We start from the raw sequence: 222622 nt of genomic DNA, 5'->3' as shown, positions 1-222622 counted from the left end.
AGACCAGGAAGAGTCCACAGTTTTTGTGGGTTAATTGCCAATTTTTATAGCCTCAAGACAAAGAAAATTCCTGCCAGAAGGTTGATGTTTGGTGATTGGTTAGGATAATCCACTCCAGTATTCTTGACTGAGGGACAGAGAAGCCTGGTGGGCTATAGTCCACGAGGTCGCAGAGTCAGACACGAATGAAGCAACTTAGCATGCAGGGTGATTACTGGAGTGGGCATCTTTGCCTAATTCTAATCATAAAGCTTGTTAATGATGATCGGGGCTTTGGGCAAGAGCTACAAAGGGGCCCATTTAGCTTCAGAGGTGACCTTGTTTCTGGGCTCCGCTTCTGTGGCCATGGTACAAGGGCTCGCACCTGTGGCCTTGGGGCAGGACTCAATAGAAACCATGTAGCTTGGTGATCCTGATGGGCAGAGGATGAGGTGCTTCAGGAGAGCCCCAAGACAGGTTTGGGACAGGTTTGTTGTTCAGTTGCTCAGTCACATCTGACTCTTTATGACCCCATGGACTGCAGCACCCCTGGCTTCCCTGTCCATCACCAACTCCCACAGCTTGCTCAGACTCACGTCCGTTGAGTCAGTGATGCCATCCAACCAACTCATCCTCTGTCATCCCCTCCTCCTGCCTTCAGTCTTTCCCAGCATCAGGGTCTTTCCCAATGAGTCAGTCCTTGGCATCAGGGGGCCAAAGTATTGGAGTTTCAGCTTTAGTATCAGTCCTTCCAATGAATTTTCAGGTTGATTTCCTTTAGGATTGACTGCTTTGATCTCCTTGCAGCCTGAGGGACTCTCAAGAGTCTTCTCCAACACCACAGTTCAAAAGCATCAATTCTTCAGCACTCAGCCTTCTTTATGGTCCAGCTCTTACATTCAAACATGACTACTGGAAAAACCATAGCTTTGACTAGATGGACCTTTGTTGGCAAAGTAATGTCTCTGCTTTTTAATATACTGTCTAGGTTTGTCATAGCTTTTCTTCCAAGCAAGCGTCTTTTAATTTCATGGCTGCAAACACCATCTGCAAGAAAATAGTCTGTCACTGTTTCCTTTGTTTCCCCATCTACTTGTCATGAAGTGATGGGACTGGATGCCCTGATCTTAGTTTTCTGAATGTTGAGTTTTAAGCCAGCTTTTTCACTCTCCTCTTTCACTTTCATGAAGAGGCTCTTTAGTTCCTCTTCGCTTTAGGTCATAAGGGTGGTGTCATCCTGGGGCATGATGGAGGGTCATCTGAGACCTGCCAGACATGCCTGAGGCTGGGTCACGGGGCTTGAGAGCCACAGGCAGGGACAGGCTCCGCCCGACAGAAACCCACACCTCTTCTTGCTGTGATCTGCAGAGACAGGAGCGGGCTAGGCAGGATGAGTGCCAGCTTGCACAGAGGGTCGGGACAAAGGGAAACTGCACGAGAGTTAGATATGGTGCATTTCGGTATTACGTGCCGTATTTTCTTGCACATAAATCGATCTAGTCAGACATCATGCATTCATTAAGTGTCTACATCATGCCAAGCTTCTGCTAGAAGCTGGATTTAAAACTATGAAGAGGACTTCCTTGGTGGTCCAGTCCTTAAGAATCCACCTGCCAATGCAGGGGACACAAGTTCAATCCCTGGTCCAGGAAGATCCCACATGCCACAGAGTAACTAAGCCTGAGCACCATAACTACTGCAGCCCTTGTGGCCTAGAGGCTGAGAACCGCAACTAGAGAAGACACTGCAATGAGAAGCCATCATACCGCAACTAGAGATCAGATCTGCTCTCAGCAACTAGAGAATGCCCACGCACAGCAATGAAGACTCAGTGCAGCCAGAAATAAAATAAAAATTTTAGAAAAACTATGAAGAGTGTTACCTGCCCTTGAGTAGCTGACAGTCCAAGAAAGAAGACTTCAACACTCATTAACAGGAAACAGAGAAATGAGAAACATGCTGGCTCAGGGGTAAAGAATCCAACTGCAATGTCAGAGACATGGTTTCGATCCCTGGGTCAGGAAGATCCCCTGGAAATGGAAATAGCTACCCACTCCAGTATTCTTACCTGGGAAATTCCATGGACAGAGGAGCCTGGCTGGTGGCAGTCCATGGGGTCACAAAACAGTTGGACACGACTTAGTGACTAAACATGCCCAGAGAACCCAGGGGAGGTCAGGGAAGGCTTCATGGAGGAGGAATTAGCCACACAAGGGCTGCCTCCAAGGGTGCTGATCAGCAGCCTGGCAAGAATGTGGGAGTCACAGACATGCTTGGTTGGGGTGCAGAGTTGGGGTGTCAGCTGGGGCTCACTGTGGCCAGCTTTCCAGGCCACACTAACAGGTGGAGACTTTCTCTGGGAGGTGATGAGAGCAAAGGAGTGTAAGAGAAGAGTGTTCTGGTCCTGTGTACCCAGGGGTGGATCGCCATGGCTCAGGGTGGAGGAGGACACATGAGAAGGGTTGGCTGGGAGTCAGAGGCCAGTCCAGTGCTTCTCAAACTTCAACATGCACATGAATCATCCAGGAGTCTAGTTAAAATGCAACTTCTAGGCGGGAGGGGGATTCAGATGGGGAACACATGTACACCCATGGCTGGTTCATGTCAATGTATGGCAAAACCACTACAATATTGTAAAGTAATTAGCCTCCAATTAAAGTAAATAAATTTTAAAAAAATAAAGGAGAAGAAAAATTAAATAAATAAATAAATGCAACTCCTGACTCAGTAGGTCTGGAGTAGGTCCCAGGAGTCTGCATTGCTCACAAGTGCTCAGATAGTTGCATGATGCCCGTCTCACTATATTTCAGTGATAAGAGTGGATGAAGCCTTAGTTGGCAAATTGGAATAACTAAAGGAGCTTTAAAACCTCTGACATGAAAAAAAAAAAAAAACCTCTGACAAAACTAACCTGGTGGTCCACTGGTTGAAAATCTGCCTACCAATGCAGAGGATGCGGGTTCAATCCCTGGTCAAGGAAGGAAGATCCCACATGCCACAGGGCATCTAAGCCTGCGTGTCACAACCAGAGCAGCCCATGTGCCACACCAAGACCCAGAGCAGCCAAAAGAAAAATAAATAAATTAAAGTCTCTGGTGAATGGGAAGCAATCAGGCAAGGGCAGGTGAGCACACTGAAGCCAGGGATGGCCAAAGCCAACGCTGAGTAGCAACCTAGTGGGGGACCCCTCTCTCTCTGAGAGTCTCGTGGAGCTGGTCTAGGGTAGGATTCAGCCATGGGGCGTTTTTCTACCTGGGTGACTCTGTGTGTGTTAGTTGCTCAGTCATGTCTGACTCTTTGCGACCCCAAAGAGTAGCCCGCCAGAACTGTAGCTCTCCAGGTTCCTCTGTGCCTGGGATTGTCCAGGCAAGAATAATGGAGTGGGTTGCCATTTCCTTCTCCAGGAGATCATCCCGACCCAGGGATTGAACTCAGATCTCTTGCATCGTAGGCAGGTTCTTTACCTCTTGAGCCACCAAGCTGACTCTAACATATAACAAAATTTCAGGACCTCAGCTTTTAAAAGTCATTCAACACATCCCAGCCAACGATAGATGTAATGAGTGCAAGAGGAAGCTCAGATCACCCTACCCCAGGCCTTGGGAGTCTCATGCCTCTGGAAATATCCAGTGTCTGTATAGACCTGACTGTGTCCCAAATTCATTTTCTCATTTGCTTCTCACCTCAGCCCTGTGATGTAGACATTATTACCATTATTATTATCCTCTTTTTTAGAGAGGCAAATGAAGGCTGGGCTGGCTGAAGGAGACTTGCTCTAGAACCTCACTCACTCCTTGGAGGCTTCACCTGTCCTTTCACTGCCCCTCCTTGTAAAGGTCAGTCACCACCACAGACAACATGAGCATCATCTTTTTTTTTTTAATATTTATTTATTCTGCTGCACCAAGTCTTAATTTGCAGCACACGGAATCTTTGCTCTTCATTGCAGCACTCAGGATCTTTAGTTGTGACATTAAAACTCTTCGTTGCAGCATGTGGGATCTAGTCTCCGGACCAGGGATCGAACCCTGTCCCCCTGCATTGGGAGTGCGAATGGAGTCTTAGTTAATGGACCACCAGAGAAGCCCACCAGCACTGGGTTGGTAGAAAGATTTGGAGGCGAGGGTGGGGGGAGATTCACTTCATAGCACATTCTCTGCAGTCTGCCCTTGGGAATCAGTCATCACTCCATCGCAGTTTGTGCGGGCAAAGGAGGAAAACAGTCACCTCCCTCCTGGGACCATTGGTCCCTCTTACACTCGACCCATTAGCCAGATGCACTTCAGGGTTAAGAACAGAAATGCCCAGCAACTGTCAGGAGTTCAGCCCAAGGTAGAAATGAGCAGAGGGTAGGAGAGAAGGGTCACATCCCGATGTTTTATTATTTTATCATCTGGTAAATCCTTTTGAAGCCTGACCAGGGCCCACATCTCATACAGAATCAGGCAGGACTCGAGTGGATGGGAGGTCGGCTTGTCTCCTGGGCCATGTTTCTAGAATGACCACCCCTCCCGCACACAGTGTTTTGTGTCATCAACCAGTCCCCCAGGGAAATGACACTTGTTTTAGAAAACCACTTGGTTTTGCAGATCTAGTCATGAAAATGTCCATTTCCTTGGAACCATCCTGTTCTGAGAATCCATCCTAAAAGTATACAGAAAACAGAAAAATGCAAGAAGAGGATTCACAGATGGGGGACAGACAAATTAAGAGTTTGAAATTAACATATACACACTGTGTGTTGGGGGGGGTGTGTGTCTGAGTTGCTCAGTCGTGTCCAACTCTTTCCGACTCCATGGACTGTAGCCCACCAGGCTTCTGTTTGGAATTTTCTGGGCAAGGAAAATTTCCAGGCAACCAACAGGAGTGGGTTGCCATGCCCTTCTCCAGGGGATTTCCCCAACCCAGGGGCAGACAGGGGTCTCCCATATTGCAGGCAGATTCTTTACCATCTGAATCACCAGAGAAGTTCCATACACACATCAGTATGTATAAAATAGAAAATAGATAAGCAATAAGGACCTACTGTATAACTCAGGGAACTATACTCAATATTTTGCAATAACCTATCAGGGAAAAGAAACTGAAAAAGAATCACTTTGCTGTACACCTGTAACTAAATAACATTGTAAATAAACTCTATCTCAATTTAAAAAAAAAAAAGAGAGAATTCATGAAAAATCAGAGGCCCTTCAATGTCCACCTAAAGCAGAGAGACTCTGTTATTTATAAATTATTACACAAACTTTGCTAATTGTGGTCAAGAAGATTAACTCAGAAAATGTGAAAATGCTTTTCCCACATGGGGAAAAGAAAATCAGAACCCCAAATTGCATTTGCACAGGCTTGTCAACCATTAACAAATCACATACACAAAGGATGAAGAAAATAATTCAAATGAAGAGAGGCTTAACATGCAGATGAATCACCCAGGGGAGGGTCTGGGTAAAATGCAGGACCATATTTAATTTCTTATCTCTGGTATCTTTGTTTTGATAATAAAATTTCAGCTACATAAAATGACATAGAAATTTCAAGAAATATTTATGCTAACTGAAAAAAGAACAGAAAATGATATATACATTAAGATTCTCTGTTTTTTGAGTAAAACCCCCTTTTTTTTTCCTTTATGCATATTGTGAGCACCTGCCCTGAACTGCCTTGTGGCATTAAGGGATGAGTCCATTGGTGCTGACTGTACCATCCACCCCACCCCCACCACCTCCATCCCCCCAACCCCTCCACATTCACCACCCGCAACCTCACACACAAGCCAATACCTTGAACCACGTCCTGAGCGCAGCAGGGTGCTGCCCACAATGTCCAGACACAGCCATCCAGAGGGACAGGAAAGCATGTCTGTTGGGATAAGGGCAACTCCAGAAGGTGATGCCCACCAGCCTCTTGGAAAGTGAGCAGGAGCTTCCCTGGAGATCACAAGAAAAATTCCTGGCCGAGCAACTGCAGCTGCCAAAGGGGGAAAGAGGGGTCATGAACCCACAACTGTTCTCCAGGCCCACAGGGGGTGGGGGAGGGGGCAAGACCAGATTAGGAAGGCTCCTGTGCCCTAATAAAACAGCTTGACCTGGACCCCGCAGGTGGTGGGGAGCCCAGGCAGCGTTTTGAGCAGGATGAGGTGTCAAAGCTGCTCTGATGTCAGAGCAGGGGAGGCTGGGCGGGCTAGGATGAGGGGAGCTGCCAAGCTGAGCTCCATGGCCCAGGCAGGAGCAGTGAGCGCCTGGATTCGTGGGGAGGGAATTAGGGAGGGCTGGCCAGGGAGTCACTGGGCTCATCAGGACCTGGGGACTGACTAACCGAAGGGGATCCTGGAGGGAAATGAGGCTGGGACACTGAGAAACCAGGGACTATATGACCACCAAACCAGAAATATCAGCAGGAAGGGCAGGGGCTTGTTAAGACAAAGCCTTCGTCCACACACTAGAGAGGGCACTTGGGCTCCACCAGCACTGACCTGACACCCTTGGGGCCTGATATATCTCAGAAGTCGGTATTTTCTGAGTCTAAGGAGGTAACACATGATTTACTGTATATATGCATGATCACACACTTGCTGGGGTCCGGGGCAACAGCCCATAATCTAATACATTAGCATTCCTGCTGCCAAGCCATGAATATTCATTCACACGAAGTAGGTCCACAAAGACAATAAACAACCTCAGGTAGGGTCAATCAAGGCTGCCACCAATTGAGTTTGAAATCCTTTGGGTCTGGGGACATGGGATTGAGGATAAGGGATGTTGCTCGAGCAACCGTGGTAGCTAAAGACCCAGAGGCAGGAGGGCCCCTCACAGAGACAGGAGCAGAAGAAAGCTGAGCACAGAGTCCTGGCAACAATCATGTGGGGGCCGAAGCAGGAGAGGACCCAGCAAAAGAAGCTGAGAGGGAGCTGCCAGATTTGCAGGGAAGAAGTAGGAGGAAGGGCTGTCCCAGCAACCCCAGGAGGAAAGAGGGAACCGAGAGAAGTGACAGCGCTACAGAAAAACCAGGGTCAGAAAAGGCTCAAGGTCACAGGACGGGAGACTCGGACGCTGTGGGATGTCAGCTGCAAGAGGTGGTAGCAGTAGAGTGGGGGCAGAGGGCAGGGAAGGCAGAGCCACAGGTGAAGACCTCCCTTTGCAGGAGCCTTGGCCAAAAAAGCAATGAGACTGGGTTACAGAATTAGACTGATGGTGGGGCTGCAGGGCCTGGGGTCTCAATGAGTGACAGAGAAGATGAAGGACAGGAAGTGAGTTAAAAGACACCGCAGCAATATTTACAATAGCCAGGACATGGAAGCAACCTAGGTGTCCATTGACAAATGAATGGATAAAGAAGATGTGGTACATATGTACAATGGAATATCATTCAGCTATTAAAAAGAACGAAACTGGGTCATTTGTAGAGATGTGGATGGACCTAGAGTCTGTCATACGGAGTGAAGTCAGTCAGAAAAAGAGAAACAAATATCGTGTATTAACACATAATGTGCAGAATCTAGAAAAATTGTACAGATGAACTTATTTGCAGGGCAGGAATAGTGACACAGATGTAGAGAACAAATATGTGGACATGGGGCAAGGGGAAGGTAGTATGAACTGGGAGATGAGCATTTACACATAGACATTGCGTGCATGCTTAGTCGCTCAGTTGTATCCAACTCTTTGCAACCCCATGGACTGCAGCCCACCAGGCTCCTCTGTCCATTGGATTCTCCAGGCAAGAATACTGGAGTGGGTTGTCATGCCCTCCTCCAGGGGATCTTCCCAACACAGGGATTGAACCCAGGTCTCCTGCACTGCGGACAGATTCTTTGCCATCTGAGCCACCAGGGAAGCTCATATAGACATGACCATGTGTAAAATAGATAGCTAGTGGGAAACTGCTATATAGCACAGAATGCTCAGCTCTGTGTGTGCTGTGATGACCTAGAGGGGTGGGATGGGGGATGGGAGGGAGGTCCAAGGGGAAGTGGATATATGTATACATATAGCTGAGAGACAGGGAAGCCTGGCATGCTACTGTCCATGGGGTCACAAAAAGTCGGACACAAACGAATGGCTGAACAACAGCAATAGCTGATTCACTTCATTATATAGTAGAAATTAATACAACATGATAAAACAATCATACTCCAGTAAGAGAAATTTCAAATGGCATCCACTGAAAGATATGTATAAGAATGTTCATGGTATCTTTATTCACAGTAACTCCCAAACTGGAAACAACCCGAATGCCCATCAACACCGGAAAAGATAAACAAACAGTGACGTATCCACCCAATGGGGTTAGAAGGAGAATAAACTGTGTTGCCCACAATAACTTGGGAATTTCATGGACACAATATCAAGCATAAGAACTCATGTATTGGGACTCCTCTGGTGGTGCAGTGGATAAAAATCCGCCTGCCAATTCAGGGGACACGGTTTTGATCCCTGGGCCAGGAGGACTCCACATGCCCTGGGGCAGCTAGGCCCGTGCTCCACAACTACTGGAGCCTGTGCACCAAACAGCCCGTGCTCTGCACCAGGAAAGGCCAGTGTAAACGGAAGCCTGTGCCCTGCAGCTTGAGAGTGGTCCCCAACTGCAGAAACTAAAGAAAGCCAGAGGGCAGCAATGAAGACCCAGACCAGCCAGGAATAAACAAATAAATAAATACGAATTTTAAAAAGAGAAAGAACTCATGTATTTTACTGTCTGTACATTACACCTCAAGGAAAAAAGTTAAGGATGATGGACTTGAAGTTTTCAGATGAGAAGCAGTGTAGGAGAGGACCAGGCCCTGCAATCCGGGGCTGAAGCAGATCCCAGGGAGGCTGATGAAGTCTGAGAAGGGAGGGAACCGGGTGCCCCCTGGACAACTGAGCCTCTCAATAGTGACATGGTTGTAGGGACTTCCCTGGTGGTCCAGTGCCTAAGACTCCACACTTCAAATGAAGGGGGCATGGGGTTGGTCCCCAGTTGTGGAGCTAAGATCCCAAGATTCCACGGGCCCTGTGGCACAGACAAAAATTTACAAAAAACAAAAGCAAAAAATAAAACAGTGACATGATATGAAATGGCTACGAAAACCTACTTTGCAAAGTGGGTGGTACTGTATTATTAATGGTTTATTCAATGAAACTGCTGGTTCCAGCTGCTTTCTCCCTGTCTGGCCCAGGTCTGCCCAATTCCACTGTAGCTTCTGTTGGGCAACACTCTGGACACCCCCACACACACACTGCACACACACACCGCACACCACGTGGCACACTCTCACAAGGACCAAACCTGGATAAAGGCTTTAGTGACACCATATGAGCAGAGTAGCCCTGGCTGGCCCACTGACATCTGAGGTCCTCTAGGAGCAGCCTGGTCACACTGGGCTCCTTTTTCTCTGGACTGAGCTCCTCTCTAAGGGACTTCCAGCTCTCAGGCACATTCAATGTCCCCTCTCCGCTCACCAGTTTCTCGGGGCCTCCACATATGTGACCAGGACAGACCCGGAAGGCCACAGGGGACCATGAACAATAGCTGCCAGGCACAGCAGTCATCCTCAGCCAAGACTGTTGTTGTTTCAGCCACTAGGTCATGTCCAGCTCTCTTTGACCCCATGGACTGTAGCCCACCAGGCTCCTCTATCCACGGGATTTCCCAGGTAAGAATACAGATGCAGGTAAGTTGCTTCAGTTGTGTCCGACTCTTTGCGACCCCATGGACTGTAGCCCACCAGGCTCCTCTGTCCATGGGATTCTCCAGGCAAGAGTACTGGAGTGGGTTGCCATGCCCTTTTCCAGGGGATCTTTCTAACTCAGGGGTCAAACCTGCATCTCCTGCTTGGTAGGCAGATTCTTTACCACTGAACCACCTGGGAAGCTAAGATTATGATCATCCAAAAACGGATAGTCTCCATGGTGCAATCAGTTAGCAAGTTCGGCTATTAATCAAAAGGTTCGTGGTTCAAGCCCACCCAGGGACGAACTGGCTTGGACTCTAGCAACACCTCAATTGTTGGGCTTCCCTTGTGGCTCAGCTGGTAAAGACTTTGCTTGCAATGCAGGAGATCTGGGTTTGATCCCTGGACTGGGAAGATCCCCTGGAGAAGGGAAAGGCTACCCACTCTAGTATTCTGGCCTGGAGAATTCCATGGACTGTATAATTCATGGGGTCTCAAAGAGTCGGACTCGACTGAGCAACTTCACTTTCACACTTTCACTTTTTTTCAAAAACAGGTAGGACACTTACTTCATTAGTCTTCATTTTCTCTTCAATAAAACAACTAGGTTCCAGTTAATTTTTAAGGAAGATACGTTAGAGAGGCATCATACATTTCTCAAATTCAGACTAAGCTAAAGGCAGGCAGCAGCCCAGCTCCTGGCTGTGAGCCTCCAAGCTCAGGCAGGGTGCATCCCAGGAGTTAGGGCAGCACAAGCTAAGCCCTGTGCAAAGATTCTAGGTCGGCAGGAGAGTGACCTAATTAAACACACAGGCTTATTCTTAGATGAGGAGCCCCAATTAAGGCCCCTGGGCAGCCACAGCGCAAAGGCACAGCCCTAGAAGTGACCGGAATAATTCTTATTTTTAAACAGCAGTTACTTACTTCTGATTATAAAACTAGCACATATTCATCAGAGCATGGTTGGAAAATACAGAAAATACAGACAAGAAAATGCTTCCCAGAGATAGCCACTGTTTTTCCTTATTTCCTCATGGGTATGGAAATATTTATATGTTTGACTTTTGGGGGGAATATGTATTCACATAATATAAGTGAAAAAAAGAGACAAAAATAAACAATGTGATCCTAAATTTGTTAGAATTGTCATAGGGATATAGTTTCCTATCTTGTTTCTTTCACTCAGTACTAAAATACAAACATCTCCACTGTCTCATTAAATATTCAGCTACTTGTTTTAGTTTCAGATTTTGTGTGTGTGGACCATTTTTAAAGTGTTTATTGATTTTGTTATGAGATTGCTTCCGATTAATGCTGTTGTCCCTTGATCCTGAGGCATGTGGGATCCTAGCTCCCTGACCAGGAATTAAACCCACACCCCCTGCACTGGAAGGCAAAGTCCCAACCACTGGACCAAAAGCAGAGCTACTTGATTTTTAATGACTGCATAGTGTCCATCATCTAGAACAATGTATACACTCTTCCCTTGTGATGGGGTGTTTACATTGTTTCCAATTTTTCAAATAACTTTACAGTGGACCTCTGGGTATATCCCGAAATTTTGGGGGGGACTAGATTTCCAGAAGTAAAATTTATTTAGGACTCTCATTATACATGACCAAAGGGCTTCCTGAACATTTGAAGCCATTGGCACTGCTATGAGCAAAGTTAGAGCCATCACTGTGCCTGTGGCATGTCTTGATTCTTGTCATAACGGCCAGAACTGCTTTATTAGCTGGTGGTAGACTCAGATCCAACCCAGAGGCCAGTGTCAGCAGGTATCATTTCCTCAGAGTCACCTGGACTTTGTAACAAAGCACAACCCCAGCGTAAGTCGGCTTTCACTAGGTGAGGCTGCTGTAACAAACAATCCTAGAATATTAGGGACTTACAATGAGGAAGCTTTCTCTCTCGCCCTCATTACTCATCAGATGTGGCTCAACTGTGGCTGTCTTCCATATGCCATCTTGTTCCAGGACCCAGGCTGAAGGAACCACCCCTGACTCCATTCTCATGGTTATGGACAAAGAGACAGAACAGAAGCCCACCCTGGCTTTTAAGGCTTTGACATAGACATGATGAGCATCACTCTCACTTCTGTTAGCCCAGGAAGGTGATGTAATCAATCCAGCACCAGTGAGAGGAAGGAGTACCAATATATTCCTCCCGTGCGGATGCACCGCAGGTCACATCCTAATGTGCAGAACCCTTTACAGAGGAGACAAGAAATAACTGGGAGCAAGAATACATCTGACCAGGGACTTCCCTGGCAGTCCAGTAGTTAAGACTTCCAACTTCCAATGCAAGGGGCACAGGTTCAATCCCTGGTCGGGGATCTAGGCACCCACATGCCTCATGGCCAAGGGACCAAAGCATAAATTGTGCTGTGTGGCACAACCAAGAAAATTTAAAAATAAAAATAATACAGCCAACCACAGCTCTGAGCCCTCAGAAACAATGCCCTCAGCTTGTAATCACATCCTGGGACTTAGCCTGACATCAGGAATGTTTGGCAGGGAATTTCCCCAGTGGTTCAGTGATTAGGACTCCATGCTTCCAGTGCCAGGGACCCAGGTTCAACCCCCAGTCGGGGAACTAAGATCCCCAAAAGCCAGGCAGTGCGGCCAAAAACAAAAAAGGAATGTTTGGCAATCAGAATCCCTCTCCCTGTGGAAACTCCCATGCCCTAGAAAGCATCCCGGGTGGTGCATGAAGGGGGTCACCTAGGTTTCAAATACAAGAAAATACATATGTGCTTGTATGTGTGTGTATTTATGTAATATATTTATAAGTAGCTCCATTAAAAATAGTAAAGATATACTGTTATATTTTCAAAAATTAAAAGAAAAACCTTGGGTTTAACAGGTCACTATTTCTTTTTTAAAGAGGGAGCATACTTACACTTAATACATACAAATTATGCTTATATATGCATAAAACATTTCCCAAAAGTCAGTAAGAAGCCAGTAGCAGTGGTTATTTTAAGAAAGTGAACTAAGGGACTGAGGATGAAGAGGGGAGACTCTTCACGGTATGCTCTTATTTACAATTTGATTTTTTTTCCTTGTGTTTATGTTACCTCCCCTACTCCAAACTTTTTCTTTTTTAATCTTTTGGCTATGTTGCATGGCATGGGGGATCTTAGTTCCCCAACCAGGAATCGAATCACGCCCCCTGCATTGGCAGTGCAGAATCTTAACTGGACCAGCAAGGAAGTCCCTCCAGATTTTTTTTAACTAAAACTTTTAAAATTGTCTTTCTCAATCTGCTCCCACCCATGTCACACGGACTCCCCATCTGTTCTTCCTTCATCTCTCCCACACCAGGAAATGCCCTAATTCCCATTCCTCAGTTTTAGAAAGCAGAGTTCCCAGAAAGCACTGGAAAATCCAGAAGAGCAAAAAGCAACAGGCCCCCGAATCTAGTTGTGCAGGTCATGCTCTGTTATGGGTGGTCAATTAAGCCCTTTGGAGCAAGGTGAGGTTGAAGGATGGGGATAATTCTCTTGCAGGAGTCAGGAGTCTTGCCCCTGGAGGGAGCTGGAGAGATGGGGAAAGGAGATAAAAGGAAGGCAATAAAGTGTCTGAAGGAAGCTAGTGGTGCCCCCAAGTCAGGACACTCTTAACGACGGAGCTGCCTGTGTGTCCCCGGCTGCCCTAACCCATGCGCTGTTCTCCCCACATCCCCATGTCTGCTCAAAATCTTCTGTAAAGCCCCCTCTACCGCACATGCTTGGTGCAAGCTAGTCCCTTTATAGGTACCTAAAGGGCTGAAATTTACCATCTGGAAGCATGGAACAGAGCAGCATCCATAGGAACAGTAGCTTAAATCAGAGATAATATGAGAATATAATTTCCAGAGAAACAATGGAGATCCTGGGGAGTACTTCGGCTTTCTAGAAGGCATGGAATTTGGAATCCAAACTAAGCCTGTTGTTGTTGTTGTTCAGTTGCAAAGTCATACCCAACTCTTTGCGACCCCATGGACTGCAGCACACCAGGCTTCTCTGTCCTTCACTGTCTCCCAGAGTTTGCTCAAACTCATGTCCATTGAGTCAGTGATGCCATCCAACCATCTCATCCCCAGTTGTCTCCTCCTCCTGCCCTCAATCTTTACCAGCATTGGGGTCTTTTCCTATGAGTCAGTTCTTCACATCAGGTGGCCAAAGTACTGGAGCTTCAGCTTCAGCATCAGTCCTTCCAATGAATATTCAGGATTTATTTTCCTTACTACTTTGATCTCCTTGCAGTCCAAGGGACTCTCAAGAGTCTTCTTCAGCACCACACAGTTCAAAGCATCAATTCTTTGGCGCTCAGCCTTCTTTACAGTCTAGCTCTCACATCCAGTCCACATGACTGGATGGACCTTTTTTGGCAAAGTAATGTCTCTGCTTTTTAATATGCTGTCTAGTTTTGTCGTAGCTTTTCTTCCAAGGAGCAAGCATCTTTTAAGTCCACGGCTGCAGTCACCATCTGCAGTGATTTCAGAGCCCAAGAAAATAAAGTCTGTCACTGTTTCCTTTGTTTCCCCATCTATTTGCCATGATGTGATGGGATCAGATGCCATGATCTTCCTTGGTTTTCAGTGTTGAGTTTAAAGCCATCTTTTTCACTCTCCTCTTTCACCTTCATCAAGAGTTTCTTTAGTTTCTCTTTGCTTTCTTTCATAAGGGTGGTATCATCTGCATATCTGAGGTTATTGATATTTCTCCCAGCAATCTTGATTCCACCTTGTGCTTCATCCAGTCTGGCATTTAGAGTGATATACTCTGCACAGAAGTTAAATAGGCAGGGTGATAATATACAGCCGTGAAGTACTCCTTTCCCAGTTTTGAACCAGTCCATTCTTCCAAGTCCAGTTCTAACTGTCCCTTTTTTGTTGTTGCTGGTTTAATTTGAGATTCCCATATGTCATTGAGAATTGCAAATTAAAACAATAAAAGGGACTTCCATGGCAGTCCAATGATTAGGACTCTGAGCTTCCACTGCTGGGGGCCCAGGTCTGATCCTTGGTTGGGATCATGGCTGATGCCACAAGCCATGTGATGCAGCCAAAAATTCTAATAAATAAATAAAACAAAGAGATATGACTACACACCAAATAGAATGACCAAAATCCAAAACACTAATACTACCAAATGCTGGCAAGGTTGTGGAGCAGAGGGAACTCTCATTCACTGCTTGTGGGAATGCCACATGGAACAGCCACTTCAGAAGACAGTCTGTCAGTTTTGTGTAAAACTAACATACTTAGCATGCAATCCAGTAATCATGCTTCTTAGTATTTGCCCAAATGAACTGACCATTTGTGTCCACACAGAAACCTGCACATGGATATGTATTACAGCTTTTTTTATATTTGCCAATATTTGGAAGCAACCAAGAGGTCCTTCATTAGGTGAACAGATAAACAGTCTCTTCCTTTGTCCAAACAATGGAATATTATTCAGTGCTAAAAAGAAATACACTACAGAACAAGAACATTAGGTGAGAAATTAGGCAAGCCTGAATAAACTCCGTAGATTGTTAACAGTAGTTGGTCAACATAAATTTTCTGGGTTCAGTAATTATGATTATGAAAGAAGTTCATATTGGAAGAAACTGGGAAACAGGCATAAGAATGTCTCCATATTATCTTTGTAACTTGAAGTTTAAAATTATTTCAAAACAAATTTTAAATTAAAGCGATGACAATAAAAAAACCCACAATGAAATACACCATGCGGGAAGCCAAAAGACACATGGCAAACTGTAGGGAAGGAGGCTTGCAATTCATATCACAGACAAAGGTCAAACCTGCCTAATACAGAAGGAGCTTCTAGAAGACTATCAATAACCCCAAAGAGAAAAATGAGCAAACAATTCAAAGAACAGAAATACAAATGACTTTTAAATGTTAAAAAAAAAGATTGTCAATGTAATATTCAAATCAACTATACTTCAGTAAATAATAATAACAAATTTTTAAAATTAAATTTAAAAGATCATCAGACTCACAAGAGAAGTGCAAATTAAAGCTACAGACACCAATTTTCACCTATTGCATTGGCAAAACTCCAACAAGTTGATAATACATGCAGTTGTCGAGGTTGTGGGGAAAGAGGAAACTTCACACATCCTTCACAACGGTGTAAATTGGTACAGCCCCTCTGGGAAAGCAATTTGGCAGCATCTTCAAAATTAAGAGAAATCCTTTGACCCAGCAGTTCTACTCTGACACTCCAGATTGATCTGTACACATCCAAATGACCACTTGGACAAGGGCATGGGCCACACTGCCACACTGTTTATCAGTTCAGTTCAGTCACTCCGTCTAAATCGGATAAACTCATCAATAGAGGACTAGTTAAATAAATAAGGTGCCTCCATAATAGAATATTATATACATATATACACAACCATGAAAATGAATGAGAAAACTCTCCATCTACTAATAAAGAAAGATCTCCAAGGTATGCCAATAATTAGCAAGAAAAAAATGTTGCAGAAATAGTAAACTATATTCTGTGTAAAAAGAGAGGGATAAAAATCCATATTTATTTGCTTGTATTTTCATAAAGAAACACTGGAAGGATATATAAGAAACTAAGCACAAGGTTTCAGAGGATAGGAAAGGTGGTAGAAATAGCAGATGCAAAATAAGGAACAAAGACAGACTTTTAGCACCGACTTATATTTTTGGATTATGAGCCATGTAAATGTATCACTTATTCATAATATTAAATTTAAAACTATTTTAAACAGTTTTAAAGGGCAATTTTCATACAAAGAAGGGGTGATTATGAGTAAAAACAAAATTATACCCCAAGTGAACTTCCCTGGTGGCTCAGTGGTTAAGAATCCTCCTGCCAGTGCAGGGGACATGGGTTTGATCCCTGATCTGGGAAGATCTCACATGCCTCAAAGCAAGTAATCCCATGGGCCACAACTACTGAGCCAGCATTCTAGAGCTCTCACTCTAGAGAACCACAGCTACTCAGCCTGAGTGCCTAGAGCCCTGGCACTGCAACAAGAGAGTAGCCCCCACTCGCTGCAACTAGAAAAAGCCTGGGCACAGCAACAAAGACCCAGTGCAGCCAAAAATAAAATAAAAATAACTTACATCCTGGAATGAAAGATGTATTTTAAACTTTATGAGAATCTACTGTAGACCACAGGAAACTCTACCCAGCACTCTGAGGTCACCTAAATAGGAAGGAAATCCAAAAAAGAGGGGTTTCTGTGGTGGTTCAAATGGTAAAGAATTTGCCCGCAATGCGGGAGACCTGGGTTCGATCCCTGGGTTGGGAAGATCCTCTGGAGAAGGGATAGGCTACCAACTCCAGTATTCTGGCCTGGAGAATTCCAAGAATTATATAGTCCATGGGGTCACAAAGAGTTGGACATGACTGAGGGACTTTCACTCACTCACTCACGTATACATAAAGCTGAGTCACTTTGCTGTACAGTAGAAGCTAACACAATATTGTAAAACAATTATACTCCAATAAAAATTTTTAAAAAACCTTACGTCAGCAAGACAAAAGGAGTGCACAAGCCTCAAACATTTCAAGATAACTTAAGTCCTACAGTAGTAACATAATGTGAATTAAAGCAAAAAGATGAATATAGCCAAGAGTTGGATGCCAGAGAACCAACTAGACCAACAAACTATGAGAAATTGTAATGTATATTTTATTTTTATTCTTGCCATGTTACAATGGAAAAGGTAAAGCTTTTGCTTGCCTGTTCATTAGGTGAAAGAAAGGAAAGAGGGAGTGGGAGAGAGGGGAAAGGCAGGGAAGGAAATGAGGAAGGGCCAAAGGGAAGACCAATGATTCCAGAGGTAGGAATGTAATTTTGTAATATCTATAAACACTTTTAACACACATGTCCTTTGACCCAGAATTCCCTTTTCTGGGAATTTACTCAACAGATATATTCCCACAGGTATATAAAAGATGATTAATGTGCCATATAAACATTTTTGTGCAGCATAGTTTATAGGGCAAAATAAATGTTCACCAATAGAAAACTAGTTAAATGATGAGGTGTCCCGAAACGCAACCCTCTACAGAATGAAGTCTATACAGAAACAAAAAGATGGGAGACTTCCATAGTGGTCCAGTGATTAAGAATCCACCCTCCAACACAGGGGACATGGGTTTGATCCATGGTCAGGGAACTAAGATCCCACGTGCTGTGGGACAACTAAGCCCATGGGCCACAACTACTGAGTGCTTGCACCTCAACTAGAGAGCCTGTGCATCACAACTAAGACCCAGCGCAGCCAAAAGTAAATAATTTTCTAAAATATCAAAAAGATGGCTATGATATTAGCAAGTGAAAAAAGTTGCAGCATACTAAACACCATAATTCTATTTGTTTAAAGTTGAAATATGATTAAGGACAAGCATGTCTATAAAATATGTCTGGAAGGATCCAGTGGCATCTGCCAATGATGAGTTAGGGTTAGGAGTGACACCAAGAATGGGGACAAAGAGAAGAGATGGGGAAGACTGATTAGAAAACATTAGTCTTTTGGACAGATTGTGTTAGATTCTTGAGAGTCCCTTGGACAGCAAGATCAAACCAGTCAATCCTAAAGGAAATCAACCCTGAATATTCATTGGAATGACTGACACTGAAGCTGAAGCTCCAACACTTTGGCCGCCTAATTCGAAGAGCCAACTCATTGGAAAGGACTCTGATGCTGGGAAAGATTGAGGGCAGGAGGAGAAGGGGGCGACAGAGGATGAGATGGTTATATGGCATCACCAAGTCAACGGATATGAGTTTGAGCAAACTCTGAGAGATAGAGAAGCACAGGGAAGCTTCACAGTCCATGGGGTCACAAAGAGTTGGACATGATTTAGCAACTGAACAATATTCCACATATTACTTTGTTTTCATTATGGGAAAATACACATAATACAAAATTTCCACTTTTAAATGTACAGTTCAGTGGCATTAAATATATTCACAGTGTTATGCAATTATCATGATTATCAGCACACTTCATCTTCCCAAAATGAAACCCTGTACCCATTAAACAATAACTCCTCACCTCTTCTGGCCCTCAGCCCCTGGAAACCACACTCCTGTTTTCTGTCTTTATAAATGTGCCTATTCTCTGTACTGCATGTAGATGGAAACATACAATATTTGTCCTTTTATGTCTGGCTTATTTCTCTCATAATTTGTTCAAGGTTCATCCACATTGTAGCATGTGTCAGAATTTTATCCTTTTTTTATACTGTAAAACTATTTATATGAACAAGCCTGAGGACTTTATACCATAACACTTTATTCCCCTAAAGTGGATCTGTCGCATTATATCAGTTTCAGGAGTACAATATAGTGAGTCAATATTTTTATAGATTATTCTCCACTTAAAGTTATTACAAAATTTTGGCTATATTCCCTGTGCTATACATAACATCCTTGTACCTTATTTATGTCATAGTTAATAGTTTGTACCTCTTAATTCCCTACCCCTATTTTGCCGCTCCCTACTAGTAACCACTTGTTTTTTCTCTGTATCTAAATCTGGTATCTGAATCCATTTTTGTTTTGTTATATCTATCCATTTCTACTTTTTAGATGCTGGAATTTCAGCCCTTTGTATGGATGAATAGCATTCCGATATAGGGATATGCCACATTTTGTTTATCCATTCATCTGTTCATGGATATTTGGGTGTTTCCACCTTTTGGCTCTTATGAATGACGCTGCTATGAAGATGTGTAAATACCTAGATAAGTATATCAGCAAATGAATCCATTTAAGTCCCTGGGCTTCCCCAGTAGCTCAGCCATAAAGAATCCGCTTGCAATTCAGGAGCTTCGAGTTCAACCCCTGGGTCAGGAAGATCACCTGGAGAAGGAAATGACAACCCACTCCAGTATTCTTGCCTGGGAAATTCCATGGACAGAGGAGCCTGGTGGGCTACAGTCCATGGGACTGCAGAGTCCCACATGACTTAGCGACTGAGCACACACTTTACAGCCAGATTGGCCTTCGTGCTCTGCGGGTCGGCTGGGTATTTACTCTCCCTGTAATGCAGGAGGGTAGACGGGGAGGAAGGAAAACCCAGAGCGTCTGCGCAGGGTTCACTGGGACCCTTTGGGGATGAGAGGTGGGTGAGAGGCTGCCTCTCTGGCCTCTCCATCCGGCTTCTCTTCCAAGTTACCCCGAACAGCCGTTGCTCCGTTCGCCTGCCTGGACCCTTTCTGCAGACAGAGCTGGAGACTGTCAAAGCCCAGAGAACAGCTTGTCAACAACCAGCTTCCACCCTTTCTTCCCCTCTTCCAACTCACCTTCCCCTCTTATCACCCCATCTCCCCAAACACTTCTGCCTCCTGTTCCTTGAAATCACCCCCACTTCTTCCTGTCCAGGCCAGGCTTTCATCCGCCCTCCCAGGTGTGGCATATCCCTATAATGGAATACTAAGCCCGAGCCTCCATGCTGCAGGTACTGAAGTCTGCACACCCTAGAACCTGAGCTCTGCAACAAGGGAAGCCACTGCAGTGAGAAGCCCAAACACAGCAACCATCACCCAGCAGCACGGCCAAAAGTAAATAAAACGTCTGTGTCTCATCCCTCTTTGTGCTGGCTTTTTGTTAGGTCTTACTGATAAACCAATCCAAATAACAGTGTCTAGAATTTAATGGGCTCGCAATTTTAATGTTTTCCTTTGCATGAAGATCCTGTACTAACCCAGGAGGCTAAAACTGTACTAAAGTAAAGAGAGCTTTCTGGGACCCTCGAATCACAGAATCCTGGTGCTCACCAAAATGTATGCATTCATTTCCTTTTCACAGGCCTCCCTCTCTCCCCATGACTCACTCTCTATCCTCCTCCCTTCTTCTCAGCTCTGCCCTCTGTCCCATGCAACCAGACCAGAGGACCCTGCTATCTGTCCCCAGGGTGGCCAGGGGAAAAGCCACAGGGTCGGGGAGAAACTGAGCCCTATCTCTGGGGGTTAGGTGGCCCCAGCATCTGATACCGGGGGGAGCGCCAAGAGACTGAAGCTTTGGAGGGAGAGCAGAAGTGGGCTTCGGCACAAGAGGTTAAGGGGGGAAATGGTCAAGGCTGGCTCTGACCATAGCCCCTAGGTTGGGTGCAGGAGTGAGAGAGGCATTGGATGGGTCAAGCAGGTCCACAGCAGGAAGGAAGAAGCTGGAATGATGGAGGGATGGAGCCAGCAACAGAGGTAGAGTGTGAACCAGGGCTGGACCAAAGCAGGAGAAGCTAGTTGGATACAGACCACGGGCTTCTGGGGTCACTGTTGCAGCCTTCCTGCAGAAGTCAGAGATCAAGTTCAGGCTTGCTGGTCTCTAGCAACAAAGCCAGAATGGCAACCTCAGCAGAAAAGGGCATTGATGAGAAGGTGGAATGAAGCAGAAGATTGAAGCAGAAGAAACGAAAAGTAGAAAGGTTAGAGTAAGGGACCCAGGGAGCCAGAACTGAGCTGACATCTATCAGGGTACCTTCTAGCGTGAGTCAACACCAGCCACATTTCTCTGGTTCTACCGTCACTTCATGAAGGAGTCAAAGTCCAGGAGAGAAGCTCTCATTGGCCCAGATGGAGTCATGTGACCTCACACTTTGGCTAGTGATGATTGCTTTTCTAGATGCCACCTGACCTTGGAGGTGTACTTCCCTAGAAGGAGATGGGGCTGCCACATCCAGAAAAAGAAGTGAATGCTGAGAGGTCAGGCAACCAAAAATCTTCATGTCATTTTGACAGTGGAAGGACCAGCCTCCAAATCTATCCCTAAAATTAAGAATTTGAATTGCTCGGTCGTTATCCAAATGTCCGAACGGTGTTGTGCCAAATTGCCAAATGAGTCCCAACCACTTCCTCTAATTTGGCCGTTTCATCAGGTCTTGTAGTTCCAGGTAATGGCAGTCAGTCACAACGGAATAAGAAATGTAAAGCTCTGTTGTTGTTATTTTTGTTTACTTAGTTGAGTCTGAGTCTTTGTGACCCCCATGGACTGTAGCCCTCCAGGCTCCTCTGTTTATGAGATTCACCAGACAAGAATCCTAGAGTGGGTTGCCATTTCCTACTCCAGGAGATCTTCCTGACCCAGGGATGGAACCCATGTCTCCTACATTGGCAGACAGATTCTTTACCACTAAGCCACCAGAGAAAGCTCTGTGCATATAGTTACTGTTTAGGTTGTGACATTTCTCACTAGATTTCCTGCCAAGTCTCACTCAGGTTTCCATATCCACCCACAACGCATATGGCGCCCTCGATGAAAGCAGCCCTTGGGAGGCCCACCCAGCTCACTATCACTTCACACCCCCAGGGTGTGAAGGGCCAGAATTCTTGCCCAATTGGACCAAGCCATGTCCCTCCTTACACAGGGGAGTGATAGATAAGCACAGGCTACAACATCATTTGAATTCTGAAAGACTGACAACAACTAAATGTCCATCAGGAGACAATGTATGAAATTATTCATGGTTTGTTTACTATTTCCTGGAGAAGGGCTTGGCAACCCACTTCAGTATTTTGCTTGGAGAATCCCATGGACAGAGGAGCCTGGCAGGCTACAATCCATGAGGTCACAGAGTTGGACATGACTGAGCAACCAAGCACAGCACATTGAATATTTGGCCACCAAAAAGCAACAAGTAGTTCTCTATTTGTTTGAAACAGAATGATCTAAATCTATGCTATTAGAAGCAAGGTGGCTAATGTACAGAGTATGACACTTCTTTGTGCAAAAAATGCACACTACTTTGTTTCCTCTCATATGTGTATGTGGCAGAAACAAAATTGTAAAAGTACAAGCATTCAGAGCTTCCCCGGAACACCATAAGGAAGAAGACAGCTCTACAAAGGCAGTAGAAGAGGGCTGAACAAGCTGGAGAGGCAAGGAGATAGTCTGGATTACCTGCAATAATGTTGCACCCCGTTCTTTAGGAGTTTCTCAGGGTGGTACTGAGGGACTTCCCTGGTGGTTCAGACAGTAAAGAACCTGCCTGCAATACAAGAGACCTGGGTTCGATCCCCAGGTTGGGAAGATCCCTTGGAGAAGGGAATGAATGGCTACCCACTCCAGTATTCTTGCCTGGAGAATCCCATGGATAGAGGAGCCTGGCGGGCTACAGTCCATGGGGACATGACTGAGTGGCTAACACTTTCACCTTCACGGGGAGTTATTGTAGAGGCAAATTTCATTTCTTTGATCCATTCAGCATCTAAACTTCTGTCTGTGAGACAGAAGCTTATTTGTCTACTTATTTATTTGGCTGCACTGGATCTTAGTTATAGCTTGTGGTATCTAGTTCCCTGACCAGGGGTCAAACCCAGGCCCCGCTTCATTGGGAGTGCAGAGTCTTAACCACTGGACCACCAGGGAAGTCCCAAGAACCCCCTCTCTAGAAGGCAGAATCCCAGGAGTTCCCTGGCAGTCCAGTGGTTAGAACTCTGAGCTCTCACTGCTGAGGGCCCGTGTTCAGTCCCCTGGTCAGGGAACTAAAATCCCACAAGCCTTGCAGTGGGGCCAAATAAATACAGAAATAAAATTTTTAAAAAATAGAAGGCAAAATCCTCTACATAAGAAAAGCAGGAGAGGCCAGAATCTCACTCTCCCAATTCATCTTGCAGGTAGGGGTATGAACCCATGGCTCCACCAAAGAGATTCATCCAGAGTTTGAATCAGAACTTAGGAATACAAGGCAGCCGGGGTGGCAGGACGCTCACTCTCCAGGGTGGCAGTTGCAACAGGGTCCAGGGTGGGCATTGGTGATGTTGTCAGCCATAGCCAGTGTTGCCAGCCACAGTCCTTGTCCGTCGTCATGGTATTATAACCAGAGCAATTCTGGGACATGACCTGGGGATTGGTCTCACCTGCAAAGCCTCCCAGCTGTGAGCTATTCAGAGATGACATGAGCCCCCAGTATTGTCTAGTATAATAGAAAACAATGATTTCTGTTGCTTCTAGTTAAGAAACCTGACTGAGATGCTTGCTTGTGTGGATGCTGTGAGCCTTTCTCTGTAGTGCTCTCAAGAGAGCTTCAGTAAAGCTTAGCAAGGTGAAGGTGAAGTCGCTCAGTCGTGTCCAACTCTTTGCGACCCCACGGACTGTAGCCCACCAGGCTCCTCTGTCCATGGGAATTTCCAGGCAAGAATACTGGAGTGGGTTGTCATTTCCTTCTCTAAGAGATCTTCCCAACCCAGGGATTGAACCTGGGTCCCCCACATTGTAGGCAGACGCTTTACCATCTGAGCCACCAGGGAAGTCTTTTTAAAGCTTAGCAAAGACCTAGACAATTTCGAAAGTGAAACCAAGGAGTTCTCTGGTGACCCAATGGCTAAGACTCTGCCCTCTCAATGCTAGGTGCCTGGGTTCAATCCCTGGTAGGGGTACTGGGTCCAACATACCACAACTGCAAGTTCACATGCCACAGTTAAAGACTGAATACCACAATGAAGACCAAAGATCCTGCATGCCACAACTAAGACCCAGCACAGCCAAAGAAATAAATATTTTTTTTTAAGTGAAGCCAGATTTGTGTTTCTTTTGGACATATCACTGTTCTAAGGCAAGAACTTGGAGGCCCACCTTTTTTTATTTTTATTTTTTGATACCAAAAACAGTTTATATTGAGATATAGCTGATCAACAATGTTGTGATAGTTTCAGGTGAACAGTGAAGGGACTCAGCCATACATATACATGTATCCATTCTCCCCTAAACCCACCTCCCATCCAGGCTGGCTCATAACACTGAGCAGAGTTCCATTTGCTATACAATAAGTTTTTGTTGGTCATCCATTTTAAAAATAGCAATGTGTATATGACCTTCCCAAAGTCCTTAACTATCCCTTCCCACTGGCAACCATGAGTTCATTTTCTAAGCCTCTGAGTCTCTTTCTGTTTTGTAAGTTCATTTGTATCATTCCTTTTCAGATTCACATGTAAGTGATGTCATATGATATTTCTCCTTCTCTGACTTACTTCACTCAGTATGACACTTCCTAGGCCCATCCATGTTGCTGCAAATTGGAGGCCCAGTTTTATTTGGGTTACATACAACATGCACATCAGACACTGTAAATGTCGCCAGAGATTCTCACCAACCTGTTCCCATTGGCTGCCCTGAGAAATGAGAATGATGTGGGGAGGAAGACTTTTTTCTTCTCACTTGACATTCTTCTGTATTATTTGAATCTTTTAAAACCATATTCATATATTATTTTTAAATGTTTTAACATTTAAAAAAATTACTTAAGAAAGAAATGTGATATATCCTCAAATATATTGCAGTGTCTGCATAAGGGAAAAGATAAAGTAAAATAGGCAGTCTGGCAAAAAGCATAGCCTTTTGAAGAAGCAGGTGGTGAGGGCTGGGTAGTCTGCTAGAGTCTTGATGTGGTAGGCTGTCAGAACTGCACATTTTTTTTTTTAGCTTTTTAATTTGGCATCTCTTTATGTTACTTTATATTACTTGTGTGGGAAATGGTTATTTTAACACAGTCTTAAGCCTCTCAAGTGTTGCTCTGCTCTGCAGCAAACTTAAGGCAAAGGCGGGGACAGGGATGGGGAGAAAGGGCCCCGGGTAGCAGGAAGAGGTGGGAGATAGAAGTGTAGTACATATAGAGAGTTCCCTGATGGTCCAATGGCTAAGACTCTGTGTTCCCAACAAAGGGGGCCAGGTTCCATCCCTGGTCAGGGAACTAGATTCCACATGCCACAATTAAGAGTTCAAATGCCACAACTAAATATCCCGAATGCTGCAACTGAGACCCTGTGCAGTCGAATACATTAATTTTTTTAATTAAAAAAAAACTTAGCTCACACATAGAAGTGGCCCAGAGGGTCACCTGCACTGGAAGGGGACATTGAATAAACCAAAGTCAGAAGGAGGGAAATTAAAAATTGTGATATACCCATACAACGAAATAGTACTCAGCAACAAAAATTAAAGTATTACTGATACACCCAGCAATGTAGAAGAATCTCACAGACATTAGTTAGTTAGTTAGTTCAGTAGCTCAGTCATGTCCGACTCTTTGTGACCTCATGAATCGCAGCACACCAGGCCTCCCTGTCCATCACCAACTCCCGGAGTTTACTCAAACTCATGTCCATCGAGTCGGTGATGCCATCCACCCATCACATCTTCTGTCATCCCCTTCTGCTCCTGTCCCCAATCCTTCCCAGCATCAGGGTCTTTTCCAATGAGTCAACTCTTCGCATCAGGTGGCCAAAGTATTGGAGTTTCAGCTTCAGCATCAGTCCTTCCAATGAACACCCAGGACTGATCTCCTTTAGGATGGACTGGTTGGATCTCCTTGCAGTCCAAGGGACTCTCAAGAGTCTTCTCCAACACCACAGTTCAAAAGCATCAATTTTTCGGCGCTCAGCTTTCTTCACAGTCCAACTTTTACATCCAACAGACATTATCTTACTGCAAAAGTCAGACACAAAAGAGTGCACACTGCTTGATGAAATTTATATGAAATTCTAGAAAATGCAAAACTATGGTGACACAAAACAAAAGTGGGAGAGATTGACTGCAGATGGGCAAGAGGAAATTTGGTGATGGTGAGGGGGTGATGGAAATATTCTCTAACTTGATTATGCTGATATTCACACTGGTGTATACATTTTTCAAAACTCATCCTACTGTATACTTAAAATGGGTGTACTTTATTGTATGCAAAGTTAGGGTTAGAATTTAGGTTTGGGTTCAATAAAGTTGATTTTTTTAAAAAAATTTATTTATTTGGCTATGTTGGGTCTTAGTTGTGGCATATAGGATCTTTTTTAGTTGTGGCATGTGGGATCTAGTTCTTTAATCAGGGATCAAACCTGGGCCCCCTGCATTGGGAGCTCAGAGTCTTAACCAGGGAAGTCCTTAAAGTTGATTTTTTAAAAAACAGAGGAGGGGGTTTTGAGTGAAGGTCTTATACGCTGGGTTATATTTACTCTAGTATGTGTGTTTGATGGTATTTATGAGTGAACAGTGGAAGAGGATGAACCTGCTGTTGCCCGTTTGGATACAGGCCATGACTAATCAGAGGCCAAGTTTCCAAGCATTAAAGAAGAGCAAACCAGGCCTCTATCTATCCATCTACATCCTTGGCCTAGTACCAATGGATGCCAGGCAAAAGTGAGCAGTTGGAGTAACTCTCCTCTTGCCACTCTCCCTGCAGGAAAGGAGAGTAAGATAGATTATCACTCTGAGCAGGGCCAACTGCCCAGCCCAGGGCCTTGGCCACCCCCAAGCCCAGGACATCTCCATCAGCAAAGCACCAGGTGTGTGAGTTGGCCACAGCCTCCATTTCAGTTTCAAGATTTGGCATTTATCCCTCTATGGGAAAATAGACGAACAAGGTCATGGGGAAAGCAGACTCAAGAAGATAATGATGGACATCCCTGGTGATCCAGTGATTTAAAAAAATCCGCCTGCCAAGTCAGGGGACACAGGTTTGATCCTTGATCTGGGAAGATTCCACATACCCCAGAGCACCTTAGACCCTGTGCTGCAGTTACTGAAGCCTACCACCGAGAGCCTGTGCCCTGCAACAAGAGAAGCGTCCACAGTGAGAAGTCCACGAACCGCATTAAAAGTAGCCGCCCCGCTCACCGCAACTAGAGAAAACCCACACAAAAGCAGCAAAGACCCAGCTCAGCCAAAAAATGATTAATGTTTAAAAATAAATAAATAACGGAAATGAAAAATACACTAGAAGGAATCAACAGTAGATTCAATGACACAAAGGAACAAATCAGCAAATTAGAATTAGAGTAGTGGAAATCACCCAAACTGAACAGAAAAATTAAAAAATAATATAAAAAATGGGGACAGTTTAAGAGACCTCTGAGACAAAATCAAACAGCTAACATTTACATTATAGGGGTCCCAGGAGGAGAAGAGAGAGAGAAAGGGCTGGAGAACATATTAGAGGACGTAATAGCTGAAAACTTCCCTAACCTGGGAAAGGAAACAGACATCCAGGTCCAGGAAGCACAGAGACTTCCAAATAGGATCAACTCAAAGGGGAAAACACCAAGACATATTATAATTAAAATGGCAAAGAATAAAGATAAAGAACCAGTCAGTCCTAGAGGAAATCAGCCCTGAATATTCATTGGAAGGACTGACGCTGAAACAGAAGCTCCGATACTTTGGCCACCCGATGTGAAGAGCCAACTCATTGGAAAAGACCCTGATGCTGGGAAAGATTGAGGGCAGGAGCAGAAGAGGATGACAGAGGATGAGATGGTTGGATGGCATTCCCAGCTCAATGGACATGAGTTTGAGCAAACTCCGGGAGATGGTGAAGGTGAGAAGCCTGGCGTGCTGCAGTCCATGGTGTTGCAAAGAGCAGGACACGACTTAGCAACTGAACACACACACAGATGAGAATATTAAAGTAGGAAGGAAAAGCAAAAAGTGACATACAAGGAAACTCCCATAAAGTCTGTCAGCTGACTTTTCAGCAGAAAATCTGCAGGCCAGAAGGGAATGGCATAATATATTTAATGTGATAAAAGGGAAAAAACTACGACCAAGAATACTTTATCTGCAAGGCTTTGGTTCAGATTTGATGAAGTGATCAAAAATTTCACAGACAAGCAAGAGCCTGTAAAACCATCAAGCCATCTTCAAGAGAAATGTTAAAGGGACTTTTCTAAATGAAAAAGATTGATCATTTAAGCAGTACATACATTACAATTGGAACCATACAGAGAAGATTAGCATGGACCCTACACAAGGATGATATGCAAATTCATGAAGCTTTCCATATTTTTACCAAACAAAAGTAGAGTCACAGATGTAGCAAACAAACATGGTTACCAGGGGGTTGGGGGTAGAGGCCATGGACAAATTGCAAGATTGGGATTGACATATACACACTGCTATATATTAAATAGATAACTAATAAGAACCTATTGTATAGCTACTCAATACTCTAATCGCCTATACGGGAAAGAATCTTTTTAAAATTATTTTATTTTTTAAAATTAATTTTTATTGAAGTATAGTTGCTTTACAATGTGTTAGTTTCAACTGTACAGCAAAACGAATCAGCCATACATCTATATATATTTCCTCCCTTTTGGATTTCCTTCCCATTCAGATCACTGCAGTGCATTAAGTAGCGTTCCCCGTGCTGTATAGTAGGTTCTCATTAGTTATCTATTTTATCATAGTGTTAATAGTGTAAATATGTCAATCCCAATCTCCTGATTCCTCTTACCCACTCCTTTCCCCCTTGGTATCCATGAATTTGTTCTCTACGTCTGTGTCTCTATTTCTACTTTCCAAATAAGATCATCTGTACCATGTTTCTAACTTCTACACATATGTGTTAATAGATGATATTTGTTTTTTTCTTTCTGGTGTACTTCACTCTATACGATATTTCCTAGGTCCATTCACATCTCTACAAATGATACAGCTTTGTTCCTTTTTATGGCTGAGTACTATGCCTTTGTATATAAGTACCACATCTTTTTTATCCATTCTTCTGTAGATGGACATCTGTTCTCAATCCTGCCCCTCCTTGGCTCAGCCACACAGTCCCTCCCTGTGTAACCCACACCCTACTCTGTCCCCTTACACTTTTTTTTTTGGTCCCCTTACACTTTTGTCCGTAAGGCAAACAGTTCATGTTTGATAGGTAGTTACTTTCATTATAGAGTCTTCAGTAGAAAAAAAATCACCTAAATTCATGGATCACATGGAGTGGTCTCTTGATTGGTTACACTCAAGAAAAGACATTCTGAGACTCCCCCCACCCCCACCCAAGCAGATCAGCAGCAGGAACCTGGCATGGGGGTGGTCTCCCTGAATGTCAGCACTGGACCCAGGAACAGTGAGGGGAGGGCCTCCAATATGGGAACCGTGTGTCTCCCAGGGATGCTGGGGGAAATACTGCACTGCCAAGGGCAGAACCACTTTTCCCTGTGTGGTTTCACACATCACTATTAGTGTTCATATTATCATTGCTATTTTTATGGATGCCTTCTCTTCTTGCTACTGGGCACTTTATGCCTCTCTGGCAGGGCCAAGCCCCAGTGAAACTTGAAATTCTGTGTACAGATAAGAAAGTCACAGGTCATGGAAGACTGGCCCATGTGTCCTTGAGATGGGTCTCCAGGAATCTATTTGTCTAGGCATCTTATCAGGGAGACCTACCCAGCCACGACTCTCAGCCCAGGCCATTCAGTTGCTGAAAGATAACTTGACCTGTCTCCTCCAAGCCTCACAGCCCTCTTCCTGCTCTGAACCCCACTGCACTATCTGGCATGTCACTGCACTAGAAGTGAATTGGTTCTCTCTTCCCACTTGCCTTTGAGCACAAAGAGGATGGACTGTGCCTCAGGCTATGGAGGACGGTGGGGTAGAATTGGAGAATCAGCCGAGGGGCAGAGGGAAGGCGTGGGGCCCTTTCTCTGCTCCGCTAGGTGCACTGGAGATCCTCTAACTCTCTTTTCCCATCTATATAAGGTGAGAAGTAAGCCCTACAATACTTCGGCCACCTCATGCGAAGAGTTGACTCATTGGAAAAGTCCCTGATGCTGGGAGGGATTGGGGACAGGAGGAGAAGGGGACGACAGAGGATGAGATGGCTGGATGGCATCACCGACTCGATGGACATGTGTTTGAGTAAACTCCGGAAGTTGGTGATGGACAGGGAGGCCTGGCGTGCTGCAATTCATGGGGTCGCAAAGAGTCGGACTCGACTGAGCGACTGAACTGAACGGAACCGCATAGGGATTAAAGCTGCACTGTCCAATATGGTAGTCCCTAGCTACCTGTGGCTATTGAGAATTTGAAGCGTAGCTAGTCAAAATGGACATGTGCCCTAAGTGTAAAATGCACACCAGATAGTAAAGACTTCATACCAAAAAATAAACATAAGATCTCTCAAGGATTTTTATATTCATCATACAATATTTTTGATGTGTATGCTCAGTCTCTCGGTTGTGTCTGACTCTTCATGACTCCATGGACTGTAGGCTGCCAGGCTCCTCTGTCCATGGGATTTCTCAGACAAGAATACTGGAGTCAGTGGCCATTTCCTACTCCAAGGTATCTTCCTGACCTAGGGATAGAACCCCGTCTCCTTCGCCTCCTATACTGGCAGGTGGGGTGGGTTCTTTACCATTGTGCCTGCCACCTGGGAAGCTCCCATATTTTTTATATATTAGACTAAATCAGTTATATTATTAAAATTAATTTCACCTATTTATTCTTACTTCTCAAAATGTAGCTACTAGAAAAATTAAAATTGGGATTTCCCTGGTAGTCCAGTAGCTAAGACTCTGCTCTCCCAACACAGGGTGCCCAGGTTCAGTCTCTGGTCAGGGAACTAGATCCCACCTGCCACAGCTGAAGATTCCAGATCCCACATGCTGCAACTAAGACCCAGCACGGCCAAATAAACATTTGTAAAGTAATAATAATAAATAAAAATACTGGCACCCCCTCTCAAGCCTGGGTTTCCAGACAACACTTTTAAAAAAAGAAAAATTACAATTACATATGAGTTTGCTTTATAATACTTCTATTGGACAATGCTAGTTTAAAAAACCAAGAAGGCACAGTAGACAGCTGTCTGGACTGACAAAGTCATTACCGTATTTCTTCTCTTCCCTTCTTCTCCCTGTCTTCTCACCTCAAAGACTGTGGACTTTAAAAATCCCCATCAAACCTAACAGTCTTGGAATTTTTCAGCTGAAAAGGCCATGGAATCCAAACCTCCCCAACCCACCTAATGCAGATAAAGAATCTGAGACTTGGAGCAAATTATTAGATAACCCCTGATGATCAACTAGCAAGATAATCTTTTCCCCAGGACTTTGGGGGATTTTTCTGTCCCAGAAACTGCTTTTGCTTCTGTCACTCATAGATTCTTTCTCCGTGTGAGTCTATGCCTGGTTTTCCTCAGTGACCTGATAATATAAAGGAGCTCTGGGAACAGACTTGCGGTTGCCAAGGGGGAGGAGGGGAAGTGGGAGACAGATGGGTTGGGAATTTGCATTTAGCAGATGCAAAGTGGTATATATAGAATGGATGATTAACAAGGTCCTACTGCAGAGCACAGGGAACTATATTCAATATCCTGTAATAAATCATAATGGAAAGGAACATAAAAAAGAATGTATGTACATGTATAACTGAGTCACTTTGCCATACAGCAGTAATTAACACAACATTGTAAATCAATAATACATCAATCAAAAAAAGATAAACTGTTAACAACTTCACTTGAAAAAAATAATACATAAATAAACAGGAGCTCTGGGGTCCCTGTACATACAAAGGCCCTGGGGTTAGCAGAGGCCACTTCAAGTGGCCCTGGACAAAAAAAAACACCACACATAGGCAATGTTCATCAGCCTGGACTTCAACTTTCTGGGCTCTAAAATGCGCCCTGGGCCTTCTCTGGTGGTCCAGTGGTTAAGACTCAATGCTTCCAATGCAGGGGATGTGGGTTCAGTTCCTGGTTGGGGAACTAAGATCCCACATGCCAAACAGCATGGCCCAAAATAAAATGCAAATAAATAAAAATAACATATAAATTGTAACAGATGTTAAATATATATATATGTATATATATATATATATATATATATATATATATAAAATGGGCCGTGTCCCTTCTTTACTTCATGTTTGGTGGTAGTGGTGGTTTAGTCACTCAGTCATGTCTAACTCTTGTGCAACCCCATGGACTGTAGTGTGCCAGGTTCCTCTGTCTATGAAATTTTCCAGGCAAGAATACTGGATTGGGTTGCCATTTCCTTCTCCAGGGGATCTTCCCAACCTAGGGATCGAACTCTTGCCTCCTGCATTGGCAGGCAGATTCTTTACTGCTGAACCACCCAAGTGACACTAGTGGTAAAGAATCCACCTGCCAATTCAGGAGACAAGGGCTCAGTCCCTGGGTTGGGAAGATCTCCTGCAGAAGCAAATGGCAACCCACTCCAGTATTCTTGCCTGGGAAATTCCATGGATAAAGGAGCCTTGGCAGGGGGCTACAGACCATGGGGTCACAAAGTATCAGACACGACTGAGCACACACACCAGAAGCCTTTACCTTATGTTTACTTTGGAGCAAAGGCCCAATGAGGGAATAGACATACATGTAAATCATTTGAAGGTAAGTTATCTGTCAGAGACATGTGTGTCCCACATGCTATTAATGGATAACAAGAATGAGTGAATGCTTTGGCACAGATCCTCACAGGGCTTGTCAGCTGACAACAGCAACTGCAAACAGTAGACATCTGAGACTCTAAGCTCATCCACCCACATTTAGGAGGTGGGAAAATGGAGACCACAGAGAACGAAGGCAAGGGGCTGCCCAATCCCAGAGGCCAAGTTTGCAGACACCTAGGAGCACACTCAGTCCATCTCTGGTGAGTGTTTTACAACCATGTTGCTTGGAAATTTTGAAAAACGTTATTCAGATGTTTTTAGAATTTTTTGAAAACACACAGAAAAAAATCCTATCACCCAATTCCCCCAACCAGAAATGATCCCATCAACTGTTTACTGTCTTTATTTAAATATCCTTTTTTCTATTAATGTAAACATATATGTAGCAGCTTCCCAGGTGGTACTAGTGGTAAAGAACCCACTGCCAGTGCAGGAGATGTAAGAGATACAGGTATGACCCCTGGGTCAGAAAGATCCCCTGGAGGAGGAAATGGCAACTCATACCAGTATTCTTGCCTGGGAAATCCCATGGACAGAGGAGTCTGGTGGGCTGGAATCACAAAGCATTGGACATGATTGAGCGACTGAGCACAAACATATATGTACTTTTTCTTTTACAAAAAGAAACTACTACGACAACTTTTTTAAATATTTATTTATTTATTTGGCTGCACCAGGTCATAGCTGTAGCATGCAAACTCTTAGTTGCTGTGATGTGGGATCTAGTTCCCTGACCAAGGATGGAACCTCACTCTGTGCATTGGGAGTGCAGAATCTTAGCCACTGGACCACCAGGGAAGTCCCCTAATACAACATTTTTAATATTTTCTCTCTGAATAAAGAGTAAACATTTTTCCAAGTGAAATATTCTTTTACACTATTATTACACTATCTTTAATGGCAACATGGTATTCCATTGAATGAACTGATATCTTGATTATTGGGCATTGAGGCTTCCTCTAGTTTTTCTCCATTATAACAATACTACAGGGACTTGCCTGGTGATCCAGTGGTTGAGGTTTCTCCTTCTAGTGCAGGGTACATGGGTTAGATCCCTGGTGAGGGAGCTAAGATCCCACATACTCCAGGCCAACAAGCCAGAGTATAGACAACAGATGCAATATTGCAACAAATTCAATAAAGACTTCAAAAAAATGCTACAATGAACATTCTAGAACAAAATATATGGAATGAGTCCCCCCACACAGATCTTGGCAATGATTTATTTGATGACACCAAAAGCACCTACAACAAAAGCAAAAATAAACAAGAGGGATAACATCAAACTAAAAAGTTTCTGCACAGCAAGGAAACACATAACAAAATGAAAAGGCAACCTCTAGAATGGGAGAAAAGCTTTGCAAACCATGTATCAGATAAAGGATTAATATCCAAAATGTATAAAGAAATCATACAACTCAACTGGAAACAGTAATAATCCAATGTAAAAATGGGCAAAGGGGACTTCCAGGGTGGTGCAGTGGATAGGAATCTGCCCGCCAATGCAGGGGACTCGGGTTCAGTCCTGGTCTGAGAAGATTCCACATGCCACAGAGCAACAAAGCCTGTGTGCCACAACTACTGGTCCCACACTCTAGGGCCCACAGGCCGCAACTACTGAGCTTGGGTGCTGCAACTACTAAAGCCCATGCGCCAAACCTAGAAAGAGCCCTCACTCACCGCAACTAGAGAAAGCCTGAGCAAAGCAATGAAAACCCAGCTCAATCAAAAACAAATAAAATTATTTTTTTTAATGGGCAAAGGAACTGAATAGATGTTTCTCTAAAGAAGACTTATGAATGACTAACAATTATATGAAAACTTGTTCAACGTTCCTAACCATCAGGGAAATGCAAATCAAAACCACAGTGAGATATCTCACATCTGTTAAAATGGCTATTATCAAAAAGACAAGAGATAAGAAGTGTTGATGAGGTTTTAAAGAAAACAGAACATTTCTACACTTTTGGTAGGAAGGTAAATTGGTAAAGCCACCATGGAAAACAGTAGGAAAGTTCCTCAAAAACTTAAAAATGAAACTGCCATATGATCCAGTAATCCTACTTCTTAATATATATCCAAAGGAAATTAAATCAGTATCTTAAAGCAATATGTGCACTCCCATGTTTATTGCAATATTATTCACCATAGCCAAGATATTGGAAATAACAAAAGTGTCTGTCCATGGATGAACAGATAAAGAAATTGGGGGATATTTTATCAACACTAATAAAATGGGTAAATATACATATATGGTAAAATATTTTTCAGCCTTAAAGGAAATCCTTGTTATACTGAGTGAAGTAAGTCAGGTAGAGAAAAATAATGTCATATGATATAATTTATGTATGGAATCTGAAAAAATGGTACAAATGAATTTACTCACAAAACAGAAATAGAGTCAAGATGTAGAAAACAAACTTACCAGGTAACAAGGGGAAAAGTAGGGGGAGGGGTAAATTGGGAGATTGGAATTGACAACACACAAGCAGCGGCTGCGTGGCGAGCTACCCCACGTCCAAGATCAGGAGCGGTGGGCTAGAGGAGCTACCCCAGGTTCAAGGTCAGGAGCGGCTGGCCGAGAGGAGATACCCCACAACCAAGGTAGGGAGCAGCGGCTGCACTTTGCTGGAGCAGCCCTGAAGAGATACACCACGTCCAAGGTAAGAGAAACCCAAGTAAAATGGTAGGCGCTGAGAGAGGGCATCAGAGGGCACACTGAAACCACAATCACAGAAACTAGCCAATCTGATCACATGGACCACAGGCTTGTCTCACTCAGTGAAACTAAGCCATGCCGTGTGGGGCCACCCAAGACGGTTGGGTCATGGTGGCAAGTTCTGACAGAATGTGGTCCATGGGAGAAGGAAATGGTAAACCACTTCAGTATTCTTGCCTTGAGAACCCCATGAACAGTATGAAAAGGCAAAAAGATAGGACACTGAAAGAGGAACTCCCCAGGTGGGTAGGTGCCCACTATGCTACTAGAGATCAGTGGAGAAATAACTCCAGAAAGAATGAAGGGATGGAGCCAAAGCAAAAACAATGCCCAGTTGTGGATGTGACTGGTGATAGAACCAAGGTCTGATGCTGTAAAGAGCAATATTGTGTAGGAACCTGGAATGTTAGGTCCATGAATCAAAGCTAATTGGAAGTGGTCACAGGAGATGGCAAGAGTGAACATTGACAATTTAGGAATCAGCGAACTAAGATGGACTGGAATGGGTGAATTTAACTCAGATGACCATTATATCTACTACTGTGGGTAGGAATCCCTTAGAAGAAATAGAGTAGCCATCATAGTCAACAAAAGAGTCTGAAATGCAGTACTTGGATACAACCTCAAAAACAACAGAATGATCTCTGTTCATTTCCAAGGCAAACCATTCAATATCACAGTAATCCAAGTCTATGCCCTGACCAGTAACATTGAGTAAGCTGAAGCTGAATGGTTCTATGAAGACCTACAAGACTTTTGAGAACTAACACCCAAAAAAGATGTCCTTTTCATTATAGGGGATTGGAATGCAAAAGTAGGAAGTCAAGAAACACCTGGAGTAACAGGCAAATTTGGCCTTGGAGTACAGAATGAAGCAGGGCAAAGGCTAATAGAGTTTTGCCAAGAGAATGCACTGGTCATAGCAAACACCCTCTTCCAACAACACAAGAGAAGACTCTACACATGGTCATCACCAGATGGTCAACACCAAAATCAGACTGATTATGCTCTTTGCAGCCAAAGATGGAGAAGCTCTATACAGTCAGCAAAACCAAGACTGGGAGCTGACTGTGGCTCAGATCATGAACTTGTTATTGCCAAATTCAGACTTAAATTGAAGAAAGTGGGGAAAACCACTAGACCATTCAGGTATAACCTAAATCAAAACCCTTACAATTATACAGTGGAAGTGAGAAATAGATTTAAGGGACTAGATCTGATAGACAGAGTGCCTGATGAACTATGGACAGAGGTTCGTGACATTGTACAGGAGACAGGGAGCAAGACCATCCCCAAGAAAAAGAAATGCAAAAGAGCAAAATGGCTGTCTGAGGAGGCCTTACAAATAGCTGTGAAAAGTAGGAGAAGCCAAAAGCAAAGCAGAAAAGGAAAGATATACCCATTTGAATACAGAGTTCCAAAGAATAGCAAGGAGAGATAAGAAAGCCTTCCTCAGTGATCAGTGCAAAGAAATAGAGGAAAACAATAGAATGGGAAAGACTAGAGATCTCTTCAAGAAAATTAGAGATACCAAGGGAATATTTCATGCGAAGATGGGCTCAACAAAGGCCAGAAATGGTATGGACCTAACAGAAGCAGAAGATATTAAGAAGAGGTAGCAAGAATACACAGGAGAGTTGTACAAAAAAAAAACCTTCACAACCCAGATAATCATGATGGTGTGATCACTCACCTAGAGCCAGACATCCTAGAATGTGAAGTCAAGTGGGCCTTAGGAAGCATCACTACGAACAAAGCTAGTAGAGGTGATGGAATTCCAGTTGAGCTATATCAAATCCTAAAAGATGATGCTGTGAAAGTGTTGCATTCAATATGTCAGCAAATTTGGAAAACTCAGCAGTGGCCACAGGACTAGAAAAGGTCAGTTTTCATTCCAATCCCAAAGAAAGGCAATGCCAGAGAATGCTCAAACTACCACACATTTGCACTCATCTCACAAGCTAGTAAAGTAATTCTCAAAATTCTCCAAGCCAGGCTTCAGCAATATGTGAACCATGAACTTCCTGCTCTTCAAGCTGGTTTTAGAAAAGGCAGAAAAACCAGAGATCAAATTGCCAACATCCGCTGGATCATGTAAAAAGCAAGAGTTCCAGAAAAACATCTATTTCTGCTTTATTGGCTATGCCAAAATCTCTGACGGTGTGGATCACAATAAACTGTGGAAAATTCTGAAAGAGATGGGAATACCAGACCACCTGACCTGCCTCTTGAGAAACCTGTATGCAAGTCAGGAAGCAACAGTTAGAACTGGACATGGAACAACAGACTGGTTCCAAATAGGAAAAGGAGTATGTCAAGGCTGTATATCATCACCCTGCTTATTTAACTTTTATGCAGAGTACATCATGAGAAACTCTGGGCTGGATGAAGCACAGCTGGAATCATGATTGTCAGGAGGAATATCAATAACCTCAGATATGCAGATGACACCACCCTTATGGCAGAAAGTGAAGAGGAACTAAAGAGCCTCTTGATGAAAGTGGAAGAGGAGAGTGAAAAAATTGGCTTAAAACTCAACACTCAGAAGACTAAGATCATGGCATCCAGTCCCATCATTTCATGCTATCCAGTCCCATCACTTCATGGCAAATAGATGGGGAAACAGTGGCTGATTTAATTTTGGGGGGCTCCAAAATCACTGCAGATGGTGATTGCAGCCATGAAATTAAAAGACACTTACTCCTTGGAAGGAAAGTTATGACCAACCTAGACAGCATATTTTTTTTTCCATTTATTTTTATTAGTTGGAGGCTAATTACTTTACATCATTACAGTAGTTTTTGTCATACATTGAAATGAATTAGCCATGGATTTACATGTATTCCCCATCCCGGTCCCCCCTCCCACCTCCCTCTCCACCCGATCGCTCTGGGTCTTCCCAGTGCACCAGGCCCGAGCACTTGCCTAGACAGCATATTAAAAAGCAGAGACATTCTTTGTCAACAAAGGTCTGTCTAGTCAAGGCTATGGTTTTTCCAGTGGTCATGTACGGATGTGAGGGTTGAACTATAAAGAAAGCTGAGCACCGAGGAATTGATGCTTTTGAACTGTGGTGTTGGAGAAGACTCTTGAGAGTCCCTTGGACTTGCAAGGAGATCCAACCAGTCCATCCTAAAGGTGATCAGTCCTGGGTGTTCATTGGAAGGACTAATGTTGAAGCTGAAACTCCAATACTTTGGCACCTGATGAGAAGAGCTGACTCATTGGAAAAGACCCTGATGTTGGGAAAGATTGAAGGCTAGAGGAGAAGGCGACAACAGAGGATGAGATGGTTGGATGGCATCATCGACTCAATGGACATGAGTTTGTGTAAACTCTGGGAGTTGGTGATGGACAGGGAGGCCTGGCGTGCTGCGGTTCATGGGGTCACAAAAAGTCGGCCATGACTGAGTGACTGAACTGAACTGAACTACTATATATAAAATAGATAACTAATAAGGACCTACTGAATAGCACAGGGAACTCTACTCAATGACTTATATCGGAAAAGAACCTAAAAGAGTGGATATATGAATATGTGTAACTGATTCACTTTGTTGTACACTTGAAACTAACACATTTTAAATCAGGTATACGCCAATAAAAATGAATGGTAAAAAACAGGAAATCTTGTAATTTGCAATCGTATGGATGAATTTGGAGGGTGTTTTGCAAGGTGAAATAAACCGGACACAGAAAGACAAATATCGCATGCTATCACTTATAAGTAAAATCTTGAAAAGTCAAACTTAGGAAAACAGAAACAAGAAATGGTGTTTTCCAGAGACTTGGGAGTTAAGGAAATGGGAAGATGTTGGTCATAAGGTACAGACTTTCAGTTAGAAGATGAATAAGTTCTAGAGAGCTTATATAAAGCTTATATAAAGCATGACAACTATAATTAACAATAGATCACATACTTAAAATTTGCTGAGTTGATTTTTTTTGTTTGTTTTAATTAATATCCACAGCTTGTGGGATATTAATTCCCCGACTAGGGACTGAACTTGGGCAGCGAAAGCCTGACAGCCTAACCACTGGACTACCAGGGAATTCCTGAGGGCAGATCTTAAGGGCTCTCCCTTCACCACCTCCTCCACACACAAAGCTGTTGGATGTGTTAATTAGCTTGACTGCAGTAATCATTACACAAGGTATGTGTGTGTGCTCAGTCGCTAAGTCATGTCCAACTCTTTGTGACCCCATAGACAGTAGCCCGCCAGGCTCCTCTGTCCAGGGAATTTTCCAGTCAAGAATACTGGAGCAGGTTGCCATTTCCTTCTCCAGGGGATCTTCCCAACCCGGGGATTGAACTGGTGTGTCTCTTACATTTCTTGCATTGCAGGCAAATTCTTTACCACTGTGCCACCTGGGAAGCCCATACAAGGTGTATATACATCAAAACACGACACTGTAAGCCTTAAATATGTCCAATTTTTTATTTCAGTCATACCTCAATAAAGTTGAGGGAAATATCATTGTAAAATGATGTTTAATTTCTTCCAATGCTGATAAAAGTGTGGGAATAATCAACAAGGACCTACTGTATAGCACAGGGAACTCTACTCAATATTCTGTAATAACCTGTACGGGAAAAGAATTCAAAAAATAATGGATGTATGTTTATGTGTAACTGAATCATTTTGCTGTACTACTGAAAGTAACACAATATTGTAAATCAACTATATCCAATATGAATAAAAATTAAATTTTAAAACACGTAATGGAAAAGAATCTGAAAAAGAAGAAAAAAGTGTGGGGAAAAAGTGTTAATTTTTGTCACATTTGTTGCAACTCTAGTTGGTATTTTTTATAGTGCCTTTATGGTCTTATGGTGTTTTTCATGATTATGGGGTGAAGTCTACCAGTATTTCCTTTATTATTTCAGATTTGCTTGTGTGGTTTTAAAAAGTCTTTACACAATAAAGATAAAAATTTTTCTGTGTTTTCTTATAAATTTTATTAAGATTTTACTTATAAAACTTTATATTTTGAACACATGTAAATTCATGGCTGATTCATGTCAATGTATGGCAAAAACCACTACAAGGTTGTAAAGTAATTAGCCTCCAACTAATAAAAATAAATGGAAAAAAAATAAAAAATCTTAAAAAATTTTTTTTAATTTATATTTTACCTAACTTGAAGTTAATTTTCTTATGATTCAGAATCTAATTTCATTTTTCTTTTTCCTCCTGAATGATTCTTCCAAATATCTCATTTATCCCAAGGTTTCTCACCAGTGGTACTTCTGATATTTGGGGCCAGGTAATTCTTTGTTTGGGGTTGTCCTGTACATTGCAGGAAGTTTAGCAACATTTCTGATCACTATCAAATTCTGGCAGCATTACACCAGTTGTGACAACCAAAAATGCCTCTAGATGTTGCCCAGGGTCCCCTGGGAAACAAAAGCACCCCAAATTGACAACCACTGATTTATCCTTCCCCTGAAATGATTTGAAATACTATCTTGACCACAAAATACATTCTTATATATCATATACATTTGGTGACATTTCAGCACTTTCTCTTCAGTTCCAATTATTTGATGTCTATTCTTAGGCTATATAAAAAAGAGTCCCAAACTGTTTTCATTATTATAGTTTTGAATGAACCTTTAATCAGTATACACTCTTGTTTTTCCAGTTTCTTTTCTATTCTTCACAGAGGATACTTTATCTTACTGAGCAATTGAATGGAAAGGAACAAAAGAGACCCAAGTGGAATCCGGGGCATGGGAGGTGCCCCCCTTCCCCACGTCATGTCAAAGAGGCCCACACTGGGTGGAACAGGCAGGCATGGGTCTGTCTGAGACTGATAAAAGGAAAGGCGCCTAATAGGATCTGGAAGTCAGAACCCCAGGATCATCTGTTGAGACTCAAAGGGAAGGAGCTATAAAAGATAAATCAGAAAGAGAAGGCAGCCCTTTGATCTGCTGTATTCCTAGGTGGGGCTGGGGGAAGGAAGTGGGGCAACAGGACAGTTATGATTATTTACAAAGTATCTGGGCTTCCCTGGGGGCTCAAATGGTAAAGAATCCACGTGCAATATAGGAGACATAGGTTTGATCCCTGGGTCAGGAAGATCCCTCGGATCATGGCATGGCATGGCATGGCAACCCACTCCAGTATTCTTGCCTGGAGAACCGTCATGGACAAAGGAGCCTGGCAGGCCACAGTTCATGGGGTCACAAAGAGTCAGGCACGACTGAGTGACCAAGTACAGCACAGGGTATCTAGGCTTCTCTTTAAGGGCTTCCCCTGGTGGCTCAGATGGAAAAGAATCTGTGTACAATGCAGGAGACCTGGGTTCGATCCCTGGGTCAGAAAGATGTCCTGGAGAAGGGAATGGAAACCCACTCCAGTATTCTTGCCTGGAGAATCCTGTGGACAGAGGAGCCTGGCAGGTTATAGTCCTTGGGGTCGCAAAGAGAATACTATTTTCACTCTCAGGCTTCTCTTTTTCCAGAGGAGTTGAATATAGCCCTATAAGAAATTAGCCCTTTAGACCCACTGGATGGATTGTATTCACAGGGATGCTGGTAAATTCCTTTGGGACCAGGAATTTAGATTCCCCTCACCCTCACCAGGAGGGCGTTCCTGGTGGGTCAGTCTGTAAAGAATCTACCTGCAATGCAGGAAATGTGGATTCGATCCTTGGGTTGGGAAGATCCCCTGGAGAAGAAAGTGGCAACCCATTCCAGTATTCTTGCCTGGGAAATCCCATGGACAGAGGAGCCTGGTGGGCTAGTTCATGAAGCCTCAAAGAGTCGGACATGACTGAGGGACTGAGCACGAGCCGGAACACCTCTGGGAAGGACGGGTCCACCTCTGCCAGGACTACTGTTGGGATAAATAGGTCAGGGCTGACTCCTCCCTGGAGCCAACAGCCCGGGGGTTCTAGAATTCTGTCTCTCTACATCAGAGACAAAAAGCTCAGATCAAAGACTCAAGTGACAGGTATCCCAAGGGTACCGCTGAGGATGGTTTCCCTAGCAAGAAACAGGAAACGTGACTCAAACAATAAAAGAAATTTTTAGGCCCTGGTGACAGAAAGTCCATAGGGAGGCTTCCTCCAGCAGCTCAGTGATATTTCAAGGACCTGATTCTTTCCTGGGCTCTGCGCTGTTAGTGGCATCCTTGGTTAAAGGCTTGGAACTCCCAGATGGATACCCAGGGCTGCCTGGTTCCCATTGCACTGTGCTGATAATCACACAGCAGAAAACTCTTTGCCCTAGAATTCCCAGCAAAAGTCCTGATGTTCACTTTGATTAGACCACACTTGTTCACAGGGGCATCTGGGAGAAGGTTGTGTGTTAGTCTCTCATTTGTGTCCAACTCTTTGTGACCCCATGAACTGTAGCCCACCAGGTTTCTCTGCTCATGGGATTTTGCAGGCAAGAATACTGGAGTGGATAGCCATTCTCTTCTCCAGGGGATCTTCCTGACCCAGGGATCAAACCCAAATCTCCTACTTTGCAAGCAGATTCTTTACCGTCTGAGCCACCCCAGAGAAGGGTAGAATTGGCTTCTCTTAATCAGCTTAGAGCTGGGATCACTTAAGTCCCCATTGGAAATCTGGGCTAGCTGGGAAGGGGAAGAAGGAAGAGGGAAGAACTACTATGTGTCCACTGCACCAGGCATCCTGGATGAGCCAGGAGAGAAGCAATCTGAAGCCTGAAATTTGGAAAGAAATACTTCTGTTATCAGAGAAATTTGTCCCTTACATCTTAGATTCATAGCATCATTTTCCTTATCATTTCTTCCCAGGGGCTTCCCTGGTGGCTCAGATGGAAAAGAATCTGCCTGCAATGCAGGAGACCTGGGCTCAATTGCTGGATCAGGAAGATCCCTAGGAGAAGGGAATGGATACCCACTGTCATATTCTTATCTGGAGAATTCCATAGACCAAGGAGCCTGGCAGGCTACAGTAAATGGGGTGGCAAAGAGTTGGACACGTGTGAGTGACTTTCGTTTTATCATTTCTTCCCAAGTGCAGGATTCAAAAACCCTGTCAGCCCCTAAAAAAAAAATGTAGACCCAGGGACTTACCTAGTGGCCCAGTGGTTAAGACTGCATGCTTCCAATGCAGGGGGGTATGGGTTTGAGCCCTGGTCAGGGAACTAAGATCCCACATGCCACCCAGTGTGGCTAAAAACAAATAAGTAAAAGAAATATAGGGCTTCTCTGCTGATCGGGTGGTTAAGAATCTGCCTTGCAATGCAGGGGACACTGGTTGGATCCCTTGTCCAGGAAGATCTCACATGCCACAGAGCAACTAAGCCTGTGGGACACAACTGCTGAGCCCAACCTCATTGCAAAGCCCATGCTTTGCAATCAGAGAAGCTACTGCAATGAGAAGTCTGTTCACAGAACTAGAGAATAGCCCCCGCTCGCTGCAACTAGAGAAATCCCACACACAACAACGAAGACCCAGCACAGCCATAAATAATTTTTAAAATAAAAAGAAATGTACCCAGAAAATGCACGTGACCTATATCAGGAACTAGATTCCCAGACAAAACCAGCATCTCTCTCCCTGTTCAGTCCAGCCTCTCCATAAAGAGCACTTAAAAGCTTTAAGTGACAGGGACCATGTCACAGTGTTTTGTCCAGGAAACATTTTGCAATTATCATAGCAAAAAGTGCCCTGGTGCTGCAGGCTGGTCTGTGATAACCACTGTCCTTCCTGAGACACTCAGCTTCTTCTTGATGCCAGGAGGCCTGCTGGGGAGGAAGCAGGCAAGGAACAAGCCCTGGCCTGCTGTCAGCCCAGTGGCTTTGCAAAAGCAATGCCTGTAACAGCCTCTCTATCTTCTCCAAACAAGTTTCTCATCTGCTGGTCCCAGCACCTTGGCATCATCAAATAGATCCCTGGCTCCTACCCATGAACTCTGCTCTATTTAACAGAAAGTTCTGCAAGATGGCAGTGGAGGGAGGAAGGAGGGCAAGTCAACACTTAGCCTGTTCTGGCAACATGATGCCTCAAGCTTCCTACTGCAGTCGGGGTCAACCAAGCTGCCATAGACCATGGGGTTGCACAGATAATGCCAGAGTTGCATGCCAGGGTTTCAGAAAATGGCAGTATTGTCAATACTTTTACAGATGTGCCTGCCAATCAGACTGTGTTTAGTTTAACTGAACTATGGTTCATTGATATGGGCACTCTCCAAGAATACAAGATCCCAGCAATAAAACCCCAGAAATGAGGCTTCCCTGGTGTCTCAGCAGGAAAAAATCCTCCTGCCATTGCAGGAGACAGCAGTTCGATCCCTGGTCTGTGAAGATTCCATGTGCCTTGGAGCAACTAAGCCTGTGCACAACTCTTGAGCCTGTGTGTTAAAGCCCAGGAACGGCAAATACAGAGGCCACATGCTGCATCTACTGAAGCCCGAGCACCTAGAGCCCGTGCCCCACAACAGGAGAGGAGACCCCGTTTGACGCAACTAGAGAAGAGCGGTGCAGCAAAAAAGGCCGACAACAGCCAATGAATAAAGAGGATAAAACCCCAGAAATGGGTAACAGAGGCATCTCTACCATCTCTAAAGACAACGGTAATCACCCTGTTCTTTATTTTGCTTCTCCTTCAGTTGCCACTTATCTTCAATGGCTTTAAAGACCCCAAAAGTCCAGGTCACGGATCTCATGGTCAGGACTCTTTCCTCTGTCATAACTATCTCACAGAATGGCCACAGAATAACTATTTAAACATCTCATCCTCTGCCACCCCCTTTTTCTTTTGCCTTCAATTTCTTTCCCAGCATCAGGATCTTTTCCAATGAGTCGGCTCTTTGAATCAGGTGGCCAAATGTATAAAACAGGTAACTAATAAGAACCCATTGCACAACACAGGGAAGTCTACTCAGCATTCTGTGATGACCAACATAGGAATAGAATCTAAAAGAGAGTGGACATATGTATGTGTATAATTGATTCACTTTGCTGTACGGAACTAACACTACATTGTAGATCAAGTATGTTCCAATAAAATGTTTAAAAATAAAATTTTGTTTTAAAAAAAAAATCTTCCCTTCAGTTTCTGTTTTCACTACAGCTCTGGCTATCTATTGCCACATAACAAAACTATCCCAAAACTTAGTAGCTCAAAAGAAGCATTTTATTTTGTCCATAATTTGGAGGATAAGGAATTTGGAAGTGGCTGATTCGCCCTTCTCTGCTCCACTCAGTAACAGGTGAGAAAAGAGAATCAACTTCCAGCGTGGCTCACTCACATGACTGGCAAGTTGGGGCTGGCTATTGAGACTGGGAACCTTGGCTCTTCTCCATATATCTGCCTGAGCTATGTCACAACACAGTAGCCCCAAGGTAGTCAAAGTACCTTGTCCCCAGATCAAATACTCTAAGAGATGGGAGATGGGAGATGGAAGTTGCCAGGCTCTAAGGGACTGTGTCTGGAAATTGGCAGTCACTTCTGCCAAATTCTATGACTCAAAGCAGAGATAGACCACCCAAACTTAAGGAGAAGGGATGCTGAGAGTCAGTGTTTATGGGAAGACGGTCAAAGGATCTGTGGCCATTCCTTTTTTAAATTTATTTTTAATTGGAGAATAATTGCTCTACAATGTTGTGTTGGTTTCTGCTGCTCAACAGTGTGAATCAGCCATTAGTGTATATATATACTCTCCCTCCTGAGCCTCCCTCTCACCAGCCCCCGCCACACCAATCTCGGTTGTCATAGAGCACTAGGTTGAGCTTCCTATGTTATACAGCAACTTCCCATTAGCTATTCATTTTATGTATGGTAATGTATATGTTTCAGTGCTACTCTCTCAATACGCCCCACCCTCTGCTTCCCTCACCCCCCCACGACCCGATGTGTTGTGGCCATTCTTATGTGGTCCTTTCCTTATGTCAGCTTGCATGCCGGTGCAACAGACAAGGCATTACCATTTCATAGTTCATATACTTCCTCTCTCACCTCAGCCTCTCCTATTCCTTCCAAAATCCTGGTCATCTGCCCATCTGTCACCTCTCACACCTGCTGATGTTCATCTCCAGTTACAGATTCAGAAGCTCTACTACACTGTAACTTACTGTTAGTCAAGAGCTTTGGCATCTGGTAGACCTGGGTGGGGCTTCCCAGGTGGTGCTAGTGGTAAAGAACCCACCTGCCAGTGCAGGAGATGTAAGAGATGAGGGTTCAATCCCTGAGTCGGAAAGATCCCCTGGAGGAGGACATGACCATCCACTCTAGTATCCTTGCCTGGAGAACTCCATGGACAGAGGAGACTGGCGGGCTACAATCTATAGGGTAGCAAAATGTCAGATATGACTGAAGTGACTTAGTCCACATGCATGCATGCAGACTTGAGTGAGAATCAACTCTATTAATGACTTGCTGTGACTGGACCAATTACTTAATATCTGACACTCAATTTCCTCACCTGAAATAAGAAGCCTACCTCATAAGATTACTGGGAGGATTAATCAACAATGTATTCAGCAAAAATTGTAAAATATGACAATGACAAGTGTGGGCAAAGGCATAGCACTAACCTGAACTCTTTTTAAATTTTATTTATTTATTTTTATTTTGGCTGCCCTGGGTCTTTGTTGCTGCACACTGGTTTTCTCCAGTTGTAGTGAGTGGGGGCTACTCTCGAGTTATGGTACAAGGGCTCTAGGACGCATGGGCTTCAGCAGTTGTGGCACACGGGCTTAGTTGCCCCATGGCATGTGAAATCTTCTTGGACCAGGGGTTGAACCTGTGTCCCCCTGCATTGACAGGGGGATTCTTAACCACTGGACAACAGAGAAGTCCACTAGAACTATTATATACTGCTCACGAAGTCATATACTGCTTCAATTTTGGAGACAAATTTTGGCAATATATGATAAGATTAAAGAGGAATATATACTACAACGCAGCGATTCTATGTCTAGATTTGGACCCTGAGAAATTCCTGCCAGGTGCCCAAGGAAACCCATATAAGAATACTAATAAAAAAAGAAAAAAAAAAAGACTACTAATGGTAGCACTGTTTTTAATTGCCCAAAATTGGAAACCATCTTAATGTTGACCAATAAAAGAGATAATAAACTGTAGCATGATCACACATGAGCCAGAGTTACATATACTAACACAGAGGAATCCCACTACTATAATATATAAAAAGTAAATTATATGAAAATGCATACAGTGAGAAATCATTTACAATTAGCTTGAAACATGCAAAGCAATGTTATGTCTCATTTAGGGAAACAGGCATGGGTAGCAAAAATAAATGAAATAGAAAACACTAAATTCAATCCTGAATGAAACAGGGGGAAAGCAGTCCAGACCCTGGAACCTTAAACTACTCATGGGGAACAAGCATTTTCATTGTTTTATTATTTTTATGACCTTCTCTATGTCTGAAATATTTCACATCAAATTTTGAAAGTTTTAAAGACTTATTTATAGGGATTTTCCTAGAAGTCCAAGGGTTAAGATTCTGTGCTTCCACTGCAGAGGACATGGGTTCAATCCCTGGTCAGGGAACAAGATCCCACATGCCCAAGGCATGGTCAAAAAATAAATAAATAAAGACCTATTTATAGTGAGTATGTGCACAACACTGGGGATGAGGCAAAGGCTCAATATGCAGTGGGAACTGCCATCATTTTCACACTGACATCCCACCCCTTGTTATTTACTCAACCTTGGGACTCTCACTCCACCCTGAAACTAGAAAAAGGTGTTTCCATTTTTACAAGAGTTTAAATGAATGTGTGACTAAGGTCATGCCTCTGTGTGTGCTCAGTTGTGTCCAAATCTTTGCAACCCCATGGACTGTAGCCCTCCAGGCTCCTTTGTCCATGGGATTTCCCAGGCAAGAATACTGGAGTGGGTCACCATTTCCTCCTCCAGGGGATCTTCCCCACCCAGGGATCAAACTCATGTCTCCTGCATAACAGATGGATTCTCTACCTCTGAGCCACTTAGGAAGCTCCCTAAGGTCATGAGAAGACACATTTATCTGGCTGCCTGAATCTGACTGGATTTTGAGAAGAGTCAACTTTTTTTTCACCAAGGGAAAGAAGTGAAGTTGACAAATATGCTACATGATCAAACACTAAGAGTGGAAAGATTTTTCAGAAGTCCTGATTTGAAAACAAGGCATGCCAGTATACCTAGTTCAGTTCCTTCATTCCCATTCAACAGACTGTAACAGAGAGCAGTCGTTTACCCCATGTGACCAACATAGGCCATCTGTTTTCAAGTTCTGAACTCTGGAAGAATATTGGAATTCCCAAGAGAACTTTTAAAAATCCTGCTGCCATGGAACTTCCCTGGTGGTACAGTGGTTAAGATTCTGACTTCCAGTGCAGGGGATGTGGACTCAATCCCTGGAATGAAGATCCCACATGCCACATGGTACAGTCAAAAAATATGAAATTAATATATGAGATAAAAATATTGAAAAGAAAAATGGAAAAAAGAAGAAGAAAAAATTATAAAAATAAAAATCCTATGCCCAGGTCCCACCTATACCAATTAAATCCTAGCGTCTGACTTTTCTGATGGCCAAGTGGTTAAGAATCCACCTGCCAGTGCAGGGGACACCGGTTCGATCCCTGGTCCAGAAAGAGTCCACATGCTGCAGGACAACTAAGCCCATGTGCCACAGCTACTGAGCCCTTGCATCCTAGAGCCTGTGGTCCACAACAAGAGAAGCCACCGCAATCAGAAGTTGTGTTGCAACTAGAAAAAGTCCACGCCCAGCAAACGAAGACCCAGCACAGCCAAAAATAAATAAATACTAAATTTTTTAATTACAAAAGAAGCAATATCTTTAAAAAAATCCCAGTGCCCCTGGAAGGTGGAAGGCACCCAGGCCTCAGGTCTTCAGGTGAGTCCAATGGGCAGCCAAGGAAGAGAATCACTGGCCTATTTGGTCCTTTCAGGAAAGTGATACCCTGAAACATCAGATACCACCTGTGAATTCAGGTTGCTTTCCCTCGTTCTTTCATATGTAAAACATTCGTTTTTATTCCTTCCAAAGCTTTTATCATTCAAGTCAATCACAGGTCCAATTACAGAAATCAGAGTACTTAGGGTTGGGCCTGTGACAAAATGCCAGCTGCCTACACCGTGTCTCTTCTACCCAGCTCTTAATAACACAACTCTGACTCTTACCTAAGATGTGGTCACCCGACTGAAAGTCACATTTCCCAAAGGATGAGAGAGAAAAGAAATCTCTTCTTTGCAGGAGTTAACAGTCAGTCACCTGTTGCTCTGGCTAAGCCATGAGAAAATCACCATGGGAAAAGAATAAAAGCAAAATATAGCAATACAGCATAACCCAAATAAAAGTACATCAGGTTGATCAGTTGGGGTTGTCATGCCCTGCTAAGCTAAGGAAAAACATAGTGTGGACCTTGGAACGTCGGATCAGCGCAAGTTCAGAATGCTGCTTGTGCACACATTAAGATGTTTTCCCAAGGTGTAAGCGGGTCTATGACCTCCAGCTAGGTTATAGCCCTTGTACAAGAAAATAACAAAGATAGTTTAAAGTAATCAATAAAATGGGAGACGTTACTGGGGACATTGGAGGCTGACTTCACCATAGAACAACAGATACTTTCTGCTTGCCAAGACACTAAATAAAAGTGATGTGGCTCCAAGAAACAGGGCTCTTGACCCAAGAGGTCTTGAGTCCCCTGGTCCCATCTTTAAAACTTTAATTCTGTCTCTGGTTTCTTTTTCCCAAACTGTGTGTTTGATCCCTACATGCTGTGCTGGCCGCAGCACTCCTTTACCAAAACTATCAACTGATAAATATTCAAGGAGTAAGAAAAATAGAAAATCATCATTTTATAACTAGTTTAGACCCAGGTTTTATCCCTGTGTTAGGAAGATCCCCTGGAGAAGGAAATGGCAACTTACTCCAGTATTCTTGCCTGGGAAATCCTATGGGCAGAGGAGCCTGGCGGGCTACAGTCCATGGGGTCACGAAGAGTCGGACACTGCTGAGTAACTAACACTTTCACACTTTAGTAATAACGGATTCAGGCAAGATTCATCAATGAATACTGAGGCCATTGAGTGAAGGACGGCTGCGGGGACCGGGGGGCGGCGGGGAGGGCAGAAAACAGTCACACAATCTCAAAGTTTCATGCCACAGATAAGGTATTCATTCCAAACATACAAGGAGAAGGGGATAACAGAGGATTAGATGGTTGGATGGCATCACTGACTCAATGGACATGAGTTTGAACAAACTCCGGGAGATGGTAAAAGACAGGGAAACCTGGTGTGCTGCAATAGTCAGACTGACTAAGCGACTGAACAACTTTGGAAGATGGAGAAGTCTGGAAGACGCCCCCCTGTGTTGGTTGCTAAGCAATCACATCTCAGCAAACCCAGCCCTCCCTACTCGGCGGCGGCTCTGGGCTGGAACTCTTCCTACAGCCTGTGTTTACCAGCTGCCGGTAGGGGGAGCTGTGAGGAGACCGCAGGGGAAAGAAACTACTTATTTTGCTTCTTGTTCCACACGTTTCATCACATTTCTTATCTCCCACAGCAGTAGTTCCCCCTCGCCCCGCCACTGAATTCTGTTCGCAGTTTTACAGCCCTCACAAGAATCAGCCTCTTCACATACTTTTTTTTTTTTTTTTGGTGGTGTGTCATGTGACCAGGGATCGACCAGGGAACCAGTTCCCCGACCAGGGATCAAACCCATGGCCGATGCATTGGAAGGGAGGAGTCAACTACTGACTGCTAGGGATGTCCCCGTTTTCACACACTTCTTAAAAGTCATAACTGCCAGTGCCCCTCTCAGGGCTTTGGGTCCCAGGTCCATGGGACTCTTCCAAGCTGAGACACCAGCATCAGCCCATCATTGACTTGGGGAAGAAGTCAGCTTTCTTCCCTGTTCTTGAGATTTTCGCTCACTCACAGTTTAACCAAATCCTAATTTGTACAGGGTCTTAATACACTTTTCTTTAAAGGCAAACCACCAAAATTAAATCCTTCATTTCAGATTTTAAAAATACATAAAGGTAGAGTTAAGAAAAATTACTTAGTAGTCATGCCATACTCAAAAAGGTGTCTAAGGGATCAATGTCAAGTTAAACATTACCATGTCAAGAAAATATATAAAAATACATATATTTATCTGGAGGATGAGACCAGTTATTAATAATAAACACTTTTTAATAAGTGCTTATGAAGGGTCAGACATGGAACACTTTACATGCATTATTTTATTTAATCCTGTGACATAAGTAGCACTACTATCACCAGTCTTTAGACAAGGACCCGAGGCTTAGAAAGATTAAATGATTTCCAGGATATGAAACAGTAGAGCCTGAATTCGAAGCTAGATAGCTCTGGCTCCAAAGCTTATGCTTGCAGCCACCACACCATACCACACACAAAAGGTCATCACTACCTTTATAATCTCTGATTCCAATGGTAACTTCGAATTTAAAGCCCTTCTCGGTGGTAGACAATCATTCTACATGGGCCATGACAGAACCACTCAGAAAAACCAAAGATCTTAAACAGAAGTGTCATATTAACTCTATACTCACAAGCTGACAGTATTTCCAAAAAGCTGGCAAGACTAACCACATTTAGACTGATGGAGAGCTTACCAGGAGCCAAGACCTCCACTACAAAAAAATTACCTCCTTTCCAAATCAGTAATGTCCACATAAGGCCCGTTATATGACTGTTCAACTAATGGGCAATATTGACTAATATTCTCAGAATGTGCCCCCCTCCAGTTTTTAATTGAGATTCAATTTAATAAAGGCTTCTAGAAAAAGACATCAAATCAATAGACAGTTGGTTCTTATGGGCTGAAACTGGATCTCTAATGGTCCTTGTACATAGCATAGACTTGCCCTGGGATTTCCAAAGCTCCATTATCCTTCATGCTGTACTAAAAAAGTACTATTTTACTTTAGGAACCAAACCAGAAACTCAGCTGCCAACGACTATTTTGCAAAGCGGGACACAGTTATAAAATTATATTTTTAAATAAAATTATATTTTTCCAATTAGCACAGTGGGAAACACGACGGAGGCATTCAGCCCAAGCCTGCAATTAGAGAACATTTGCTTGCTTCTAGAAATAGAATGAATGGGAAGTAGAAACCTGCTATCTAGGTCTTCAGCAAAAATCCTCTGGGAGGGGAGACCTTGCACCAATGTCAGCAGTCCCCAGAAAATAAACATCTTGCTCCTTTCCCTAAGTAGCAGTCGGCACTGCATCACAGTGTGTTCAGCTGAGATGAAAGCTAGCATCATCTCTGAACGTAACAAAAGGGGTTTCCACAAGAGCCTGGTTGTTAAAAGGCAAGGATTGCTGCCAGTGAGCGTCTCTATTTTTATCTTTTTTATTTTTTATTATGTATTTATTTTTGGCTGCACTGGGTCTTCATTGCTGCACACTGGCTTTCTCTAGTTTGTGGGGGCGGGGAGCAGGGGCGGCGCTACTCTTCGTTGCGGTGCACAGGCTTCTTGTTCCAGTGGCTTCTCTTCTTAGCGCAGGCTCGGGGCACGAGGGCTTCAGTAGTTGCAGCCCTCAGGCTCCGTAGTTTCAGCAACCTGGCTCTAGAGCACAGGCGTCAGCAGTTGTGGCACCTGGGCCTTAGTTGCTCCCTGGCATGTGGAATCTTCCTGGATCAGGGATTGAATCCATGACCCCTGCATTGGCAGGTGGATTGTTATTCGCTGTACCACCAGGGAAGTCCAGTGTTTTATTTTAGTATTTAAAAAAGCTATTAATGAAGTCTTCATCTGTCACAGAAGCAGACAGCACTTCAGCCATCTCCAGTTAGCAGACACTGCTCAGATTTCCTCACTGTGTCTCAGTGAAACAATGGATGGTTAAAGAATTTAAATCTCTTAAGCAGAGGCAAAGACAAAGGTAGAAAACAGAGTTAGAGAGAAACAACTTTCAGGGACTTCTCTGGTGGTCCAGTGGCTAAGACTCCAAGCTCCCAATGTGGGGGGCCTGGGGGTTCAGTCCCTAGTCAGTAATGAGATCCCACATGCCACAACTAAGAGTTTGCAAGCTGCAACTAAGACCTGGCTAGCCAAATAAATAAAAATAAAAATGCTGCATGCCACAGCTAAGATTCTGCTCATTATTTATTTGGCTGTTAATTTTTTCAAAAAAGAGAGAAAAAAAATTTTCATACCATGGGTTATGAGTTCTGTACTGTAACTTTTTTGAAATTTTGGAGCTCTACCCAAGAATTTTGTGTGAGGCAAGAGAAAACCACTGACAATCAAGATATCTGCAAATCATACCTACTGCACACACACAGTGGAGAAAGGGTTTAATGTACCAGACAGCTAATACCACTAGGTTGTAGGTGAAACACCACAACCCAGCTTTTAATGAGTGAGTGTCTTAAATTTGTCACCTTTGGTCTCTAAGCACCTTGATGCTGCTTGAAGGTGAAAGGGTGAGGCCATTGAAAACAAATCCTTTTATTTCCTGCCAGTCAGGAAAGGAACTGTTGCAAACTCTAGCTTAGCCTACCTAGAGCTGAGCCCAGCTTGCAAAGGTGATGGCAACTTTCGAGTAAACATGATTGTGTAACATTTATCTAGCTCTCAGTTACTATATTGTAGTTTAACCAAGTGACTCGACATTGACCTGTTTATCTGTCAATGATATTGTTCATTTCCTGTTCTGGTTGCTGGTTTCATGGATTTATCCACTGTGCCAAAAGTCAGCAATTTACACAATTGTGTACACTTTTCTGTGTACAATATTATTTCAATTTTTTAAAAAATCTAAAGCTGAGTGCCAAAGAATTGATGCTTTTGAACTATGGTGTTGGAGAAGACTCTTAAGAGTCCCTTGGACTGCAAGGAGATCCAACCAGTCCATTCTAAAGGAGATCAGTCCTGGGTGTTCATTGGAAGGACTGATGTTGAAGCTGAAACTCCAATACTTTAGCCACCTGATGGGAAGAGCTGACTCATTTGAAAAGACCCTGATGCTGGGAAAGATTGAGGGCAGGAGGAGAAGGGGACGACAGAGGATGAGATGGTTGGATGGCATCACTGACTCAATGGACATGGGTTTGGGTGGACTCGGGAGTTGGTGATGGACAGGGAGGACTGAAGTGCTGCAGTTCATGGGGTTGCAAAGAGTCGGACACGACTGAGTGACTAAACTGAACTGAACTGAATTGAAATTTTATCAGCAAAAAATTAATTAAAGTGGGGATCAGCTTCCAACAATTTAACTTTTTTTAAAATTTTATTTATTTACTTTTGGTGGTGCGGGGTCTTCGTTGCTGCTCAGGCTTCTCTTGTAGCTGAGCATGGGCTCTAGGGCCCGCTGGCTTCAGTAGTTGTATCACAAAGGGCTCAGCAGTTGCAGCACACAGGCTTCGCTGCTCTGTGGCTTGTGGGATCTTCCCCACCCAGGGATCAAACCCGTGTCTTCAGCATTGGCAGGTGGATTCTTACCACTAAGCCACCAGGGGAACCCTAAAGTTTGTTTTTTATTTAATTCTTGGCTGTCCTGACTGGGTCTTCATTGCTGCGAGGGCTTTTCTCTAGCTGCAACCAATGGGGACTATTCTCTAGTTACCATGCATGGGCTTCTCAGTGCAGTGGTTTCTCTTGTTTCAGCTCACGGGCTCAGTAGTTGCAGGTTTAGTTGCTTAGTTGCATATGTGGGATCTTCCTGGATCAGGGATCAAACCCATGCCCCCTGCATTGGCAGGCAAACTCAACCACTGGGCCATCAGGGAAGTCTTACCTGCTCTTCACTGTTGAGAAATAGCTCTGGGAAGTCCCTACATGTGAGGCCAGGCCAGAATCACTTCCTCTGGGATGTCTGCATCGTTTTCATCACCACCACCTTCCTCATTTATGCTGACAAGCTCACCTCCACTAAGTGCCTCTGACTGCCTATCTAGAATCTCCCAAACAGTAGCAGTGTCAACCCTCCCACATTCAGATAAACTCAATTCATGTCCACTTTGAATCCTGCAAAGTTATTTGTGGTGTAGTAAGTTTCTGCCACACTACAAATTACTGCTTCTTTCTGCCATGAAGCTTTCAATAGCTTCCAAACTTTGGCTGAAACAATCACAAAATCTCCAGATGTAGCACCTATAGTCTGTCCAAATCTGTTAAAAGATGAAATAACCTCTTGGTCCATTGGCTGGATCAATGAAAGCTGTGTTTGATGGTCAAAGGCAATTTTGCACTTTCACTCAAGCCCCCAGAAGAATCTGGAACATAAGCCAATCGCAGTGCTATAAAGTCTAGAGCATCTCTCTACTGCGGGGATCACTACTAAAAAGCTCTGTTGTCTATGAGTGAACTGAATAAATAATGCACAGCAACCAGACACCAAAAAGACTTTGAAAAAAGCGATCCAAGAGGTCATTCATCGGGTCAGTGTGCATCTGCTCCTTTATAAATGAGATTTGTGGACAAAAGAGCTCGCATTAGAGTTTGCACTGTATGCAATTACTCAGTTAATATGCCATGCACTGAAATCTGAACCAACCGTGTTACCGGGGAACTGGTGTCATTTACCTGAAAACCATGGTAATGGATGTATGCATTTGGAATCTTGCAAAAAAGCAAGGTACAAGAAGACTAAAAATAGGAAGACTACATAATGACCACTCCCCCACTGAGCCCCAGAACTCTGAGCTGCTGCTGCTTCTGCTGCTAAGTGGCTTCAGTCATGTCTGACTCTGTGCGACCCCATAGACCGCAGTCCACCAGGTTCCCCCATCCCTGGGATTCTCCAGGCAAGAACACTGGAGTGGGTTGCCATTTCCTTCTCCAATGCATGAAAGTGAAAAGTGAAAGTGAAGTCACTCAGTCGAGTCCAACTCTTAGCGACCCCATAGACTGCAGCCCACCAGGCTCCTCCGTCCATGGGATTTTCCAGGCAAGAGTACTGGAGTAGGGTGCCATTGCCTTCTCTGGAAGTCTGAGCAGTTAGGCCTTTACTCCTCGAAATTCTTTTTCAGGAAGCTGCTGTATGGTGTTCTCCCTGCAAACAAGGGAATAAACCAAATAAAACAAAAACATGGGCTCTTGGGGGCTTTCCTGGTGGTCCAGTGTTTAAGAATCCACCTTGCATATGTATGCGTTAGTATACTGTATTGGTCTTTATCTTTCTGGCTTACTTCATTTGAGGGTGGGATGTTCTGAGAGAATAGCATTGAAACAAGTATACTTATCAAGGGTGAAACAGATCACCAGCCCAGGTTGGATGCATGAGACAAGTGCTCAGGGCTGGTGCACTGGGATGACCCAGAGGGATGGGATGGGGAAAGAGGTGGGAGGGGAGATCAGGATGGGGAACACATGTAAATCCATGGTTGATTTGTGTCAATGTATGGCAAAAACCACTACAATATTGTAAAGTAATTAGCCTCCAACTAATAAAAATAAATTAAAAAAAAAAAAGAAGAAGAATCCACCTTGCTAGGCAAGGGACACTGGTTCAATCCCTGGTCCAGGAAGAGTCCACATGCCCTGGAGCAACTAAACCTGTGTGACAACTACTGAGACTGCGCTTCGGAGCCCGTGCTCTGCAACATGAGAAGCCACCGCAATGAGAAGCCTAGGCACTGCAACTGGAGAGTAGCCTCCACTCACCGCAGCCAGAGAAAGTCCGAGTACAGCAATGAAGACCCACCACAGCCAAAAAAATAAAATAGCTTTTTAAAAAAAAATTATAAAAAGAAAACAAACATTGGCTCTAGGAAATCCAACAAAGGAGAGAAAAGAAATCCCCAGGATAGTAGAGGGAAATTTTAGGATGCAGACCTGAAACTTTTGTCTATAGACTGGAAGCTATAGTGAGATCTGAAGCTCTGAGTGAGGCTATCCTAAAATACTGGGAGCTTCCCTGTTGCTTCTCATAGTCCTAAAAGGAAATTAACCACTGGAAAGTTCCGGAATGACTGATGACCAGCACTTAATAAAAGGGAGGGGAGCTTATTCTAGGGAAAACACAATGATCACAATAGATGCACTATGACTCAGTAGCTCAGTGATATTTTTCAAATACTCTCAAATACAAATTTTGATCTTCCCCAAATTAAGACCAATTAGGTCTTAATAATTAATACAGCAAAGGAGGGAGGTTAGGGTCTGTGTATAATAGCTGAAGACTGAAATACTATGGGGTGTCAAGAGCCCCAAACTGAGCCAAGTAGTAATACAAATACTGAAAGTGGTTGCCTCTGGAAAGGGGGAGACATGGAGGGAGACCCCTGTACTTGACAAGCCTTGTTCAATCACTTGACTACTTTATCATAGATACATGTAACCTTGATGAAAATAGCTTATTGAAGGGAGGGTTAAAAAAAAAAAGAAAAGCAACTTTTAGGTCTGAGTTCACTCTAGCCTGCGTCCCTGGCCCAGAGAAGTTATTTTAATTTTGGCTGCCCTGGGTCTTTGTTGCAGCACATGGGCTAAGTTGCTTTGAAGCATGTAGGGACTTAGTACCCTGATCAGGGGATCGAATCCACGTCCCCTGCATTGGAAGGTGACGTGTTGTTAACCACTGGACCACAAGGGAAGTCCCATGTATTGCTTTATATGGAAGTACAGATGCCCTCTGACCTCTTATTGGCTATTGGGGTTCCTCTTCCCCAGACCTAGCTGCTCTTTTGTTCTTGGTTCAAGAGCTTCCTCAGCTGTCCTCTCCTGGGCCAAGGAAAAAATCTTGAGGGTTACTATTGTCCATTTAATGTTATTAAAAACAGTTTCTGAGGACAGTACCAGAAGAGGAAGCCAGAATCAAAACTCAAGAGGGCCTCCTGCAGAACCCTCAATTCTGAGCTTAATGCTAGGTTCCCCTTACTACCAAAGTTCCCATCTTCTTCCTCAAGTGAAGTTACATGGGTACTTTCAGTTGGCCTGGGACTCTCCGTTGTTAACTTAGTATTGGTTCAGATACAGAAGTTCTCTAGACCAGTTCCATGATCTGTAAAACAATTATAAAACCTACTGCAAGAGGTCTTGAGAATGGAATGTATATAAAAAGCTTAGTGCAGGGCCTGACATGCAGTGATGAGCTTTTATTAAGTGACTTCATGGTAAGTACTTAACCACTGATCTAACTTCTCAGGCACAGGCCAGGTAAGCATAGCCTTATTCTTGTTACTGTCTCGGCTTCCAAAAAAACATCTAAAACTCTGAGGACAGGACATACCAACCTAGTTTTGTTAACGTAATTTTAAGCCATGTACTTTTGCTTAACCATTCTGATCAAGTATAAAGAGAGATAATGTGTCAAGACTGAAAAATCCGAACACTGGGAACTTAAGGGTTTTTTGTTTGGCCACACTGCAACAGCATGTGGGATCTTACTTCCACGGCCAGGGATCACATCTATGCACATACCATCCTCCCCTGGCCACCCATCAGGCTGGAAGCCCGTGTGCCTCCCTGAACCACCAGGGAACTCTCCCAACAGAGAATTTTTAAATGTAGCTAAGCTACACACAACCCTCATTTTAGCCTTCTTCCTAACAGTGATGCTAGAAACAATCTCAATAAGGATCTGATAAAATAAGAGTCCATCAGAACAGGAAAACTTTGTGGCTATCAAAAACAAGTAGATACGTGCTAACGAAATGTCCAAGATGTGCTAGTATTAAAAAAAAAAAAAAAAAAAAAAAAACTTAGTCTGTTAGAACAGCCCCCGTAATGTCATGTATATTCTGGGATCTTAAGAAATGTTTCAGGGAGAAGGGAGCCTGCTGCTAAGGGGCAGTTCTCACTTGCTAAGATATCACATTCTCCTAAGAATGCATGAGGCTAACTGATCTGGGAACAGATGTGTATGAACGAAACCAGCAACAAGTTTTCTAAAAACGGTAGGCTTTTTATTTATTAAGAGGTAGACAGATGAACATGGAAGGCTGGCCCATTTTTACCTTGCCTGAAGTTCATATTCCACAGCATTCATCCATCCTGCACTGTCAGAAATTTTAAAGAAATACCCAAGACTGCCAGAAGGATTTTTCTTCCTACTTCTTAGCAAGAATTGTCAATGAACTGCTTGCCAAGAAGGAACTACTAACCTAAATTTTCACCACGTCCTAAGACCCTATTAGAAGTTCCCACAGATGCCAAGAGAACCCGCCACTGCCGACTGGAGGGCAGGGTACAAGTGACTATTTCTCTAAGACTACTAGGGAAGCTTGGGTTACGGTGTTTCTTGTTAAGTCCCCGTGCGTGTTAGGGCAGAAGCTGGTGAAACCAACAAAGCAGAGCACACTCTTGTCAAATGGCTCTGGATGGTTGTTTAAACAAAAAAAAAAAAAGAAATCATGTTATCTTCAGAGACAACATTAAAACATAACGCAACTGAAGCCTGATACAAAAAAAGTAGAGAAATATATACAGGAATTCACAGCCCAGAGGGAAAAGGGACCTCAAGAGGAACCAGTGGAAACCTGGCTATTTTACATAGCTAATTTTGAGACAAGTCACATTTAGCACGAAAGCAGTTACAGCACAAGTAGAGCTTCCCTCCCACAGCTCCCAAACTCGAAAGAGATTCTTTTGTCAGTCTTCGGTAACACTGCAGTCACTCTTCAAAGGAGCAGGAAATGTGTCAGGTGGTCCCAAACATTGACCTGAATTCCCATCACACACAGCCTAACGCTGGGAGGATGATGTATTTGAAGACTGCCATGATGGCAGCGCTGATGACACCCGAAATGGGGACCGTGACGAACCAGGCCATGAAAATGTTGCGGAAGAGTCGCCAGTCGACAGCCTTTTTGGATCGGAGCCAGCCAACGGATACAACAGAGCCCACCTGTGGGAGGAAACCACCAAGGAACTAGTTACTGATATGCCAGGGTACTGTGACCTTATACTTGTGACCTTATACAGGTGAGGAGCCCCAGACTACCACACTGATCCATGAGAACTGGTTTGTATTAGGAACAAGATGAAGGCCGCATAAAATCCAAGCACTGAATCTGTGCTAACTGGGGCAAAACAGAATAGGAAAAGAAAATTCTCTTTTTCCTTCTGAGGTGCTGGAACTTAATGAACTATTAATAAAAGGGCTTCCCTGGTGGCTCAGATGGTAAAGAACCTGCCTGCAAAGTGGGAGACCTAGGTTTGATCCCTGGGCTGGGAAGATCCCCTGGAGAAGGGAATGGCTACCCACTCTAGTAGTCTTGCCTGGAGAATCCCATGGACAGAGGAGCCTGACGGGCTACAGTCCACAGGGTTGCAGAGTCAGACACAACTGAGCAACTGATACTTTCACCCATATTAAAAACTGCATTAGCAACAGATTCTTTTTTAGTGTTAGGTTTCCCACAGATTCTAGAGGGAGGCTGCTATTAGACCTAATAAGTAAATCATTTGCATATCTCACTGGAAGAAAAATGACTCAAAGGCTCCATGATGAACCAACTTAAATTCCCTTAGGAAAGCCAGTTTGTTTCCTTCTCTATAGATATCCTATAGTTACTAGTCATCAAGCAACCTTAGGATTCAGTAAGTTTCTTGGTGCTTCAATTCTGAGAGGCTCTGAGTGCATGCTTGCTTTATAAACTGTCCTTCGACAGACCAACAAGCCTCACAGGCTTGCTACCTCAAAAGGGCTTTCACATTTTGGAGGATATAAAATATATTATCTGCTTAAAAAACAGACACAAGGAATTGCAAAATGGGTCTTTACATTCTGAGTCACTTGTCCTACACTTGTGAACTCTTCAACACTCCCACAGTGTAAAACTTTCTAAACCAAAGTATCAAAGGAAATAAAGAACAAAAAACACCTCTCCACATATCTACTAAAACTATTCAAAAGACACAGTACCCTTTTATCACTTACTTTACAATGTGTCGTGCTGATGGGAAGACCAATATTCGACGCAATTACTACAGTGAGGGCAGATGCCAGCTCAATACTGAAGCCGCTGTGGACACAAATAGATCACTAGTCAAGAATGGAATTTAAATTGTGGCAAGTTAGCAAAAGTTCGCACAATCCTGCAGTGCTATCTACCCACGACATCTTCAGTTTGCTCTAAACTTCTGAAATCTACTTTAAATTAGACCATGAGATTCCTCTTCTGGTTTCCAATGTTTAAGGTTTTAAGGTTTTCTGTAAGCCCACTATTAAAGCTTGCACTTCTACTTTGAGGAACTTGGTAAACATCAGTATTGGCTCCATAAACACAGATAAAAGCCAAATATACATAGTCATTAAGTCTTAGCTCACACATCTTTCTCATGTTATCTTAAGAACAAGAGCATAAACCTGAGACCTGTTTTACCAACTTACCTAGAGGGTGTGATGGGTGTCAGATCCTTCCCCATGGTCTGGATGACTCTCCTTCCCCACACCCAGAGACCAATACAGATACCAACACCACCATAGAGCAGAAGCCATATTGGTGTTGCTACTTTTGAGGAAACATCACCAGTGTCATAAACCAGATACAAAGCAACCAGAGGACCAATGGCATTGCTGGAAGAAAAAAGAGCAAAGATGACTTTGCAGGCAAAACTACAACTCAGCAAGATCCTATTTGTTAAATGCTTTACTACATTTTCTAAAGCAAAGCTTTCATTAGCAAACTGTCTTTCAAGGGAAACAAGTGGAACCCCCCTCTCCCAACATACACAGCAGGAGACCATGAGAGTTCTTCTCAGAGGGAACACCCCATATTTGGTGGCCTGTCTTTCTATAGGCCCATCTGAGGCAAATTTGAATTTCATGAACAGTTTACAAACCACAGAACTAGGATTAATAGCCTACAAACTCATTCCAGGGGCAGTAACTCTTATCAAAAAACTAGATCCTATCTTGATAAATGGCTTCTCTGTGAAAGATGTGTTTATCACCTACAGAAATGGAAACAAGCATTCTTTGTAATCTCTCTGAAGAAATTTTTCTTCCTGTTTTGTACATCAATTGCTATTATCTCATTCAATCTGCATTATTCAATGTCCCACAAATGGAGCCTTATATAAAAGGATGATGCAGTATAAAAATAGAATGAGCGTGCCAAGAATCCTGACTGACTGACCTGACGTCATTGCCACCATGGGCAAAGGACCCGAAGCAGGCCGTGAGGATCTGCAGGAACTGGAAGAGGAGAGACACTTCTGGCTTGTCCTGGTCGCACCATTCTTCCAGGGAGCTAGTGCTCCCTTTCCTGTCGCCCAGACCCATCTCTGCCTTGACACTCATGTCCATCTCTGACGCTGAGTGAATGTCAGACACAGCATTGCAGTAACTGGTGTAGCTGTCCATTCGAATTCGCTTCTTGCTGTCTGCGTTAGGCCACGTCAGCTTCTCCATCTCTTCACCCTTCTGTTCGCCTTCTTTGGCGCGGAAGGAATCCAGAGGCATGCCGCAGATTGCCATGGTGTAGGAAGTGTAACTATTATTGCGCCTCAAGGGTTTGTCACCCGAGTCTCCCATGCAGTCTCCCACCTTGGCAAGATGTAACTTATGCAGGAGCTCTTTGTACAAGCCGGAGTCTTTGTGCACGGTGTGATACTGGTAATGGCCGCTGGAGCTAATCTGGTTACTGACAGCTTGACTAAACTGAACGAGGTTCCCATTTGGCAACTGCACAGCACCTGCCAAGACCAAAAGGTACCAACACTCAATGCCAAGAGCATCTGATTCAAAGAACGAGCCCCTCAGTGGTGCAGGAAACAGAGGGAAGCCCGCCTGTCCCCACCAAGGAGAGCCCACGCACCGTTCATAGAGCCGTCGATGCTGGTTTCCTCTTTCAGGTCCACACTGGGAAGCCTCTCTCGCTCGGGAGCTTCTTCCAGGTCTCCAAGTTTGAATGAGACTGTCCTCTCCTCCACCACAGCCCTGAGGGGCACGGTGGCTGAGCCCACCTCCGAAACAGGATTCCTTGCTTCAATGTCACTGAGTGACAACTTTGTTTCTTCATGGTCTTCTTTCAAGCTATTCTTTTTTTCCATTAAGGGACTTTCCGAAGGACTAGACTTGATTTCTCCTAGAAAAGAAGGATAGAAGCATATTTTTCTCTGGTTGTGACCAAACTAACTTGCTCATTTCCCCTTTCCCTCCTCAAAAAAAAAAAAAAAAAAAAAAAAAAATCCATCTCAAAGTAAGGCCACATGTAAACTTAGGTGAAAATTCAGGATAATTTTTCTGTCTGCTTTATTTGCCACATCTCTTATTTCTCATTTAGGAAGGAACCAGAGATGCAAATGCAGAACGTCCTAGTATCAGGGGTTGTCAACTTTATTCAGTGAAGGCCCAAACAGTCAAATCTGGTGGTCCAGTGTCTAAGACTCTGAGCCTCCAATGCAGGGGTCCTGGGTTCAAACCTTGCTCAGAGAACCTGATACATGTGCCATAACTAAGACCCAGTACAGTCAAATAAAAAAATTCTGAATGTCCTGCTGATCCCTTCTGTAGTAGGAAGTAACTCAAGTAGGGAGACGTTGACTGGCAACTGAAAAGTGACTGAATTTCATGCATTTTAAAAAAATTAACAATGAATTTGGCTGCATTGGGCCAGAGTTGTGGTAGGTGATCTAGTTCCCTGACCAGGGATCAAATTCAAGCCTCCTGTGCAGGGAGTGTGGAGTCTTAGTCACTGGACCACCAGGGAAGTTCTTGCATGTTCTTTTAAAAAAGTAATGGCCTGCAATTTCAGTCCATGAGTTCAAGCAACATGACTCAGCTCAATGCAGGCAACTCAAGGTGACTTGAATTTCTGCCTCTATATAAACAAAGAGAAGTGCCTTATGGTGCTTGATCCCATGATGAGGAGGGAATGTTTTCTGCTTCCATACCAATGCCCCAGGGGCATTTAGGCATCCTAGTCAGACAACAGCCCAGGATATCAAACCTTAGCAAGATTTGTCTCCTCCCAGCCTGAGGGAAAAACGAGGTCACAAAGGCCTGAAACACTGAGCGCAGAGCCTCTCAGAGGCTCCTCAGCCCAGCTGTATGACGCAGCATCCTGCTGCTGCCACTGCAGTCCATGCGGCTCTCCGCTGCTTCCAAGAAACAAGTGAAATCACCACCCCAGCATTCACAGATGAGAAGGGCAGAAAAACATGACTTCAAGAGAGCTCAATCAGTGAGCATAGAAATCTAAGGTATAGAGACTGATACCAATCAAAACATTCCATATTTGATTCTACTGGAATACTCTGTATAGTAAGAGTCTAAAGGAGCCCTTTATGTGTGCTCCAGTGCTAAGAATTAACCAAATCTAAAGTCAGAGGTACATGCGAACCTAGCTCTGCATACCTGAACCTGACTTAAGCTATACATGGTAGTCATTTTGGTAAATGTTTCCTGTGAAGCTATCTCATACCTTTTATTTTTCATCAGTGAATCCCCATCTTCTCAATTAATGTAGACTATAGCTTCTTTGTATTTATCTAGCATATCACTGGCAAGTGATCAAGGTACAGTTTAAAAAAAAAAAAAGGAACAATAGATGAACTGCCTAGCCTGTCCAGCAGCCCAAATAAGGTCAAATGTGCCTCGTGACTAGGTCTCAGGTCATATTATGTTAATAAGAACATCTTCTGGACAATAAACCTATATCCCCAAATTTCCTTTTAAATGTTTCTGGCTTTAGCAATCTATCCAAGTAGAGGATTTTTACAGATGGCCAAACAAACAAAAAAAAGGCAAACACATCATGAGTTAGAATTTTTTGCTATGATTTGTTACTTACGTTCGATTTTTCTCTTCATCCTTGGACATACAAAGAACCAGACGATAAGGGCACAGAAAACTGCACAGCCCACCGAGATGAGGATGGTACCCCACAGAGGAAGTTTGTCAAAGCCCAGCACTAGGAGATAAAACGGTGCATCTTGAAAACCCCAGGGCAACAGCCCCCATGTAACGACGTGTAAACCCTTCTCTGGGGATTCCGGGGTTCCCATGCCAGCCCATCACCCTTCACTGCTGCTGCCAAGCCTGAGGCTCACAGGCTTTACTGTGCTCCTGGCTAGAGGAATTTGGGAGAAAAATCCCATAGCATCTGAAACCCACAACCGTCTGGTCCACACCTGCTAGACTACCAATCTCCCAAGCTCCTTCACATACTAGGCTTTTTCCTTTCTTTGCTTTGAAGAGTAAAGGATCATTAACACTGAGGATCTGCAACCAACTATGAAGCAAATGGAAGCATTCCACTGCCCAGCCTCCAGCTGGAATAGCCGCACACACCAAATCCATGTGTTATGTTGGCACATGGATTTTAACGTTAAAGAAGGCAAGTACCTCAGTCTTCACTTCTCTCATGCTGATATCATTAGTTCTCTGTGGAAGTTATCACATCCATTGTAAACTAGCTAGAGCAAGATTATCTCTTAGGATGCTTTATCAAACTAAGATACAGAAAACTGGGACATTATCTATCAAAAGATAAGAAAGGTTCAAAGGGCTGTCTTACACAAAAGGAAAACAGTACGGTAGTAATCACACTAACAAGTCACATTTAATCAGACTTTTGCCTACTTCTCACATGGCTCAGAGATCATTAACTAGTCACCTGGTTGTCACAAGTGCCAACAGGCTCCAAGCCACTAGCCTATATTAATGATAAGGGTAAAGCACCAGAGATCACTATTTAAGCCTAAAAAGATGCTATAATGATCTGTGGTTTATACAAGAATATCTTAGGTACTTGTGACTGTTTTGCTTATTAGGTATTACATATAAAATGGAAACTATTTTCCCTCAAAGTAATTCATATTTAAAAATCAGATATAAATGGAAGCCCCTTCAAAACTAAAGTTCTGTAGTGACACAATCTTTCCATTTTAACTGTTATCAATTTGAATTATGCAATTAGTCACATAAACTAAAATATACATGAAAATTAATCAATCTATCACAATTTAAATTTGTCTACGTTCCAAGTCAGAAAGTGGAAATGAGACTGGTTTTTCTTGTAAATGATCCACCAAAGGACAAGACAAAAATATCCATGTTCCCTTTTCAAAGAATGATTGAAAACTTGAGTTTCTAATTTCATTGAACTATAAGCTGTGCTGCTACCACATGCAACATGAGTGCTTAGAGCCTCATGGAGAATTTAGTTTGACATGAAGAACCCAAATTAAAGCAGATTGGAAATGCAGCGTGCAAGCTTTTCTTTGCCTCTATTATTTGTTAAGGAGTCTGGTAACCCCTAATAAGATCAATAGTCTCATAAAGTTGTCCAATTTCTTTCCTGATTATTCAGAATAGAGACAAGGTTAAAAATACTTCACTAAAAAAAAAAAAAAAAAAATTCACTAAACCAAACCAACTTTGTAAAGCAGTTATCCTTCAATTAATAATAAATATTTTAAAAAGTTAAAAGAAAAAATACTTCACTCACTCCATTTTTGGTCAGTGGATTATTACTTCAGTGAGATTTATGAAGCAAGTTACACTCCATTAGTCAGAAATGAAATCAACTTAGTGGGCCATAATGAGCATTTTTAAAAAAGAGTATTTGCAATTGTGAGCACACAGTACAGAGTAAGGATAAGCAGCTTCAAGATACCATTCCAGTTTTCTTTTCCCCGAACTCGTCTCTATAAGCACACTCTGTCCTAGCAGCAATGCACAATGTCTTTCTCCCAACGAGTCACAACAGTCTGAGCCAATGAGTCAGAGGCCATACAACCAAATGAACCCAAGAGTGAAACTGACTAATCAAGGCATAATACTGACAAGTTACAGGTTATCCGTTTTTTCAGAGGCTAAACTGAACATGTATCATCCTAATTTAATCCGTGCTTTGCCTTTGTACCAACATAAAAGTAACATTTCAAGCTTGATATTCTCACAAATATTTTTCCTCTTAGCTGCATCAATTCTTCTTCCAAGTGCACACAGAGCAGGTGTTAAACATCCCAACTCTTCTTATTCAAGCAGATTCAGGGAGTAAATTTAGGACTTAGAAAACAAAGCAGCTCCAACTGGGAGAGAAAAATGAGAATATCCAGCAAACCAGTCATAAATGACTGATATTTCGAAGACAACATATAACTAATGACTCTTCGGCAGTCAGAAGTTGAGGTTAACATCAATTCCAGGTATTTTTAGCACAGGTAGGAGAGAGGGAGGGATAAGATCAAATTATCGGTGGATCCTGTGAAGACTAAAGAGTAAAGGTCTGTAGTGATTTAGAATCTGAGCAGGTCTCTTTGGTTGAAAAACTATCTAGGTTAAACTCAGCGTACACTAGCCTGCAGCCTTCTGAAATGGGCGCAGGCCAGTCACCTTCTAGTAGATTTCAGCCCTGTAAAGCAAAAAGGGGTAAATTGGGCATTTAATGCAAGTTTTAGAAACAACTTTAAATTCACATTTAAATATTCTGATGTGTACTTACATGGTGCTCCAGTGTACATGATGGAAAAGAGGTTGATTCCAATCGTGCAGGCATAGAACACTGGCAAAGCTCGCAACCCATTAGGAACTGGATCTGCCTGTAAAACGATCATTATCGTAAAGATGAAGACCTTAAAAGCTGTAAAAAGTCAACCCATTTCCACAGAACCTTATCAAAGGGCAGCTCCAGGAATTACACTACCAGCCAGTAACTCTCTCCATGGTAGTCTGAGGACAAATGGTCTTTTCCTACATTGGTCCTGGAAGTCCCCCTACCAAGGCTGATCTACATCTATCTGAATTTGTGTTTGATTTTATGTTTGGGGGGTTGGTTGGGGTTTTTCTTGTTGCTGTTATTCTCCCCTGAAGAAGGGGATGGCAACCCACTCCAGTACTCTTGCCTAAAAACCCCATGGACAGAGGAACCTGGTGGGCTACAGTCCATGGGGTCAAAAAGAGTTGGACAGGACTGAGCAACTGATCACATCAACAAGGCTACCTATTACGGATGACTAGTAATGTCCTGGATGGTCAGTTTCAACCCCCAGTGCTCTAAGGCAGTGGTCCCCAACCTTTGTGGCACAAGGGATGGGTTTCATGGAAGACAACCGCTCACCTCCTGATGTGTGGCCCAGTTCGTAACAGGGGGGTGGGGACCAAGGCTCTAAGGTACCTTATGTCCAGATAAAAATCTGAGCACACACCTGAAGATGTATTCTACACTTGTGAGAGGTCAAGAAACAGACTGAGTTATTACAACATCTCTTACCTGACTTTATACCTGCAATGACTTCTCAAATATAAAACATGTAGAATATACTAGCGACAACAATCTTATCTAGACATTTGATAAATAAGCCACAACTAATGATTTACCAAAGTGCTAAGATAAAAATCAATCATATACAAGGTCATCTCATTCAGACTGTGTGCCAAGCACCATTTTAGGCACAAAAATATGGGAGTGAATGAGATATAAGTCTCTGCTCTCACAGAGCTGACGTTGACATTCTAACACAAAATGATGCTCTGAAGAAAAAGAAGGGGAAGGAGACGGAAGGAGGGGCACACTTTAATTTTCGGGGAGGGGGTAGTCCAAAGACTGTTATTGGAGCCAACATAGATGTATTACATCAACAAGCCATAAAGCCACATAGCCAGATACACACCCAGGTGGAGAACAGGAGCTAGAGAATAAGCTATCTGGAAGGCAGAATGTCCCAGAGACATCAGCAAATACAGAGACCCTGAGGCAAATGCTTGAACTGTCTTGAGGAACAGCACGGAGGCCGGTGTGACTGGAAACACGAGTTAAAACAAGAGCACAGGGCTTCCCTGGTGGCACCTCTTTGCAACCCCATGGACTAACCTGCCGGGCTCTTCTGTCCATTGGATTTTTCAGGCAAAAATACTGGAGTGAGTTGCCATTTCCTCCTCCAGGGGATCTTCCCAACCCAGGGACTGAACCTGCATCTCCTGCACTGCAGGCAGATTCTTTACTCGCTGAACCATCAGCAAATCCCTGATGGCGCAGTTGTTAAGAATCTAGTGGTCAATACAAGGGACACGGGTTCAATCCCTGGTTCCTAGAAGATCACACAGGCCTAGGAGCAAGTAAGTATGCGTACCACAACTACTAAGCCTGTGCTCTAGAGCCTGGAAGTAACAACTACTAAGCCCATGTCCCACAACTAATGAAGTCCAAGTGCCTAGACCCGGTGCTCTGCAACAAGAAGTCGCCCCCAATGAGAGGTTCACGCACAGCAAAGAAGACCCAACATAGCCAAAAATACATTCTAAGGAAAAAAAAGAGCAGTTCTTAACACATGGGAAGGCTAAACCTCAAACATGTTGTTAGCCTAAAGGTTTAATGCTATCTTAGATCCAATGGAAAATCTTGGAGAGGTAGAGACAAGGAAAAGACTCATCAATAATACATGGGAAGACTGAGTTAATGGCTTAAAATTAAGGAACCAGAAAGCAGAGGTGCCATTCCCAATCAGCAGAGATGATGGGCCCTGATGAAAACCACCTGAGCATCAGCTCCCCAATCTTCAGTCTAAAAGAATGCTACAGATAAGGAAACTGACAAAATAAAGAGAGCCAATAAAACCTAAGCAACCCTGAGCCACTCAATGTGGGCCCCACCCCCAGGATAGTAAGGATATGAACCTGAGCTGTGTATACCTTTTTCTTTTAAGAATAATCTATGGTTTTAAGAAATTCTCCAAGGAACTTAAGACTCCCCCTGCTCCACACCCACATCAAAATCCATGAGGGTTCCAGACATTATGTAGAGGCTTCTCTTCCTCCCTTCTGCTACCTCCAAACTCCACTCAACCACTCCCCTGAGGTAACCAGGGCTGTTTTATGAGAATGTTTACCAACATCTGACTCATCTAAACACACACTTAAACTTTACCTCGAAGTAAACATCTCATCACCTAGCTATATGGCATGGGAAAGGAGGTGGGGTTGGTCTTCCCAACTCATTTTCAACCAGGATAGTTGTTTTTTTATACACTGGACATGTCTGAAAAGATGCCCTAGATAGATTTAACATGATTTCTGACAGAAGGGAGGAATATTGAAAGACCCATTTTCTTTGACTGGAATTTAAACACTCAACAGGAAGGCTTCTTTACCCTATCCCTTGTTTACTGTCCCAGTCCTTAATTTTCACTCCACTCTTCCCTACAAGGCTAATCAACACCCTTGGAACATTCAGAAGACTGAAGATGTCTAAAAGCCCTTTTAATGTTATTAATTTCCAAAACAAAGTTTTTAGTTGTAAAGTATCTTAATGGTCAAATATTTAGATTTTAACAGCCAGGACCATTCTAAAGATGTTTTTTTGAGATGTTTAAGTCTAACAGTAGCCAGAAATATCCAGACTCATCACCTAAAAATCTACCTCTTATTGGTAGATTAGAAACAAGGGCATATGCCTGCCCCTGGGGAGGGGGAGGGGGGTGCCAGTGTCGATTCTCCAAGTTCATCCTGAGTAGTTTTAAATGCAATTCCAATCATTCTTGATCATGTTCATCCTCATACCCCATAAGGAATCTATAGTTTAGAAGTTAATATAGCTAACTTAAGCTCTCAAGTACTGAGGGTAAAAATACCTGGCATGTGTTCCCCAAATGAGAGGTCTGAGCAGCTGAAAATCCCACTCTGCACCTGAGAGCATTGACCATTCCTACTCCAGAAAAGAAATCTATTTTGGTTTGAGACACACAAAGCCTCAGCAGAATCAAAAGAATCAGACCCTAGTGTAAAACCTTTATGTGCAAAGCCTTCCCTGGTGGCCCAGTGGTGGGCCAATGAAGGAGACGTGGGTTCGATCCCTGGTCTGGGAAGATCCCACGTGCCAGAGGGAGCAACTGGGCCTGTGCACCACAACTGAGTTTGTCCTCTAAAGCCCAGGAGCCCCAGTGGGAGAGGCCATGGCAAAGAGGGGCACTCACACTGCATCTGGAGAAAGGCCCTCACACCTGCAAAGACCCAGCACAGCCAAAGATAAAATAAAACTATGGAAAAAAAACTTTTATGAGCAGGAATTCCTAACAGGGGGTTCTATTAATTCTCCTGCGTTCTGATCCCTGGCTAAGTTGCCCTCAAACTGAAGCATCCTATTATATTCTACAGTAGTGGGGAGTGGCAGGGTAGGCGCAAATCATTACCTGCTTCCTTAATAAGACAATTTTTACTCTCAAATTATACCAAGCTATAGAGGTTTCAAGTTTTCAAAGTATTACATTGCTATCTTTCGCCAGACTCAGGCCATGGTAAACAGATTAGTGAGTCACTTTATACCAATCATAGAATTTCCATAGAAAGTACAAATCCTCCCAAGAGAAGCTTAGAACTAGACCAAACAAATGGCTCAGTACATTCTTACCACTTGGGATTAAGCTACCTGTCTCCTTTCACTCAGATTTCTTCAGTTTAGAAGAATTTAAGAATTTACAATAGACTAATAAAGTCATTCACCTCAGAAAAAGGACAAGTTTGTTTACTGAGAAAAAAAAATGCCTTTATTTTTACTGTAACTCAGTCCAATAACATCCCTTGTTGTCTACATTTATTTTGGAGCCAGCATCAGACTTCATGATAAAAGAAATGCTATCGGGTCCCTCAAAAGGGATTTTCAAAGGGACAGGAAATTAAATGGCTATCTGGAATTTTTCTGCCAACTAAACAGACTTTTGTGATTTTTACCTTTATTGGTTCCTTTTTACCTATTCTGAGATATTAAAGTCACGTCACTGTGAGAGGTATGAGTCCCCACCATGAAGTTTATCAACTGGTTTCAATAATCAACACTACAAAGATAATTAGGTAGGGACCCAAACTATTCCATTTTAACTGGCAGTTAAGAAAAAGCCACCTGGGGCACTCAAGCTTACAGTTCAAACTGGCCCGAGATAGAGAAGCAGATGGGCTTGTGGACACAGCGGGGGGAGAAGGGGAAGCTGGGAGGAATTGAGAAAGTAGCACTGACATACATAAACTACCATATGTAAAATAGCTAGTGGGATGCTGCTGTATGTAACACAGGGAGCCCTAGGCCAGTGCTTTGCGATAACCTGGGGGTGGGGAGGTCTGATTCAGGCTTAAGGAGGAGATATATGTAACACTATGGCTGATTCAAGTTGTTGTACAGCTGAAACCAACATGACACTGTAAAGCAATTATCCTCAAATAAAAAAAAAAAGGTGGGTCTGCCTATGATGGTGGTTTAAAGTAGTAACCTGCATACAGCTAAACAAAGCCACGCCAAATACATTAATTTTTTTCTGCTTTCAGTCTCTCCAATTTCTTGGCACCCCTTAGTGTTCATTCAATTTCTCCTTTCCAAATGCCTTCTTGGGTATTGAAAACTTTCTTCTTTCAAAGTTAGGTACAAAACAATGTTTCTAACTCTCCAAGGACACACTCCTACACACCCATCACACTTGTAAAAATGCTATCGTTTGAATACCACTGAATGTGACCTACTCCAGGTCCTGTGGGGGGTGGGGGTGGGGGGAGAAAGATTACCTTGCGGAGGATGAATGCACGAACCAGGAAGAATAAAATTCCAGACATAATACCAGAAAGCAGAGGAGAGACGAACCAAGACAACACTGGAATAGAACACATTAAGAGAAACATCAACTAATGAAAATCAGGAACCCAAACACTACTCCCTCTCAGTCCTCCTTTTTCAAAACTTTAATCCATCCCTCCAACTTGACACCATCTACTTACTCCCACACACAACGCCTCCTCCTTGTGGTAACACGACAATAAAAAGATATTTAGAATGAAACGTACCAATTTTTATTAGTTCAGACCACTTGACACCTTCCTGCCCCTTTGCCACCAAGGAGAAACCAATGGTTGCACCGACGATGCAATGGGTTCCAGAAATGGGCAGCTTCAAGAACGAAGCCACTAGTTGCCATACCGCAGAACCTGAAAACACGTCAAGTCTGATTAAGACACAAGGCAGAATTCCAGTAAGGTACGCAGCGCATATCAGTGAAGATAACCATCTGAAAAGCTTCAGAACACAAGAACGGAACTACCCATGATGAGAATTCGCTCACCCACCAAGAGGACAATCGGGGTGGAGGCGGTGTTGGTAGAGAACTCACCAAACATCGCACTGACGGAGCCGGCCATCAGCAGCACCTGGGTCGAGTTGTACATCTCCACGTCAATTAAGCCCTTCCTGATCGTCTCGCTCACTTTGGCCCCCAGGAGGACAGAGCCCACTGTCTCAAAGATACTAGCTAAGATGCAGGCTTGCTTGAGGGTCACTACACCTGATCCCACGGCTGTACCAAACGAATTTGCTACATCATTGGCTCCCACGGAGAATGCCAGGACGAACGCAATAATAAAACCCAGGATGAGCATCCATAGGTAGTTCACCGACGGACTAGAAGCGGCAGTAGCAGCAATAGCAGTGGTAATGAGCGGTGCCACGGTCGTTGCCATTCTCTAGAGTAGTGGTTCTTGAATGAATCAGAGAATTACTGAGCGGTGTTCAAGATGTGTAAACAGAATATGAGGTATCAAAAATGCTATAATAAATAATATATATTACATAAAATTAAATACTGTAAACTACGGCACAGAAACCGAGCTGGGGAGTTACTGCTATACGCTGCGTATGGGCATCTGTTGTCTGGGGTTTCTTTGGTTCTGGAGGGCTAGGAACACGGAGCAGAATTCCATGGCGGAGAAGAGAAAGGACGCAAGTTCATCCTGGAAGGAGGAAGGGAGAGGAATAACAATAGCAGTGCGCCCTTGGGGGCCGGTCCCGCACTCCACGCCGACCCACTGGGACTAGGGGGCCCCAGCCGGACCCGCCATCCGCGATCCGCTGTCCCCCGACCCGGAGAGAAGGCGCCGGGCACGTGGCGCCGGGGACCACCTCCGCCAGCGCGCGCCCGGCCCGGCCCCCGAGCAGCCGGCCCGCGCGCGCCCTCCCCACGAAAACCGGAAAAGGGCCGTTCCCGCGCGCGCGCGCCACCAGGGGACCGCCAAAAAGGCCCGCGGGCGGGCAGGCGAACAAGCGAACGAACGGACGGACGGGCGGGCGGGGCGGGGTGGGGAGGCGGGCAGCGACGAAAGCAGAACCCCACTGCGCCGCCGGCCCAGGCCCAGCCGGCCAACCCCAGCGCCGCCGCGCCCACACAGGGCCCCGGGGAGAAGAAAGAGCCTTTCCAAGGTGGCGCCTCCACTCACCAAAAAAAACGAGGAGCCGAACAGGAGGCGAGGTCCAGGCGGCGGGCTAGAACCACGGACGCACGCACCTTCTAAGAGCACACGACGTGGGGCGGAGGCTCTGGGGATGGCTCCGCGGGGCTGGCGACCGACCCTGGAAGCAGCCGCTAGCGCCTCAGTAGCGGAGAAGAGAAAGCCCGCAGCGCGCGCCGGCAGCCATCACTCTGGCAGCGCACGCCGCTGGCCCCTACTTATAGCCGGCGCCGCGCCCCGCGTGACCCGCCGCGCCTCGCGCCGGCCAGGAGCCCCACCCCCGGGATGACGCAGACCCAGCCAGCCCGGCCGGATGAGCCAGACGGCGGCGCTCATAGGTCCGCCCGGCGCTGTGGTCACGCCCCCTGAGGAGAGCTTGTCCACGTGGGGAGGGCCAGCCCCTTCCCTGCGGCCATGCCTCTGCGTCTTGGCATCGCCTGGAGTCAGCGGCGAAGGCCGCTGGGGACCCTCACCCGGTCCTTGGAGGTCGTCAAGCGAGGTTTATAGATAGAGGCCGCAACCAAGGTCATAGTTCCTTCCTCGCGATCCCAGTATTACGGAGCTGTCCGAGCCTCGAGTCACACTTCAGCGCACTTGTAACTTGCTGCATCGGGAGGCCACACCTGGTCAGCTTCCCTCCCTCGGGTCATCATGGTGACGCTGCGGGGGAGCTCGCGCCCTGGGGCTCCGGATCCGGCCCAGGCACGTTGTCGCACCTGTGACTTGCCCTTGGCCAGACAGGCACTGTCCCTAGCCCGGGGAGGGAGAGGGCTCACGTGGTCGCTTTAGTCCCGCAGTCATGCACTTGGGTGAAAACAGTACTGCTGCGGAGTCACGAGAACCAGGTTGTCTCCCAGTTGTGGCGCAGAGCCACAGGGTGGCTGTGGGTCATTAATTTCCCCGCGGCAGACCGCTTTCTGCGCCGGGGCTGAGGTGCCTGGGGAAGGACTCCTCTCCGGATTCAAATCCTGATTCTTGTTGCTGCAGAGTGTCACCTTGAGCGACTTTCAGATCTCTTGTGTAATCGGGAATGTAAATTGTTAACAATTACACCTACCTGGTAGCGGGAATTAAACGAGTTAACGAGTGTGAATGGAACTAGAACTCAGTAGGTGTTCGGTGAATGCTAATTTCCGTTTTGGGGTTTCCGTGCATATTCCTGGTTTCTGATGTAGAAAAGGGTGTCTGAGGTGTTCTCTTCGGACCACCGGAAACTTTCCTGTTTTGAGGTAAATTGATTTCTGGTGCCCCTACATGGTATATATAATGTAGTATTGACATTAATAAGATTTACTTTGCACATTTGGGGGCATTTCATTATTCGGCCTAAGATCAAGATTAACCACTCATGCCGGGGGAGATTAAGGTCGTGGTCTCTTGTCAGAGTTTGTAGTGAGATTAAAGAATTCCCAACAGAAATATTTACCAGGCTTAGAATGTTCTGGAGCCCTCCCGGCCTTTAGCCATCTCTAGCAGCTGGGCACTGAATAGCAGTAACAAAGACATTGTAAATCATTGCTATGTCTGGCTCATCTATGGAGGCTTAAAACTCCACCTGAGTTTCCTCTGACCTACCTAGAAAATCTGGTGGCATTATACCAGTAATTTACAAAGTTCTGAGTCCCAGGGTCGTGGCCAAAAAAAGGAAGCGGGCAATGTCCGGGAGCACTGACCCTGGAGTGCAAATCTGATGTAATTCTGGCACCTTAAATTGTACACCTCCCTCCGCCTTTACTTTGTTACAAGGTTATGAAAAAATAAAGGACTGACATGTTACAGGTCTTAGTGTTCTGTCATTTAAAACAATAATTTCCAAAACAAGTTATTAAGGCAGTTACCTAGAACTTTCCCTGGTATGTGTTTGTTTTTTCATTTTGCCCACGGACATACTTTTGCCAGTCTGTGGTACTAGCCCTTTAAGTTGGCAAACACTTGCTGGACAACCTCTGCTGAAGGCAGTGGGGCAGCCACAGTGAATATCCAGCAAGCTGAGAGCACAGGCCAAGCCCCTTGGGGGGGGGTTTGAGGAGAGCTCTGGGGCAAAGATTCAGTCAATTCCCCTTGCGATGCATGTCAATTCTGTGAGCATCTTCAGGCTGTAGAAGGACTATACCCTTCCTCCTCAGGACAACATTCACAGCGCCTCTGCTAATGGGGCTGTCAGGAGATGTGGGGGTTGGGGTGGGTCCTGGCCATCTCACCTGGAGAGAGGATCAGTAGGGTGTGGCACTTAAGAGACTTGGACTTCTCCTGGCTGAAATGCCTCATCCTCTCACGGGGAGGAGAGGGAGGATTCTGTGGAGAGAAGTTTCAGGGCCTTGAAATGGAAAAATAGAGGAGGTATGAGGATCACCAGTTCACAGACAAATGGCACTGGTTCTGACCTTATGGCTGAACACAGGAAAGAGGGCAGAGATCCCAAGGATAATGTTTCTGTCAGAATCAAGGTGCTCTCTTGGACCCTAGCAAGGGCATTTGGTCTAGTGGTTAAATGTGTAGACAGTTAACCTGAGTTACCTGCTCTGCTACTCACTAGTCACTTGACCAGGGACAAGTACCTTCTGTATCTCTGTTTCCTTATCTGTATAGGGCTTCCAGGTGGCACTAGTGGTAAAGAACCTGCCTGCTAATGCAGGAGACATAAGAGACATGGGTTCAGTCCCTGGTTTGGGAAGATCCTCTGGAGGAGGGCATGGCAACTCACTCCAGTATTCTTGCTTGAAGAATCCCATGGACAGAGGAGCCTAACGGGCTATGGTCCATAGGGTCGCACAGTGGAGAGGTTGAGAGTTGCTACTTCATAGGGTTGTTGTGAGGGTTCACACGTATGTAAAGTCCTTAGAAAGGATGTCTAATCCATGGCTGGTTCAATCTCCGCACTCTTAACAAATAGGGACTTCCCTGATGGTCCAGTAGCTAAGTCTCCACACTCCCAAGGCAGGGGGCCTGGGTTCAATCCATGGTCAGGGAACTAGATCCCACACATAACAACTAGAAAATCCTGAATGCCATAACTAAGACCTGGAACAACCAAATAAATAAATAAAAGTAAATATTAAAAAAAATTCAACAACTAGCTGAAGGCCTACTGTGCAGAGCTCATGTTGAAAGAGATGTGTGTGTCACGAGTCAGAGCTGTTATTCAAGCCAAGCTCTTTCTGACTTCTCCCACTGCTGATAAAGAATGGGGGTGGAAGGGAAACAGTCTTGTGGACACAGTAGGGGAAGGAGAGGGTAGGATGAATTGAGAGAGTACCATGGAAACAATATACATTACCATCTATAAAATAGATAGCCAGTGGGAATTTGCTGTATGACGCAGGGGCTCAAATCCAGTGCTCTATGACAACCTAGAAGGTGAGATGGGGTGGGAGGTGGGAGGGAGCTTCAAGAAGGAGGAGACATGTATACCTACGACTGACTTCTGTTGATGTATGGCAGAAACCGACACAACATTGTGGAGCGGTTATCCTCCGATTGGGCTTCCCTGGTGTCTCAGATGGTAAAGAATCTGCCTGCAATGTAGGAGATATGGGTTCAATCCCTGGGTCCAGAAGATCCCCAGAGGAAGGCATGGCAACCCACTCCAGTATTCTTGCCTGCAGAATTCCATGGATAGGAGCCTGATGGGCTACAGTCCATGGGGTCACAAAGAGTCGTACACAACTAAGCAACTAACACAAACTAACACGACTGATTGACTAACATTGTCACTATCTTCCAATTAAAAATAAATATTTTTTTTTTAAAAAAGAATAAAAGAACTTAAAGGTGGAAAAAAAAAAAAGAATGGGACCCATGAGAAACTGGGCCCACTGCCAGGAACCTGAGGACGGCAAGATGGGGTATGGTATGTGGCAGGTGAATGGGCTTGCTGGCTTAGGAATAAGAAGCCTAGGCCTGACCCAGACTCTGACCACCCCCAGGATCTTTGGTGAATCCTGCCACAGAGCCCAGGAGCTTAAGGATCTGTCACCCACCCTCACTTCCAAAAGAACTGCATAAGGCAGCCTGCTGAGTGCCACTGAACACCAGCTTGGGCACTGTGGGTTAGGAGTTCTCTTGGAGATGATTTCCTCTCTCACGGACTCCACATGAGTGGAGATGAACTGTTGAGAGCTGGGAAATCTGACTCACCAGCCCCACCAGATGTGCAGAGGCACAGACAAAAGGAAGAGGCAAGGCCCCTTGTGTACTCTCTGAGCTCAGAGAGACTTGCAGTCTGAGGTCACCATTCACTGGGCAGGAAGGAAGCATCTAGGAAATGATCTGCTCAGAGGAGGGGGGAACTGCAGTGGAGGATGGGAGCACTGTGGAGCCAGGCCCTGGTCCAAGGCAGTTTCAGAGACCACTCATTCTGTTCATTAGGACTTGGATGGGGCATGGGGGAGGGAAGGGGAAGATATCCAGGAAAGAGAGAGTGGAAGCCTTAGGGTAAAGGAAAACACCCCCGCCCTACTTGCCACTCCTCTTGGCTTGGCTGCAGTCACAGATGAGTGAAGTTGTAGTACCTACACTTTTTACTCAAAGCCAGTCACCCTATCAAGAGCTCTTCGTGCTTTATCTCATATGATGCTCCAGTAAAACTCTCTTGATGTACTTTTACCTTAATTTCTTAATTTCTCTTTTTTTTAACTTCTTTCATTTTTAAGAGAGCAATCTTCACCTACTACTACACCATCTTGATCACTCTTATGCTCTTTTTGGTAATATTTATTTTTATTTATTTATTTGGCTGCATCAGACCTTGGTTGTGGCATTTGAACCTCTTAGTTCCAGCATGTGGGATCTAGTTCCCTGACCAGGGATTGAACCCTGGGCCCCCTGCACTGGGAGGACAGAGTCTTAGGCACTGGACCAACAGGGAAGTCCTCTTTTACCTTATTTTACAAAGAAACTGAGACACAGAGAATGAAGCAACAGTTAAACAAGAACTCCACAAACTTGGGAGTCTAAGTTTTCCCTGGCTGTCAGTTAAGTGCAGAGGTAAATAGGATGCCTTGAGGTAGTAACTCTTCTTTGCACTTAAGTTAATGTATTTCCTTCCCCTTTCTTTCCTCTTTATTTTCACTAACTCTGTTGCCTTTACAGCCTGTATTTTAAGCCTCTTCCAACCCTGTTAGAAGAGAAGAAGGCAGTTTTAGGAGACCTGACTTCAAGATTGCTTCCCTTTAATAGGAAGCTGCTGCATAGCACAGGGAGCTCAGCTCCATGCTCTGTGATGACCTAAAGGGGTGGGATGGGGGTGGTAGGAGGGAGGCTCAAGAGAGGGGCGATATATGTATACTTACAGCTGATTCACACTGTTGTACAGCTGAAACCAACACAACATTGTAAAGTAATTATACTCCAATTAAAAAATAAATTAAAAAATAAAATTTTAAAAAAGATTGCCCCCGCCCTTTCCCCAGAGTAAGAAGAGGCACAAGTTCTTCCCAGAAATAAAGTTGATACAGTGGCCTGACCTTATCTTAGAGTTACTGAAAACCCTGTTCCCTGAAGTCTGAAGATTTCTCAAGAAAGAAAACCAGGCAGTTCCCTGGTGGCCTAGTTGTTAGGATTCCAGGCTTTCACTGCTGTGGCCCTAGTCACTTCCTCCAGAAATAGGTTCAAAACAATGATTCAAGTATGGACCACACATCACCATCCTCACCACTACTCTCCCACCTGCTCTGCGTGTGGCTGGCTTCTGTCTTCAAACATTTCCTCATTTCCCTTCCAACAGCACTGACCACCCAGTATCCGCAGCTCTGCCCTGACAAGGTCCAGGGAAAGTTCCAGACAGAGAGGGGAGGTAGGGGAAGAGTGCTTTCAAGCACCAGCACAGCCAGGCTCTGATGTGGAGACTCATTGGTTGAGAATGGCCTCAAACCAGTAACTCACAGCAATAAAGAGTTGGATTTTAGTCGTGTTGGGGAAACAGGTCAGTCTGTTCCTCTGCCAACACAAGGGGTGGGGGACCGGTCCACCCACTCTAGATTTTTATATGTCTCCTTCCTGACTGCTCCCGCCCCAGTCTCTTCCCTTTGGTTTTGAGTTCACACGCTTGGGCAAGATGTGGCATACAACCCAGACAGAGGGGGCAGAAAAATACAGTTCTTAGAGCTTGAAATGATCCCGAAACAAGCTTCTGGACAGCCAGGTGTGCCTGCACACTTCTTCAGTAAGGCCTGTCCGGGGACCTCAACCAGGACTCCGTTTTCCCCAAGACCCAACTTTCTCAGCTCTTGCCAGGAAAGTGGGGAAGAAAGGCAACTTGCTGGAAACTCAGGAGCTGTGTGTAATGATGCTCCATGGCAGAAGGGGAAAGAGGTCAGCCCCTCGCCACCGCCTCCAGGGACATGTGGCTTCAGTCTGAGAGAGTGAGTGGGCAACAGGATGTGAGTCATCCATAGGGCAGCGCCATCCCACAGACCGGGTAGCTAGTAATGGTCTCAATCACTCTGCTGCTCCCCCAACTCCCCATCATTTCACTCAGGCAACAAATAGTCTAGCGAGGATCTGGCAGAGCAACAAGATTGACCAGAGCCTTTGCCCTCACGAAACACAAACTGCTTCTCACACCCAGAATTTTACACTGAGGACCGGCCCTGAACACAGCAGTCAAAGTCGACCTTCCACCCACCTCAGTGGCTATACTGACCCACACAGTTCATCATCCAGGTCACTCTTATTCATCCTTATTCTTGAAAGCAAACATTTACAGAGCAGTGGAGGCTGTCCCTGCTCTCCATGGGCGCCCCCCAAACCGACTCAGGGGCCCTCACTCACCTGATCCCCTCAGCAAGAGAAACTGCTCCAGAAGAGTAATCCGCCCCCGGCCCCCCCGACTCCCAGGGCTCCACGGGTGAAGCTAGAGAAAAAGCTGGTCCTCAGACCAGTAACAAGGGAGCTGGCAGAATCTCAGACCTGCCCAGACCTGTAGAATCAGGGTCGGCATTTCTTAAAAAAATTTTATTTCCTGGTGGTCTAGTCATCCAGACATCATGCTCCCAATTCAGGGGGCCTGGGTTCAATCCCTAATCAGGGAACTAGATCCACATGCCACAACTAAGACCTGGTGCAGCCAAATAAATAAATATTAAAAAGAAATTTATTAAAGCACAGTTGATTTACCATGTGTTGATTTCCGCTGAACAGCAAAGTGATTCAGTTATGTGTGTGTGTGTGTGTGTGTGTGTGTGTGTGTTTCATATTTTCTATTATGGTTTACCACAGGTTATTGAATATAGTTCCCTGTGCTATACAGTAGAAGCTTTTTGTTTATCCATTCTATATATAATAGTTTGCATCTGTTAATTCCAAACTCCCATTCCTTCCCTCACCCACACCCCCCCTTGGCAACCACAAATCTGTTCTCTATGTAGAATCTGCATTTTAACAAGGTCCCTGTGGGACTCATAGGCACCTTACATTTTAAGAAGCAGTTATAAGAAGAATAATGACTTGTTATCTGGAAAGTTTAGAAAACAATATGGTAGTACCTTCTTCTTCAGTCAGATGTTGAAAAGCCACTACTGTTTCATAAGCCTGATTTTCCTCAGCAAGCACTCAGACCATTTTAGTTAAGGAGGACTTCATAGCTTCTGAGGTCAGACTATGGAATGAGCATCCCACTGTACCATTTTCATGCTGTGACCTTGGGCAAATTCTCTTACTTCTCGCTGCCTCAAATTTCTCTTCTGTACAGTGAAGATAATAGAGTTGTTCTCAGGATTAAATGAGCTTCCATTCTGGCTCAGCGGTAGAGAATCTACCTGCCGATGCAGAAGACACAGGCTTGGTCCCTTGGTCAGGAAGATCCCCTGGAGAAGGAAATTACAACCCACTCCAGTATTCTTGCCTGGAGAATCTCAGGGCAGACTGCAGTCCATGGGGTCACAAAAAAATTCGAACATGATTTAGCCACTAAACACACACACACACACACACACACACACACACACACAGGATTAAAAATAAAGTGCTTGGCGTGTACCTGGCATTTAGCGAGCATGAAATACGCTTGGATACTAATTGGATTTGGGTGTCCCCCAGTTTTCTATACACTCCACTTACCATCTGTTAGGATGAAATGCTTCTGGAATGGTGGTCTCATCCGTTATGCACAGATACTTCACAGTTTTCTATAAGTGACTTTATTTCTGGCGGCAATCTACTGTTACCCCCTCCCCTAAACATATTCATTTCAGGACAGTCCATTTCATTTATTCCATCCCCACCATCTGCAGGGAATTGAACTTTTCTGCTGTGACTTTGGATAATGGCTCTGATGATGATTTATGAAAACTTTGAATATGTGTATGAAGAAGCTGAAGTTGAATGGTTCTATGAAGACCTACAAGACCTTTTAGAACTAACACCCAAAAAAGATGTCCTTTTGATTATAGGGGACTGGAATGCAAAAGTAGGAAGTCAAGAAACACCTGGAGTAACAGGGAAATTTGGCCTTGGAGTACAGAATGAAGCAGGGCAAAAGCTAATAGAGTTTTGCCAAGAGAATGCACTGGTCATAGCAAACACCCTCTTCCAACAACACAAGAGAAGACTCTCCACATGGACATCACCAGATGGCCAACACTGAAATCAGATTGATTATATTCTTTGCAGCTAAAGGAGGAGAAACTCTATACAGTCAGCAAAAACAAGCTGACTGTGGCTCAGATCATGAACTCGTTATTGCCAAATTCAAACTTAAATTGAAGAAAGTGGGGACTAGACCATTCAGGTATGACCTAAATCAAATCCCTTATGATTATACAGTGGAAGTGACATATAGATTTAAGGGACTAGATCTGATAGACAGAGTGCCTGATGAACTATGGACAGAGGTTCGTGACATTGTACAGGAGACAGGGATCAAGACCATCCCCAAGAAAAAGAAATGCAAAAAAGCAAAATGGCTGTCTGAGGAGGCCTTACAAATAGCTGTGAAAAGTCGAGAAGCTAAAGGCACAGGAGAAAAGCAAAGATATACCCATTTGAATGCAGAGTTCCAAAGAATAGCAAGGAGAGATAATAAGAAAGCCTTCCTCAGTGATCAATGCAAAGAAATAGAGGAAAACAATAGAATGGGAAAGACTAGAGATCTCTTCAAGAAAATTAGAGATACCAAGGGAACATTTCATGCAACGATGGGCTCAATAAAGGCCTGAAATGGTATGGACCTAACTGAAGCAGAAGATATTAAGAAGAGGTGGCAAGAATACACAGAACTATACAAAAAAGATCTTCACGACCCAGATAATCATGATGGTGTGATCACTCACCTAGAGCAAGACATCCTGGAATGTGAAGTCAAGTGGGCCTTAGGAAGAATTACTATGAACAAAGCTAGTGAAGATGATGGAATTCCATTTGAGCTATTTGAAATCCTAAAAGATGATGTTATGAAAGTGCTGCACTCAATATGTCAGCAAATTTGGAAAACCCAGCAGTGGCCACAGGACTGGAAAAGGTCAGTTTTCTTTCCAATCCCAAAGGAAGGCAATGCCAAAGAATGCTCAAACTACCACACAATTGCACTCATCTCACATGCTAGTAAAGTAATGCTCAAAATTCTCCAAGCCAGGCTTCAGAAATACATGAACCGTGAACTTCCAGATGTTCAAGGTGGTTTTAGAAAAGGCAGAGAAACCAGAGATCAAATTGCCAACATCCGCTGGATCATTGAAAAAGCAAGAGAGTTCCAGAAAACCATCTATTTCTGCTTTATTGGCTATGCCAAAATCTCTGACAGTGTGGATCACAACAAACTGGAAAATTCTGAAAGAGATGAGAATACCAGACCACCTGACCTGCCTCTTGAGAAACCTGTATGCAAGTCAGGAAGCAACAGTTAGAACTGGACATGGAACAACAGACTGGTTCCAAATAGGAAAAGGAGTATGTCAAGGCTGTATATTGTCACCCTGCTTATTTAACTTATATGCAGAGTGCAGAGTATATCATGAGAAATGCTGGGCTGGATGAAACACAAGCTGGAATCAAGCTAGCCAGGAGAAATATAAATAACCTCAGATATGCAGATGACACCACCCTTATGGCAGAAAGTGAAGAGGAACTAAAGAGCCTCTTGATGAAAGTGGAAGAGGAGAGTGAAAAAGTTGGCTTAAAGCTCAACATTCAGAAAACTAAGATCATGGCATCCAGTCCCATTACTTCACGGCAAATAGATGGGGAAAGAGTGGAAACAGTGGCTGACTTTATTTTTGGGGGGCTCCAAAATCACTGCAGATGGTGACTGCAGCCATGAAATTAAGACACTTACTCCTTGGAATGAAAGTTATGACCAACCTAGATAGCATATTAAAAAGCAGAGACATTACTTTGTCAACAAAGGTCCGTCTAGTCCAGGCTATAGTTTTTCCAGTAGTCAAGTATGGATGTGAGAGTTGGACTATAAAGAAAGCTGAGCGCTGAAGAATTGATGCTTTGAACTGTGGTGTTGGAGAAGACTCTTGAGAGTCCCTTGGACTGCAAGGAGATGAAACCAGTCCATCCTAAAGGAGATCAGTCCTGGGTGTTCATTGGAAGGACTGATGTTGAAGCTGAAACTCCAATACTTTGGCCACCTGATGGGAAGAGCTGACTCATTGGAAAAGGCCCTGATGCTGGGAAAGATTGAGGGCAGGAGGAGAAGGGGACGACAGAGGATGAGATGGTTGGACGGCATCACCGACTCAATGGACATGAGTTTGAGTAAACTCCAGGAGTTGGTGATGGACGACAGGGAGGCCTGATGTGCTGTGGTTCATGGGGTTGCAAATCGGACAAGACTGAGCAACTGAAATGAAGTGAACTGAATATGTATTTAGGGCTTTTACCCTCCTGGTTCCAGGTACCTTCAGAAACTGTTTCTTTCTTTCTTTAGGATTTATTTCTGGTTTTTCTGGGTCTTCCTTGCTGCCAGCAGCCTTTCTCTAGTTGTGGTGAGTCGGGGCTACTCTCTAGTTGCAATGCACAGGCTTCTTGGTCCCATGGCGTCCCTTGTTGCAGAGTTGGGGCCCTCGGCACACAGGCTTCATAAGTTTGGGTGTGTGGGCTCAGTAGTTGCAGCTCACATACTCTGGAATGCTGTTTCAGTAGTTATAGTGCACCAGGTCTCAAGGTGTGGAGTGAGAGCTTAATTGCACCTCGGCATGTGATATTTTTGTTCCTGGACCAGGGATCAAGCCCGAGTCCCCAGGATTGGAAGGAGGATTCTTAACTACTTGACCACCAGGGAAGTCCTAAGAACCAGTATTAATATCTTACTGCACAAGGAAATGAGACCCTGAGAGCCCATGACCACACAGAGTAGGGAAGCAGAACCTGGAATGCTGGCTGGCACAGGAAGCCCTGGCGGGCTGGGAATGAATGAATGACTCCAGACCCAGTGTTCTTCCCACCACTTATGGTTGTCTCCAATGTAAACCAGAGGAGTGACTTTTAAGGGTACAGCTTTCAGGCCAGACAATAGAGAGAGACCAAAAAGAGAGACCTCAGTTGCAAATAGTCTGTTCCATTGTCCCCATGTGCATGCTAAGTCACTTCAGTCATGTCTAACTCTTTGCTACCCTATGGACTGTAGCCCAGTCCACCAGGCTCTTCTGTCCATGGGGATTCTCTCCAGGCAAGAATACAGGAATGGGTTGCCATTTCCTTCTCCATTGTCCCCAAGAGAATTCATGTTTATCAGATTTTCATTATCAAACTGTGGTCACTGAAATGATCAGGCTAAATAATACATACACATGTTAAAAACTATACCACACATGGTGGGAATGTAAATTGGTCAGCCACTATGGAGAACAGTATGGATATTCCTTAAAAAACTAAAAATAGAGCTAAAACTAAAAACTAAAACTAAAAACTAAAAATAAAGCTACCATATGACCCCGCAATTCCACTCCATAGTTCAAAAAGATGCCTGCACCGCAATGTTCATTGTATCACTGTTTACAGTAGCCAAGACATGGAAGCAACCTTAATGTCCATCAACAGAGGAATGGATAAAGAAGATGTGGTACATATATACAAGAGAATATTACTCAGCCATTAAAAAGAATGAACTAATACCATTTGCAGCAACATGGATGGACCTGGAGATTATCATACTAAGTGAAGTAAGTCACACAGAGAAAGGCAAATATCATATGATATTTATATGTGGAATCTTTTTAAAAAATGATACAAATGAAGTTATTTACATAATAGAAACAGACTCACAGACTTAGAGAAGGAACTTATGGTGGCAGGGGGAGGGTGGAGAGGAAGGATAGTTACAGAGTTTGGGATGGACATGTACACACTGCTTTATTTTAAACGGATAATCAACAAGGACCTACTATATAGCAAAAGGAACTCTGCTCAATAGTCTATAATAACTTGAATAGGAAAAGAATTTGAAAAAGAATAGATACATTTATATGTGTAACTGAATCACTTTGCTGTACTAAAATATTATTAGTCAACTATACTCCAACATGAAATTTAAAATTTTTTAATTTAAAAATTAAATTAAAAACACTACACCCTACAGAAGAGTTTTGAGTTAAAAAGTGTCTCTGCTTGAAACCTCAGTTTTCTAATCTAACCCCCAAAATAACTACTATTGAGTTCCTTGTGAACTCATGACATTATTTAATATAATTAAATATGTACAGCTTAAAAAAAAAACTATTTATTTATTTGGCTGCAGCAGGATCTTTGTTGCCGTGTGAGGAATCTTGAGTTGTGTCATTCCAACTCTTAGTTGTAGCACATGGGATCTAGTTCCCTGATCAGGGATTGAACCTGGGCCCCCTGCATTGGGAGTGTGGCATTGTAGCCACTGGACCACCAGGGAACTCCCTAAGTATGTACATCTTTTTGTATGTCAATCATACCTTAACCAAGTGGTTTCTTAAAAAATTTCTTGTAATACATAGAAAGTATTTATGTTTTTCTATGATATAAAATATATACCTTTTTTTTCTTTCTTTTTTTTTTTTTTTTTTCTGTGCAGCTTGTGGGATCTCATTTCTCCAACCAACGGTTTGATCCCAGGCCCTGAGCAGTGAAAATGCGGAGTCCTAACCACTAAACCGCCAGGGAATTCCCCCATTTTTCTCTTTTTCATAAAATGAAATCCTACCACACAGTTATACAACTGGCTCTTTTCACTTAACATATTTAGATACCTCTGCATATCATCACATATGTATGTGTGCTCAGTTGTGTCCAACTCTTTACAACCCTATGGACTGTAGCCCACCAGGCTCCTCTGTCTGTGGGATTTCCAGGCAGAAATACTGGAGTGGGTTGCCATTTCTTACTCCAGGGAATCTTTCTGACCCAGGGATTGAACCCATGTTTCTTGTATCTCTTGCATTGGCAGATGAGTTCTTTACCACTAGCACCACCTGGATATGGAACTCCTTGACTCTTTTAAAAGCTGAGTAACAATAGATCATAATGTGTGTGTGTGTGTGTGTGTGTGTGTGTGTGTGTGTGTGTAGTCTAGCACAGGTGGAGTAGCTGGGTCATAGGCTACATGAATGTTCTCATTTATATGGTATTGCCAAACTACCATTTAGATGCCCACCTGTGAGCCTGTGAGAGAAAATGCCAGTTTCAAGGTTCAGGATGTTTCAGATCTCCTTCGGGTCACATGTGGTCAGTGGCCTAATAGCCCACCTACATCTCCTTCATCAATAACAACCTCCCTCTGTAGCATCTCTGAACTCGCAGTAAGAATGAGACCTTTTGACTGTCATCCTCAGCAGTTAAATTTTTTTCCCCCTTCTGGCTCTTGTAATTCCTGCACAAATCTGTCTTTTCCTTCACACTGTCCCTTCCAATCTAGACCAAGTCCACTCTCCATCCATCCATCCTCCCTTCCCTCCCTGCACTCTCCAGAGCAGCATCCCCAGCCCAGCCCAGCCCAGCTGTGAACACTCTTGTCTCCTTCCCCTCAGGGTGTGTGTTTGCTTTTCCAGTGAAGTCATCCTCACAGTCACCTCCTTGCTTGTTGATGTTCCTATGGCCGCTGGGCCTGTTGGCATGGTGCTTGTTACGGGGTCAGCATGGGTAACCAGGCTCTGAAGAGACAGATTCTGCCACTGAAAACTTTAGAACTGTAGCTACTTGCTGCTTCAGCCCAGGCTGGCTAAGAACTTGCTGCCAAGAACTCTGATGATTAACCCAGGCCTCGCCCCCACCTTCCTTGTGGTTACCCACTTTTACTTCCTGTTTGCCTGTGCCTGGGGCGCCTAAAACAGGGGCCAATCAGAGGGCTTTACTGATGTTTTCAAACCTTTGGACAATATCTAGGCACTGTTTTTGATGGGAGCTTCTGAGAAAGGAGGGAGGAATCCAGGGCAAGATGGAAAAGGAATCATTGCTGGTGCTGCTCTGGGTCCCAGTCCTGAACTAAGAACACCCTCCCCTGTCCTAGTGGGTCAGACAGTAAAGAATCTGCCTGCGATGCAGGAGATGAGTGTTCGATCCGGCAACCCACTCTAGTAATCTTTCCTGGGAAATCCCATGGACAGAGGAGCCTGGTGGGCTACAGTACATGGGGTCACAAAGAGTCGTACACAGCTGAGCAACTAACACACACCGCTATCCCCAAGAGTGCCTCACTGTGACAGGGAAGAGCAAATTCCGACTCCATGTTGAATATGTTTCTTTCACTTTAACCTTTGCTTCTCAATGCTTTTGTTCTGATAAGCACTACCTGTAAGCATACGGAATGGCCTGTCACAGGGAACTCTGTTCCTCTGTCTGAATATTAAAATGCCTTTGTTCGGCTCACAATGAGGCAATCTGCCCCTGCCTACCTGTGAAAGGCTACAGAAAAGAAGAAATGAACACATCCCCACCCCAAGGCTAGCCATTCCAGGAGATATTTTGCAAGACTTTTGGCCTTTTTAGTCTACTTCCTCACCTCCTCCCCTTCTCTGTTCTAGAAAAGAAACTGGCATTCAGACATCATAAGATGGTTTGGGGGGACACTGTTTGTGTAAGTTGCTCAGTTGTGTAGGACTCTTTGCAACCCCATGGACTGTAGCCAGCCAGGCTCCTCTGTCCATGGGATTCTCCAGGCAAGAATACTGGAGTGGATTGCCATTTCCTTCTCTAGGGGATCTTCCCGGCCCAGAGATCGAACCCAGTTCTCCTGCATTGCAGGTAGATTCTTTACAGCCTGAGCCAACAGGGAAGCCCTTGGGAGACCCTTGGGGAACCCTAGTCCACCATCTTCTTGATCTGTCGGCTTTCTGAATAAAGTTGTTATTCCTTGCCTCAACACCTTCCGATTTATTGACCTATTGTGAAGCAAGCAGAGAGAGCTTGGACTCTGTAACATCACCTGACCAGCTGCCTGACTTCTCCCTGCTGCCTAAGCCCAACAGTGAGAACCATAGACAGTTGGGGGCGGGGGGGGGGGGGGGGGGGGCAGGACAGGGCCCAAAATGAAGGATGGGGGGATGCAGCCTAGTGTGAAATCCAAGCTTAGTATCTCCATCCACCCCCTCCACCACATCTGGGTACTTTCTTCATTTTATCCTCTCTCCTTAGTAGATTCAGTACTTTTTTCACCGCTATCTCCTTCTGCCTTCAAACTTCCATAAATCTCCTTTTGTTCTTACTGTCACTGACACCTAGCAGGACCCTGCAGGGCCCTCCTGGGTACAGAAGCCTCTCCATCATCCCCGTTTCTTATTTGTAGAATAAGGCTTTAGTATGGTGGAACACCCCTGAGTTCCAGAGCAGGAACAAGTCATTATTAACAGGGAAGTGAGGAAATGCAGAAACAAAGGAGAAGCAGTTAAAGGAGAAAAGTAATGACAATAGCTCAGTGATAAAATAAGGTCATAGTTCCTCCTCAAGGGATATACATCACAATCTGACACTATCTTAGAGTATTCTGCCAAAACTGAGACCCCCCACCCTGACCCAAGTGGAGGATGACAACTACAGGCTGAGCTGATACTAGGCACTAGACCTCAGACTGGTTGGAACCAGAAAGTAGATGACTAAGATTCCTGAAACATCACCCTGTTACTTCATCACAAACCAATCAGAAGAGAGTCACGTCCCCTGCAGCCCTCACCCCAGATGTTGCCTTTGAGAATCCTTCCCTGAAATTCACGGGTGTGGGCTAGGGTGGCATGTGGGGTTCAGGTCCTTGGGGCACAAACTCTCAGTACTCTTACTGCGTGTGTGCGCTCAGTCACTTCAGTCATGTCTGAATCTTCCTATGGACTGTAGTCTGCCAGGTTCTTCTGTCCATGGGATTCTCCCAAGAATGTGGCAGTGGGTTGCCATGCCCTCCTCCAGGGAATCTTCCTAAACCAGGGATTGAACCCACGCCTCTCCTACATCTCCTGCATGGCAGGCAGATTCTTTACCCACTGAGCCTGGGGCCCTGCAAATGAATGCTGTACCTTCCTTCATCACAACTCTGTGTCTGGGTAAATTGGCTTTGCTGTGCTGTGGGCGAGCAGATCGGTGACATCACTTCTATCTACCACGCGCTCCTAGAGATAAACAGCCTCTTCTCCAGCCAGGCTGTCTGTTTGATTGTGAAATATGTGGTCATCTTCTCCACTCCCATCAAAATTTCGGCCATGCCCTAGCTCTAAAACCCCAGCCTTTGCTCTGCTCTCCCTGAATCCTCTGTACTTGATGATGTCAGTGGACCTCTTTCTTTTGATTGTCCTCTCCGCTGACATCAATGTGCTCTCTGCTTTTCCAATTCCACATCGGTCCTCTTCTCCAGGGCCTCTCTCTTTTCTGCATACCCCCTTCTCTCTCCCAACATCTCCCTTTGAAATGTGCCCATTTCATCCATCAAATGAATTTCAACCACAATTTCTCAACTTCTCACCCATACCCCAAGCAGCCACCTTCTGATGACTTCCCCATTTTCATGACTCAATAGCTTTCCCAGGTGGCACTGGTAAAGAACCCGCCTGCCAATGCAGGAGACATAGAGACTGGGGTTCGATCCCAGGTGGGGAAGATTCCCTGGAGGCAATGACACCCCACACCAGTATTCTTGCCTGGAGAATCTCAGGGACAGAGAAGCCTGGCGAGCTACAGCACATGGGGTTGCAAAGAGTCAGGTATGACTGAAGCGATTTAGTATGCAGCTGTCTCTGAGATGCTCTGAAGCTCCAAGTTTAGTATTCTTGGATCCTCCTTCAGGTTCCACAACACCCAGTCTTTACCTCCTTCAGACTTTCTCAAATTGGTACCTCTTTTCAGCTCCCTGCCCCCACCCACATTTTCTGGATTCTTCAGTGCCTCCATCATCAATTCCTTATGCTAACATCTCAGAGGTGCCCCCTGCTGTGGGTGGAATGAAGCCCAACCCAGCGAAACTTCTCCAGGCTGCCCCTCCTGTCTTTCCCAATCCTGGGACATTCCTCTTCCATTGAGGCTCAGTATTCAACTCTCCCTTACACATACCTCTATGGTAATCTCCATGGGAGATGTCTCATCTAAACTCCCATATGTCTGGATCTGGCACACTCAGCCCTCTTGGCCTGTGTGTTAGTCTTGTTTTCCCAGCCATGTCAGAAGTTCCTGGAGCATCTTTGTGTTTCTTAGGATGAGGCCAGTAAATTCATAAACTCAGGAGCAAGACAAGGAAGGCAAATAAAGAAGGCAGAAAGGGGACGAAGGACACGTGTAAAAGATTAGGAGGATCCCTGTGGACCCTCTTAGTTCAGTAAAGAATCTGCCTGCAATGCAGGAGACCTGGGTTCGATCCCTGGGTCAGGAAGACCCCCTGAAGGAGGAAATGGCAACTCACTCCAGTATTCTTGCCTGGAGAATCCCATGGATAGAGGAGCCTGGCAGGCTACCGTCCACGGCATTGCAAAAGTCGGACACAACTTAGCGACTAAACCACCACTGTGGACCAAGCAAAACCCATCTGCAGGGGGATGGCCCTGCGGGCCACCGGTTTGAGACCCTCACCTAGATGTCTTGCCTGAGTCAGCTAGGCTATGAATATTTCTTTTATCTCTCTGAAGCAGCATCTAGCAAAGAGAAGGGAAGGGTGACCTGATTTCCTTGGCCTGGCGTAGAAGGAGCAGCCGGCCTCAACAGCCCAGAGGTGTCACCTCCCCTTCTCACCCAGCCCATAGCGCTGCACCCGATGTCAGGTGCTACCCCTTGGCTCCAGCTTCCTGTGAGGTCTAACCAGCAGCTTTTCTCACTCACAGACTAAAGAAAGAGCCACCTGCCCCTCCCGCTGCTCATGACCCAATCAGAGCCGGCCTGACCAAGTGCACCCTGGGAGCACCTACCAGGTGACATGAACATCCTCTGAAGCCTTGGCTGAGCCTCCTATGTGCCCCAACTTGGGTGGCAGAACGACATACAGGGCTGATGTGGGGAGTGGGGGTGGGGTGGAGACAGAAGGGCTGGAGGAGAAAGGCAAAGGCAGAGAGAAGATGGGTGGTGGGCGGTGGGGTGCAAAGAGCCACAGTGGGGGTGGGGGCCTGGCAAAGCGCATGTAGAAACCCAACTAAAATACTTTTTTTCCTTTGGCTGCACCAGGTCTTAGTTGTGGCACATGGGATCTTTAGTTGTGGCATGTGGGATTTAGTTCCCCAACCAGGGATTGAACCTGGCACCCTGCATTGGGAACTCATAGTCTCAGCCACTGGATGACCAGGGAAGTCCTGAAACCTAATTTTAACTCCTCCTGTGGCCATTCTCTCACACCCATTCCCTTCGCACTCCCTCCTCCCTAAGTCTAGCCACTCACCCCCGGCTCCTAGCCTCATCCCACTTCCAACCAAGCTACACAGGTGCCCAGACTAATCGGCTAGACCACGACTTTCATGAAGCCTCCCTCAACGACCGCTGCCTACAGTAGGGCACAATCCAGAAGGTTCTGGCTGCCTGGCGCTCTCCTCTGTCCATCCGCTTTCTTGTCCATTGATTTACCACGGGAAAAATCTAATCGGCACAGTCTGGCTGTTTCCCACCACCTCCCTTCCCTGCTCTGAAGGCAGCAGCCTCAAAGGTCACTTGAGAAAGTTACTGACTTCCTCACAAACATCAGCTGCCACCTACATCCCATCATTTCCCTCTTCCCAGAAGGCCTGGGTGCAGTAATGTATGTATGTGTGCGTGAGCGTGTGCGTTCAGTCACTCAGTCATGTCTGACTCTTTTTGACCACATGAACCCTCGTCTCCTGAACTGGCAGGTGAATTCTTTACTGCTGAGCCACCAGGTGCAGTAGTGTGTGCATGCTAAGTCGCTTCAGTTATGTCCAGCTCTTTGCGACCCTAGGGGCTGTAGTTCACCAGGCTCCTCTGTCCATGGGTTTCTCCAGGCAAGAATACTGGAGTGGGTTGCCATGCTCTCCTCCAGGGGATCTTCCCAAAACAGGAAGATCAAACCTGCATCTCTTACATCAACCTGCATTAGCAGGCAGGTTCTTTACCACTAGCGCCACCTGGGAAGCCCAAGAGCTCAGTGGAGTAATTCTAAACCCACGAATAAGAAGAAACTGGAGCTCAGAAGGTGTCAGTCCATTCCTGAGACTACAGGGCTTATGAGCAGCTAGACCTCCAATGCTCCTCCCTGGAGGCCTTCCCACTGGGACCTGCCTTAAATGAACACCATGAGCTCCTGGAGAACAAGGTGCAGTTTCTCTTCTTCATGTGACAAACAATGCAACAACTATAGGGCAGAGCTAGGTAAACAGTTAAGAGGAACATTCATTAGTTTTGTGTTTGCTTATAATCTATCCTTTTGCTGAAATTCATTTTGAAAAAATTAAACTCCCCCCCACTCCCCACACCCCCCCCCACCCCGGCATCACAGACTGCATGATGCTGTTCCCCCTGAAAGACATTGAAAGAGCAAAAGACACAAAGTGAGCGGAGAGCAGAGCCCAGATGAAGGCAGCGGTCTGCTGGAATGTTCTGGAATGTTTTGATCCGGTTTCCTTTCGGAGGTGGCAGACCCTCTGTGTAGTGGAGCTCTGTGTTTGTGGTTTCTGTCTTCATGGAAGCTGTGTGGTTATCTGGAACACTGAACCAGCAGAACCATGACTTACATTTTCCGACATCATGTGATTTATGTACTATTTATGTTTCAGGATCTCTGTCATTTCCGACAGTTGCCAAAACATTTTCTACCGGGAATATTGGTACCTTGGAGTGGGAGGTGGAAACCCAGCACTAACTGCCTCCTGCATAGGATTATACTCATGATCTGCTCACGGTGAGGCCCAGCAAGAGACAGGCCCCAGGGTTGACTATACCAGCAGGGAGGCACCTGGGTCACATTCAGACTCTTGATGCCTGGCCTCGAGTCATCCACCCACCATTGAAATCAGGTCTCCAGGAACGTCAGTCCTCAGAGGTGTCTCTGAGTGCGCAAGTTCACTCTGCACCCCAGGTTGATCATCTTGATGTCTTAAGTTATGAGCTTTCTGTGCAAAGTGAGGAGATAACTGAGTTTTGAAATTTCACCATTGAATTCCATTCACTGCCCCGGGCAGCTCCTGGTAACCTGCTCATAGCAGTCTGCCCCTACCTGCCTGTCCCCACTGCAGCCTTGAGGCCTCAGGCCACTCTGGCCCAGTAACAATCAGGAAGAGATGGCACCAGTGGACCCCGAAAGCAGTCCTTCAACTCAACTCCTTCAAACATCACTCTCCTGTGCTCCCGCTTTATCAGGCCCGCATTGCTCCAGGCGCTCAGCTGAGCCACAAGCCATGTGAAAAAGAATTGCCTCACAAGCCCGTGTGATAAAGGGCAATCACAGAAGTATGCACGAAATATAGGTGAGGCCCTGAGCACCATGAGAGGAAGGACGTCTTTGTGAGTTGGAATGCTAGTGCTCAGCCGTGTCTGACTCTGCCACCCCATGGACTGCAATCTGCCAGGCTCCTCTGTCCATGGAGGTGACTCTGGTAAAGGAATGAAGGGAAGATAGAAAAGACTGGATGAGAAAGCTGCAAAGGGCAGGTCCAGGCCAGAGCATGATTCCAACACGTAGCCACTAAGCCCACCCGGGCCCCTGCTTCATAATGAGGCCAAGACCCTTATCTACACGTCAGAGTTGGCAGAGGCCCTCATTTGTTACAACTTAATCCTAATCTGATCCTGGCTGGAAGGGAAGCCCTTCTCTTCTGCTGTCAGACTGTGACTTTCCACCTGCGAGTCCCAACAAAGCACTTAGGAGTAAAATGGAATAAAGGAGAAAACATCAGAGCACACCCAACAAGAGTAAGTGCTATTTCTTGAAACTCTTGTTTATGGTTATATTAATATATACACGTGATTGTGGCTGTGTGGATGAATATGTAAATTGGGTTGTAATGGAAAAAAACATTTTTTTTTTCCAGATCATTTATTTGGCTGTATCGAGTTTTAGTTGTGGCATGTGGGGTCAGTTCCCCGACCAGGGATCAAACCTGGATGCCTTGCATTGGGAATGCAGAACCTTAGTCACTGGACCACGAGGCAAGTTCCTGTAAAAAAACATTTCTTCCTGAGGGTTGTGGTCTTAAAAGCTGAAGAAACCATTGCTTTAAGGGAAAGCATCCATCTATCAACTATTAAACGAAGACTATAAAAAATTGAATCTTGTTTTAGGTAGAGAAAAAAAGCAAGACTTGGCTCTTGCAATTAAGCTCTGAACTTGGGGATGAAAAGACAAACACACCAGTAGGACAGGATGAGAAAAACCACAATGACAGAGGGGTGTGCCCAGGGGAGGCAGGCCACGGCCCTGCCAGGGTCCCAGTGCTCCCAACTGGGGGTGGGGGGTGTGAACACAGAACTGCAGGGGGTGGTGTGGCCGCCCAGAGCCAGGGGCTGCTTGGCGGGAGGTTGGGAGGGAAGCAGGGTCAGTGGGGCTGGGCAAGAATGGAAGGATCAGAGGGGAGAGCTGAAGACTTTCCCCTCTAGGACAGGTGAAATTATCCCTATTGTTTAGAAGGGGATGTCTCGAGGCAGGGGCTGGGAGGTGGGGGTGGGGCAGCAGTTTGAGGACCAGATGTTGCATTTGTCCCTGGTTCAAGGATTTTTCAAATTTACGTGAACAGTGGTCCAGATGAAAACTTAGTCTACAGTTAACCATTTATTAGCCTGATAGGACTATCTATATTTTGCCTTTCTTCATATTTCTGCCTTGCAGTCCAGCTAGACCCAGCATTGGTGTCTGCCTGCCAGGCTTCCTTCCTCTCTTATCCCTGCTGAGCACCAAACCCTCCAGCAGGGGACAGGTTCAGGGAAAAGAGTGTGTTAGCCGCTGAGTCGTGACTCAGTCCCAACTCTGCAACCCCACGGACTGTAGCCTGCCAGGCTCCTCTGTCCATGGAATTCTCCAGGCAAGAATACTGGAGTGGGTACCCATTTCTTCTCCAGGGGATCATTCCCATCCAGGGATTGAACCCTGGTCTTCTGCACTGCAGGCAAATTCTTTACCATCTGAACCCCCAGGGAAAGCCAAGCCTACCCCCTAACACCCCTCCTTACATACCTGGGGGGCTGCCTGCAAACTAGCTGAGAAGGATGCAGCAGGGCTGATGGTCTGATTTTCAGCTCAGCAAACAGGGACTGGCCTCTCTTTCTGCTTGTAAAAGTAGAAATGGAAAAAGCAACTTAACACAAAGAAAAGTTAATTTAAAAATAAGATTAAAGTTTAAAAAAAAAAAGTATAAATAGAAAAGCAAAAGTAACCAAAGGGACTAAGATTCTATTTCCCCTTAAAGCAAAAACAGTTTTTGTCTGTAGATCCAGAATATACTGTGTGCCTTTTCCTAGTCAGGGGCTTCCCAGGTGGCACTAGTGGTAAAGAACTCGCTTGCCAATGAAGGAGACCTAAGAGATGCTGGCTTGATCCCTGGGTCAGGAAGATCTCCTGGAGAAGGGCATGGCAACCCATTCTGGTATTCTTGCCTGGAGCATCCTGCATGGACAGAAGAGCCTGGTGGGCGACAGTCCACAGGGTCGAAGAGTCAGACACAACTGAAGCGACTTAGCAGCAGTTTCCTAGTCATCCCTCTGAGTCCAGTAATTGGAAAGGAACTAGGCAATGTTAATATGCAGCAACCAAAGGACTAACTTTTAAAAGAAATTTTTATTTTATATTGGAGTACAAAATGACCCTGATGCTGGAAAAGATTGTAGCATCACCTACTCAATGGACTGTGGAGGACAGGGAAGCCTGGCAGGCTGCACGAAGTCCAGAGGGATGCTAAGAGTCGGACACGACTTAGCGATTGAATAATAACACAGTTGATTAACAATGCAAAGGGCTAATTTTGGGGGGCTGGGAATCCACTTTCTTTCCATTATACTTTGAACTTTTTTTTTTTTTTAACTCTTTTCAAGAGGTACCCTAGAGAGTCGTAAAGTGCCCTTCTGTGTTGTCTATTCTTGTGCAAAGGTTGGTCTTTTCCTTGGCTCTCCACAGGCCAAGTCCCTCTCCACACCTCTGCTTCCAGTGGGTTCTGTTGCCTGCAATCCATTTGCTCTTGTTTTACACCTACCTGAATTCTGCCTCCAAAATGCCATTCAAATCCCATCTCCTCTAGGAAGTCAACCCACAAGGAGGGCTTAGCACTCCTAAAATTTTTTATCCTTTTAAATCTTTATGAATAAGGGGCTTATTCATTTCCCTATTTTTATAGCTTTGTCATGTTAAATGTTTATCACTGAGATCACAAATTCCTGGAACCCCAGAGACACCAACTTATATTTCTGTGCCTGGCACGGAACTGAATATATAATAGGACCTCAGAACTGAGATCTGTCACAAATCTGATACAAAATCTGAGTTCAAGACTCTGGGACCTGGGGAGCTTCCTTAATGCCACTAGGGTATGACTTCTTGTCTTGTAAAACTAGGATGGTAATAGTACCTACAATTTAGAGATGCTGCAGAGGTTAAACAAAACTATAGGTAAATGTTTAACACACAGCACGGGATAGGTCATTTACTATAAATTGGTAAGAGAGAAGTCAAAGGACTTTGCTTATTTCTCTATCCAGTCTTAAGGTTTTCCCCATCCTTGTGAGTTTTATTACATTTTTACTTATTTTTGAAATAAGTAATATTTCAAAACAATTACAATGGTTCCAAAAGCGAGTCAGAACAAAAAGCTAGTTCAGAGAAGTGTCATTCTTCTCAATTTCCTTCTTCCTTTTATCCTGTTCCCACTATGCCCTGCAGGTAACTAATCTCATTAGGGTTTTTTTTTTTTTTGTCCTTATTTCCTCCTCTCAAATGATATTCTTAAGACTGCGTTCTTTTGAGACCTGATTCTCGGGACCCTAGTCATCTTTACACTTCAGTTTGGGAGGTGTTGCAAGCAGGCGCTCCATGACAATGGGGTTAGCTGGGACTAATCCTCAAGGGATTAGTCACGGTGAGAAAGAGCTGTCATTCTTCACGGGACTGTTGTAAATACTTGCCCCAGGTCCCAAGGTATCTCTGTGACTGGTAAAGGGACCACAGCCTCATTCCTGCTATTTGGGAGTTCCTGCTACTCCCAGAGGCTGAAGGGAAAGTGTCATGCCCCACAGAGCCCAGAGGGCCTGTCCTCCCATAGAGCGCAGGGCCTGACTCAAAAGTATATGACTGGATTTTTAAAAATAATTAATTATTTATTTATGGCTGTACTGAGTCTTCGTTGCGGTGAGGGAACTTTTCCTAGTTGTGGAGAGTGGGGCTACTCTCTAGCTGCAGTGAGTGGGCTTCTCATTGAGCTGACTTCTCTTGTTACGGAGTGTGGCCTCTAGGGTGTGTGGGCTTCAGTAGCTGCGGAGTGTGGACTCTGTACATGTGGCTCAAGGGCTCCAGAGCACAGGCTCAGTAGTTGTGGCACACAGGCATAGCTGCCCCACCGCATGTGGGACCTTCCCAGACCAGGGATAGATCAAACCGGTGTTCCTTACATGGCAAGGTGGATTCTTTACCACCGGAGAAGTCCCTTTAAAGAATTTTATTCATGTATTTATCTTTGGCTGTCCTGGGTCTTCCTTGTATGCAGGCTGTTTTCTAGCTGCAGAGAGCCAGAGCTACTCTCCAGTTGCGGTGCACAGGCTTCTCATTATGGTGGCTTCTCTTGTTGCACAGCATGGGCTTCAGGGCAGGCAGGCTTCAGTAGGCACACAGACTTAGCTGCTGTGAGGCCTGTGGGATCTTCTCGGATCAGGGATTGAACCTGAACCCATGTCTCCTGCATTGGTAGGCAGATTCTTTACCACGGATTCACCAGGGACGCCCCTGTTATTGCATTTTTTAAAAATCCACACCCAAGCATATGTAGTGACTTTTGCTTATGATGGGAAAGCAGCCCTTTCTGCTCCTAAATCCTTATTTCTCCTTGGGATCTGAGGGATCAAGTTTGAAAAGCTCCCAGGCACTTCTCCACAGGGCCTCGTTTCAAGGAGGGAAAAAAAAACCCTGAGTAAATAAAAGAGCCCAGCCATAGGGAGGCGGCTAGAGGAAGCGGAGGCCCACAGCTAGAGGTATTCATTGGAAAAAGCAGTGGGTGGAGAAGCTCCTGACTCTGAGGAGTCAGGCTGGCCCCAAGTCAGCTCCGAGGTTGTGACTCACCGCGAGGAAAAGGAGTGCCCTGTACTCTGGGGGAGGCTGCCTGCTCCAAACAGGGGAGCGGTGGCCAAGGAAGGAAATGAAGCAATCCAGGATTGATGAGTAGCCTCGGGGCAACCCAAGCTGGGAGCCCAAGTTGTCCCCAACTGCTGCTACTCCATATTGTTACCCTGAGCCCCCAAGGGACAAATATCATGGAAGAGAGTGGATTTGCCTGGGGAAGGGAATCGGGCCCTGTTCTGGGCAAATAGTTCCACCTTTCTTTCCCCAAGCTGGGGAAGACCTGGCAGCCAGCATCCTGACACAACCCAGAGCCATGCTTTATTTTACTTGTAATTAGAAAAACACTTGGGGACTTCCCCGGTGGTCCAGTGGTTAAGACGCTTCACTTTCAATGCAGGGGGCACAGTTTCAATTCCTTGTCTGGGAACTAAGATCCTATATGCCACATGGTGTCTTAAAAATGATTAATAATAATAAATGTTTCTTTTTTTAAAAAAGAAAAATACTTGAATAGAGGTGACTTTGCACAAATATGGGCTCTCCAGTTCACCATGGCCACCATCTCACCCTACGTTGGCATCACAAATTGAGGTTCCACTCTGCACCTGCCTCTGAAATTATTTGAAATGTCAACTCCTGGACAAGCAGCACTGCAAGTTCCTCCCACCTCTGGGGCTCTAGGAGTCTGTGTCCTAGAAAAAAACGATTTTTCAACAGTGACTAGAAACAGGGTGAGCAGGCTGCCCTGGGATGAGAAGGAAATGATCTTCGCGCAGCAGGCTAGAGAGGACCAGCCTGGCAAGGCATCAGAACTGAGCCTACACCAGGCAAAAGTGACACAGCTTAGAGGGAATTCAAAACAGCATCTCTGACACCTCCCGGTACCTCCTGTCTCTCTAGGGCTGTCACTGCCAGCAAGTGGGCATCATGCCCATCCTGCAGTGGGCAATGAGGGGGCTAGGTTCCCATCTGTCTGGTGTCCTAAAGCTGATGGCTGGAACCATAGTGTCCAGGTTCCAGCCGCCCTCTGCTGGGCAAGTACAGAAGCTGTTTCCCAAAGAAAGAGGTGCCCCTCTCTCCTGGAACCCCCTGAATCTGGGAGGTGGGAAAGGCATTCTGCTTTTCCACCACCTTCCCTGAAAAGCTGGAGAAGGTATCGGTGCCTCCTGAAATATCTCTAGTAAAAGTCTCAAGTCACTTAAGTCCTCTGCCTTTAATCAGAATGACTTTTCTTGACATAGGGTCTGACCCAATGATATGCCCACTAAATATTAATGGAATAAATAACTAGCTCAGCAGTTATCCACCATAGAAACTGTTTCTGAGGGACTTGCCTGGTGGTCCAGTGGCCAAGACTCCCAGCTCCCAATGCAGAGGGCCTGGATTCGAACCCTGGTCAGGGAACTAGATTCCACGCGCCACAACAAAGATAGAAGACCCTAAGTGCCGCAACTAAGGCCCAGTGCAGCCAAATGAGTAAATATATATTTTAAAAGTAAAAATAAGGAAACTGCTCCTGGCTTTGTCCAGAAGAACAGGTCCAGTGTATTGGCCCTCTTTCTGAAATTCCTAATAGATAGGTCTTCTAGCTAGCTCTCCCAGTTTCAAGCTGCTTCTACAGGAGATCCAACCTGGCCTCCTTTCTTTGGGACCCTGGAGGCATTTTTCTGGGCTTCCGCAGCGGCTCAGTGGTAAAGAATCTGACAGCCATGCAGAAGACCCAGATCTGACCCCTGGGTCAAGAAGATCCCCTGGAGAAGGTAATGGCAACCCACTCCAGGATTCTTACCTGAAGAATTCCATGGACAAAGAAGCCTGGTGGGCCACAGTAGGGTCTCAAAGAGTCGGACAAGACTGATCAACTAACACACCCACACCAGGCATCTTTCTTCTAATCCCCTCAACCCAGCTCTCCATTCCCAGCAGAGATGCTTACAAATCACACTGGGTCTAGTTCACAGCTTCTTTCCTTTCTCGCTCTCTTTAAACATTTCCTCTGTCTCTGTTTTGAACACCAGGGTTCTTCATTTGGACATTGAGATAGTCTCTTCTGTCTGAAGCAGCCACAGGCCTTTAATGAGGCCTCTTTTGTCCATTAATTATAACTGTTGTTGCTTGACACTTGTAAATAATGTAGGCCAGGAGAAAGGCTGGAAAAGACCTCTGGGACCCCCTGGCGTGAGCCTGGAGAGGGCCAGGTTCCGAGAGGCCTGTGGAAGGGCCTCAGGTCCAGGCCACTTGGGGAGACATTCATCAAGCCTGTCTCAGGTGCTAACTAACCAAACCATACTTAAATGTGTGTGTGTTTCTTAAGTTGTTTTCCTATTATGCCCATTTCTCTTACAACTTATTTTTCCTAGTTAATAATAGGGATCTAACTTTTTTTAAAGCTAGGTGACTTATGTGATGTTAAAAAATAAACCGAGGCATATTAAGAATTTCAAGAAGTTATTTGAGCGAAAATCAATTTAGCTCTTTCTGGGCTCAAACCTAGGTTGTGGTGCCATGGTGAAATGCACCAAGAAGGTCGGGATCGTGAACAAATACAGGATCTGTTACGGTGCCTCCCTCAGGAAAATGGTGAAGAAAACTGAAGTCAGCCAGCGCACCAAATACACTTGCTCCTTCTGAGGCAAAACCAAGGTGCAGAGACAAGCTGTGGGCATTTGGCTCTGTGGTTCCTGCATGAAAACGGTAGTGGGTGATCCTGGGGTGCCATTTCTGCTGTCACAGTAAAGTCTGCCATCAGAAAAGGGAAGGAATTGAAGGACAAATAGAAGTGCCACCATCTGATAACCCTGATAGCCGATAGTAAATGGGTTAATTTTTATGTAACAAAAATTAAAAAAAAATCTGTTCAAAGCCGGCAGTGCTCAGTTTGGCTGACAGAAAGGAGCCCCAAGGAACTGTACAAAATGAAAACATTTTATAGGCAGAGAGAAACAGGAACAAGAAATTATACTGGGCAAAAAATAGCAGATTGATTATTGTAAGGTAACTTTAGGGGATGGCAGGGGTCTCACAGGCAGATAACCTCACTAATGCTAATCAGGTGATCCCTGATTGGCTGGGTTAAGATTCCACTGCTGGGAGAGCCAAAAGTGTAATTAAGGCTTAGTTTGGTGACAGGGGGCTCAGCATAAGCAACTCCATCTTGGACCTGTCATCTTGTTTTTAACAACTGGTACGAAAAATTCAAAGGACTGAGGTGAGTCAGTATAAAGCTGTGCTCTCCCCTATTCCTTTCCCCACGTTCCTTGCCCACAGAAAGACTGCCACTTTTTGAAGTACTGATGTGAACATCTAGACACATGGTTATTGCCAGTCAAAGCTTATTGAGCACCTGCTATGATCCAAGCACTATTTACAAAATTTCTATCCCAGTAAACTTGCATTCTGATGAGAGGTGAGGGGATCAGGCAACAAAAGAGATAAATCCGCCAAATCAATGATGTGTTATATGTTGATAAAGTGAAAAGTGAAAGTGTTAGTTGCTCAATCGTGTCTGACTCTGTGACCCCATGGACTCTAACCAGCCAGGCTCCTCTGTCCATGGAATTCTCAGGCAAGAATACTGGCATGGGTTGCCATGCCCTCCTCCAAGGGATCTTCTCGACCCAGAGATGGAACCTGGGTCTCCTGTATTGTAGGCAGATTCTTTACCATCTGAGCCACCAGGGAAGCCCTATATGTTGATAAGCGCAATAGAAAAAAACGTAACCAGGGTCTGAGAGCTGATCCTGACTGCTCTTTCCCTCTGCTAATCTGGCCACATCCTGAGAACCTGGTGCTGTGCTGGCCAAGTCACTCCTTCACTACACTCCTTGGCATTGGGGTGCTTGCCCTGCATGATCAAGTGGGGCTCTAGCAGGTCCTCAGGGGTCAGCTGGAGAACCTCCAATGTACCTGTTGGGATTGGGATTGCTTACCTTCATTTATCCTTGATCAGAGTTTATGAGTTTTTTTTTCATATTTATTTATTTATTTGGCTGAGTTTCATCTTAATTGTGGCACGAAGGTTCTCTATTGTGGTGCGCAGGCTCAGTAGTTCTGGCACACAGGCTTAGTTGCCCATGTGGGCATGAGGCATGTGGGATCTTAGTTTCCCAACCAGGAATCGAATCTGTGACCCCTGTATTGGAAGGCAGATTCTTAAACACTGGACTACAGGGAACTCCCTATGAATGTTTTTCTGTCTTTAACTAAATGTTATTAGAATTCTCTACATCAGTAGTTCTCAAAGTGGTCTCAGGACCAGCATCATGTGGGAACTTGTCAGAAATGCAAATTCTTAAGCCCCCTCCCCCAGTCCCACTGGATCTTAGACTCTAGGGCTGGAGTCCCTAAATTTGTTTTAACTAGCCATAAGGTCTGCTCTGGGATTCCCTGGTGACTCAGATGGTAAAGAATCTGCCTGCAGTGCAGGAGACCTAGTTTGGATCTCTGGGTCAGGAAGAACCCCTGGAGAAGGAAATGGCAACTCACTCTAGTATTCTTGCCTGGAGTTCCATGGACAGAGGAGCCTAGCAGGCTACAGTCTATGGAGTCGCAAAGAGTCAGACACAACTAAGCAATTAACACATATACACACAACATCTGCTCTACAAAAATACTTTACTAATTCACATTCCTAACAATTATGGTCATAAGCACACATTTTGTAGAGTTACGCATCTTAAAAAAAATGTTTTCCAGATGAAATCCTAGACTAGAGATAGAGCTTATATGTTAACAAGTAAAAGTTAAGTCTACATTAAATGGAGTATAACCTATAAAAACCATCAACCACTAAAGGCAGGAGAAGTAGAGACTTCCCTGGCAGTTCACTGGTTAAGAATCCACCTTCCAATGCAGGAGATGTGGGTTTGATCCCTGGTCAGAAAGCTAAGATTCCACTTGTGTGTGCATGCTCAGTAACTCAGTCATATCTGATTCTTTGCAAACCCGTGGACTGTAGACTGCCAGCCTCCTCTATCCATGGGATTTTCCCAACAAGAACCCTGGAGTAGGTTGCCATTTCCTACTCCAGAAGATTCTTGACCTAGGGATTGAACCCGTGTCTTGTGTCTCCTGAGTCTCCTGCACAGGCAGGCAGATTTTTTACCTCTGAGCCATCTGGAAAGCCCTAAAATTCCACACGCCTCACAGCTAAAAACCCAGAACATAACAACAGAAGTAACATTGTAACAGATTCAACAAAGACTTTACAAATGGTCCATGTCAAAAACATCTTAAAAAAATAAAAATAGGATAAGTAAAATACAAATCTTATAGCTCAATTATTTGAAAATGAGGATCAATTCATGTGATTCCTGAGGACTTAAATCTACCCAACCTGTCATGTGTGCTTGTGTTAGTCACTCAATTGTGTCTGACTTTGTGATCCCATCAACTGTAGTCCTCCCTTAAAAATGGGATTCTTCAGGCAGGAATACTGGACTGGGCTGCCATTTCCTTCTCTAGGGAATCTTCCCAATCCAGGGATCAAACTCGGATCTCCTGAATTGCAGGCAGATTCTTTACCATCTGAGCCACTAGGGAAGCCAACTGGATGGGTGACCTAGTCCTAAATCCCATGTAATCAAAAAGCAAAAGTTGGAAATAAACAAGGAATAACTAAAAACTGATGATGTGGGTTGTTAAAATACAGATAAATAGTAATATATGTTTTTATTCCTCTCTGCATGTGTGCTAAGTTGCTTCAGTCGTGTCCAATTCTTTGTAACTCCATGGACTGTAGTCCACCAGGCTCCTCTGTCCATGGGATTCTCCAGGCAAGAATACTGGAGTGAGTTGCCATTCCCTTCTCCAGGGATCTTCCCAACCCAGGGTCAAACCTGAGTCTCTTAGGGGATCTTCCCAACCCAGGGATCAAACTCACATCTCTAAGGTCTCCTGCCTTGGCAGGTGGGCTCTTTACCACTAGCGCCACCCAGGAAGCCCTTTCCAAAAGAAGAAGCGAATGGTAGTATTGGTCCTTAGACTATATTCCAGGCAGTGTGGAAAGCACATAGTATGCAATTTTATAACAGCAGCACAAACAAGAAACCATCAGAAGAACATTTTGGGCTCTAATTTATAGATGAGCAAACAGGCTTGGGAAGCTTCAGGATCTTGCCTGGTATATGCCCAGCATATGAGAGGAGCTGGAATTGGATTCTTTAATCTCAGTCTGTGCTCATTTTACTGAAAACCACATTTGTAGATACTGGTGCTTATCTGAGCCTAATCCCTGGAGGACTAGGATTCTCTGGAGAGAAACAGAGAGAGAGGCTTTGGGAGGTCAGGAGGGAAATAAGTCTTGGCCAGAGTCCATCCATCTCACAGAGGGTCAAGTGTGTCTAGTGGGATCCTAGACACACCTTATGGCTGTTTTGCCAGCCTTGTAATCCTTTGAAAGAGGAATAAGGTGTATGTTGGTAGGAATGGCCAAATGGAGTCCTGGAAAGGGCCTCTCACAGCCAAGACAGTAACCTAAAAACAACTGTGTACCCCTGGGAATATTACAGAGATTAGTTCCAAAAAGATTTGAAAGATGTGGTTCTAGGGATTTCTACAACATTTCTTACCCATCTGGTCAGCATCACAGGCCAGCAGTGTTGGAGAATGAGGGTAAGTCAACCTATGGGCTCTGCCTACCCTGTCCAGAGCACTTCTGCAAGGAGGGGGGGCACCACACTCAAGGGGAGGAGGTTATACAGGGAAGGTGAGTACAGCAGGGGGTGGGACTCGGGGCCACTTGGAATTCTGCCCCCCATCCCTCCTCCTGCTTGGAGCATGTCTGCAGCTCTAAGCTGCTTTGCTGTCACACAGGCTGTGTACCAGGCAGCATCCACGTTACTGCATTGGGCCCCTTTTGTTTGGCTGTCACCTGCACAAGGACCACAGGGATCTGGGACCTCTGACTTTCACACTTCACTTTCTATGTGAGTAATAAACGGCCTAATCTGAAAATGGGCTCATTTTTTCTTTTTTTAATTATTTCTTTATTTTGGCTGCACTGGGTCTTCCTTGCAGTGCTCAGGCTTCTCATTGTGGTGGCTTTTTGCCGAGCATAGGCTTTAAGGCATACAGGCTTCAGCAGTTGTGGTGCATGGGCTTAGTTGTTCCACAGCACATGGGATCTTCCCAGATCAAGGATCAACCCTAGGTCTCCTGCACTGGTAGGCAGATTCTTAACCACTGGACAACCAGCGAAGTCCTTTTACAATGCTTATCAGAGTATAATGGATTTTTAATGTTGTGTTAGTTTCAGGTGTACAGCAAAGTGAGTCAGTTACATTTTTGTTCAGTCACTAAGTCGTGTCAGACTCTTTGCGACCCTATAGGCTGCAGCATGCCAGGCTTCCCTGTTGTTTATTATCTCCTGGAGTTTGCTCAAACTCATGTCCACTGAGTCAGTGATGCCATCCAACCATCTCATTCTCTGTCACCCCCTTCTCCTCTTGCCCTTACATACATATATCCATTCTTTTTAAGATTCTCTCTCCATATGGGTCATTACAGAGTGCTGAGTAGAGTTCCCTGTGGTATAGAGCAGGTCCCTATTAGTGGCTCCTTCTTTCTTTACCAGCCAGGCCTTGCCTGTGCCTGTTACTTTACAGCTGCTTAGGGATCGCTTGCTACTTGACAGAAAGATACTGGGTCTGCTGAGGGGAGGAAGAAATTGTCTATCAAAGGAACTGCAGGACATGGCCCAAGTGTGCCCAGCAGGAGCTAGGGGACAGACCTGGGACTATATTCTCCTCATGCTGCACTGGGTGAGATGAAACATAAAGCGGGGTAAAGGAGAACACGCTGCTGATTCGGGAGCCCTGCTATATGGTACAGGACTTACACCCTGGCAAGGAGCTGGAGACGGTGCTGATGCTCTATTTCCCTGGTTCATGGAAGCTCAGTAAAGCCATGGCCTCCACTAAGTGAAGTAGAACTGCCAGAACCACCATGGCAAAGAGCGGGTGAAGAGCTCAAAGGTTCAGAGAAGTGGGCATAATGGAACAGATTATCACTGAGGACAGAAAACCCACAGAAGGACCTGGAGAGCATTCTAATTAACCAAGCAGTAAGGATGCACTGGTGAGAAGGGCCTGCACCATCAGTGAGAAAATCAGCTATGGCTGCCCTCACTAGACCAGGGCTGGTGGGGGAGGCAGAATTGTGCTCCTCTACTAATGGGGTTGATGGAGTCCTGAAATAAGAGGCCAGAGGGCAACACTCCACTGCCAGAAGGAAGGTGGTGAGATGACCTTACCACTTGACAAGAGCAGATGCAATACATGGTAGCCGGAGGAATATCCTCCCAAAGAGAATTGCAGAGCTGGTGATGGAGCCTAGTATTCCCATGGGACAAGATACAGCTTACTTTGGGTCTTCCCTGGTGGCCCAGTGGCTAAAATTTCAAGCTCCCCTTACAGGGGGCCTGAGTTCAATCCCTGGTCAGGGAACCGGATCCTCTATGCCACAGCTAAAAGATCTGACATGCTGCAGTAGAGAGCGAAGATCCTGAGTGCTGCAACTAAAAGCTGGCACAGCCTAAATAAATAAATGCATGCTAAGTCACTTCACCCTTGTCAGACTCCTTGCAACCCCTTGGACTGTAGCCTGCAAGGCTCCTCAGTCCATGGGATTTCAGACAAGAATATGGAGTAGGTTGCCATTTTCTCCTCCATGGGATCTTCTTGACCAAGGGATCGAACCCACATCTCTAGCATCTCCTACATTGACAGGGGGATTCTTTATCACTAGCTCCACCTGGGAAGCCATTTTGTACCCCATACCAGACCATTTATCATCTTACCACAATGCATAACTCTCCCACCCTCTGGTTCTGGTCAGAGAGGGCTTGGAGTTGAATTAGGGTCCCTGGGAGCATGTCTGGGTTAAGTTAAAAAAAAAAATCTTGCAATGTCACAAGCAGAACAACTACAAGTGCGTACAAGGAATTGCATTCACCAAGCCACCCTTTTGGAACAACAAACTCTGGGAATCTGTGTTCACTTCCTGTACCCTCTCCTCCCGAAGCATGGACTGGGCGAAAGACCTTGACAGCAATGAGCAGGGTTAATTCTGCAAGCTTTTCAGCCTTTCTCCATAGATCCAGCTCTCTCTCATGCCCTGAGGCCTGACTGCACGCTGCAGATATTTGCATTTATAATATAAAACTTCCTTCCCAGCCTTTCTAAACCAGAACGTTGTTCCTTCCAGCTTAAAATGAAGCTGGGACCTCCCTGTCTTTGTACCTGTGGGCCCTTAAGCCTCCCTCCCCCTACTTCCAGGATGCCTCAACCCTTAGCTTCTGAGGCTCAGCCTGTGCCTCCCACATGTAACCTGCCCTGTGGCATTAATCTAAGTCCAGCAGACACAGGCAGATGCTACAGAGTTGCCCAATTTCCTCTAAAAGAATATTTTAACTTTTCTTCCTGGAGATAGCTTCTTGCTTATTTTCAGGCCTGAGTAATCTTTCAGGCAATCGGGTCACAAGTTATCCTGAGCAGGAAAGTCTCCCATTATTTAATAACCTCAAGTCTCATCTTACCTTGTATTCTCTTTCTCCATCATTTGTGCACAAATATTTCCATCACCGGTTGATTAAGCATGCCCATACAAGGGCCGACTGTATTCATTGTACCACACCACTTTATATAAGGTACTTGAGCACCCCCGGCAGCTCTAGGAACCTGCCCCCCCTGGATGTTGGGCTGTAAAGGGTGTGTCCCCAACAGAACTTTAGGAAATTCTAAAGAATGTACTTTACATATTTATTATTTTTTGGCCATACCGCATGTGGGATCATAGTTCCTCGACCAGGGATCAAACCTTAACCCTTGCATTGGAAGTGAGGAGTCTTAACCACTGAACCACAAGGGAAGTCCCTAAAGAATGTACTTTAGGTAGATAGAAGGGAAGAAATCCACAAAAAAGATCAGAAATACAGGAAAGAATAAAGAACACTGATGCTGTAAAACAAGAAAACTGTCTGCTGGGCTTAAAACAGTAAAATGAACAGGTAAACGGGGGAGGAACTGAGGTTCATGTATTCAAATATCCTTGTGTTGTTTGAAGGCTATAAAGCTATTTATTTTAGATTTTACCAAGTAAATCATGAATATCAAAATACCTGGGGTAAAAATTATTAGGCTAAAATATATAAATCTCATACCTGTAAAAATTAAAAAGGAATTAGAAAAAATACTTAATCGATCCCAAAGAAGCCAGTGTGTGTTAGTAGCTCAGTTCAGTTCAGTTCAGTCACTCAGTCGTGTCTGATTCTTTGCAACCCATGGACTGCAGCACGCCAGGCTTCCCTGTCCATCACCAACTCCCAGAGTTTGCTCAAACTCATGTCTATCGAATCGGTGATGCCATCCAACCATCTCATCCTCTGTTGTCCTCTTCTCCTCCTGCCTTCAGTCTTGCGCAGCATCAGGGTCTTTTCTAATGAGTCAGTTCTTCGCATCAGGTGGCCAAAGTATTGGAGTTTCAGTTTCAGCATCAGTCCTTGCAATGAATATTCAGGACTGATTTCCTTTAGAATAGACTGGTTTCATCTCCTTGCAGTCCAAGGGAATCTCAAGAGTCTTCTCCAACACCTCAGTTCAAAAGCATCAATTTTTTGGTACTCACATCCATACATGACTACTGGAAAAACCACAGCCTTGACTAGAAGGACCTTTGTTGGCAAAGTAATGTCTCTGCTTTTTAATATGCTGTCTAGGTTTGTCATAGCTTTTCTTCCAAGGAGGAAGCGCCTTTTAATTTCATGGCTGCAGTCACCATTTGCAGTGATTTTGGATTCCAAAAAATAAAGTCTGTCTGTTTCCATTGTTTCCCCATCTATTTGTTACGAAGTGATGGGACCAGATGCCATGATCTTAGTTTTCTGAATGTTGAGTTTTAAGTCAACTTTTTCACTCTCCTCTTTCACTTTCAACATGAGGCTCTTTAGTTCTTCAATTTCTGCTATAAGGGTGCTGTCATCTGTGTATCTGAGGTTATTGATATTTCTCCCGGCAATATTAATTCCAGTTTGTGCTTCATCCAGCTTGGCATTTTGAAGGATGTACTCTGCATATAAGTTAAATAAACAGGGTGAAAATATACAGACTTGGCATACTCCTTTCCTGATTTGGAACCAGTCTGTTGTTCCAAGTCCAGTTCTAACTGTTGCTTCTTGACCTGCATACAGATTTCTCAGGAGGCAGGTAATGTGTCTGGTATTCCCATCTCTTTAAGAATTGTAGCTCAGTCATGTTCAACTCTTTGTGACCCCATGGACTATGGCCCACCAGGCTCCTCTGTCCATGGGATTTCTCAGGCAAGAATACTGGGGTGAGGTGTCATTTCCTTCTCCAGAGGATCTTACCAAGCCATGGATCAAACCTGGGTCTCCTACACTACAGGCAGATTCTTAGCATCTGAGCCACCAGAGAGAAATACAAATAGAAAAGAAGGCAAATATAAAGCACAATAAAAGAAATCTAGATAAATAAATCTGGATAAAATAATCTAGAGGGATAATAATCTCTTTAAAGATTATAAATAATCTTTAGAGATAATAAAATAATCTAAGAGCTGATTATCATATAAATTTTAAAGGAGTATATAAAATATAAGTAACAACATTTTCACTTAAAAAAAAAAACAAAGATTGGGAATGCCCTGGAGATTCAGTGGTTAGGACTCAGAGGTTCCACTGCAGGGGCCAAAGGTTCCATCTCTAGTCCAGGAACTAAGATCCCACATGCCCCACGTGGCTGGCCAAAAGAAAAAAAAAAATTAACAAAATAAAGGAATACAACAGGGTATATGGGCAAACTAAGGGAAAGAAAGCAGATGTAGCCATGTTATGATCAGGCAAAATAGAATTTAAGGCAAAAAGCATTACTAGAGATAAAGAGGATCACTCCATTATGATAAAAGGTTTATTACACCAGGAACATAAAACTAGTACAGACTTGTGTGAGCCTAACTAAATAGCTTCAAAGTACTGTATGTAAATAAAAAATGAACAGAACTACCAGGAGAAATTCACAGAGCTACCACCCATGGAATATTTTACACATTACCATCTGCAATATTTAGATCAAGATGTTACTATATTAACTAAACTCTGCAGCCAGGAAGTTTAACTTTGAAGCAGAAGTAGAACAACTGTTGTGGAATACACGTTATTTTGAATCTTACATGGAACTTTTATGAAAAAAGATCTTATGGAGCTAATTTCCTCAAATCTTAAAAGACTGATGTCATTCTTTAACTGTAATCCATTTAAATTTGAAAGTATTAACCAAAAGAAAATTATAAGAATACTATATTTGGAAATTCATAAGATAAATCCTAAATAACGGATATGTCAAAGAAGAAACTATTGTGGAAATCACTTAGTATGCAGAAATAATGACAATATACTAACATATCACAAACACTATTTTTTAAATTAATTAGTTAATTTACTCATTTGGCCATGCTGAGTCTTAGTTAAGGCATATGGGATCTTTAGTTGCAGTATGTGGGATCTAGTTCCCTGACTAGGGATTGAACCTGGGCCCCCTGTATTGGGAGCAAGGAGTTGTAGCCACTGGACCACCAGGGAAGTCCCCACAAACACTCTTTAGATATTCATAGTCTTAAATGCTCCTGTTAGAGAAAAATAAAAGCTGCAAATTAGAGATTCATGTAAATATCCTACTTGTGGGAAAGGAAAGCTTAGTTGCTCAGTCGTATCTGACTCTTTGCAGTCTCATGGGCTGTAGCCTGCAAGGCTCCTCTGTCCATGGGAATTCCCAGGCAAGAATAATGGAGAAATATCTGATTTAAGAAGTTGCAATAAAAAGAGAAGAAGTTGCAAAAAAGACAAAAGAAACCCAAAAGAGCTAAAACCTTACTTCATCCCCTGGAACAAGCATTCATTTTCTATAAACCAGGCCCTTGGTTCCAGTAGAGCCTCAGGTTGACAACCTGCTCATTATGAGTTGAAGTGAGAAAAGGCACTCTTGATTCTTCCCCTTGATTCCAGAACCTGCATACTCTGGATATTGATACAATGCATAGGCTGCATCCCTGGAGAAAGAAGAATGTCTTAACTCTAAATGTTGTTCCTAAAATGGCACCAGGGCTGAGGTTTTAATGGGTCATCCAAATATTTACCTGGTTGGCTGCTTTTGGGAGGTCTGATATATGGTAGAACTAGTGGATCCCGCTATTATAGTAAGTACCCATTGTTATGTCTCATTCACACTCAAGGATAATCAAGCCTTCCATGAGCCTTCACAGTGGTGCTGGTAGAGACAGTGCAGGCAGTGAATTACAACCAGGTGTGCAGTAGGCATAAACTTTGGTAAGAATGGGTGGGGGACTTCCTTGGTGGTATAGTGGCTAAGAATCTTCCCCCACAATGCAGGGGAACCAGGTTCAATCTCTGGTCAGTGAACTAGATTCCATAGCCCTCAGGAGAGAGTCTCCATGATGAAACAAAGATGGCAGTTCTCACATGCTGCAACCAAGACCCAACACAGCCAGATAAATAAATGAACTGTTGTCATTGTTTAGTAGCTAAGTCATGTCCAACTCTATGTGACCCCATGGACTGTAGCCCGTCAGGCTCCTCTGTCCACAGGATTTCCCAAGCAAAAACACTGGAGTGGGTTGCCATTTCCTTCTCCAGGTGATCTCTCTGACCCAGGGATCAAATCCATGTCTCCTGTAATAGCAGGTGGATTCTGTGCCACTCAGCCACCTGAGGCCCAAATAAACAAATAATAAAAAAGAATGGAGCGGATGGGGGGGAAGCCCAAGAGGGAGGGTATATGTGCATACTCTAGCTGATTCATGTTGTTGTACAGCAGAACTAACACAACATTGTAAAGCAACTATACCCCAACTGAAAAAAAAAATTAATCACTGTCATGTCCAGAATAGAAGAGATTAGATGTAATCAATCTGCCACCAATGGACTGGCTGCTTTCCTCCAAGGGATGGTACCACGTGGCACAGTTGGTGATATGGTAAATGTTGTTTGATCAATCTTGGACAGGAGGAGTCCACACTGTTTCTTCAGCTGTCAGTCACACAAACAATGGGGTTATGAAAGACAGAGGCTAGCTGACATTCACCTGTCATGTCACCCTGTTCACATGGCTGCTGAGTGTATCTTCTCCTCAGGGGGACGCTTTTGGTGGGCCCTGATTTGAAACACAAAGATACAAACATCCTGTGCTCATGCACACAGGTTCATACCCCTTTGTCTCTAATCTCCCCACCTTACATTTTCTAGGTCCCCGACCTCCTAGCCAAACTACTCACCACACCTCAGGAATTCATACACATACCTACTTCAGGCCTCTTCTCTCAAAATACAAATTGTACGTGGACAAAAATTGCTATTCCAGGGGAAAAAAAATTGTATTTGGTTAAAATGTCCCTTTGCGGATGAATGTGTTTATGAAGAAGAAATGGAGACGCAGATGTAGAGAAGGAATTTGTGGACACAGTGGGAGAAGAGGCGGGTAGGATGAGTGGAAAAAGTACCATTGGCATATATACCCTATAGTGTGTAAAATAGTTAACTAATGCGAAGCTGCTATATAACACAGGGATCCCAGCTCTGCTATGACCTAGAGAAGTAGGATGTCGGGAATGGAGGAAGGCTCAAGAGGGAGGGGATGTATGTATTACTACAATTGATTCGAGTTGTTATACAGCAGAAATCAACACATTGTAAACCAGTTGTCCTTCAATTAAAAAAAAAAAGTTCCTTTGTCTCCAATGTTGTATACTCTTAGAATAAAATACTACTTAAAAGAAAACTGTCTGCCATTCCAGTAAACTATGAATGTTGCCTGCCATAGAGCCATCAGCTACTGCATGCGCTCCCTGAGAATTCTTCAGGATGGAGAAAAATAGATACTGTTCCTAGACAGTTAAGATGCATATCAAAGGAATAATTTTAATGAGCCCGGATTATTGTATCTTCTCATGTATTGAAAGCACTAAAATTATTAACCTGGGATGTTTGGGTTTTCTTTTGATTAGCAGTAGTCTTTTGATGTTCAACTACATGGGTTTTTTTTTACTCCAGCAAAAAATTCCTATATATACTGTCTCCTCCCTTACCTCTTTGGAACAGTGCCTAAGAATCTGAGAGGCTATCTCCCATATACTACAGTCCTCAGTAAGGTCCCCAAATAAACATAACTTTAAGCAACTATGCTTGGTCGCTCAGTCCTGTCCAACTCTTTGTGACCCTTTGGACTGTAGCCTGCCACTCCCCTCTGTACATGGGATTTCCCAGGCAAGAATACTGAAGTGGGTTGCCCTTTCCTTCTCCAGGAAATCTTTCCAACCCAGGGATGGAACCCAGGTCTCCTGCATTGAAAGCAGATCCTTTACCCGCTGAGCCACTGGGGAAGTTCCAGAATATGTGTTAATTGCTCAGTCATGTCCAACTCTTGGTGACCCCATGGACTGTAGGCTGCCAGACTCCTCTGTTCATGGGAATATGGAAGTGGGTTTCCATTCCCTTCTCCAGGGTCTTTCCAACTCAGAGATTGAACCTGGGTCTCCTGCATTGCAGCAGAAATTCTTTACCATCTGAGCCACAGGGAAGCCTTTAAGCAACTAAACTCCAATAAAAATTTAAAAATAAGTAAATGAATGAATTGGCCTGGATTTGGCACTGGAAAATAAATAAAAGATTGACTATTCTCTGTGTTGTACAATAAAGAACAAAGAACAAACAAAAACTCTATAACTTTAGGTTGTACCTTTTGTTTTTGTTGTTTTTTGTTTTCAGTGGATATACACTAGTCACAACTCTGATTTCTGGGAAGATTTCTCCTCAACCCTATTTTTAGGGCCACCTTGAGTGGACTGTTATGTGGTAGCAGTCCACTTCGGCTCACACCAACAAGACGTAACATTTTCTCCCATCAACTGATCACACAGATCCCCTGAGGTTATATGCACAAGCTGAGAGAATGGTGTCAGTGCAGTAGAGGAGGATGACATAGGAACCTGGACCATTTATCTAGTTAAATTATTTGTGTTCTCTGGACCTGTTCCTAAAAGACCATTTCCATCGTATGATGAATTGTTGCTGCAACTTGAAAGGCAGCTCCAGTTGCAAAGTCATTGGATGCCCTATGATCAATTTCAAAGTCTCTTTAAAGGCTCAAGGGCATTACAGGGGGCTTACCTGGTGACTCAGACAGTAAATAATCCATCTACAATGCAGGAGACCCAGGTTCGATTCCTGTGTCAGGAAGATACCCTGGACAGGGGAATGGCAACACACTCCAGTACTGTTGCCTGGAGAAGTCCATGGATAGTGGAGCCTGGTGGGCTATGTAGTCCATGAGGCTGCAAAGAATCAGACATAACTGAGTGACTAATACACAAGGCATTACAGGAGCTGCTTCTCAGATGAATGACAAATAGTTCTTTTGTTACAGAAGGTAGAACCTTGTTGTGGAGCTCCATTCCAAGGTCACATGTGTGCAGCCCTGTACCAGGGTCACAGGAAAAATATCTCTGGAACTGACTGAGCCTCATAGCAACTGTCCCCATGAGCCTCCAGATCTAAACCCACCAGTTCTCTGACCCCATATTAGGTTAAAATATCCCACCCTATTACCCACCCTATAGCATCTTAACCAATCACCTAAGGCCACCTTTCCAGTAGGAATTATCTCTGTCTTTAGGCTATAAAAATCGTCTACAAGTCTGAGAAAGGGGGCAGCTCTCCCTTGAGCCAGCCCACTGTTCTAACGGCATCTCTCACTCTAATAAACTCTCTACTCCTCTCATTCTACCTCATGTCCAGAAATTCTTTTCCAGTCTGCACACAGACCATGATTGGGAAACAATGGAAACAGTGACATTTTATTTTCATGGGCTCCGAAATCACTGTGGGCAGTGACTACAGCCATGAAATTAAAAAACGCTTGCTCCTTGGAAGAAAAGCTATGACAAACCTAGACGCATATTAAAAAGCAGAGACATTACTTTGCCAGCAAATGTCTGTATAGTCAAAATGGTTTTTCCAGTAGTTATGTATGGATGTGAGAGTTGGACCATAAAGAACACTGAGCACCAAAGAATTGATGCCTTTGAACTGTGATGCTGGAGAAGTCTCTTGAGAGTCCCTTGGACAGCAAGGAGATCAAAGCAGTGAATCCTAAAGGAAATCAACCCTGAGTATTCATTGGAAGGACTGGTGCTGAAGCTGAAGCTCCAATACTCTGGCCACCCGATGCGAAGAGCCGACTCACTGGGAAATACCCTGATGCTGGGAAAGATTGAGGGCAAGAGGAGAAGAGGATGACAGGATAAGATGGTTGGATGGCATCACTGACTCAATGGACATGAATTTGAGCAAACTCTAGGAGATGCTGAAGGACAGGGAGGCCTAGCATGCTGAATTCCATGGGATTGCAAAGGGCTGGACACAACTGAGCGACTGAACAACAAGGGGTCTCCAAACCACATACACACATTGACACCTGTTCCATATCCTTCGAGGTCCGTGCTGCAAACCTCCTTTTGGCCCTTCCTGACTCCACATGGTATCTTTACCTATCACGGACACCTGGGCGCCACAGGTCCTGCTACATTCAATGGCCAAGGAGCAGGCAATTTGCTTTGAGATCTGGATCTACAAGAAATCTCCTCTTGCTCTGGACATTATTTGAACTAGAAAGTAAATGAATCAGTGCTGTTTGTCTCAAGTGTTAAGTGTTAGTCGCTCAGTCGTGCCCGACTCTTTGCGACCTCATGGGCTGCAGCCCACCAGGCTCCTCTGTCCATGAGATTGTCCAGGCAAGGATACTGGAGTGGGTTGCCATTTCCTTTTCCAGGGGATCTTCCCAACCCAGGGATCGAACCCAGGTCTCCTCTACTGCAGGCAGATTCTTTACCAACTGAGCTACAAGGGAAGCCCAGTTCCCCAAAATACTATTTCTTTCTTTTTTAATACTATCTGCATCTTCCATAGTGATGGAGGTACTTAAGGTATAGCATTTGTCCCAAACCAGTGGGTTCATAAAAATTTCACCAATATGGCAAAAAATATGAATTTTGGGGAAAGTTTTTTTTTTTTGTTGTTCCCTGCTAGCTGGCATCTGGGCATCCAGAGTACTTAGCATATTTCGTTCAACAAAATTCAATTAGTATCATGTTCTGTAGAATATCAAGATGATCAAGATCCCTGTGGATTATGTTGTAACAGAAAGCAGGAGAGTTAACACAGCACTGGGGCAGGACAGTCAATGTATTCTGCTGGCCTTGCCACCTATAAGAAGTCTCTGTTTTCCCTCTTCTATGGTGGACAGTTTCTCCAGAAAACAGCCACAGGTCTGTTTTATGAAAAAACTAAAGAAATACTATACATTTTTGCAGTGGCCACCCCAACTCCTTCCTCACAGGGAACTGGAATGCATGTCTGTCAGTGTAAAAACTGACTCATCTAGAAACTGAGTGAGGACTTGTAATTTTCCACTGAAGTGAAGGGCACCAGGCTTTTGCGTCCCAGCTGTCCATGTTTTCTGGTTATACAATCAAACAATATTCAGATGCCATCATATCTCTTCCCCAAAGACATTATGGATCATTAGCCATTGCCCCAGGTCTCTGTATATCAAGACACCCTGGTTGCCACTCCTAGATTGCTGCCCATTCCAGTAATTATGTCCACCCTGTCTCTGGTGGTTAAGTGCTCCCACCTGCCTCTGCTATTTCAGAATCTCATTATTTCCGGTAACACCAGGGAGTCCAGTTCACTGTTGCCATGTCTTACCATCATCCCAGCCTATGGAGGACCCCACCACTGAATTTTTCACTGCTACGAGTGCACTTTGTATCACATAAGGAGTAAAGGGCCATGATGTTTGCAATTTTTTTTCAAATTGTTCTGGAAAAAAAAATGTTAAGAATATACAGAGCGAGAGAACAAACAATAAGGCAAGGGAGGCAAAATCTTAGCAATAAGAAAATCTGAGTCTGTGTTGTTGTTTAGTCACTCAGTTGTGTCTCACTCTTGAGACCCCATGGATTGTAGCCCACCAGGCTTCTCTTTCCATGGGATTTCCCAGGCAAGAATACTAGAGTGGGTGGCCATTTCCTTCTGCAGGGGATCTTCCTAATCTAGGGATCGAACCTGAGTCTCCTGCCTAGCAGGCAGATTCTTTACCACTGAGCCACCTAGGAAGCCTGTTGACTAAGGGTATACAGGTGGTTTTTATACAGCTCTTTAATCACCTTTCCCATTTTTTCCATGGTAATTGAGATACTCATGCTTTCTTCTTCTTATGTCAGATCTGATCCTTAAATATTCAGCAGTAAATGTTTGTAATAGAGTGGCACACAATACTTTCCAGGCAATTTCTGGCTATATTTCCTTTCTAATTTCTAATGCATGTCCTTTAACCTTTTACTTTCTTTTTCTTTGATCAGGCTTCTGAAGAAACAACTTGGGATTAATCCTTCTAAGCCTTTTTTGCTTTGTTTTTATTTCCTGTTTCATTAACATCAGAGTTTAATTTTACTAATCCTCTCTTTTGTGTGTATGTGTGTGTGTGTACCTCAAGATCTCAGACTTGGACCAAACAAAATCTTTCTTCCTTTATACTCTCATCATTATTTTTTGAATGGCCTGCTTTACTTATTTATTTTTTGAAACATAATACAGGGACTTCCCTGGCTGTCCAGTGGTAAAAACTCTGCACTTTCAAAGCAGGGGGTCTGAGTTTGATCCCTGGTAGAACTAAGGTCCCCATGTTGTGAGACATGGCAAAAAAATAAAATATAATAGAACAAACAGTTGCACAGTCTATGTCCAACTTAAGAACTGGAAAGAATAAGCTATATCTCTATCATTTTGAGCAATTACATTGTTATCAATTGGATTGTATTTTAAATCACTAAATTGCATCTCAAAATTTTTTTGTTTTTAAATCCATCTTTTGGGACTGTACATGAAAACAAGAGGATGACAACATGGCCTGAAGGACTGTTACCAAGAAGTTCTTCTCCAAAACTTTATTTTCTTTCTCCAAAGCTTGTTACACTTTCAGTTCAGCTGCTTGGTCGCGTCCGACTCTTTGCGACCCCATGAACCGCAGCACGCCAGGCCTCCCTGTTCATCATTAACTCCCAGAGTCCATCCAAACCCATGTCCATTCAGTCAGTGATGCCATGCAACCATCTCATCCTCTGTCGTCCCCTTCTCCTCCTGCCCTCAATCTTTCCTAGCATCAGGGTCTTTTCAAATGAGTCAGCTCTTCGCATCAGGTGGCCAAAGTATTGGAGTTTCAGCTTCAACATCAGTCCTTCCAATGAACACCCAGGACTGATCTCCTTTAGGATGAACTGGTTGGATCTCCCTGCAGTCCAAGGGATTCTCAAAAGTCTTCTTCAACACCACAGTTCAAAAGCATTAATACTTCGGCACTCAGCTTTCTTTATAGTCTAACTCTCACATTCATACATGACTACTGGAAAAACCATAGCTTTAACCAAATGAACCTTTGTCAGCAAAGGAATGTCTCTGCTTTTTAATGTGCTGTCTAGGTTGGTCATAACTTTCCTTCCAAGGAGTAAGCGTCTTTTAATTTCATGGCTGCTGTCACCATCTGTAGTGATTTTGGAGCCCAAAAAAATAAAGTCAGCCACTGTTTCCACTGTTTCCCCATCTATTTGCCATGAAGTGATGGGACCAGATGCCATGATCTTAGTTTTCTGAATGTTGAGCTTTAAGCCAACTTTTTCACTTTCCTCTTTCACTTTCATCAAGAGGCTCTTTAGTTCCTCTTCACTTTCTGCCATAAGGGTGGTGTCATCTGCATATCTGAGGTTATTGATATTTCTTCCAGCAGTCTTGATTCCAGCTTGTGTTTCATCCAGCCCAGCATTTCTCATGATGTACTCTGCATATAAGTTAAATAAGCAGGGTGACAATATACAGCCTTGATGTACTCCTTTTCCTATTTGGAACCAGTCTGTTGTTCCATGTCCAGTTCTAACTGTTGCTTCCTGACTTGCATACAGGTTTCTCAAGAGGCAGGTCAGGTGGTCTGGTATTCCCATCTCTTTCAGAATTTTCCACAGTTTGTTGTAATCCACACTGTCAGAGATTTTGGCGTAGTCAGTAAAACAGAAATAGATGTTTTTCTGGAACTCTTGCTTTTTCCATGATCCAGCGGATGTTGGCAATTTGATCTCTTGTTCCTTTGCCTTTTCTAAAACCAGCTTGAACAGCAGGAAGTTCATGGTTCACATATTGCTGAAGCCTGGCTTGGAAAATTTTGAGAATTACTTTACTAGCATGTGAGATGAGTGCAACTGTGTGGTAGTTTGAGCATTCTTTGGCATTGCCTTCCTTTGGGGTTGGAATGAAAACTGACCTTTTCCAGTCCTGTGGCCACTGCTGAGCTTTGCAAATTTGCTGACATATTGAATGCAACACTTTCATAGCATCATCATTTATGATTCGAAATAGTTCAAATGGAATTCCACCACCTCCATTAGCTTTGTTTGTAGTGATGCTTCCTAAGGCCCACTTGACTTCACATTCCAGGATGTCTGACTCTAGGTGAGTGATCACACCATCATGATTATCTGGGTCATGAAGATCTTTTTTGTATAGTTCTTTTGTGTATTCTTGCCACCTCTTCTTAATATCTTCTGCTTCAGTTAGGTCCATACCATTTCTGTCCTTTATTGAGCCCATCTTTGCATGAAATGTTCCCTTGGTATCTCTGATTTTCTTGAAGAGATCTCTACCCATTCTATTGTTTTCCTCTATTTCTTTGCACTGATCACTGAGGAAGGCTTTCTTATCTCTCCTTGCTATTCTTTGGAACTCGGCATTCAAATGGGTATATCTTTCCTTTTCTCCTGTGCCTTTAGCTTCTCGTCTTTTCACAGCTATTTGTAAGGCCTCCTCAGACAGCCATTTTGCTTTTTTGCATTTCTTTTTCTTGGGGATGGTCTTGATCCCTGTCTCCTGTACAATGTCACGAACCTCTGTCCATAGTTCATCAGGCACTCTGTCTATCAGATCTAGTCCCTTAAATCTATATGTCACTTCCACTGTATAATCATAAGGGATTTGATTTAGGTCATACCTGAATGCTCTAGTGGTTTTTGCCCACTTTCTTCAATTTAAGTCTGAATTTGGCAATAGCAAGTTCATGATCTGAGCCACAGTCCACTCCTGATCTTGTTTTTGCTGACTGTATGGAGCTTCTCCATCTTTGGCTGCAAAGAATATAATCAACCTGATTTCTGTGTTGGCCATCTGGTGATGTCCATGTGTAAGGTCTTTTTACACTTTACATGTTTATTAATTTTCCTCCAATTTTTTCATTTTAGAAAACTTCAAATCTAGAAAATGTTGCAAAAATAACACAATATACCCTTTACTTTGATTTATTGTTAGCCTTATTATATGTTTTCTCTATAGATACCTAGATGTGTGTGTGTGTGTGAGTCACTCAGTCATATCTGACTCTTTGCAATTCCTTGGGCTGTAGCCTGCCAGGCTTCTCTGTCCATGGAATTCTTCAGGCAAGAATACTGGAATGGGGTTCCATTTCCTTCTCCAGGGCTCTTCACAACCCAGGTATCAAACCCTGGTCTCCTGCATTGCAGGCAGGTTCTTTACTGTCCAAGCTACCAGGGAAGCCCCTTGATTACATATAGTATGCATATATACATTACATATGTATAAATAGATGTGAATGATAAATATAGGCATATATGTATACACCTATATTTATAGGTATATAGACATATACACTGACACTTTTTTTCTGAATTATTTGAGAATAAGTTACATTTCTTATTGGAATTCACCCCGGGACACTTCAATGTGTTTCTCCTAAATAATTCTTATATATTATATATCATAATTATCATATATTAAGCAACTATTTTTTTGCCAAGCCATGTGTCATGTGGAATCCTAGTTCCCTGATAAGAGATGGAACCTAGGCCCTTGGCAGTGAGAGCTTGGAGTCCTAACCACTGGATTACAGGGAAATTCCCTATAATTCTCATATTTTAACTCAGTATCATCATCAAATCCAAGACATTTAACATTTATTATTTAATATACAGGAGTCTCAGTGGTAAAGAATCTGCTTGCCAATGCAGGAGATGAAGGAGCCCTGGGTTCTATCCCTGGGTCAGGAAGGTCCCCTGGAAGAGGAAATGGCAACCCACTCCAATATTCTTGCCTGGGAAATCCCACAGACAGAGAAGTCTGGTGGGCTACAGTCCAAGGAGTCACAAAGAGTCGGACAAGACTGAGCACGCACACATGCAGTCTATGTTAAAATGTTCCAAGTCACGCCAATATTGTAATGGCTTGGAGATGGTCCAGCAATGTGTCTTTTGCACCAGTCCCTGAACTTTTTCTGTCTTTCATGACACTGGCATTTTTGAAGAGTCTGAAATGGTTGTTTTGCAGATGCTCCACGTGGATCTGTCCGAGGTTCCCTCTTTCAAGCAGGGTCATGAGTGAGAGGTTTTGGTATTGCTGTGGAAACATACAGTTGTGGAACCTGGACTCTGAGGAGTGTGGGGACAGAGTAGACTCTCTAAGGGACTCTGGGCTTAGCTCAGGTATGAATAATGAAATGAAATTAACTAAACACACTGGCCATTGGGAGAAAGATCACTCCACACCCAGGTCCAATGATATGGCCTCTGGAAAGAGCAAAGGGGCCGAAGGAAATGACAGGCTGGGGAAGATGATGCCTTTAGTTCTGGATGGTGGGTGTTCCCTTTGAAAAATCTGAAGAGAAGTCCATATAGTCCAGGACTTCCCTAGCGGCACAGTGGATGAGAATTCACCTACCAATGCAGGGGACATGGGTTTGATCCCTGGTCTGGGAAGATTCCACATGGTGTGGAGCAACTAAGTCCATGCGCCACAACTACTGAGCCTGTGCTCTAAGGCCCAGGAGCCGCAACTACTGAGCTTGCACACCTAGAACCTGTGCTTCACAACAAGGGAAGTCACTGCAATGAAATGCCCAAGTACTGCAACAAAGAGTAGCCCCAGCTTGCCGAAACTAAACAAAGCCCGTGTGCAACATCAAAGGCTCAGTAACAGTGAAAAATAATTTTTTTAAAAAATTCAGGTAGTTGGGGGGAGCCTGTGGCAGAGATCTGGGCTCAAGGAAACCACCTGTGACCTAATGAATTGTTTGAAATTTTCCATAACAGATTACATCCTTGCCGAGAGTACGGGATAGAAGAGGCCTGGTTTAAGCCTCGAAGAATATCACCAGGGGTGGGAGCAGGTGAAGGGATGGCCAGAGAGGCAGGAGGAGGTCTGAGGAAGAAGTAAAGAAAGACATGGGTATACGAATTTCAGGGAATGAGGAGCAAGGGTAAAGGTTAACTCTGACACTTGTTAAAATGGTAAAAAAAAAAAAGACTTTCCCAGGGACTATTGCAACAGGAGTATTGCAATAGGGGAGCGATATCTGACTCAACTCTGAACACACCAGGACAAGGGGGATTTATAGCCAAAAGGCAGCTTGAAGGGCTCAGTGGATAGAAAATGACCGAGAGGAGACTTCAAAGGATTTTCCTGGTAAACTGATAGCAGAATTCTTGCTGTTAAGGCAGGTGAAGGACATACATATCAAAGGTGGGGGATGAAGAAGTTGATCACTTGTCAAAAGTGAGGGCTCAGTGCAGTGCTCAGTTACATCGGACTCTTTGCAACCCTACAGATTGTAGCCTGCCAGGCTCCTTTGTCCATGGGATTTAACAGGCGAGAATACTGGAGTATACCATTCTCTTCTCCAGGGGATCTTCCCAACCCCGGGATCGAATCTGAGTCTCTTGAGTCTCCTGCATTGGCAGGCAGATTTTTTACCACTAGCACCACCTGAGGGAATTCTCCCTAAATTAATTCAGAGGATTTTTTTGCTAAGACCAGGCAGTGCAGGATGGCAGCCAAGGTTAAGACTTAGTCAAGAGAAGGCCTGGGAGAAACTGACTCAAGTTTTAACTTGGTAATCATTCCATTATGAGTATCTAAATGTGTGTGTGTGTGCTCAGTTGTGTCTGACTCCTTGAGACCTCATGGACTGTAGCCCGCCAGGCTCCTCTGTTCATGGGGTTTTCCAGGCAAGAATACTGGAGTGGTTGCCATTTCCTTCTCCAGGGGATCTTCCCGACCCAGGGATCAAACCTGGGTCTCCCACTTTGCAGGCTCAGACAGTAAAGAATCTGAGCACACACACACATTTAGATACTCATAATGGAATGATTACCAAGTTAAATTTTTAGGTGGAAAAAGATGTAGAGGTTAACATCCTAAGTGAGGTAAATCAACAGAGAGACAAAATATCACATATCACTTACATGTAGATCTTAAAAAGTGATACAAATAAACTTATTTACAAAACAGAAATAGACTCACAGACATAGAAAACAGATTTATGGTTACCAAAGGGAAAAGAGGGGGAGAGGGAGGGATAAATTACAGGTTTGGTATTAACATACACACACTACTATATATAAAATACATAAACAACAAGGACCTACTGTGTAGTACTGGGAACTATATTCAATAACTTGTGATAACCTGAGACAGAAAAGAATCTGAAATATTCTCATATAATTGAATCATTTTGCTGTATTCCTGAAAATAATACATTGTAAATCAAGTATACTTCAATAAAAATTATTTTGAAAAAAATGTATAATATTAATAAGTTAGCATTTGCATTAAAAAAAAAGGTCAAAATACACATACAGGGACTTCCCTGGTGGTCCAGTGACTAAGACTCCAAGCTTTCAATGCAGGGGGACCAGGTTTGATTCCTAGTCACGGAACTAGATCCCAAATACCCGAACTAAGACCCAACACAGCTAAACAAATATTTTTTTAAAAATACACATACATACATGTGGGAATGTGCATTTACTGGTGTATACATAAGATGATTCTTGAGAGATAAACAAGAAACTGGTAGCATAGGTTTCCTCTAAGGAAATGAACTTGATGAAGCAAGGGTGAAAGGGAGATTTTTCAATAGATAGCTTTTTCTACCTTTCAAGTTTTTGTATTATGTGTATTTAAAATTAATGTGTAAACAAATATTCTTATTGAGATCACACTATAATTATAGTACAATTTGCATTTTATTGGACATCTGTTCAGATGACCATATAAGGAGATCTGTCTCCTTTTTTATTTATTAATTTATTTTTGGTCATGCTACATGGCATGTGGGATGTGAGTTCCCTGACCATGGATGGAACCTGTGCTCCCTGCAATGGAAGTGCAGAGTCTTAACCACTGGACCACTGGGGAAGTCCCTGTCTTTGTTTTTAAATTATATGCATCCCATTTTTTGTCCAATGTTTTCAAGTTTTTATAATTGTGAATTAGATTTCAAGATGTGTTCTTGTACATTCACATGTGCACACTCATGATTTTTTTTTTTTCCGCATTGGAAGCACAGAGTCTTAACCACTGGACCACCAGATAAGTCTGTGTATATTCAAGATTCTGTAGCATAAATGTTTACAAATGGAACAAGATACTTCCACACTGTCTTCCAGAAAGGCTGTTCCAGGCCACACACCTCTCCCTTCCACACCAGTGTGTTCCTAGTACTGTACCTATTCTATAGCCCTGTGCATAGTCCACAAATTGTGCAGGGTACCTTGGTGGCAAAGACAATACTGAGTGCTCACTTGCTTTGCCTCCAGGACACACACGTAGGTCACATTTCCCTGCATCCCTTGCCATGAGGTGAGGCTGAGTCCTGGTTAGTGGCAGTAAAGATATACACCAGGACTTGCACAACTGGCTTCTAAAAACCCTCCCCGTGATCAAGTTTCTCTCTCTCCCTTCATCTGCTTGACCTGTGCAGAAGTTCAAATGAGGAGCTCTCTGAGCCCTAGAGCATTAGGTTGAGCAGAGAAATACACTTTAACCAGGGGACTTTTCTGGTGGTCCAGCGGTTAAGCCTCCACACTTCCAATCAGGAGTCCCAGGTGGGATCCCTGGTTAGGGAACTAGATCCCATATGCCACAACTAAAAGTTCACATATCACAACAAAGAATGCTGCAACTAAGACCCAGTGCAGCCAAACAAATAAATAAAAATGATCATTTAAAAAGGGATCATGGATATGTTAATGTTTAAGAACTTTACCATCTCTTGTTGTTGTCCCCTCCCCTCTCTCTTCCCTGGGAATTGATCCCATGCCCTGGACCTGGTACCAAGTCTTTGCTCAAATGTCAACTTCTCAGAGGGTATTCCCCACCATCTGACCCAGCATAGCCTCCTGCCCCCTGCCCTACATATCTGAGCAACTTTGAGGGACATGGCTGTCTTCCGAGGTAAGCTGATAATTGTACTTCCAATGACCCTTCTTCCCTAGATGATGGTGCAACCTTGAAAAACTGGCTGTAGCCATTTAGGGCAGAGGTGAGGGAGAACAGTGGTCAAACACTGGGCCCTGAGACCTCAGGTCACCACTCCACCACCTCTGGGGCCCTGTACCTCACCAGGACAACACTGGCCACATTTCTCAGGCTAAAGTCCTTAGAGAAGTCTCTGAAGCCCTGCACCATCGGGGCATACTATTTCTGAACAAAGGAGGTGATCAAAGTGTGGTGATCACCTCCTTCATTCATTCTAAAATATTTATTGAGGGACTTCCCTGATGGTCCAGTGGTTAGGGCTCCAAGCTTCCATAGAAGAGGTCACCAGTTCCATATCGGTCAGGGCATGCGGGACTCCACAGGCCTTGCAGTGTGGCCAAAAATAAAATTAAATTAAATCAAAAAAATATTTGGACTTTTCTGGTGGTTCAGTGCTTAAAAATCCACCTGCAATGCAGGGGACACAGGTTTGATTCCTGGTCTGAGAAGATCCCACACGCCGCAGGGCAACTAAGTCCATGCACTGCAGCTGCTGAGCCTATGTGCTGCACTTAGTGAAGCCTGAGTGCCTAGAGCCTGTGCTCCACAACAAGAGAAGCACTGCAACGAGAAGCCGGAGCGCTGCAACTAGAGAGTAGCCCCTGCTCTCAGCAACGAGAGAAAGCCTCTTGCAGCAACAAAGATCCAGCACAGCTAAAAACAAATAAATCTTCAAAAAAAAAAACCAAAAAAACGTCTACTGAGCACCTACCAGACATTATTCTTAAGCCTTTCGATACACCAGTGAACAGATGAGACAAAGAGTCCTTCCTGTTCAAGTGGGAGAGACAGAGAATAAGCAATAACACTAAGTAGGTGAAGAGGTAACAGGGCTTCTCCATTGGCTCAGCAGTAAAGAATCTGTCTGCTACACAGAAGACTCAAGAGATGTGAGTTCAATCCCTGGGTTGGGAAGATCGCTTGGAGGAGGAAATGGCAAACCACTCCAGTATTCTTGCCTGGGAAATCCCATGGACAGAGGAGCCTGTACACAACTGAAGCAACTGAGCACGTGCATACTCATGCACAAACACACGAAGAGGCGATAAAGGGAAAAGAGCTGGTTATCTGAAGCACGAGGCAAGAAGTAGGTGTCCATGCCAAGTAGGGTGGTAAGAAGGTGACATTTGAGAAGAGACTTAGAGGTGACAGTCCTGTGTTTCTCTAGGAGAAGGTTCCCAGTAAAACAATGAAGTAAAGACCCTGAGGCAGGGCCACACCTGGAGTGATCTAAGAGGAGGAAAGAGACCTTGTGGCTGGGAACTTGGCAGGAAATGAGGTCAGAAGGAGTGAGTGAGAAGGGTGCCCAGATGGCCCAGGGTTTTGGAGGCTGCTCTGCGGATTTTGGCTTTTGCTCTGACATGATGTACATTTGCAGTTTTAGGTGGAGAGGTGACAGATATTCTAACTTACATGTTTAAACGATCCCCTTTGGGGACTTCTCTGGCAGTCCAGTGGTTAAGACTCCCAATGCAGGGGCCACAGGTTGGGTCCCTGGTTGGGGGAATAAGACCCTGCATGCCACACAGCACAGCCAAAAAATGTAAAAAATAAAAGGATCCCTCTGGTCATCGTATTAAGAACACACTCAGGGTGGGGGGAAGGAGAAACTGGGGTAGAAGGGACACAGAAATCCAGCTTTGAGGGATGGTGGCTCTGCTGGATTTGGGAGCAGATGCTGAGAGGTAATGGGATTGTGGATATATTTTGAGGAAGGAGTCAACAGGATTTCCAAACACACTGGATACTGGGTGTGAGAGAAAAGCAGGGTCAAGGAGGCTCCCAAGGCCTTTGACCTGAGCAGCTGAAAGAATGGATCTGCCTGATTTAGAAAAGCAGGAGTGGAGCAGTTTTAGGAGCAGAATCAAAGGCTCAGCTCCACACACTGTAATACTGAGATGTTTCAGGACATAAAATGAAAACGTGGGTAGGCAATGGATATGCAAGTCTGGAGTTTGGGAGAGAAGCCTGAGTGGAGATTAAATGTCAAAAGTTGACCACCTGCTATTGTTTGGTTTGGCTATATTCCTTGGGGGATCTTAGTTAGCTGATCAGGGATTGAACTCGTGCCCCTTAAAATGGAAGCACGAAGACCTAACCAGTGGACCACGACTGAATTCCCTGCCACTGTTGCTGTTGCTATTTCTCCTCCAATCTATAATTCGCAACTCAGAGTAATGAATCCTGCTTTGCTGCCTCACTCTGACTAATGCAGCTTAAACGTGTAACTTCAGTACACTGCAGTTGTATGTGAACAGTCTGTCTTTGCAGATTAACTGTTGTGCTTTGCACTGGGACAGTGATGGTTTAATTTTTAACATTGTGAATATAGTGACTTTGTTTCCTAGGAGTCAGGACAAAGAAAATGAGAATGATTAGAATACCAATGCCATGGACTTCCCTGTTGGTCCAGTGTTTAAGACTCCTCTCTTCCATTGCAGCGGAGAAGGCAATGGCATCCCACTCCAGTACTCTTACCTGGAAAATCCCATGGGCAGAGGAGGCTGGTAGGCTACAGTCCATGGGGTCGCTGAGTCGGACATGGCTGAGCAATTTCACTTTCACTTTTCACTTTCATGAATTGGAGAAGGAAATGACAACCCACTCTAGTGTTCTTGCCTGGAGAATCCCAGGGACAGCGGAGCCTGGTAGGCTGCCGTTTATGGGGTCACACAGAGTCGGACATGACTGACGCGACTTAGCAGCAGCAGCTTCCATTGCAGGGGGCTCAATCCCTGATCCAGGAACTAAGATCCCATGTGCTGCACAGCATGGCCAAAAAAAACCACAATGCAGCACGATCCAGACAGCACATAAAATACAGACTAAATGTTTATGTGGGCTTCTGAGGTGGCTCAGTGGTAAAGAATCCACCTACCAATGCAGGAGACACAGGTTTGATCCCTGGTTCGGGAAGATTCTCTCGAGAAGGAAATGACAACCCATTTCAGTATTCTTGCCTGTGAAATTCCATGGACAGAGGAGCCTGGGGGGCTACAGTCCATAGGGTCACAAAGAGTCAGACATGACTAAGCATGATGCACAAATGGAAGGACACATATAACTGAATAGGAAAGTAAGTAATCAAAATAGATCAGACTGTACACTGTACAGAAAAGAATTTGGGATTGCACATGGTGGAAAAGAGTATCTGAAAGCACATGTGGAAACTGAAACTCACAAGTTCAGGATGAGATAGGCAAGTCCTTCTAAATCTAGCAAAAGTGCGTTTGTTTTTCTCCCCAAAAGACACCAAAACTCAGCTGAAAACAGCAGCCACTGAATTGACACAAACAAGCACAATTAGTGCATTGTTCCCTTGGCTGTTCTATGAAACTGAGCAGAATTACATTTCCTCATTCACATACTGCAACTAAAATTTCTTGTGGGCGAACAAAAGGGGAAATGCTAGAGCATAACAGATGTGTTGGATCCTTACAGTGCAAACTGACTCCAGCAGCTCTCCCCAATGATCCCACACTGCACACGGACTCGGCCAAGGCATGACAGCCACAGCAAATGTTCCCCTAGTGATTAGATTTTTGATTTGAAAACTGGAGTTTCAAATCATCTCTTTAATTTCTACCAAGGTTGCCTTGAAATTGCAGAAGACAAAAGACTGCTAATCTTTTATTCAAATACAAACTGGTGGTGGTGGTTTGGTTGCTAAGTCGTGTTCAGCTCTTGTGACCCCACAGACTATAGCTCACTAGGCTCCTCTGTCCATGGGATTCTCCAGGCAAGAATACTGGAGTGGGTTGCCATTTCCTTCTTCAGGGGATCTTCCCGATGCAGGGATCAAACCCGGTTTCCTGCATTGCAGGTGGATTCTTTACCAATTGAGCTACCAAGACGTCATTTATTTGCATATTTGGCAGAAAGTGCAATTATAAATTTTGGCAAATCCCATTCAGTGTATACACTCCTTACCAAAGAAAATGAAAAGATGTTAACTTGTTAAGTGTCCTGGACATATTTTGCTAAAAAGAGATGTGATTTACTTCCCTGTGATATCAAGGCTTTCATAATGCACATTTTTGTCATTTTGCCACTTCCTCAAAATGTTAAGAATTAAATGAGATTTTTTTCCCCTTACTTTTCTATTACATAAAATTCACTTTGCCTCAAAACTCTACTCTCAGCAGGCCCACATCACACTGATTCCTCGCGTCAGGTCAATGTGATGACATCAAGCTAAACATTCTCTCAACAAAAGCTTTGAAAATGGAATCTTGAGGATTCTGTTTTACCAATAAGTGAAAGAACACAAGACACCCTAAAGACTGCAGGCAGTTTACAGAATTATTACTGGAAAAGGAAACAGAAAAAGCAAAACTATTAAATACTGTATCATCAGACAGGAAGAAATATGTCATTGTTATTTTTATTCTGTATAGGTTATACATCTACTTTTAAAAAATATGTAGTTTTGGCTGTGCTGGGTCTTTGCTGCTGCACATGGGGGCTATTCTTCGTTGCTATGCCATGGCTTCTCTTATTTCGGGGCACAGGGGCTTCAGTAGCTGTGGTGCATGGGCTTAGCTGCCCTGTGGCATGTGGGATTTTCCTGAACCAGGGATCAAACTCGTGTCCCCTGCCTTCGCATGAAGATTCTTATCCACTGTGCCAGGAGGCAGGTCCTATATCTACTTCATTCAATTAGTACTATTTTATTTGCCATTTTCTTTTTTAAAGTCTCCCATTTCTATATGCTGAGAACATACAAGCTTCCCTGGATCAGGTTTCCTGTGGCTTGCACTCTGCCAGGTACATACTCTCTGGAGTTGCTCTTTTTCTTCATTTTTCCCATCTGCATTTCCCCCTTTTCCTTGCCAGCACCTCACACTGCTGCATCGCAGTTACCACTTTATCCTCAATGTCGTCTCCTGGGAAGTCAGAGATTTTGCCTTGGGGCTATCCACCCATGCTTGGCAGCCAGCACAGCTCAGAGGTGGTGTCCAGGCCTTGGCCCTTGGGAGGCTCAGGAGCATGGGTTCCCCTTATTGCACAAACTTGTCTATGTTCTTGACACTTTTTTACTGCTTAATGCTTTTTAGAGTGACACCCTTTCCTTCTGACTGGTTGAACGGACACACCTTGCATCCCATAATTTCTGGCCCATCAGAGAAGGCAGAAAGGATGTTATTTGGATCTGACCTTATTTGTATGTCACCACCCCACTGGTAAATATTGTGTTAAAAAGAAATACTATCGTGGGCTTCCCTGGTGGCTCAGTGACAAGGAATCTGCCTGTCAATGCAGGATACATGGCTCAGATCACTGATCCTGGAAGATCCCACGTTGTGGAGCAATTAAGCCTGTGAGCCACAACTATTGAGCCTATGCTCTAGAGCCTGAGAGCCTCATCTACTGAATCCACGTGCTGCAACTACTGAAGTCTGAGTGCTCCAAGACCCATACTCCGCAAGGAGAAGCCTGTTCACCACAACTAGAGAGTATCCGTCCACTCACTGCTACTAGAGAATGCCCACACAGCAACGAAGACCAAGCACAGCCAAAAATAAATAAAGTTAAAAAATATATATTGTGACACTCATAGGCTCCCAGAATCTGCAAATTTTGTCTTATCAGGGGCTTCAGAATAGGGTCAAAAACTTTCAGAACCTTATTTCCAAGCAAGTTAGTGTCCAAAAATGTCCATCAAAAATTAGTAATTCCACCAAAGCAATGGTTCTTGGTTGCATATTGAAATCAATTTTGAAATTGGTATTTAGGGACTTTCCTGGCAGTCCAGTGGTTAAGACCCCAGGCTTTCAATGCTTGGGGTATGGGTTTGATCCCTGGTTGGGGAACTAAGATCCCACATGACTCGAGCCAAAAAAAAAAGAAAAAGAAAAATAATCAATGTCTGGGTCTTTCCCCAGGATATTCTGATTAAACTGGTCTAGGGTATGGCAACAGAACTTTTTTGAAAAGCAGCACATTTTATGGTAAAAGCTAGCTTGCTTTCTTTCAAGATTGTCCATTTCTTTAGAGATCTGGCTTCTATTTGCACACATTCTGCCTGAAAGTTTTTGATGGTATAAATGAGGGATTTATCCTTTGAAGATAAATGCTGACTGAACTATTTATTATCATTCACATAATGAACAATTATCAACTAAGTCAGTATGTTCAGTGACAAGCACAAAATGCTCAGTTCAACCATCAAAGGTGAAAATAATGACCCTTAAAGATGCTGCTTCTTGGTTCATATACTCCTGCCTCATCACCTTCACACTTCTTTGACTGGAATTCTGCCTCCTCAGAATAGTCAGCTCACTCAACCACTTCAGCATCCACACAAATTCCCTCAACATTGCTGCCTGCCCCTCCCCACACTCTTCCCAGTGCTTACCCGCTTCATGCCCACCACTTCTCATTGGCCTCCTGGGTTGACTATAGCTGTTCCTTGTGAACTGAGTCAAGCATTTTGAAGGCATTCTTACTATCTCAATACTCCCACTGACAGTGGCTGTAGTGTGATGTGGTGACGGCCTCAGTAGTGACAGTCAGCAAAGGTGGTCAGGATAATGGTGGCTGCTGATGAGGCAGCCATGACAGACAGGAGCAGTAGCAGCTGTGGCCACAGAAGTGAATGGTCACAAGGTGGAGCCCACTGAAGAGAACTCAGTGGGTGAAGCAGCCAAGACAGCAGCTCTTTGTTGGAGAACTTTCTACAGAGCTCACCCCAACCAAGTGTGTGGAAAGCAGCAAGTGGCAGGAAATTAAAAACCCAACCCTTTGGGACTTTGCTAGTGGCCCAGTGGTTAAGACTACACACTTCACTGCACGGGCCATGGGTTCCATCCCTGGTTGGGTTAACTAAGATCCCGTAGGTCAAACTAAGATAAAAATAAAAACAAAGCCCATCCCCTTAAGCAGCCCTCAGTCAAATAAACGGTGGGGGTCAGTGTACAGACACCCTCACCACTCGAGTGGGAAACCTATTTCCACCGCTTCCCAGATTTCCAAGAGGATGAAGATGTTATGCATGGTGCTAACTTCCTTGCTAATGCACCTCTGATGAGCTGCTTTCCCGTCTGTTTCATTTCCCATACTCCTTCCAGTGCTTTCTGGGATCATCTCCCAAATCCTTGTTCCCGTCTGTTTCATTTCCCATACTCCTTCCAGTGCTTTCTGGGATCATCTCCCAAATCCTTGTTCCAAAGTTTGTTTCTGGGGGAATCCAAGCTAAGATAATGCATCATGAACCCAGGATTATGATTCAAGCACATATGGCACATAACAAAAACAGACCATATGCCAAGCCAACAAGTCTCAACATCTTTCCAAAAGACTGAAATAATATAAAATGTGTTCCCAGCTCAACTGCAATTAGACAAGGTAACTAGAAAAATTTCTATATGTTTAGAAATTTTAAAACATAATTTTAAACATCTAAGTGATCTGAGATCAGTGAAATAGCTATGCTTTGAGGAAATTTAAGTGTGCATATTAGAAAAAGGAAAAGGCTGAAAATCAGTGAGCTAAACATTTAAAGACTTCCCTGGTGGCTCAGATGGTAAAGCATCTGCCTACAATGTGGGAGACCTGGGTTCAATCCCTGGGTCGGGAAGATCTCCTGGAGGAGGAAATAGCAACCCACTCCAGTATTCTTGCCTGGAAAATCCCATGGCCGGAGGAGCCTGGTGGGCTATAAGTCCAAGAGGTCGCAAAGAGTTGGACACGACTGAATGACTTCACTTCACTTCAAACATTTAAGAAGTAGAAAACAAAATTAAATACAAGAAAAGAAGGATTTAATAATAAAGAAGAGATTTAAATTAAAAACAAATATAGAAAGAGGGCACCAACAAAGCCAAGAGTAGATTCTGTGGAAAGATTAATAATAAATTCCTGTCAGGACTGACCAAGGTAAAAAGGAGGAAGGCACAAATAACCAACATCAGAAATGAGAAAGGGGACATCCCTGGTAGTCCAGGGGTTAAGACTCTGCCTTCCAGTGCAGGGTATGTGGGTTCAACCCACACTTACTGGGTTCCAGCTAAGATCCCACATTCCTCCTGGCTAAACAGAAGCAATACTGTAACAAATAAAGACTTTAAAAATGATCCACATAAAAAAAAAAAAAAAGTCTTGCCCAGAGTCCAGGTGGGAACTAAGATCCCACAAGCCTGGCAGTGCAGTCAAAAAAAAAAAAAAAAAAAACAAAAAGAAAAAAAAACAAAAACGGAAATGAAAAAGGGGCCTTTTGTTACAGATTTGATTAGACCTTAAAAAGATGAGGATATTAAAAACAAATTAATAGCAATTAAAAAATTCAGATCATGTGAAAAATTCCTAGAAAATATATTTTACCCAAACAGACACAGGAATAGAAACTGTGAAGTTTTTGTGGGCAAATATAGGCAAAAATTCTTTGCAGGCAAATGCCATCAAGAGGCAGTCTTCCCTCTCCCTACACCTTTAACCTGGGTTGGCCTCATGACTTACTTTGACCAACAGAATGTGGTAAAGGCGGGAACTTTTTTTTTTTTTGCTCTCTTGGACCCCTGAGTAAAAGTAAAATGTTAGTTGCTTAGTTGTTTCCGATCTTTCCAACCCAGTGGATTGTAGCCCACCAGACTCCTCCATCCATGGGACTTTCCAGGAAAGAATACTGGAGTGGGGTGCCAACTCCTTCTCCAGGAACCCTGAGACCCAACTATAAGGAAGCCTGTTATAAGAGAGGCCCCTTAAAGATATTCTAAAAGTCTCCACTTCCATGTTGTTTGTTCTTACCACTTCTTTTAGTCACTTGGAGAGAACCCCACAGCAGCTTACTCAAATAGAGGGCCAGGCTGAAAACATACACAGAAATCTGAGGGCTCAACACACAGCCCAGGGAAATTGAAGCTGAGAACAGAAAGCCACCGAGATCCACACCACCCTTTCAGGAACCACAGGAAGGGAGAACAATCCACTCTCCACTACCTGAGTTTTCTTGTCTGGGTCTCACGTCGTCAACCTTGGCTGCACAGGACTTCCACTCTGGCTCCTAATCCAACTAACAATACCCTTTGTTTCAGGAATCAAATCCCCTGGAGAGACTCCCCGCTCATTTTTCCAAGCCAAAGTGCAAGCTTTAAGATCTGTTCAGCACTGTGACATGAGTCCCCTCAAAAGAGGAATAACTTATCTAAATAGTGAAGATGGATGCAGGCTCTGGACTCGCTCTCTCCTGCACACCTGCCCATCTACCCTCTGCCCTTCAGGACTTGCCTCTGCAGGAAGATGGATCAACCAACTATGCCTGTGGAGCCTGTGATCCTGAAAACAAACACAGAGAAGCTGCAGTAGCCACAGCAGGCACCTACCCATCCCCTGAGCACACTCTCCTGTGTGCTGAAGGCTGCTCACTTCATTCCCTGCTGCCCTCTGCTCAGGGTTCTGCTGGTGGGAGGGCACCTGACCACATACCAGGCAGTCAATGCCTGTGAAAACATCCCACAATGTCAGATGGGAAGCTGGTGTACATACACCCCAATTTCCTTGCCACTGGGAAGGGGAAACTGAGGGATGTTCTTTGCTATCTCCCAGAAGTCCCAGGTGGGACAGAGCCTCATGAATAACTGGCTTGATGACGCACCTTTTATCGGCTGCCTTCCTGTCTACTACCCACTGGTGTTTCTGGAATCACGCCCCCCAGACACTACCTGCATTCACATTCTCTCTGTTAGACCCTTTGTCGTCGTTGCTTTAATCGCTCAATCATGTCTTGACTCTTTTGAGACCCCACGAACTGTAGCCTACCAGGTTCCTCTGACCATGGGATTTTCCAGGCAAGGATACTGGAGTGGGTTGCCATTTCCTTCTCCAAGGAATCTTCCTGACCCAGGGATTGAACCAGTGTCTCCTACATTGGCAGGAGGATTCTTTACCACTGAGCCAAGGAAGCCAGGGTTAGACCCTGGAAGGATGGAAACCATGACAGAAAAGAAGCCCAGGGTGGCAAACCCTAAGCCACATCCTTCAATGCAGATGTTTTCAATACAAAAGCAAGTATTTTCACCTACACTGCCTCATGTCCATGTCAATCACCCAGCTGGTTCTGAACTCAGGAGGCAAGGAGGTATGTTATTTACTGCCCCCAAAGCTTCAAGGAAACACTCAGTGAAGACTTGGTAAATGCTAGAGTTAAAAGGAGAGAGAGCTCTGCTCCATATCTGTGCAGCAGGAACCAGGAAACGGATGTTGGTAGAGTTGAGGACAGAAGAGGGGTTGTCTTAACCCTGGTGAACAGTTGGTGTGGCTTGGCTGGTGCCCCAGGACCCCTTTGGTACACTAGGTTAAGGTGGGGAAACGGGACCCCCTCAGGTGCTGAAGGCAGGGCTCAAGCCTGGTATACAGTCTTTATACAGTCTTTATTGTGAATCTTGATGTCCAGGGAAGCCAGGCCCACATCCAGGGCCCTCAGGACTCCACCTGGCCATTCTTCAGGGGCGGGGACATCCTGTGGCCAACCACTCATGTCCAGTTTTCCTACAATCCGAAGGGTCCTCAGGAGGCAGGAAGTGGGTGTGCCTGAGGAAAAAAAGACATCAGCATCTACCAGCACCTCTTGTGTGCCTGGCTGGCCCTGGGACCATGCTGGGGAGACTGTAGATACAGCAAAGGCTGCCCTGGCAGAGCTCAGACTGGAGGGAAACGGTGTCAGGCGATGACCTCAGCTGTCTGTCACGTGAACACCTCGGGAGCAGGGAACTGTCACTGGGGGCAGAAACGCAGCGTTCTGTTGGGTTTACAGAGGACCTGCTGTGTACATACAGGATTGTGACAGGTTCCAGGGACCCAGCAGTGGAGGCACACACACATCTCTGACTCCAGGGAGGGACAGATAACAAGCGAACAGAAATTTGTCAGCTGATAAATCCCATGAAGAAAACTACGGACTTCCCCAGTGGTTCAGTGGTTAATCGTCTGCACTTGCAGCTTCCACTGCACGGGGTACGGGTTTGATCCCGAGTCAGGGAACTAAGATTCCACATGCCTCTCAGACAAAAAAAAAACAACAGAAAACGGAAAGAAAAGACAAGCTAACACAAGATGTCTTTATACCACGTTGTACTAAATGAGCCTGTGCGTTTGCTGTTTTGGAGACCAGAGGATACAGGAGGTCTGAATCTCAATGCCCCCAATCAAAGAGGAAAAGCTACAACTGGGATGTTAAAACAGGGAAGGAGAGGACACTGAGGAGGGGCTGGGTGTGGGGTAATTACTTTGAGTGCACTGGAGAACCTCCTGGCTTTAAAGGAGCAGATGTGACCCAATTTCTGTTTTTCAAAGCTCCTCTGGATATCGCTTATGTGTGGAATCTGAAAAATGGTACAAATGAACTTATTTACAGAACAGAAATAGACTCACAGATGTAGAAAACAAACTTATGGTTACCAAGAGGAAAAGGGAAGGGGGGGATAAATTGAAATAAAACACATTGTGTGTGTATATATACACACACACACACACAAAAAATCAGTGATAGTCGCTCAGTTGGTCCAACTCTTTGCAACCCCATAGACTGGCTCCTCTGTCCATGGAATTCTCCAGCCAAGGCTATTGGAGTGGGTTGCCATTCCCTCCTCCAGGGGATCTTTTCGACCAGGGATTGAACCTCTGTCTGTGTCTCCTGCATTGCAGGCAGATTCTTTACTGTCTGAGCCACCAGGGAAGCCCATATATATATATATGAATGAAACAGATAAGCTACTGCATAGCACAAAGAACTCTGCTCAATACTCTATGACCTATATGAGAAAAGAACCTAAAAAAGCGTGGATATATGTTTATGTGTAACAGATTCACTTTGTTGTACAGCAAAAACTAACACAACACTGTAAGCCAATTATATATCAATGATAATTAAAAAAACAAATAAATAAAAAGCTCGTTTGGCTTCAAGGGGAGAGCAGACTTGAGGAGCAGGGCAGGGATGACCACAGGAAGATGAGGGAGAGGCTTGGTTGCTCACTCAGGGAGGGAGGGAGGGAGGAACTGGCCCTGAGATGGGAAGATGAGGTCTTTGGTCAGATGCCCATTAACTTGAAAGAAACGTCACCAACATATGATTAATAACCTAATATAAATAGTATGTAGTCCTTACTGAATATTTTTTGGAAAGAAGTCTGTCTCACAGATGACTCAATTAGGATTTGAACTCATCTCTGCCTTATGAAAAAAACCCACTGACTACAGGATCTGGTAGAAGGGCAGCTCCCCAGTCTTTAGCAAAGAACTCCTCTGAAACTGGCAATAGGAGGGGAGCAGTTACAAGGGGTAAAATATAAGCCATTGTGGAAGGAGCTCAGGGATCCTGGGAGGATAAGAGATAGGCCACAAGGGGAGGTTTCCTGAGGGAGGGAACATCTAAGCTGGAAATGGAATGAGTCAGATGGAGTAGGAAAGGGCAGTCCAGGCAGAAACAGTGAGATAGAAGCCTGGAAACAGGTGAGTTTAATGGGCATTTGAATAACTGCAGGTTCACTGGGGTGGGAACACAGGGCTTGAGGGGATTGTGGGGAGAGGGATGGTCAGAGGCCACATTCTGCAGGGCCCTGGAGGCTGTGCCAGAATGGGGGAGGAGGGGTAGACTAGACCTGGTCAACATAAGAGCCATGAAAAAGTTTCTTTTTTTCACTTTATTATTGAAGTATAATTGCTTTACAATGTTGTGTTAGTTTCTGCTATACAACAAAGTGAATTAGCTATATATACACCTATACGCCCTCCTTCTTGAGCCTCCTTCCCACTCCCCCATGAGAAGATTTCTTAGTAAAGTGGTACATTATCAGATTTCCTCTGGAATCACCCTGGGACCATCACAGAGAATGGATTGAAAGAGCTAAGACAGAGCATGGAAGCCCAAGAGAAGGCTTCTCTTCTGGGTTCAAGAAGAGAAGATGGTGCCCCAAGAACTGAGAGAGGGGGACAAAGGAAGGGGGATTGAGAGGGAACTGGTGAAAGATCTGACTTTTACCTTCAGAGCTTGCAGTCCAGTGGAGGAGACAGTAAACAACTAAACCACCATTTCTCAACTTTTCTTTTTTAAGATTACTGCTCCCCCCTCACCCAAGGAGTCTTTTTTGAACATTTAAAAAAAAAAAAGCACCCATCCATGACATTTTAATACCATAGATATATTGTGCATCTGCTTATGTACTGTATACATTAAAACCAGTTATTATTTTTTTGCCCCATCCCTGCAGAGCTGAGAGGCAGTGAGGAGGAGAGGGGGCATGGGTAATGGAGGAGGCAGATGGGGTCAGCCTGGAAAAGAACACAGAAAACCAGCAGAAAGCTGGGATTCTGTTCTCAATGTGGATGGGAAGCTGCTGAAGAACTTCAGACAAAGATGTAATGTGATTAGTTTTCAGTTCCTAAATGTTCTCTCTGGCCACTACATGGAGACAAGGTAAGAGGGGGGCTTCCCTGTGGTTCAGTGGTTGAGAAACCCCCTTGCAATGCGAGCAACACCAGTTCGATCCCTGATCCAGGAAGATCCCACATGCTGTGGAGCAACAAAGCCTGTGGGCCACAACTACTGAGCTTGTGCTCTAGAGCCTAGGAGCCACAACTACTGAGCCCATGCGCTGCAACTACTGAAGCCCGAACATCTAGAGCCTGTGCTCTGCAACAAGGCAACAAGAGAAGCAACCACCACAGCCAAAACCTTAAAAAAAAGAAAGAAAATCTTTAGAAAGGTAAGAGGGGATTCAGGGAGACCAGGGAGAAGGCTGGGGCAGGTCTCCTGGTGGTGGAGGTGGCTGGACTAAAGCAGGGGCTATGGAAGGGGTGAGAGAGGACTGTGTTCTGATGTCCTGGGGTCAGGATGCATGGTGAAGCTCTGTGTGGGGCTGAGGGTGACTCCCTGGTCTTTACTCTGAGCAACCAGAAGGATGACAGGGTGGGATGAACCTTTGAGCCCCAGCTTACCTCCAAGGTGGAGGGTCTGTGTGTTGGCTGCACCTGCTCCGCACACTGCAGGAATCGGCGCACGTGCTCCGCACAGTTGCCCACGGCGGCTTCATTCTGTCGAAGACATTCCTCAAAGGCCTTGAAAGGTTCCAAACAGGCCTGGCGGATCTGACGGATGATTGGGCTGCGGGATGCAGGGCATTTCAAGCCAGGGAGACTTCCACGCCACTGCCCACCCCCATTGTCCCGTACTTGCCCACACTCACTGGGCGGACGTGCACTGGGCAATGCTCATCTTAAGGTGGTGACAGTCTCGCTGCCATGACTCCGGCTTGGCTGCCACACACTGGCCATACTGCTCCAGCTCCCGGCCGCAGTAGCGAGCAGTGATCTCCAGGGCTGCCTGCCTGTGGGATATAATACACTAGGAAAATTCCAGGCAGAAGGCAAGAAAGGGAGTACTCAGGGGCAGGCACTTGGCCCATTCTGTTCACGGCTGTACCCACTGGAAAAAACACTGGGGGCTGTACCCCCAGTGTTCAGTACATAGTGAGTGTTCAAAAATCATTTGTTGAATAAATGAAAGTGTATGTGTGTACCATCCCATTTTAGATACTGTAGAAGACAAGCTATTAATGTCTCTTGTACCAATGCATCCAATGAAAACATTAAGACACAACAGAATAACTGAAAAAACTGCCTATAGTTTACTGTTCAAGTATTCATATTTGTACACTGCTTTTAGCTATTACCATTAGGAAAGAAAAAGCAAGATCATTTCTAAACCTAAGCTAAAATTTAAAATTCTGTTCTTAAAGAATTTCTGAAAAGAAATGACACTACATATTCTTACTGTCACATCAAAAAGATGGTTCTGCTTGTTTGTGACCTTTCCTAAGTTAATAAACAATAAACAAGAAACAGTTTTTTTAAAAAGGGAGGTAGTTCTGATCAGAGTCAGGAGTGGGACTGGGGTCTTGGGTAAATCTGAAAATTTGAAGATTCCTGGAAAAGGGCCAAGAAGTAGAGAATTAAGCATGAGCCTTGGGGATTGTGGGGCAGGCTGGAAGCTTCTGGGGAAATAGTGAAGGCCCTGGAAAAAAAAGTTGGATTATCTAAGGCAGGTTTTAAGGGTCCTGGAAGAAGGGTCTTGGGAGTCCCAGCAACCCCCAGTTTAGGCCTGGGAATCATGCAGAGAAGTCTTAGGGCCTTAGGACTAACACCTAGAGTTCTCTGAGAGAACCTGGGAGCACTACATGAGTTTGAAGGCCCTAAAAGTGAGGTTTAGAGGTCCAAGGAGGTGACTTCTTGGGTCCTGGGGAAGGGTCTCTTGACCAGAGGGTCTTAGAGATGAGGCATGAAGACAGGGGTACTGAAAGTGAGACTTGAAGCCCTGGGGCAGATTTTGCGGTCCTGGGGGAGGTCTCAGGGTCCTAGGGGCATGACCTGGAGACCGAGGCTCTGGGGTAAATCTGGAGGGTTCTACAATTGAGCTTTTCCTACTTTCAGGAACACGGTCTGGAAATCCAGAGTGAGATCAGAGGTATCTAGAAACAAGTCTGTGGGCCTTATAGGTGAAGTCTGAAGTACTGGACAGATTTCAAAGGTTCAACAGGTACGGTCAGATAATGCAGGGGGAGGAATATGGAGCTCTAAGGACAGGTTTATTAAAAGTCCTAGAGCTCCTGAGACAGTCCGGAGTGGTAGGGTTACAAGGTGAGTGACCATACCTGGGGTTTCAGAGGCAAAGTTTGGGGTGTTAAGAGAATGGACCCGAAAGAGGAGTGGAATTTAAACGCTCAGAGGGCTCTATGATCACGCAGAGAACTAGGGCCTGTGAAGGACTGAGCTGAACCCTGAGGCTCGAATCTTCAGGGAACAGGGAAGTCAGTCCTTCCGGGTAAAGAAGAGGTGAACGGGGGTAGGTACGGAGTAGGCGCTCCAGTTACTCACATCCTGAGGCCGATGCTGGAGGAGGATCAGTGAGGGAGAATAGTCCCGCCTTTTCCTATATCAAGTTGTCATGGCGGCGCCCAGCCCAGTCTCCTTGACTTCTAGATTCGGTCGGTCGCAAAGTAGACAGGAAGGTCCCTTCCCATTAGGCCCAATCAGTCATGGCGGCGCCCTGCGTAGCGACTTCCGCCTCCGGCCGGCTGGGGTACTAGACGCCCTTCTGTTTCCGGCTTGCCCTGGCTACGTGAGGAATTCCCCGGAAGTAGTTGGAGGTATCGCGGTACCTCCGCCATACTGGGAGTGCCGTGCAGGTTTGCGGGACGCCGGGACTTCGCCGCCGCCGATCGCTCTCTAAGCCTTCCGATTGGAGCAGGTGGCGAGCGGCTTCCGCTGCTGCGACCCCTCAACATGCTGCTGTTCGCTGCTTGGTTGGGCTCTGTGGCTGCCGGCTGCTGAGCGCTAGGACGCGGAAGCTGTCCCCTGAGGCCGCGCTGCACCTTCTGTCTACGCATGCGGACATCCGCTACTACGGAGACTGGTCCTGCGCATGGTCGAGTGGGCGGGAAGGGCGAAGTCACCCCAAGAGCTGTACTAGGAGATCTGGAAGTCTCCTTTACTCAAGCTGGGTTACCCAGGCCTTGACCACTACCCAGGGCATTTACACGTGAATCTAAAGACGGACGTGCGTTTTCATCTCGGTTCTCTGCCGTCATGGGGGAGTTAGTCACTTCTCTGTAATTCTTCATGTTATGACTACTCCGCCTCCTCGGTTGTGTCTTCAGGTGTGGAGGCTCTGTGTGCGTAATCCCTTGGTTAGACAATTGAGTATCAGTCCTGCTGTCTCCTACACAGAGGTGTTGCCAGCCAAAACGAATGTAAAAATGTAGTTAATCATAATGTCTAAAAGAAATAATAGTCGTTTGTGAGCAAGTGACAATTGCTTGGGCTTCCCTGGTGGTTCAGCGGTTAAGAATTCACCTGCAATGTAGGAGACCCAGGTTTGATCCCTGGGTCAGGAAGATCCCCGGGAGGAGGGCACAGCAACCCACTCCAGTATTCTTGCCTGCAGAATCTCATGGACAGAGGAGCCTGGCCGGCCACAGCCCACGGGTCGCAAAGAGTCGGACACACTGAGCAACTGAGTGAGGCACACGTTTAGCGTGCCTGACAATTGCTCGGAGTCTCAGAATGTTCCCCAGCTGAAACACCACAGTTCAGATGGGACTGGAACCTGTGGACTGGGATTTTAACCCACTGTCTTTTAAACTCACCTGGTCTCAGGACTTAATGAAGCTAAAGTTCCTTATGTCTCTTCACAGAAACAATTCATTGAGAGACAAAGTGTTAAATAGTTATTTCCAGAGATGCACACTCTATAAGCAGAATGCGGCCCCTCTCAAGGGGAGAGCAGCCCTGAAATATGGGGTGGTTAATTTGGGGGGGATGGGTAATTTCTTAGGCTAAGGAGTAGGAGGATATTCCAACTATTTGGGGGAAGGGGTTGGGGATTAGGCCATCGCCCACTTTTTGCCCTCTTGTGGTCTCCCTTAAAACTGTCATGGGGCTTCCCAGGTGGCGCTAGTGGTAAAGAATCTGCCTGCAATACAGGAAACGCAGGTTCCATCCCTGGGTTGGGAAGATACCCTGGAGGAGGACATGGCAACCCACTGCAGTATTCTTTCCTGGAGAAGCCCATGGACAGAGGAGCCTGGTGGGCTGCAGTCCATGGGGTCACAGATGGAGAGACACAACCGAAGCGACTGAGCACAGAACTGTCATGGTGCCAGTGGGGTGTCATTTGCATGTGCTAATGTATTTACGGTGAGTGTATCATGGGGCTCAAAGTCTACTGGACGTTGAATTCCTCCCTCTTGGGGCTAATTGGTTCTAACCGGTTTTTGTTATACCGACAACACTATGCTGTTCTTTTAATTTTTGGCCTTGACACACAGCTTGCAGCATCTTCGTTCCCCAACCGACCAGGGACAGAACATCTTGGGCCCTTGGCAGTGAAAGCACCCAAGTCCTAACCGCTGGACCACCAGGAAATTCCCAGGGAATGGGTTTTAAAGACAGGGTGAGGGATGGGGTTGTGGGCTGTGTGATCAGTTCTGGATATTTTTCTAATTGGTTAGTGGTGAGGTAGCCAGGAGTCAGCATCATCAGCCTTCTGGTTCCAACCAGTCTGGGTTCCATTTGCCTCAACCTGGTGTGGGTTTTGGTATCTGCGAAACAGCTCGAAGGATATGGCTCAGAATATTAACTATAGCCACGAGGAGGAACTAAAGGTCCTTGGCTTTGTTTAATGGCTAAGCAATTTTGTCTTGTTTGACTATTACCCTTTCTGCTTTTTCTCACTTCTCTGATTAAATTTACTCTTTGGAAATTGGGGAAGACATACAAGGCTAAAGTTTTACTACAGACAAGAAGCAGGTAGAGGACATGGGGAGGGAGGTCTGTTCTGAGAAGGCCCCATGGCATCCTGCTTGGTTGCAAGTGTGTGAGACTGTAAAATTGGGATGATGACAATGACATTTTTCACATAATACATGGTGCATGTGAGCAGTTTGGCACGAAGCCTGAAAGAGAGGAAGGGAACAGCATCAGCATCTCTTTTCTTTGGCTTCAGATGTAGACTAAAGTCTCAGATTTCTCCCCTCCTGGGAGAATGAAATCTTAAGCTGTTCCATGGCCTATCCCTGAGTCTTATCCCAAAGTCTAGGTAATAGCTTCCTCCCAGGAACGGGTTCAAATGGCTGGGCTTCTAAGTGATGGAGACCTCAGCAGGAGAACTGCACCCCCCCCCCCCCCCGGCCCCCTTGGGAGCATGACATTCACGCCTCCAAACTTCTAGTTGCCTTTGTGGCTCAAGAGTATAACTGACTTCCTCTCTAGATATCGAATGTAAGGGAGACCCAAGTGATCATGGGGTTTGGAGTGAAGCAGAGCTGGGTTTGAACTTGAACTCTTGGAGAATGCTTCTCTTTGGGTTTCAGTTTCCTCATAACATGTTTCAGGATACCTTTGAAACTAGGAACTGAGATGACATACACCAAGCACCTGATATGGAGCACTTGGTATTCTCTCTCTATCCTCGTCAGAGTTTGTTTCTTTAGTTGCTAAGTTGTGTCTGACTGTGGGACTGCATGGACTGTGGCATGACAGGCTGCTCTGTCCTTCATTATCTCCCGGACTTTGCTCAGATTCATGTTCATTGAGTCAGTGCTGCTGTCAAATCATCCCATCCTCTGTTGCCCCCTTCTCCTTTTTCCTTCCATCCTTGCCAGCATCAGGGTCTTTCCCAGTGAGTCTGCTCTTCACGTCAGGTAACTAAAGTATTGGAGCTTCAGCTTCCGAATCAGTCCCTGCAATGAATATTCAGGGTTGATTTCCTTTAGAAATGACTAGTTTGATCTCCTTGCTGTCCGAGGGTCTCTCAAGAGTTTTCTTCAGCCCCACAGTTAAAAAGCATCAAATATACAGGGTGACAATATATAGCTTTGACGTACTCTTCCCAATTTTGTACCAGTGGTTCTGTGTCCAGTTCTAACTGTTCAGCCTGGTTTAGTCACTAAGTTGTGTCCAACTCTTGTGACCTCATGGACTGTAGTCCACCAGGCTCCTTGGTCATGGAATTTCCCAGGCAAGAATACTGGAATGGGTTGTCATTTCCTTCTCCAGGGGATTTTCCTGACCCAGGGATTGAACCATCAGGGAAGCATAGAGCTCCTGAAATCCTTGGAATTTCCTAAGAAATGAGAGGTATCTTTTGTTATGTTAATGAGGACCACACCTAAGGATGGGGATTGGTTGCTAGGAGAAACAAGTGTGATTAGATGATTGGAACTTTCAGTCTCACCCTCCTGACTTCTGGGGAGAGGGAAGGGCCTAGAGGTTAAATCAGTTACATATGACTGGTGGCTTAATTACTCATGCCTGTGTAATGCTGCTGCTGCTGCTAAGTCGCTTCAGTCATGTCCGATTCTGTGCGACCCCATAGATGGCAGCTCACCAGGCTCCTCTGTCCATGGGATTTTCCAGGCAAAAGTGCTGGAGTGTGTTGCCATTGCCTTCTCCGGCCTGTGTAATGAATCCTCCAGTAAAAACCCAAAAGGAAGAGATTTGGAGAACTTGCAGGTTGATAAACACCTAAAAAGATTTGAGGAGGTGGCCTGGTGGAGAGCTTGGAAGCTCCATGCCTTTTCCCCATACCTTGCCTTATGCCTCTCTTCCATCTGGCTGTTTCCAAGTGACATACTCAGTTATATCTTGGTCCAACAGCAAGTAAAATGTTTTCTGAGTTCTGTGAGCCTCTCTAGCAAATTAATCGAACACACAGAGGGTTCTGTTGAAAACTCTCATCTTCTTTAGCCAATTGGCCAGAGGCACAGGTTAGTACAGCCTGGGCTCAGGGTTGCCCCCTGAAGTTTACCTGCTTTTGGGGGGGCAAAGGAAGGCAGCCTTGGAGGACCAAGCCCTTAACCTGTGGAATCCGATGCTATCTCCCTGTAGACAGGGAAACCCGGTCCCACCTGGTTAACAGAACCTGGTGACTAACAAGATTCTTGAGCTTATCTTACAGCAGAAAAGGAAACAGCTTGCTAAAAAAAAAAAAAAAGTTAATGTGTTCAGTGCACAGTGAGGCTAAATAAACTGAAACCTGGAAGTTTGGAGCAGCGAAAGGTTTATTGCAGGGCCAAGCAAAGAGAACGGGTAGCTTGTACTCAGAAACCCCAAACCCTCCAAAGATTTTTTTTTGGGGGGGGGGTTGTTTATAGACAATATAGGGTGAAGGCTGCAGGATGTGTGACTTTCACGTCAGAGGGCTGGAAACTCCACCCTCAGATCCTGCTGATGCCTCCACCTTTGAGCAGGCATCTCATGAAGAAGCATGTAACTTGGATATCCTGTGCAGAACACCAGTTACTTCATCTTTTTCCCACCTCTGACCAGCCACCCATCCCAGTGCCTAAGGCCACCCTGCTTCTTTATCCCATAAATATCCCAAGCCCCTTGCCTTTGGGGAGGCGGATCAGAGACTTGTTCTGCCATCTCCTCACTTGGCTGCTCTGTGAATAACTCTTTATTCACAACAAACTCTCTTTGTTGCAGACCCCTGGTTTGGTAACAGTAGGGTCAGAATTCAGTTGAATTGTAGGCCACCCAGCTGGTATCTGAAAAATTGGGTTGGTGGTAGAGACCTCCACCCACTGGAATTGTTGCAGAACTTTAGAGGACCTCCCGGAGAGGGTACACTGAACAAAGACCTGAGACGGGGAGAGAGGGAGCCCTGGGGACAAGTGTCCCAGGAGAGAAAACAGCAAATGCAAAGGCCCTCATCTGAGGCTGGAATATGCAGGATCCATTCAAGGAGCACGAGGACAGGGCAGTTTAGCTGGAATACAGGGAGCCACAAGGTGAATGATGAGGGAGGTCAAGGCACTACCAGGAGGCTGGATGCATGTGGCCTTGGGGACAGTTACCAGGACTCTGGCTTTTATACTGAGTGAGGTGGTGTTTGGGGCTCCGGATTCTGTGTTTTCAGTAAGCTTCCCAAGGCAAATCTACCTGTAATAGTGTTTGAGGATTCAATGAGAAGACAGAGGCAGAAAGGAAGCCCCTTCTTTAGGACAATTTATCCAGAAGGGAGGTCCTAGTATTGCTGCCCTCTGCTGAGGAATGTCCTAGAAGCAGAAACAGTCAAAACTGACACACAAAAACTACTCGCCCTTGAGGTGGCACTAGTAAAGAACCTGCTTGCCAATGTAGGGAACATGAGAGACTCGGGTTTGATCCCTGGGTCGGGAAGATCCCCTGGAGGAGGAAATAGCAACCCACTCCAGTATTCTTGCCTGGAGAATCTCATGGACAGAGGAGCCTGGCAGGTTACAGCCCTTAGGGTCGCAGAGAGTCAGACATGACTGAAGGGACTGAGTATACTCACTTGAATTAATGTGGGTTAAAAAGTACCTACTTAAAAATGCACACCCCTCTGGGCAGGGTTAATGATTACTTTCTTCTTGATAGTTTAGCTGAGAATAGCACTAAGAATTGGGAAGGTTGAGAAGGGAGGAGGAATCAGCTGTTTGATTTTATGTGAGATTTGCACATTTCAGCGAGAAGGGAGGAGGGTATGGTGAAAAGAAAGGCAAAGGGGAGCAGGTCATCTGGAAGGGTATTGTCCAGGTGACTGGCCAGGGAAAGAGTGGCCTCCACTGGGCCCCTTCACCCCCTCTTCACTGATCCCAGTGTTAAACATACTGTCCCAAGGGAGGCATCTAAATTTCACTTAGAGCCCATACTATCCAACAGTGTGCTCTGCCTGGCGCCGAGCTTGGTCCTTAGACTTCTGAGGCTATTGAACAGTCAACCACAAACTGAGGAGACAGATACATATCCTCTCACAGTTTAAGCCCGATGTTCAGAATCAGGGTGCTGGCAGGTTGATTCTTTCGGGAGACTGGGAAAATCTTCAGGCCTGTTTCCAGCTTCTGGTGGTTGCCAACAGTCCTTGGCCTTTGTCTACTAGTAGATGCTCATTCAGCCTTCACTAAAATCAACCTCCTTTGTCTCTGTGTTCTCTCCTCTTGTAAAGATACAAGTCCCAAGCTCAGTCCTTGGCCTTTGTCTACTAGTAGATGCTCATTCAGCCTTCACTAAAATCAACCTCCTTTGTCTCTGTGTTCTCTCCTCTTGTAAAGATACAAGTCCCAAGCTCTAGGGGCCATGTTTGCTCACATCCTTTGCCACAGGCTGCACTCTGTATAACTGTCAGTAATTAACACTTGAAATTCAAAGGCACTCTAGGACTGACTGGTGTGAGTGGAAGAGCAGACTGTAGTCTGCTGGCTGGTTTCTTAGGCACACCTGCCTCCACCACATTTTAAATGTCAGCGCAGTGGTTTCCCCTCTAATCCTACACTGCTTCTCCCACACCACATGGCTGGGCTGGGGGTGCCAGACAGGTCCCAGAAGTGTGCTCATCCCATTGCTGCTGTTGTCATTGTAACATTTTCCCAGTGGGAGCAGCCCTTACCATGGAGAGAATCCCTCCAGTCACTGAAACGTGTTTTTATAATACATCATGCAGTACCAGTTACAACCACTAGGTGTGTGGCAGGTCCTTGTTTCAAGGGCACAGTTGGGTGAACAAAGTTGACAGGATTGTTACAGCAACACTATAACCTGAAGATGTGCCAAGAGTGGCAAGGGATAGGGATTTCACTGGTGGCCCAGTGGCTAAAACTAGGATCCCAATGCAGGGGGCAGGGATCCCATCCCAGGTCTGGGGAACTGAGATCCACATGCTGCGCAGCTGGATAAAAAGAGTGATGCAGGACCCCTAACAAATCTGGGTGAGGGTGAGAAGTCTAAGGCTGTGTAAAGTAATTAGCCTCCAACTAATAAAAATAAAGGGGAAAAAAAAAGAGAAGTCTAAGGCTGGATGTCCTCCACTTGCCCAGACAGGTGGGGCCGCGGTGCTGCCCTGTGATACACAAGACAGATGGAATCAAAAGTGGCTTCTCATTAGGAACTTAGGTGAAAGTATTTTGACTGCCTGAGGAACTGAAGGCTGAACCTATCCCATGGATTTGTCTCCAAGTGGACTAGATCCGGAGATCTGGCTTCTAGCAGCACCCAGGGATGGGTATCACCAGGAACTAAAATATGCTATTCAATTGGGTATTTACGTCTTTGAGATACTCAAATTCTTTCATTATTCAACACTCCATTCATGGATATAAGTTCCTTACTCAGTTTTATGTTTAGCCCTGTCCTCTTACTGAAGATATTTTTCTGCAAGTTGCATAACATATAATTAATCTTTTGAATATATTTTTCCTTTAAGTAATTTTGGCTTGTTCATTAATTGAGATTATATATTTATATATATATTTACACATGAGTTTCTCACACACACATAGACCTTGTGTATACCTTCTTATCTGAGTAGATATATTCATTTGGGTTCACCAACACTCCACTCATAGAGACATAAAACATCATTCAATGTGGCAGCTTGTTTCCGCAGACACCCAGCAACCCATTCATAGGGAAGAAACCTTTCAGTCTTGTTTCTAAATCTTCCTATTAATAGGGACAGTTACTTGTATTCTAATACTCCAGATACATGACTTGTGTTCACAAACACTTCATTCATCGATACAAACACATCACTCATTCTGATTAGATACACTTGTCATTACACCAACATTCAATTCAGAGATAAGTAAGCAATCATTCAGCTATACTCCTGAGTAGATATATTCATTTCCATTTTAGCCACATTTTATTCCAGATTCATAGTGTGTGTTATATAGATGTTTCCTTTCAGTAGACAGTTTCTTTTTTTCTTTTTGGCTGCACTTTTTGTGGGACCTTAGTCCCCTGACCAGGGATTGAACCCAGGCTTCTTGCAGTGAAAGCACGGGGTCCTAACGCATGAACCATTAGGGAATTCCTGACACCTTTTTTGTTTTCTACCAACATGCCACTTAGACATATTTTCTATCACTCACTTTTGTGTATAAATCCTTCCTTTTAGTAGATACACTCATTTAGATTGACAAACCATTCATGGAGATATAAAAGATATATTCAAGTATGTATATAGAAATTTCTCTTATGTTGAAATATTTTGTTCTATATTCTATTTTCCTTTTATAACTATAGATAACATAGCATATAGCTGAGTTGGGTGTGTATAGCTGTTCCCACTCTACAGTAGTTTATTCCAAGAGATACTAATCATTCTTGCATTCAGATATTTCCTCAGTAAATTGTTTTATATAAACTGTCCATTCATAGATGTTAATATATTTCATATCATTCCGTGTTGATTATAGCTCTTTTAGATATATTTTTGTTATAGTCACGTAAGTATAAAATTCAATTTTTAGTTATACCTTTTTATGTGTTTTGGCAACCATTCACTCGTAGACATGTTATATACAGATTCAATTTTATCACTCCTTCAGTAAAGACAGGCTTCCCTGATAACTCAGTTGGTAAAGAATCCGCCTGCAATGCTGGAAACGTGGGTTCAATCCCTGGGTTGGGAAGATTCCCTGGAGAAGGGAAAGGTTACCCACTCCTGTATTCTGTCCTGGAGAATTCCACAAAGAGTCGGACATGACTGAGCAACTTTTACTTTCAATAAAGACATTGTTTTTTTGTTATACAAAGACCCAGTTTCTGGAGACACACATTAATCTTTTGAATAGCTTTTTATGGAGAGATATATTAATTTGTGTTCTATCCATAGTCCAGAGCATAGATGTCAGGTTCTGTGTTCTTACCATAAAAACACCAAAAACAACCCAAAGGGGCACAAGGAAACTTGGAGGTGATGTTTATTACCATGACTGTTGTGATCATTCACAGGTGTGTGCTTATGTTCAAACCCACTTAATTATATACATTAAACGTGCATTTTGTGTAAATATACACTTCAATAAAGCTGTTAAAAATTTCTACCTTCTATTTTTTAATGTAAGAAAATATAAAATTACATAGATGCTTACACTGTGTTTATATTGAACTGCTCTGCTCTACATGGACAGATAGATATTTTGACAGTCACTGCCTGCTGAAAGCAGGATGCAGAGAACCTGGGGTTAAACACCTTCCCCTGAATATCCTTTTATTTGTCAGCATATGATTTTTAAAGAATAAACATACTGAAAGTCACCTTCAGTAGTTATACTAGAGCAACTGAGAAAGTCTGCCTTCTGAGTGGCCAGGTCTTGATTGAGAGCTCTGACAACCATGAAAAACTCCAGAGTAATAACTATTAATAGCCTCACCAGAACGACATCTTGTTTTAATCTGATAGCGGTCTTGACCCAAAAGACCTGCGTCAGGTTAAACGATGTCCAGCTTCACTTTGATGTTCATAGCTGCCAGTTCAGCTACAAAATACCGAAAGACGTAAGGCACGGAGATGGTGTCGATGGTGTCACTGCGGTTACACAGGGCACAGCTGTACTTCCTGTTGCGCAGGGCGGACCACGATGGGGGCGGCTTCTCCAACAGCGGGGACAGCAGACTGCCACACTTCACGCACACGTGGGCCACTGACCGATCCGAGCAGTTGAAGAGGCGGTCGTGGAGGAGAAAAGATGTACCATGAGCTAAAAGGGCGTCCCGCTCCATCTCCCCGAAACGGATTCCACCCTGGACGTTTCTCCCCCCTAAAGGCTGGTTAGTGACTTTGTCTCGGGCTCCTGTGGTCCTCACTTGGAATTTGTCGGAGACCATGTGGCGTAAACGCTGGTAATACACCACGCCTATGAAGATGTCTGCTTCTAGCTCCAGCCCACTAATGCCGCTGTACAACCTCTCGGTGCCATAGTAGTTGTAGCCAGCGGCCTTCAGCATCTCGCCAAAGTATTCCAGGGCTGAGTTCTCCTCTGAGAAGGTGAAAGGGGTCGCGTCGTGGCAGAGCCCGTGCAGAGCTGCGGACTTGCCAGCCATGCTCTCGATCAGCATGCCTATGGTCATGCGAGATGGAAAACCATGGGGGTTGAACAGAATGTCAGGGACCATCCCGCTCTCGGTGAATGGCATGTCCTCCACTGGCCACAGCCTACTCAAGATGCCCTTCTGCCCGTGACGACTGGCGAACTTATCCCCAATTGTTGGGTTCCGGGGGACTCGCATCGTGATGCACACACACTTGAACTTGCCATTTCCGGTATCATTGCTGCACACTTTGATGTTATCCACAACACAGTTTTCTTTACTCCTAGGAAAAAGTAAACCGGACAGAATGTCAAAATATTTGTTAAAATGAATAGAGGGTGCCTTAGAATGTGACTGTTTTGGACACTGGGGCTTTAAAAAGATAATAGAAGTTAATAATGAGGCCATTAGGCTGGTCCCTCCCGAATGCAAGTAAGAAGAGGAAATTTGGATACAAGGAGAGACAAGAGAGGCACACGTGCACAGGAAAAAATACCATGTGCGGACAAGAAGAAGGCGGCCACTTGCAAGCTAAGAGGCCTTGGGAAACCAAACCTGCCTTCACCTTGATCTGGGACTCTGACCCTTCACAACTGTGAGAAAATAAATTTCTGTTGTTTAATAAATAAATGTCCAGAGATACTTTTATTGATATATTAATATTTAGTGCTTCACATGGATATTTGCAAAAATCATTCTTACTTCTATTCTTCACTACAAATAGAGCTGGTATCCCTAAAAATACTTATGGACAGGGCTATTGATTATATTCACTACAGAACTGTGATTGTCTGAAAGAACAGTACCAAGAAAGGCAGCTAAGACCTAAAAAATCCAGTTTTAGTAAGAGGGATAATGAATTCAACTTTTTAGCTAAGACACATTATTAACAACATGTCTGAGAGAGATGATCAAGTTTGAATAATAACAGTTGTAAAATAAATCACAGATAACTCATCAGATGTAACAGACTGACAAGAAAAGTAGGAAAACAAAGGCAGTACAACAGACCACAGAACTTCATCTCATATAAGAAATGTCCATTCAGTTAATAACTAAGCTACCCCTTTTATTTACTCCAAAAATTCTCCTGTTGAAAAACAACATTCACTGACTTCCAGAGATTTCACTGAGAAATAGTCCATAAGAAATAGCCCCGGGTATGCAAACTTACTTATAGTACATCACAAAGCTTTCCCCGGTGTTGAGGTTTAGGTAGCTGTAATATGGATCTCCATACTTCAGTTGTGCTCCAATAAATGGCAATCCATCATCATCCAACTTCTGCAGAACCCGTGGGTCTCCAGGTTTGACTCCAAAGACCAGACTATCATCTCCTTGTTTAATTTTTTCAGACAGATCTATGAATTCAGACTTGTAGACACTCCCATGGGCAAAGCCTCGTTCCCAAGAGGCCTTATTCACAATCTGTGAAGTCAGAGGATCATTAATTTAACAGACTGAGGCCAAGTAAGGGCTTTCAAAATGAAGCTGGTTATCATTATAACTGGTTTAGGATAACTGGCATTTTATTTATTTATTTATTTATTTTTGGCATTTGATTTTAAAACTCCACATCTCCCAAATCACCTAAGCTAACTATTAAAATTCAGACACATATAAATGGCTTAGAACCCAATCATGCATAAATATAAAAAGTAGATCTTTCTAAGACTACTTTACATTCATTTGACATCTACTTGTACTGTGCACTCAAATATGCAGGCTATATGCATATGAAATATCAAAGCTTGTCACTTTTTTGCAGGGTGGGAGGCCTTGCTGAGCATCATATGGGATCTTAGGTCCCCAACCAGGGATGGAACCTGTGCCCTCACCACTGGGAGGACGGAGTCTTAACCAATGAACCGCCAGGAAAGTCCCCTTGTCACTTTTAACTTAGACCAGGCACTAATTAATAGAACATTCATACACCAAATACTAAGTGCTCGGGCACATAAGAAATACTTCTTCAGTGATCTGACAGTAAACAGAGAAGTTAAAAATGAGAAAGGGTGGAAGTACATCTCTTGGCAGCACTTACCATGGCATCTTCCATATCGTAGCCAGTGTAAGAGATAACAGCAACAATGGCATTTGTTCCAATTGGATAGTTATCCATGTCATAATAATCATACATGTATGGTCTTACTAAAGGGCTCTGTGGAGTCTGAAGACGATACAGCTTATTATCTGATCGATCTTGAAAAGTAAGAAGTGGAAAGCCCATGGTCTGCTTACCTACAAAGGGAAAAAAAATTAACATTTTGTTTTTTTCCCCCTTGATGTTAAAGATAACATATAAAACTGGAAACTAAACATTCATCGTAAGGGTATGAATAAATGAGTAAGTCATGCTGGTTATGTTTACTATAGACTAATACCTGGTGTCAAAGTGAAGTAGACAAATGTGTATGAACATGACCCAACCATGAAAACAATGCTGAGTGAGAAAAAGTAGGGAATGACATTTACTAGGATATCCTAGTACATTCATGTACATTTGCCATACAATCTGAACAGTTCTAGAACTAGTTTATGGAAATGTGTAATGTAAAAAAGCATAAAAAGAATTTAAAGGATACATACAAAACTACGGGATATTACTACTACTGGTGGGAGAGGGGTGATAGTAACTATTATATAATTAGATTACTTTATTGCACAGACATCCACCTACCCACACACACATACGGAGCAAAATGTCAGCATTTGTTAACTGGGTAGTCAGGTACGGGATAGATAAGTTTCTTTTTTGTAGTTCCTTACAGTACAGAGAATCAATTCAAAACAAAATGACTTTAAAAACTAAAATAGATAAATATATAATAGGGGAACTTTTAAAAAACAGAAAAGGAGATTTGCAGCTTCCAGTAAGAGAGGGCTACTCCTACAATGTCACTCTCAACATGTATAAGTAAAAGATCCAGAAGAAAAATGAAAGCCAATTACATACATACACATACTAGCTGAAAGCAATGGAATGTAATGTCGCTCAGTGGAGTCTGACTCTTTGCAACCCCGTGGACTGGAGCCTACCAGGCTCCTCCATCCATGGGATTCTCCAGGCAAGAATACTGGAGTGGGTTGCCATTTCCTTCTCCAGGGGAATCTTCCCGACCCAGGGATCGAACCCGGGTCTCCCACATTGCAGGCAGACACTTTAACCTCTGAGCCACCAGGGAAGCCCTGGAATGTAACCACAAGTAGTTACAAACTAGAGAGGGATTAACACTTGGACAAAAGGAACTGCGATGAGTGAACTTCCAGTTTTCTCAGTTTTGAATGTTTTGTTTTTTATGTTTTGTCTGATGGCCCAGTCAGAACAGCAGTCCAAATCTTTGGTGGACTCCAGAACTATGTAGGGTGGGACAGACATAAACAGTCCAGCTAAGGCTAGGCTAAAGAGCACATTTCAACCACTGGAAGCTTGCTTCCAGAAATCTAAAAACCAGCCCTCTCCAGAGGAACAGAATAGAATCCACTTTTTGTTTTCCTTTGACTACACGGCTTGCAGGGTCTTAGTTCTTCACCTAGGGATTGAACCTGGGCCCCAGAAGTGAAGGCACTGGGTCCTAACCATTGGACCACCACGGAATCCCAGTCTTTACCACATATTTTCCATCTACAATACAATCCAGTATTACTAGCCATGCAGAGAAACAGGAAAACATGACCTAGACTCAAGAAAGATGTAATCAGTGGAGACTGATCCTGAGACGATCCAAATGTTGGAATTGGCAGGTAATGACTTTAAAATATCTGTTACAACTGTGCTCAAAATGTAATGGAAAATACTTCCACAATAAATGGAGATGAGAATCTCAGATAAAATAGGAACTATAAAAATGAAACAAATGGAAGCTCTAGGCTAAAAAATTTAAGTATCTGAAATAAAAATTCAGTAATGACAGAAAAGTCAGTGAATATGACAAATCAATAAAATGACCCAATATGAAGGAGAAAGAAAGAAAAAAGATGGAAAAAGAGAACAGAAATTCAACGACTTATGGGACAATATTAACAACTTATTGACTGGAGACATATTAGTATGTCTTTTGTTACCCAAATGTTATTTACCAGAGACATTTCAATATTAACTTACATAACAAATCATTGGCCACACGCCTTAGTTTCTGCAAAAGTCCTCCGGTCAATAATGTGTTAAAAGGCTTAACATATATGATGCATAACAGACATCTCAGGACATGAGACAGAAACAGTATTTCTAGAAATAATGACAGAATATCTTACAGATTTGACTTAATTTTTTAAAACAGGTTTAGGAAGATCAGCAAACTCCAAGCAAGATAAATACAAACAGCAACATATTTAGGCATATCACAGTCAGTCAGCTTACATACCAAAAATAATGGGAAAATCTTGAGGACAGAAGAAAAATAAATAACATATAATCAAGCAAACAATAATACACATAACCACTGACTTCTAATTAGAAATGACAAAGATCAAACAGAGCATAACAACATCTTTTAAGTGCTGGGGGTGGGGGGAACCCCAAAGATCTGTCAAATCAGAATTATATATCCCGTCTCTGCAAGTGAAGATGAAATAAACACATCCTCAGAAATGAAAACTAAGAGAATCTGCAGCCAGCAGCCTGCAGCTACAAAAAATGTTAAAGAGAAGTTGTTCAGGCTGAAATGACACTCCATGAAAACCTGAATCACCAGGCACAAATGAAAGCACTAGAGATGATAATGACGGGTGACCACACGGTTTGTACTCTTAACAAATCTAATCACAGGACCTCAGGCAAAACCAAACTGATGGACATTCTACAAAATAAATTTATCTTTTTCTTAAAAATAAGGTAAGACAGACAGTTAAGGCTAAAGATCTAACTTAAAGAACTAAAGAGACAAGAGAACTGAATACAACATGGTGCTACCCAGGGAAAAATTTCCACAAGCTTTATTATGCTATAAAATAATATAATAATATTATTGTTAAGTTTCCCAATTTTAGTAATTGTCCTTGGTTATGTAAGTAATCATGGTAATCCAAGTCTATGCCCCAACCAGTAACGCTGAAGAAGCTGAAGTTGAACAGTTCTATGAAGACCTACAAGACCTTTGAGAACTAACACCCAAAAAAGATGTCCTTTTCATTATAGGGGACTGGAATGCAAAAGTAGGAAGTCAAGAAACACCTGGAATAACTGGCAAATTTGGCCTTGGAGTACAGAATGAAGCAGGGCAAAGGTTAACAGAGTTCTGCCAAGAGAATGCACTGGTCATAGCAAACACCCTCTTCCAACAACACAGAAGATGCTGCACATGGACATCACCAATGGTCAACACCAAAATCGGACTGATCATACTCTTTGCAGCCAAAAATGGAGAAGCTCTATACAGTCAGCAAAAACAAGACCGGGAGTGGACTGTGGCTTAGATCATGAACTCCTTATTGCCAAATTCAGACTGAAATTGAAGAAAGTGGTGAAAACCACTAGACCATTCAGGTATGACCTAAATTAAATCCCTTATGACTATACAGTAGAAGGTATAGATTTAAGGGACTAGATCTGATAGAGTATATAGATGAACTATGGATGGAGGTTCGTGACACTGTACAGGAGACGGGGAGCAAGACCATCCCCAAGAAAAAGAAGTGCAAAACAGCAAAATGGTTGTCTGAGGAGGCCTTACAAATAGCTGTGAAAAGAAGAGAAGCCAAAAGCAAAGGAGAAAAGGAAAGATAAACCCATTTGAATGCAGAGTTCCAAAGAATAGCAAGGAGAGATAAGAAAGCCTTCCTCAGCGATCAATGCAAAGAAATAGAGGAAAACAACAGAATGGGAAGGACTAGAGATCTCTTCAAGAAAATTAGAGATACCAAGGGAATATTTCATGCAAAGATGGGCTCAATAAAGGCCAGAAATGGTATGGACCTAACACAAGCAGAAGATATTAAGAAGAGGTGGCAAGAATACACAGAAGAACTGTACAAAAAAGATCTTCACGACCCAGATAATCACGAAGATGTGATCACTCACACTCACCTAGAGCCGGACATCCTGGAATGTGAAGTCAGGAAGCATCACTATGAACAAAACTAGTGGAGGTGATGGAATTCCAGTTGAGTTATTTCAAATTCTAAAAGATGATGCTGTGAAAGTGCTACATTCAATATGTCAGCAAATTTGGGAAACTCAGCAGTGGCCACAGGACTGGAAAAGGTCAGTTTTCATCCAATCCCTAAGAAAGGTAATGCCAAAGAATGCTCAAACTACCACACAATTGCACTCATCTCATATGCTAGTAAAGTAATGCTCAAAATTCTCCAAGCCAGGCTTCAGCAGTATGTGAACCGTGAACTTCCAGATGTTCAAGCTGGTTTTAGAAAAGGCTGAGGAACCAGAGATTAAATTGCCAACATCCGCTGGATCATTAAAAAAGCAAGAGAGTTCCAGAAAAACATCTATTTCTGCTTTATTGACTACGCCAAAGGCTTTGACTGTGTGGATCACAACAAACTGGAAAATTCTGAAAGAGATGGGAATACCAGACCACCTGATCTGCCTCTTGAGAAACCTCTATACAGGTCAGGAAGCAACAGTTAGAACCAGACATGGAAAAATAGACTGGTTCCAAATAGGAAAAGGAGTATGTCAAGGCTGTATATTGTCACCCTGCTTATTTAACTTATATGCAGAGAACATCATAAGAAATGCTGGGTTGGAGGAAGCACAAGCTGGAATCAAGATTGCCGGGAGAAATGTCAATAATCTCAGAAATGCAGATGACACCACCCTTATGGAAGAAAGTGAAGAAGAACTAAAGAGCCTCTTGATGAAACTGAAAGAAGAGAGTGAAAAAGTTGGCTTAAAGCTCAACATTCAGAAAACTAAGATCATGGCATCCAGTCCCATCACTTCATGGCAAATAGATGGGGAAACAGTGGAAACAGTGGCTGATTTTATTTTGGGGGGCTCCAAAATCATTGTAGATGGTGATTGCAGCCATGAAATTAAAAGACGCTTACTCCTTGGAAGGATAGTTGGATGGCATCACCGACACAATGGACATGGGTTTGGTTGGACTCTGGGAGTTGGTGATGGACAGGGAGGCCTGGCGTGCTGGTTCATGGGGTCGCAGAGTCGGACACGACTGAGCAACTGAACTGAACTATGTAAGTAGACCACCCTGTTGTTAGGAAATACATAGCAGGATGTTCAGGGGGTAAAGAAGCAGCTCACTTTCCAATAGGAAGCAGTGCTAGTGAGGCAAAATCTAGGTAAAGGGTCTATGGAAGTTCTTTGTACAATTCTTATAACTTTTAGCTTTTCTCTGAGTTTGAAGTTATGTTTATCTCAGTGTTAAAAACTGCAGTCCATTTTCTTTTGTGACCACCACCACTCTGTGCTCCGTCTTACCCATCTGGCACTGGTACATGTTTCTCGGGCTCTGGTTGTGATCTGAGAAAGGGATGAAGTTGGCGATCACACTCAGCAGGCTGTGAGGGAAGAGCTCCTGGTGCGTGGTGACTCCGGCCAGAACCTCATCCTCGAAGATGGCAACATTCATGAAGAGCTGGAAAGAGGAAGGACCAGGAAGTTCAAGGCACAAGGTAACTGTGACTGCTAACACGTATTAACTCTTACTACTGATCACAGTTTAAGAAAACCTTCCCACCCACCCAGTATCATGAACACTGAAGGGATGCACAGTAAGAAATAACACGTCTTAAACATTTCATTCTAAATCTACCCTGGTCCAGCTATGAAGGGAGATAGGAAGGAGGAAAAATTTTTTATAAGTAGCACAAAGTCTAGAGTTTTGCAACTACAGAGATGTAAGCAAAGATTGTGAGTGATTTTAGTGGAATGTTCCAGTCTCACCACCCAAGGCAGAGCCGGGTGCAAAGAAACTTGGGGAGCTGAGTGGGGTGGGAAAGATAGCTAAGGTGACCACCAACCCTCTCAGGTTTGATGAGCATGAAAACTGCTTCATGTTGATCACAGAGGAAGCAAAAATAAATTGTGACTTTCTTTCAAATGCCTGTCATGATAACTGTAATACTTTAACAGTTATTGAGTCTCTGAAAATTGCATATTATATAATCACAGGGGTCTATGTACCTGTTCCATAGTTCCAATCAGTTCTTCTTTGCCCAGTTCCAAGTTCTGCACTGGCCGCACCAGTCGACAAGGAGTGGTAAAAAGATACAATCCTGGGTATAGACTTGGTTTTCCTGTCATGGGGATCAGGGCCACCTCCATCCAGGGAGGGATTTTTTTTTCTCTCAACACCTGTTTCCAGTAAAAAGAGAGTTCAGTGAAGAATAAGTGACGTCTATCCCCCTGCCACCTAGGAGGTGGGTACAGTGGAGGAGATCTAACATGAAAAGCAATATCTTGCAAGTTTTGCAGGTAACACACCTAGTACCCTGCCAGCCTCAGCCTCCCACAGATGGCTATTCACCCCACATTGACAGCTGGCAAAAGCCCTACTCTCTTGGGGACTCAATCTCACTATCAGGGAAACTAGTAACAACTGAGACTGAGCAAAAGGTAAACCAAGAATGTGTGGGTAAACATAGTAAGTGAAATTCTATTGGCTGATGTCTAAAATATAAGATCACCTGTGTTATTTTAAAATGTATTCAATGAAAAAGCCCTTCCACTTGGCAATTAAAAAACAAACAAAAAAATCTTCTATGAAACTTGGGTGAAAGGAGAAATACTAAAATCATAGAAATGTGGAAAAAAAATGAAATCTGTACAGTAGAACTTATGGCAATAAGTATAACATATATTTAAGTATATATAATACTTAAATATATAAGTAGAACTTATATATTTACAGTTAAATATATTATTAACAAAATGAAAGAATAAAAATAAATGAATTCTTAGCCCAAAAGGTAAAACAACAAAGTACAAGAAATCAAAGATAAAATCTTAAATTAAAGAAGCAGAGTACAGAAAAAGGTTCAAAGTAATAAAACATTTTTAGTTCTTTTGATGTAATTGAGAAGGGGATGGGTATTCTTTTTCCTTGCGGGGAAAGCAAGGTTATGAATATACTGAGTAAAAAAAGGCAAAGGGGGGAAAAGCATGGAAACAAAATTTTAAAACCCATAAACCTGCTTTGCATATCTCTGAAACCAAGATGAAACAGATAAAATGCAGGTGACCAGAACAGGCCTCAGCAGAGTAGAAAGCTTCAAGACCAACTTCTGTATTAGACATAAAGGTATCAAGGAGCTGCCCCAAAGAGCGCACTAGAGCTAGATGGCCTCACAGGTGAATTCTAGAAGATCTAAGACCAGAGGACTCACTGCTGCACAAACTGCTTCAGAGCACTGAACACCAAGGAAAACTTTCTAACACTTTTTATCAAGCAGAAATCTGTGAATGTCGATTTTTTAAAAAATCTTAAATAAAATTGAGAAAGTATCCGTATTTATTAGGTATTAAAATAATAACCAACTGGGATTTATTCCAGGAATGGAAGGTTATTCATCTTTATTATTAAAGAATGACCTTTGTCAGGGAATGAATATAATACTTTTAATATGTCTAAGGAGAAAAATCTCACAATTTTTTTTCCCATAGGTGAGGTATACACACAAAAGAATCGTGCGTGGGGACTAAAGAACACAATCTCAAAGTGATCAGGTAACAGCAGCAGCCAGGAGCCCAGCCTACAGTAAGTGCCTCCTGAAATGATATCCTGAGTCTCATCATAAGAAAGCTACATACATCAAGAGACAGTGTACACAATTTGGCCCATACTCTTTAAAAACAAAAAAGTGAGACATTAAAGGCTGAGGAACTGTCTTAGATTAAGGGAGATCGAAGAAACATGCCAACCACATGTAACATGGGATTCTAGACTGGGTCCCAGACAAAAAAAATCTGAGTATCAGCTACAGACTTCACCAACCTGAGATTTTTTTAAGTGCATTGTGGTTAATAAAGAGAAAATCCTTGTTCTTAGAAAATATACATTGAAATCTTCATGGAAAAGTGGACATGTCTGTACACTGCCTTCAAATGGTTTGGAAATAAAATGTACCTAGTATTTATAGAGTATACAAATGATAAAGCACATGGGGGAAAACATAGCAACTGCTGTATCTGGGTAATGGGCATATGTGAGCTCTATGCTGCTCAAACATGCTTTCAGTGTAAAACTATCAAAGTAAAACAATGAAAAAACTGAAAAACAAATAAAAAACCCAACTAAATAGGACAGAGCATAAACTACAAATTCATCCTACTGCCAAACTCATGGCCATTATCTAAGCAACAAAGACTCTTTCCCACAGAGAATTCTAAAGATTAGTTATTCAAAGAATGTTATTCTATTTGACTTTTTAAAAAAGTATTTCAAGAAACAGAAGGCAACCAGTTATGACTTCTACCTTGATTAGCTTCAGTATTACTTGAAATATAAGTCCATGTTTTGAGATCCCCTATTTGCCACTAGTAATTACAAAGAGAAAAAAAAAAGTTAAAAATGTGTTAGAATAGTAGACTAGGGCTTCAATGAAACAAACCAAAAAAAAAAAAAAAAAAAAGCATGTAGCTCAAATACCTGTCATTGACCCTAAGCAATGAGGTCAGTGTAAGGCAAGATGCTGCCACCAGAAGGACCATATGGGCAATTCCAGAATTAGCTTCTGACTTCCAACCCCTTGACACTCAATAATATCCTAGGGCTACCTCAACAACTAGAAAAGACATGAAAACCTAAGATGGAGGGACAAAACAATTCACAGAGACTCAAGATCACCTTAAAATGTCGGAGAGAATCCGCAATGCCAGGGGCAATCTCCTTACTGGCCCAGCCAATCATGACGCCGTCCAGCAGGACAGGATAGCACTCACTGTACGGCCGATGTGGAGTTCCGTCAACTGGAGTGACCCCTGGTGAAGTGAACAAATGGAATGATCTCATCAGGATGCTTTCCCAACATTTAAAGTTCCCTTCAGATTCAACAACAGCTTTACCTTTCTAGACATCTAGTCACCTTGTCTCTAGACCAGAATGTTTTTATATTGCTTGAGGAAACATTTAAGTCTTTTACCAAGGACCCCCAGATCTAGGGTCTCTGGCTTTGAGGAGAGTAGTAGGGGGACAGGGGTATAAAGGAGGCTTTTTTCTGTATACCTTTTATATTTTTGTTTCTGAGCCAGGTAAACATATTAACTTTTCCCCTAAAATCTAATTATATTTGCTCATTATTCACACATCACAAATTTGCCAACTTGCTAAAATGTATCTGTAACCCCAGCATCAATACTAGTGGCGCTTCTCGCATCATTTGAGGACATCTAGTGAAAATTTTTGAGTCACCAGAAACATGTTTCTGGCTAAGGTCACACAAGGGGATGCAGTTTCAGCTCATACTGCAAACAAGGGTCCTTTCTGCACTGTTCAGCGCTGTATTTTTTGTATTTTTTGCATCTTTGTGCTTTTGCTGTCCTTCAAGCACAGTGCCAAAGTGCTGTCCCCTAAGCACAAGGCTCTGCTGAGCCTTATGAAAAAACTACATGTTAGATGAGCTTATAGTTACAGTGTAGTTAGCTGAAAGCTCAGTATTAATGAATCAACAATATATATTAAATAAGGCATCTTTAAACAGAAACATGCATAAAGCAAGGCTATCAACCCATCTGAAAATGCTGTCAGGAGAGGTATGCAGGAACCTAACCTCTTCTTCCCCAGGACCAATGACTCAGTGTCTGCTAATTCAGTGCTAGTGGTGACTTAGAGAAGTACTGCAAATAACAAGAATCTACTCTAGTTAAGTAAAGAACACTCATCCATGAGCCGTCAACACCCTCTGAAGACAGCAGGTGCTTTACAGAATGGCACAGGCTATCCACAGTATGACACCATCACCCTTATATGAATTCTCTGCTCAAACCCCAGAGAAGCACAACTTAATAGCTTTGCACCTGTAAAACCCACACAAGCAAACAAGACAGGCTGCTGACTGCTGCGCACCACCTACCCAAGTTGCAGAGTAGAGCCGGAATAGATGCTGTGTACACAGACTGTGTGACAACCTCACAGATGGCAGTTAGGTGGTTCATCAGACCACAGGGCTCCCCGTCAGGGGTGTGCACAGGACAAAGGAAGCCCCAGGACTCTGGCAGCAGCCTGCGCACGGTGGTGGTCCGCATTTTAGCAAAATCGGACCCTCTGTGCACACAGCGGAAATGGGAGAGATAGCGTATGAAGTTCAGCTTGTCGGCCACGACGCAAAGTCCAGAATCTTGTAGGAAGCCAAGACCTTAATAAAACAGACATCATTGAAAAATGGAATAAACTGAAAAAAAAAAAAAGAAAGAGCCTATTTTTATTGGAGGCTCTGAAAAGATAATAAAACCTCAGAACACATTCGAGATCATGCATGCTCAGTCACTAAGTTGTGTCTAACTCTTTGGGACCCCATGGACAGTAGCCTGCCAAGCTCCTCTGTCCATGAGATTTCCCAGGTAAGAATACTGAAGTGGGTTGCCATTTCCTTCTCAGGGGATCTTCCCGACTCAGGCATCAGCAGGCAGGTTCTTAATCACTGAGTCATCTGGGAAGTCCACACTAGAGATCACAGAGTGGGTTACCATAAAGTTTACTCAGCTGTGGTGAGGGGAAGAGATTACAAAAGAAAAAAATACAGTAAAAATCCCCAGATTTCAAACTGTATCAGCCTTGACTGTTTCCCCATCTTCTCCATATGATCTCTACAGAAAAACATAAATGAGTAACAAAACAGCAAGTAATTAAACGGGATTCATCCAAGATAGAGAGTTGTATAACACACAAGCACTTGTTAGCCCTTAAGGAATTTGCATCAGTATCATCTCCTTAAAAAAAAACCAAAAACGATTTCTGGCCCTTCAATAACCACTTTGTAAAGTTTTCCGGTTGTTCTGATAAGACTGGTTTAGAGGGATGGGTGTGTCTAAAAACCCTCCCAGACCACCACCTAGTTAACCCTTCCTCAGAGATCTAAGCTGTCTCCAGTTTTCTAGGAGGAGGCACGAGAAATGCATTTGATCATTAAAGTCAGATTTAAGCTATACAGACAACCTGTCTAAAGCCCTTCAACCCAACATACACCTGTCAAAATTCACAACCTGAAATAGGTCTTTAATGAGTGAGCAGCTCACTGTTAAAAAGAACCTCTCTCGGGACTTCCCTGGCAGTCCAGGGTTAAGACTCCGAGCTTCCACTGCAGAGGGCACAGGTTTGACCCCTGGTCAGGGAACTAAGAACCCAGGTGTCATGTGGTGTGGCCAAAAAACCAAAACAAAACAAAACAAAAAAATCTCTCTCATGGTAATATACAAACTGACATTAAGCAAATAATTTGAAAATTGTAACAAAATGAAGCCCATATCTTTAATTTCACCTGTTTTAGAACGTAGATTCCCAGTAGCAAGAAGGTATTCAAATGGTTTTGTAAGGTCTAGTCCCAGACTAAAAATCTTCATCAAATTTTCACTGTTTAAGGTCACATTGGTCTTCTGAGACTTCTTGTCTATAGCTATTTTAATAGACACTAACCAAGCTTCCAATTTTTCCTGAAATAAGAAAAACAGTTTAATTTTTAGGTGTTTTAATTAACCACAAATTTCATATTTACTCAGTCCATGGAATTTTCCAGGCAAGAATACTGGAGTGGGTGCCACTTCCTGCTCCAGGGGATCTTCCCGACCCAGAGATCAAACCTATGTCTCGTGCACCTCCTGTATTGGCAGGCGCATTCTTTACCACTGCATCACCTGGGGAGCCCTAATTATTGATAACAGGAGATTTTTACTTCAGTCCTCTCCATCTTTCCTGTCATTATGTTATCTCTTAGATTAAATTATTTTTAGGGATGATATTAAAAATATAAAATACTATCCAATCAACTTTCTTATAAAATTATTATAACATTCTCTCCCTAGACACACAGACACTCAGAGTTTTCATTATTTACAGTAATCACGTCCTACAATGTCTCTGTGAACAATGCACAGAACCCTTGCTCCCAGAGGAAATGCAGGGTCAGATGTCAGTTGAGTTTTCATTTACTGACAACATCTTTGTCAACTGATCAACACATGACCTTGTTTTCTGTGTTTGTGAACAGACATCTTAGTTTACACTGTTGATTCTTGACCACTGAGCTCAGAGCAAACAGCATCATAACTCATGCCTGCACAAAGTGTGTCTAACACAAGTGTCTTCTCTATTAGGCAGGCATAATGCAGCCTTCTCGAGCTTAGGACCACAGAAAGGGACTTCCGCACTGAGCATGGGGGCCATTTTAAACAGCAAAATCACCAAAAAAAGCAGAAAAATGTGAAAACCATGGCACTGAGACACTTGTTCACTGCTCATCAGGACTGAGCTGGGCCTCGTGCCCCAGAAGACTAACTCTTCTGCACTCTGTGCATGTCTGCAAATGACACGAGTGTGCCGCAAGTACTTACATTGCTGGGTTATAAATAAATGTTAGTGAGTAGTTGAACTTAATAGTACAGAATCTGCGAATAATGGGGACTGACTACAGGTGAGTATATTGGCCATTTACACTTCATCATTAACGTTATGACCAAGATTTGACAGTTTTTATTTAGCATCTATAAAGATACTAAAGAAAGTCCTGAACCTACCATAAGCTAAGGCCTCTGATTAAGTCCCTTACTGCTGCGCTGCTGCTAAGTCGCTTCAGTCGTGTCCGACTCTGCGACCCCGTAGACAGCAGCCCACCAGGCTCCCCCATCCCTGGGATTCTCCAGGCAAGAACACTGGAGTGGGTTGCCATTTCCTTCTCCAATGCAGGAAAGTGAAAAGTGAAAGTGGGGTGCCACTGCCTTCTCTGCCCTTACTGCTAAACAAACAAAAAGTAGAAGGAAAAAAAAAAAAACCACAACCCTACCAAAAAATGCTCAAACTAGAAAGTATAAGCATGCAAGAAACAATACTGCTGAATATGGCCACACCATCCCACAAGAGGTAACGATGCTCCAGGGTGAAATAGCATGCACTTACCTTCAGAAACATGAGGAAGAGCTGACCAGGAGTTAGAACTTCCTGGTTCACTAAACTGTCAGGATTCTCCTCCATGCACTCTCCTTTGGCTAAAGCAAAGAGCTTCCGGGTCATGAGACAAAGCACATAGAACTTCTCAGTGTTGGATTTCAGGTGGATACAGATACACTGGCTGCCGAAAGAGAAAACGTAAAACAATCCAGCTACTGATACTATTCGATGTCCTACTAACCAAGGTCCCTAATCCACATTTACCCCAGAGGTCTTCAGTCATTTTCCAAAAACTGCTTTTCACTTTTGCTGGCAACATTAGCAAAAGAACGGAACAGACTCACAAAATCTAGAACTGTAGGGATAGGCCATATGTGGCTATTTAAATTTAAATCAATTAAAATTAAATTAAAAAAAGAAAGACTCAGTTTCTCAGCTGAAATGGCCCTGAATGTGGCTTGTGGCTACAGATTGCTCAGTGGAGGACTACAGCAGGGCTCCTTTAACAATTACACAGTGAATACAGAAGACAAAGTCCTAGCCTTGGGGAAATAAACGGACACGATGCCTGCAGCTTTCAGATAATGCAGAAAGAAAAACGACGTATTTGCAGAAAAAGTAAGAAAGATGTTAATAAACTGGTGAGCTGGAAGTCTGAAGTTAATTCAACATAAAACCTTAAAAGTACAATATAAAGCAGGAAGCTAGCAGGAAGAGAAAGGTGAGGATGGCTGCAGGAACAAAGTTTGCCCCTATCTCGCTACACCAGAATCCCACCCCTAGGGCTATTCTGATTTCCAGATGACTCACCAGCCCCAAGTATATCCATACCCGTAACCACAGACACCCTCCAACCCCAAGAAACAGTTTCGCATACTTGAACAGAAACTCTGCAGCTTGTTCGTTCGGGTACCAGTCAGGAAGGCTGAGTTTCACTCTGAAGCGCTCCCCCAGATAGTTAAGGACCTGTTTTTGTGTGGAACATCCCTCTTCCATTACGATCCTTAACATCTGAGAAACCGAGTTCCTAAAGAAAGAGTCATCCTCCTTTCCTTTGATGAGCTCCTGAAAAATCTGATAATCGGAAAAGCTGACGAGTGCCTAGAGAAGAAAGAAAGAAAAAAAGATTCTTTTTTAAAAAAGTTTAATTAAATTATTTTTATTATTTAATAAATTAAATTAATTAACTTATTTTAATTGGAGGTTAATTACTTTACAATACAGTGGTGGTTTTTGCCATACATTGACATGAATTAGTCACGGGTGTACATGTGTCCCCCCACATCCCGAACCCCACTCCTACCTCCCTCCCCATCCCATCCCTCTGGGTTGTCCCAGTGCACCGGCTTTGAGCGCCCTGTTTCATGCATCAAACTTGGACTGGTCATCTATTTCATATATGGTAATATACATACTTCAATGCTATTCTCTCAAATCATCCCACCCTTGTCGTCTCCCACAGAATCCGAAAGTCTGTTCTTTATATCTGTGTCTCTTTTGTTGTCTCGCATATAGGGTCATCATTGCCATCTTTCAAAATTCCATATATATGCAAACAGTTGTCTTCTCAAAATTGTTAACCATCTTTATCATTTAGTAATAGTTCTCTCCTATTTCTTTTTAAAACCCAAGAAAAATCAAGCCCTCTACTATTGCTGAATCTAAGTTAGCTCATCAAAATAAGGGTCACACTTGTATGGGAGACACCAAGATGTCCCAATGACCCTTCCCTCTTGGTACCCACAACCTTGGTCTCCTCTGCCTTGAAGAGGGCTGGCCTGTGTGACCAAGGGAGCATAGCAGAGAAGCTGAAATGTGACTCTCAAGGCTGGGTCGTGATGGGCACTGCAGCTCCAGCCTCATTCTCCTGGTGAACTCTCTGGGGAAGACAGATGCCTCAAGAAGCCCGTGGAAAGGCCTGTGAAGAGGACCTGAAACCTCCTGCCAAGAGCCTGCACTGACTTGCCAGCCATGCTCAATCGACCTCAGAAGGGGATTCTGCAACCCCAGGCAATGCTTCTACAAAAACAGCAGCCCTTACTGACATCTCATGGCAACCTGCTGAGACCCCGGCCAGAACTGCCCAAGTCAGGAGCTACTTCCAAATTTCTGACTACAGAAATAGAGAGAGAAATATTTAGTCATGTTTCAACCACTGCATTTTGAGGTAACTTGTTATGGAGCAGTGGATATTAGCATAGCATGAACGCTGATGATGACCTATCCATTTTGCATTTCCAACGATTCGCTTCCTAACAAAAGAAGTATTCTCAGTAAGTCACACCTTAAGTGCAAATCCCAAAGGAAGAAAAAACAGTTCTTTCCGGTAAATAAAGTTGAGCATGACCGTGCCATTCTCCAAGTAGTGAAGGTTCATGTTGACAGCGGAATGCTCCTCTCTCACGCAGTGCATTGAAACTCCTGTTGACACAAACAGAGCAAACGATCAGAAACTCCCAACACCACCATTAAGCATAGTAGCCACGGCTATCATTAGAGGCTGATTTTTAGCTCAGCTGTAAGAATAAACTGTTTAACTATAGGACTCCAGACTGCAAAATGCTATCTTGAGAAGCCAGGCCCTGTCATGGACAGTGATCAAGCAGAGGTCAGGTTGCTATCAGTCAGGGACCAAGGCGAATGCCATGGTCCCTGAACCGGAAGAATTCAGAGGTCCAGACCCACCTCTGGCCAAGTCAGCCAGCCTTCAGTATCATAAGCAATAACATAAGAGCCCATGTTCAGGGGCTTCCCTGATGGCGGTAAAGAATCTACCTGACAATGCAGGAGACATGGGTTTGATCCCTGAGATCTGGAAAGATCCCACATGCCACAGAGTACCTAAGCCTGTGAGCCACAGCTATTGAGCCCACATGCAGTAACTACTGAAGCCCATGGCACCCTAAGAGCCTGTGCAAAGTCACTGAAATAAGAACCTCATGCACTGCAACTGGAGAGGATCCCCCGCTTGCTGCAACTAAAGAAAAGCCTGTGTAGCAACGAAGACCCAGCACAATAAAGAATAAATAAATAAAAGTATTTCTTAAAAAAAAAAAAAATGTTTGTTCAGTTTGAAAAAAAAATTGAACACAGTAGAAAGTAGGTGTCCCACTATGAATTTATAGCACAGAATTGCTTGACAGAAAGACAAACCAAAAATTATGTATATGAGAGAAAAATATCAGACTCTATGTGGAAACATCTACTTTTAATAAAATACCTTAAATATTTCTGAAAGAACATTCCAAAAATCCCTGCAACTTACCATACTGAGTGTAGCCAGGCCCTCTGCTTTTCCACTTTGGTCTTACCATTGCAATGGGGAAATTTCTGCGAGGCATAATCAACATTCGGATGACTTTTTCAATGCCATTGATGATAAAATAGCCTCCCATTTCCTGCCAAAGAGATGAATTAAAAATTTTTAAACAAAGACATATAACTACCTGCAAATATGATACTGACCAAGGGCAAGTATTACCCTCATTCCTAACCAGATGTGCACAAGAAGTGCCCTTGCTCAAGAAGAACTGTGGGTCCCTGGGAGACTGCTGACTTAATTAAATCTTCTCAGGCACATTAAAAAGGCTGTAGAGACTTGGGAGAAAAGTATGGAAGGAAATCATGGTACTTCCTTCAACCAGACAGGTTGGACATAACCTGCCACATTCTTATCCCTAAAATGATTAAACCGTTCAATGACATTAAAAACCAAAACAATTTACTCCAAAGTCTAAAGTTGAAAACAGTAATGGTTTTGCTTCCACACAAGTATGGTTTCTCAAATAAGTTTAAAACCTTTTGACCGTATGAAAGTTCTGGAAATCAGAAATTCAGATAAGCTAAATAGGAAAATATTTTTAATAAGTTCCAGTTAATAAAACATTTCTATAACATCACATAGGAGCTACTGTGAACTCAGCATGGGCTTCCCTGGTGGCTCATTGGTAAAGAATCCACCTGACAATGCAGGAGACATAAGATGTAAGAGATGTGGGTTTGATCCCTGGGTTGGGAATATTCCCTGGAGGAGGAAATGGCAACCTGCTCTAGTATTCTTGCCTGGGAAATCCCACAGACAGAGAAGCCTGGTGAGCTACAGTTCATGGGGTTGCAAGAGTCAGACACGACTGAGTCCGCATGTGCGTACATGCACACACACACACACACAGCAGGTATATCATGCTGGGTGCTCTATGTCAGCACACGCGGGAGAACTACATGCCATCTTCAAAAAAGAAAACTGAACCTCAGGGAGATTAAACTTCCCAAAGGTGCACAAGGGGAAAGTGGAACAGCTGGCTGTCAAGCCCAGATCTGCCACCAAAGGCCTCTTCCCACCACATAATACAGTCTCCCTGTTGTAGGCAGAGTCTGCACATCTTGATTACTTCAACCCAAGCCACCTAACAGAGCTGAAGGAAATGCTGAAGGGAGGGTTTATGAGGCATTTAATACATCCACAGACTTCGACTATAGGTAAAGCAGACATATTAGACAAGTCTTATGGGTTAAAATGTTGAGAGAGCTGTAAAAATTCAAATACATCTCTAAATATATATCATTCAGAAAATTAGGGAAAAACCTACCAATTACCCCTCACAAATAGCAATATTCTCTAACTGGAGAGTTCTTTTTTTTTTTTTCAAATCACAAATGCTTTTAAGAATTTAGCTTCTTATAGTACTCACAAAACAGAAACTGACAAATCCATCTTGTTGTCATTTAAACATTAAGACATGTCCAACTCTGTGACGCCATGGACTGTAGCCGGTCAGGCTCCCCTGGCCATGGGGTTTCCCAGGCAAGAATACTGGAGAGGGTTGCCATTTGCTCCTCCTCTTTTTCCTTTTTTTTTGCTGATGCCACACAGCATGTGGGACTGAGCTCTCCCACCAGGGATTGAATCCACACTCTTGAAGTGGAAGCATGAAGTCTTAACCACTGGACCATCAGGGAAGCCCCCAGAGTGTTCTTTTTCATACACTGTCTCATCTGAGACTTGCTAGGAAGCCTACATAGAGCAGAGACAAGACATCAAGGCCCTTGTTACCCATCTAGAAATTAAAGCAGAGAAAGAAAACTGAACTCGCTGACAAGCTTTCTGCTCCCGCACTCCCAGCTCCGGCCCTCTCTACGGTCGCCGGGTCTCTCAGGGCCGGGCTCCCCCGCAGGTACCTCTGCTTCCTCGTGGCGCTCAATGAGGGCTTTCGGAGGAAGGCTGTGTAAGTTGCAGAGCCTGGACTTCACCATGATGGGGACATAGCCCAGAAACTGCTTAATGACTCCTTTTGAGATCCCGTTCACCGACCAGCTGATATCGGCCTAAATGAACACGAGAGAGAGAAAAGTTAAAAAAAGGGGGACTATCTAGACCTGTAGGAAATGAGTGTTCTAGGGGAGGGAGACAAGACGGATGGACTGGGAGATGCAAACTAGTACATTTAGAATGGATAAACAACAAGGTCCTACTCCATGGCACAGGGAACTATATTCAATATCCTGTGATAAACCACAATAGAATACTGAAAAAAAAAGTATATAAAAAAAGAATACATGAGTTATTTTAAAAGATTAAGGCAGAGGACCATAAAATAAATGATTTTATGCTTTAGGTTTATTTTCTTTTCCATTTCTTTTTATTAGTTGGAAGCTAATTACTTTACAATATTGTAGTGGTTTTTGCCATACATTGACATGAATCAGCCATGGATTTACATGTGTTCCCCATCCTGAACCCCCCTCCCACCTCCCTCCCCATCCCATCCCTCTGGGTCATCCCAGTGCACCAGCCCCGAGCACTTGTTTCATGCATCCAACCTGGACTGGCGATCTGTTTCACACTTGATAATATACATGTTTCAATGCTGTTCTCTCAGATCATCCTACCCTCGCCTTCTCCCATAGAGTCCAAAAGTCTGTTCTATACATCTGTGTCTCTTTTTCTGTCTTGCATATAGGGTTATCATTACCATCTTTCTAAATTCCATATATATGCTATGCTTTAAGTTTAAAAGATGGGATCTCTCGGATGACAGCACTGAGAAAGCCAAATTCTGGTATAAACCATATTAGGCACTGGGCTTATTCAAAAAAATGTACAGTGTGAGTCACATGCTGTCACTCATACTCACTGTCAGCTTTCCCCGGTAGGTGCTCCTCCGGCCTCGGCACTCTGCTGGATAAACGTTGAGCTCTTTGCAGATGCTCCCTTTGGGAACGGCTGGAGGACTGATGACGGCATCCACGATGGTGAGAGATATCCGCTCATCTTTGAAAGCAAATTCAAAGGGAGGGACAGCCTGAAATACAGTTGAGACAGTCAATTGCTTGCACTTTCAAGGCACTTTCTCTCGAAGACTTTCAAATCTCAAGTGTTCTACAAGCACTGATGGCTATCATGCTAATGCGACACATCTAAAAAGAGCCAACACTACATCTGGTCTACTCATATCCTCACTACCTAAAACAGCATTAAGAAGATCTTTTGGTCTACTGACTGTTGGATTCTATAACAGGTTCTAGGGATACAGCTGTTTACGGGACAAAGCTGTTCTCTGAACCAAGTATCTGACTTCAGTAGTGTGTATATGTTAATCCCGAACTCCTAATTTATCTCTGCTGCACATTTTTACTTTGTACCCTCTGTGTGCATATGTTGTTGTTCAGTTGCTAAGCAGTGTCCAACTCTTTGAGACCCCATGGATTGTAGTCCCGTCAAGCTCTTCCTCAAGAATTCTGGAGTGGGTTGCCATTCCCTCCTCCAGGGGATCTTCCTGACCCAGGGATTGAACCTGGGTCTCCTGCATTGCAGGTTCTGAGCTACCACAGAACCCATTTGAGCACAAACATTCCTTGATCATCTCAATGCTGGGCTCTTTTTCATTGTTTTAATAAATCCCAGGGTCAATTAACTTATAAGCAGATTTACAATTTTTCTCATAGACATGATACAATGAGTTCAGGCATGATAGAAATTATTTCCCATCAGACAAAAATATCTCATCTCTTGCAAACGGCTGAAGCAGTATTAATTTTCGAAGAAGCCTCGATGGCCCCCCCGTTATTTGCAGAAGAGAGTTCAAGCATCAGAGACTGGCGCAGCTTTCAAGATTCTCTCTACCCCTCCCGCAGAACAAGCCCTACCCAACAAAAGCATAGAGTAGAGACCCCTGAGCTGTGCTCCTATACTTCCCCTGGAAGGAACACACTTTTCTCTTGGATTCATGAGGTCCTGCCCTGGGTTAGCTGCACCTCTTTCCTCTGTGCCCCCGAAGTACCCTACATAGCCCCTTGGCAAGAGCATTGCTCCAGAGTACTGGCACTCACTGCCTTCACAGCTCCACCTGCTGCTGCTCCTAAGTCGCTTCAGTCGTGTCCGACTCTGTGCGACCCCGTAGACGGCAGCCCACCAGGCTTCTCCGTCCCTGGGATTCTCCACGCAAGAATACCGGAGTGGGTTGCAATTTCCTTCTCCATCACAGCTCCACCACCTCCACCCAAAACACGATCGCAAGCAAGAACTGTCTCTTACACAGGTCTGCCTCTCCCTCACTGTCAGAGCCCAGTGACCGGAGACACTGGGATGCTTACTAAATGAGACCGTACCCCATTATTTTCACCTGAAGCCTGCTACCATCATCCTCTAGACCAATCACTTTAGTTTGGAGTAAATGTTACCTAATGATGTTAGCAATCTCTTAAGGAGGACCAAAGGTTTCCCACCGAATCTCGCTTTAATGCCTCACTGGCACCTTCCTCAACATAGCCCGGCGCTGGGCCTGTGCCCCACTCCCCCGTCTCCTGGATCTCCCCGTCCCTCTTCCAGGTCCCCAGCCTCACTCACCTCTCCCTCTTCCTTCTCCAGCGCCTCACACACCCCGCATCCCATCCGCCGCCAGGCCCCTTTGCTCCACCCGCCTGTAGCAGGGGCTAGCGGCGCGGGAGAACCCAGAATTGAGGAGCGCCTGGAAGGACGCCGGGCTCACCTGCACCGCGTGGCTGAGCCCCTCGCGCACAGCGTAGTTGAAAGACTCGACATGCGCCCGCGTCAGCTCCTGCAACGCTGGCTTTTGCTGCTCCCGCGGGATCCCGTAAGAGGGGTCGGTCAAGTGCTTTAGGCTGGGCCCACTGGGCAGGTTTCGCCACCGGCCGCCGGGATCCATGAGTTTGCCTGCACACCGGGCGACAGCGACTGCTCCACACGCGCCGGAAAAAATGCCCGGCGCCCAGCACCCACGACCTGCTGGGAAATGTAGTTCCTCTGGATCTGCCGGCCCTGGGTCCTCCGATTTTACAGGGTCGACTAGAAACTAATACTATGGAGCAAGTGGGCCGGTCCAAAACCCTGCAGAGCCGGAGAGCGGCGGATCGGCTCCGTCTCCTCTCTTCCGGCGTCCACCCGTGTAGATCTCCGCTCTCCACTCAGAAAGCGGAAATCCGCTCCACGGCCAATTCCGCGTGTGAAATCTCCATCTTTCATTTGCGCTTTAGGACCGGCGGAGAGTGGTGTTCAAAGACTTCCTTTTCTTTCTTAGACCACTTTGCGATCCAATACTGATGCAGACTCTCAGGGTGACAGCCAACCGGAGTCCTGGCTTCAGGGAAAAAGCAGTTGGGCACCAAACCGATTGCTCTCTACCCAACTGTGAAGTCAGGAAGGTTCACCACTGGGACCATCTAGCGGTGGTCCACCCCGCATTAGCCCCTCTCCGCGTCGTCTAGACTCGAGTTTTGAGCGGGAGCCGGCGGCGTGTGTGCAGGCGGGCGTCCTAGCCCTAAGATCCTGTAGTTATTTAGTCGCTAAGTCAAGTTCAACTCTTTACGACCCCATGGACTCTAGCCCGCTAGGCTCCTCTGTCCATGGGATTTCCGGGGCAAGAACACTGGAATGGGTTGCCATTCCTTCTCCAGGGGATTTTCCTCAACCCAGGGATCCGGGATCTTAGTTCCCTGACCAGGGATCAAACCTGTGCCCCCTGCAGTGGAAATGCAGACTCTTAACCACTGGACCTCCAGTGGGATCCTTTGAGTCTCTGTAAATCCTATAATCCATTCATCTTCCCAGAAAACGATTTATCGGAGACTGTCTGCAGCTGTCTTTCAGCTTAATCTTTCCTGTGTATGTGCGTTTAACGGCTCTATTGTGTACTGCGGTATAACAGACACACAATAAACGACCCCCATTTAAAGGGTACGCGCTGGTAAGTTTTGACTTAAGACCTAGATAGTATATTAAAAAGCAAAAGAAATTTAAAAAAATAAAAAAATATAAAAAGCAGAGACATTACTTTGCTAACAAAGGTCCATCTAGCCAAGGCTGTGGTTTTTCCAGTGGTCATGTATGGATGTGAGAGTTGAACTGTGAAGAAAGCTGAGCGCTGAAGAATTGATGCTTTTGAACTGTGGTGTTGGAGAAGACTCTTGAGAGTCCCTTGGACTGCAAGGAGATCAGTCCTGGGTGTTCATTGGAAGGACTGATGCTGAAGCTGAAACTCTAATACTTTGGCCACCTCATGCGAAGCGTTGACTCATTGGAAAAGACCCTGATGCTGGGAGGGATTGGGGGCAGGAGGAGAAGGGGACGACAGAGGATGAGATGGCTGGATGGCATCACCGACTCAATGAACTTGAGTTTGAGTAAACTCCAGGAGTTGGTGATGGACAGGGAGGCCTGGCGTGCTGTGATTCATGGGGTCGCAAAGAGTCGGACACAACTGAGCGACTGAACTGAACTGACATACACCCTGGGCTTCCGTGATGAAGCTATCATCACAACTAAGATAATGAATTCATTCACCACTTACATACATGTCCACCTGACCCAATTCCACCTTTACCTAGGTCAGGTGGTAATTCTCATCCCTATATCAATTAAAAAAAAATTATCTTCCGTTTCTTTCTTGTGTTTACACCATCAAATCTCCCAAGATGTGTGCAGTTGTGACCTAAATTCTGCCTTCTCTTCCTTTACAGCGACTGCTCTTTTTAAGAAAAACTCTCTTCCTCAATTCCCTTTCCCTTGGTCAGGAAGGCAGGAGAATGAGGGGATTATGACAGGTGTGATCATTTCCATCAGCATACAAACTTGCTGGAAATGCTGTTAGACAAAAGACAACTCACTGATCTCTTTCTTGTCCCCTTTAGAACAAGGATCTTTAAAAGGTTGATCATCATTCCTGTCTCTCCACTGCTTTCAAGGTTCATCCATGTCTCAGCATATTTAGTACTTCATTCTTTTCACAGCTGATTAAGAACCCATTGTATGGAGACCCATTTTGTTAATCTGTTCACCTGTTGATGGACATTTGAATTGTTTCCGCCTTGACTATTGGGAGCAATGCTGCTAGAAACATCCAAGCACAAGTTTTTGTATAGACATATGTTTTCAATTCTCTTGGGTACTACAGCTATTTATGGGACATATGGTAACTGACTGAGGTACTGCCAAATTTTTCCAAAAGCAGCTGTACAATTTTACATTCCCACTAGCAATGTATGAGGGTTTCACTTTCTCCTGTCTTCACCAGTACTTACCCTCTGTGTTTTAAAAATTATATCCACCTAAGTTCATGTGAGGTAGTATCTATTTGTGATTTCTGTATTTCTCTAATGACTAGTGAGTGATATTGAGCACATTTTCATGTGTTACTGACCATTTGTATATTTCCTCTGGAGAAATGTCTGTTTAGATACTTGGTCCATTTTTCAGTCTCTTTTTAGGTCTATTCAGCATTTATCTTCTTTGAGTCAGTTTCATCATTTTAAATGTCTTTCTAGGAATATGCCCATGGTATCTAATTTGCTGGCCTGCAGTTGTTCATAGGATTCCCCCATAACCCTTTTTATTTGTAGTAATATCCTTTCATTCCTTATTTTATTAATCTGAGTTCTTTATATTTTTTCTTCACTAGTCTAGCTAAAGGTTTCTCAATTTTGTTGATCTTTTTTGAAGCGCCAACTTTTGGACTCATTGATTTTTATCTATTGTTTTTCTATTCTCTAATTCATGTATTTCCACATACCTTTATTGTTTCTACTTCCTTTGAATTTAGATTACTATTCTAATTTCTTAAGGTGGGAGGTTAGGTTATTTAAAGATTTAAAATTTCCCTTAGGTATGGCTTTAACTGCATCCCAGAAGTTTTGGTATGTTGTGTTTTCATTTTCACTTATCTCAAAGTTCTTTCTAATTTCCCTTGTGACTTCTTTTTTCAATCCATTGGCTATTTAGGAATGTGTTTTTTAATATTCATAGATTTGTGATTTTCCCAGATTTGTTAATGGTTTCTAGTTTTATTTCATTGTGGTCAGAGAACATATGTAGTATGATTTCAATAATTCATTGAGGCTTTATGGTGTACCATATGGTTTATTCCTGAAAAGGTTTCACATGTACTTGAAAAAATGTATATTTGCTATACAAATACATTAAATATATAGTTGGGTAGAGTGTTCTATAGATACTTGTTAGATATGGTTAGTTTATATTGTTTTTTATTTCATTCTTGATCTTCTAGACATTATTGAAAATGGGAGAGTGAAAACTCCCAACTATTATTATTGAATGTCTATTTCTGTCTTCAGTTCTGCCATTTTTTGCCTCATGTATCTTGGGACTCTTTTGTTAGGTACATGTGTTTATAATTGCTGTATCTCCTGATGGATTGATCTTTTTATTATTATAAAATGTCCTTCTTTGTCTGTAGTGACAATTTTTTTCCTAAAGCCTATTTTATCTAATATTTGTATGGCCATCTAAGCTCTCTCTGAGTTACTGTTTGCATGTTATATTTTTTCTCATACCTTCACCTCTTGCGTCTTTGAATCTAAAGACTGTCTCTTGTAGATGGCATAGAGTTGGATTGTGGTTGTTTTGGCTTTTTATCCATTTTTCCAGTCTCTACCTTTTGACTGAGTCTTTAATCCACTAGCATTTAATGAAATTACTGATAAGATAGGAATTTATGTCTACATTTTGCTATTTGCTTTGTATATGCCTCCTACCTTCCCCCATTCCTTCATTACTGCCTTTTCTTTTGTTAAATGTTTTCTAGTGTAATATTTTCCACCAGGGCTTCTCTGGTGGCTCAGATGGTAAAGAATCTGTCTGCAATGCAAGAGATCTGGGTTTGATCCCTGGGTTGGGAAGATCCCCTGGAGGAGGGCATGGCAACCCATTTCAGTATTCTTGCCTGGAGAATCCCCATGGACAGAGGAGTCTGGCGGCTTCAGTCCATGGGGGTCACAGAGAGGCGGACACGACTGAGTGACTAAGCAGTACAGTGTAATATTTTAGTTCCCATGTCCCTTTTTACTATATACTTAAAGTCATTTTTTTTTTAGTGGTTAATGTGTCTTGGAATGGATCTCTTTGAATCTATTCTACTTAGAGTTCATTGAACCTCTTGAATGCAGTTTAATGGTTTTCATCAAAGAGGGAAAGTTTTTGATCACTACTTCTTCCAGTATGTTTTCTGCCACCCTCTCTCTCTTGCCTTTCTTCTAGGATTCCTGTTATGTCTATGTTGGTGTACATATATACCAACAGTTAAGTTCTGGAGCCTGTTCATTTTTTCTTCATTCTTTTTTCTTTCTATTCCTCAGACTAGATGATCTCAACTGAATTCAGAGTCACTGATTCCTTCTTTTGCCAGCTCAAACCTGCTTATGAACACCTCTATTAAATTTTTCATTTGCTTTATCATACTTTCCAATGCCAAAATTTATACTTTGCTTTATTCAGAAAACAATTTCTATTTCTTTAATGATACTGTGTCTTTGGTGACACATCATCCTATCTCTTTTATTTCTTTAAACATATTTTAAATAGCTGAATTAAAGTGTTTATGTAGTTAAGTTCATTGCCTGCACTTCTTCAGGGATGATTCCTATTGACTGTTCCCTCTGTGGGGCATGCTTTCTTTTTCTTTGCATGTCCCATAACTTGTTATGAAAACGTTAATAATACAATGGGGCAATTTCGGAAAACCACTCTTCCCTCTTCAGGGTTTATCATTGTTTTTTTAGTGACCTTCCTGAACTAATTCTGTCAAGCCTGTATTTTTTGATGTATGGTCACTGAAGTGTCTGCTCTATTAGCATAGTGGTCAACCAATGATTCTACAGAGATTTCCTTAAACACTTGGAACAAGTACATCTCCCAGTCTTTGGCACAGGACTGTGTATGTATGTTTTTGTGTGTATGACAGGTATGCCTTCATGCTCAAGCAGGCAGTTTACATCTCTGCCTTAGTCTTCACTTCCTGCTTGTGAAGATCCTCCTTGTCAGACAGAGGTGAAGGCTGAGGGAATTCAGTTCTCCTCTGGGCACATACACAGCCTACACTTGTATTTTTAGGAATATACTGACGCTTTTCAAAACTTATAAACATCTCATTCCCCAGCTTTCCCTTCTAAGTTTTTTTTGTTGTTGTTCCAGCTGCTAAAACCATCTCAGCAAGTTGAGGGGTTAAACAGTTGCTGCTGATTATTTCTAACAAATGCACCCAGTGATAGGCTGCTCAGAGTGGGCACACTCTAAGTGAGGTCAAATAAAATAAACTGAGGACTTACATGAACTGCCAGTCAGGCCAAACAAGAAGACCTCACTAGGAATGGAGCTTGGGGTGAGCTCCGGCACCATTCTGTACCCTCTCATGGCTGCTGGACTGCTGGGTTTCACCATGACTCTGGGGCTCTTGGTTTCCAAGGCTATCACAGAGCTAGATAAAGGGGATGAAAATGGGGCAAGTTCAAACACCACCAAACTTGCTGTTTTTATCAGTATGCAAACATTTTTCTTTAATAAACGCTTCCTGGATCGTTGCAAGCTTTTGGCTAATTTGCCACTGTTCTCATTGCTTTTATGCAAGATTGGATTTTCAGAGGCTCTTACTCTACTACTCCCCCTGATGTCTTCACCTGTGAATTCTGAAAAGGAATTTTGATTGTAGCAGTCTTCAAGTTGTGCCACCAAGTATCCCATGGACAGGGACTCATTTTCCTTTGTCTTTAGGGATGCTTTGGGGAAAAACTCTAAAGTATTACTGGAACTTTTAGGCTACAGGAGAACATCACCTTAAGGGGAGGAGGCAGCTACCAACAGCAAATGGGACCAGACTCTAAAAGAAGTCCTTTGAACCTGTCCACTCTCAGGATTCTAAGTAGCTGCCTGTGGGGTCCACACATGTCTGCTGATCTCTGCACCCAACCTGTGCAGTCCGCACTGAATCCAGTGGGTATGTGTCATGTCACATCAGAAACTTGTTTGGAGTGGGGTGTTTAAGCCAAGGTTTCTGGTGTGGAAGCTGCTATGCAAGGCAGGCCAGCTATACACAGGAAAGGAATTCAAAGCGCCCAGACTCAGTTGGATGGTTTGTCCACAAGTTACAAGTTTAATTACAGTTTACATAAGTGAAGCCCTTTCTAGCCATGTGACTAAGGGTCTGAAGTGAGACCAGTAGGTATTGATATGGTGGTGGTGGTTTAGTTGCTAAATTGTGTCCGAATCTTGCGACTCCATGGACTGTAGCCTGCCAGGCTCCTCTGTCCATGGGATTCTTCAGGTAAGAATACTGGAGTGGGTTGCCATTCCCTTCTCCAGGGGATCTTCCTGACCCAGGAATCGAGCCCAGGTCTCTTGCACTGCAGGCAGATTCTTTACCAACTGAGCTACAAAAGAAGACCCTAGGATATGCCTGCTGGTATTTATATGGCCTTAGTAAAGTCTTAAGAAGGACTTCTTGAACTTCTGGCTAACTGGAGAAGGATACTCTCTTTAAAGCACACAATCTGCAGCATGATTCAGATAATACATATGACATGTAAAACATGATGGACTAGATTTTGGCAGCTGAAATTGTTTCAGTGCATCAACCTGGAGCAGCTCATAGTTTCAAAGGACAAGTCTATTGGCTTACATACCAACTTTCTTAGGTCAACAAACAATGGCCATGTATGTGCTTATTTTTGCATGGCCCATGAGCTAAGTTTTGTTTCTTTAATATTTTTTAAGAGTTAGGGAAAAAAAGAAGAATATGCAAGAGAGAACCAGTCGGGCTTGCAAAGCCTAGAATATTCACTACCTAGCCCTTTAGAGAAAAAGTCTGCCTGCCTCTAGGTTAACAGAATCACGGATTCCAGTAACCAGGCATATCGGAGGACAGTCAACACCCACAGTAAGATGAGAGAACCAAAGGGGACAAAAACACTTGAATACAATTCCTTTAATGCTCCAGGCATTCAAACATTCATAGAATCGCCTTGTTTCAGAAGTCATTTCCTCTTAGGTACAGATTCTGTGTCCAGGAGCAGAGACAGCTTTCTCCATGGCACCCACTGGTGCTCTGGGGACCCACTCCGGCACTCTGTCTTCTCTGGTAGAGTCCCCACGACCCATGGCAAGGCTGGACGCACCCCTGCTTGACACAACCTCCACTTTAATGGAAACACCCTTTGTAGTGTTACCACTGCTTGTGGGTCCGTCCATTTCCAGCACAACCAGACGTCCCAAGTCTGGGGCCATCACCCTGAGGCGCTCGTGAAACACCACGTTAGCTGGTTAAGTCCACCAGCACCTGCTCCACTATATCAGACAGACACTGAGGCACTTTCATGTCCTGGGGGAACAGAGTTCAGTCATCATAGGAATCCAGTGAGACAGAAGGGGCTTTCCTCTCAGTAATTCACTTGTAATCCTAACACATATTTAGCAGATTTATAAATTCATGTCTGGTTACATTTGACAACAAGGCTTCACAAAGTAGATGAAAGCAGATTTAAGTAGATGAAAGCACGGCTGAGTTTCCAAAGGCTATGACGGGGAGCAGAGAGAGAGAACTTATTTGGATAGAATATGCTGTATATCACGCCAGCATCGGGTCATCCTTAAAGAAATGCCCGGCTTTCCAAAAGGAATTTTTAAAAAATCTCTAAACCTTATAGGATTCTTCCAAGGTAATAATGTTATCTGTCCTTCCTTCTCCAGCAGTGGTTCGAGGCATCTCAATGCATCTGACGCCTGAGGTTCAGACCTAACGGGCCAGGGGTCAGGGAGGAGGGAGGTGTGGACACCAACATTCTTTAAAGCTTCCCCAGTGACTCCAGCAAATTATCCGCATTGAGAACCTCGGTCCTCAGGGTTCTCCAGCCTTCCTAATCTCATGTGTCCTCACTGAATGCCCTTGAGGTAGTCCCTGGATCAGGCAACAAGATCTTCCACAAGATAAGAAACTAAGGCACAGAGGTTCATGGGTTTCTCTGATGCTGTGCAGTCAACGAGTCGAGACGGAAATAAAAATCTCCAAAACAACACCACCACCTCCTTCCCTAGCAACTGGCGACACAAACACAGACTACACGGATGAAGACTGACTGGGGGACCATCTGTGCCAAGGATATCACTGAAGGGTACGGAAGAGTTCTGTGCCAGCTGTTCTCCCTGATCAGACATAAATGCACAAAACAGATACTTATTTGAAACCACGTGAGGAATGAAGTATAATTTCCTCTTTAAAGCCTTTCTTCCCTCACATATATTGCTATCAATTCTGTTTTCTTAGAAAACCCATCAAAATCCACAGACTTCCTAACACCTGGATTCTTAGTTCTGTCACTATTAAGAGACACTGGAAAATTCTCAAATATCCCTGTAATTTAGGTCCAAAAGATCATTACAAATATGCATTTGCTTGTGACAGGACTACAAAATCTTCCCTGCTTTTTTTTTTCCTCTTGTTTTTTGACTGCACTGAGCAGCATGCAGGCTCTTAGTTCCCCAACCAGGGATCGAACCTGTGCCCCTTCTAGTGCCAGTGCGGGGTCTTAACCACTGAACGGCCAGGGAAGTCTTGAAAACCTCCCTACTTTTCCCATCGCCAGCCCACATAGACTTCCCAAGCCCCAGGACCCTACACTTTCTCCATGGCTGTGCACCTGCCCACAATCTACTTAGAATCTCCCTAAACACTAACTGCTCTGGGCCTCTAGGATTCCAGTAACACTTCTTTTATTTTGCTCTGGATGGAAACTTCATCATCTATATATTCTGGGTAACCACTGGCATGTTTATTTTTTAATTCCCAACTGCAGGGCAAGCCCAGCCGGCTGGGCCTTCCTCCACTTCACTGAGGCACAATACTTTCACATTCCACACCCACTGCTGCATCCATGAAATCATTCCTATCATGATTCCTTTTTTTACCATCAACTCCCACATCTCATATTTGAGGTTGCTTTTTCTTTGCTCTGTAAAAAAGTCTCCCCTGGCTGCAGAACTCTTTTCTGATGACAAGTGGAGATGAATAAGGGAGGGTACATGTGCCAGAGAGAAGGACCGCACCAGCCGCTGCCGGTCCTGGGGTGGAGGGTGCATGCCTGTTCAGTGGGTCTGCGGGGATTCCCATGCACTGTGCACTCAGCTCTCACTGGACACAAGTGGCATGCGGGGGCTCCTTCTTGCTAGTGATGTGGCCTCCTGGAAAGTCTGTAGAATATTCATCCATGCTGTGGGTAGTAGAAACTACACTTAAGGGGACACTGCTACATTTGCTGATTGACAGGGTGCCATGTGCCGCTCTGAAACCACAACTTTTCCACTTCAAGAGATTTCCTCATTCAGGCGAGACATACACTGATCCACAGCCTCTCCCGGACGTTGAGAGGAACAAGGAGACGAAAAATCTTCTCTGGAACAAAATCTAACCTTCCAACTCCTAAAGAAGGTGTTGAAAGAGCAAGAAAAACAAAATGGGGAGGAGGCCCCAGGGGTGGGGTAGGGGTGGGGGTGGAGGTGAGTGGAATTCTACTCTCCCGGAGGGCTTTTAACAAAAGTTAAATCCTCCGAAAAATTAACAAAAGAGAACCTGTCCAAAGGGCATGTAGAATTCTGGTTAAAACAAGGAGATTTGAGAATCGCCATAATCGTCATATTTCAAAGGCCCACCCCCACCACCCACACACACCCAGCTATTAAGTAAAGCAAGACATCGTGTTTTTTCCTCTCTCATGCTTATTGGATGCTTATGGGTTCACAGCAAACTTTGCTGCTTGGTTTCTAAAGCATGCAGAGGTCAGACTGAGAGCAGCGTTTGGCGCCCAGTCCATGCCAGCCCTGATCGGTGACCGGCCAGACACCATCAGGATCGGGGTGAGCACGCCCCCTGGTGGCGAGGCGGCGCCCGCACAGCCAGGCCCCAGAGACAGATGGTGAGCACGTGTCCAGGCGATTGGGGGAGTGATGGGACAAACGGGGGGGCACCCATCGGCCACCTCCTGAGTGCTCTCACATCCCGTCCCCACCCCAGACCGGAGGCCACAGCTGGGCACAGAGCTAAGGCACTAACGCACCAGGTGGACAGTCACCAGCCAGGTCGGACGGCTGCCACCCCTGGGCGGGAGAGGCGCTGCTGCTCGGAGCGCTGCCTTAGGATATAATTCAGATCTTTTCAAAGATTGAGAAGGTAAAGTAAGTACATCCCTGTTTTTGCCCCTTAGAAGAATATCTGGCTCTCCCGTCTGAGAAGTGTGCTGCAGTTTTCGAATCTCCGTAGCAGGGCCGAGAGCTCCACGCGGGGACCTCTGGGCAACCAGTCGCTCCTGGGGGAAGCTGCTTTGTTTTCTCCCAGCACGTCTCTCCGAGTTGCCTCTCTTCCTCCCTTTTGGCTTGACAGCAATTGAGACACATCTCCTTCCCCTGGGGCAGGACCCCCGCGTGCTTCTTCCGAGGCATCTCTGCGAACGGCCCTGGGTCACAGCTTGATGAAGGTGGCCGGCTGGGGGGGCTGCTGCTCCGCGTCCGGGGGCGGGAAGACGCTGGCAATGGCTATGTCCACGATGCCCTGGCACAGCTCTGCATAAAGCTTCCTGAAATGGGTTCGGAGATCTATTATTGAGGATGCACATCAAAGTGCAGGTGAGAAAATGAAAGGTGTTTTTTGTTTGTTTGTTTTGTTTTTTTAAATCAGGATTGTTTAGTTGCTAGGTCCTATCCAACTCTCTTGCAACTCCATGGACTATAGCCAGCCAGACACCTCTGTCCATGGGATTTCCCAGGCAAGAATACTGGAGTGGGATGCCATTTCCTTCTCCAGGGGAATCTTCCTGACCCAGGGATTGAACCCGAGTCTCTGGTGTCTCCTGCATTGGCAGGTGGATTCTTTACCACTGCACCACCTGGGAACTCTTTTACCAGGATCTGCCCCAAAATTCCACCTGGTATTTATAAGACACGTGTCAGCTGTCCATACAAATACTGCAGGAAGTACTACTGCATGAAGATAAAGCATCCACTCAATGGATATTTCTGGAAGGTCTTGCGGGTGAACAGACAAGGCAATGCCTGCTCTAACTAACTGCAGGGAAGACAGGCAATTCCAAAGAGAGCCTTTAAGGAAGACTCCTCAGAGTAGCAGCTCAGCTGAGACCTGGAGAACGAGTGACACTGGACAGAGAATGGATGACAGGGCAGAAAAGAGGAGGAAGGAGAGGGGAGTCAGAGAAGGAGGGTGGTAAGATCATCAGTACCATTTTTCTAGAGGCCACATATATGTGTTAATATACAATATTTCTATTTCTGACTGACTTCATTCCGTATGACATTCTCTAGTTTCATCCATGTCTCTACAAATGATAAAATTCTGTTCCTTTTTAGGGCTGAGTAATATTCCACTGTATACACACACCACACCTTCTTTGTCTTGTCCTCTCATTTGCAAAGCAGAAATAGAGACACAGATGTAGAAATACATGTATGGACATCAAAGTGGGAAGGGAGGGGTGGGATGAACTGAGAGATTGGGATTGATACATATACACTATGCATTAATATAAAATAGATAACTAATGAGAACCTACTGCATAGCACACGGAACTCTACTCAATGCTCTGTGGTGAGCTAAATGGGAAGGAAATCTAAAAAAGAGGGCATATATATATAAATATAGTTGATTCGTGGACTTCCCTGGTGGCTCAGATGGTAAAGAATCTGCCTGCAATGCAGGAGACCCAGGTTCAATCCCTGGGTCGGGAAGATTCCCCTAGAGAAGGGAATGGCTACCCACTCCAGTATTCTTGCCTGAAGAATCCCATGGACAGAGGAGCCTGGTGGACTACAGTCCATGGGGTCACAAAGAGTCAGACAGGACCAAGTGACAAAACTTCCATAGCTGATTCACTTTGTTGTAAAGCAACTATACTCCAATAAAAATTAAAGATAATAATTAAAAAGAACAAGGGTGAGATACAGAGACAAAGGAGGGGAGGGAGAAAGAGAGAGGAGGGGCCATGCAAATAGAGGGAGGGGCACCCACCAAGGAGAGCGAACTCAGGAAATCTGGGAAAGGGGACCATCGCAGTGTGAGGCAGGGGACAAGGCGGGGCCTGATGCCACGTGCTGGCACTCGGACTTCAGCCAGAGGCCAAGGAACCACCAAAGCCAAAGAGGAAAACCTCCCATCCAGAGCTATAAGGAGGCCCTCAAACTCCACACCCCCTTGTTCCCTACAGGACTGTTGTATGAGGCCCCAGAGTGAGCTCTTTTAGGACTGGCTCCAACACAGGGAAGGCTTCCCAGGTGGCGTTAGTGGTAAAGAACCTACCTGCCAATGTAGGAGATGTGAGAGATTCAGGTTTGATCCCTGGGTCAGGAAGATCTCCTGGAGGAGGACATGGCAACCCACTCCAGTATTCTTGCCTGGAGAATCCCACGGACAGAGGAGCCCGGTGGGCTACAGTCCATGGGGTTGCAAAGAGTTGGACATGACCAAAGCGACTTAGCACACACTTATGTCAACGAAGCGAAAAACCAGAGACATATGGTTCAAAGAGAAAACCCTCATCTGAGATGATGCTCTGGGCCAGATGTGCCTATTTGCTATGTGCCTAACTTGCTCAGGACACTGCTGGGATACAGGTGGCAGGAGTCTAGGCCAGCCCAACCTGGAGGAACAGAGGTCTTCACTGTCCTGACTTCCAGAAGATGCTATTTCCCAATCTCCACCAGGTGGGAAATTTTCACAACCAAATTCCTGTCCCTCCTGATCCAGTGGCAAATCTCTGCTATTATCCTCATCATAGAAACTTTCTCCCACCCCTCATCCCCTTCTACTTCCCTTGAGGCTGGAATTGCTATGTCCTAACCTTTTGTAAGGCCCTCTGGGAAGAGAGCTCATGCAAAGCCATGCCTCTGTTGTCTGTCTTGGTAGGCCCTAACTGCCGGCTGACCTTCGTTTCTCCTGTGAGATGTCTGCTCTTTCCTATCTCCCTTCCCCCCAACCCCCAGCCTGCTTCTTCTGTCTACATGGATCAAGCCCCATGGTCAAGGCTACACCACTCAACCTTCCCCTTCTGAAGGGACAATGATCAGGAGGCCCGCACGGGAGGGATGGTAGCTTGGGTCTTGGTAGCCCTGGGTCTTGGCAAGTCACTAAGAACCAAAACCACTGAAATAGACAGTGTTTGGTGTTCCATGAAGGGTGTCATTAGCCACCTTGGGGAAGATTTTCTGAAGGGGATGCTGGGGGCGGGGGGGAGAAACACAGCTTCAACCTCGTCAAGTCAACTCACAACTTCGGTATTTCTGGCATAGGAGGTGCCCAATATACAAGCAAGTATGGGTCTTTGAACATCCTGCTATGTTCACACAGCAAGACAAGTAAGTCCTGTTTTAACACCTCACAACAATGGAAACCGTGCTTCCTGAATAAAGACTTTCCTTTGACTACGCCATCGTATCATCATCTCTATCAATTCTCTTCCCCATTTGTCCTTTAGGAAGCAAGGATAAAGGCATTTGAAAGTTTATTTCCTTCAAAGACTATTTATTTCCTGGTGGCCCAGTGGTTAAGACTTCACCTTCCAATGCAGAGGGCACAGGTTTGATCCTTGGCCAAGGAACCAAGATCCTCCATGCCTCGAGGCATGGTCAAAAAAAAAAAAATCAGGAAAAATCATACATCATTGTTGTATTAAAAAAAAAAAGTTTACTTCCTTCGGCATAAGAACAGGATCCATCCACCTCATGGTGTGGCCTGGGTCCCTTGGGGCTTTCCAAGCCACCCCACAGTAACCCCCCATTCCAAGAGCTCTCCCTACTCAAAATTATGCACCTAAAAGATAGAAGAGCTTCCCTTGTGGCTCAGTGGTATAGAATCCACCTTCAATGCATACGACCTGGGTTTGATTGCTGGGTCAGGAAGATTCCCCTGGAGAAGTGGTTGGCTATCCACTCTAGTATTCTTCCCTGGAGAATCCCATGGACAGAGGAGCCTGGCGGGCTACATACATGGGGTTGCAGAGTCAGATACGACTGAGTAACTAATACTTTCACTTCACTTCTTCTAGAAGTTAGAATCTGTTTCTTTTCTATAACAGCAACTGTAACTCAAAATAATTCATACAATAATTAAGTGGGCAGTGTCTGGCTCCCTCCTCCAGTGGACTCTTTAAGGATGCTCATTTTTACATGTTTCTCAAAACCCCGCTCTTCTGCTAGACCCCACTGCTCTCATCAGGACTCTGAGCAAAGGGGATCCAGCACATAGGGAGTAGCTTTGAGGGGCTAGTGAGATGGAGCCCAGAGAAAACAGCGCACCCTGATGCCCAGTGGCTTATCACTAGAGGCCTCTGTCAGGCTCCAGCATGACCAGACCCTGCAGAGCATCTCAGCAAGCAGGTGAGCCTTCGCCAGTGTGTGGATGCCACTGATGGGAAAAGAGGTCAAGGATATTACTCATCACTCCAAATGAACTGAGAAATTGCTGTTTCTCTGCCCTCCCTAGCCTTCAATCCTTACATGAATAAAAGAGGAAGATCCACCTTTTCCTATCCAGAGACTAGAGGTCAACCCTTGAGCCAAAGCTGGAGGCATAATTGACCAGCCCTGATGGACAGAACCTTAGGGGTCATGGAAAGGGGGAGGCTGGGTCTTAGTCGGGTTTCTGGCTCAGGACCCCAAAAGAGGGGAGCTGGAAATTCACTGAGATGGGCAGCTCTGGGGTGGGATGCCGACTGGACATCCACACAGCTCCTCGCAGGATGCTGGGAAGACAGGTGCAGATACTGGCCTGGGACTCAGGGATGCAATGTAATTGGCTGGCTTTAAAATCCAGGAGTGCAAGATGGACTTGGACTTGGCTGGAGACTTGGAAAGAGCAGTTTCTGTGAGGGTGGATGGAATTCAGCCTGGAGCAGACCACAGTGTGGATGGGGACTGAGGAAGAGGAGATAGTATGTGCAGATGTGCCTTCTCCAGATGTGTGGCTGTGGGCATTTCCCTAGTAGTCCAGGGTTTAAGACTGTGCTTCCAGTGCAAGGGGTGCAGGTTCGATCCTGAGTCGGGAAACTAATAAGATCCCACATGCTATGCAGAGTGGCCAAAAAAATAAGGAAGTGTGGTTGTGAAGGGAGCAGGGAGGGAGTGGTCAGGGGAGCAGGACAGGGCATCAGAGGAGGGCTTCTGACCTCACTTCACAGCAGGTGTGTCGGATCTTAGTTCCCTGACCAGGGACTGAGCTTGTGCCCTCTGTATAAGAGGCATGGAGTCTTAATCACTGGACCACCAGAGAAGTCCAGGAGGGCTCTTTGTAATCACTGGGGAAATCTGCTGGGTACCACATGCTGGTGGGAAGTATGCAGCAAAGAGGGAGAAGGTAGCTGAGCACAGCATCCTCATCCTGCCCTCCTGCCTAGAGGGAGGGGACTGCGCCAGAGCACAAGGAGGGATGTAACGCCGACAGGAAGGACAGGAGAAGGTGGGCACCCCTAAGGACGTGATGGAGGGAGGATGTGAAACGTTCCATACCCCTCTACCCCAGCCTCCTTCACTCTCCTCCTCCTTCAGATCTCAGTCCCAAGATCACCTCCCAAAGGGACCCTTGTGCTCAATTTTATTATCTTCCAACATCTTTCACTCTATGACAGCATGTGTCCCAGTCTGTCATCTATATTTGTCTTGTCCTTGGTCCTTCCCAGTCTCTCTCTACAAAGGGTGGGGACTAGGTCTCTCGGTACAAAGGCTGAAACCCAGAGCCCAGTCCGGGGCCTGGCAGGTGACAGGGACCTAACAAATACCGTTAGCTGCAGGCACGGATGAAGCTGCAACCTTTGAGGATGAAGTGCAAATGACTCCCTTACATGAAAGGTTTTGCACAGGTAGACCCCAACTCACCTATACCCTCACCTTTCCTTACCCCACAACATTCATGCCATGCTGCAGCCAGACTCCTCTCAGGAGGACTGGAAGCTCCCTGAGGGCAGGGTCTGTTCTCTGCACATCTCCCCTAGAGCCTGGCCCAGAGCAAGGTGCAGCTGGAGGCTGGGTCCCTTTCCCCTTGGCACAGGTGACTCTCTCCTCTTCCAACTCAGCTTCAGCTCCACCATGTCCACGGCACCTTCTCAGACCACCTCCTGTCCAGGGAGCCCCTGAAATGTTTACTCATCACTCTCTCCCCCACTCACGGGACCTGCTGACCCATCACCGTGCCACACAAGAGGGTCTCGGCTGCTACTACTGGCTTTGTTTGGAACTTTCACAGCATCCACCACCCACCTTAGCACCGGCTAAATGCTCAGCTCATATGGGAAGGAGATGGAAAAGGGAATGACCCGATAAGGCCCCCTGCTGGCCAGGGTCCAACCAAAGCACTACCATCACTGGTACATCCTCCTTGACATCATTCAAAGGGTCTATGCTAGAACACCCAGTAATGGGCTTCCCAGGTGGTGCCAGTGGTAAAGAACCCATCTGCCAATGCAGGAGACACAAGAAACATGGGTTCGATTCCTGGATTGGGAAGATCCCCTGGAGAATCCCATGGGCAGAGGAGCCTAGTGGGCTATAGTCCATGGGGTTACAAAGAGTTGGACACGCTGAAGGACTTAGCAAGCACACATGCGCATTCTTGGACACCCCGGAAATGGGAGCTCACCCCGTGTTAAGACAGACTATCCCCGCTGTGGAACCAAATTCCCACTTGTTAAAATCCAGTGGTGGTAGTTCCAATTTTAGTTTTTAAAGGAAACTTCATACTGTCCTCCATACTGGCTGCAGTAATTTACATTCCAAACAATAATGCTACAGGATTCTCTTTCCTCCACACCCTCTCCAGCACTTATTGTTTATACATTTTTTGATGATGGCCACTCTAACCCGTGTGAGGTGATACCTCATTCAAAAAAGACACAGGCATCCCCATGTTCACTGCACCACTATTTACAATAGCCAGGACATGGAAGCAACCTAGATGTCTATCGACAGATGAATGGATAAAGAAGAAGTGGTACATATACAGTGACTGTATTACTCAACCATAAAAAGGAATGAAATTGGGTCATTTGTAGAGACATGGATGGACCTAGAGTCTGTCATACAGAGTGAAGTCAGAAAGAGAAAAACAAATACCACATACTACTGTATATATGTAGAATCTAGAAAAATGGAACAGATGAATCTATTTGCAGGGTAGAAACAGAAATGCAGATGTGGACATGTGGGCATGTGGACAGAATGGGCATGTGGACACACAAGGGAAGCAGAGGGAGGGACAAACTGGAAGATTAGGACTGATACATACATACACTATCAAGTGTAAACCAGCGAGCTAGCGGGAAGCTGCTATATAGCACAGTGAGCTCAGCTGGGTGCTCTGTGATGACCTAGAGGGGTGGGATTGGGGGGTGGGAGGGAGGCTCATGAGGGAGGGGATATATTATACATGTAGCTGATGCACTTCGTTGTAGAGCAGAAACTAACACAACATTGTAAAGTAACTATACCCCAATAAAAATACACACCCACAAAAACCCCCCAGTGGCATTGAGACTTACTGAGCACAAGCAGGGGCGCCGTTGACTTCGATGAGCCAGACCTTCAGCTCCTCGTCCACCATGAAGTCAAAGCCGAACAGCTGAAAGCTCTGATAAGGGAGGTGTCTGGTGCTGATGGCGGGCTCCACACTCATGAGGCAGCTCCTACAGGGCACAGGGAAGAGCTTGCTGAGGATGGGGTGGTCTGGGCAGCAAGACCAGGGCAGAGGTGCCTGGATGATTTTACATCCAATGTGCCGATGAAAACTGGCTTTGGCTTAGTTCTCTTTTAAATGTATTACCAATAGATTATTCAAGGCGATGCAACTTATTTGTTAGAAAACTCTGCCATCACCCTTGTTCTTACAAGTAGTGGCTGCTTTCCCAGCAAGCACTGAGTCATCATGGTCCCTTTAAATGTGGATTACTCCAATGGGTGGGCTGCTACCACATTTGCTGATAATAAACAAAACACTTCTATATATTTTTGCCATATTAAAAAAATGGCCCACCATTTTGTGACACAGAATTTGCAAAGAGAAGGCTGATCTCATTTCTTTCACAAGCTCCAGTTCGCTGCTTTTAACTAAAACCCTTATATGCTGAAACAAGATATTGAGATATGGGACTGTTATTAGGATCAACTACTGTTTGCAAAAATTAGAGGATTTTAGCGACAAGGAAAAGTTGAAAGTGAATCTTAGAAACCATGATGAAACAGTACATGAAGCCTGAGGTCATGCTGCCGAAGCCAGAATCTCAGATAAATTTTTTAACTTCTTTAAGCCAAGTGTTGACTTCATTGTCTGTGAAATTGGGGTAAAAATAACACATATTCCCAGTGCTGAGATGGTTCAATGATATAATTACCTAAAGAACTTGTCATACCTCCTGGAAGCTGGGAGGCATCTAATGAATGTTGTTATTAGTGAACAAGTATATTTTATTAATTTATCATTAATTTTGGATAATCATGAACCTATTACTTATGAATGAAAAAGAACTCTTATCTAGTACAACATCCCAGAAAGTCTATACCATTTCTATTTTATAAAACTCCTCCCTGATTTTTCCCTCAACTGGATGTTGGGGCAAAATATTTATCTTAGTAAACACAGTATGTCAGGATGACTCTAAGGATATCAGAGACAGCTGTCTTTCTACTCAGCTATATACGTAGAATAAAAAAGATGTGTCTTATAAGTAGGTTTTGGCTTATGACTTTAAAGAAGAACTGGGGCTTCTGTATTCTGCATTTTCTGTATTACATCTCTATGAGAGAATACCCTTGACTTCTGTAATTAAAATGCCTTTTACAATATTAAGAAAACATTTAAAATGTAATGGGTTCTCATGATAAAAAGTCTATTACATTAAAAAATTTTTCTTAAATAAAAAAACAATACTAAAGGATAAAGGATAAAAAGTGAAAGAAACATTACACTCCAACACTTATAGGAAAAACCAGAAGTCAGAACCAAATCAAAACAAAATATTTTTTATTTGTTAGGAGTTCAAGTTAATAAATCACTTTAGAAGAATTTTTTTCTTATACAGCTAATTATTTTTTAGCTGGAGTAGGAAGTCTGGGGGAAGTTAGCTGGGGGAGAAAAAAAGAACATAAGGTCCGGAGGAGCATTTATAGAACTTAAGTAGGAACATTGTCTGAATGGCACAGAAGAATGAGAAGGAGGGGGATAGCAAATATCAAATATATCTTTTGCTGAAATAGGAATTCTTTCTTCAGTATATTTGATTTATCTGGTGTTCTAAGCATGTATAATCCCTGAAGAAATGGAACTCTGAGCCTTGTAATTACCCTGCTGGACTCTATGTAAGAATGTTGTTATTTTTGTTGTTTAGTTGTTCAGTCGTGTCTGACTCTTTGTGACCCCATGGACTGCCAGGTTCCTCTGTCCATGGGGATTCTCCAGGCAAGAATAATGGAGTGGGTTGCCATTTTCTTCTCCAGGGGATATTCCCAACCCAGGGATTAAACCCCATGTGTCTCCTGCATTGGCAGGCAGATTCTTTACCACTGAGCCATCAGGGAAGCCCAGGATAAGAATACATTAAGGAAAAAGCTTCAGTCATCATGACAGGGTGGCAGCGACAACAGAATAGCAATCCCAGGAATAGACTCTCACATAAATGACCACCTGATTTGTTAACGGAAAGGGCCACCAAAACGTGGTGGGGAAGGGACAGTCATATGTACAAGTGACCCTGAGTCAATAGGATATATTTCTAGAAAAACACAACACTTGACATAAAACAATTCAGAGAGATCACAGGTCTAAAATATGGGAGAAAACCCCAGAGGTCCATCAACTGCAGAAAGTGATAAACCATGGACCATTCACACAGTGGAATATGACACAGACACAATATTGAAAACATCAGAACACAAAGCAAGAATTACAGTATAATTCCACTTACATAAAGTTTAAGAATAAGCAAAAGGAATCTATGGTGATAAAAGTCAGAGAGTGGCTATCTCTGGCAGAGAGTATATATTTTGAGGGAGTTCAAGGGTATCTTTTAGGATGCTGTAAATGTTTTCTATCCTGATTTACATTATGATTAAATGAATGTATGCATAATTTAAAATTCACTAGATTTTTACCATATATGTACATTTCTCCAAATAATGTATTACTTAGCTTTGCTTGTTTTTCAATTTATATGAATAGGGCCAGTTTGTAATTTTTTGCTTGGCATTGTATTTGGGTAACTCTAGTGATAAAATCCTTCAGAAATAAGGAGAAACCAAGACATTCTAAGATGTTGGAAAATCAAGAGGACTTATCACCAGCAGAACTGCTCTAAAAGAAATGATGAAGTCTGAAGGGACATGAAACTTGGAATTTTAGGGCTGAAGCAAGAGCAAAGGAAACAGCAAATATCTGGGTAAATGTAAAAGAGTGTTTCCCTCCTTTGCATTTAAAGTGGGTTTCTTGTAAACAGGATACAGTTTGGTCTTTTTTTTAATCCAACAAGGTAATTTGTTACGTATTAGGTTTATGTATATCATAACCCCTGGAGTAACCATTAAAACAAACAAAAATACAAAGAGATATATCCAAATACTCAACAGAACTCTAAAAAAAGTTCAGACAATTCAGAAGAAGCAAGAAAGAAGGAAATGAAAAAAAAAAAAAAAAGAAGGGACAAATGGACAATGAATGATAACATGGTAGATGTAAATTGCATTAAGCCAGCAATTACTTAAAATGTGAATGGTATAAACGTATAAACACAACGAATGAAAAACAGAGATGATACACTGGATTAAAAGCAAAACAAAACAAAATCCAATGATGTGTCTATCAGAAGCCCATTTTAATTATACAGTAGAGAGGAGGAATAAAGAGATGAAAAGATACATATTATTAATCAAAAGAAAGCTGGAGTGACTATGTTAATATCAGACAAAACAGACCTCAAAATAAGAAACACTACCAGAGACAAAGACAGGAACTACTTAATGATAAAGAGGTCAATTCTTCCCAAAGAAATAACAGTTCTAAATGTATATGCACCTGACAATAGATCTTCAAAACACACAAAGCAAAAAACAAATAAAACTAAAAGGAGACATAGACAGATCCATAATTATACTTGGAGACTTCCAAAGTTTTACCTCTCAATAATGGACAGAACAAGTAGAATAGAAAATCAGCAAGAATACAAAAGACTTGAATGACACTACCAACTGCCTTCACCTAATGGGCATTTATAGAACACCCTGCTCAACTACAGCAGAATAAACATGATTTTTAGTACATGTGGAACATTCACTAAGATGGACCGTATTAAGAAAAAATTTTAAATAAATACATAAGTAAAGATAGACCATATTCTGGACCATGAAACAAACTTTAACAAATTTAAAACCATGCAAAGTATGTTCTCTGACCATAATGAAATGAAAATTCCTTGAGAATCCCAAATATTTGGAAATTCAGCAAAAATTTCTAAATAACACACAAGTCAAAGATGAAGTCACAAGGCAAACTAGAGAGTATTTTAATAAAATGAAAACAAAAACATGACAGCAAAATCCATGGGATGCAGCTAAGAGTTCTTATAGGAAAGCTGACGGCATTAAATGCTTATATTTTTAAGAAAACTAAATATTTCAAATCAGTGATCTGACCTTATACTTTAAGGAAACTAGAAAAAGAAGAGAAAAGCAAACCCCTCAAATGCAGAAGAATAAAAATAATAAAGAACACAAAGAAATTGAAAACAAAGACGACAGAGAAAGCTATATAGCCAAATGCTGACTTTTAAAAGAGATTAATAAAACTGATAAGCCTCTAACCAATCTGGCCAAGTGAAAGAGAGAAGATATAAATTACCAATATAAGGTAATCGAAGGATTAAGCATAAGGGTTTTAAAAAGCTTCATCACTACAGATCATATAGATATTAAAAGGATAATAAAGGGATATAACAAATAATTTTTGTCCTTAAATTAGACAACTAAAATGGAACAATTCCTTGAAAGGCACAAACTCCCAAAGCTCCTTCAAGACACATTTAACCAAAAGAGATAGGATTAGGTTACCTTATTATATGTTTGATTTGTAGTAAGATACTACTTTCCAGGGTGATGTTCAAAGCACTTGTTAGGTACTGATTGAACGCCTCAAAGAACATTTCGTTCCCTTCTTCATACTTCCCATAGTTCTTTGAGTACTCCTTCTGAATGCAGTGATTGGTCAAGTGGCAGGTTTTATCTTGGAAATTATCCATATGATATGGTTCTGAAGCAGTCCGAAGGACACCCTCTCTATAGAGGTAGATATTAAACTGATGATCCACCAAGACCCAGCTTCTGTAAAGTAAAAAAAAAACCACTATTTTATTCAAGTTATCCAAAGCTTCTCCATGTTCTATTTATCACCCCCACACCTTGACTATTCTGGGAGGAAACAGAGGAAGGAGGTAGTTTCTAAAATTATATCAGGTTACAAACTTCCCTGGTGATCCAGTGGTTAAGAATCCGCCTTGCAATGCAGGGGATGCAGGTTTTATCCCTGGTCGGGGAACTAAGATCTCACATGCCGTGGGGCAATGGAGCCTGCACACCACAACTACATAGAAGCCCGTGTGCTGCAAGGAAGACCCAATGCATCCAAAAATAAATAAATAAATATTAAATAAATAAATAAAATTATATGAGGCAAGCCATGACAATTAGCCAAAAGAGTGAATTATCACTGTAATGAGGCAAAGAAAACATTTCACCATAACTGACAAGGAGACTCTGGTCCATTCAAAAGATACAGTATTTTGAAGCGATCTGAGTGGGCCAGTTTTTACAGTTAATATGAAACCCCCAGTTGCCATGTTTGCTCTTTTAGTAATCTTAAGAAGACTGTTCCTACTGAAGCTGGTCTCACAACACAGGTGTTTGAGAAGCAGTAAGTCAAAGTTTAGGCATGAAGGTGACAGAGTCCTGGTTGGGTGATGACAGCAAGGTCCGGGGCAAGCTGGGGCCAGGGCTATTCAGCTTTTGAAAGCACCCACCACCTCTTTCTCCTTGCCAAGTCCTTTCTTGGAAACATAAAGTCCAAAACCCTAAGGTGTGTTCAAGAAACCCTTAAAAAGTGGGACTCAGATAACAGAGGGAGGACACAGCCTTTAGCAGGCTCATGTGATCTGCTGTGTCTGACTATATTCTGTGTATATCTCTTTGCTTCTTTCATAAGCAAGCCCCACACACTGATGCCCTTCCTTTTGGATCCACTAGTCATCTCTAGTAAAAAGAATATTAAAGGGACTTCCCTGGTAGACCAGTGGTTTAGAATCCCGCCAATGCAGGAACGTGGGTTCAATCCCTGGTCTGGGAAGATCTCACATGCCATGGGCAACTAAGCCCATGTGCTACAACTACTGAAGCCCGAAAGCCCTAGAGTCTTGTGCGCCACAACAAGAGAAGCCACTGCAATGAGAAGCCTGCGCACCACAACTAGAGAGTAGTCTGCACTCGCCACAAGTAGAGAAAGCCTGTGTGCAGCAACAAAGATCCAGTGCAGCCGTAAATAAATAGTTTTTAAAAGAGAGAATACTAAAAGAAAAAGAGAGAGAGAAAATTCATCACCTTAGTAACATTTTATAGAAAGACAAGAGAAAGAGTGAAAGAAAAACAGAAAATGAAGTATAGCAACTCAGTTCCATTCAGCCACTCAACTTGAAAGTGCTAGTCACTAAGTCGTATCCGACTCTGTGCGACCCCATGGACTGTAGCCTGCCAAACTCCTCTGTCCATGGGATTTTCCAGGCAGGAATACTGGAGTGGGTTGCCATTCCCTTCTTCAGGGGATCTTCCCCACCCAGGGATCAATGCATTGCGGGCAGATTCTTTACTGTCCGCGCCACCAGGGAAGCCCAACTTGGCTGACATTGAATGCAGCCCAATACTTTCTCACACTCCAGATCACACTGCTCATCACACACGATTGCATTTTTCCCAGATTTGAACAACAAAAACTCCAGATGTGGATGCGTTACCGGATGTCAAACTTGCGATGACCGGGCTCCAGGAGCAGCGGGCGCTCCAGGTATTTCTGGATCACGTGCACCTGGCCTTGGTTGTCTATGAAATCCAACAATTCTGTAGCATCTGAGGAGATGAGGATGCCTTCACCTAACAGGGCAAAAGCAAAGCAAGATCAGTTCAGTTCATCCCAGGAGGAAAAAGAAAAGCTCTCCGCAAAGCCAGAAGGGAAATGTTGGGAAAAAGCCGACAGGAGGCTGTTATTGGCCGGCTTACTTTTCTTCATCCTTTCCCTCCTTCCATCTCTCACTCTCCTGTCTCCCTACAAAAACACCTGCATTATCCAACCCCACTCTCTACATAGGATTGTAAACACCATCATTATAGGCTCCGACCATGAAATTTCATTTTGACGGATATTCAAAATTTGAGCACTTTGAATACAGGCCACTACTCTTGGTCACCGGCTATCACAATAAGGGTTGTGTGTTGCTTATAACCAATAAACCCACTGGAAACACTATATTTTACAGAAACATTAGTAAGGTTACGGCATGAAGACAAATGTAATAGAACATTCTTGAAGCACTGTAATAGAAAACACTGGATACATTCAAAGTGTCCATCAACCGAGAGATAATCATACTGAGTAAAGTAAGTCAGACAGAGGAAGACAAATACCATAGGATACCACTAATATGTGAAATCTAAAACAAAAAAACGTACAAATGAACTTATTTACAAAACAGAAATAAAGTCACAGATGTAGAAAACAATCTTATGGTTACCAGGGGTGAAAGGGGATGGGGATAAACTGGGAGATTGGGATTTACATATACATACTCCTACCTATAAAACAGGTAACTAATAAGGACTTAACTGTATAGCACAGGGAACTCTACTCAATACTTGATAATGATCTATACGGGAAAATAATCTAAAAAGATCGCATATATGTATATGTATAACCGAATCAATTCTGCTATACCCCTGAAACTAACACAACATTGTAAATCAACTAGACTCCAATAAAAAGTGCCCCTCAACATTAAATAAATGATGCAATATTTTAAAACAGCGTTGAGATATTTTACACACTATAAAATTCACCCTTTTAAAGTGTAAAATTCAATGGTCTTTAGTATATTCGAGATTTGCAACCATTACTACAATCTAATTTTAGAATGTTTTCATCACTTCCCCTCAAACTTCATACCCATTAAGCAGTTATACCCATTCCTTCCTCACCCAAGCCTCTGATGACCACTAACCTACTTTCTATCTCCATAGGTTTGCCGAATCTAGAGACTTCATATAAATGGAAATAGATAGTAAGAGGCCTTTTTTGGTTTAGCTTCTTCCATTAACATAGTTTTTTTCAAGCTTCATCCATGTTGCAGCATGTGTCAATATGCCTTTCCACCTTTCTATGACTAAATATTCCACTATGTGGATGGCTACACCACATTTTTTTCAATCGATCAATCAATGCACATTTGGATTATATCCATGGTAGTCTGGCTTTTTAAAAAAACTTTTATTTTATACTGGAGTATAGTTGATTTTCAATGTTGTGTTAGTTTCAGGGGTATAGCAGAATTGATTCAGTTATACATATACATATATCTTTGTTTGGGTCTTATAAAGGTGCTATGGAAACTTGTATCATAGTTTCTGTTTTCAAAAACTTTTGAAAAATGTTTCCATCTCTTTTGGAAATTAGCATCATTAGTCTTCTTTCTGACTAGACTGTGGGTCCATGAGCACAAGAGAACCATGTCTGTCTCATTTATCTATATCTCCAAATGTTCATTACTTCTCTTATTCATCCATCCATCTATACATTCATTCATTTACTCAATATATATATTGATCCTCTGTTGATTGTCAGGTGCTATCCTGGTCCCAGGGACAGTGCTGAGTACCAAAGTGACACGGTCTGACTCTGCTCTAATAGGATCTCTGTCTGCTGTAGTGTGTGAAGACTTGGGAGGATGGCCAAGAACAGGAGGACAGGGAGCAATGCTCCAGGTGACGGTGAAGGTGACAGATCCAAGATGGGCGGTGGAGATGGTAAACAGTGGCTTGCTCTGAATATAGTATAAAGTTACGCCAACTATACCCAGAATGCACTAGGTACTATGTGTCTGTTTAACAAGAATACAATTCATTTATTCAGCTATTCATTTCATTTTGTAATTCCCAAATAAAACAAATCCACACCACTAATCTCCTCAGCCCCTAAAGTGAAATGTCTTCTCTGTTTGGCATTAATTCTCTCTGTACCTCCCTCTGCTGCTGAGCATCACTCTCTGTCTTGTGTTGGTGAGGGTCCAGGGACCACCCAGGTGGGATCACCGCCATGACCTGTCATGTCCTTCTGCCCAAGGCCTGCCTCACTCCTTGTTCTCGTGCCAGTCAAATCCATGACACAAGGACACAAGATGTCCTCACGGTGGCCACACTGACTCCATTCTCCATCCACAGGAGGAATCTGGAACGCTGTGGACGACTATTTCCTCTTCCAATTCCCCCGTTTACTATTGGAACAAAGCTAGGGGACAGTTCTGGAGAAGAGGTCACAGGAGGAGAGGGAGAATTAGGTGAGGCACTTGAATATTCTAGGTGATGCCCTTCTGTCTCACAGTTGGTGAAAAAGAAGGTGAGGTCCACTGGACCTGGGATAAAAATAAGTATCAATGTGTCAGGGAGAAGGATGAAGTAAGGGATAGTTAGGGAGTTTGGGATGGACATGTACACACTGCTGTATTTAAAATGGATAACTAACAAGGACCTACTATACGGCACAGGGAACTCGATTCAGTAATGTGGCAGCCTGGATGGGAGGGGAGTTAGGGGGAGAATGGATACATGTGTATGTATGGTTGGGTCCCTTAGCTGTTTATCTAAACTATAAAATCACAACACTGTTAATCAGCTATACCCCAATACAAAATAAAAAGTTTTTTTAAAAAAAGAGAGAATTACCAAAATGATGGTAATAGGTGTTTTAATTTGTAATAGGGGAATAACAGTATCTGTACATTCTAACTTCCTGTAATGAACCCATATTGTTTATAAGATCAAAAGTGAGGCTAGAAATAATAATGAAGTTGATTTTGACTCAAAAAAAAAAAAGAGTACCAATGGCCAGATGGCCTTTCAAGGCAATCAGAGAAGTGTAAGTTCAAAATGGAATGGTTTTTAAGATAGCATATGATAGTAGTTATAGAGAGTGACCATGTCTATGTGATTGTTACATTGGCAACTGTCTTATTTTAAGCCTGAGTTATGACATACCTCATGCCTTTAGTGCATTCATTCTTACACATTTATTAAGTGCCTGTGGGCAAAGTACAGAGATGAAGAAAACAGAAAGTCTGTGTTTACATGGAGCTTGCAGGATTATGGAGGAGATGAAGAGATAAATTAATAAGTACTAGAGTGCTGGAAAAGGTTAGTGCAGGGATGGAAAATTAAAACAGGGGAAAGAATAGAAAGCAATGGACATAGAGGCTATTTTAGATCAGAAAAGCCTCTCTGACAAGGCGCCATCTGAGCTGAGAAACGAAAAACAGCCCATGGAAGTGCGTTCCAGGTACAGAGATGAATTTAGAGTATTTGAGGGACTCTAGGCAGGCTTCCTGGCTACAGTACAGGGAGCAAGGCCAAGAATAGGGGGTGAGATCAGAGATATGGGCAAATACCAAGTGGTGTCAACTTCCAGCAGGACTTGAGTTTATTCTAGTTGCCTTGGGGAGGCAGCTGGTAAGTCTTGAGTGGGGAGTAATATGATCATGTTTCCATTTTTAAAACATCATTGGGCTCGAGAGCAGGAGAGCTGCTGTGAAAAGGCATTGTAATTACCCAGGTTAAAGAGAACAGGAGCTTTGATGTCAAGGGAGAGCAATGGAAATGGCAAGAAAAGTTCTACTTGAGACTATTTTAAAGGTAGAGTTAGCAAGACTTGCTGATGTATTAGAGATTGACTGTAAAGCAAAGAGCAGGCAAGAAGGACTCCCAGGTTTGGGGTCCAGAGGCTGGGTGAAAAGTGGGATCACGTACTCCATTAGCAGGCAGAAAGAGGAGCAGGTTGGGGTGGGTATAGTTTGGAAGGAAACAAAAGGTTCTACATCAGACATATTAAGTTGAAAATGCTTACCGTTGGGTTTGGAGCTTAAAGAGCTAGAGACACTTTTGCTTATTTTATTTTACTTTATTTTTAGCATACAGTAAGTCCCCTACATACGAACCTTGAAGTTGCAAACTTTCAAAGATGAGAACGTGCGTTTGTATGTCAAAATCACGTAAGGTAGTTCACGTGTCTGGAGCACGCTGTCACATGCTGCATCCTCTACAAGCGGTTGTGCAGCTTGCCCTTCGTCTCCTACTGCTCATGACCCTTCAGCTCGACCATCTCCCACCTCCTCTCCCTCCTCCATCAGTAACTCTTCTTGCCTGTTCACTCAATGCCAGCCCCGTGTGCCAGTTGTTGTACTGTACTACTGTACTTTTCATGGTACTGTAGTGTAAGATGAAAAATGTTTATTTTTTTTAATGTCTTATTTGTGTGAAAAGTATTATAAATCTATTACAGTACAGTACCATATGGCCAACTGTGTTAGTTGGGTACCTACGGGAAAATTCCCTGGAGAAGGGAATGGCTGCTCACTCCAGTATTCTTGCCTGGAGAATCCCATGGACAGAGGAGCCTGGTGGGCTACAGGCTCCATGAGGCTGCCAAAAGTCAGACACGACTGAGCTACTAGGCACATGCACAAACAAACTGGGCTTATGAATGTGCTCTCAGAATGGAACTAATTCGAACGTAGGACTTACTGTAAGTGACTTGGAGATACACATTTCTAGGTCATCAGAACCTAGTTATTTTAAATTGTGTAACTAGATGTGGTCTCTATTCTGGAGGATTCAAATTAGAATAGTCACTGATCTAAAGACACCATTTGAATCTAACAAAGCATATCAAGCACCCACAGGGAAGGGAGAAGGGGCAGTGATGCCAACTCACCTTTGGCTCCGGCTGACGACTTTGCGATCCAAACGTTACCCTCTCCCTCCTCTTTCTTTCTGTTATATGAAGCTAGGAAAAATTCTCTCTCGTCTGTCCTTGAACTATGGAGTGGTGGATGGATTCCATTCTGAGCTGGAGCAACTGGGGTCTTGAGGTTGGTTGGATAAATCACGTAGGACTCGGGGAACCATGTGCAGGACTCAGCCAGTTCTGGGCTGGTTTTGATGAGCCTGGCAGATGATAGAAGGTCAGTCTCTCTTCTGAGGACACTCTCTCCCTCTATTCAGAAAAGCCAGTGCTTCGCCCCACAGCTCTCCAAGGAGGCATGACCAGAGCCTGGAGCTGGTCTCCTTATACCACGCCTCACTCTTGGCCTCACTGGGCAGACCTCCAATGGACCACAGAGCAGCACACAGCTGTTACGCACGACCTTACAGGCACACTCCATGGAATTCCAAAGGGGCTTAATGTCTAGAACTTTAACTCCTCTTAAAATGCATCACTAAGGAAACTTAACTTGCAGTGATCCTGAACCAACATATTTCCAACAAATACGCTGTAGCCAAGCTAGACCTGCACTAACAAACCCAAGTGGAGAATTGAGGAAACTACCTGGATTACTAGCAAAAATACTACCTTGGCCCAACTCTGGAGAGGAAAGCCTAATACTTTGGAATTTGAATTATCTAAAGACTTATTTTAGTCTTTTACTTCTTGCTTTTAGCTCAGCCTGGTTTCAGTGGCAGAGTAAGAAGAATCTTTTTTTGGTGGGGGGAGGGGCAGCCCCATATAGCTTGCAGGATCTTAGTTCCCAGACCAGGGATTGAACCTGTATCACTGGACTGCCAGGGAATTCCCAGGAAGAATCTTTCTAATGGAATACAGGACTCTGGTGGTCATAACCAAACACATCTCCTGCCTCCCAAATAACATAACAAGGGGGATATAAAATCAGGCACTTAATAAACCACAAGGGCTTCCCTAGGCATCTCCTTCCCAGTGAGATCCCTAGGGGCAGGCACCAGCATCACCTTTCATGGATGAGGTACTGGGTCACAGAGAAGTGAATTTCCCAACATCATAAAGGTAGTGAGGAACAGGTAGGATGTAAGCTCTGAATCGTTCCCAAGTCCTAACTCTAGGTCCCCAGGAATCAGAGGAGGGAAGAACCTGGCCAAAGACACTCACAAGTGTCTCCTGAGCTGCACTTCCTTGTCTCTCTAGAACAGAAATGGCAGAGCCTGGTCTGTAATCAGCAAAACTCAGCCTTCAAGCCAACAGCAGAAATAATGAAAAGAAACTATAAATTTAGATTTTTAAATAAAGCTCTTCCCTGATAGCTCAGTTAGTAAGGAATCCACCTGCAATGCAGGAGACCCTGGTTCAATTCCTGGATCGGGAAGATCTGCTGGAGAAGGGACAGGTTACCCACTCCAGTATTCTTGGGCTTCCTTTGTGGCTCAGCTGGTAAAGAATCCGCCTGCAATGTGGGAGACTTGGGTTCGATCCCTAGGTTGGGAAGATCCCCTGGAGAAGGGAAAGGCTACCCAATCCAGTATTCTGGTCTGGAAAATTCCATGGACTATAGGGGTTGCAAAGAGTCAGACATGACTGAGTGACTTTCACTTTCACTTTAAGTCAGAGGCAATGGAATTTAACTTAAAGAACTCAAAATAACCAAAAAACAAAAACAAAAACATACATTTCTTCTCACAGATCATTTGGCTCTATCTGCACTGTCCAATATGGTGGCCATGAGCCACATGGAACTTTCAAGTGCTTCGCAGCGCTTGAAAAGTGGCCAATGCAACTCAGGAACCCAATTTCCAATTGTGTCTAGTTTTAATTTAAAAGTTGAAGCATTGTAAGATATGTTTCCATGAAGCACAACAGTACTGTTTTGGCAAGACGATGTTTCCCTTTAACCACTGGGTGACCTAAGATGCTGTTGTTGGAGCGTGGCCTGTGTGTCGGGGGCACACGCTGCTTCTAGTATTAAACATAAAACATAAAAGCATCACTGTTCTCTTTGTGGACAATAGATGGATTCATGCGAATTGTTTTCCAGGCACTGATGAAACATTATAACATGCTTATTATGCTCATAGCACAAGGTATAGTAATAGCTTTGTTGTTGTTGTTTACTCAGTAAGTTGTGTTCAGCTCCTTATGACCCCATGGACTGTGGCCCTTTAGGTTCCTCTATCCATGAAATTTCCCAGGCAAGAATACTGGAGTGGGTTGCCATTTCCTTCTCCAGGGGATTTTCCTGAACCAGGGATTGAACCTGTATTTCCTGCAGGTGATTCTTTACTACTAAGCCACCTGGGAAGCCCTAGTAATAGCTAGGTAATCATAATTGGTAAACAAGCATAATTTTTTTTAATTAAAAAATGTGTATGGACAAGTTCTTTAATTTAAAACAAAGGTATACTACTGATTCAAAACTGAGTGGAGATGCAGAAGCCAGAGCTATAACTACACAATAAAGGAAAAATAAGCACTAGAAGACATTCAAATGATGGCAATTAAAATCTGCTGCTGAAGGAAAAATGAAGTTTGTTGTATAAAGGGGACATTTTCAAGAAACATAAGGAATTTGGTAAGTGTTTACCTCTCAACAGTCAAAAAACAAACAATGAAATTAGTGGCTAAAATCAGAATTAAAAATTCAACAGAAAAAAACTTTAAACACATTTTTAATAGGATCTGGGTTTGTAACTTTGTTCAGCTATGAAATGGCTTGGATTCTTACATAAAAAAACAGTATCGTTTTAGATGGAAATGTAGTAAAAGAATTTTGAGGAAAGCCTAAAAAAATATTTTACAAAAAGTGGATGGTCTTTAGTTAAGCCATCAATAACTGCCCAGAGAGTACAAAGCATTTCTAACAATATCAAAGATTCAATCAAAATTTGAAAATTTTGAAATATTTTTCCTTAGCGTTAGATGAGTTGGGTGACAGAAGCTGCCCAATTAATAATTTGTATGTTTTGCCTCAAAAGATTTCCAAATATATGAAAAAATATTGTCAAATTGCAGCCTAAAATATAAACTCATGGTAAAGATACTTTCTAATCTTTTACATTTGTCAGAAGAATTTCATCTATATGTGAAAAAACAGTTTCTGTCATGACAGACATTACTTCAGCTAACCTGGGTTAAAGTCTGGATTTACTGGGATTTAATAAACTGATGATTGCTTGTTTTTTTTTTTTTTTTTTTGCTTTATTGCTATATTCTACTGCATGATACATATCGACACATACTGAAAACATATGTACTCAGTATGGATAAATTGTTAAAATGGTTCAGTACATACTTGCAAATGATACAATGAAGAATGGAAGAAACACAAGATGATGAATTTAATTATCCTGTGTTCTTTACCAATGCCCCTGAGTGAGAGATAGAAGAATTTTACCAGGATTCTTGTACCGTTAACTCCAATTCACATTCTCTTAAAATAAGAGGAATGCTTAACAAATCATTCTTTTCAATTATTATTTCACTCAATAGTCAAAGATAAAAAATGGCCTTGTGATTTATATTTTTTCATGTATATCCATGCTGCATATGTCTTTCTTTCGTCTTTTTTCCCCACACCCAAGGCATGCAGAATCTTAATTCCCAAAGAGGGATCAAATCTGTGCTCCTTTGCAGTCGAAGAGCAGAGTCTTAACCATTACACCTCCTGGGACGTATACCAATGAAAATTTAATGTTTGAGTTTAGATGTGCTATAAATATAAAATACACACCAGATTCTGAAGACTTGAATACAAAAATAATATATCTCATTAGTTGTTTTTTATATTAATTACATGTCAAACTGACGTTTTAGAATTATTTGGTTAAATAAAATATATTACTAAAATACAGAACAGACTTTTGGACTCTGTGGGAGAAGGCAAGGGTGGGATGTTTTGAGAGAACAGCATGTATATTATCTATAGTGAAACAGATCACCAGCCCAGGTGGGATGCATGAGACAAGTGCTCGGGCCTGGTGCACTGGGAAGACCCAGAGGAATCGGGTGGAGAGGGAGGTGGGAGGGGGGATCATGATGGGGAATACATGTAACTCCATGGCTGATTCATGTCAATGTATGACAAAACCCACTGCAATGTGAAGTAATTAGCCACCAACTAATAAAAATAAATGAAAAAAAAAAAGAAATCAGTAAATTACAATAAAAAACATATTACTAAAATAAATTGTACAATGTCTTTGTACTGATTTTTTAAATTAATTAATTAATTAATTTTTGGGGCTGTCTGGGCCTTCATTACTGCACAGGTTTTTCCCTAGTTGTGGCAAGTGGAGGCCACTCTCTAGCTGTGGTGCACAGGCTTCTCATTGTGGTAGCTTCTCTTGTTGCAGAGCCCGGCTACAGGGCCTGTGGGCTCAGTAGTTGAGGCTCCCAAGCTCTAGGGCACAGGCTCAGTAGCTGTAGTACATGGGATTAGTTGTTCTGAGGCCCGTGGGATCTTACATCAGGGATGGAAACCGAGTCTCCTGCATTGGCAGGCAGATTCTTTACCACTGAGCCACCAGGGAAGCCTTCTTTGTACTCATTTTAATGGGGCTACCAGGCAATTTAAAGTGATACATGCAGCTAGCACTCTATTTACTTTATTTTGAATCTGCCAGCAACCTGGGTTCAACCCCTGGGTCAGGAAGATCCCCCAGAGAAGGGCATGGCAACCCACTCCAGTATCCTGCCTGGAGAATCCCATGGAGAGGAGCCTGGTGGGCTACAGTCCACAGAGCCACAAAGAGTTGGACATGACTGAGTGACTAGCACTTTTACTTTCACTTTGAGCCATATAAATTATGGGACAAAGGGAATGACCACAATCCTTCACAGGACACCTGAGACAATGAAGGATGCTTAGAGGATGACAACAACCCCCAGCCCGTGTAAGTCACATCACCATGTATAGGGTGCCATAACAGACCACATCACATGCCATGGGGAGGCAAAGAGTGGGCATGATCCCCGACATTCCCACAGATGGGACCCAGGGATTCTGAGTGGCACTGTCCAAGGTCACAGAGATCCAGACACTTACTCAGATCTACTCATGCCTCTAGCTCTGAACTCTCTCCATCTTATCTTAGCTGCCAAGTATGCAAATATAGAGGACATTACTTTTCACAGTATCCTGTGCTTTTTACTTAAGAAAAAAAAATCCTACCTTTATCTTTAGGAAAAAAATCATAGAATGAACAAGCACTTTATCAAAATATCTAAATGAATAACCTCAATAAATAATCCCACTTCTACTCCCCGCTACAACTAAAGATCTGTGTAATGCAACAAAGATTCCATGTCACAACTAAGATCTGAAGCAGTCAAGTAAATAAACATTAAAAAACAAACAAATATGTAAATATGTAAAAAGAAGACTTTATGAAGCTTTGTTCTCCTTTAGGAGTAGCTGATAAATCATGAAAATCCATCACAGGGAGACATGGATACATTAGTTACTGAGGGCAGTGAATCTGAGCCAAAAGGTGGAAATATTCCTATCAACACAAGTCAGTAAATATCTAGAGCCCAGAAAGCAGTGTGATTGGGGAAAAGAGTATTTTCATTGAGTCATGCCTTCTAGTGTCTTACCTGAGTGATGTGTTTGGCTACATACGCATTCACACCAGTCACCGTAGAGGCAATCCTGGAGACCTGATTTGAGGGGCCCCATCCCTCTTTCATTTATACAGTATGGACTCTGACCCTCGCATGAGTCCAAGACTTTACATAAATTAATTCAACTAATCCTTACAACAACCCCGAGGTAGTTGCTATTATTATCCTCATTTTACAGAAAAGGAAACTAAGGCATAGGGTCAAATGCTCACTCTGTGCCACTGTTACAGACATTATGTGCATTACAACCTCTTTGTGAAGGATGCACTGAGGCTTAGAGGGATCAGAAAATTTGCCCAAGCTGTTAAGAAGAGTTGAAATTAAAACCCAAGCTGCTGATCCTAGATCTTAATCACCGGATCAGGCTGCTCCCTTCCACCTTATGACACTGCTCTTCTTTGTTTTGTTTTGTCACACCGCAAGGCATGTGAGATCTTAGTTCCCTGACCAGGGATGGAACTCATGCTCCCTGCATTGAGGAGGAAATGGCAACCCACTCCAGTATTCTTGCCTGGAGAATCCCATGGACAGAGGAGCCTGGCAGGCTACAGTCCATGGGGTCACAAAGAGTGACTGACTCTTTGAGTCTTAACCACTGGATCACCCGGGAAGTCCTGTGATGCTGTTATTTCAGCAGTAAGCCATAAGCGAACTGCTTAGAGATGGGCAGTGCGGTAGATTCTGGTATATTCTCCCCAGGTGCCCCTTCTGAGGGGCCCCTGGCTGCTGCGAGTTGATTGCTATAAGCTTATGTGCACCCCTTCTCCAGGGACCAGCTGCTGCCTAGAAATGCTGGGAAGGTGCATCCACCCATAGCCAGTGGCTGACCGACATCAGAGTCTAGACTATCAAGGGACCGTTTGCTCCCAATTTCCATGGAATCAGGCTGAGTTGAGATTTCAGCTGAAACTACCTCTTTTCTTGGCTGCTTCCCCGGCTTCCCTGGTTCTCAATGAGTTTCTCCTGCGAGCCCTCTCCTCATTAATCACTGCCATGAGAAGCCCTGTCTCAGGCTCTGCTTCAAGGGATCCTCACCTAAGAGTTGTTGTTGTTGAGTCGCTAAGTAGTGTCTGACTCTTTGCAACTCCATGGACTGTAGCCCGCCAGGCTCCTCTGTCCATGGAATTCTCCAGACAAAAATACTGGAGTGGTTGCCATTCCGGGGGGATATTCCTGACCCCGGGATCAAACCTGTGGATTAGCAGGCAGATTTTTTTTTACCACTGAGCCACCAGGGAAGCCCCTCATGTAAGAGACAGACAGGCTTTACCAGACACATACAGCAAAGTTTGGATAACAATCAAAACTACTATTTGGGGACTTCCCTGGCAGTCCAGTGGTTAAGACTCCTAACTTCCAATGCAGGAGGCACAGGTTCAATCCCTCATCAGGGAACCAAGATTCGGGCAATGTGGCAACACACACACACACCAAAACTGACCTTTGATTGCTTTCTAAATGAAAGTATTTTCACCCTTAAAAGACAACTTCACATTCTGCTTAAATGCTTTAGGATGAAAGCTCACGTTTGGGTGACAATGGAAAACACTGGGTCTTAAAGAACACTTACTTCACCAAAGATGCTTTGCGACATAGTTTGTCGGCCCCTCTGTAGTAATTCACCAACTGCATCAGCCCAGGCTCATGACCTGTGAAGCAAAGAGGAGGTTCAGAAAGGAAACAGACCATTTCTCCGATGGAAAACAATGTCAGCACCCGCATACAGGACAGAGAGCAGCGTGTCATGCTTAGCTCGTCTTTCCCCCATTATCAGACTGGGTGTTGGAAAGGGAGCGATTCTGTTGCCCTGTACCTCAATGCCCCTTTGCTTGGCTTTCGGCTGGCAATTCTCACCCTCCCCAGAGTGGAGATTATACCAGTATCAAAGGTCTGCCAAAGACTACTGCTGCCTTTGTTCCTAGTGTGAACCAGTAATTTCTATTTTGCCTCTCCTGGATCCCCACTGTACCCCACTCGTGGCTTAACACATGGATTTAATAATCTCTGGCATCACCGACTCGATGGGCATGAGTTTGGGTAAACTCCGGGAGTTGGTGATGGACAGGGAGGCCTGGCGTGCTGCGATTCATGGGGTCGCAAAGAGTCGGACACGACTGAGTGACTGAACTGAACTGAACTGAACTGATACAGTAAAGACTTAAATGGTCAGACTTCTGATGTTGCTACCCTTGCTCTCTACAGCCATCGAGGAAGGCAGTAGAACTAAGATCCTGCTGTTTTCAAGCATGTCTACCTCTGCAAGCTTCTAGGGGAGCCATTAGCTAGCTGAGGGGGGATGGTGGAGAGGTCGTGTCTATAAATTCAGCAGCCCTGAGAATATTCTTCTGTGCATACTCCCACAGGGAAACTCATTTTCAGTAGGTTGCACTGCATGTCCCCCTCCTCTCTAAAACTAAAGCAGAAGGATACAAATAAAAACAAAAGCCTCAATTAAAATTTTTTTTATTGAAGTAGTTGATTTACAATATTGTGTTAGTTTCGGATGTACAGCAGTGATTGAGTTATACATGTATCTCTATATATATATTTCAGATTCTTTTCCACTGTATTTAATAATCATATCCCTTACAAGATATCAAATATAATTCCCTGTGCTATACAATAAATCCTTTTTTCATCTATTTTCTATATAGTAGTGTGAATTGGTTAATCTTATAGGCCTAATTTTCCCCGTCCCCTCCCTCCCCTCTGGTAACCGTAAGTTTCTTTTCTACGTCTGTGAGTCAGTTTCTGTTCTGTAAATAAATTCATTTGTACTATATTTTTTAGATTCCACATATATGTGATACATAATATTTGTCTTTCTCTGTGTGACTTATTTCACGCAGTATGATAATCTCTACAAAAGCCTCAATGTATATTTAACATCCTAACAAAATGCACTGAGTTTCCAGCCACACAAAAGTAGAATGAAACAAAGGGAGTTTGAATTGAAGATGCCAGAGGTAAGAATAATTCATCTGAGGACAGCATATAATCAAATAAGTTTCAGGTGCTAACTAGCTCTTATTATCTCCCTAAGACAGGTGGACTGATTCACACCTAAACCGCCCACTTTCTCATCTCCATGGCACCAGTATTCTTGGGCCTCTATCCGGCTGGGCCATCTCCTTGGGTTTTGCACTGTGTACAAAAGGTAAATATCCCTAACATTGAAGTCATATAACCACCTGGCTGTGGGATGCTGTTTTGCTTTTTTTTTTTTTCTGCTTGTTTTTAAGAAGCTAACCTTTAAATTTTTTTTACTGAAGTGTTGTTTTTTTTTTTGGCTGACATTCTTTTTAGAATTTCTTTTTTTAATTTTTATTTTATATTGGACTAGAGTTGAACTGGGGCTTCCCTGGTGGCTTAGTGGTAAAGAATCCATCTACAATGCAGGAGCTGCAGGTTCCATCCCTTGGTAGGGATGATCCCCTGCAGAGTGCCTTGCAACCCAGTCTAGTATTCTTGCCTGGAGAATGTCATGGACAGAGGAGGCTGGTGGGCTATAGGGTTGCAGAGAGTTGGACACAACTGAAGAGACTTAGCGCCCATGCACACAGTTGTTATTTCTGGTTATATAGCAAAGTGATTCAGTTATACATATATAGAATAGTTTGCATCTGCTAATGTCAAACTCCCAATCAGGATGCTTGGGAGTTAATGTTATACAAGTTTCTGATGTATGATGGGGACTCCATCGAAGGACTGATTCCAACCCCCAGAAATCTTGGAATAAGAAAATGTGTCTGGAGATTGCCTCTTGTCTCCCCAGGAAGCCCTCAGCTTTCTCATACAAACCAAATGTTTACTGAGCAACTGTTGACTTCATGGTACCAGTGTAGGTTTTGGACCTTCTAGAATTCTGCTTTTTCATCCTAGTGCTGAGCCCCATAGCAGTGCTGATGGCCCCTGCTTCCACTACTGCTGAGCCACTGTTATCAGTTGTTTTTTTTCTAATTTATTTATTTTTTATTGAAGGATTGTTGTCAGTTTTTAATTTTAGGATTCCAACCTCAGCTCTTTCAGCCAGGCACCACCCAGTCCAAAGAAGAAAGTCTGTCAGGCAGGGAAGCAGAGAGAGTAAGGAGGAAATTTAACATTCTCAACTATAAGCAGGTCTTCTTCTTTCAGGGAAGGTACTCTTCTTGCTAAGGGCTTCCTGGGGAGACAGTTTAACAAAAGGCAATCTCCAGGCACATTCTCTGTATTCCAGAATTTCTGGGGGTTGGAATCAGCTCTTCCATGGAGTTCCCATCATACATTAGAAATTTGTGTAAGAATAAAAAGTTTTTCGTGGTCCCATTTTAATGAAATTTCAGTAAGGATAGGGTGAACCCCCTTCATTGCTCAAATCATTACAATTCTACAGGCCCCCACCCAACTGTGCTCTCTACGCAAGCTCACCAAGGGCTTATTGTTGTTGTTTGGTCACTAAGTTGTGTCTGATTCTTTGTGATCCCATGGACTGTAGTCCGCCAGGCTTCCCTGTCCATGGGATTCTCCAGGCAAGAATGCTGGAGGGGGTTGCCATTTCCTTCTCCAGGGGATCTTCTCCATCTTGGGATCGAACCCATGTCTCCTGAATTGGCAGGTGGATTCTTTACTGCTGAGCCACCAGGGAAGGCTTCAGCAAGGGCAAGTCAATTCCAGATGGCTATTTTCATTCTTTGCCTCTTGCATCTCTCCACCCTCTGACCACACCTATTTCTAAAAACGGTCTCCTCTACTGGAGGTAGGACACTGCCCTCTCTGGGACGCCATCCAAAGCAGAGATGACTTTTCCTCATTATTGATCCTCCCCTTCCATTCTTTGGTAATACGCTGGGGTCCCAAACCCAGGGGAATTTTGGCAGGGCGCACCGGCGACCTCGAGTGAGCCTGCAATTCCCGCATGACTGTGCAGTGAGGAGTGGCCGTGAGACTATGCTCAGGTCAATGGGATGTGAAAGGAAGTGATCCGCACAACTTCTGGATTACGTCATCTAAAAAGGAGCCGCTGGTCCTCTCCTTCCCCAGCCCCTTCCTACAGACGGATATGGAGATGTGGTGCTGCCTGCTGCAACCACAGGCGCGAAGGGAACTCCCTCGGAGAGAGCAGGCAGAGAATCCAGTGTCACGAAAAATCTGCATTCAATACACAACTGTGGAAACGTGTTCTTTGGTGGTCTAAGGAAATGTCCAAAATCAGACACCCTTCCGCCCTTCGCCGGGCTGGGCTCACAGGTTTTTTAATTCAGAGGTCTTTTCCAAATCCCCTGAGAGTTTATTTGAGTGTTCGGGGAGCTCAATCCTCAGAGCTTTCAACACACGCAAGCACCCCTCCCGAGCCCAAACAGGCAGGGCGGAATCCTCGGAGGAGGAACTATGCAAGAGGACTCCAGCCAGACATCCGTCCCCGGCTCGCGGAGCCTCGCGCCGCCCGGCGATCCACCCAGCCGACCTGCCAGATTTGGGGATGTTGGGCCCTGGGGAATCCGGGGAACAAGCGGCCTCGGCTCCCCGCCCCCGGAGAGACCGACGCCGCCGGGGGGAGGGGGCTGCGGGGGCCGGTCATTGTCAGGAGGCAGCTGCCGTCCCGGGGGCCCGCACAGCCACTCCCGCCCCAAATTCGATCGAGGGCAAGAGAAGGCAAGAAAAACGCTGCGCTTGGCTCACTAGGGATGCAGTTTTCGATCTGACCGAGGAACGACGGAGGGGAAAAGGTTTCCGACCTTAAAACAAAAGCGCTCGTCCAACGGGGGAAGGGAGGCAGCAGGAGGGCGCAAAACGGGGACGCTCACCCAGTCTCCCGAAGGGCAGCCGGTTCCTTTCTCCCAGCATCAGGTTGAACCTGGGGTTGTCCCGCCGCAGCCGCTTCCAGTGGCCGGTGGCGAGCAGCAGCCGGGACACCTCGGCGTAGACGCTGCTGTTCTCGTCGCGCACCACGAAGGTGTACATCGCGAAAGGCCGCGCGCCCGGGCCGCCCCGGCAGCCGCCGCAGGGACCAGCCGGCCGGGCGGCAGCTCAGCTACGGACCATCCCGGGTTCCCGCCGCGCTCCCGCCCCGCTCCGGTCCCGCCCCGCACGCTCCGACCGCGCCCCCGCGCCCGCCCCCAGCGACTCCCGGGTCCCGAAGGCTGCCCGCGATCGGGCGCCTGCGCGTCTGCTGTAGCCGCGAGCGCAACCGGGACGCCGCGCCCACCCCCGACGCGGTCCCGCCCATCCCTGGCGCGGCCACTCCCACCACTGGCGCGGCCACTCCCACTACCGGCGCGGACCCGCCTCCGCCCCGTGATTCCGTGCGGCCGGCCCTGAGGCTGGCTACGCGGTGGAGGCTTGCGCCCATAGGCGCGCCCGGCACCCTCCCCGGGCCGACTCCTTGAGCTTGAGAGTGCGGGGGCTGGCTGGAGGAGGGGGAGCGCGGCGGCGGGAGCGGGCCCTGGAGAGGACCGGAAAGTGGGGCGGTCCTCCCGAGCCCTGGGTCACTGTCGAGGGGAGGGGACTGGGCGGTGTCGGAGGATCACTTTTCAGGGGGCTTGCTCTAGTAGCTTTCCACCTGCTATTTAAAGGGGACATTTTATGGATTAAAAACAAGTTCTAAGGCTTCATACTGTGTCTACGATGCTCTCCTTTTACTCTACTGCTTAAAGACCGCAGAGAACCAGAAGCGTTCCGGTGGCTGCTGGTTTCCTTTGGGGCGAATGCTCCTTACACTTTCTGAGACCTCCTGGGTGGCGCACAGCCGGGGGTTAGAGGTGACGTTAGATTCCTTAGGTCACTGACATGGGGCTTCCCTGGTAGCTTAGTGGTGAAGAATCCACCTGCCAATGCAGGAGACACAAGAGACTGGGCTTCAGTTTCCGGGTGGGCAAGATCCTCTGGAGAGGGAAATGGCAATCCACTCCAGCAGGCTTGATTGGGAAATCCCATGGACAGAAGAGCTTGGCGATCTACAGTCCATAGGGTCGCAAAGAGAGGGTCACGATTGAGTGACTAATGTTGTTGGTCCCCTGCATACAGGCCCTGGGGAGCCCTGGATCTGCCCTGCTCTTAGCAGCGATGGGTCACTCGTTTTCCCTTCTTCAGACCGATTTCTCCTTAGGAGTGAGGGGAGGGTGGTACTTTGAAGTCCGTTCAGTCCTGATTTCACTCTAAATTCCTTTTAGGAAACAGTTTTTGATGCATTTGAGGGACGGAGAGAGGATTTCTTGCAGAGGTTCCTAGACTTCCTTATAAATTACCCACATCAGCCAGGCCCCTCACATCTCTTACTCTTCTTCAGCAAAAGAGCATCCGGGACCTACTGTCCCAGTGCTCACGGTATTTACTTAGCATATTGTAAAAGCACTCTCCTCGTTCGTGTTTTTCCCTTATTCCCGGGGGCGAGTACTTGACTGTTTTGCGCACAAGCTTCCAGTTGGGCCACTACCTGGAGGCATCACTGGCAGTGAGAAGCTGGCTCAGGGGGGAAACAGGAGCAGGACCAGGAGGGCTGGGGTGATTACATTTCCTCACCCTCCGCCCCCAAGTCCCACCCCCAGCATCCCTGAGGAATGAGAGTTGGTAGATAGTCCCCCGGCTTCCTCACCCCTCCAGTGACTGAGTCTGAGGGGAGGCATACTTCCTACACCTTAATTCAAGGTCATCAGCAGAAGCACTCCAGTTGTCCACAGCTGTAACCTGTTCATTCATGCATCTTCTCTTGTTGGATTCCTTCCTTCTTCTGGTTTACTGTCCCATCTCTCTTGGGATCACTTATCAAATAAACTCCTTGCTCTCAATCCCTTTATTAGGTCCACCTTTTGGGGGAACTCAGGCGAAAACATTGTAACTGCTTCTCTTCACATCCAGTCATCTTAAATATTTATTTATTTGGCTGCGGCATGCAAGATCTTCAGTTGCCACATTCAAACCCTTAGTTCCTTGACCAGTGCTGGAACCCAGGGCCCCTGCATTGGAAGCATGGAGTCTTAGCCACTGGATCACCAGGGAAGTTCCATTCACAGCCAGTCATCTTGACAGTGACACCCACTTTCAGCCTTCTTCCTCACTCACTCCTCCTGCACCACCCACTCACCCCTGCAAGCTGGCTTCTCTCTCTACTGCTCCACAGCCATGAATTTCATTAGGACTCTGGCTGTCTAAATCCAGTCATTTCTTTTCTCTTTTCTTACCTACATTTTATAGTGAACATTATCTTGTTTGTTTTAGTTTTTGCACAGCATCCTTTATCTGTGACTCATTTTTATGCTTGGAACCCACTTTGTGTGATTCTGGTGGGATCAACACTGTACATTATGGGCATTGGAAAATGAACTTCCAGGCTTGGTTCAACAGGACAGCTCCATCCCTTTTGCCATTGTGATTGGTAAAACATAAAAGAGTAATCCAAATTTTCTACCTGAGCTATGGATAAAGATAAAGACTCTCTCCCCTTCTTTTCCTAACTACAGTTGCTTAGCTTGGAGATTGTGTGGGACACTAGTTGGGGAAAACCCTGTCTGAGAGTTGTTTCCCATCCTATGTGTTAGGCCTTGCCATGTAGGTACAGGAATATGGACTTGCCATATTATGTAAATGAAGTGCTATGCATTTCTTCCAAGTCTGGACCTTAGAATTTGGACAGATCTTCTCCTTCTTCTCCTGGAAGCAGGATGCACAGTCAATCACAGTAGTGGAATGCAAAGTTGTAGGAAATTTATCAAAACCCCTTGAAAGCTGGGTCATAAAGTAAGCCTCAACAAATTTCAAAGATTTGAATTGATTCTGAACAATTTCTGTGACTGTGGTGGAATCAAGCTGCTTGGAAATTAAGTAAAACCCTTCTAAATAGCCCACGAGTCAATGAAAAAAGCACAATAGTATGCAAACATTTTTTCTATCTGAAGGTAATAAAGATGTGGTATATCAAAACTGGTAGAACACAGCTAAAGATGTCCTTAAATGTAAATTTATAGTCTATAGCTCATATGTTAGAAAAAGAAGAAAGACTGAAAATCAACAATCTAAACTTTTACCTCATGAGATTAAAAAAGAATATCAAATCAAACCCAAAGTAAGTGAAAGGAAAGAAGGAATAAAAGAGGCCAAGGAAATAGAAAACAAATGTACAATAAAAAAGGTAAGTAAGCCAAAAGGAGGTTTAAAAAATTTTTTTAAGACAATTCAAATTGTTACACATTCAAACCAAACAAACAAAAAAATAAAAGGAAACACTAAGAACAAGTATTAAAATAAAAAAGTAGACATCACTAGAAATCCTGAAGACATTAGAAAGAATAAGATACTAGAAATAATTTTTTGCCAATTAATTTGACAATTTGGATAAAAGTAGACAAATTCCTTGAAAAACCCAGTTTACCAAAACTGACACATAACTACAAAATCTGAATAATCTTATATCTATTAGAAAGATTGATTCTAGAAAAGGGAAGAAGGGAGGGACATATGTATACATATGGCTAATTCATGTTGATGTATGGCAGAAACCAAGATAACACTGTAAAGCAATTATCCTCCAATGAGTAAAAAGGGAGCCATATGTCTAAATATTTTAAAGGTATAAACCAAGCCAATAAGTTGCTAAATAATGTGTCTATCCCTCTACCTTACAAATATACATTTATGAGAATGACCTGGAAGGTCAGGATTTTTAGAATTCTCTGACTCATAGGAGTTCCGTGCCAGACCCTGGTAATACCAGAAGAGATGACCCTGGCCCTGCCCACAGCCCACCTCCTTGACTCCATCCTGCACTGTGAAGAGTTGTGCATCATTCATGGGGACACAGTATCCAGGGAATTTAAGCTCCACCCACTCACCAAACACCTCCCACAACAGCTGGTCTTCTTCGACCCTGCAGGCCTAGAGGTGCCTACACCAGCCATGCCACTGACCCTTGGGAGCATGGACCCAGAGAAGAAGCCTGTGAGTGCCCAGGCCATGAGCTGGGCTGTTTGGACAGTGAATTCTGGTTCTCAGGTACCTAGACTAGTCTAGAAAGCAGGAAGATTATAGTCTTGGGGTGGCCATATCCCCTTGACCTCACAAATATCTCACATAGAGAAGGACTTGGCTAGAATGGGAGCCTCTAAAGAAGGACCTTTTTTTTTTTTTTTAACTTTTTATTTTATATTGGTGTAGAGCCAATTAATAATGTTGTGACAAATTCACATGCACAGCAGAGCAACTCAGTCATGTATTTACAGATATCCATTCTCCCCCAAACTCCCTTCCCATCTAGGCCACCACATAACATTGAACAGAGTTCTCTAGGATACAGTAGGATGGACATTTTTTACACGGCCTAAGGTCAATGCTCTGAAGATGCAAGTTGCAAAATCCTCAACCACCCTTTCCCCTCTCTTTGCCCTTTGTGTCTCCTACTTGGACACCAAAGCAACTCAAAATTGTTTTACCTTCTACCATCTGTGACATCACCACAATCATTCCATGCTTCCGTTATTGCATGTGCCTCCTGGCTGTTCTTCTTGTTTTAGTTCCTTTACCGCCCCTCTTCCCTGAATATCATTACTGGGTTAATATTTCTAAAACACAACATTCATCATGTCTGTCCACCCATCAGAAACTGCAATGGTTCACTGAAGCCAGCATCCTCAGTTTCAAGTTCATAGCCTTTCATTAAATCT

General features: G+C 44.1%; 3 protein-coding genes, 1 non-coding gene and 1 pseudogene across 6 annotated transcripts; 2 read left to right on the top strand and 3 right to left on the bottom strand.

Annotated features, from left to right (window-relative positions):
• The first annotated feature begins 28291 nt into the window (after positions 1-28291).
• Positions 28292-28394, top strand: LOC139031595 (U6 spliceosomal RNA). Its single transcript, XR_011484094.1, has one exon. It is a non-coding gene; the product is annotated as a U6 spliceosomal RNA (small nuclear RNA).
• A 30963-nt stretch (positions 28395-59357) lies between these two features.
• SLC20A1 (solute carrier family 20 member 1) lies at positions 59358-143734 on the bottom strand. 3 transcript variants are annotated; one of them, XM_020886025.2, is made up of 11 exons: positions 74613-74847; positions 73514-74129; positions 73191-73331; positions 72915-73000; positions 67873-67969; positions 65215-65334; positions 63238-63507; positions 62557-63115; positions 61809-61994; positions 61356-61440; positions 59358-60320 (listed from the first exon to the last, which is right to left on the bottom strand). In XM_020886025.2, the coding sequence occupies exons 2-11, from the start codon at positions 73857-73859 to the stop codon at positions 60147-60149; spliced, it is 2064 nt and encodes a 687-aa protein (XP_020741684.1). In that variant the 5' UTR covers positions 73860-74129; positions 74613-74847; the 3' UTR covers positions 59358-60146. The 3 variants fall into 3 exon arrangements, with proteins under 3 accessions (XP_020741684.1, XP_070335234.1, XP_020741686.1); XM_070479133.1 differs by lacking the exons at positions 72915-73000; positions 73191-73331; positions 73514-74129; positions 74613-74847 and adding exons at positions 141581-141746; positions 141829-141969; positions 143516-143733; XM_020886027.2 differs by lacking the exons at positions 59358-60320; positions 61356-61440; positions 61809-61994; ... (6 more) ...; positions 73514-74129; positions 74613-74847 and adding exons at positions 137997-138175; positions 141581-141746; positions 141829-141969; positions 143516-143734.
• Positions 102700-103036, top strand: LOC139039082 (large ribosomal subunit protein eL43-like; annotated as a pseudogene).
• Positions 143735-152850: 9116 nt separating the features above from the next.
• POLR1B (RNA polymerase I subunit B) lies at positions 152851-177244 on the bottom strand. The gene is made up of 15 exons (XM_020886010.2): positions 176985-177244; positions 175131-175298; positions 174175-174321; positions 172262-172394; positions 171281-171417; positions 169874-170097; positions 169006-169177; positions 167375-167546; positions 165971-166252; positions 164746-164879; positions 162084-162254; positions 161379-161535; positions 156024-156220; positions 155154-155407; positions 152851-154262 (listed from the first exon to the last, which is right to left on the bottom strand). The coding sequence occupies exons 1-15, from the start codon at positions 177159-177161 to the stop codon at positions 153380-153382; spliced, it is 3408 nt and encodes a 1135-aa protein (XP_020741669.2). The 5' UTR covers positions 177162-177244; the 3' UTR covers positions 152851-153379.
• A 6964-nt stretch (positions 177245-184208) lies between these two features.
• On the bottom strand, positions 184209-218125 carry TTL (tubulin tyrosine ligase). The gene is made up of 7 exons (XM_020886008.2): positions 217775-218125; positions 213562-213640; positions 206337-206569; positions 201322-201457; positions 199373-199642; positions 194821-194964; positions 184209-187860 (listed from the first exon to the last, which is right to left on the bottom strand). Exons 1-7 carry the CDS (start codon positions 217929-217931, stop codon positions 187746-187748), a joined length of 1134 nt encoding a protein of 377 aa, XP_020741667.2. The 5' UTR covers positions 217932-218125; the 3' UTR covers positions 184209-187745.
• Between the last annotated feature and the right edge of the window lie 4497 nt (positions 218126-222622).

This window comes from Odocoileus virginianus, chromosome 2, assembly GCF_023699985.2.
Source record: "Odocoileus virginianus isolate 20LAN1187 ecotype Illinois chromosome 2, Ovbor_1.2, whole genome shotgun sequence".
Taxonomy (NCBI): domain Eukaryota; kingdom Metazoa; phylum Chordata; class Mammalia; order Artiodactyla; family Cervidae; genus Odocoileus; species Odocoileus virginianus.
The sequence above is the reverse complement of the archived record's forward strand: the minus strand, read 5'-3'. Positions and strand labels throughout refer to the sequence as shown.

What these genes read in the sequence shown, in the direction of transcription:
- TTL (XM_020886008.2), bottom strand. Translation starts at nt 217,931, where the DNA reads ATGTACACCTTCGTGGTGCGCGACGAGAACAGCAGCGTCTACGCCGAG. An exon ending in CGCAAAGCATCTTTGGTGAA is followed by an intron (nt 206,570 to 213,561) that starts GTAAGTGTTCTT and finishes ATCATCTGCCAG; the next exon opens with GCTCATCAAAACCAGCCCAG. An exon ending in CATCGCAAGTTTGACATCCG is followed by an intron (nt 199,643 to 201,321) that starts GTAACGCATCCA and finishes TTTACTTTACAG; the next exon opens with AAGCTGGGTCTTGGTGGATC.
- POLR1B (XM_020886010.2), bottom strand. Translation starts at nt 177,161, where the DNA reads ATGGATCCCGGCGGCCGGTGGCGAAACCTGCCCAGTGGGCCCAGCCTA. An exon ending in CCTACCGGGGAAAGCTGACA is followed by an intron (nt 174,322 to 175,130) that starts GTGAGTATGAGT and finishes GTGTTCATTTAG; the next exon opens with GCCGATATCAGCTGGTCGGT. An exon ending in TCTTCCTCATGTTTCTGAAG is followed by an intron (nt 167,547 to 169,005) that starts GTAAGTGCATGC and finishes TTCTTATTTCAG; the next exon opens with GAAAAATTGGAAGCTTGGTT.
- SLC20A1 (XM_020886025.2), bottom strand. Translation starts at nt 73,859, where the DNA reads ATGGCAACGACCGTGGCACCGCTCATTACCACTGCTATTGCTGCTACT. An exon ending in CATGTACACTGGAGCACCAT is followed by an intron (nt 65,335 to 67,872) that starts GTAAGTACACAT and finishes TTTATCTCCTAG; the next exon opens with TGCTGGGCTTTGACAAACTT. An exon ending in CATCGACGGCTCTATGAACG is followed by an intron (nt 63,116 to 63,237) that starts GTGCGTGGGCTC and finishes TGGTCTTGGCAG; the next exon opens with GTGCTGTGCAGTTGCCAAAT.